Source organism: Microcaecilia unicolor, chromosome 9 (assembly GCF_901765095.1).
Source record: "Microcaecilia unicolor chromosome 9, aMicUni1.1, whole genome shotgun sequence".
NCBI lineage: Eukaryota > Metazoa > Chordata > Amphibia > Gymnophiona > Siphonopidae > Microcaecilia > Microcaecilia unicolor.
In genome coordinates, this window is record NC_044039.1 from 184,448,252 (window position 1) to 184,736,609 (window position 288,358).

The 288,358-nt window shown below is 43.0% G+C and overlaps 2 protein-coding genes across 2 annotated transcripts; both read right to left on the reverse strand.

The window, feature by feature from the left end:
• Positions 1 to 17,358: 17,358 nt before the first annotated feature.
• Positions 17,359 to 172,568, reverse strand: CEP170B (centrosomal protein 170B). Its single transcript, XM_030214678.1, has 19 exons — positions 172,468 to 172,568; positions 151,317 to 151,453; positions 144,027 to 144,116; positions 136,719 to 136,797; positions 127,429 to 127,487; positions 123,060 to 123,195; positions 104,422 to 104,535; positions 88,046 to 88,519; positions 83,610 to 84,364; positions 81,033 to 81,224; positions 80,671 to 80,812; positions 74,910 to 76,679; positions 64,394 to 64,634; positions 56,095 to 56,254; positions 43,450 to 43,587; positions 38,290 to 38,378; positions 35,397 to 35,490; positions 25,461 to 25,512; positions 17,359 to 20,869 (listed from the first exon to the last, which is right to left on the reverse strand). Exons 2-19 carry the CDS (start codon positions 151,419 to 151,421, stop codon positions 20,634 to 20,636), a joined length of 4,926 nt encoding a protein of 1,641 aa, XP_030070538.1. The 5' UTR covers positions 151,422 to 151,453; positions 172,468 to 172,568; the 3' UTR covers positions 17,359 to 20,633.
• Positions 172,569 to 227,396: 54,828 nt separating this feature from the next.
• ZBTB42 (zinc finger and BTB domain containing 42) lies at positions 227,397 to 230,236 on the reverse strand. Its single transcript, XM_030215183.1, has 2 exons — positions 230,062 to 230,236; positions 227,397 to 229,442 (listed from the first exon to the last, which is right to left on the reverse strand). Exon 2 carries the CDS (start codon positions 229,426 to 229,428, stop codon positions 228,001 to 228,003), a length of 1,428 nt encoding a protein of 475 aa, XP_030071043.1. The 5' UTR covers positions 229,429 to 229,442; positions 230,062 to 230,236; the 3' UTR covers positions 227,397 to 228,000.
• Between the last annotated feature and the right edge of the window lie 58,122 nt (positions 230,237 to 288,358).

The following is a 288,358-nucleotide window of genomic DNA, read 5'->3' on the forward strand; positions in this document are numbered from 1 at the left end:
GGAATTTTTCCAAGTCCATTTAATAGCGGTCTATGGACTTGTCCTTTAGGAATCTATCTAACCCCTTTTTAAACTCCGTCAAGCTAACCACCCGTACCACGTTCTCCGGCAACGAATTCCAGAGTCTAATTACACGTTGGGTGAAGAAAAATTTTCTCCGATTCGTTTTAAATTTACCACACTGTAGCTTCAACTCATGCCCTCTAGTCCTAGTATTTTTGGATAGCGTGAACAGTCGCTTCACATCCACCCGATCCATTCCACTCATTATTTTATACACTTCTATCATATCTCCCCTCAGCCGTCTCTTCTCCAAGCTGAAAAGCCCTAGCCTTCTCAGCCTCTCTTCATAGGAAAGTCGTCCCATCCCCACTATCATTTTCGTCACCCTTCGCTGTACCTTTTCCAATTCTACTATATCTTTTTTGAGATACGGAGACCAGTACTGAACACAATACTCCAGGTGCGGTCGCACCATGGAGCGATACAACGGCATTATAACATCCGCACACCTGGACTCCATACCCTTCCTAATAACACCCAACATTCTATTTGCTTTCCTAGCCGCAGCAGCACACTGAGCAGAAGGTTTCAGCGTATCATCGACGATGACACCCAGATCCCTTTCTTCAGGAGGAGGTCTGAAAGACACGTCATATACTGCCTTTCTGTAGATACAGTCAAAGCGGTTTATATATATACTATTTTTTGCATGTTCACTTAGATCTCCTAATACTCAACTCAAAAAGAGAGGAGAAGGGTGGGTGAACGGCCACGGATTCCAGAGATGAGGGGGACAATCTTAGGTTAAAAATGATTTATTGATCAAGGATGCGACAATGCTGTGTTTTGGCCCAAAAGGCCTGCTTCAGAAGTCTTCTAAAGTAAATTTGAAGATCTCCAGATGTGAAGCATGTCAAAGTAGATCAATAAATTGGTCTTGAAAAAGACCTTGGTGGTAGATGATGTATGCCTTCAAATCTGGTTATCCTGAAGCAGGTCTTTTGGGCCGAAACACAGCGTTGTGTTGAGTCCTTCATCAATAAATTACTTTTAACCTAAGATTGTCCTTCTTGTCTCTAAAATCCATGGTCCTCCACCCACCCTTCTCCTCTCTTTTTGTGCATTCCCATGGGGCCATAGAGTTCTCCACATCTATGGATTCCTGTTGGGTTCAACTCAACCATCCTTCCATTCAAAAGTTTGTGGGTTTCTCAAAGCTTTAATTCTAAACAGAAGATGCCAAGATTTAGAAGACAAATGGTGATTCATGATTACTGACACTACTCATCTGAGTTTTTTAGTACTTCCACATGGAAGTCTCTCTGTGAAGCTGGAATACTCCCTCTAACAAAAGCCACTCACCAAACAAGAAAAGCCAGCCTCTCCTAGGGTCCTTGTGTTCTGTAAGATTGATCTGTGAAAGAAATGTAAAAGGAGGGAGATTATTTATGTTTTATGTGACCTCCTTGTTTATGCTTGTAATATTTGTCTATGATTAGAGTTGATTTTGGTGTACCATTGTGTAAAGTTTCAGATACAAGTTTTCAGGTTTACTAAAATGTGATGTGCCATCTATTGGTGTTACCTTCTCAGCAGTTTACAAATTAAAATTAAATTAAAATAGTGTAAAGGGAGAAATTGGGGTTTACAATAGTAAGATAGGGGAATAGGATAAGTGTAACAGGTTGTGTGCTGCAGCCCAGATCTGCATCAGTCCTCCGGTCTACAGGTCCTTTAATTTCCAAAAACGTCAAAAAAAAGAAGAGTTCAGGCCCCATTTAAATGTTGCAAAGAAGGTTTCTAATCTTAAGTGAGAGGGCAGCGAGTGCCAAAGGGAAGGGATCATTACACTAAAAATAGAATCTCTAATGGAATCCAAAAATGCATATATAGGTTGAAAGGAGAGATGACCAACAGATTTGTGTCTACAACATTTTAGCCGAAGAATATGGCATCAACAGACATGACAGAAATTGTGGCAGACCAGAAGAGGAAGTTAAAATTTTGAATAATAGGGAGAAAATGTTCCTTCTGTCAATTAGGGGCCCTTTTACTATGCCACGTAGGTGAGTACACATGTCCTATGTGTGTCAATTTGGAGTTACCGCCCGGCTACCACATGGCCCGGACGGTAATTTCATTTTTTATGCACATCCGCTATGCACGCTGGAAAATAATTTTAATTTTCCTGCGCATAGCAGAAACTTTACGGTAATTGTCATTCTGCACGTGTAGATGATTATCACACAGTTACCACATGAGACCACACCGCTAAGTCAATTGGGGGCAGTAAGGTCTCAGAGCCAAAATGGACATGTGCCAATGTTTATTGCACTGCGCATCCATTTTCGGCAAAAATTTTAAAAAGGCCTTTTTTTACAGGCACGCCGAAAAATGGATCAGCACGTGCCCAAAACACGCACCTACCCTAGCGCAGCCCATTTTTAGCGCACCTTAGTATAAGGACTGCTTATTGTTTGAAACATTATTCTCTATAGGAGCCAACTCTGTGGGTGCTTGAACCCCCCCCCCCTCCCATATTGTACAAACTCCTTAACTGTGTCCAGAGAGAGGTAATTTCTGTTGTGTTTAGCACCCCCATTAATTTTGAAAAGTTGACTCCTATGTTATTCTCGGTTTTTTGTTTTTCAGATGTAGGTGAGACAGGCCAGGATCTGGGACACAGTTAAAGCACCCTGCCCTCAGGGCATCACCCATCTCTCTGGAACAGCACCTGGTCCTAAGCAGCTTTAGCAGGGAGTGTAACTGCATTTTGAATATCCACATAGTGACTGCAGGGCTCCGATAGCTATTTTGTGCATGCAGGGGGTCAGCCAACCCACGCAGTCACATAGCTGATCAAGGCTATGCTTTCCAAGCTGCAAGCATACAGTGGAAGAGGACACCTGGTCACTGTGTTAAATGCAGGAGGGGGGAATAGGGTACTACTCAGTCATTTGGAACTGGTTTCACCAGTATGTTCTTTAAGATGTTACTACTTATATTTCCTTCTCCAAAGAATAATCTAATTCCGTTTGCAGTCTTACCACTTCCAGAGTGCTCTAATTCCTACAAGCCTTCTGTACTTCTTTGCTGTCTTAGTTTCCTTTGGGTAGCCTAAGACAGTGTTTCCCAAGTCCAGTCCTGGAGTACCCCTTGCCAGTCAGGTTTCCAGGATATCCACAATGAATATGCGCATGAACTTGATTTGCATACAGTGCCTCCATTCTATGCAAATCTCTTTCATGCATGTTCATTATGGATATCCTGAAAACCTGACTGGCAAGGGGAAGCGCTGGCCTAAGGGAAGAGAGAAGGTTAAGTACTTACCTTCTTGTATGCCACAAAAACCTCCCGAAAGCTGGTGGAACTGCGGAGGCTAACAGATTTACTGAGGCATGAGCTTTCTCTTGCCTTGTTTCTCTTCCATTGCAGTCATAGGATATATCAAGGAGGTTTGATGAAGACAGGAGATGGCATGACGTCAAAAAGTTGAAGCTCCTCCCCCCCGCCGCCATATTGGAAACACCAAAACAATCTATCCACTGCCGCATGCTTGTTGGTAGCATTTTCCTTTCATCTCAGTTACAGAAACATGCTGGCTTGTGTAGCTTATGGATGTACACAGAGGGACCGTCAGAACAGAATATCAGTTCATCAGTTCGAGTAGTAATTACTTCTAAGCATAGTAAATGACGGCAGATAAAGACCTGTACAGTCCATCCAGTCTGCCAAACAAGATAAACTCATTTTACATGGTATGTGATACTTTATTTGTAAACCTGAGTTTGATTTGTCCTTGCCATTCTCAGGGCACAGATCGTAGAAGTCTGCCCAGTACTCTTCTTGCACTAAATGTTCTGCAGCTATAGTTGAAGCCCCTTAAAATTTACACTCCAGCCCATCCATATCTATTTGTTCTACCCAGCACTGGTTTTGCTAAACCGTAATCAGTGTGTCATTTCGAGGGGATAGGTATAGGGACACCCTAGCAGACGTTGTATTTGTGCAGAGATGTTTTTACCTAGTAAAGGGCCACCAAACAAAGATCATATTATGAGAATTAGGTACTCAACATTCACGGGTTTTATTTTAAACTACCTTACTTAGGTTGATACCTGGGAGCATTTAAAATCTTTTTTTTTTTATTGTGCCTAGATCAAAAGAGAAAGATAGTAGGTGGGAACATGCACGGCTTTTATTTTGTGAAATGCAGTGGTATATTATAAAAATGCACTTGATATTTTTTATTATTACTATTTAAAAGAGAGGTATTGAATAACGAGGGAAGAGCTACCTTCATGCAGAAGTCCAGAATCAGTCCAAATGTGCCAGATTCGTTGTATATATTTATTTCTTCTTAAAGTCTGTTTGAATGTAAATGCAAGCCGCCAAGTTCATACAAAGTTAATTATTTTCAGTGGAAAATAAATCTGTTCGCTGCCTGCTATGTGAATATTCCATCACTGTTTCATTATTGCTATCAAATATTACATATTTGGGGCATTTGCTTAAAACTTTAATGGTTTTAATTTATTTATTCAGTCCTTACATGTACATCGTATTTATTTAGTGCATTTCTACCCCACATTTACCCACATGAGCAGGCACAATGTGGCTTACAATAAATCAGGTGGATACAATACAAGACAATGATGACCCAGAATCAGAAAGTGACAGGAGGGGAAGGAACAGGGGATAACATGGGGTAAATGACAGGGGTGAAGCGACGGCAAGAGGGAGAGGTTAAACATTGGAGCTGCCAGTGGAGTAGGCCTTGTCGAATAAGAACGTCTTTAAAAACTTCTTGAACAGTTGGTGGTCGGTGAGCTCCTTAAGTGGTTTTGGTAGGACATTCCAATATTTCGGGCTGATGTAAGGGAAGGATGATGCAAAAAGTGTCTTGTATTTAACATTCCTACAGGTTGGAAAATGGAGAATGAGGTAGGTCCTTGCAGTTATTAAGGCATTTCTAGATGGTAGATCAATGAGATTGAGCATGTATTGTGGAGCTTCACCATATATGATCTTGTGTGTAAGTGAGCAGATTTTGATTGTGATACGGTCAGCTACGGGGAGCCAGTGTAGTTGAAACCGAAGAGGTTGAGCAGGTTCAAAGCGCGATTTCCCCAGTATGAGCCTTGCAGCCATGTTTTGGACTGTCTGAAGCCTTTTCAGTATGTCCCGGCATCCAGCATTGATCCCACTGCAGTAGTCTATATAGGATAGGAATAGCCAATGAACAAGGGTATGGAAAAGCACTCTTGTTATGAAATGCCTTATACGCGTCAGCCTCCACATGGCATGGAACATTCTTTTATAATATATATATATTCTAATATTGCTTTTTAAACTCAAAGATGAACCTAAGGTGGTTGAACAATTAGGTATAAACTGTGCTGTTTCTGACTTTATTTTTTTTTGAACTGCTTTGTATCCTACTGATCTGTACGTCTGCTGTCTGGAATCTTGGAAGATGGAAAAGAGGAAATAAAAAAATAAATTTTGGATGTATTCTGTTGAAGTTGTTATTTTTGCAGTGTGTGTATGGATGCCTATTCTGGTATGTGCATGTGATAATGTTTGAATAACTGTCTATACTTATGGCTATATTTCTACAACCATGCCTTTATGGTTATGTTCCACTGATAAGGTAAATGATTAACTGGTTTTCTTGAAAGGATTAAATAACCTTTGGATGCATGGCTAGGAATAAAACCACACACACTTATTTATGCAATATCCTCATGTACAGCCGCTAAAGAACCTTTTAGGGTGGATAATGTTCACAATGAGCTCCTGTTATTATCCACCAGAAAGAAAAGTTAAGAGTTTTCAGTTTTGGCACAGTGTAAGTCATCACAAAAACAAAATATGAGAAAACCAATGGACTGCATTAAGGGCTTATAGCCCATTTAGTTATGTTTAAACAAATGAGAGATCTGCATGAAACAAAATTTTTGTTTTTATTATTTTGACTTATAAAACTACTTGTCCCTGAAACATGCTCAAAACAGAATCCATTTGTGTATCTAAAATATAAACTTCTACAAAAGAGATGAAGATGTGATTCCATGTGCCCCAATGAGAGTTTAATTTTACTTCCATTTGATTTCAATATATTCCATCTTAATAACATCAGGCAGATTACAACAGTTAAGATGAACCCATCAGGAAACAGGATAGCCTCACCCAGAATTGGTCATGTATTACTGTATTGTATAGGACAGTTGTTCTGTCCTATATTCATGGAGGCTGGGGGCATTGTGATGTACATTTTGTATGAGTATTATTTGTATTTATTTGCATTGACTGTGTAATAGATAGTACTGTGTACTGCCCCCCCCCCCCCCAATATAGTTTGCAGTATCTTGTGGTTGACTCCTTGTGTGCTTTCCCTATTGGCTCTCAGCTCTGAGCTAGGGCCAGCCCTCCCCTTTGCCCCTGGAAGCTGTGTGAGAGATTCCCAGTGGAGGAGTAGCCTAGTGGTTAGTGCAGTGGACTTTGATCTTGGAGAACTGAGTTCAATTCCCACTGCAGCTCCTTGTGACTCTGGGCAAGTCACTTAACCCTCCATTGCCCCTGGTACAAAATAGGTACCTGAATATAAATAAACTGCTTTGAATGTAGTTGCAAAAACCTCAGAAAGGCAGCAAATCATTTCCCTTTCCCTTCCTAGCATGTTTTTGTGATCAGCAGCTGTTCTAAGGCCTGATCCCTCCTTAAGCTACTGTATTTCCTTCAAGATTTTTCACCATCTCCCCAAGTCATTCCTCATTCATTTTCCGAGTTTCTCCCCTTATTCCTTTTGAGTGTTACAGCTTTTCCTCTCAGTTGGGCTGAGGTTCTGGACTTCTTCTTGCCTCTGAGGTGGCCAGGTGCAGACATGTGCAGAAGGCAATAATTAATCCAAGCAACTGTACGTTGGATTTTCTTTGTTTATTAGGAGTACTGCAATAAAGAAGATTTGCTTAAGAATTGGCGTCTACTCGTAAAGCTTCTACTTGGGGATGGTTTAGCTGGCAGTTTAAAGCTATACTATACTTTGCTAGGACAGCACAACAGTGTAGAAAAATAAGCACAAAATACAGAGATTTTATTACTGCTGTTTCTATCAGCTACAATGTTTAATGCTGTTTTAGTGATTTTCAATTTTATTTCATGATATAAATCTACATATGGGCACCTTTAAAATAAATTAAAAAAAAAAAAAGCTGCCAGATTAAAAAAAAAGCCCAGTCATAAGCATTTGCTATTGTTTTTATACAGAACTATCTTTATTGTAATCATAAGCAAAAATACATCATATAGCACAGCACTGAAATCCAAACCTTCCCCCTTCACAGACCCCCTCAAAAACTCCCCCAAACCCTCAACTCCCTTATATTCCACAATCCCCTCCAGATGCCAACCTTTTGGGGTGTCAATGGGGAACAGGATGCTTGCTACATTCCAGCATTAGCTAAGGTACTCTAAGAAGCAAATGTTTCTTCTTATCTTGAACTCCGAGCTCACAACACCCAAATAATAACAGAATTAACTCTACAACCAAGTATTATAAAAAAAAAAAAAAAGAGTGCTTATTTATTTACAATAGCAGCTATAATATGTAAAGAAGGCAAGAATAAAGTCACGGGCAGTCTTATCATAGAAACAACTCAGAGTAAACACACATTACCCTAGATAGAGTTAATGCCATCAACTAAACCCACAGCACTACAGAAGAGTGCTTGGCAACCTGATGCAGACATCCAGCAGGTGGCAGAGTGTTCCTCAGATGGTCAGTCAAATGAAACGCAAGGCTGTTCTTCAGGTGGAATGTCAACACACAGCTCCTTGTATCAGACATGTGCCCTCTTTTATACAAAACTCACAAACTGCAGCTGGGCTGACGACGTGCATTCTGGCCTTGTGGGTGATGCACACAACTTTGTTTATCCCCATTTAGGCATCCAAATGGCAGATTATGTTTAATGTGAGCAAGTACATGATGCATGTGGGGAAGAGGAACCCAAATTATAGCTATGTAATGCAAGGTTCCACATTAGGAGTCACCGATCAGGAAAGGGATCGAGACATTATTGTTGATGATACATTGAAACCCTCTGCTCAGTGTGTGGTGGCAGCTAAGAAAGCAAATAGAATGTTAGGTATTATTAGGAAAGGAATGGAAAACAAAAATGAGGATGTTATAATGCCTTTGTATCATGCCATGGTGCGACCGCACCTCAAATACTGTGTGCAATTCTTGTTACCGCATCTAAAAAAAAAATATATATATATATATATATAGTGGAATTAGAAAGGGTACAGAGAAGGGCGATAAAAATAATAAAGGGGATGGGACAACTTCCCTATGAGGAAAGGCTAAAGCGGATAGGGCTCTTCAGCTTGGAGAAGAGATGGCTGAGGGGAGATATGATAGAGGTCTATAAAATAATGAGTGGAGTGGAACGGGTAGACGTGAATCATTTGCTAGGGGGCACGCAATGGAGCTACAAAGTTGTAAATTTAAAACAAATTGGAGAAAATATTTCTTCACTCAATGTGTAATTAAACTCTGGAATTTGTTGCCAGAGAATGTGGTAAAAGCAGTTAGCTTAGCGGGGTTTTAAAAAAGGTTTGGATGGCTTCCTAAAAAAAAAAAAGTCCATAAGCCATTATAAAGATGCGCGTGGGGAAAATCCACTGCTTATTTCAAGGATAAGCAGTATAACCTGGATTGGCCACTGTTGGAAACAGGATCCGGTCTGTCCCAGTATGGCAACACTTACGATCATACTGTTTCTTGGGCCCTCCCTCTCCCCAACTAGTTGCTTGTATTTATGCAATTTTCTAACAGCCACCATGTAAAGAAAGAGGGAAAAAAATATATATATATAGATACATACACATACACATATTTTATTGAGATTTATTAACCGCCTTTATGAAGAGATTCAGCCAAAGCTGTGCGTGTGTATCTATAGATAGATAGATAGATAGATAGATAGATAGATAGATATGAAAAACAAAAAATTACGAAGTTCAAAATATTTTTTCTGAACTAAAGTCTACAATTTAGGGGGACACAGTTTCTACATGGGAGACCTCCCCAGCTATTCGGATTTTCAGGATATCAAACATTAAATAGGCATACGTCAGCAGACATTGGAAGCTGTGCATGTGCACACAGGTCATGGATACAGGCCGGGAGCTGGGATTGGGAAGAGAAGTGTATGTGAGGATGGTTTGAGCACCAGCTGAATGAGGTTTGCAGTACATCCTATGTATTAACACCTAGGTTTCATTTTCACACAATCCAACACACAAACTGGAACAAAGTACCACATGATAAAAGAAAGATTTATTAGAATATATTTTATGATACAATTCTATAAAATAAAGTAGTACTTGAAGAAAAAAAATCAACAAATACCAACTAAGATCAAAATATACAGATATAATCTATAATCTTAAATAAATTATAATCAAAAAGGTAGAAAGGGAGGGCATGGGGGCAAGAGAAAAATAAATCAACTTCTGAAATCAAAAAATATAAAAATGCCACCTCAGCAGAGAGAAAAATAAATCACAGATCATGTCGATGTCTGCAGAAATGTTCAGCTGACTCTCACACAGCCCAGTTTGCATTCAAACTGCATGCAAACAAAACGGCCCAGTGGATAGTTCAAGGACCCCAGTAGACAGCAACATTAGACATAATTCAGCAATGAGGATATCAACAGTGAACAGACAGGGATGTTTCTTTTTCCAAGTTACATTTTTCACAAAAGACATTACAGTAGCTACATCAAAACATTTACTGCATCCCAGGAAAATCAGAGAGAATTTATACTTTTGTAGCAATTTTTGCATGGACAATATGTTTAACAAGCTAGGAACATTTTGGGTAATTTGGCACTCTCTCTCTTTTTTACACTGTGCTTATAGCACAATGGAGAGGGAAGAGGACAAGAGATGCGACAGACAACTTTCTAGTTTAAACTCAGAAGCATCTACAAAACAGATCTTTAGTACATTCCACTGTAAATCAACTGCAAGGAAGAGGGCAATCTATGAAAACATTATAATTGCTTTCAAAAGATGCGCTATGGGCCTTAAGTCAGCTAATATGCTTAAAATTATCTTGTAGCTTTCCAGTGAAGCAGTGTACTGAGCTGTCCACAATAATCACACATACATTGCAAATTTGGCAGCAACCAGTGTTTTGTTAAGTACATTACAGTATTTGAAACATTTACAGTTTGCTCTTTACAAGCTTCATGGGTAAAAGCCAAGCAGTTGCTAATGCCATCACATTTCTGTCCCTAAACTGTACAAGTTTACTTAAAAAGCCATTACAAAATAACAGTCAGTTCAGCAGTCTTCAAAAGTGAAATATAACAAGTGCCATGAGAGGCACATTTTTCTCTTTAGCTTTTCACTGCGAATTCATTTGATGAGAAGCTGTACAACAGTTTGAAAGCTGTGCTCTTCACCCAGATTAAAATGAAGCCTAACCAAATTTATTCTTTCAGCTATTAGATTAGGTATGTTGAGGCGGGATAACGGAAAACGCCAAAACAAACGTCTGGAAATAAAGAACAACAAAATGGCTAGAGATTTAATTGAAGACATTCATAAAAACTGCTATGAAAGGAGAGATTCCATTGCTAGGTGGTTCAATCTGCTGGATACTGTCCAGAATACCCCATCGGTGGTGTTGTGCAGGAGGATCCTGGATTTTCTGTAAGAAGAACTATCCAGCAACTGGTTACAGAACCCACACAGAACCAGGAAATACTGAATGTGGTGCATACAACGGAGGATAGTGGATGATCACCAGGGATCCATTGATCACTGGATGGTGTGGGTCAGTATTAGAACACAAGGTAGAGATGTTTCATTCAAAAGGGGAAGGTCCTAGACTTCAGGAAAACTAACTTTGTCAAGATAGGTGGACAAGCTGGATGGGAACATCTAGGTGAAACAGAAAAGCAGTGGGCAAAACTGAAAAAGGAGGTACTGTATGGGCAGCAATCCTCTGTTGAAAAGAAGTTAGCCTTCATAAACTACAAGAGATCGCAAAAAGAGGAAGCCAGGCAACAATATCTGGCAAGTTGGATGCAAAGCACTGATGAAAAAGGCCAAAAGAGAATACAAAGAGAAATTTGCCTTGGAGGCAAAAACTCATAGTAATAACTTTTTCAGGTATATCAGAAGCAAAAAGCCTGTGAGGGAATCTGTGGGACCATTAGCTCATCAAGGAGTAAAAGGGGCACTCAGGGAGGACAGGGCCATAGCAGAAAGGCTAAATTCTTTGCCTCAGTCTTTACTGAAAAAGATATAAGAGATCTACCTGAACCAGAGATGGCTTTCAAGAATGACGATGCAGAGAAACTGAAAGAAATCTCAGTGAATCCGTAAGATGTACTGAGCAAAACTGACAAATTAAAGAGTAGTAAATCACCTGGACCGGATGGTATACACCCCAGGATACTGAAAGAACTCAAAAATGAAACTGCAGATCTGCTGTTAGTCATCTGTAACCTATTGTTAAAATCGTCAGTAGTACCTGAAGATTGGAGGGTGACCAATATAATGCCTATTTTTAAAAAAGAATTCAGGGGTGACCCATGAAATTACAGACTGGTAAGCCTGTCATCAGGGCCGTGCAAAAATAGTGGAAATTATTATAAAGAATAAAATCACTGAACATATAGACAAACATGGTTTAATGGGCCAGTCAACATAGATTCAGCCAAGGGAAGTCTTGCCTTGCCAATATTCTTCATTTCTTTGACTGCATGAATAAACAGGTGAATAAAGATGAGCCAGTTGATGTAGTGTATCTAGATTTTCAGAAAGTCTTTGACAAAACCCTCATGAGAGACTCTTGAGAAATTAAAAACCCACAGGATAAAGGAGGCAAAGCTCTATTGTGGATTGGGAATTGGTTGATGGATAGACAACAGAGGGTAGGGTTAAATGGTAAATTCTCTCAGTGGAGGAGGGTGAATAGTGGAGTGCACCAGGGATCTGTACTGGGACTGGTGCTATTTAACATATTTATAACAGATCTGGAAATGGGAAAGATGAGTAGGGTGATTAAATTTGCAAACAGAATGCTAAGAATTATGAAAGGGATAGAAAATAAGACATTATAATAACATCTCTGTATCATTCCATAAAGCGACCACACCTTGAGTATTGTGTGCAATTCTAGTCAGTGTCTCTTAAAAAAGAAAGGCTCAAAAGTAGGGTGACCAAAATGATTGAGGGGATGGAACTCCTCTCATATAAGGAAAGGCTTAAGAGGTTAGGACTCCTCAGTTTGGAAAAGAAATGGCTGAGGGGGATATGATAGAGGTCTACAAGATACTGAGTGGTGTGAAACATGAAACATGAATCGATTTTTTACTCTTTCAGAAAGTACAAAGACTAGGGGACACTAAAGGAAGTTATGTAGTACTACTTTTAAAATGAACGGGAGGAAATATTTTTTCACTCAATGAATTGTTAAGCTCTGGAACTCGTTGCCAGAGGATGTGGTATCCGTGGTTAGCATATCTGGGTTTTAAAAAAAGGTTTGGACAAGTTCCTGGAGGAAAAGTCCATAGTCTGCTATTGTAATAAACATAGGGAAACCACTGCTTGTCCCTGGGATAAGTAGCATGAATCTTGTTATTATTTGAGATTCTATCAGGTACATGTGAAATGGATTGGCCGCTGTTGGAAGCAAGATACTGGGCTAGATGGACCATTGGTCTGACCCAGTATGGCCAGTGTTATGTAAAAGCTAAGAGAAGCTGGTAAAATAGTAGATGGAAATGGAAGAAAAAATAACCAAGGGGGGGGGGGGGGGGGGGGAAACATTTTTTTTACATATGTTAGTGACACCACAAAATGCAAAAGTGGCATTATCAGACTCAAGTATCTAAAGGCTGATGAGAAAAAAGCAGAATTGCTTAACACATATTTCTGTTTGGTGTTTACCAAGGAAGGGCCAGGAATAGGTCCAAATAGAAAATGGAAGTGCCATAAAATGGAAGTGAGGTAGATCTCAAATGACTTTCATGAAAATTGTTTATGAAGAGCTAATTAAAACTAAAATTAAATAAAATTATGAAGGCATTAAAAGGAACATATGCTGGTACATGGGGGGGGGGGGGGGGGGGGGGGGAGGAGGAAGCAAAAAAAAAAAAAAAAGTGTTGGTCCAGGGAGGGAAGCAAAAATTCAGGTCCACGGAGAAGAAAAAAAACATGCTGATCCATGGAGTGGGGGGGGGGGGGGGGGGGGGGGGGGGCAAGAAAAACAAATGTGGGTTCATGGAGGGGCAGAGGTAAAGGAGAAATGTTAGTCTAATGGGAGGAGAAATACTGGACCATTTGGGAGGGGGAAAGAGCAATGCTGGACCATTTGAGGGAACAAGGAGGAGAGGGGAAGAAAAAAAACACTGGACCAGTGGGATAGAGAGAGGGAAGAAGTGCTAGACCACTGGGGATGGGGGTGGAGAAAGAGAAATGCTGGACTAGTGGGGAAGAGACAGAAGCAGAAATGCTGAGCCGTTGGGGGGGGGGGGGGGAGGAGAATGCTGGATAGGGAGTAGAGGGGGAAAATGGGAGACAAGGGAAGAGACAGTGGGATTCTAGATATGAAGTGAGAGTGAGGATACAGTGGGAAAGAAGAATGGGAGGGGAGGAGAAAGGGATATAGAGGAGGATGTTAATTATGGGGATGAAAGAGGAAAAGCTGACTGTTGGGAAGGGAGGAAAAGGGAAAATGCTTGCCTACAAAATGTGTAGGGAGAGAGGGAAGATATATTTGGCTACAAGAGTGGGGAATGGAGAGAAGGGGAAGATATTAGGCTATAAGGGTGGAGGGGGTGGAGAGAGGGAGATGAAATGCTAGCCAGTGGAGAGAAGGATAAAGAGAGAAGAGATACTGAGCTACAAAAGTGGAGGAAGGGGAGATGCAAACCACGATGGAATAAGGTGGGAGAAGCCATAGTGGGTTGTCAACAGAGATGTGACAGCTTGATGGAAATAGCCCTATTATGTTTATAAGTATTAAAGAGGTGAAGTTTCACCCATTTAGTTAGATTAAGTCAACTGGGTCATAAGGATTGAAAATAACACATTTAGGGGCCCTTTTACTAAGGTGCATAGGTGCGTACGCGCGTCAATTTTGACCTACCGCGTGGCCTGTGCAACCGCTATTCACTCTGGAAAGTTGTCAGGCACGTGGTGCTAACTGGGCAGTAATTGGCATTGTACAAGCGCTGACGATTACCGCCTGGTTAATGCATGAGACTTTACCGTCAATGGATGGTTATACTTCTTTATCCAGCTGCAGCTATTCCTCCATATAATAAGATTTATTAATATTCTCAAGGAAATTACCAATACCACAACAAAACAATCAAGGTCTTGAGGATATTTCAGCGTTTCTGGAAGAATCAATTTCAGAAGTATCTCAACGTCGGACTTTAATTGTATCGGGCAAGATGGTGGAGGCTATTATTAAGAATAAAATTGCAGAGCATATACAAAAACATGGACTGATGAGACAAAGTCAGCACGGATTTAGTGAAGGGAAGTCTTGCCTCACCAATCTAATGCATTTTTTTGAGGGGGTAAGCAAACATGTGGACAATGGGGAGCCGGTTGATATTGTATATCTGGATTTTCAGAAGGCGTTTGACAAAGTGCCGCACGAAAGACTCCTGAAGAAATTGCAGAGTCATGGAATCGGAGGTAGGGTATTATTATGGATTAAGAACTGGTTGAAAGATAGGAAGCAGAGAGTAGGATTGCGTGGCCAGTATTCTCAGTGGAGGAGGGTAGTTAGTGGGGTCCCGCAGGGGTCTGTGCTGGGTCCGTTGCTTTTTAATGTATTTATAAATGACCTAGAGATGGGAATAACTAGTGAGGTAATTAAATTCGCCGATGACACAAAATTATTCAGGGTCGTCAAGTCGCAGGGAGGAATGTGAACGATTACAGGAGGACCTTGCGAGACTGGGAGAATGGGCGTGCAAGTGGCAGATGAAGTTCAATGTTGACAAGTGCAAAGTGATGCATGTGGGTAAGAGGAACCCGAATTATAGCTACGTCTTGCAAGGTTCCGCGTTAGGAGTTACGGATCAAGAAAGGGATCTGGGTGTCGTCGTCGATGATACGCTGAAACCTTCTGCTCAGTGTGCTGCTGCGGCTAGGAAAGCGAATAGAATGTTGGGTGTTATTAAGAAGGGTATGGAGTCCAGGTGTGCGGATGTTATAATGCCGTTGTATCGCTCCATGGTGCGACCGCACCTGGAGTATTGTGTTCAGTACTGGTCTCCGTATCTCAAAAAAGATATAGTAGAATTGGAAAAGGTACAGCGAAGGGCGACGAAAATGATAGTGGGGATGGGACGACTTTTCCTATGAAGAGAGGCTGAGAAGGCTAGGGCTTTTCAGCTTGGAGAAGAGACGGCTGAGGGGAGATATGATAGAAGTGTATAAAATAATGAGTGGAATGGATCGGGTGGATGTGAAGCGACTGTTCACGCTATCCAAAAATACTAGGACTAGAGGGCATGAGTTGAAGCTACAGTGTGGTAAATTTAAAACGAATCGGAGAAAATTTTTCTTCACCCAACGTGTAATTAGACTCTGGAATTCATTGCCGGAGAACGTGGTACGGGCGGTTAGCTTGATGGAGTTTAAAAAGGGGTTAGATAGATTCCTAAAGGACAAGTCCATAGACCGCTATTAAATGGACTGGAAAAATTCCTCATTTTTAGGTATAACTTGTCTGGAATGTTTTTACGTTTGGGGAGCGTGCCAGGTGCCCTTGACCTGGATTGGCCACTGTCGGTGACAGGATGCTGGGCTAGATGGACCTTTGGTCTTTCCCAGTATGGCACTACTTATGTACTTATGTACTTATATCATTAGTCTTCGAACAAGATTTGAATTCTATAATAAAAATGTATTTTAAAAATTCCCTGAAATTATACTATGGACAAAGAATATGCATATTTCCAGACGTTACCAAGACAACACAAGATAGAAGGAAGAAAAATTTGACATTAAGAGAAGAAACTAGGGCATTGGGGGCGACTTTTTTATTAGCTTATCCTTGCAAATGTTTAGTTAAATTTATGGGTAATAAATATATTTTTTTATGAACCAGGGCATTTAAAAACTTTTCTTAAAATGGAAAAACTATCCAACTTGCCAAAAGAGTAAAGTAAACAACTGATTAACTATTAAATATAAGAAGGTAACTCAGACCAGACCATTTTCCTATATAATTTTCTCTATTCTTCTTTTTGATCTCCTTATCTTAAACACGCTTCTCATATTTTTGATTGTGGTCTAAGGAAACGGGAAACTAGATTTTTGAAATTGTTCTTATTTACTATTTCTTATAATTATGTGTTCTAATTTTTCATCATTATTTCTAAACATGATTATCGTGTAAAATTGTAAAAGTGATTAAATTTTCGGCAAAAAAAAAAGGGGCCTTTTTGCGGGTACGCTGAAAAATGAATCTGCGCGCGTCCAATACACGTGTCTACACCAGCACAGGCCATTTCTCAGTGCACCTTAGTAAAAGGACCTCTTAGAGAAACCAATGTTCCCTCTAAAGTGTGCAGGAGATCGAAGTCTTCCTCCTTAGCAAGAGCACTCTGGCCATCCCATGGGGTTCCTGCCAATCTCACCAGCTAGAAGTCTCCTACGCACAATAGAGGGAACACTGACAGAACCTGTTGAGCACTGGAAGCCATTTCATAGAAGCAGTTTATTCTCGGTTACTGGAATAATAAGCATTTAGAGCTATGAAGTATCATGCAGCTTTGAAGGGTAATTTTCAAACTATTTTTACTGGGTATATAGCAATTTATCTGAGTAAACAGGCTTATCTGAAAATTGCCAATTGCTCCGCTTTAGCTAATCAAAGCATCGCCATTTAACACTCAGTTCCTGAGGAAGCCTTGTTGAAAAGGAGAAACGGCAGTGGCCCCCGTCGGACATTAAGATAAGAGTATTTTTTCTATTATTGCATTAGCAATGCTGTAAGTGGATACTAAGACAAAAATGAAGTAGTCACCCAGTAAATTGAGACATTATAAACAAATGGACACATAAGTTTTATTAATTCAATAAATGTTCAAGTGGAGTTTTTTCCCGATGATAGAATCCAAGCGAGAGTCACTTTGACTATCAGTAACTCCGCTCTAAACCTGAGACAATCCAGTTCCAGGTTTCTGAGGGTTTTTCTCCACAATTAAGCACATTAATAGTGTTATGTTTACTCTAGAGTCTTGACGCATCCAATACACACACCTACAACAGCGCAGGACATTTTTCAGCGCACCTTAGTAAAAGGACCCCTAAATTAGCTAACAAGCCATCAAGTATAAACTAAATAGTACTTAATTATTAATTCCACTTAACTGGCACTAATTTGGATTTGCAAATGCATTTGCCTCTGTGCACCATTCTGTAACCCCATGTCCTATATCCTATATCACACAAGTCAAAATGGGGCACAGTCAGGGGAGGGGCATGGGCAGGTCAGGAGTGTTCCAAAAATTTGGCAGCGGTATTATAGGATAGCACCTTTTACATGCCAAAATGCCACAAGTTGAGCACCGGTATTTACGCCAGCCTGGCATACATACTGGCACTCAACTTTAGACGCAAGAATCAGCTCTAAGTGCCATTCCATAAAGAGTGCTTGAGTAACAACACCCCTTTTTAAGATGCTGCTTAGCACCGATTTTTTTTCCAGCACTGATTTCTGAGCCATTTATAAAATTTTCCCCCAATGCATGTATACTTCAGGCAACTGTCTTAAAGGCTATTTCTGTGCACAGAACACCCAGGCTACTGCCTTTTATAATGACCTCCGATGTACATACTTCCCTCCAGACTACTAAAAGGCATTTCCAAGTACATGCTAAGGGGGGGGGGGGGGGGGGGGGGTAGAAAACCACGCACGCCAAATTGAAGTTTCAAATCTGAAAGTGTCCTCTCTCTCATACGTTTGTGCAGGAAAACTAAAAAGCAGAGTGTATAGGCCCTCTGGTATCCACGGAAGCATATTTTCCAAGCAAAACAATGCATAATTCCTTTGAAAACTTGGGTCTTGGGTACTAGGGGGCTACTGAAAATTGCCCAAGCACATTGATGGAACTCGGCAAAGTAGGTATTTAGGAAGAGCAAATGGAGTTTACAATAGTAAATGAAAATTGCTTATTTTTAAACATTTTTGAAACCCCAACAACTGATCTTGAACAGGAGCGCCAGTTGCTAAGGTGTGTGCAATGACCAAAGGTAAAAAAAAAACCACCAACATAATGAGGAGATGGAAACCTTCAATTCAATCAATATTCTTTATTTCTACCAGCAGACACAATATAATGTGGGTGACCCGACATGGCCGTATTTCTGCAGAAAGATTCCCTGCGTCAGGGGTCTAATTAGATGATCAGCTGGTCACAACGTACAGTATCAAAGTATCAGTACAGCGCTTGTGTGCTTTGAACGTCTAAGTTTTTTCCACCTTGCTACTTCCATATTTGAAAGTTTATTCATTGATATACAGCTTATCACTTCAATACTATACAATACTAATGCAGGCAATTTTTCTGCCGAAACACGGCTATGTCGGGTTATCCACATTATTTCTACCAGCAGACACAGTATAAAGAATATTGATTGAATTAAAGTTTTCTATCTCCTATGTTGGTGTTTTTGACGTTCTTCTTGTGGTTCTTATCCTTTTCCACTGCTTGCATGTCCAAAGAAACGCCAGCAGATAAAGCAGCATTTTACCCAGGTTAGCAGAACTGCCCACCCCTTATACAGATGCCTGCATTGTTTGTATATGTTCCCAAGGTGGGATCAAGCTTAGGGGGCAGCATTGGATTTTTTTTTTAAACTACACACATTGTTCTCTCTAAAAATTAAAAGAGGGCGCACTTCTCTGCAAGTGCATTCTTCTGGGGCAATAATCTAAAACTGAATTACCTGTGCAGTTTTGCTTTGACTATTGTTGCAAATCTCAATAATGAAATGTGCTTACATGGCCATCATTGTGTGCTGGCTGTGTAAGGGCTTTTATTTGAATTTCCAGAGCCTCTGAATGGATGCGTTCTGGCTGTATAATTCGATATACAACCACGATATATCCATATAACCAGAGGAGGGGCCATGGCCTAAAGCTACATCGATAGAGGCAATACTGAACTCATCTGTTTGAAGAGGTATCCCCACTCAAACTCTGCATATAAATATACCGTTACTTGTACGTGGTCACTGTGCTGCTCAAAATTACCAATCAGTAAAAATTACCAGCAGATTTTACACCAAAGTGAACCGGTACATTGCCCCTATTTATCCTGGAGAGCACCAGAATTCTGGTGGGTGGGAGCACCTTAGAACTGGCCAACACAAGCCACCTGAAGGCATGTACTTACTTACAAGATGTCAAAAGCTTCTACACCACACGTTCTGACCTTAACAGAAAAGTTTTACAAGGGGAGTCATACATGTAATCATTTACAATCGTCTCAACCAGGTGTCTTTAAGTTGTAATAAATAATAGCAAATACAGAAAAAAAAAATGTTATGGCACCAATTACCACAATGCAGGTTCCATAACAAAGCCGTAGTGGTTTTAGATGTCACCAGAGCACCAGCAGAGTCTTTTACAAACCTGTGGCCTGTATTTCAAGCAGCAATGCACAATTCTTAAGCAAAGAATACGTTTCTCCTCCCAATTACTAAAAAGCCTAGAAAAGCCTCTCTTTATTCTTTGCGAGTGTATCTGCATCTCTACATAAAACTTGGACTTCTTTTTTTTTTTTTCCCCCCTCTAAACACATACCTAGAAAAACTACTCCTCTAAATTCAGCATTTGGCACAATGACTTCTCAAGGGCCTGTCATTCACACCTGAGGCCTTGCAGTTTTTTCTAAACTTTTGCACAGGCCATGGGTCTTCAGGAAGCAGCTCAGCTCTCTACTGTACATATTCCACTAAAACTCCTTTTCAGGGAAAATTTTAGACTTGGAATTAACAGTAACAAAATTCAAAAAATTTTTTTTTTAATCTCTAACAGCAAAAGCATTCCAAGAGAAGAGACCATGGTAACCCACAGCACCATGTATGTGTATCCTGAATATTCATTTCAGCACCTTAATGCACTATTTAATCACTGTCCAAGTAGCTCCCCCACGAACCACCCTTTGAAGCCATACCTAAAGGAACATGGTTGCCAGAAGGTGGAACTCCGAATAGGCCGACACAAAGAGCATTTGAGTGCTGGCAGTTCTGGAAAGCCTCTTTACAGTTACGGCATGTTTGGAGAAACCAAAGTGTAAGTGTCAAAGAAAACCCAAACTAAAACACACACAAAAGAAAACCGAAAATAAATAAATAAAACGCTTGGTCAAAGTTCTGTTTCCATGCTGCATATGTGCTACCTCCATAGTGTTTGACCTATTCAAACAACATTCATTCCTGCATTCACCACTGTACAGATCACTCCCTGCAAATGTGTCAAGCAATCTACACACAGTTCACAAGCACCCCTAGACAACACGAACGCCACAGAAAATGACACTATACAATAGCAAAGATACTGCCATTTACACCATACAGCTCTCCTCATCATCTTGAAGAAAGCTGCCTTCTCTGCTGGACGGGCTGTAGTTTGTCTTCCGGGAGTAATTCCTCAATGGCACAGGAGGCTGAGAGGCCACAGTGGAGGCAGTATGGTTTGCAGTCCTGACTTTAGTGGCTGTGGGCTGCAGAGAGGCCAGCAGAGTCTTCTTGTTTGCCATCACTTCTAAATTTCCCGTGGGATCAATTACAGCATTGATAACTACAGGGTTTTAAAAAAAATGAATAAAAATCCCTATCGGCATCTGTCTTCAGTACAGTTCTGGACTTTTACAATGCAACATGAAAGATGTGATTAACCCAGTGGTGTGCTCACGAGAGCCGTTTTTTTAACAACCAGCTCCCAAAATTCTTTAAAAAATTATAACATAGGCCACCCCATGGCTACAACTGGCTCCTAAAATGTGGGCTCGGGTCTCCTCCTGAATTCTCTATTACTTTGCTGGCGGGGATGCTGAGCCCTGCCAACCAAATAGACAGACTGCTGCTGCTCCATGTTTCCAGCTCTGAGCAGCAGGCTGGGACTTCTCGTGCATGAGAGAGAAATCCCAGCATGCTTCTCAGAGCCAGAAACAAGTAGTGGAGAGTGTTAGCAGTCCATTTAATGGTTGGTGGGACTCAGCATCCCTGCCAGCAAAGGGATGCCTAGCATGCCCACATGAGGGGGAGGGGGAGAGAGAGAGGCATGCGTTACCCCCGCAAGTCCACCCCTGGCCCTCCCCCACCAAATTGCAGGGCTGGCTACGCCCAGAGAGAGCCTGCTGTTAATTTACCAGCACACTCCTGGATTAACCAGTTCTTTCTGTGTTTCATAGGAGTATAAAAAATCAATCTGAAAGCAAACGGCACACACAAGTACAGGGAATTCTATGATCCAGGCACCTCTGGCACAATGTCTAGAACACCTGTGCAAATAAGGGCTAATCAGGCACCTAAGCATTATTCTACAAATATCAGTTTATCTTACAGAAAGGTAATTCTTAAAAGGTAGCCTAATGTTAGGCACCTAAACCCCCTAATTCTATAAAAGTCTCCAAAAATTGTGCATGATTTAATCGAAGCCAATTAGTGCCAATAATTGGCTTAAGAAATTATTGGCGCTAATTGAAATCAATATGCATGCGCGTAAATTTAGGTGCGTGATTCCCTTGTGGGAATTTTAGTTTTCATATTTCTATTTCTGATTTGTATTCTGGATTTGGTGAGGGTCTATCTATGTTTTGACGGTGACCAAGGAGCTGTATTCTGTTTGCGTAGAGATCTGTAGAAGTCCCACTTCCATCTGACCAATAGTTAAGTGTACTGATGTTCTAGGGTACAGTGGCTATTCGTAGATAGGGTTCTTGCTGTTTGAATCACAGTAATTAGTTCTACTGTTGCATGAGATGTTTGCCACATGTGTATTGAGTTGGGGATTTTTTTTCTTCAGGTTTTGTATTTCACGGTGTGCCTGGTAGTAGAGAGATTTATATTGGGATGCTCAGATGATATGAGAATCAGAATATTTGTTTTTGTATTGTGACTTGCAAGGAGAAATGCTCTACCCTGTTGCTGGGAGTAGAGGGAGGCAGTTGGATTTTTGTGGATGCAGAGCATATTTACACTTAGGGTCAAATTATAAATGGCACCTTAAAAATCATCGCCGAAAAACCATGAGCTTAGCACGATTCTACAAACCACACCCAACGTTAGGGTGCAGTTTATAGAATATGCTTATGAGCCGCCCTTGCAACTAAAATTTAGGTGAACCCATTTAGGCTACCTAAAACCAGGCATAAATACTTGCGATTAGCAGGCGCGTATCGGGTATATTCCATAATAGTGCACATAGTTTTTTGAAACGCCCACGACCCACCCTTTCCACGCCCCCTTTTCAGCTGCACACATAAGATTTTCTAGGTGTATTCTATAACGTGGTGCATGTAAAGTTCTGTGTGTAAATTCTAATTAAAGCCAATTAGTGCCACTAATTGGCTGTAACAATCAGCAGTACCAATCACCCTGCCCAGTGCATCCTGGGATGCGCTGGGCAGGGTGCCGGCATTTTGAGGTGGTGCCTGCAGGAGGAGAGAGAGTGTGCTAGTCCCCCCTCTTGTTTGAGACTGGAGTCACTTTTTTTTCAGGTACGAGAGGGCTGGGGGGGGGGGGGGGGGAGGAGGATGCTAGGCCATCAGGACTAAACTTTCAGGGGGGATACCAGGCCGGGCAAGAGCCCCACTGGATTACCATGGGGTTTGGGTTTTTTTTTGTGGGGGAGGGCTAGGTGTTTGGGGGTCCACAGGCCCTCCAGGCCCCTATGTACTTGGGAGGGGGCCTGAAGTCCCGCCGGGCCACCATGGTTTTTAAGAGCGTTTGGGTGGGGTGGGAGATCGGCCAGGCTTCTTTGCAAACCCTAACACCAGCTCCGAACCGGCGTACGGTTTGCAGTGGGAGGAGCTCCCTTCTTTGCCGCGCTTCCCACTGAACACACTGGGGAGGTACAGCATACACTTGCATTCTCATTGCACTATTCCTTCCCGTGCTTGTTCGATCCCGCCCTCCGGGCCTCCAAACATCCAGCACTGGTAAATGTGGGTGCTAGACCAGCGCTAATGGCCTCTAGCGCCCACATTTAATTTTGAACATCTGCCAATAAGTGCAAGGCTATTGAAAAATCTAATTTTTCAATCTTGGCAGTTTCCTTCCATACAAAATGTTGTACCTAGAGGGGCATAATCGAACGGGGCGCCCAAGTTTTCCTGGGGCTGTCCTCACAGGACGGCTCCGTAAAGGGGCGGGGAAACCCGTATTATCGAAACAAGACAGGTGTCCATCTTTCGTTTCGATAATACGGTCGGGGACGACCAAATCTCTACATTTAGGTCGACCTTAGAGATGGTCGACCTTAGAGATGATCGTTCTCGGTTTTCAGCGATAATGGAAACTGAGGACGCCCATCTCAAAAAAGACCAAATCCAACTAATTTGGTCATGGGAGGAGCCAGCATTCGTAGTGCACTTGTCCCCCTGACATACCAGGACACCAACCGGGCACTCTAGGGGGCACTACAGTGGACTAACTGATGCACTAACTGAACAGAAAATGCCCTTCCCTTACCGATCCCTTAGCGATTCGGAAAGGAACGGGCATGCATGAAGGAAATCGCATGCAAATGAGCTGCTCACTGTTAGCTCATTTGAACATGATTTCCTTTCTAAGGAGGGGAAGCCAGTGCAGAGCAGCCAAGCGTTATATGTGGCTGCTCTGCGCATGCCAAAGACGGCTTCATACACACAGACAAGCTGCGTGTATAATAGCTGTCTACAACCTTAAAGTAACACAAGGCCAGGTGAAAACGTCCAAATGCTTGTCAGGGACGTCTTTTTTTTTTTGTTTGTTTTTTTGAGTATGGGTGAAGAACGTCCAAGTGTTAGGCGCCTTTGTTATGCCTCCATCCCTACGACGGGCAGTTGAGGACGTCCAAAATGTGGATGTTTCTGTGAGAAGGACATCCATGCCTTTGCTATGCCTCCAACACCCACCTTTATTTATTTGGATTTTGGATCACAAGTAGCAGCAGTGGGATTTGCACCGGTCACCTCTGGATTGCAAGACCAGTGATCTAAACCACTAGGCCACTCCTCCACTCCACTCCCTTGAACTCTGGCCGTCCCTGTGTGTGTGTGTGTGTGTGTGTGTGTGGGGGGGGGGGGGGGGCAGTTCAGGATGTCCAAAATGTTTGAAAGGATGTCCATGCCTTCGCTTTGCCTCCGCTGACACACACACACCTCCCATACTGCTGCGATGGACCAGGGTATGATATTTGAGGCTGGCAAAAAAAGTTTTTAAAGTTGTTTTTTTCAGGGTGGGAGGGGGTTAGTCACCACTGGAGGAGTCAGGGGAGGTCATCCCCGATTCCCTCCGGTGGTCAACTGGTCAGTTCGGGCACCTTTTTGAGGCTTGGTCGTAAGAAAAAATGGACCAAGTATAGTCGGCCAAGTGCTCGTCAGGGACGTCCTTCTTTTTTCCATTATTGCTCGAGGACGCCCACCTGTTAGGCACGCCCCAGTCCCGCCTTCACTACGCCTCAGACACGCCCCCGGGACTTTGGTCGTCCCCGCGATGGGAAGCAGTTGGGGACGCCCAAAATCGGCTTTCGATTATGCCGATTTGGGCGACCCTGAGAGGACGCCCATCTCCCGATTTGTGTCGAAAGATGAGCGCCCTTCTCTTTTGAAAATAAGCCTGCTAGTCACCCTGAATGCCAACTCGCTTCCTGTTTTGGTGCACATTGTTTATTAAAAATAATAAAGGGGTTCCTTTTTATGACAAATGATAGTAACAGAGTTAAGCCTATGCTGACACAATACAAAAAGTGTCACAGCTGACTTTTGAGATCTTTCCCGCTTTATATGAAAAATTAAAAATCATTTTATTATTCAATATTTCATTTTCAGCTTTGTATAATATTAGCACAAGGCCATTAATACAAAAAATGGAAGATAGGCCATTTTACATCCATGGCAAAAATGACCTTAATGCATAGGAAAAACCTGCATAAAGATGCGCTAGGGCCATTTTTTACCACTGCTTAGTAAAAGGACCCCTGAGAGAAAAACAGATTTTACTTAACAGAATATTTTTTAAACAAACAAAAAAGGTAGCAAACTTTGAAAATATTGAAATAAATTTTTGCCAGAAGCACAAAAAAAAACCCCAAATTAAAATAAAATAACCCACCCCCCACACTTTATACCAGCTACAATTTTAATGTTACATGAGAGCAACAAGTTGAAAAAACTAATGCGACAAACCTTCTAACTGTTTCTGAACTCTCCTCAGCTCTTTCAGAATGGAACTTATTTCCTAAAAAGAAGAGAGATTTTTAAAAAAACAGCCATGGCTCAGCGAAACCTACAGAATACTAGTATATTTAGACGCGTGCATCAGACTTGGAAACCATAATTTCATTCAGGCCAACATTTAAAACCACTTATACAATAAGCAGTGAGTGCCAACTGCACACATTTTTCTTAAATCTGGGTTGCAGGGAACACATCCAAGTTGCTAACCCCCAAATTCTATAAATTGTGGCCAAATTTAGGCACGAAGTTATAGAATAGGGCTAGTTAGACGCGTAACATAATTGTCTCTAAATTGGTGTAAATACCAATAACTGGTCTTAACACTAATTGCAGCTAATTTGCCATTGCACGTATAAAAGACTTACACCCCTATTCCATAAACAGTGCACTTAACTTCTCACAATGCAAAAGGGGCATTTACGAGGGAGGGGCATGGGTGTGTCAGGGGTGTTCCGACTATTCTTGCACGCCCAACTGCCACATTTTGGGTGCCACCATTTACTCCAGCCACAGCAAGGTATAAGTGGTCGCGACTAAAGCTTGGCTGGACTTGCGCTAGTATTCTATAACACATTTGGCATGCAACTCTGCCATTATAGAATACTAGCTTTAGAGAATGACATGGGATGGGGACCCGCAGTAACAAAAAAACCTTTGGAAGATTTTATCATGGATGCGGAAGCAAAGTTTTTTACCACCCCACGGGAATGGTAAAAAGCTTTGCTTCCGTGGTAAAATTTTTTTTTTTTTTTTTTTTTAACTGTGATTATCCCCTCCCGCGGGTCCAGCACCTTGTTCCCTTCTCTCTCACCTCCCGTCCCACAGTCTTGGCATCTCTGTCTTCCTCCTTCCCCACCACCACCACTGCAATGCCATTTTATTCCACATTAGCCTCTTTTGTGCATATTTTCAATCATTTTTAGACTTTCCTTTTAACCTTGGGGTTTTTCCTCTTTTTTAATATTGGAAACCAATTGGTCCCAATTTGGACTCTGCTTCCATAAGGCACTTATCTCCTCCTGTTTTGCTAACACAGCTTAACAAACAGGCTCCTAAGTTAACAACTTGGACATTAGAAGAAAAAAAAACAACACTTTGGGGGTTAATCTATAAAAGATTCTTTTGTACATAAACCATGTTTCACGAGTAAAAGGCCTCTCATAAAATTACCTCGTGGGTTACAGAGGTAAAATATGCAAAGTAACAAGAACGCACATACTTCTTGCAACTCATACACAGGTGTGTTCAAGTAAAGCAAGGGCAAAGTCATGTTATAAATAATCCGGCCGATAATCAAAACAATTAATAAATGCCGATATTCAGCGGCATTTAATCAGTTAGCGCCCACTGCTGAATATTCAGTCATTCATTTGAGTATTTATAAACCGCTTAGACCCAAGTGGTTTACTTTACAGCTTCACTTTACAGGTATAGGGTCTGTCCCTATTGGGCTCACAGTCTAGGTCAGTGATGGGCAACCTTTTGAGCTTGATGTGTCAAAATTCGCCAAAAAACCGAGCATAACTCGGGTGGTGTGTCACTTCGAGAAAAATCACTGCTACTAGGACCGCCCCCGGGCCCCCCCTACCCGAGATCGCTGCCCACCCGAGGTCGCTGGGCCCCCCCTCCACCCGCTACCGGGCCCAGAACTAACCTTAAAGCCTCCTTTCACGTCGCAGCAAGCAGCAGCAGGGAAGACCTCTCCTCCTTCCTTCTGTGCTCCGCCCTCGCGGACGTTACGTCAGGCGAGGGCGGGACACGGAAGGAAGGAGTGGCCTGCCCTGCTGCTGCTTGCTGCGACGTGAAAGGAGGCTTTAAGGTTAGTTTCCGGGAGCGAGGGCGGACCCAGTGCATTTTTTGTAGAAAAAAAGGTGCCAGTACTCATTATGGTTGGGGTCACCACATATGGCTCCACCCCTATGATAGCCACACCCACATTAGCCACACCCCTTATATCAGCCATGGCGCATATAAACAGACATCATTGAAAATATACTAGTATAGGAGAAAAACAATAACTTGTGATTTTTTTTCATTATAAATCATTTCTGTAAGATGTTACAGCTCCAGTATACCCAGTGCAAAATAAGACAACAGATGTAAATTCTGAAATTGGACAAATTCCAAACACTAAATTGAAAATAAAATAATTTTTTTCTACCTTTGTTGTCTGGTGACTGTTTTCTATCCATACTGGTCCAAGTGTCTGATTCTGCTGCTCTCTATCTGTTCTCTTAACTCCGTTTCCAGGGCTTCCTTTCCATTTATTTCTTTACTTTCCTCCTTTCTTCTTCCATGTCCAGCATTTCTCCTCTCTCCCCGCCAACCCCTCCATCCATCCATGTCCAGCAATTCTCCTCTATCTCCTGCTCTCCTCTCCATCCATTTCCAGCATTTCTCCTTCCTCTCCTGCCATCCCATCCATGTGCATCTCCTTCCTATCTTCCCTCCCCTCCATCCATGTCCAGCATGTCTCCTCTCCCCTCCCCTCCCATGTCCAGTGATTCTCCTCTCTCCCCTGCCCTCCTCTCCTATCCAAGTCCAGCAATTCTCTCTTCCCTGCCTTCCCCTTCCATCCATGTCCAGCAATTCTCCATTCTCCTCTCTCCCCTGCCCTACTATCCCATCCCCTCCATGTCCAGCGATTCTCTTTTGCCCTCTATCCTCCCCCTCCCTTCAATGTCCAGTGACTCGCCCCAGCCTCCACCTGCCCCTGAGATCATTCAAACCCCAGCCCCACTTGCCCAGCCCCCCAGCCCCACTTGCCCATACACACATACCCCCAGCCCTACTTGCCCACACACACACCACCAGCCCCACTTGCCCACACACACACACACACCCCAGCCCCACTTGCCCACACACACCCCCAGCTCCACTTGCCCCCACACACACACCCCCAGCCCCACTTGCCCACACACACCCCCAGCCCCACTTGCCCACACACACACACACACACCCAGCCCTACTTGCCCACACACACCCCCCAGCCCCAATTGGCCACACAACCCCCCCCCCCAGCCCCACTTGTCCACACACCCCCCAGCCCCACTTGCTCACCCTCCCCTGCTGTTTGCACCGATCCCTGCCTCGTAAAACTTATTTTTTCGCGAACCGGCAGACTGAAGAAATAAAACAAACAGCTGACAGGCTTGCCTCCTTCGATCGCGTCGGCCGCTTCCTTTCCCTGCATTCTCAGCGTGTCCCGCCCTCGAGGAAAGGAAATGACATCAGAGGAGGGCGGGACGCGCTCAGAATGCAGGGAAAGGAAGCGGCCGACGCGATCGAAGGAGGCAAGCCTGTCAGCTGTTTGTTTTATTTCTTCAGTCTGCCGGTTCGCGAAAAAATAAGTTTTACGAGGCAGGGATCGGTGCAAACAGCAGGGAGCGAGCAGGGGAGCACTGGGCGGACCACACTGCGGCGGCGCCGCGTGTCATCGAAAATGACTACGCGTGTCAGTGCTGACACGCGTGTCATAGGTTCGCCATCAGGGGTCTAGGTAGTACATTATACTATTGTACCTGGGGGCAACAGAGGGTCACACTGAGCTGCAGAGAGAATTGAACCTGGTTCCCCAGGATCTCAACTCACTGCCGACCACAACTCACTGCCGACCATCAGGCAGCAGCGTGAATTGAACCCAGTTCCCCAGGTTCACAACCCACTACACTAACAATTAGGCCACTCCTCCACTCCTGGTTAGCACCTGCGCCAAAGCCTGCTAACTTGTGGGCATTCTGGAGTCAGAGTTGGCACTTATGCAGTCAAGTGCCGATATTCAGCTCTTGACATCTTGAACACTTAAATAGCAGTCCTATCTTTAAGTGGTTCAGACTCAACCTACTACATTTCTTTGAATGGGTGAATAAACATGTGGGTAAAGGTGAGCCGATCAATATTGTGCACCTGAATTTTCAAAAGGCTTGATGGACTTGGTCTGTCCTGGTGTGGCAACGCTTATGTCCTTATGTAACTTACACAGTCAAAGGCTGAATATTGCATTTAACAGCAAAAGATTTAGCAACGAACCTAAAACCTGATATTCAATGCCATGCCCAGACATGGCCTGGCACTGCATATCCAGGAATACAGCCAGCAGTGGACAAAAATGCTGATTACAACTGGCTAAATAATATCCAGAACATAATTACGCCTGCTTCCAAGCAGGCACAGCCAGCCACAATCCCTGCGGGTTTGTAGGGGAGTTTTATAAAGATGTGTAGCTGCATATATGTCTTTATAAAATAGGCTGTCAATAGACATAACTTAATACATTTCTTGATTAGCTTTCGAAGGTTGCCCTTCTTCGTCAGATTGGAAATAAGCAAATGTGGTAGCAGATAGTATATATAAGTGAAACATCCAAGCATTACTTTGACAGTCTGACAGGGTGGGAGGGTGGGGGTGGGTAGGATGTATGCATGGGGACATCAAAGCATTTCATTGATATTCTAACAGGATGGGGTAGTTAGAATATCAATGAAATGCTTTGATGTCCCCATGCATATCTCCTACCCACCCCCACCCTGTCAAAGTAATGCTTGGATGTTTCACTTATATATACTATCTGCTACCACATTTGCTTATTTCCAATCTGACGAAGAAGGGCAACCTTCGAAAGCTAATCAAGAAATGTATTAAGTTATGTCCAATAAAAAAGTTATCTTATTTTCTTTTCCATGTTTTATTTTGTTTGATTTCTATTGATAAGAGTGGACTAACACTGCTACCACACCTCTCTACTTAAAATAGGCTGAAAATAGGTGCCCTGTTATAAAATTAGTTACCTTCTTTTTCTGTCACCTACCTTGTGGAAAATACAAAATTTCCTTGGCAGAGCATTACGACAAATTTATCAAAATGTTTATACTATGTCTTCCCATAAACAGGCTTCAAAACCGTTTTCAAGGTAGGCCAGACCTACACCATTTCTCAACTGGCATCCTCTAAGACAAGGATTCCAGAGAAAGCCACATACCCTCCAAATGAAATCATTCACCGCCACAGACCCTTCCCCTTAGAAATATAGAAGAAGTGACATTCCTACCCTGGATGGCAGCTTGAGCTTCTGCCTCCCCACTAACTTAACTTGCTTAACCTCTTGCCATCTGCCTTTGCCTTACCTGTGGTTCGGAAGTGTTGGAAAGATATTATGGTTTGCTGAACTAAATCTACTACTAAGGAGAGCAATAAGCTACTTCATATGCTGGGATCCAAACCTTCCTCACACCATGCATCCCCAGGCCCTGATTCCCTGTCTGAGTCCTTTCAGTCGACGGCTGAACAACAGGAGGCCACCTCCTCTCGCAGAGACTGCGTATGGGGACCTTACAAATTTGGGTGCTAAGTGGAGGACATGGAGATCCGCGCTGATGAGCATACCAAGACTCTAGAAACACTGCGCACAGACGGGATCTCTTTGTATGCAATATGAAGATATGTTGCTTAAACTTGATGATTTGGAGAATAGGGTGCAGCAGAAAAATCTGAGATTCTGTAGAGTGTCTGAAGCGACAGGAGTGGAGGATGTTCCTGTCATTGTGCAGCTGCTTTGCACTCAGCTTCTTGCAGAGACAGGGATACAGCCCTGGTTGAGCTTCAGCAATCACATTGTGCACTGGGTCAGCCCTCCCCCCCCCCCCCCCCCCTCAAAATCATTCTAAAGATCTTGTATGGTCTGCCCAGTATGCTGTGAAGCACCACATCTACCAGCAAGCTCGTCAAAAGGTTCAAGTGTTCCAGGATCTTTCTGCGCTTACCTTGCTTAAGCAGAAGGATTTTAAACCAGTGTTAGTTTCATACTGTTGAAGCTTCCCCTTTGCCTTGTCTTTTGTGTTTGTAGGCAAGACTCACTGACTGAAAACTATCTCTGAGGTTTGGTGGATCCCGCAGGGGTTGAGGGGCGTTCCTCCCTCATCTACATCAGTGGTGGCTCCAGCTACTCACACTAAACTTCAACAGTGGCAGTGAGTCCCAGATAAAGCACAGAAGATGTGGCAGTTCCCTTCTGCTGGGATTTGCTGAACTTTGACCTCTCTGTAATGTTGATACACCTTGATATCTGTTGACTGTTAAATTTGGAGCTGCTGCTTCTCTTCTTTGAAGCAACATCCTCCTTTGTTGAGGTGTACTTTCACTGTCTGCAAAAGTGGACTTGAGATCTAGTTCTTGGAAGTTATGGTATCATCTGAAAAACACTGATAATACCAAATTTCTACTTCTTGACAATAATCCTGACCCTGAAATGGGCCATACACTAGTAGGTCAAACTAAATAAACTCTATCCCCTGTAAGAAAGATATTAGGGGTTTATGCCGACCAAAATTTCTCTCTGGATTCTCAAATTACTCTGACAAAGAGCGCTTTCTTCCTTATGTGAAATTTAAGACTCACAAGAAGGTTCTTTGAATTTGAACAGTTTAGATTAGCTGTACAGGCACTCCTTTTGTCCAAATTGAATTACTGCAACCTTACCTACTTGGGCACACCTAAACAAGTTACCCAGCGTATGCAAACAATTCATGCAATAAGATTGACTCTTTCTTTACAGAAGCAGGAGAAAATCTCTTTATACCTTATAGAATTGCATTGGTTGCCTACTGAGGAGAGGATTAGGTTCAAATTCTTCTGCTTTTTACACAAAATTCTGAATGGTGAATGTCCAAGCTATTTGTTAGATCAAGTAGATTTTATCTCTAAAACTAGAGACAGAAGAACATGCCATAATTTACTTTCTGCTTTTCCATCTGTTAAGGGTGTAAAGAAATTTACAGTATTTGATAGACTTTTAGCAAGTCAAGCATTTAGGCTTTGGAGTGATTTTTATATTTGTTTTTCTGTATAGCCATCTTACTCTCAATTTAACAAAAATATGAAAACCCATTTCTTTTAAAGAGATTTGTTTAGAATTAGTTCTACGTCAGTTATTTGGGTTTGGAGTATTCTTCGCAAGATGCAGCCTTTTTTTTTTTAACTTATTGTAAACCAATAAGAACCTGGTGGTGTTAGCAGTATAGAAATATATTTCAATATAATTTTAGCTTCATGGATGCTCAATGTTGTATTCAGTTATATACACTGATAAGAAGCAAGTGGGTCTGTGTGAATTGCTGTGTTATTTGAACTCTTATGTTTTGACCAAGGGATTTATTTTGCTTTGTTTTCCTTCTTGCATTGTGGGTGGAGGGCACAGGGTTGGTTGGAGCAGTGTTTTCTTGGAAAAGGGGATGGTACTACTTTAGTTCTTTCATGCTGAGGGATTTTGTTTGTATTCTGAGTGGGTTGTTTATTTTCTTCCGAGGGGTGGAAGGAGTTTTCCACTTACTATGTAATTCCTTTGCTTTTATTTTGTTGTTTATTGAACATGGGGATTGACCTTAAGACTTTAACTTGGAATGTAAAGGGATTTAACTCTCCTAGGAACAGACATTTAGTTTTGCAAGAAATCAGATCAAAATGACCCCAGGTTGTGATGCTGTAAGACACGTATTTTAAAGTGGAGAACGAATGTTCAGTTTTCTAAGATGTAATTTGCTTCTGATGTTTCTATCCAGACTGAACAAGTGAAGCATGATTCTCAGGGGTGGTACACTTCTGCTCATGTTAAACATGGTGATTGTGATTTTACTTATGCTACTGTTTATACTCCAAATGCAGGTCAGGCTGCTTTTTTTTTTTTTTTTAAGAAGCTAACCCATTTACTTTCTTCATTTGTTATTGGTAAGATAATCTTAGGAGCCAATTTCAATGCCTCTTGCAGCTTAGCTTGGACTGCATGGGGGTCTGTACTGGTGATATCCATAACTCTAAAGCCTTCTAGCATCGTACCTATGCTCTAGCGGTGGCGGAGTCATGATTATACATTTTATTCCCTATTCTAGGGTTGATTATTTGCATGTTGATGCTGCTTCTCTTACTACTGATTTTGTATCCTATATAGGCATACTTGCTAGTAGCTCAGGCACACGTGGCCATGGAGTGATTTAAGCCCATCCTCATAAGCAGTGGATTATGTTGAAGCAGGCTCGAGTTGGCCCTGTGAACTTGGTCTCTTTGTTGTGGGTGCCTCCTCGGCATAGGAAGCTTGGAATGACAACTTGCCCCACTATTCTTTATACTCTTCAGGATTGGGATAGCGCGGGATGAGATTGAGACTTTAAGTTATCAAAGGTTTCTCACATTGTGGATAACACTCTTTTTCCACCTGGTCAAATCCCTGGGCTTTAGGCAGTGGCGTCGGATGAAGTTAGTTACCAGGGGGCAAATTTTGATGAAGTTGATTTAGTCACGTGCCAGCTCTTCAAAAGGTATTATCAATTGCCTCCATTTGATTGCTTTGCTTATGTGCAGCTCATTCATTTCTTAACTTTGAAATCTATTAAGCCTTTTGTCACGCAGGAAAACACTTCCCTGATTGAGTATTATTAAAATCGTCACATAAATCTAATTAAATTCAGTGCGGTATCATTACCTTAGGGATAGACTGCCCCTTGATCTGTCTCAGAGCTAAATGGGAAGCTGAACTAGGTATTTGATACGAAGAGCATGATTGGAAGGCAATGGAACGGCACTGCCGCACCTGTCTAGAGTTGTTACTCCATCACATTTTTCCTGCTATTTCGCCGCTTTCTTTGGAGAAAATGTGGTGAGAGAGGAACTATGGGACACACTCAGTAGACCCGTCTCAAGGTATATGTTTATTGGAAGATGGTGCAGTATAAGTACCTATCTTGGTTGGGTCCTGAGAACCATGGGACCACAGGATCCACTTGCTTAATAGACCAGTTCGGGGAGCAAGCTCGAGACAGCAACATCTTATCCAATAATTGGATAAGACATTACTGTCTCAAGCGTGCTCCCGGAACTGGTCTATTAAGCAAGCAGATTGTCTTTAATGCAGCACGACTCACTCTGGCTACGGCCTGGAAATCGGAGACTCTTCCACCTGTCTATAAACGGATTACAAAACTTTGGTTTATAATCGATATGGAAAAGATCACAGCACAGTATTGCAAGACCCTTGCTAAATGGGAGCACATATGGGAACCCTTTCTTACTTATTATTCATAGAATTTGTTTATGAACATTCATTGCTCATTTGTTTTATTGCAGAGTCCGGTGGACAAGGGAAGGGATTTTGGGGAGGGGGTTGAGGAACAAGTGGGGGGGGGGGGGGGGGTTTATATATATATCCCTATAAAATTAGAGGTTCCTGTTTGGGCCTTTATGTTTGAGAAGTGATTTGTATTACATAGTGTATATTTTACTTCTTATGTTTGAAGTATACTGCCTTTTCTTTGTACTACTACTACTTATTTCTATAGCTCTACTAGATGTACATGAAGAGACAGTCCCTGCTCGACAGAGCTAACAATCTAATTAGAACAGACAAACAGGACAAATAAGGGATAAGGGAATTACTAAGGTGGGAATGATAAAACATGGGTACTGAGCAAGTGAGTAAGGTTTAGGAGTTAAAAGCAACATCAAAAAGGTGGGCTTTTAGCCTAGATTTGAAGACAGCCAGAGATGGAGCTTGACGTACCAGCTCAGGAAGCCTATTCCAGGCATATGGTGCAGCAAGATAAAAGGAACAGACTCTGGAGTTAGCAGTAGAGGAGAAGGGTGCAGATAAGAGAGATTCACCCAGTGAACGGAGTTCCCGGGGAGGAGAGTAGTGACTTTATTAGAAGCTCAAGTCAACAAGACCTCTAAAAATGTAAAAAAGAAATATTAGTGTGCCTACCAAAAGCCACAAAAATCCTATTTCTTACCATCTCAGATTTCCTGCACCACCAGCGTCTCTGAAGTGTGTACAGATTTCCAGGTGGAATCGCTATGTTTCAACTCTGTACCATCTTGTGGGGGTGTATCATGGTAGCTTACCTTGTTGGATGTCTTTAAAATTGGCACTTCATTTTCAGAGTTAATTTTAGCCTCTACTTCCTCCCAGGTCTTTTCTTTATTTTGGAACAGAATTCTGAAAGAAAGTCACCAATTGGATATTTTAAACAACCCAAATGAACATCAATTTTTAATTAACGATTACTTTGAGCTTTTTCTGTACATAAAGCATTGGAAACACTGTGCCTACTTGTATGCATTCCAACGAGTGTACTTTGGGCACAGTGGCAAAGCCACGTGGGAATCTGGGCCTCCTCACTTTGGGATCAGAGCCTCCGCAAAACTGTAGCACCATTGAATGGCTGGAAGAGATGCCCAAGCCCTGCCAGCCGAAGAGATCCATTGCCTGATCCTCCCTCCTCCCCCGGTGCAGCCTCACCAGTGAGGAAGCTAGAAGTTTGTTTTCAGCCAGTGTCACTCCTCGCACATTCTCAGCTCACTCATGAACTGAGCATGTGCAGGAGTGCCAATGTTGATGGATGAAGCATGACACTGACTTCTGTGCTGCTCAGAAGGGGGTAGTGTGGGGTTTGGCTGGCGGGTCTTAAGTATCCTTGCCAGCAAAGGCTAGATTTTTAATGTGGAGGGGGGAGAGGGCAGAGAGAGGAAATGTGTGGTCCCTCAGTGCACCACTGGACCTCCCAAAAATGGGTTGCTGGCTACTCCCCTGGTACATTATACTCTGATACCTATCAGAGATGTCTCTGGACTACATAACCCACTGTAGACTATACTAATCAACAAAGAGCCTGCCTGCTGAACAGCTGAATCACCAATGATGCCAAAGTATAAAATAAACTGATCTTTCAGAAGGAAGAGACCTCAGACGACTATCAAAAGACATATGAATATGGTCTTCTCAATTTATCTCAACAAAAATGTTGGAATTTTTTTTATATACATCTATAAATTGAAAAGTAAAAACATGAAAATTATATATTTTTCTGTACAAATTTGAAAATTGTGCAAACGTAACAACAGGTTTTACAGCCTGATAAAAGAAACATGAACCAATACTAAAGACAAAATCCATGTGTCTTTTGATTAAGTATCTGAAGTCTTTTCCTCTTGAAAGATCAGGTTATTTTGTGCTTTGGCATCATTAGTGATTCAACTACTGTATTGAGCAGTACTGGACTTGACATCCAGGGGTGCCTGGTTCAAATCCCACTGCTGCTTTTTGTGTAAGTCACCTAACCTTTCACTGCCTCAGGTACAAACTCAGATTGTGAGCCCTCCAGGGACAGGGAAATACGTGGAGGGGCATAATCGAAAGGGGCACCCAAGTTTTCCTGAGGATGTCCTTGCAGGATGTCCTGGAGAAGGGGCGGGGAAACCCGTATTATCGAAACAAGATGGGCGTCCATCTTTCGTTTCAATAATACGGTCGGGGACGCCCAAATCTTGACATTTAGGTCATCCCTAGAGATGGTCGTTTCTGATTTTCGGCGATAATGGAAACTAAGGACGCCTATCTCAGAAACGACCAAATGCGAGCCCTTTGGTCGTGGGAGAAGCCAGCATTCGTAGTGCACTGGTCCTCCTGACATGCCAGGACATCAACTGGGCACCCTAGGGAGCACTACAGCGGACTTCAGAAATTGCTCCCAGGTACATAGCTCCCTTACCTTGTGTGCTGAGCCCCCCAAAACCCACTACCCACAACTGTACATCACTACCATAGCCCTTACAGGTGAAGGGGGGCACCTAGATGTGGGTACAGTGGGTTTGTGGTGGATTTTGGAGGGTTCATATTTACCACCACAAGTGTAACAGGTGGGGTGGGGATGGGCCTGGATCCGCCTGCCTGAAGTGCACTGCACCCACTAAAACTGCTCCAGGGACCTGCATGCTGCTGCGATGGACCCGAGTATGACATTTGAGGCTGGCACAAAATATTTTTAAACTATTTTTTTTGAGGGTGGGAGGGGGTTAGTGACCACTGGTAGAGTAAGGGGAGGTCATCCTCCATTCCCTCCGGTGGTCACCTGGTCAGTTCGGGCACCTTTTTGTGGCTTGGTCGTAACAAAAAAAGGACCAAGTAAAGTCGACCAAGTGCTCGTCAGGAACGCCCTTTTTTCCGATTATAGGTCGAGGACGCCCATGTGTTAGGCACGCCCAAGTCCTGCCTTCACTACGCCTCCAACACGCCCCCGGGACCTTTGGTTGTCCCCGCGACGGAAAGCAGTTGGGGGACGCCCAAAATCGGCTTTTGATTATGCCGATTTGGGCAACCCTGTGAGAAGGACGCCCATCTTCCGATTTGTGTCGAAAGATGGGCGTCCTTCTCTTTTGAAAATAAGCCTGCTATTGTATCTGAATGTAACTCTCCTTGAGCTACCACTGAAAAAGGCGTGAACAAAATCCAAATAAATAATAAATACATTTTCAAGCTCCCCAGACTTTAAATCCAAATGGAAGCTACTCTTTGGTGGGGGCCTGCAGATACCCATGTACTCACATGGATTATAGGCATCACCTCTCCCATGGAAATTGTGCACTAAACTTAAGCTCCCTTTATGTCCCCCTCAATCTGGTTCTGTCTTTGCTGCCCCACCTCTCAATGGGGGAGGGGCAGTTTTAAAAGAGGCTCTCTCTATAGGTACACACCCATTTATCTGGGGAGAATCCTGCTGGAACTCACCTTCAAATGACCGTGGAATTTGGAAACTCTCTTCATGAATTTATAAGATGGACGTATGTGCATTGCGGCTATTGCTATTGTTTGGATATTAGAACATTAAAAATGAAGAATTAAAAAAAAATTACACCCTTAAATCTTTATTGTGATTGTATGAAAAAGTGCAGAAGCCGAGTTAAAAAAAAAAAAAAAACAACAACAACCTGAATTCATTATTTAAACTTTAAAACTTACTTCATTTTTTCTGCAAGGTTTTCAGTATTGGCACGGATTGTATGGGATAACTGCGACACGGGATTTAGCATCAAGTTGTCAAAAATCACCTGAAACATAAGAAGGATACAATAAAAATTTAATATAGCTCATCTTCACCTTCAGTTTGTGAAAGGCAATGTTATATCCCCCCTCCCCCTCCCCCCGGTCCTCTTTGTGTTTCACATCCCAACTTTATCCTCTTATTTAGCCAGTTGGCAGACTGAATCTCACCTTTAACCAGTTAAATTCCATCTTGACCCAAAGCTCCGCCCACAGTGTCGTGACAAAGACAATATTCAACAGTATTAAGTGCTGCTGAATACTGCTGGATGGCCAGCTCAACAGGGCAGGAGCATCACCTGCCTGGATAAACACTTGAGTGGAAGAGTGGCCTAGTGGTTAGGGTGGTGGACTTTGGTCCTGGGGAACTGAGAAACTGAGTTCGATTCCCACTTCAGGCACAGGCAGCTCCTTGTGACTCTGGGCAAGTCACTTAACCCTCCATTCCCCCACGTACAAATAAGTACCTGTATACAATATGTAAGCCGCATTGAGCCTGCCATGAGTGGGAAAGCGCAGGGTACAAATGTAACAAAACAAAAAAAAAAACATTGGGCTCATAGAACTAGTGGAAACTTGGTATCTGCATGTCTACATTTAAGTGTTACCTCCAACAACCTTCCCATTTCCACAACCCCTTTTTCAGGACGTGTGTAAAATTTAGGCGCAGATCACGCATCCAAATTTACAGGTGCACATCTTGATTCCAATTATTGGCACTAATTGACTCATTATTCAATTAAACTGTATGTGCAAATTGGATGTGCGCCCAAATGTGGATGGGCAATTTTAGGCGACTTTTGTAGAATTAGGGATAAGTGCTTTGCTTCCATTGCAGATTGCTTGTTTGCTAGATATAGCAGAGGGGGACAAACAACTCAACCCAGGTCATGTTGACCTTGTTTTCTATCAAACTACTAGGAAAATTAGGAAGAAAAAGGCTGGACAGAAATTCTAAAAAAAGAATCTGAAAACAGCATGTTAGAGACCTGAACGATAAAGTCATCTCTCACCAGAGATACGGTAGAGAAAGGTGTGGACTCAGAACTGTTTAACAGAAACTGCTTTCCTTTGCAATACAACCCCAGGATATTTCAACAAACGTGGCAGCTTGCTCCTGCGAGCCTCCTGCTTTTATAATTGCAGCAAAACAGCATCCAGTCCAGTGCAGCATTAACCCAATTTTAATCAGACACTTGCTGCCCCGCCTCTATTTCTTCCAGACAATAACTGCAGTGCACATGACCTTGCAGAGGAAAGAAAAACTCCTGTGTGGGGATCCTAGACTGCCATGCCAGACCACGCCCAAGTGTATATGCTCCTAAAGATCTTCTCTTCACAGCTTTTGAGAGGTAGTTCTACAGCAGTGCACATTCTTTTAGAGAATACTAATGTAACAGGTGAAATATGCACCGATAATTTAGGCATGAGCACTTACATCAGCCTTAGAGCAAGTATAACTGCTTGCACCTAAATGCTGGAGATATGTCCATAAGTTATACACGTATGACTCCCACCCAAGGAGGTTTAATTGACAGATGATGGTCAGAGTGTGCTTAGCCCATTATCTGGCCTGAAGCCAGTAGGCAGAGCTCGCCGCCATATTGAGACACCCAAAACAATAGCAAACGCTTACTAGAAATAAGGACTGGCTTGGCACGGACCAATAGTTTGATTTGGTTCGAGTGTATCAAGATGGGAGCTACGGCTTCAGCCTTGTCATGTGACGCCATCTCCAGTCAATTATTTCTCCTTGCTCCTACCCATGTATATGTCCAACTGTAAAACACATGCCATGTAAGATATTCTGTAAACAAACACATAGTACTTAGGTGGCATTACGCCGGCAATTTCCAAACCTGTCCTGGGGACAATCAGCCTGCCAATCAGGTTTTCACAATATCTACAATGAATATACAGGAGACTGATTTGCAAGCACTGCCTCCTTGGTATTCAGATCTCTCTCATGTATTCATTGTAGATACCCTGAAAATCTGATTGGCTGGGGCAAGGAGGTTTAATTGACAGGAGACAGCGGGAGTGTGCTTGGTCCATTATCTGGCTAAAGCCAGTAGGCGGAGCTTGCCATCATACAAAGTAATTATTTTAAGTGTATCAAGATGGCAGCTGCATAGGGAAGCAATTAAACATCCTTGGGTGTAGATGACTTCAGCCTTGTCATGAGATGCTGTCTCCTGTCAATCAAACTTTCTCAGGGTGGGGGGTCCCCCAGGTCAGCTTTGGGAATCACTGCATTACACCCATATGTGCACATGTGCAAGTACAGTATATGCCAGTATTCTAATCATTTGCACATATATTTGGTGTGTAGTTAGCACCACTTTACAAAATTACTCCGCAGGTGGCTGCCCTGTGCAGTAAATACAGGACAGGTGCTTGGTATGCCCCCTGCATTTACTGCATAGGCTTTGCACTTACTGCGCCTTAATTATAGAATTTCCCCTGAAATGTAAACAAAGTGGGCACCATCATTTACATATAAATGATTAGAACACTGGCATATAGGGCATGTTTGTACATACACACAAATGCTATTCTGTAAATATACGCATATCTTGCATAGCATCTATTTTACAGGTAGACATAAAATGGGCAGAGTATGTGTGACTTGGAGGGAAATAATCGAACGTCACCGGCAAAATAAGTCGCCGGCGATCTATTTTGGCGGCGGCGCAACAGCTGGCCGGAACCGTATTTTCAAAAAGGATGGCCGGCCATCTTTTTTTTTCGATAATACGGTTTGGGCCGGCGAAATGCCTTGGATTTCGCCGGGTTTGAGATCGCCAGTTATGTTTTTCCACGATAATGGAAAAAACTGCCGGCGATCTCAAACCCGGCGAAATCCAAGGCATTTGGCCGTGGGAGGAGCCAGCATTTGTAGTGCAATGATCCCCCTCACATGCCAGGACACCAACTGGGCACCCTAGGGGGCACTTCAAACATCTTTTATAAACAACCAAATTAGCTTCCAGGTGCATAGATAGCACCCTTCCCTTGTGTGCTGAGTCCCCCAAATCCCCCCCAAAACCCACTGCCCACAAGTGTGCACCATTACCCTAGCCCTAAGGGCTGAAGGGGGGCACAACATTACCCACCACAAGTGGAACAGGTAGGGGGAAGATGGGCCTGGCTCTGCCTTTCTGCAGTCCACTGCAACCAACAACAACTGTTCCAGGGACCTGCATACTGCTGTCAGGGTGCTGGGTATGACATTTGAGGCTGGCATACAGGCTGGCAAAAAAGGTTTGTATTTTAATAATTTTAGTGTGGGATGGGGTTGTCAGCCACTGGGGGAGTAAGGGGAGGTCATCCCCCATTCCCTCCGGTGGTCATCTGGTCAGTTGGGGCACCTTTTTGAGGCTTGGTCGTGAAAATAAAAGGACCAAGTAAACCCGGCGAAATACTGCTTATCGCCGGGTTTTATTTTTCCATTATCCGCGAAAGCCGGCCATCTGGTAGCCACGCCCAAGCCTGCCCATGTCCCGCCTTCGCTTCGCCAACACGCCCCTTTGAACTTTTGCCGGCGAGGCGAAGGGAAAGCGGCGAAGCTATCACAAATGTAGCTTTCGATTATACGCTTTTCGCCGCTTTTGCGAAATCGTTGGCCATATCCCGATTTGTGTCGGGAAATAGCTGGCGATTACTTTTGATTATAAGCTGGTTGGTTACACATGTAACTTACAGATTATTATAAGCTACACGCATCTCTTTGGCATTCAGGTGTAAGCACTTACATCAGCTGTATACCTGGTTTTAGTGTTCACACCTAAACTATAGGTGTACATTTCATCTGTTACTCAAGTGTTGTATAAAGGTAGACATTTAATTTCCTTTATACACCGAACACCCTGTTATAGAATGTGAACACAAAATCTTTCCACACTTTAGTGAACAGACTCCTAAATGCCTTAACTCATATAATCAGTTGAAAACAATTAATGACATGGCCATTTTCTAAACTTTTAGGCTGAACAGAAGATGCGATTAAATCTATTATTGTCTTTATTTTTTCTTGTATTAGTCTGATTCTTTAAGAACTTGAACTGTTGAGGGACAGTTTCTAAATATTCATATATTTTTAAGTGACTTGGTATTATCTGAACATTTTTCCATGCTATTATGGTATTGTTTGTATTTTACTGACAAACATTTATCTTATTTTTGTTATATAATTGTTCTGCTGTGCTGTTAATTGAGTGCCTGAGGCATTCTACTGTTCTAGCAGTTCTTGGAAGTGTTATTGGAAGTTTAAAAAAAAAAAATTATTGAAGAAAAAAATGTACATATTCCTGATGTTTTATCATATTAGTCCTATTACTAGGTTTCAATTTGCTTTTTCCAAGTTTATCTCATTTATTGCATTTAAGTTTATATATGGTCATTTTATTATTGTTATGCTGTTAAAATTGTAAGTTTTATGTTAAACTGTTGTACACAGTCTTGGGTGAATCTCTTCATAAAGCCAGTTAATAAATCCCAATAAATAAATATGCACTTTATTGTATCTGGTTTTGTATTTTTGTCTGTTTGATGATAAACATGTATTGATATGTTATTTTTTACTCTGCCTAACTCTGAATATAGTTGAGCAAATTATAAAGTACCCAAATTAAATTAAAATTGATCACAGGAAGGGCAAATTGATTTTGCGGTGTGATCACAGGCATAACCTCTCAGGCCCGTGCTAGACATAGGGCCAATACCAACCAGAAAGTTAAAAAGAAAACAGGATGACAGGCAAGCAAAGAACACCCTAAATGTTTTCAACTGGATGTGACTATACAAAGTTCTTCACTGTACTCGCATGAATCACAGCTCAATCCATTCCTTAGTTTGTCTGCTGAAATGCAGTTGCAGAAACAGATGGACAATCTCCCTATTACATGTTAATAACTTTGTGCTTTTTTGTTATTTTAGTTACCACAGAGGCTTAGTGTATGAAAATTCAAGAAATGACCCAAAATAGCATTACTGCTTTGCTGTAATTGTACATGTGTATAGACCTTACACAAAGTTTTAAAAGCTACTAGATAGAAGAGAAAAATAATGAAAGATGACCTCTTCTCTATTTCTTATTCTCCTCCTTGAAGGGTCTTCTTCTCGACTGTTCATATTTTGATCAAACTCCTTCAGCCCTGCGGATCCTGGGGGAACTTTTTGGTAGTTCAGACTTGCTTCCGGAATGTGCTGCACCAGCTATGAAGAGAATAACCGAGTTATTCACAGCCACGAACTGCTCAGAACAGCAGCCACAAGCTAAGCCTCAAGAATACCTGAACTTTCAGTTCAAACCTACCTAAAAAGAGGCAGACAACATAATTCATGGGCCCGATATGCAAAGTCAGTTATACGTGTGCTACTGCTGTATATTTTTTAGCCCTTACACAGATAACATCAAGCCATTTAATACACACAACGGCCAAATGTTATCTGTATAAGAAGCAGCCAGCACTGGGAAGGGGCACATATACATTTACATCTGGATTCTATAAACACCACCCAAATTTGCGCACGATCTTGAGATCTGCATGTGAATAAATTACATAACAAGCTGTTATCAATAATTGGCTGTTAACTAGCAATTACTGATGATAATTGGCATGAATTTGGACCTGCCTGCAAAAAGATCCGAGCCCAAATCTTCTCATGTGCAACCCAAAAGAGGGGAGGGACATGGGTGGGTCAGGGGCATTCACAAAAGATGAGCAGTGTTTCAGAATCCCGGGGTTCCGTACCAGGATTTATACCAGGTTTCAGTTGGTGTAAATCCTTGTGCCTGAAGTTGGGCACTTGAATCCTCAACTAGGCGCTCCTTATAGAATAGCGCTGTGCATCGATTTTTCCTGGCGCCTGTTTTTCAATTACTCCCCTAACAAGGCTCATATATGGTTTTAACCTCCACCTTAACCATATATCATATAGAAATCATTCATATGTTTTTTTATGATTTTTATCGCCTCAGCAGTGCACATGACCAACTTCACTCTTTTATTGGACATTCAACAGCACCCAAATCCTCACTGGCGATAATATTTTATTAAACTGTTTCTTCATTTACTTATTTAACTGTTCATTTTACTTTTTAATCTCTAAATTACTTATAAGCAATACTTAACTTGCACTGAACGGTCAGACCAGGGGTTCAACAATGCCCGACATGCATGTTTCGCCCTAAAAGGCTGTGTCAAGGGCTCCCCCTTAGCCGTTCTTAGTACCAGCCTCGCAATGTTTTCTTTCTGGATTTCCTCCTGCTAAGAAAACATTGCGAGGCTGGTACTAAGAACGGCTAAGGGGGAGCCCTTGACACAGCCTTTTAGGGCGAAACATGCATGTCGGGCATTGTTGAACCCCTGGTCTGACCGTTCAGTGCAAGTTAAGTATTGCTTATAAGTAACTTAGAGATTAAAAAGTAAAATGAACAGTTAAATAAGTAAATGAAGAAACAGTTTAATAAAATATTATCGCCAGTGAGGATTTGGGTGCTGTTGAATGTCCAATAAAAGAGTGAAGTTGGTCATGTGCACTGCTGAGGCGATAAAAAAACATATGAATGATTTCTATATGATATATGGTTAAGGTGGAGGTTAAAACCATATATGAGCCTTGTTAGGGGAGTAGTTACAGTTGAAGGGCTCTTAAAGAGAGAGTTAGTAGTGCCAAGTACGGGCCTGTTTTTCAATGCCATTTACTGAATCTGGCCCTTGGGGTAATTTTAAGAAGGATTTTTCATGAGTGGGGTATAAAAAGGGCTTTTCTAAAACTACCCCAGTAGTTTTACGTTACACGCATAAAAGTACGCACAGTGCCAAAAAGGTGCACACTTTTATGCGTGTAATCATGTCAAAGGGCTAGGTTTTGGTGGAGCGTGGGCAGAGTCACAATTTATGCATGTACATGCACAATTTATGTGCCAACATTTACACCTGCTACAAGTTACTTTTCTCACAGATAAACTCTAAAGACAATTCTATACGGTGCACCTAATGTAAAGTTTATAGACTAGCTGCACTTACGAGCAATTGGCGCCAAAAGCCATCAGTTACTTGTGTAAGTGCTAGGTGCTATTCTAAACACTTGGGGGGGGGGGGGGGGGGGGGTTAGATGTTCAGCTAGCGGAAGTGTTTTTTTAGCCGCTGCCGTTATTCCCAGATATCGAATGCCAGGCCATGTTCGGGAACCAGCATCCAATATTTGGGTTTATGCGACTGGCTCTTTCTCATGCAGATAAGTGCAATATTTAGCACTTCGCTGTCTAAGTGACATCACATAAAGATAGGACTGTGTTTTATGCAATTAAATATGGCCGCTTAACTTAGGTGGTGCCGACTCTGCCCTCAGACTGTCAACAAAATATCCAGCTTTTAGTTTAGTGGTCTGTGTTGATAACCGGTTGAGTGCTGCTAAATATCCGTGGATAGCCCCGAACAAGCGATCTAACCAGTCAGGTGCCATTTCTGGCTGGTTACATAGCCTTAATGGCTACGTTGTTTAGCAGGGAACCTTAAGTGAGCCGTACATGTGGGTGGAGCATGCACGTGTCATTGCATTCCACCTAGCAAATGCACACAGCTTACAGAATTCTACCAGTTGCCTGCATTTCTGGATGCATACCAACTTACTCAAGCACTTTATAATGGGTTAGGTACACCCCAACGCTGTTATAGGGCTGACACTAAGCACACCCCTTTGAGATGCCTTAATTTAGTTGTCACTTTTTACAATTGGCCCCTATGCATTTAAAATGAGGTCCACTTGAAATGGACAGTAACTGGTCTAAGCGTCGATCAGACATATGGAGGGTAATTTTAAAAGGGAGGTGCTGTTCTACAAAGATACATATGCAGCAGAAATCACACTGCATTGTGCAGGCATTTATACCTGCTCTCAAGCAGATATAAATGCTTGCACCTATCAGAAGTGAAGCCAGGATTCAACTTTTGGGGGGCCAAGGGGTGGACAATGCATTTTCTCTCTACTCCCTCCCCTTCCTTCCACATTAATAATTTTACCTTTGCTGGCGGGGATACCCAATTACCACTAGCTGATGAGATCAGCTGCCCGGAACTGCCTCAATGCTGCCTTATCAATAAAGAAATCAGCACCCCTTGCGCGTGCTCAGTCCATGCATGAACTAAGCTTGCGCGAGGACAGCCAGCGTCTGTGGCTGGAAAGGAGGCCGCCAATTTCTTCAGTGCTGAGGCAGCACTGGGGCAGTCCCAGGCAGCAGACCTCACCGACTGGCGGGGATTTGGCATCCCCACCAGCCACTCAACACGTACTTTGGTTGTGGAGGAGGCCCAAGCCCAAACTTGGGGAAGGGCTATGCCCCCCAAGGCTACACCACTGGCACCTATATTTAAGTATGCTGATAAATTAGCATATTTGCAAACTCTGCCTGTGCTCTACTCAAATGCTGCCCCTGTACACACCCACTGGCTAAGTGTCATTTTAATGCGTGTACTTTATGCTGGCCAGAATGATATAACAGGTTGTTTAAATGTGTTTTGAGGTGTCACACACATAAAACTGACTTTATACATATCCAGAAGTACCAATTAAACAGATAGTATCACTGAATATAGGAATACAGCATTTAGCTTTATATGTGGACCAGAATGGGTGAACATCAGGCCCAATGAATTTATAAAATGCAAACTTTAACAACCTCTGTCTACATTTATCAGGCTCCAGACAGCAAACTGTGCACATACGAAGCTAAGGGATCTCCCACCACCAAAGATGATAGAACATAAACATTCAGGAAGCTTTGCCATCTGAACGACACAAAAGAGAATCTCAGAGTAATGGAAACTGCTAAACCTAAAGAAAAGATGAGAGAAAGCACCAAAGGTAAAACAACAACAACAACAAAAACTTAAAATGGACCAAGTTCAAAGACAACTTCAATGTTGGCTGGAAGGGGCATCTGTACCTTCCTGGCTGGACCTTACATAAAAAAAGGGTGGGGGGTTAATTTTAATATGTCTATAAATGTTACATGGGGCCAAATCCAGGGCATTCCTAATCCTGGAAACTCAAGAGGATCTACTCATCCCACCCGATCAGAATTGGGCTGCACAGGTTCTCACCTACCATCTGTGGGAGACTGAGAAATACTGACTACTTCAGGGATACACAGGTCCCTTCATATGGTGATGTCATAGGATCCAGTGGTTCTAAGTCTCCATCTGCTGGTAGGAGAGTGCAATACCCATCACCTGGACTGGTCTGGAGGGACAATGAGGAAACACATTTATTCATTCCATCTTGTGCTCAGAAGTAGGAGTGGCGATACCTGTTCCTACTGCTTCCATACCGCAAGGATGATGGAAAGGGGCTGATATTGCTGCTCCTGCTACTTGGCCCCAAACATATCTCAGTGAAGGGAAAGGATTTTCAAGTACACAGGATCCGGGGGGGGGGGGGGGGGGGGGGGGGGAGATTAGATGCAGACTGGAAGCATATATTTCTAAATAGAGGGTGTGCATTCAAAAGCGTGCATTGGATTTGCTTGGGTGCTTAAAAATTTTAAGTGTATACAAACAGCTCGTGTGCGTGTATACTTATGAATTAACATGTGTACAATCAAGTTGTATACCTGACATTCTAGTGCACATACCAGAGGATATTTCTATAAATGAGAACCTGAATGGAACATATTCTATAAAGAAAAGCTGGTGCCTACATTTCTTTATAGAATACTAGCATAACTGGGTAGATATGTACATATGAGCAGTGACGTGGCCACAGGGGGGCCTTGGGGGCGCCCTCCCAAATTGGATTTGGGCCCCCCAAGGTCTGTTGCTTTTACTGGCGGGGGTTCCCAAGCCCCACAGCAGAAGCAGCCCTCCAGCGCTGTTCGCAGATGTGCTGCCTGCCCTGCTTCCCCCAACGGCACGCATGCTTGGTTTTAGTGAAATTAATTAGAACCAAGCATACACGCCGCGGGGGAAGCAGGGCAGGCAGCACAGTGGCGAACTGCGCTGGAGGAAAGCTTCTACTGGTGGGGCTTGGGGACCACCGAAAGACATATGTGTGTCTTCTCCTTTTGCCTCTCACCACCCCTCTCCCGCGTGTGTACCTTTTTAAAAGCTGTATTTCCTTCCACAGGTCTCTGGCAGCCAGCAGCAATTCTCCTGCACTGCTTGTGCTGACCCAACAGCCTTCTGTCTGATGCAACTTCTTGTTTCTGCTCATGCGGGAAGCAGACAGAAGGCTGTGAGGCTGGCATGAGCAGAGTGTGTGAATTGCTGCTGAAAGTTGGGAGACCTGTGGAAAGAAATGCAACTTTACTGGGGGGGGGGGGGGGGGGGGGGGGTTGTGAGGCAAAAAGATGCCACATGCCATCTTTTTCGTTCAAAGTCCTCAACTTTGGAACTCCTCCCAGTTTCACTTCATTTACAGCCCTCTCTGGACAAATTCAAGACAGATCTTGACTCATTTATTCAACAATGCTTTCTCTTAATATCCCTGGCATGTCGATCAGCGAGCCATTGAGGAGTCCTCGAGGATATGTGTAACATCCCTCATGTTCTTCCCCATCCTCTATCCTATCAAACAATGTATTTCTTTTCCCCCTGCTCTACTGTGCATGTTAATGCTGTCTAAAATCCCCTCTTTTCTTTTAGTCTGTAAGCTGCTTTGAAGGCATACCTGTAGAGCAGGGTGGCAAAAATTTTAATAAACTTGGAAACTTGTGGTGGGAGGGACCTTCAGTGTTAAAAGTCTTCTTCAGCTTGACCCCAGCACAACCTTATCTTTTCTTTCCTAGACCAATCTCCGCATATTCTTCTACCTTCCACAGCTCTCTTCCCTCCTCTTCAGTCTGATCCTTCTTATTTTCTATTTCCCAGCCCGATCTCAGCATGCTCTTACCAACTTTCCCAGCACTCTCTCCTCCTCAGCCTGACCCTAGCACTCTTTTATCCCATATCTATAGTTATACCTACAAATATATATATATATATATATATATACATACACATATGTGTGTGTGTGTGTAAACATGCACACTCTTATCTACATTTATTTTTAAATATTTTTTAATAAGATTTGCCAGTATGGTCAGAGCTGGCGAGTGCGGGGCAAATTGTCCCCAAATCATTCTCTACTATAGAGGCTAGGGCTCTTCAGCTTGGAGAAGAGACGGCTGAGGAGAGATATGATAGAGGTCTATAAAATATTGGCGTGGACCGGGTAGATGTGAATCACTTGTTTACTCTTTCCAAAAATACAAGGACTAGGTATGCTACGAAGCTACTTAGTAGTAAATTTAAAAAAATTACACTCAACGTGTAATTAAACTCTGGAATCCATTGCCAGAGAATGTGGTAAAAGCAGTTAGCTTAGCAGGGTTTAAAAAAGGTTTGGATATTTTCCTAAACGAAAAGTCCATAAGTCATCATTAAGGTGGACTTGGGGAAAATCCACTGCTTATATTTCTTGGATAAGCAGCATAAAATCTGTTTTACTTTTTTGAGATCTTGCCAGATACTTGTGACCTGGATTGGCCACTATTCAAAACAGGATATTGGGTTTGATGGACTTTTGGTCTGTCAACGCTTACGTCCTTAGTTTATACATGGATGTGTGATCCGTGCACAACTTTGGGTGACCTTTACTGAATTCCCCTCTAAATGGGATAATCCTGTGACTTGAGCATGTAAAATGGCTTTACATACACTCGTAGGAGTTTATAAAATTACCCTGGTGGTACTGCTACTCAAGAAAGGAGAAGCAGTTTGTCTATATGTCAAGCACTTGTTTCACTAGGTGCTACCTTTTTGTTATGCTTTTCCTGTAAACATTTGATCCAGTACAAGAATAACAGATACATCTTTTTTGATCCCAATCAGTTGAAAGTGCTTCTAGAGTGTCTTTGGCTGGCTGCAGTGCCCTGAGCAGGGATGGGGATACAAGCTGTCAGACTGGATTATGGTTTATTTAGGAGTGCCCCAATTGTTAGGGTATATTGTTAACTTACTACTACTACTAATCATTTCTATAGCGCTACTAGACGTACGCAGCGCTATACAAATTATATGCAGGTACTTTCTCTGTCCCTAGTGGGCTCACAATCTAAGTTTTTGTTCCTGGGGAAAAGGAGGGTTAAGTAACTTGCCCAGGATCTCTGCCCATATCACGAACCATTAGGCTACACAAAAAGCTGGACTGGGTCTTGGAACCAGCAACCTCGGGATCTCTGCTCTGGCTTTCAGCTGGTTGCTTTAACCACTAGGCTATTCCTTTTGGTGTGCTGAAATTTCAAATTATTTCTCTCCCTTTCTTGTGGACTTACAAGGAACTAACCATTATCTTTTTTTGATTTCCTTTTCTTTACCTTTTTTTCTGCCATTTCTAATATGGGAGACGGTTCTATTCTTGACTTACAGCTTGTGCTTGTAAAGTTGTGAAATTCAATAAATAATTTAAAAAATAAAATGACACTGGTGTATGTTTGCTGTTTATTTCCTCTGCCATGCTTGTGTCTCTCCCTTGTTGCTACACCACCACTGGCTTCCCACAGAATTTCAAATTAAATTTAAAAAAAATTTCAAATTAAATTAAAAATTCTTGTTCTTGCCCTCAAGGATCTGCATGAAATGGCTTCTCAGTATTTGATGATTCCCACAGTCCTTTACATATCATTCTCATGCTTTTCGTTCTTTATCTGACCATTGGCTGGTCCTCCCAGGGCCTGCTGAAGCTTCATCACAATTCAACAGATGAGGTGCTTTTTTTTTCTTTTTGGCACAGGCTTAACAAAATAGTCTCCCCCTTTCCCTGCAATCAGAGCAATCTTAACCAAAGTTAAGTTCAGACCTTAACACTTTCTTCTTTCATCAGGCCTTTGGAGAACAATCTGGAACCAGATGCTGGAGGTGCCAGCCTGTGCTCAGTTTGCTACTTACTGTAAGACTCCTGCTCTTGACTGAGACACTTGAACTTCTGCAAAATTGTTGGCTTGCCTGAATGATTGTTTTTGTCTGGAATATTTGAGATTTGCCTTTCCTATCTTTAATTTTGACGCTCCTTTCTTGTTTTTAGCTAGTCTATACACCGCTTTGATCTATTCATCAGAATAAGGCGAGTTAGCAAATACAAAATCAGCTATAAAATAAAGTGTATAAAATATTTTGATGGTTTGACTTTTGATGACATGCCTTCAGTCAATGGTAGGTTGAGTAATTGATGAAAAACAAAGCTGCAGCCCAGTGAAGTGTGAGCAGAGGGTTGCAGATATGTCCTTTGATTCTACCTGAACTTGATGTTTAGGGGGCAAAGCTTGAGAGTGCATATGGATGCCCATTTAGCCATGGATAGCCAAATCTTACATGTAGCACCAAGGTTAATTAACCAAGTGTGAACTCTGGTGGATAAGAAAGGTCTGTGTGTGCTGGTTCAGGTACTAGTGACTGGAAAGATCCATTACCAAAATGTCTTTTTTCAGGGTTTACCTCTTCTCAGAAAGAAACGGTTACAGCTGTTTCAGAGCATTAAAACCTGTCTACTTAAAAACCCTTGTTCTTCGTAAACTTCACCAGCTTTCAATGGAGTTACAGTCTATATTTAAAATGTTGGTGTTCGTGTATGATGTTGGTTCCATTTATCTATCAGCTCTTCTTCCTCTGTACGCACCAAGGAGAATATTAAGATCTTAGGCAACGCTGGTGGTCTCTTCTGTTTTGAAGCAGCTGTAACGACCAATATGCCACAACTTTTGATGCAAACAGGAAGCTACACAGTTGTGTGTGCCTAAGTCTTCCTTTGGAGCCTCACTCTGAAGTTAACCTCCTCACCTTTGATACGGTGAAGGTGTGGATAATTATTCAAGCTTTTCTTGCAGAGGATCATAGGGGCGCCTATTAGGTGACACTGCAGGTTATGTGTGGTTGGGAAGCATCTTGCATGGTATAGGTCAAGCTAAGGGATAAGTGAGGGTTTTTTTTTTTTTAAAGATCTTTAGCGGATCCTTGGGGCCAGTAAGCAATGCCAGCAAAATATATGTAACCATAGGTGCCATGAACACACAGCACCTATTTTTATGCAATACACACATAGAGGGGCATAATCGAAAGGGGTGCCCAAGTTTTCCTGAGGACATCCTCGCGGACATCTGGCAAAGGGGCGGGGAATTATCAAAACAAGATGGGCGTCCATTTTTCGTTTCGATAATACGGTCGGGGACGCCCAATTCATGGAGCTGGGTATGACATTTGAGGCTGGCATAGAGGCTGCCAAAAAATATTTAAAAAGTTTTTTTTTAGGGTGGGAGGGGGTTGGTGACCACTGGGGGAGTAAGGGGAGGTCATCCTCCATTCCCTCCGGTGGTCATCTAGTCAGTTCGGACACCTTTTTGAGGCTTAGTCAAAACAAAAAAAATGGACCAAGTAAAGTTGCCCAAGTGCTCGTCAGGGACACCCTTCTTTTTTCCATTATCGGTTGAGGATGCCCATGTGTTAGGCATGCCCCAGTCCCGCCTTCGCTATGCTTCCCGACATGCCCCCATGAACTTTGGTCGTCCCCACGACAGAAAGCAGTTGAGGACGCCCAAAACTGGCTTTCGATTATACCGATTTGGGCGACCCTGGGAAGACGCCCATCTCCTGTGTCAAAAGATGGGCGCCCTTCTCTTTCAAAAATATGCCCGAGATGACCCTGTGGGCGGAGAATGGGCGGAGCTGGGGGAGGACTGACACTTCTGCATGCATCCATAACAGGACATATAAGCACAAGGTTACTTCTGCCTCAGCAGCTTTCTAGTGGGCTATTTTATAACAGCACATAGGCCTCCCCTGCCTCTAACAAAGGAAGACAATGCTTGCACACATAAAAATTACAGCCCCCACACAGGACTCGCCAGGCTTGGGGCAAGACTAAGAGCTGTGCCCTGCTCTCGGCAATGTTGCTTCTAGATCAAGATGGTACTGGATGCTGGGGCTTCCCTTTTCACCAACATGAAAGTTGTCCTCCACAAGGACATCAAGGTTTGAACATAAGAGAAACATGCTAAAAGGTGCAATGTAAAACAAAGGATGGAAAGTGCACCTGAGATGGATATTCTGGTCGCAAGGACATTTTAGTAATCTGCATTAAAACAGAAATAAAGTGAAGAACAGAACTCTGATAAAGCAGTCCATCAGAAAATGTTGCAACACAAGTGTAAGTGAAGTGTACAGCTGCTGTGTAAAGTACCTGCAGCGTTGCTGAAGGCTACCCTGGTGAGTTCAGAATGCATCACGAAGGCTGGTCAGGTTCCTCTTACAGCAGTACTTAAAATTAGCTCCTGACCCTTCTGAAAACACTTCAGCAGTTCCACACGTTAAATTAACCTTAAGAGCTGCTTTGTTGATCCTTTGAATGGAAAATTCAAACTAACCAGACTTTTAAAAAAATTCATTTAGGCTAAGATGCTCCAAATGTAAACCCTAAAATACACCATTGTGCCTTGGTTGCCTTCCAACTGCACATCTCCAGCTGAACGATGCCAAAGACGTGGTGCTCCCTGACAGGCTCTGCAGTTGCCTGAAAAGCCACTAGGTCGGAACAAAAATCTACTGGGTGTGTGCTGCTCCCCAAATCACAAAGTAAATACAACTTAATATTTATGAATATTCTTCAAAAAGTACACAGTGGCACCTATTGTGGGGAACATTTTACTCAGCCAGCCATCCTCAGCTGAACTTATGTTAAGACCTTCCATAATAATTCTTAGTGCCTTGCCCCCCGAATAAAAAACTATTCTAACTCTGGAAGGCAGCTCCTCAGATGAATGAACAGGTTGCATCTTACATTTTAAAGCACTGGAGATATTTAATCCCTAGTTGTTCACTGTGTTGGATCTTTCATTCATGGAAACCATGGTTGAATATAAATACAAATATCTTTTACAGTTCCGTGAAAAAAAATGTAATTTTTCTTCCAATAATGGTCAAAATACAGATGCCTAAAGGTACTGTATCTGAGCAACCTTATAATCATGACATGAACACTGTACTATGATATACTGGTGGTTCAGTACATCTGGTTCAATAATCAGAAAAGAATTCAAATCATCAATCCTGACTCACTCCAATTACTGAAACGTTACTTCACTGGGGCTTCCAAACAAGCATTTGCAATTGCATGGATTACACGCATTGCAAAACGTGGCTACTAAGTTGATTTTGGAGGGTATTAGGGCTGAAAGAGCCGCACCTTTTGGCGGCATTACACCAGCTTGCAGTAAAGCCACAGATTACATTTCAATTATTATTTACAGTCAAAATATTATGGGGGCAATTCTCTAATAGGACACAAGGTAGGAGCCTACTTTCCATTATAGAATATAACCGTCACCAGGTATTAGCGGGCCTAACATTTTGTCACTTGCCTTTACGCCAGCCATAGAGCTGGTAAGCATGTACACCAAGATGCAGCAGGGATTTGCGTAACTGGCAGTATTCTCTAAGTTAAGTGTGTAAATGGGAGCCCTGCCTACAAATCCTTACTTGTTCTGTCTCAGTGTACAACCCCTTTGCAAATACACACTACGCAAGTTAGATGAGTATTTGCAGAATAGCCCTTAAGCATCATAGTAGCATTCATGCACCAGTGTGCATATACTTACATAAATGCCACTATTCTACATATTTACATGTTTAATACACACATAAATGTGAATACCTAGGTCAGTGGTCCCCAAACCTGGTCTTGGAGGCACCCCAGTCAGTTAGGTTTTCAGGATATCCACAATGAATATTCATGAGAGATTTGTATGCAATGGAGGTAGTGCATACAAATCTCTCTCATGAATATTCATTATGGATGTCCTGAAAACCTGACTGACTGGGGTGCCTCCAGGACCAGGTTTGGGAACCACTGACCTAGTTTATACAATATTATCATGTATGGGCTGGTGCCTATAGACGTTAGTTCTTATGTATCTCTATATGTATGACAAAGGTCATTACGTTCAGGGAATTCATTTAAGATTCCCCAATGTCAAGGGCTTTCAACTACAGGAAACTAAAAATAAAACCCATCTTGTGGCGAGGTCCAGTGTCCTGGAATGCCTTTCCCTTTAAATTGAGAATTTTATCTTCTTCTAAAGGATTTCAGATGTGTCTTGAACACATGACTGTTTCAGGAAGTTTTATCCAATTAGATTACTTATTGTTTGTTAGCCTGGATGGTTAATTTTTATATGCTTTGTTTGTACTCTGAATAGGTGAACCTAGGACTTGCTTGTCTGTATGTATTACTGTCTTATCTCTGTAATCCACCTTGAACTGCCTTTGGTAAAGCAGAATATAAATATTCATATTAAACATAAAAGGTCCCAGCTTTTGTTAAGCACTTTTCCCACAGACACAAAACGTGTGAGAAAGAATTAAGTAGCCCCCCTCTGTATTTCAAAGGAGTTAAATGTATTGAATATCAAGTGGCCAGATTCTTCACTGCCACAGACTGAGTTAATACTCAGTTCTAAAAGAAATTTCTAATCCACAAAGAGCATCACCTCCTCACCAACAGGCTATCAAAAGAGAAGTGAAAAGCTTTGATGTGTTTTAAGTACTGGCTTAAGAGCAAGCATATCTGTAGACATAGGCAGTTTATTGAAAGTTGAGGTTACATGTGACCTGTGGCATGTGTGCAGAGTCAAGAGCTTAGGCTTCCAGATGTTGCCATTACTGAAAAGCACCTGCACCTCTTCCATCTCACCTCTTCCCTTGCAGATATGGTGGAAGCTGGAGTGTTGGATATAGAGCTGAGAGAGCTGCTCAGTCCAGTCCCCGAAGAACTCTGAGAATCTCCATCGCCTGCAACATCATGGATCTCTCTAGCCAGGATGGCCACGTCTTTTACCAACGTTTGGCTCAGCCTGCAGCACAAACAATATGTTTTTAGAAACAAACTGAAAATTCAAAAGGTCTGCGTCGACCTGCGCCATACTTTCTCGGTCATTAGAAATTTGGAAAAATAGGTGGCAGAAGGGTAACGTAGGTGCGGCAAGGATATGAACAAGTGGACCAGACTTTGGCTCTATATCACCCTTCTGGCAAAGTCAGGGAAGAGCTGTGATGTGACCAAAAGAAGCCCCGTTCCATGAGTTCAAGATATTCCTGGCCAGTTTATGTAATTACCACTGACAACGTTTTTCCCCTCTCGCGTTTGGAAATTTGCAGTCAGTCCAAATTCCAAAACTGTGCTGCCAAGTCATGTTTCCTAAGGTATAACTCACTACATTAAGGGGATAATTTTATAAGCAACTAGAGTACATTGAACAGCACTTTACTTTTATATGACATTAAGGGAAAGTGCTCCCAACAGTGTTGAGTAAAAGGCAGATTTGCACTTATGCGACTATCATATAAAAATACACTTTTACCACAATTGAAAGTGACAGATGTACAAATCAACTTCAGATCACTCACAAAGTTAAGTAAACATTTTTAAAATATTGAAAAGGAAGGAGAATTAATATTTTGTAAGATTGATTGATATAAATATTGGTAAAATATGGATGGGTCTCTGTCTCTCTCTCTCTTAGCTGGGTACAATTGTTTGAATAATGTTTCCTTTTTGATGAGTTTTGGAGAGTTATGCAAAACAATGAAAGAACTGCTGCCCGAATATACAACTGAAAAACCACAACATTCTTGCACGTTCCTTGGCTCACTCTGCAAGTCACAAATGAGGTCAATTTTCAAAAGGCACAGATGTTCAGCGCTGGGCCACAGGTTTAAGGAGAAATTAAGTCTTACCTGATAATTTTCTTTCCATCTGTCCTTCCCACTATTTCACAACCTGTGGGATAGCTGTGTCCATCAACCAGCAGGTGGAGATAGAGAACTGAAAACTGAGCCAAGACATCTCTCTTGGCATCTAGTCCAGCTCCTCAATATTTACATCGACAAGCAGCAAGGATAATACTCAGAACAAACACAATAACCTTAAACAATTCGCTAACCTAACACTAATCAGACGAGCAAACGTGTGTGGACCTCTCATCTCGGGACAGCTTGTACAGAGCAAAAGATATACAGAAGGCACCATGCAATGTGAATCGTTATCTGGCCCATTACTTTGTCCTGACTAAACATCTCAGAAACCTCAGACGGATCTCTGGAATAGTGGGAAGGACTAAACCTAATTTCTCCTTTCATTACGTAGCTTCTCACTATTCCAGAACCAGTGGGATATATAAGAGCAATCCATAGAGTGGGTGGGATCCTGGCACCTCCACCCTGAGGGCTGAATCCTCAAAACTAGCTTCCGAGTGCGCCGCAATGTCCACCTTGTAGTGCTTTGCAAAGATATTCAGCGTTGACCATGTCGGAACCTTGCAATTATCTGCTGGAGACAGTAAGGTAGCCTCCACCCAGGATGTCGCTGTATGCCTCATAGAATGAGCCCGCAAGGTCTGAGGAACCTGCTTCCCCACAAGCAAATAAGCCAACACAATAGTTTGCTTCAGCTATCTACCAACTGTGGGCTTGGAAGCCACAAGGCCAAACCTCTGTTTACCAAAATGCATAGTCTGTCCGATTTGCAAAACTCATACGTGACTTCCAGATATCTAACGAGGGCTCTATGCACATTGAAAAGCTTGAAGGAAGAATACTGAGCCTCTTCGTCCTCTCTGCAAAAGGATAAAAGCGCTACAGATTGGTTGAGATGAAATGCTATACCACTTTCAGAATAAAAGAAGAAACCATGCACAGGGAGACCCCCCACCTCCGAAAAGCAGAGAAAGGGATCCAAATGAGAGCACCTGAAGCTCTGAAACCCTATGTGCTGACAAAAGTGTCACCAAGAACACTGTCTTTAGCTAAGACCTTCCAAGGCGGCCTTCCAGAGTAGCTCAAAAGGAGGCTTCTGCAGAGCCTGGAGAACTAAATTAAGGTTCCATCTGGACATGGCATATGAAATGGATGCAGCAAGCGGCCCACTCCCCACAATAATCGTCTCTTGCAGCTCACCTGGATATCGTTTTCTGTAGTCAGCCCCTGAAACAGGCCAAAGTCACAACCAGAACTATTAGTGAACTCAACGCTAATCCTTTCTGAAGGCCTACCTAGAGAAACACTAGGATGTATGCGATCTGAGCAGAGAAGAGAAGGGAGAAAGTCCATACTCAGAACACCAGCCCTCAAACATCCTCCATACCCTCGTATATGCCATGGATGTAGAGCATTTCCTAGCCTACCTTTTCATCTCAACTGAGCCCTTTCAATGGCCAAACCGAGACCAAAGGGACACGGATAAACCATGAGCACTGGACCTTGCTTTAGTAGGCTGTGTACCTGCGGAAGATGGAAAGGATCCGGGGCTATGACAATTATTCGACCCCATTGCAATGCAATCCTTTTCAAACATGGCCTACCATGAGCCAAGGAGAGAAGACATACAGTAGATGTGTCTCCAGCTAGGTCTGCAGTAAGGGAAAAAATTGGGTTTGATGGGGATTGATGCAACAGCTGAACAACTTGGGCACTTTGGCATCCCATTCTGTCGCCATCAAGTTTAGAAGCGGAGAACACCATCTGTCCACTATCAGCTGAAAACTCTGGCTGGATAGTTTCCATTCTCTAGGGCCCAAGGAGTGCCTGCTGAAAGAGTCCACCTCCACAGATCTGAGCTGCAGACAAGCAGAGAAGATATTTCTCCACTCAACTCATGAGAGAGGCCACCTCCACTGCCATCAGGCTGCTGTGGGTCCCACTTTGCTTGTTGATGAAAGCGCCACCATCGCACTGTTGGAGAGAACTTGGATTGGGGCCCCCACCAGAAAGGGAGTGAAGTCGCACAAGGCATTTTGCACTGTCCTGAGCTCCAAGCGATTTAATTAACCACTGAGACTCCTGTTCCATCTAGGTACCTTGTGCCAGATAGAAACTGTAATGAGCTACCTAACCTGACTGCTGTCATCCATTGTCACCACCTCCCAGCATGTTATCGGAAAGGGAGCTCTGATGGTCTTATTTCTGGGGGACAATCACCACGGCATACTCCATCTGGCAACCAGCATCCAAGGAAGATGTACTTCTGTGACACCAGAGACCAGTGGCTGAGAAGTGGCTCCTGTAAAGGCTACATAAGAGCCCTTGCCTATGGCATCACTTCCATCGCCGCTGTCACTGACCCCAGAACCTTGACATAGTCCCAGACCCTGGGCCTGCCATGAGTGAGAAGACTGATCTGTTGAACCAGCTTCGACCTCCTGTGTTCCATGCGAAAGATCCTCTCCCTTGCTGTGTCCAATAGAACACCCAGATACTCCAGCGTCTGCGATGGAGTTAGTCTGCTCTTCTCGAATATCACCCAACCCGACAATTGTAGGATGTGAACAACTGTCTGTCGCCACTACGCTGTCCAAATAGGATGACATACAAATGAGCCAGTTGTCAAGATGTGGGTGAACTCTGGTTTCCTAGTGTCAAAGGAAGGCTGCCACCACCACCATAACCTTAGTAAACATTCTTGGTGCCATGGCGAGACTGAAGGGTAAAGCCATAAACTGGAAATGACAGCCAATAACCACAAAACGAAGAAACCTCTGATCCAGGGGCCATACAGGTATACACAAGTACGCCTCCTTGAGATCGAGAGCAGTGAGAAATTCTCCTGCTTGAACCGAGGCTATGATTGCTCTTAGCATTTCCATGCAAAAGCAGGACACTCAGAGGCAGAGGTTTAGATCTTTGAGATGTAAAACTGGACGAAAGGTGCCTTCCTTCCTTGGGACAATGAAGCAGATGGAGTATCTGCATTGTCCCTGTTTAGCCTGGGGAACTTGAACAATGGCCTGGAGCACCAGCAAGAAATCTACAGTGGCCTGAACCTCAAATGCCTTGGTTCCCTTTTGACAAAGAGACTGCAGAAATACAGGAGCAACCAGGCAGAAGAACTCAAACTTGTACCCTTCTGTAAGAATATCCAGAACCCACTGGTCTGACGTGATTTTGGCCCACTCCTCCCAAACTCCTGAAGATGTACCCCCACCAGAGGAAGAGAAAAGTGGACCAGCCTTGCATCATTGTGAAGCTCTGGAGGCACTGGCCGACCTAGCTGATTGAGAGGAAGACTTCCTGTCTGCACGAGAAGATTGGGGTGCCCAAAAGCAGAACTTCTGACCATACTGCTGACAACCAGGCCGATGCCGTCTGCTGTCACAAAATTGAGATTAAAAGCCCCCGAGGATGGATGATCAGAGGCTTTTGGCTTATTCTCCGGCAACTACTGTGGCTTAGTTTCACCAGATTACTGAGATCTTCTTCAAACAGTCACTTGTCCCGAAAGGGCAGTATAGACGTGACCGACGCTAAATCCGATTCCCAATGCCTCAATCAGAGCTGCCAGAGTACCATGACAGCCAAAGACATACTGCAGATCATAACATGCCATAAACAACATCTGCCAAGTAGGCCAACCCTGCTTCCAGCTGGGTGTTAAGGCGCCCATCTTGTGTTGCATACTGCTGATGCCACATCAGGCATGCTCTTGCCAAGGGCGAGCACACTGTCGCTAGGAAGTCCCACTTCAAAGGCTTGTTTCAGCGAGCCTTCCAGGTTCCTAACTGAAGGTCTTTTAAAAGCAATGTCCCCTTCCACCAGCAAGGTGGCCTTCTTAGTCACCACTGTAACAAGGAAGTCCAAAGCTGTATTTCTTTTTCTTCTCCAGAACCAATGGGTGGAAGTGAACTATGGCTCTTCCCCTCGTAGCCCTGTGTCCAGCGAGACCATGCTGCTGTAATCAGGTCCTGAATGTCATCATACATTGGGAAGGCTTTAGAAGGACCTCTAAGCCCCCTCATGATTAATGAAAATGGAACTCCTGATGCCAAAGCAGAAGGCTCCTCAATGGAAAGCCCTGCCAGTGCCTCAGAAATAAGAGTACTTGAGCTCCTCTTTATGAAACAACCTCAGTACTTTCAAGTCATCCCCCTCCTCAGCAGGGGGCTCTCCCTACTCTAACGGCTCCTTCAACAGTGGCTCCTCCAAGGCCACATCAGAGAAGGAGGGAGAAGCAAACAATCTCATCTGCCCACTCCTGGAGGTCTAAACGAGATCTCTTAAGAGCAAGTGGAGCAGCAGGGTGAGAAACTGAAGCACCTTGCAGCTGACTGACTCTGCTTTAGTAAATAGGCCTGGTGTAAGAGCACTATAAACTCTGGAGAAAACAAAGATCCCAATGCAGCTGAATGCTCTGTCAAGCACTGAGGTTGTAGAATGGCAGCTATGCTCCATGTGTGATCAGATAGAGGCTGAGTCCTCACTGCCAGTCAGTCCCAACAAAATGGTGCCCGTTCCCGCACTATCCTGCACCAAACTACGCATAGGCCCTTGCTGGACAGCCTCAAGTCCCCAGCATTTTCGGATGCTGTGCCAAATCCAAATATGTGTTGCCGTCGTTTCCCCTACATCCTACAGGATTCCCGGCTTGATGCACTGCGATGCCCCAACACGAGTCAGTGGGTCCCACAGCGAGAAAACTGCTTAACTGCCTGCACAGGAGTCACCATTCACCCTGACTGGCACAAGTGCAGCACAATGCAGTCCCAAGTGGTGAGTCAGGATCCCTGCCCCAAGTAGAACTTGCAGCCGTCCAAGTGGTTCCGAGTCAATGTTAGTCAGACTTAGCACTGCTGGTTTCTCCCCCCAAGCTCACAGCCTCCGTCTTATCCCAGATGAGAAACAATCCTGACCGATACTCTGTCCCACCCTCTCCAGCAAACTTTTATTTTATTTTTTAAAAGGTTGTTGTGCCAGAAAGAGAGAGCTCCACAGGAAACAAGTGAAGGGAGGGAAGAAGTAAATTCATGGGGCACCACAGACAGGGATCTGAAGACCTCCAGATAGGACTCCGCAGACTCAAGCCACATGCAAAGTTCAACTGGGGACCAGTTAACCAAGTGGACCAGGAACAAATGACTCAGAACCAGAGGCTGAAAAGTGTGTTCATCCACCTGCTGGAGATGGAAAATACTGAGAAGTTGGACTGGATGCCAAGAGACATATGTCTCAGCTCAGTTTTCAGCTCCACTTGCTAGTTAATGGACACAACTATCCCACAGGTTCTGGAATAGTGGGAAGCTACATAATGGAAGTACCAGTTCCACTTCATTTTAATATTTTTTGTCTTTTCCGTTTTATTTTATGTTTTTGAGTTCAGTTGTTTAAATACATAATTGTATCAAACATAACATTAAAATAATGTTGTACTCCATCTAGATTTCAGGCAAAACAGAAATGAGCAAATAAAATGTGCGTGCACTGATGCAGAGTTAATATGCACCGAAAAAAGGGGCATGAAAGGGGTATTCTGGTGAGAGAAAGGAGCCCACTACATGCCCACTCTAGACATAGATGCAGATACTGGGCGCCTTTGGTGCTTATTTAAGCAGCACTGTTCACATTTTAGTTGTCCTTAGCACAGGGACATCCAAATGCCAATTTTACCATGTCATGTTATGGCATTACAAACCTGTGGAATATCCATATTGCAAGAGGGTGTGTTCTGGGAGGGACTGGGGTGTGGCTAACACTTTGATGTTCATGTTTCAGCAATTGCTGATTTCAGAAGAGAACAGAACTTTCATATCCACAAAGATGGACGTTGGTATTTAACCCTGCTCCTGGAATGTCCAAATCATAGAAAGGTGCTCAAATTGAACAGTACTTTACTGGAGGGATTCGGAAGGTGACCCCCATAATCCCCACATGCTTGCCATTCTCCCCAAAATTGAAAACAATGAAAAAACATGGGAAAAATATTGGCTCTGATATTAAACTGGCTAATATAAATATTCATATTCCAGCACGTGGGCATTTTTGCCGCCACTTTAGAACATGGTCCTTCATGTTGTCATCCAAATTACGGTTCAGCTATGTCTATAGTTTGGATGCTCTGGTTTGTAATACAGTTGTTCATTCTGGATGAACTCAGCATCATCGGCAATGCACCGACTTGGACGTTCCAATTCGACTTGGATGACCTTTCCAAAAAGCTGTTTCACAAGTCTAGCACGTACATTTGGACTGGAGGTGACAAAAACCAGATATAACGAGGAGCATACAACCTAAACACATACGCTACACATGTAGGCACCCAGCATCTGCATGTTTAGAGTAAGGGCATAAGTACATGTATGGAGTAGGCGTGTACTTTAAATCGGCACATTCTATACATGCAGAACTGCTGAAAATACACTTAGGGGTATGTTTACTAAGGCGCGTTAGTGTTTTTAATGCGCCTTTAAAGTTAAGGTGTAAACGCTATGACACAACCTACGGGTGCAGGAATGTAAAGAGGCACGGATGATGTCGATTTTGTGAGGATATGCATGGTTGTATCCAGACATTTCAGCATATCACCCTGTATTGGCAGGGGATATTTATTGTTACCCTATCTTCGGCTTTGGATCAGTGACGTTATACTTTAGTTTATTTCCATTTAAAAAGGATTTGTATGTACTGTCATTTGGAAAAAACAAAGGACATTTCATATAAAAGAAGTATAATGGATGGGAATTGGGGATGGCATATGTATGTCATTGAACAAGCACATGGAGTTATGTTAATAAGTAGATATTTCTGCTGTATTAGTTCTGACAAATTGAAATGTTTGGACAATTGTGAAAGTTTCAATCTGCTTTACCTAAATAACCTTGAGTGTTTTAGAGATTTTGATACATAACAACATTTATTTTAATGTTGATAGTTGTAGGATAATATTTACATATACATTCCTATGGGCGCATTAGCGTTTAACGCGAGTCCACCATCAAGTCGCATTAAAAAATGCTAACACGCCTATAGCACACCTTAGTAAACACACCCCTTAATCTACACATACACTTCAGGTAAATTAGCAGACATCACTGGACAACCCCTTTGAAAATTGACCCCAAATATGCTTAGTTGAGCCAAACAAGTATTGTTTGCAGTATGTGCTGACATCAATTTCTAACAAAAATTTAAAGGGAAGGGGATATGACAAATCATGCACAGCTACTCACCTGGCTATTTCTGCTATTTCCACGGTCTGCACCATTAAGTTGCGATATGTATCTGGATCATCATCCTCATCCTCTTCCTCTGCGCTGTGCTTTTGTCTGAGTGAGCTAGGCACGTGCGTCCTTGGCGTCTGTGTGGCTGTTGAGGTATGGGAGCGTTTGTGTTTAGGGGTGCTGTGATTTGAGCCATATTCCTCCTCTGAAGTAGAAGTATAATCTGAACCCTGCTGTCTTCGTCTTGAAGCTTATGACATGAATTGGTTCGACACAAAGAAAGAAAAGAATTAAGCAAGAAAAAGGAATCCAGACAAACCCAAGACCACGAAAAGACCAACCAAAGGGGTTCTGTGTAAAGAAACGCATCGCAAATTTCAGGCCGCTTATTTTGGGATAAAATCATTTGGATGTTTGAACACAGTCTGTAAGCCAAACGCTCAGGTCGCCCAAGGTTAAGGTTTATTCTCCTAATTACTTTATTTCATTTACACAGAATCCCTGTAAATAAAGTTCATGAGTAAGATTTTAAAGTAGCCATTTATAGGAAATGTAGTTCTTTTGCTGGAGTATGCATCACTATATTTCTGTATTAGCTGCTCCTTTGCTCTTTTAATAAAAAAAATGAAGATCTTTCACCAAGTTGGTTGCTTCTGTATCAGCATTTTGTAAACTGAATAAATTCTAAATCGCCAGCCTTGAAATATGAGAGAGAGTTGGGTCACTGGTTATCTCTAAGGTAGCAACATACTTCTGCCATCACATACTTCTGCCTGGATGGCACTTCCGTATTTAGTGAACAGCAATACTCGTTTGATTCATCCATAAAAACAACCTGCAACCCCCTAATTCAGTCAATTTCAGAGAATTCATATTACACCACCATCCTGAGGCAACACTGACAGCGAAATAGATTCTTTTGGTCTCCCCTGCTTTCCTTTCACAACTGGATTTTTTTTCATGTTTTATATTCAAAAGCATGGATTAATGAGACAAAGGGGGCATAGTTGAAAGGGGCGCCCAAGTTTTCCTGAGGACGTCCCAGCGAAGGGACGGGAAACCAGTATTATCGAATCAAGATGGGCGTCCATCTTTCATTTCGATAATACGGTCGGGGATGCCAAAATCTTGAAATTTAGGTCATCCTTAGAGATGGTCGACCCTAGACTTGGTCGTTCCTGATTTTCGGCGATAATGGAAACCAAGGATGCCCATCTCAGAAACGACCAAATGCTAGCGCTTTGGGGGTGGGAGGAGCCAGCATTCGTAGCGCATTGGACCGCCTGACATGCCAGGACACCAACTGGGCACCCTAGGGAGCACTGCAGTGAACTTCAGAAAAAGCTCCCAGGTACACAGCTCCCTTACCTTGTGTATTGAGCTCCCAAACCCCACTACCCACAACTGTACACCACTACCATAGCCATTACGGGTAAAGGGGGGGCACCTAGATGTGGTTACAGTAGGTTTGTGGTGGGTTTTGTAGGGCTCACATTTACCACCATAAACATAACAGGTAGGGAGGGGGATGGGCCTGGGTCCGCCTGTCTGAAGTGCACTGCACCCACTAAAACTGCTCCAGGGACTGCATACTGCTGCGATGGACCTGAGTATGACATTGGAGGCTGGCACAAAATATTTTGGAAGATATTTTTTTTTTGAGGGTGGGAGGGGGTTGGTGACCACTGGGGGAGTAAGGGGAGGTCATCCCTGATTCCCTCCAGTGGTCATCTGGTCAGTTCGGGCACCTTTTTGTGCATTGGTCGTAACAAAAACTGGACCAGGTAAAGTCATCCAAATGCTCATCAGGGACGCCCTTTTTTTTCCATTATGTGTCGAGGACGCCCATGTGTTAGGCTCGCCCAAATCCCGTCTTCGCTATGCCTCTGACACGCCCCCGGGAACTTTGGTCGTCCCCGCGACAGAAAGCAGTTGGGGGACGCCCAAAATCGGCTTTCGATTATGCCGATTTGGGCGACCCTGAGAGAAGAACGCCCATCTTCTGATTTGTGTCAAAAAATGGGCATCCTTCTCTTTTGAAAATAAGCCTGATAGTCAACATGGATTTAAGTGAAGGGAAATCTTGCCTCACCAATCTACTACATTTCTTTGAAGGGGTGAACAAACATGTGGATAAAGGTGAGCCGGTTGATATTGTGTATCTGGATTTTCAGAAGGCGTCTGACAAAATCCCCATCATGAAAGACTCCGGAGGAAATTGGAAAGTCATGGGATAGGAGGTAGTGTTCTATTGTGGATTAAAAACTGGTTAAGATAGAAAACAGAGAGTAGGGTTAAATGGTCAGTATTCTCAATGGAGAAGGGTAGTTAGTGGTGTTCCCCAGGGGTCTGTGCTAGGACCACTGTTTTTTACATAGTTATAAATGACCTAGAGATGGGAGTAACTAGAGAGGTAATTAAATTTGCTGATGACACACAAATTTATTCAAAGTCGTAAATCACAGGAGGATTGTGAAAAATTACAAGAGGACCTACGAGACTGGGAGACTGGGCGTCTAAATGGCAAATGACGTTTAATGTGAGCAAGTGCAAAGTGATGCATGTGGGAAAGAGGAACCCAAATTACAGCTACGTCATGCACGTTAGGAGTCACAGACCAAGAAAGGGATCTAGGTGTCGTCGATGATACGTTGAAACTTTCTGCTCAGTGTGCTGATGCAGCTAAGAAAGCAAATAGAATATTATTAGGAAAGGACTGGAAAACAAAAATGAGGATGTTATAATGCCTTGGTATCGCTCCATGGTGTGACCGCACCTCGAATATTGTGTTCAATTCTGGTTGCCGCATCTCAAAAACATATAGTGGAATTAGAAAAGGTGCAGAGAAGGGCGACAAAAATGATAAAGGGGATGGAACAACTTCCCTATGAGGACAGGCTAAGTAAGATGGAGCTAAGCCAATAGTATTCTTTACCATATGTTCTTTGTAGGACATTCGTAGATCTTCTAGAAACTCCTTTTCCTCAATCTGAAATCTTACCATTAGAAAAGTGTGTTTTTTATTCTACTTTTTATCATCAAGTTGTTCATATCTGGAATTCTGTACAGATTAATATAAGGAAAATAGACTCCTATCCTGTGTTCAGAAAATGTTTAAAAACCTATCTTTTTAGGAAATACTTTAGTCAGGATACTTAAGTTTTGTACTGTTTTTGTTATAAGAACGCTCTTTAATTTCCCTTGATTGTTCAGTTTCTTGTATATTGTTATCCACATTGAACCTTATGGTATACTACTACTTAACATTTCTAGAGCGCTACTAGGGTTACGCAGCGCTGTACAATTTAACAAAGAGAGACAGTCCCTGCTCAAAGAGCTTACAATCTAATAGACAAGTGAATGGTCGGTCCGATAGGGGCAGTCAAATTGGGGCAGTGTGGATTCACTGAACGGTAAGGGTTAGGTGCCGAACGCAGCATTGAAGAGGTGGGCTTTAAGCAAAGACTTGAAGACGGGCAGTATATGCGGACAAGATCCTTTTGTATTGTATTTTAAGTCCAGACAAGTCTTTCCACAAGGGAAAACGATGTACCAAGGATTCACAGTACTTTTTCTTTACTTCAATACTAACTAAATTACAGAATTCAGTACAAGGGTGGTGCAAACATATTAGGTCCCCCCAGGGTCGCTTTACTCATACTACCCCTCTCCTCAAGACCCTTCACTGGCTCCCTATCCGTTTTCGCATCCTGTTCAAACTTCTTCTACTAACCTATAAATGTACTCACTCTGCTGCTCCCCAGTATCTCTCCACACTCGTCCTTCCCTACACCCCTTCCCGTGCACTTCGCTCCATGGATAAATCCTTCTTATCTGTTCCCTTCTCCACTACTGCCAACTCCAGACTTTGCGCCTTCTGTCTCGCTGCACCCTACGCCTGGAATAAACTTCCTGAGCCCCTACGTCTTGCCCCATCCTTGGCCACCTTTAAATCTAGACTGAAAGCCCACCTCTTTAACATTGCTTTTGACTCGTAACCACTTGTAACCACTCGCCTCCACCTACCCTCCTCTCTTCCTTCCCGTTCACATTAATTGATTTGATTTGCTTATTTTTTTTATTTTTTTGTCTATTAGATTGTAAGCTCTTTGAGCAGGGACTGTCTTTCTTCTATGTTTGTGCAGCGCTGCGTACGCCTTGTAGCACTATAGAAATGCTGAATAGTAGTAGTAGTAGATGCAACTTTAATTATTAAAGTTTCAAGAAGGAGAAAAGTCTATAGGCCTAAAAAATAATTGAACTCAACAATTATGGTCACCACAATACCAACACACCTAAAACCATCCAGTAAAATCACAAAAAAATAGGTAGAAATATACAACCGTTCTTTGAGTTTTACTTTAACTGCAGCTACTCTACCACCCCACCCCCCAAAGAATGATGCCCTAGGCAACCACCTACTTTGTCTGATGGTTCAGCCTGCCCCGGTTGAGTAGTTACATTTATTCAGTTTACACTTTGCTTTTTCACAGCTTGACCAGTTCAATTCAGCTCATGAGCAGAGAAGCAGAAACAGGCTCCTCTAGTATTCTACTCCAGCAAAAGAAATGCAACTTTAGTACAAGCATACCGAACATGACAGAGTTGTCCAGCTCCAGTCTCAAGTGGCCACAATCCACTCAGCTTTCCAGGATGTCCCTGTGTCTTTCTTTGGCCATCTCAGGGGCCAAACAAACCAACCTCTGCCCCAGTTGTGGGTGCAAAACGTTAGTTGGGCTACGCCCCAGTGGCCCATCCTGTTCTTCTGCCTATGGATTTATCTTACAGGCCCAATGCATGGAGTTGCACAACCTGGTCACGTATTAACAAATGGTTGAGATTTTACAAAAGTATATAGTGTTAAATCTTCCCAAACTATGCAGAGGTAATGTAAAACAGCACCCTACAAAGGAACAAGGAGGATGAGTATTATTGTTAATGGAAGCCCAGCTTAGCAAAGGTAAGATAGATAGTTAGAATTGTCTGCCACAAAGTCCACTGTCAGGAGCAAGAAGCCGGTTAGTAAAGTACGTCACCTGAAAGCCCTAAAGACTGAAAACCAATTCATCGGAACAAGAACCAATCTCCATTTGTAACTTACAATGCAAGGTGGGTCCGTTACAGAAAACGCTTTTCTACTTTGCAAACTAGAAGTCATGTAAGGTTTCTAACCATTTGGTAATTCTTTGACATGCGATTAAACTTAAGTCTTTCTGCAGAGCTTTGTGTAAGCGAGATATAGACCTCTCTATACCTTTATTATCTTATAGAAAAAAAATGCAGCTCATCAGGCAGGCTCATCCTGCTCGGTTTGGAAAACAGGGGTACAACGTGCATGGCATACCTCAGTTATGCAGTTAAAGCAGATAGGCTCAAGCTGTTACTTGCAGCGCTACGCTACGCTTCCCTTAGTTTATTTTCTATGAATGCACACTTGAGGGCAATAAAAGGATTAAGAGAGCTGTAAACTGACTTTGGGTGTAAGATGACAACAGTTTACAAAACTCGCTCATCTGTGAATTACCCTTATGAGAGAAATCATTTGTTCTGACAACAGAGGGCAATTAATCAACAATGGACATGAGGGCATTTCTTTCACAGGGAAAACAATTCCTTGTTGACCCCGAGGCAGGGATCCAGATAAATCCCTCCATTAGTATCCAAATACAAAGCAGTACAAGCATACTAATCCTTAGGGGCTTATATAATAATTTGAAAAATAAGAACATAAGAGCATAAGCATTGCCATACTGGGTCAAACCAAAGGTCCATCGAGTCCAATATCTTGTTTCCAACAGTGGCCAATCTAGGTCACAAGTACCTAGCAAGATCTCAAAAAGAGATAAACCGATCTTATACTGCTTATCCCAAATATAAAAGCATTGTTTTTTTCCCCACATATATCTTAATAATGACTTATGGACTTTTTCTTCTTCTAGGAAATTATCCAACCCTTTTTAAAACCCTGCTAAGCTAACTGCTTTTAGCACATTCTTTGGTAATTAATTCCAGAGCTTAATTACACTGAGTGAAAAACTATTTCTTCAATTTGTTATAAATTAGCTACTTAGTAGCTTCATTGCATGCCACCGGTCCTTTTATTTTGGAAATTGTAAAACAAGAGATTTATATCTACCCATTCCACTCAGTATTTTATAGACCTCTTATCATATCCCCCTCAGCCATCTCTTCTCCAAGCTGAACAGCCCTAGCCTTTTTAGCCTTTCCTCGTAGGGAAGTCATCCCATCCCCTTCATCATTTTTGTTGCCCTTCTCTGTACCTTTTCTAATTCCACTATGGGATCAATATTCAACTGTCAGCAGTCCGATTTTGTTCACCGCCAACAGAGTTATTCTCAGATATTCAAAGCCAAGACCTGCGCAGGCTCCGGCTCCGAACATCCGGTTATTTTTAAGCCTGTTAAAACATAGCCGCTTTAAGTAGGACAGACTTTTATGTGGTCCCATTTATATGGTAAACCTGGCCGCTTAAGGGCTGAATATCAGCCCTTAAGAAGCCAAGTGCTGACTCCACCCCCAGAACATGAGTTCAGGGCTAACCGTGATATTCAGCGGCACTCAGCTGCCAACTAAATTACTTAAATATCCGGTCCAATGTCTTTTTTGAGATGCAGTGACCAAAACTGCAAACAATATTTGCGGTCCGGTTGCACCATGGAGCGATACAAAAAGCATAATATTCTCATTTTTGTTTTCCCATTCCTTTCCTAATAATTCCTAATATTCCATTTGCTTACTTGGCTGCTGCTGCACACTGAGGAGAGAATTTCAACAGATTATCAACGATGACACCTAGATCCTTTTCCTGGGTGGTAACTCCCAATGTGGAATCTTGCATCATGTAGCTTGGATTCCTCTTCCCCACATGCATCACTTTGTGCTTGCTCACATTAAATGTTATCTGCCATTTGAATGCCCAGTCACCTAGTTTAATAATGGGTTAAAATACTCTAATTAAACCACTCTGTACAACCTTGGATTTTGTTGGAATGAGTTCAAAACACCTTCTTTCGGCCGAGTAACTGTTTGCCCCTCATAACTTGCTCTCTGGACCTTTGAATGGCCACAACTGGAAACTGGATGCCAAGCTCCACGGACCTTCAGCATGTCCTAGTATAGAACATCTAAGTTCTTATGGGTAGTATTAAACCTTCCACCTCAATATAAAACGTTTGGAAATGTAATATTCTTTGTGATAACGACAATAATGTACTATAGATGAGCTGTACAAACTCTGAACATCAAAAAATATCAGCCCACACATTAGCAGTAACCATCTTTGTATGGAAATCCATTACCTTGACAGAGGACTTAATTACAAAAAGATATGCAACAAAAAATGTGGAGGACAAAAGACCTCAGGACAAAACACTGTCAGTCCCATAAAGAACAGAGTGCAGCACGTACATCACCGGTCAGAAAAAAACTCCACAAATTGCCCAGTAACAGCTAAACAGATCAGCCGTACAAAAAGTACTGGTTTATCAAGAGACACTTCAAAAACCAAAACCCTTCCAGGAATGGTGAACAGTTTATGTCGTATGATGCTGTTCCTAAGCTCAACTCACTTATCTAAGCCAGAATTCCCAATAATTGCAGCAAATCCTGAGACAGGGAAATAAAATTCCTCATGAAATTCAACAACAAAAACTCTGTTTCGCCTTTAGCTGCGTCAGGAGGATTCAAATTGCAGCCTCCCAGTTCACATGCAACATTGTTTTAAGATGTCTGAAAACAATGAAAGACACTTATCCTTGTGTTGATGGATAAGTGGTAGAAAGGAGAAGATCACACTTCAAAAGGTGCCTTTCTGCTCCTTTCTACCACTTGTGGGCTGTTTGCAAACCACTGCTGTTTCCTCACAATGATGGATGAGCACATTCTCTAAGAGGGACTCATTTGTATGAAAACTCGAACATTGATTACATGATCTTATAAGAGCCTGAGGACTATTTTTAATTCAGATTGAGACCACTGAAAGATGAAGTACACATTTTCACACAGTGGGAGTAATGTTATACACAAGATGACAAGTTGAGTAGCATCTTACACATAGAAATAGGCAAATACATTCATTGCATGTACTTTTTATGTGGTATAATGGCAACTGTGTAACTAGATGCCCATGGTTACGTGACCCTTTGCACACGTAACTGCAGCGTAAAGTAGACTTATGCATGTCCGTGCCCTAAGCACTATTCTATACAGGTAAATGAGCTATAATGTGCAACTGCAAGAGGGGTACATGTCAGTGGAGTGTGGCGGGACATGGGCAGGGCTCCAAGTTACATGTGCCCTTGACTCATTTATGAGCTCATGCTTACGCCAGGTCTGTGGCTGGTGTAACTAAGGCACACCAATATTGGGCTACGCTAGTATTCTATAAGGGCGTCTTGGTGCCTAGAAGGAGTTATAGAATAGGTGCCCCCCAACAGGAGGCACCCAGTTATAGAATTCAGAAAATGGAGCCCAAAGTTAGGTTATAAATTAAATCAAAATCCCATAAATCTAGGATAGACTCCAGCCTGGAATCTACATGGGAACTCTCTGACCCTATGGGTCTCCTATCTTTAGAAGGAAAAAGGCCTCAAAGAGCTCTAGGATACACTATATCTATAGAGCTCAACAGATCAATTAGATCCTCTCTTCATCATCGGCCATAAAAAACCTTCCAGTGCTAGGTAACATCAGGCACCTTCAATCATATGCGTTATACCCAATGTTCTGTTACTACATTAAATTCTTATCTGTTAACTTGTCCAAAATCTTATCTGTTAACTTTACTCTTCTGTTTCAATACTACCAGGGTTGTCCATCAAACGGTGAGCTATAGTGGTGAAAAGGACACCTTATCTTTTCTTGTGCCTGTTCTTGATTGTCAAATTAAGTAGACCTATGTCTTCCAAGTGTGGGGAATTAAATCAAATGTATATCACAATCTTCCCAAACACTTCCAACTTGAAATATTTATATGATAGTGTCCCAGTGCTTCAAATCAACATAACTTTTTCTTTCAAAACGGGGATCTTCAGATTTAAACTTTCCCGCCATTCGGAACAACTGTTTCCGTATATCGGCGTCACATACATCCTCATTGATCCATCCGTATAAAGATATTTTTTTTCTGTTATTTAATTCCTTATTTATATTTATATAAGTATATATCAAAATTTTTAATGTTTTTTAAAACTTAGCTTTATGGTTGCAGTTCAACAGCATTTTTCTCCCAAGGCAAACCTCTGCCGACATGGCCAGGTTTCGATATACTTCTTCAGGGAAGAGGTATGCAATTCAAGGTGTAACCCTTTGTATCACCATAAAAAAGAAAAGAAAAATGGCTGCCATTTTTCTTTTCTTTTTTATGGTGATACAAAGGGTTACACCTTGAATTGCATACCTCTTCCCTGAAGAAGTATATCGAAACCTGGCCATGTCGGCAGAGGTTTGCCTTGGGAGAAAAATGCTGTTGAACTGCAACCATAAAGCTAAGTTTTAAAAAACATTAAAAATTTTGATATATACTTATATAAATATAAATATAAATAAGGAATTAAATAACAGAAAAAAAATATCTTTATACGGATGGATCAATGAGGATGTATGTGACGCCGATATACGGAAACAGTTGTTCCGAATGGCGGGAAAGTTTAAATCTGAAGATCCCCGTTTTGAAAGAAAAAGTTATGTTGATTTGAAGCACTGGGACACTATCATATAAATATTTCAAGTTGGAAGTGTTTGGGAAGATTGTGAAATACATGTTCTTGATTGTCGGCATAGACTCATTTGCTGCTCTCTTTAGCTCATCAACACTTCAAACTTTCGTGTTGTGACTTGCTGTCTTCACCCCTCTGCCCCAAGCCGACGATGGGCTGCCCCGATAGTAACCTGCCACCAAGACCCTGAAGCAGCAGCGCGAAACACTGGCCATCGTCGGCTTGGGGCAGAGGGGTGAAGACAGCAAGTCACAACACGAAAATTCTATCACTGGGCGCTTGCAGTGTGCACGTAAGTGCTGAAATATTCTATTAGGTAGTCCAAAAGGGCCTTAGCGTGTTACTGCAAGGGGGCGTACACACAGGTGGAGCATGGGAGGAGCACAGGGATGTCTCCAACTTAAGTGCATAGCTTATAAGTTGCATGCATTGCATGCCACGCTCAGCTGCACCCATTTACACCTGCCACTGACCCAGCATAAATGGTCATGCCTAAATGTAGTTACGCCAACTTGACTTTACGCTAGTATTCTAGAATGGCTTCGCACCGGTGCATGTAATTGGAGAAGCCAAGTTACAGACTTGCCCCTTAGACCGTGAGTCTTCCAGGGACGGAAAACACTTGAACATAACTCACCTTGCCCTACTACTGAGAAAGGCATGAGCTAAATCAAAAACCCCACATGTACTAACCACCGGTACACTTATTTCTCTCATCACCAGTCAGGTACTAAGCGTATCATTTTCAAGCTGCAAGTCAAAAGTGATATTTATGAAACACTACTTACTGGAAGAGGAAGAGTATTTGACACTGCCAGGACGCGTTCTGCTGAATGGTTGCTTGGGAGTTGGTACTACAGGTTTTCTGGCTGGGGGTTTCACCTCGGGCACAACAGCCTTCCGGTTGGAGTAGCTGGTCTCCATACTGCGGACAGAAAAGCCTGCCTTGGAGGGTGCCGTTTCCGAGTCACTTGGCACTGTAAATGAACCAGTCCTTTTTCTCGGCATGGCCAAGATATCAAGTCTTGAGAGCTTTTTAACCTCAGTCTGTTTAGAAGATGAGGAGTTGCCAGTTGAAACTTCAGCATTCAATGTTGCTTTCTCTGGATCTGCACATTCATTATCTGAAGCATCCCCTAAACGTGCACGGCGCAGTTTGGAAGCTCTTGTGGGTCTTGGTGTTGACAAACTGTTGGACCTGGTCAGAGACTGTTGAACCTTCTGTGCGTTTGATAGGTTTCTGATGTAATCCTCTTTGGTGGACTGTGCAAAGGCCTTCTTTCTTGAAAGGGGCCTTGAAACAGACTGTTCATAGTCAGAAGAAGTCATCTCTGTGACTGGTAAATAAGGGAGACTGGAACTTCTTTCATCATCTGTAAAATCCAGAGACCCACGAGGTCCAGTACTTCGTTTAAGCTGGAAGCGCTTGGAAGCATCCATTCTGCCCACAGCTTCAGAAGGAACCATCTTACGTTTCTCAGACAAACGATCACGTGCACTGGAGTGGCCATACTGGTCTTGTATGGAAGGCGTTGAAGAGGATTTCTCTTTTTGTAGGCTGCTGCTATGTCTGCGGTTCTGACCGTTACTTGGAACATTCTTACCACTCACTATACTCACCGAGCTTGCAGTGTCCACGTCAGAATCCCCCGATAAAGAGTCTTCGGGTGGGCATGAAATATTTTCTGAAGGATCAAGGCAAGGAGCTTGAGACAGTATTTTGGCTTCCAGTGCTGCCAAAGCAGTCTCTGTATCCTTGAGAAAGAGACGCGTCTCGTGACCGTAGTCTATGTAATTTGACTTGGAAACATCTAAATCTTTGAGTAAAGGATGGCTTGAAATATGCGGAAGTCTATTGTGAGGAACACTGCTGCTCGATTTCTCTTTGGTAAAACTTTCCTGTCTAATGAACAACGATGGCTCTTTTGTGGCCATGCTTCCTCTCTCATGAGGTGGTAAATCGATTGTTTTCTCTGTGCTGCTGATGAACATAGTGCTAGCTTCCTGAGCTGACTGCTTGCCACTTGCTGTTTTCGCAGGAAACTCTGGGCTCTTGTGCTCTTTGTTCACTTGGGTGCGCAATGAGCTGAAAGGTACTTTTGGGGAATTTCCCATCTCAATGTTTTCATTCCCAATATAGAAGCATGTGGATTTTGATTCATTTGCAGCTTTTGATGCCACCTGAACGTCATGCAGTCGCCTGTTGGGTTCTAGATTTTTCCTCGTCTGCCATTCTTGCTCAGGCATAGCTGAAATCTCTTTGCATTTCCTGGCTTTCTCTGTACCCAAACCATCGTCGGATTTGCTTGTATCACTCAGGCTGTCAGGGTCCAGGTCTTCTTTTATAAGTAATCGACTAGTAGGATCAGCGTAAGCATCTCGCTCATGTTCCCTTACCATGTTTCTTTCAATGACCTCAGAATATGATTCCTGGCAAATTAAAATAGTAGGAGCTGGACTTTCGGCCTTATTTTGTGGCAGCTGGGGAAGAAGCCTTCTAGTCCTTGCTGGCGGAGTGGTCTCCATTTCTCCAGGGACAATTTTGTGAGCCGTTTCACCTGAAAAAGGACAGTGAATCATTACAAGTATCTTCATCTGTCATACCAGCATTAATTCCAGTTATTCAGCATGTACAAATACACACTCCCTTCCAAAAGGCCAAAACACAATGGCTGGCTCTGCCAGTCGCCCAGTGCCTCAATCACATTTTGCATAGCAGTTGATGCTATGAACATACATTTCTTTTCTTTTGTAACTCAATTTCCATTGTCATATTGAAAGCATATGAGCTGGAATTAAAAACCACCAAAGATAAAAATTACAGTGGATATGCAATGCAATCTAGTCAGGTAAAATAAGGCATTAGACCATCTTGCCAAAAACAATGGTGAAAACAATTGAAGCCTATAGGTCTAGCTATGTGTTACAGACTATGCAAAACTATCCTATCAGAATTGCAAAACGAGGGATTAAAAAAACAAACAAACAAAAATGTATTATTGACAGTCTTATTTTAACCACCTCTTCTGCTGCTCTCTCTAAAAAAACTCCACTCGGCCAATGAAGGAAAATAAAGAAACCAGAATTTGTACAACATAGAAACAATTGCCTAACTTCTGCCAACTTCATTTTCATATGCACACCATCCCTTTGAAAAATATCTGTGACCACAAAATACCCACAAGACTTTGTGCCTTCTTTTTTTGAGTGGGTGAAGTTTTACTGAAAAACCAACACACATAAAAGTGAAAAATCCAGTCCACGTGCATTATTTTCATCCTCCGTGCTGAACATGACTCCTGAATCGCTTTCCCTCAATTTGGCTACCAATGTGTACACTATGGAAGCCCACATGTACTTTTATCCCAATCAAAAAACAGCAATTTTCTTATAGCCAACTTACCGAATAAGTAGGGAAGTTATCAATGTGGGCCACCATTAAAAAGTGTTATTTATTTTACCACAAACTCGTGGAATGAAATCTAGTTAGAAACAACTAGTGTTACAGTAAAATAACACATCCTAACGGTAGCCCACATTTATTTTAAAAACTTATAACCCCCAAAATTGCACTCCCCATAGTTTGGTAGTACAGCTGCATCTTTTTCATAATGTTTTCTTTAGTTTTACAAACTAAATAGTATGTCATTTGGACAGGTAGGTAGTTTTTTTTTTTTAAGAGAATTTGTATGGTTTTGGGTGTATATGAGTTCTTCCTGTCTCTTGAATGGCGTTCCTTTCTAGTTTTATGTATGATTTTATGTTGTACCTTGCTGTGATCTTGCTTTTTTGTAAACCAAGTGGAATAGAAAGTGTAATAAATTAATTCATTTTTAATCCTATGCAGTGGCGTAGCGAGGGCGGCTGCCACCCGGGGCGGTTCGCCGCTGCGCACCCCCCCCCAGGCGCAGCATGAAACCCCCCTCGGTGCATCACCCAAGCCACCCCCCCTTGGTGCATCATCCAAGCCACCCCCCCCTTGGCGCATCATCCAAGCCACCCCCCCCCCCCCCCCGAGTGCATTCTTGCCTGCCGTGAGCACGCCGCTGAGGGGGTGTCAGTTCTGCTGGTTCCCTGCTCCCTCTGCCCCGGAACAGGAAGTAACCTGTTCCGGGGCAGAGGGAGCAGGGAACCAGCGGAGCCGACACCCCCCCAGCGGCGTGCACCCGGGGCGGACCGCCCCGCCCTTGCTACGCCACTGATCCTACTTATCAAGCTGCAAAAGAAGTCCTCTATAACCTCTGATCAGAGCTCACTTTATGAGTGAGGATGAACATGTTAATCACTCATTAAGGGGGCAATTTTATAACTGGGCACCTCACTTTAGGCACCCCAATACTGCACAGGGAACAGCACCTGGGCACCCAAATTGCATTATAAAATACTAGTGTAAACCTGTGTTGCTGTGCCTAAAGTTAAACGCTTATTTACACCAGGTCAATGGCAGGTGTAATTGGGCTTACCTAAAAGCATGCAACATGCATAGTGGGAATGCTGTAAATGGCACCAGATCTGCGCTGAACTAGTATTTCACAAAGGTCGCTCTGCGCAGAGTGCTCTTTATTAGGGGTGGGGAACTATAAAAAGTTTTTTTTTTTTAACTGCGATTAGTCATGGCATGCATTTTGGGCATCTCTCTCACCCTTTCCTACTGGCTTTCACCTATTGAGCACAAACATCTCTCTCACACACCCTCCTCCCCAACCTTCACCCAAATTCTCTCATACCCTCCACAGTCTTTACCCAAGTTCTTTCATGTCCCCCCCTCCCCAGCCTTCATGCAGATTCTCTTATTACTGCATTTACCTCAATATCAGGGCTTGGGATCGGCATTTTCTCTTCTTCCTTGCCGCCTCAAAGTCCATTTTCTTCCCCTGCATGGTGATCAGGCTCTGCGCAGATACTGGAGCCGTGCCATGCAGAAAGTTGGGGAAGTCTCGTGGTTTCAAGTCCCTATTTCCGGGAACGCACCTGACCTGCCCATGCCCTCTGTTGAGTTGCGCACTATAAAATTTAGGTGTGATTTTTATACAATAGGGCACAGGGCATATCTGTGCATAAACCCATATGAGTGTCAATTAACACCAATTATTGATGGTTAATAGCTCATTAATTAGTTTTTGTGTGGATCTGGGATCTGTGCCCAAACCTATATAGAATCTAAGGGACAACTTACAGTATTCTAAGTTACACGCACAAGTGGGAGATAAAAATGTCCCACCAACTCCACCCACATGTATGCCCCCCTCTTCCCCCAATGCAGTTAAGCACTAAAGTACTTATGCGCTCCCTTATAGAATAGTGCATGGTGTGCCTTACACGTTTAAGTGCCTCTTTTCTGTGCGGTTATAGAGTTACTGTCAAACGCATAGAGCATAGAGCCTCTTTCCATTTAGCTCCAATATTCTAATGGGCAATTCAAAATCTCTCCAATTAATCCTAAACCCCTTACCTGCTCCACTTTGTAATAAACATTTCACAAATCAAAGGCAGCCCCTTAGGACAAGAAGTAAGTAATTGAGAAAGCAGGATGTCCTAATACAGTGTTTCATGGAAGGTACAGTAACATGACAAGCTGAAGAATGACACGAGGTGATATTAGCATCTGATGTCCTTCTGAAAAGGAAACCTTGGAAGAACGACTTGCAGTTAAACTGAGCTCTTTGCAGATGCCCTCATAATCATGTAGAAACATAACCTACAAATCCATCTACACAGCTGGATTCAGCTACCTGGGTTCCAAAATGGTGGAACTCGATTCCCAAAACGTTAAGAAGCATCACTGAGTACCTTAAGTTCGGGAAAGGCATAAAAACTTACCTCTTCAAGAAATATTATGGTTAACCACTTATGATACAAATTTCCGACACTTTATGTAAAGTAATAATGATAATTACGACAACTGTAATGCAATCCTAAATACAAAAGAATGCAACATCTACTAAATAAAAATTGTAAGCCACATTGAACCAAGATCTGTTTTTGGATAATTGTGGAATACAAGAATAATTAAATTAAATCAAATCAATCTCAACTGTACTGTGTTGTAGTGGATGAGTGGGACACAAACTGCAGGCAATGGGTTTTGGAAAAAGAGCATAAGATATAACAAAATCTGGTGGGGAGGTATCAATTATTGAAGGTGGAATGCTGGATAGGACAGTCATGAATGAGACAAAGAAAATGGAAAACTGCCGAGTTACCTCCTAATATTCAGCACACAACTGTTATTTTTGTAAGTGCTGCTGAAAATCTGCTCCCAAACCAGACAGATTGGTTTAACTGGTCAGGAGAGTAGCCAAGTTTTTAAAAAGTTAGGACAAATTCCTGGAGGAAAAACCCATGGAACCATTAAGGCAGACTCAGCAGTATCCCTGGTTTATCCCTCGGAGTAATGAGCACAGAATCTACCTACTTTTGGGGATCCTAACAAGTATTTGTGACCTGGAAACAGAATACAGGGCTTGATAGACATTTAGTCTAATCCAATATGGCAGTTCTTATGTACTTTAAGCAACTGATTTCTCCCACAAGCGCTTTACAACTTACCACTTTCAGGCATTATTATCCCATGCTGTTCCAGATCGTAGAGGCCACTCACTGGTCCAGAATCTGTGTAGCTGTCTGCAAGACTTGCCCACCGGGACACCCACTTCTGACCACTTTGAGTCACGGGGCCTTCTGGACGAGTCTATGGACAAACAAGTATTTGAAAGAACCAAGAACTCAGGGGTAGGGTCACACTACCATCATTCGGAGTATTATATTTCTTTAAGAACTTGAAAATGAAGCCAAACAAAAACATGGGATCTTGCAGACAATTTAGAACAGAAAATGTTTTTCTGAAGCTTTAAAACCTGTACGCGGTCTTCAGGGTACAAAACCAAAATCACTTTATCAATTTTAAATACCTGAACATCTGTCTGGGGTGAGCTACCAGTATGTGTAGAGTACACTTGCAACAATGCAGTCTTCTGACCAAGACCATTCTCATGGGAGAGATGTGACCGAGTGCTACCTTCTTCTTTTTCACGGTTTATAACCGGTCGGAAAGTTGCAGAAGATACTCGTGAAAATTCATCTGGTTCTAGAACACCAAATACCTGGAGACAAATAGACACGTGGAAGGTAATTCTATAAACAGGCACCTATGTTCAGCATCAAGATTACACTTATTAAATAGGTTTTTACTTTTCGTTACAGAATACTAGTGTAAATGCTCGTGCCTATACTGTTAAATAATATAAATTATGCACATAATTGTGCACCCCACAAGCAAATGCCCACCTGTAAAGTACGTACCATCGAAGACTGGTGTGTACGTACAGCAGGGGCAGACTGATCATTGGAATAGGACAGAGCTTGAGGGCCCACAGCAGTAGGGGGCCGACTCTCCCCTAGTTTCCATCTAATTTAATCACTTTTGACAGGTGATTAGGGGCCCATGGCTCTTATTGCCCAAGGGCCCGGAACACTGTCAGTCCATCCCGGACTAAGGGGTAGATGCATCAAGCAAACGTAAAAAAATCAGAAACGTAAAAACCTTTACCGAATCTCAAATAACGAAGCATGCTCCAAAAACACAGCCCCAAAAAGTTTGGTGCGGTATTGGAAAGAACGATGCACTAATCCCCGTCGGTAATTGGCTCGTAAAGCATGCGCAAAGCATGCTTTTTCTTCCTGTGTCCGCCCTCCTCTGACGTCAGTTATCTACGTAGATAGCTGACGTCAGAGGAGGGCGGACACTGGAAGAAAAAGGAGACATCGGAGGAGACATAAGAGCTAAAGAATAGCTGATCCATCCTGTGCAGCACCTTCAAACATAGGTGAGAGGCGCTGCACCGGCCATTATGGTGGAGGGGGGGTCCGGTGGGGGGGGGAGCGGCGGGGACGAAATCGGGGGGGGTGGGGCACGGAGGTGGAGGAGGGCAGGAGGCGGAGCATTGCCGACTAAAGAAGAGAGACACAGGAAGGGAGGGGGAGCCCAGCAACTGCAAAGGTTTGATTTTTAAAAGCTTTTATTTCACAAACGGAGCAGCGGGGACTTTGGGGGGGGGGGGGGGGCACAGGGAAGCAGGGAGCCACTTTTCTTTTAAAACATGCCAGCAATTTGGTTTTTCATCGTGCAGGGGGCAGTGGGGAGATGACAGCTCAGGCTTTAACAACAGGTCTGAGCTGACGTTAAATTTCTGGTGTTAAGTGAATCGTTGCTATCGTCGGTATGGTTAGTGCATTCTGAATTGTCTACATTTCAACGGTAGTTTCTCATTTGCATTCCAGTTTCGTTAGCTGCTACTACCGTCGAAAAATAGGCTTTAGTGCATGGAAAGGATAGGAAATTCTTCCTTAAGGGCTCATTTAACGATGAAAAACGTTTAGTGCATCTGCCCCTTAAAGAATAGCAAGTAGCTGGAACAGAATCATTTACATGCGTATATTCTGAATAAAGGACACAAATACATGTTCTTGCTGCTTAAATGTAGGCAGCTCCCTACAGATTTATTTGCGTGTTGTTTTTTCCCTTGATTTGAATATATTGCATTCTGTTTGATTAACAAGTATGTACACTTGGATAGGGTAATTTGAAAATTGAATAAAAAAGACATTAAAAAAATTAACCCCCTCGGGGGCAAATTTTATAAATTATTTTTCAAACAAAGGCCTTTTCACATGGGTAAAAAACGTGCAGAGTCAAAAAGGAGCATACTTTTAGCCGACCCAAGGAATGGCATTTGAGCGAAGCATGGTGAAAGTCTGCATTTACCTGTATTGTTTATAAAATACACGTTACATTTCAAAACATTTACACCAGCTCCCAACCAGGTATAAAAATGTCCATAGCTTCCACAGAGGCATGATTTCTGCCACTTTGTCCCTAGTACATTATAAAGGCACAGAGGCGCCTATGTGTGTCTACAAAACAGGCTCAAAACAGAGGTAACTGTTATAATACCATCCTCTTTAAGTCACAAAACCTAAAAAGGTACCTTTCTGTGGGGCCACTGATTTATAAATCACAACTGGATTAATTTATTTATTGGGATTTATTAACCACCTTTATGAAGAGATTCACCCAAGGTGGTATGTACAGCAGGTAGAATTAACGTAAAACTTACAATGTTGTTAACAATAGTAAAATAACCAAGAATAAACATAAATACAATAAATAAGGTAAACTTGAAAACAGTAAATTGAAACTTAATAATAATAGAACTACCGTGAAACGGTACCAAAAATATATTTGTCAACTTATGGTACATTTTTACACACTTCTAAATATATTTATACTATCCTGTATTAAATAAGAGATTCATTTACAGCTAAACGTAATGAAAAATTAAATACATATTATAAATAAGAAAGCATTTCCTAAGCCTTACCTAAACTAGCAGCAAATAGGCAAAAGGATGCAGAGCTTTTGAAACCTTTCAGAATTATTTTAGAGTAACACTAAAGTATTTCAACTTGTAGGCCTGAGAGGCTCTCACCTGATCTATCATTTTTCGGGCCTCCTCCACTTCCTTTTCTGGTGCTTCTGTCTCGATAGTGTATGTCCCTGCATCGCTTAAACTATCCTCTTCGTCATTCTTCTGAACTTTGGTAGTCTTCGAGTCCTGTGGTGAGGTAGAGAGGGGAGATGACGCTACAACATGGGTGTCTATTGTCATTGGTAAGAATGCCTGTCCCTGCATGGCCGATGGCAACTCAACACTTTGGTTGGCTGTCTCGCCGTGCTCCCTAAAATATTCTGCCGCAAACTCCTGAGCAATTTTGGACTTCTTCCCTATGCTTCCATAGTTTTTCCCAGACGTTCTTGAGCTGGAGGATGAGGAAGAAACGAGTCGCTCATCTGCCTTTTCTCTCCTAAATGAACCAGACCTCTGGGGGCCGGAAGAAGTGTAGACCGGTTTGCTCACCTGCGTAGGTGCATTAGACAGTTTCTCAGCAGGCATGGCACCTTTTCGTTTCTCCTGTTTTGGTTTGAGTGTGGGGTCAGTATCACTCTGCGAAGAATGCACGCTGTGCGTAAAGGACTGTGACCTTTTCTTACGCGGGGCGTCCTCGTCAAAAAATTCAATCACAAAAGCCTGTTGATTGTGTAGTAAATCCTGAGGATCACGCCGTATCTGGCGTTGTAATTTGCCTTGCTCCACTGTATGTTCACTGGGTGTGGCCTCTTTTGCGGTTGTACATAAAACTTGGTCTTCAGAGTCACTTTGAGTTCCATCTTCATGACGATTTCCTAAACAAAATCAACAATAACTTCTTTAAACTGATTGATGAGTAGCTAAATTCAGTTAACAAGAAAATAATTGATTTTATTTGAAGAATAAAAGTTTCCCTCCATCCCTCTTAGAGATCATATGTAGTAGATATTTTTTTTTCTAAAAGGTTAATAAATTGAAATAATAGAGGTAATTATCAGCTGAAAGAAACCTAAACCCCTATTTCTGCCATGTATTAACTCTGATCTTCTGCATCTGATGTTTAGGTTGATGTAATAACCTTTGCTAAGCTTAAGGCAGAGGGTAATTTTGAGCACAAAAATTCTGCACTAATTCGTAAATAGTTTCCCATGTAGTTAAGCTTTGGAACTCTCTGCCGGAAGATGTGGTAACAGCAGTTAGTGTATCTGGGTTTAAAAAATAAAGGTCTGGACAAATTCCTGGAGGAAAGGTCCCTAGTCTCCCATTGAGACAGACGTGGGAAGCAACTGCACGCCCTGGGATTTGTAGTATGGAGTGTTGCCACGATTTGGGTTTCTGCCAGGTACTTGTGACCTGGCTTGGCCACTGCTTGGAAAGAGGATACTGGGCTAGATGGACCATTGCTCTGACCCAGCATGGCTGCTCTTATGTTCTTAGCAAGAGTTTTAGTACATAAGATTTTTTTTTTTTTTAGGAATTATCTAGGGCAGTTTGCTGCATCAGGGGGTCCTTTTAACAATACGACAAAACAGCAACCAACAGGTCAGGGTTAAAAACAACCCCTACGTGTGCATCAACAGTCACAAAACAAGAAGTAGGGGTGGACCAAAAAATCTCGACAGCCAAGGTTGATTGAAGTGAGTTTATTAGCACCATACGAGACCCGACACGGGTCCGTGTTTCGACGGATAACTGTCTACCTCAGGGGTCAAACTCTTCAACAGAAGTATCACATTGAATGGGTGTTTAGATGAAACAGATTAGGAAATAATACTGTAGTATGCTATGTAGTCGCAATGGACGCTGTAGTCGGGGTCACATTTGGTGCTAATAAAGCTACAGTGTGGTAAATTTAAAACGAATCGGAGAAAATTTTTCTTCACCCAACGTGTAATTAGACTCTGGAATTCGTTGCCGGAGAACGTGGTACGGGCGGTTAGCTTGACGGAGTTTAAAAAGGGGTTAGATAGATTCCTAAAGGACAAGTCCATAGACCGCTATTAAATGGACTTGGAAAAATTCCGCATTTTTAGGTATAACTTGTCTGGAATGTTTTTGTTTTTTTTTTTTTTTCCAAATATTTTATTAATTTTCAAAGAATACAAATAACAGGAAAACAATGATGGAAAAACCTAGGAAGTCTGGAATGTTTTTACGTTTGGGGAGCGTGCCAGGTGCCCTTGACCTGGATTGGCCACTGTCAGTGACAGGATGCTGGGCTAGATGGACCTTTGGTCTTTCCCAGTATGGCACTACTTATGTACTAACCTTGGCTGTCAAGATTTTTTGGTCCACCCCTACTTCTTATTTTGTGACTGTCCTTTTACCAAGCCACGCTAAAAAGTGACCAGTGCTGGTGTGAACGCGTGGGTTTTCCACAGGCAGAGGCCACTTTTAGTAAGGTGATAAAATGGCCACCATGCCATATTTTTTCTAATGGCCACAGGCTAATTTCCCCAATTAGAGCGTGGCCATTACCAAGGAAGCTTTTACTGCCACCTATTTAGGAGGCAGTAAGGGCTCCTACGCGATTCGAGTAGCACGCAGTAATGTGCCCGCGCTACCAGATTAGTGCAGACACGCCTCCCACACTGGAAAATAAAAAATATTTTCCAGCATGGGATTAGCATTCACTGAGCCGAAAACCACTGCAAAATGCCTCAGCATGTCCCACCATAGTGCTCTTTTAGCACGTAGTAGGCCCGCATTAGGCCTACTGCGTCTTAGTAAAAGGGTCCCTAGAAGCTTTAGAATAGGGTTTGGGTTTGGGGGCGGGGGTTACACTTCAATAATGCTGAATCTTCACTGTCTCTGTAGGTGATGTCAAAATCAGCCTTCTAAGACTGGAGATTCCTAATTTGAGACCTCAGCCCAGGACCTGTAAGCCATAGGAGACCCCTGAGCCAGGGACAGCCTGTCCTAGGATTCCTCAGCAAGAGTATCCTGGAACCAGACAGCCCCTAACCCCATCCAATTACTTTCCCACACACCACCCCCCACCCAGTTCCATCCTCCAAACAGTCCCTCCTACACGTGCCTTATCCAGGCAGAGAGTCCGCTTCCTCCTTTATGAGATCTATTTTTAAAATGGCAAGGATTCAGCTGAGCAGATGCTAAGGGAAGATGGAGCTTTCACCAGGGGAATGGCAGATGGACGGACGAGTAGCTGGGTGGATGAGATTGAGGGTTTTCACGTCCCAAGGAACAGTCTCCCTGGCTCAGGAGATCCTGGGGCATTTGAAACGGGACCAGAATGCTCCTTAAACTAACATCAGGAAACAGGTGAAAGCCTGGCTCTCCTCCCAAGCCTTTTAATGAAAGGGGCAACTATCTAGCTAGTCACACAGTCACATGCACGAGGACCATCAATTAGCTACACATACTGCTACAGGTCTTGCTTACCACACACAGTCTCGCTAAGATCATTTCCATGCAGCTTTTCTGATTGCAATTTTTCTTCAAGTTAGTCACCCATATTATCTAAACTCCTGTTACTGTACCTCCTCTGTCTGCTTGCCCCTTTGCTGTTTGTTAAGATGCTTCAATGTGCACTTTGTTGACATTGTAAGTGGCAGACTGTGCTATAATGTGTACTGTTATTTGAATTTATTGTCTATATCCGTGTAATACTTGTATATCACCTCAGGTGAAATCTACTATAATAAAATGCACCCTCAACGTTCTGAGGACACTGACGTCACTGCAGGCACTCACACACCGGTTCGTAAGTTCATTTATTTAGGCCTAATCTAAGCATTTAAGTTATCCGAATGGTAGCTGAATATTGCCAATATCTAGGTAATTTTTCAGCCTGTCCTCAATCTACCCCCAAACCAGCCTCTTCTTATATGAATATTATCAGGCCATTCAGTCAGATCTTCCGCCCATTATCATTCGTATACGATTTAAAAGATACACAGATAGCGAAGTTATATTTTCAGCTGTCGGAGAACGTTTAAAATAAAATGGGCCCTGCTGCAGGTAACTCGAGCTAATCTTTAGTAAGAGACCCCCTATATGAGCCAGGGAGCAGATGTAAATCCCCAAGTGCAAATATTACATCCTACACAGAGTCCCTTTATGAAATGACAAAACACACATATAGATTTTTGGCCAACCCCATGTCCCACTCAAACCACACCCCAACTTACCCCATTGTAATTTTTACACATTATGGGCATCCAGGTATAAACTGAGCCCTTCCTACAACTGCCATTTCCACACAGATGTCGGGTAAATGCCAGAAATCCCATGTGGAAATTGCGAATAAGGTTTCTAAACTCCCATAACTTCTTTTCATCATTAGGCTGTTAGACTTCAGAGTTAATAACTACAGGATTTAAAGGAAATCTCTCACCAAACAAAACAGCAGAATGGCGTTTTGACAGACTCAAATGCATGTCCATCTTATTTACCTGAAATCACCACCAGATTTGGCAGTCCTCACTACTTTGCAGCTGACATTAACATTTATGACCTAGAATGAAAACGTTTACCTTTAAGCGTCCTGATATTAACTGGCAGATCACTTTTAGTACTGTACATGTCTTCATGAGCAGACGGTCTTCTCATTAAACTTGGGTCATTCTGCACCAGCCAGTCTGCTACTTTGCTCTCTGCTGAGATCATCTCCGTGGTACCAGAGTCCTTCCCAAACGGTCTTCTCTGTCTAAGTGAAAATTTGGTCACGTGGTCTTTTATTTTCATTTTCCCCGGACGACAGTCGTCAAATTCAATGGTAAAAGATGCATGAGACTGCACAACAGGTGGCGTAGCTGTGTCGGTGTCTTTTGTTGGGATCTCGTGCACCTGAGTTTCTGAAGATTTTGTCGGCTGCTGAAACTCTTTGGTTGGGATTTCAAAATAGCTTGGCTCTCTCCTGAACGAGTACACGGACTGTTCCTGAGAATCTCTGTAGCTTATAATGTTGCCGTTGACTTCCTCGTGATGGGGCATCTCTTTTGTTCTTTCTACAAAGAAAAACGGTGTGAGAAGGATGGACAAGTTTTCAGTCTTCAAAGAAAGTTTTGAGATCATCAGAGTATGATTCCAGATAGAAAAGTCCTACCAAAGGCCCATAAAATTAGAGACACAGAACGAGAGTCACAGCCAAACCCAGACACCAAAGCAGGGTGACAAAATGATTCTAGCCAAATGTTTTCCAGGACGATGGAAAAACCAACATAGCATTAGGTCTTTCCAATCCCGCATAGCACCATCTGGATATACACACTTTTCTCATACCAGCTCTACAGTCATTAGACTTAAATGAACTTGGTCAAATCTCTGAGCAGAAACTAGAAATTACCTAAGCAGTAGCAAAAATCCATATAAGTCCAGGTGCTAAATATGCAAACTGTATTCATGGTTTAACAGTTTATTTTACACTATTCAACCCACTGGCACACACTAATCACCTTTAGCAGCAAGTGTAACAATTTGTACTTACCTCTAACTTAGGAAAGGATTTAAATGTTTCAAAACGGTTCTAAGCAGGGTGGGCCAAGGGACCATGGCGCCTTGAGCTAACTTTTGGTTTGGCGTCCCCCCCTCCCAGGCCTATCTTTAAAGGAAGTTTCCCCCTCCTACAAACCAACAGCTTTTCACCCATCTCATTGGCCCCTGCGTCTTCCTTCTGTTGTACCCTGTGGAAACAGGAAGTTATGTCAAAGGAGAGGCCAGGGCATGACAGAAGGAAGACATTGGGGCGCTGATGCAGGTACCATTGGGTGAAATGCTGTCTGTGCTTGGGAGAGGAAAACTGCCATTAAAAGGCAGACGGGGAAGGCGGCCTGAGACACAAAGAGGAAAATTGCTGGATCTTTTTTCCCTTCACATGCAACACTGCCATGTAAGCTCTGGGCCAGCGACATCACAGGCTCCGGAGATGCAGGGCTCCAAACGCCTGTGTCCTGGGCCAGAGCCTCACCTGGTCCATAGGTTAAGCTGGCCTGGTTCTAAAGCTCTAAAAGAAGGTATTAGAGGTGACAAATAGGATTTACAAAGGAAAGCTATTCAATCTGTCCCTATCAGTCCAGACCAGTGGAGTGCAATCAGGGCCTTCAAGGGATTCAGTGAATCCCCAACAGACAGTGCCAGACCAAGCTGCCTTTTTTTTTCTTCAGTTGTTCACCATGGTGTGGTTATTGTTAGATGCAGGCCGGTGCCCTCCTTTGGCACAAACTGTACCATGTGGGAAGCATGCAGGCAGATGCAGACGACAGCTGCTGAGAATACTGGAGGTGCAAGCAGCGAGAGCTGTATTGTGCCTGGCTCAGCCTCATGTTTCTGAGTTCCTACTCTGTGTTGTAACTTAATTTCCAGAAGCCCTCACCACCACCCTGGACCTTCCACTGAACTTACGCCACAGACACTCAAGAGAGAAACTAGGGGCTACCTGGCTAGAGAAGACAGAGCCTAAGAATGGGGTTTTTTTTTAGCCTATTAAAGGTGGGAGGAAGGGAAAGGTACAGACTGGCACAGGGTAAGGCAAGAGATGGTAGAATGGGAAATAGGAGAGGTAGAATGTGTACCATGGGACCAGGGAGGGGGGGGAATTAACAAAGCAGGTCAATGTCAGTGCTTAGGAGTATGGACAGTAGGAGAAGGTGGAGGGGGGCGAAGACAGAAAGGAATTGAGGGAAAGGGGAGAGGACAGCAAAATTCACTGTGGAAGTAGAAGAGAGGGGAGAGGCAGAGAGAAGAGCAGAGTCACAAAGAGGGGCACACAGAGGTAAGGAGCAGACAGTGGGAAAGCAGGGCAAGAGGCAAGAGGGAAAAGCTGCTGGAAACATCACAGAGCAGATGAAACGACAGAGTCACCTAGGCGTGAGGAGGGGTACACGCTAGAGATCACCCAGGCGCCAGGAAGGGGTATGCTAGGGAAAACAGGCGAGTTTCAAGAGGGACCAAAACCATAAGTAGGATTGTTCACAACGGAGGTCAGCTGGAAGGGTGTTCCAAAGAATGGACCAGAACAGAAGAAAGCTGAGTGACAAGTGGATTCCAAGTGAGAACAGTGAACTGGGGGAGGGAAAGCTGGAAGCCAAGAGCAGAGCACAGAGGCCTAGGAGTATAAGATGAGATTAAAGCAGAAAGGTAGGAGGGAGTATACAGACGTGTAAGGATCTTAAACTGAATGCAGAAAGAGATAGGAAGCCAGTGGTGTTGAGTTAAGAGGGGGGAAACATGGTTGGAGGATTGCAAAGGAATGCTGGTGGTGTTCGTACGGAGCAAGAGATATTATGTTGGTGTCACTGATCCCCTCTTGTTGTTTTGTGACTATGGGAAATAAGTTCAGGTCACTGAGCTCCTGCTGCTGTTCTTGCAGGACAAATAGTGGTGAACATTTGTTAGTGAGATTTAAATTAGTGCATGCTGTGTTGATTTAACATGCATTAATCGATTTTGCATCCCTTAATTCAGTTAGTGCGCATTAAATCAATCCAGTACACACTAAAAAATTCCCTATTAAAAGAAACATGTGAAACTAACCAAATGAAATACCCCCAAAACTTGGAAAAATTTGTGAGAAAAATCAAAACAATTTTTCTAGTCTGTGCACTTCCCTACAGAGAGGCGTTATGTCGGGTTATTTTTGTGGAGTTACAGATATTATGTTGAGACCAAGTGGCAGGGGCAGACAGAACTCAACTGTGCTGGGGATAGACTCTCTAAGTGGCTGGTGGCTAGTCATTTCATGACAAAAAGGATGGCATAACAGCTGCTTAAAGAGGGCTCCAGTAGAAAGGCAAGTCTTCAAAACATGACTCACCCAAACTTGTGCAGCATGCTCATGGCAGTCGTCATGCAGGCCCAGCCCAATGGCACTGCTTATCATATATACATTGAACTTTGCAGTTAATCATCTTCATTTATAATTCCCTAAACTGACCTATCCCAGATTAGCTTTAGTACAGTTTTTTTTTCGCGTTCCAGGAGGGCAAGCAAATAAAAAGTTCACTTGGGAAACTAAAGAGGACTGTCTGTAAGATCAGAAAATCAAGAGTTGTTAATTCTGCCTCCAGTGCGAACACTGCAATAAACTGATTTTCAGACTAGATCTTACATGTACTGGGTCTGCACATTAGAATAGGTTACCCACTGATTTATGCAGGGAAGGAGATTTTATTAAAATTTCAGAAATTGTGAAGCCTATTTTAAATTAAGTACCTGTATTAAATCTAGTTGATGTTTGACATTTTTTTTTGTTTGTTTCTATATAAACGTGTGCTGTTTATTGTTCTAAATTTTTATATATTTTTCTTATTTTGTAAGTTGTTTAGTAATTTAAAGATCTGAAGCATAGAAATTAAATTTAAATAAACAAACGGAATTGAGCAATCCTAGCTGCAAATACAATAGTCACAACTAAGTGACATGACAATACATTGCACACAATTATTAGCGCCAATTGGTTCGCTAGCCAAGTTAGTTGTGTGAACATCTCGGGATAGTGCAATTTTGTGCACCATTTATAGAATCCGGGAGACAATTCTATAAATGTGTGCCTGGTAAGGGCCTATTCTGTAAAAACTACAAAAGATGCCTATTTTCCATTATTGAGAACTAGCGTAACAGTGAAAATACGCATCCAAGTTATGTCAGCCACAGAACTGGAGTGTGGGTGTGTCTTAGTTCCAGAGATATGCGCATACAAATCTTGCAGCATTCTATAAGTTGTGTGTGTGCGAGTTTCACCCACACTTCACTCAGACTCCACATGTGTCTATGCCTGCCTGTAAAATACCAGGTAAGATATGTGCGCATTTACAGAATAGCATTTTGGTGGAATTTTGGTATTTATTCACATACATGTGTATATGCCATTATTCTAACGAATTGCATAGTAAATGACGGTAGATAAAGACCTGAACGGTCCATCCAGTCTGCCCAATAGTCACACTCATGATCAAGTCGAACTCTTTACAACTGACTGACTCAAACTCTGTTACTAATGAATGTTAACACACTCCCACTTCATTTCGCCAAAATGAACTTCTATATTTGATTGTCTAACTGACTCTATACTTTACTTTATCAGCTATGAACTTTAACGCAATGCCAATTGTATTTCTCATCCCGGAAATGGTGATCACCATTACGGCATAATGTAAGCCACATAGAGCTTGCAAATAGGTGGGAAATGTGGGATACAAATGCAACAAATAAATAAAGTCGTAATTAAAACCAACAATGAATGAGATAAAATACTTGATCATTGTCTCTCTTTGGCATTTCTGGGTCATAGACTGTAGAAGTCTACCCAGCACTGTCCTCAGATTCCAAATTACTGGAGTTTCCGTCGAAGCCCTCTCCAGCCCATCCTAAACTTGATTGCCATATACAGGACCCAGACTGTACAAGCTTGCCCAGCACCGACCTTAGTTCTTCACAGCCGGAGTCGCCATCGAAATCGCCACTCGACATGCACACACACACACAACCATTTAAGTTTTGATGTGTGTTATTGATGCATAATTGCTAGTGTGTCCTTTATAGAATCACTCATGTGGAATTTAATGCATATAAAATGACCTCCTATATAATACAGATTAGTGGGAAAGTATGTGTCATGTTTTGCACTTTGCCAGCGGGGTGCACATGGGCAGAGTTTGGGCAAAGTGTGCAAATACATGCATAAATTATAGTATTGTGTCCAGGGGCATAGTCAGACAGCAGATTTTGGGTGGGCCTAGGCAAGAAGCGGGTGGGCACCAAATGTTCTCCGCCCCCCCCCCCCCCCCCCCACCAAAAAAAAATATCTCAGCTGGTGGGAAAATGCTTCTCTCCACCTTGGTATTCTGTAGCAGGCATGTGCTGAAAACTGAGCATGCACAGGTGCCAGTATCGTGGAGAGCAGCATTTTCATTACCATCAGGGGGAAGTCTTCAGCTGGCAGAGCTTGGGATCCCCACAGCTACTGCTAAACATGTGTTACTGTTGGGTGGGCTTGAGCCCTAAGTGGGTGGGCCCTGGCCCACCCAGGCCCACGCCACTGATTGTATCATTTACATACAGTGGAGTAACTTCAAGATGTGTGACGAAAACGTTATGCACCAAAAATTTAGGCGCTAAGCACCAATTCTATAACAGCAATTACGCGTGTAACAGCCATTACAGAATATCAGTGTACGTCAGAATTCTTGTGCTCAACTTTAGATACGAGTGCTTACTCCAGCCAAATAGCTGGTATAAATCAGCGCAGCTAAATGTTGCGGGTGTGAGCGTTTTAAGTGCTGCTATTCTATAACACGCACACAACTGCAAGGCATGCCCTAGACCTGCGCACGTATCTGCTGCCTTTGCGGGTTACGTGTTAATTGAACTTAGGAGCTAATTTTTTAGAAGAGCGCCTAAGTGCAATTACACACGTAACTGCAAATTAGCAGCAAGTAATGCCAATTTAGGCCAATTACTGTACTTCCTGCCTATCAGTGCCTAATTTCTTAAAATTTTGTTACGTGAATATCAGACACTACTCTATAACCTGTGTGCAGCATTTTGCGCACTAAGGGAGTCTTTTACAAAGGTGCACTAGCGTTTTTACAATGCGGTAACAATTAGCGCTTGCTAAACATTAGAAACGCCCATAGGAATATATGGGCTTCTTTAGCATTTCGAGCATGCTTATTTTTAGCGTGTGCTAAAAATGCAAGCGTGCCTTTGTAAAAGGGGCCCTAAGTGCAAAATTGAACACTCAAAATTTATAAAACCCGGGGAATTCTGCCTAATACCATAGGGCTGGTGTAAATGATTCAACCTTAAATCTAGGCGTGTTTTCTGCCACTTAGACTAGTATTCTCTAAGGAAAAGCAGGCGTCTATTCTTTATAGATCAAGTTAGAAACAGGCCCCCCTGCTTACTCTCTTATCCTAAAGAATTACCATCCTAGTGCTATGTGTGGAGCAAAAGGGGCAGTTCAAGGGCAATGTGGGGTAGGGTTGCAAAGATGTATAGATTATACATAGAGGTACATCTATTCGGGAGAAGTAGAGACAGTATAGGTACACAGCACAAAGGAAAAACAGATAGGCAAATCTTAACTAAGACGACTAAATTCTTCATATAAACCCAATAAACCAACTCCACTAAGAACACCATGATCTTGCAGAAACTTCTCCGGATGCAAAGAATCAAACAATATACTGAGTCCCCTGAAAAGTAACTCAGCACTTACAGGGGAATCACAAGGAAATTGCTTTTCTTTTGTGCTATGTACCTATAGAACTTATACTTTCCCTACTTCTCCTGTGATGAAAGATTTATTTATTTATTTGGTTGGTTTGTTTGTTTGTTTGTGAACTTGCAATTTGATTATTTCCTTCTGAAATTATCTGTCAGTTTTCCTTTGCACTTTTCGGAAACTGCTTGCCCTGGGATTGTATGGCGTGTTGTCATGATCTGGGTTTCTGCCAGGTACTTGTGACCTGGCCTGGCCACTGTTTGGAAAACAGGATACTGGGCCAGATGGACCACTGGTCTGACCAAGTATGGCTACTCTTATGTTCTTATGAAATGAATATTTCATAAAAGCAATAAAAAAAAGTGAGGATAACTTGGGCTGTTTGAGAGAAACTTATAACTTTATATGTATAGCACTGATATTTAGGGACTTACGTCTATCTTATACAACTCGATATTCAGATATTCTCTGCATACATATGTGCATAATTTACACTTACATATTTGACAGCACTAGCTACACATCTGGTGCCGCTGAATACAGGAATAATTTGAACCATCTAGATCAGATGTTTCCAACTGTTCCCAAGATGATTTACTGAAAATTGATCTGAACATTACTTGTCTTATCTATTATAGAAGCTTAAGCAGCAGAAGTGAAAGAAACACTTCCTAATACCTTGTCCCGAGAGTGAAAGGGACTTTCCAGAGCATACAAAGCTATTACCTCACCTCAAATCTTTTAAATTACCGTGTTCTCTAAAAGGCGCAGGCAAGCGAAAACAAGAGCAGAAAGGTGCACACCATGGACTGCAGGCATTCTTTGCCTCCAGGGACAAAGTGCTCATGCCACAAAACTTCTGCTGCTACCTCCCAAATAAGTTCTGAGGGTGGTGCATAACGAGAGTACATAATAAGCGTGTTCTCTTTCCTTGCGACTGCAGAACTCCCCTGCCCTCAACGCACCCCCTTCCCAATGGAACTCTCTCCACCTCCCCCCCCCCCCCCTCCATTATCCACTCCGCCCCATGCAGTGAGCTCCTTCCTCCCTCTCCCAAAGCTCCCCACAAAATACAGTCCTGGGGTGAGACACACATTGGGGATATGAAAGAGCGCGAGTTTGAGCCATGCAAGTACACTTCATTTGTCTTTCTTTGTAGAAAATTTGCTTTACAAGTAGAACCCCTTGGTTAATTTTTTTTATATTTTTTTTCAAATGCTCTTCAGTCTCATCAAACACATATTCTTAATAAATATATTAGTAAATACTACAGTGCTCAGTTGTGCATACTATCACTCCGCATGATTGACTATAATATGTAATCACTCATACATCACTGCACTGTGTCCCTACCTGCCTCCAAGGTCAAAGAAAAAAATTTTTGTTGCAAATATGGCAATCAGTTATTGATTTTTTTTTTAATTTTTAAGAAGTCTTTAATAACAGGTAATACAAAACATCTGAAACATAATGCACAATGCAAATCATGTTACATGTCACTTATGTAGGCCAACATTCTCTTAGGATATCACGAATATAACAGTTCTTACAGTATTGAAATGTCAAATAAAGTATTCAGATTTACAATACCAAAACTTCACTTTTTCAGAGTTTTTATTTGTATTTACTGGTCCCCGCTTCATATTCTCTCTGGTCACATATATCCCCATCCCACCCTCCCTCCCCCTCCCACCCACCCTTCCGGCACCACCTTAACAGAAAACTTTAGTCGATTTATACATGAAGGAGAAAAGAGTCCCAGATCTGGTGCCATCTACATATTTGATTACGCCTTTCCGCTAGAAGTTTTTCCATCTCACAGACCTGCCTCAGTCTTTGGACCCATCTGGTAATGGGCGGAGTCATGGGCTGTTTCCAATGAGCAGCAATTATAACTCTTGCAGCGGTTATAGCCTGTCCCACAAATATGTGCTGAGTTCTAGAAAGACCTGCAGCTCCCCCAAAGAATAAGAAGAAGGTTGGGCTCCATGGTATTGGGCTTCCCGTCCACCTCTGTAGTCTGCTGTGGATTGATCTCCAATAAGCCCTGACCCTCTTACAGGTCCACCATATGTGTCCAGCTGTGCCCCGCACCCCACAACCCCTCCAGCACAGCCCCGTCAGTGTGGGGTATATGCGCTGGAGACGCTCAGGCGTCAAGTACCAACGATACAGCACCTTCACCGCATTTTCCTTGAAGGGCACATGAGACGACACTCTCACCACAGCCCGCTCCATCCTCTCCCATAATGCCTCCTCCAAGTCTATGCCCAGCTCCCTCTGCCAACTCTTCCTATGAAGTGTATAATTCGGGGATTGCCTGTTAATAATGTGATAAAGGCGAGAGACCAGCCCAGTAGTCTTGGGTGGACCCTCACAGATAGTCTCTAGTGCTGTTTGCTCCCTGGCCATAACCTCCCGAACCACCCTTGTCTTAAGAAAGGAAGCCAATTGGAGATAGGCGTACCGGTCAGACCCCACTATCGGGAACTTCTCAAGGGCTGCTGGATAAGACAACAAATTCTCACCCTCAAATAGTTGACCCCACATTCGTAGACCCCCAGTGTACCATCTTGTGAATACTCCTTTTGTCGTTCCGGGGTAAAACAGTGGGTTATAGGCTATGGGGGACAGACGAGACAATGTTGTACGTCGGTGTAAGAACATGCTATCCCAGTTTGAAAGGGTGACATATACTGAAGGACAGAGTCCTGCCTCCAGGGATCTAAAAGAGCCCGGGATCCACATGAGAGCCCCTAATGACCTTTCACCCAAAGTGTATTGTTCAAGCTGCACCCACTGCCTATCGGGATAGTCCTGAAACCATTCCACTGCCGCGCGTGCCTGGACTGCTCTATAATACCAAGCCAAGTTAGGTACTCCCAGCCCTCCTCTCGCCCTATCCTGATACAGGACCGTGCGTGCCAAGCGCGGACGCTTTCCCGCCCAGATAAAGCGCATAATACGGTCCTGTAGCATTGATAAAAATTTACGTGGCATTTTGATTGGGAGAGCCTGAAATAGATAAAGCAGGCGCGGCAGGACATTCATCTTTACTGCTGCTATTCGGCCAAACCATGAGAGAGCAATATCCCCCCATTTACCCAAGTCCTCAATAAGTGCCTCTGCCAACCCTTTATAATTAACCGAAAAAAGATCCGAGAGGTCTGCTGTCAGATTAACCCCCAGATAGCGAATGCTCTTGTCCGCCCATCTGAAGGCATAGGAAGTCCTCAATGACTCCATGAGCTCCGTCGGAAGGGTTACGTTCAAAACTTCAGATTTGGACATATTAACTTTAAATCCCGACACAGTCGAGTATGCCTCTATCTCCCGCAGAAGCCCAGGGAAAGTGGTCAGGGGGTGAGTGACAAATAACAAGACATCGTCTGCGAAGAGGGCTAGTTTATGTGTTCTCCCACCCATGGAGAGTCCTGATATATTTGGATTGGCTCTAAGCCTGGTTGCAAATGGCTCCATTACCATCGCAAATAATAGAGGGGACAAAGGGCAGCCCTGTCTAGTGCCTCTATGTAAAGGTATCATCCCTGAGTTACCCCCGTTTACACGAATACAGGCTTTAGGGGAGCTGTAGAATGCCTGGATCCATTCACGGAACTGCGGTCCTATCCCAAAGGTCTCCATCACCTTGTACATGAATGGCCAATGCACTCGATCGAAGGCCTTTTCAGCGTCCAAGCTAAGAAGGCAAAGAGGCCTCCTCATTCTCCTAGCCAGGTACATTAAATCGACCACTCGCCTAGTATTATCAGTAGCTTTTCTATAGGGGACAAATCCCACCTGATCAGGGTGGATAATACCTGGGAGCAAGGGTGCCAATCGATTAGCCAGGACTTTAGCTAGGATTTTGACATCAGCGTTTAAGACGGATATAGGGCGAAAGGACCCGCATTCCTTGTGATCTTTATTTGGCTTGGGCAGTACCGCAATCCACGCTTCCAACATGGAAGTGGGCAAAGACTCCCCTTTCCCAATTAAGTTAAATAAGTCGGCTAAGAGTGGGGCTAATTCGGTGGTATATTTCTTATAGAATTCGTTAGGGAAACCGTCTAACCCTGGTGATTTACATGAGGGTAGGTGTTGGATGGCTTTTTGTACCTCAACCGGAGTGACCGGCGCATCTAGGGCTGCCCTTTGCTGACTGGTTATGGAGGCCAATTCACTCTCCACCAGGTAATCCAAGATAGTATCTTCAGGTGGGTTCGTCTCCTGGTCATATAGTTCCTGATAAAATTCGCTAAAGCGCCTCCGTATGGCCTCAGATGTATTCAGCAACTCGCCTTTCGAGTCCCTAATGTGGGTGACCGTTCGGTCCACTCTTTGCCTGCGCAGCTTTATAGCCAGGAGGCGGCCTGCCTTATTAGTAAACTCGTATGATCGAACTTTATTTCTGGATTGTAGCCAACTTAGCTGTTCGGAGTAGATAGAGTCCAGCTGGAGCCTCTGTCCACGCAGCTCCTCCAAAACAGCAGGGGAGCCACTTAGTTTGTGCTGTGCCTCCAGGATCCTAATCCTTTCCAGGCACTGCGCCAGCTGGGCCCTACGAACCCTCGCTCGCCTACTAGCTATCTGTATAAAGTAGCCTCTTGAGACTGCCTTCATAGCATCCCACACCACACTGAGGGGAGGACCCGATTCCATGTTTAGCTCCAAGTACTCTTTCAGGACCTTCCTATAACCCTCCACCACCTCCCCCTCCAGTAATAGATCTGTGTTGTGTCCATCTTTGGTCTTTGACCTCTGCTCTGATGGTCGGCAGGGTTACCCAAACTGGGGCATGGTCTGAGATTGTTATGCTGCCAATTTCTGCTTTCGGGCCCCTCTCTGCTAATGTGACGTCAAGGAAGAGGTAATCGATCCGGGAGTATGACTTATGTACAGGAGAGAAAAAAGTGTAGTCCCTAGTTGTCATATGACTTAGTCTCCAAACATCCAGGGTCCCTAATGTGTGAACCATAGAGCCCAGCGCCAGTGAGTCCCTAGATATCAGGTGCTGAGGTCTCCCGGATCTGTCCAACACAGAATCCATAACTTCGTTAAGTCACCCCCCATAATCAAAGAGCCCCGGGTAAATGTAGCTAGTATGTTTTTCACTTTAGTGTAGAAGGTCCCCTGATGCTCATTTGGGGCGTATATCGATGCAAGCGTGAGGTCTACCTGATCCAGAACAATTTGCAAGAGCAAAAAACGACCTCCCGGGTCTCGCCTAATTCTCATTATTTGGGCCGATATTGATTTATGGAACAAAACTGCCACCCCACGTTTTCTAGAGTCGTCGGCAGAGGAAGCGAAGAAGGCGCTTGGGTATTCTGGGTGGGCTAACAATCGCTCATGTGCCCTGCGGAAATGAGTCTCCTGCAATAATACAATGTGCGGCTTCAGCAGCTGCAGCTCTTTGAAAAATTTCTGCCTTTTCTGAGGCATGTTCAGCCCCTTAACATTATATGATAAAATTTTTAAGTCTGTACTCATTCCTGGGATGTTACATCAGCTGTGTTTCCCACTAGGTGGGATCCATCCACTTCATGTCTTTGTGCTATCCAGTGCCAGTTGTGCCCCCAACCCTCCCCAGTCCTCCCTCCCCCCAGCGATAACCCCCCCCCCTTCCCTTACCCACCTCATCCCCCCCTGTCTGACACCAACTAGAGGGCTCAAGTCCCAATAGTGGGAGATGAGGAAGTGACACACCAGCGTCCAGGCGACCCAGCCCCCCCGCCCCTCCCCGAAGTTCCCTATGTCATCACCAGGGTCAAGAACCCAGATTGGGCAGCCATAGCCACCCATCCACATATTTGGTCCCTGCCCGCCATCCATCACCTTAAACTTTCCCTCTTCTCAATCTCTTATAGCTATATAGCATCATACACAGAGTGTCCCACAGCCTTGATTGCCATTTCATCTATTAATTAAAGAGTTAAAGTTCACTTATGCAAGAGATGGCAATAATAAACAAAGAATAAAACATATTCAAACTTGAGACAGAGGGTAACGTTAATTACTCTCTGCATCATTACCAACCAGGAGATCAGTATCAGCCAGTGTTCCTCTGGCCAATTTTTGGATAAGTCCTTTGATAGAGTGATTCCACCAGGTTACCGCTTCAGTTCAGGTTTCTTCCACAGCCACTTTTCTTTTTGGAATATTCCTTTTAGGTGTGGCAGGGATCCTTTGCCACTTTTGGAGCTTGGTTTTCGTGGCTGGCGCTAGGGCGCCTGGTGGTTTGTTCGTCTGCACCAGGCCTGCCCCATGCAGTGATTTCCAAGCTTCTGTCATCGATGTAACTCTCAATTTGACACCCTGTAGCGTGTAATTCAAGGAGAAAGGAAAGCCCCATCTGTATGTTATCTGCTCTTTGGCTAGAATGTCCAGAACTGGTTTCATAAGACGTCTTTGTTGCAGGGTGAACTGTGATAAGTCTTGATACACAGATATTTTAGACCCACCATATTCCAGGTTGGGCATTTTCCTGGCACAGTTGAGCAGTTGTTCCTTTATTTCATACCAGTGGAACCGGGTGATAATATCCCGTGCTCTGTTTTCCTGCCGCTGACCCAAGGATCTATGTGCTCTATCGATCTCAATCTTGATCCCTGCAGCCTCGGCCCCCAAGCTGGCGCACATTGTCTGTACAATCTGTATAACATCCTCTGTCTCTCCGCCCTCAGGAACTCCCCGAAATCTGAGGTTGTTTCTCCTTCCCCTGTTTTCAAGATCGTCAAGCTTATAGGTTAGATCTATGTGCTTTTGATCTAAGGCTTGGAGATGGGTCTCGTGTGAATGTATGGACTCAGAATGCTCTTCCAGCTTAGTCTCTACCTCTTCAACTCTGTTCCCCAGCTCGCGGAGATCAGAGCTCAGCGTCTCCATTCTATCCAGAATCTCATCCCTCGACTTGTTTATATCTGCTTGTATACCAGACAGTATCTGGCGAAGTTCGCCTGAGATTCCTTTTTTAGTATGTGGTTTCCGCGATTCCGCTAAAGACAGCGCTGAGTCAGAGTCAGAGGGAGAGACCGGCGCCATTACCTCGTGGCGCTTCGCGGTTTTAGACGATCCGCCGCCTGCTGACTTCTCCTGCTCTTTAGCTCGCGCCGAAGACGCTTTACTCATCCTGCTTTCAATGGGGAGCAACTAGGAACACTGCAGGCAGTACCAAAAAGGTTGGTGATAGCTTTTTATTGCTTTTGTAGTTATCGAGGAACGGGAGCTAGAACGCTAGGCAGCCATCAACATCAGTGACGTCACTTCCTCCCTCAGTTATTGATTTTTAAAGTACTGATTGCCATATTTGCGACAAAAAGTTTTTTTCTTTGATCTTGGAGGCAGGTAGGGACACAGTGCAGTGATGTATGAGTGATTACATATTATAGTCAATCATGCGGAGTGATTGTTAATATGCACAACTGAGCACTGTAGTATTTACTAATATATTTATTAAGAATAAGAGTTTGATGAGACTGAAGAACATTTGAAAAAAAAATAAAAAAAATTAACCAAGGGGTTCTACTTGTAAAGCAAATATTTGTCTTGTGAAAACAGAAGAGTACTAGTTACCCCAGATATTCTTCACTGTTTCTTTGTATAAAGACATATATTTAATCTTTTATTACATTTGAGCCTGCAAATAGGTGGGAAAATGTGGGATACAAGCAGTGCTTTTTTTGTGCCGGTACGCAACGGTACGGCGTACCGGCACCTTTTTTTTTTGCTCCCCCCGCCCCGTGAGTCCATGTCCCGCACGCAGCGCCAGCCCCCATTTCCGGCCGCTGCTGCTTCTCCTGTTGAGCAGCAGCGGCCGCTACACAAAGAAAAAGATTTTTTAAAAACTTCAAACCTGGCTGAAACGCGGCACCCCGGCACTGTAGACAGCCATTAGGCATTGGCTGTTGCCCCGCAGCCGCTCCTCCTCTTGCCTCTACGTCACTACGCTCCTCCGGGGTCTTCCTGCAGGGGCAGTGACGTAGAGGCAAGAGGAGGAGCGGCTGCGGGGCAACAGCCAATGCCTAATGGCTGTCTACAGTGCCGGGGTGCCGCGTTTCAGCCAGGTTTCTTTTTTTTTTTTTTTTTTTAAATCTTCTTTTTCTTTGTGTAGCGGCCGCTGCTGCTCAACAGGAGAAGCAGCAGCGGCCGGAAATAGGGGCTGGTGCCGCGTGCGTCGCGACTTCGCGTCGTTCGCGGGAAACTTGGCAGGGAGAGGGAAACCAACAGAGGGAAGGATTGGGGAGAGAGAGAAAGAGGGAAACCAACAGAGGGAAGGATTGGGGAGAGAGAGAAAGAGGGAAAACCAGAGAGGGAGGGATTGGGGAGAGAGAGAAAGAGGGAAAGATTGGGGAGAGAGAGAAAGAGGGAAAACAACAGAGGGAAGGATTGGGGAGAGAGAGAAAGAGGGAAAACCAGAGAGGGAGGGATTGGGGAGAGAGAGAAAGAGGGAAAGATTGGGGAGAGAGAGAAAGAGGGAAAACAACAGAGGGAAGGATTGGGGAGAGAGAGAAAGAAAGAGGGAAAACAACAGAGAGAAGGATTGGGGGAGAGAGAGGGGAAAACAGATGGAAGGATGGGGAGAGAGAGGGAAAAACAGATGGAAGGATTGGGGAGAGAGGGAAAAACAGATGGAAGGATGGGGAAAGAGAGAGGGAAAACAGATGGAAGGATGGGGAGAGAAAGCAGAGCTGCTAGATGGAAAAGGGGAATAGAGAAAGACTGGAGAATAAGAGGAAGGGGCATGGGGAGAACAAGGGTGAGGAAAAGATGAAAAGCCACAGGTAGATGAAGGAAATTAAAGAATGGATAGTAAGAATGAATTAAATCTGGACAGAGAGAGAGAGCCTGAAAAATATTGAAGAAAGCAAAGAAAAAGGAGACAAAAATGACAAATGGCACAGAAGAGTTAAGCGAAAACAAAGGAAAGGAGAATCACAGACTGGGACCAATATGGAAAGAAAAACAGTCACCAGACAACAAAAGTAGAAAAAAAATCATTTTATTTTCATTTTAGTGTTTGTAATATGTCCAATTTGAGAATTTACATTGGCTGTCTTATTTTGCACTGGGTATACTGGAGCTGTAAGAGCTTACAGAGATTATTTATAATGAAAAAAATCACGTTATTTTTTTCTCCTATAGTACTGTAATATTTTCAATGATGTCTGTTTATATGCGCCATGGCTGGTATAGGGGGTGTGGTTAATGTGGGTGTGGCTATCATAGGGGTGGAGCCATATGTGGTGACCCCGCCCATAATGAGTACCGGCACCTTTTTTTCTACAAAAAAAAGCACTGGATACAAGTGCAATAAATACCAGGAAATGTGCACACAAGCATCCGCAATGCATAAGTGAAAAATTATAGATGAATGTCAAGTGAATAAAGGTGCCCCTGCAGTACCTACCACAAATAGCATCTAATAATACAGAAAGAAAGAAGAAGAAAAAAAAAGCACAGGCAAGTCCAAAATCTCATGAAACTGCAGCTTGGATGTCGTCATTACTGTCATTTGAATTTCTAGGCCACGGCATATTTTCAAAGCACTTAGCCTTCCAAAGTTCCATAGAAACCTATGGAAGTTTGGAAGGCTAAGTGCTTTGAAAATATGCCTGTTCATCTCTAACCACTCACACCCCAGCCGGTTAACAACAAGAAATTATGCAAGTATCCAAAAACTGTCACCTGGGTAATGTTCTTCTTGCCTTCTGTCTTCATGTCTATCCAGCTTGTTTTTCTCATCATCCTCCCCCCACCAGGAAGGCTGTCCATAAAGGGGGGTGCGGTACACAGTAGTCTCTAAGTGGGGGGAAAAAATAAAAAACACTTTGGACCATCTTGTTAGACCTGCAGATTCTTTGTTGGCTCTCTCTCACATTAAAAACTTTCTTTTATTCTGAGGGCAGCACTTACTCAGAACTAATAGTAGGGGAAAGGGGAGGTTTACAACATGGAAATCTTATTCAGGGATCAGTACATCCAATATATTATATGATTTTTTTTTTACCTTAAGCTCAGCTTTGCAAGTTTTCTCTTGACACGCTAATGATTAGGTTTTAGCTACTACAATAGCCTAAACAAACAATTTAAAGGGGTAGATCGCAGCCTTTTAACAAATTGATGCCATGCATCTGGGTACTCCAAAATTATTATTCAGCTAGTCTTGTCAAAAGTATCATGTTTCAGCTATCACATTATAAGCAAAGGGTCAGCAAAGGTTCAAGCAACTCGCAATCACAGTGACAACCCACCTTTGCTCTCCATCTTAAATATCCGCTTTGCAATTAATTCCCTTTAGCACTGCCCTATCAGCACCAGAGGAAATACGAAGGAACGCCAAAGGTCAGGGCCAAATGAGGCTCTGAATGAAAACCAGTTAAGCCCAACTATTCCTTCTTGTCATAAATCTTTTCAATTTTCAGCTAGTTGAGTACTACTACTACTACTACTTAACATTTCTAGAGCGCTACTAGGGTTACGCAGCACTGTACAGTTTAACAAAGAAGGACAGTCCCTGCTCATAGGAGCTTACAATCTAACACGATAACTCATGTCCCGGAACACAGGAGCAGGAGAGCGACACACTAAAAGGAGGAGCAGATGCAGGAAGGTAAGGGGTGGTGGCGGCAGCCTGAGTTTGGGGGGTGGGGGGCAGCAGCCCTGCCCCGGCTCTGTTGTTCGGCAGCCCTGGACTCACATTATTTAAAGTACTGCAAAGATATGGCAATTCTACTTTACTCAAAAATTCACAAAACTGTACAGAGTATAAGAAATCAGAAACTATCAAATTGCTTAGCAATACTCTGATGATAAACTGCAATTCAAGCACTCAGTCTAGATTCCAATACATACTAAAAAGTAAGTTCTTAATGTGCATTATTCCCCCTAATTCTAGAATTTTGTGTGCCCATTTTCGAGCCTGGCATGCAAAATTGCACATGCAAATTATAGAATACTAAAAACAAAAAAAGTGTGTACACACCAAGGGAAACTGAAGCTGGCATATACACAGGTTTTACTTAACAAAAACGGCCTCAAATCTCCAGGGGTGTCAAAAGGCAAAACAAAACGCCTCCTATTAGGAGTCTAATTCTATCACTGGTCTGAAAAGGGGCATGAAAAAAAAAAAAAAAACCACCTCTAAACAGAGAAAAAAGCTCTGCCAAAAAAAATAAAAATAATAATAAAAAAAAAATGCACCCAAAAGAAGCCAAAAATACTCTTCTAGAACCAGCCACAATGTCCGTCAGTGCAAAACCAAAAACGCTCCCAGCAAAACACTGTGCACAGAAAAATTCAAGAACGTCCCACTTATCTTTAAGTTTCTCAATCCGTGGTTCAGCATACAATGTCCCGTGCTCAAGACTCTAAACTTCAACGCACAGTAATCCAAACAACCCCTATTTTTTTTTGCAGTTATTCACATTTATTTATGCTTACTGTACACCACCTTGAGTGAATTCTTTCAAAATAATGGTAAATAAATCCTAATAAATAAATTAGTATACTGTCAGTATTCTATAACCTCAGCACGTAATTCCTTTAGCGTGCAACTACTAGAGGGTATGGACGCGAGAGGTACACGGGCAGGTCAAGGGCGTAGGCGCATGTGTTACTAAATATTTGGAATAGCCGTGAGAATTTATTTATTTAAAATATTTATTAACTGCGCTATCCACAGTTCTAGGCAGTATACAAAACAGAACATACATAATGCATTAAACAGTCAAAAACAGCAAATAATACTCAATAGAACACATCATAATACACACCAGTGTCTTGCTTGGCAAACATAGTACATCTAACCAAAATGTCGTGCCTAAGTAAAGAAAGTCAAATTAAACAGGTGTGCTTTCAACAGTTTCCTAAACTGTAACAGAGAATTGATGCTTGGGAGCTCAAAAGGCAACGCATTCCAGAGTCGCACGGTAGATATCATGCCTGATCTGCTTAAAAGTACATCTAACAATAATTTGTCAACTGATATCAGACTACGACATGGATGTTACCTTTTTTTACACTAGCCACTGAGCTAGCAAGTGCTCGCATCTAAAGCTAGTCGCCAACTGCGGACTTAGTCTAATATTCTATACTAGCAATTACAAGTGTGATCGCCATTATAGAATTCATGCTTGCTAGACAGCATCCCAGCGCCTAACTTAAGCGACCTTTAAATAATTGCCCCCCCCCCCCCCCCCATGTGGCCACACAACAATAAATTCTAAACATACCACCAAGCACCATTCTTTCAAAAACTAGTATTTCACGTCTACAAAACAGGATTTCCACTACGCCACGATAAGGAACCAAATAGCAAGTGCTGTCCTATGGGGAGCAATTTTACAAAGGAGTGTGGTATGTAAAATGGAAAAGGCCTTGTATAACACTGTTCTGTGGTGTTATGTGCAATAAAAAAAATTGCAGCCATTCTTAGGGCATAGTAGAACTGAAATTACAGTCTACCCACACATTTTATAAGTGAATACACAAACACACACCAGCTCCAGAGCAGGTGTAAACCTGTACATTTGCAATTTGTGCATTACTGGGGCTGGTTCTGTGCACTGTTTGAGGCATTGCCTTTGCATGTATTATTTTAAGTCTGTTTTTATAGTTACAAAATCAAACCCATGTCAGGAACAAGGGAACAAGAACCTATATCAAAAACAATTCTATAAGAATAGGTTGCAGTAGGCCAGCTGACACAGCACTGTTTTCCCAAATTCCAGGGTTGAATCCCATTTCTACTAGTCATTCAATATAAATCATACACGTCACTTAATCTTCCCACGGTTAGACACCGTCTGTACTCTGCCTCAGTTCCAATTCCTTTATGCAGAGAAGAAACAACACAACTGAAGGCAATGGAGAGTACATAAGAGGAAATTATTTTAAAAAACTCCAACCTCAGCCACACCAGATTGATAGAAAGACACCACATATTCTGTCTTGTTTTTCCTTGTATTACTACTACCTGTTTAAAAGTTGACTCATCAACTCCCTAAATGTGGGCTAGTGGTTAATATTTGTTTCCTTATAGTAAAATTTTTAGTTAATATCTGTTACAGCCTATTTTACTTTTATCTTTATGGGAAATGTATATTTCATAAAAGCAAAAAAAAAAAAAAGTCACCACCATTCATCCAAACGCTTATGATCCCAATGTAATAAAAATGTGAGCAAACATCCTGTTCTAGTGCAGACTCTTTTACACACTTTAAAAAAACACACGTTAACACCAAGAGGGGCATAATCGAACGGGGCGCCCAAGTTTTCCTGAGGACATCCCCACGGAGGGGCGGGGAAACCCGTATTATCGAAACAAGATGGGTGGCCATCTTTCATTTCGATAATACAGTCGGGGATGCCCAAATCTCAACATTTAGGTCGACCTTAGAGATGGTTGCCCCCGATTTTCGGCGATAATGGAAACCGAGGACGACCATCTCAGAAACGACCAAATGCAAGCCCTTTGGTCATGGGAGGAGCCAGCATTCGTAGTGCACTGGTCCCCCTCACATGCCAGGACACCAACCGGGCACCCTAGGGGGCACTGCAGTGGACTTCAGAAAAAGCTCCCAGGTGCATCGCTCCCTTACCTTGTGTGCTGAGCCCCCCCCAAAACCCACTCCCCATAACTGTACACCACTACCATAGCCCTTAGGGATGAAGGGGGGCACCTAGATGTGGGTACAGTGGGTTTGTGGTGGGTTTTGGAGGGCTCACATTTACCACCACAAGTTTAACAGGTAGGGGGGGGATGGGCCTGGGTCTGCCTGCCTGACATGCACTGCAGTACCCACTAAAACTGCTCCGGGGACCTGCATACTGCTGTCATGGACCTGAGTATGACATCTAAGGCTGGCACAAAATATTTTTAAAGATATATTTTTGGAGGGTGAGAGGGGGAGTAAGGGGAGGTCATCCCCGATTCCCTCTGGTGGTCATCTGGTCATTTAGGGCACATTTTTTGGCTTGGTCATAAAAAAAAAGGACCAAGTAAAGTCGTCCAAGTGTTCGTCAGAGATGCCCTTCTTTTTTCCATTATCGGCCGAGGACACCCATGTGTTAAACACGCCCTAGTCCCGCCTTTGCTATGCTTCCAACACACCCCCGTGAACTTTGGTCATCCCCGCGACAAAAAGCAGTTGAGGACGCCCAAAATCGGCTTTCGATTATGCCGATTTGGACGACCCTGTGAGGATGCCCATCTTGCAATGTGTGTCAAAAGATGGCCGCCCTTCTCTTTCGAAAATAAGCCTGCAAGCGTACTAAATAAAAAATTTTGTAACCTTCCATCAGAGAGATGGGCTGGGTATCAGATGGCCCAGGTTTAAATCCTACAATAGCTCCTTGTGGCCTTGGGCAAATCAATTAACCCTCCATGCTTTGGAAGGCGGCAACTGGAAGGTGGCAATTGCAAGCCCCTCCTTAATCATGCCAAGAAAACCACAAAGGGGGGGGTGCCCTCATTACACTGTTGCCAGAAGTAAGTTCAGCTCGAGATCACATCTAGAACTCCACCACCACCGCCGCCTCATTTTAAGAATCGCTGCCGTGAGTGCACTGCTGAGTGGTTCACCAGAAACTCATCATGTGCCAGGGTGGTGCAGTGTCCCAGTTACCTGAAATCCAGCATGGTTAATTGAATATAGTATGCAATGTACTGGCTTGTTGCCTAAACAGACAAGGCAGATTACAACTCCCAAAATAACTTTAAACCCTTAATACTCATGAGTGAAAGTAATTCTGGTTTCTATGAGGTTTTGGGGGGGGGGGGGGTTGGCCTTGAATATTATTCATTTTTTCACGTACTGCTTAAAATGATACACATACCAAAGCAGTGTACAATTCCAAAATTAAATATTAAAGGAAGAAAGGAACATCGACTGTTGACAGAACAGATTTCCACACTCATCACAATAACAAGATACATCTAATAAAATAAAATAAAATTCCAGAACACAAAATCAGAGTATTCTCCACAACAAGCCTTGTACATTAATTCTTTATTCAACATTTGGTCAATATATATAGTAGATAAATTAAAAGGATCCCAAAATACTGGCAAAGCATTTGAACACAGTAAACGTGTCTGCAGAAAGAAATGCAAACAAATGATTTCATTGCTAAGTTTGTCCCGCTCCTTTGCTATAACCACAGTTAGTCATTTGGCTTAAAGGTCTTTGAAGAAAAAAAAATAAAAGACAACCTGTGATTGTTAAATAAACAGTGCAAGGCCTGTGGCTAAGTCATGGCACAATATAACCTAATTGTTCCCCTTTCTGGTCGGCTGCTGAGGTGCACAAAAACCCCAGTGACATTAAAACAAGAATAAAATACAGAAGAGGTCCTTTTAGACTATGGAAACAAAATCGGAACAGAGCAGGATTTAATGAGATGCAGAGTTTCTGCCTTTTCCTACAGAACAAAAGGCAGCCTCCCCAACCCCTTCCCCTCCCTTTTAATGAACTGTAAACAACTGTGGAGCTGGCACGTGATTCTTGCCTGCAACTCATCTTCCGGATTTCTTGTAAAAAAAAAAATTTCTGTGGAGCAAGACGTGTGTTTCATCCCTCTCCTTTACACTTCTAGCTCGCTCAGAACCAGAGCTGCTACCTGCAGATTTTATATCCACCAACCACACCTAGCCTGGTGTTTGCACTGATAGCCCTCTGGCTCCTTCTGGAGCCCTGTAGTCATGAGTCCTGAATCCAGCCACTAGGTATCACTCTTAAGCAACCAGCACAACTCCCTCTGCCTCCCCTTCCCTCCCCAAGGGTATAAGCACTGCCTTTGCAGCATACGGAGCAGACCTGGGCAGCAGAGATTAAGCCAGGGACCTGATGCTTGCTGCTACACAGCACTCGCTATAGGAGCTACCATTAGGGAAAGGGGAAAGGGAAATGGGACTGGATAAACCACCTTTCTGAGGTTTTTGCAACTACATTCAAACGGTTTACATATATTATTACTACTACTACTACTTATCATTCAGGTACTTATTTTGTACCAGGGGCAATGGAGGGTTAAGTGACTTGCCCAGAGTTACAAGGAGCTGCAGTGGGAATTGAACTCAGTTCCCCAGGATCAAAGTCCACTGCACTAAGCTACTCCTCCACTCCACTGTGAGTATACTATTTCCACTAAGAAATTAATATTATGATCTGCTGGCATTAAAGCCAATCAGCAACAGGACACGTTTTCGTATCCTGTTCAAACTTCTTCTACTAACCTATAAATGTACTCACTCTGCTGCTCCCCAGTATCTCTCCACACTCGTCCTTCCCTACACCCCTTCCCGTGCACTCCGCTCCATGGATAAATCCTTCTTATCTGCTCCCTTCTCCACTACTGCCAACTCCAGACTTCGCGCCTTCTGTCTCGCTGCACCCTACGCCTGGAATAAACTTCCTGAGCCCCTACGTCTTGCCTCATCCTTGGCCACCTTTAAATCTAGACTGAAAACCCACCTCTTTAACATTGCTTTTGACTCGTAACCACTTGTAACCACTCGCCTCCACCTACCCTCCTCTCTTCCTTCCCGTTCACATTAATTGATTTGATTTGCTTACAATCTAATAGACAAAAAATAAAGTAAGCTCTTTGAGCAGGGACTGTCTTTCTTCTATGTTTGTGCAGCGCTGCGTACGCCTTGTAGCGCTATAGAAATGCTAAATAGTAGTAAATGCTAAACAGTAGTAGTAGCAGCAAACATTTCTGTCTGCCAAGTGCCACAAGTGAACACTTAAGAGGACAACTGAAACCAGTGGTTTTCATTCTGGCCAAAACCAAAAAATGTCATGTTAGCCCCTCCCCCCCAGGCAAAAGACAGGTACCTGAGGGCTGCTACAAATTCCCCTTGGGCCCCTCCAGCATCAGTGGGCCCTCCCCAGACCTACCTTAACAAGCCCTGGTAACACTATTAGTTTAAAATGGCCACCGAGACTGCCATGGGAGGTCCCAGTAGCCATACCGGAGACTTCTCTTGCTCATGCCAGTGCCAATCTCAATATGGCTGCTGGGTCCTCCCATGACAGTCTCGGCAGCCGTTTTAAAGCAGCACCAAGCTTCTTTCCTGCTCCCAAAATAGGCCACTAGACCACCAGGGCTTGGTTAAGGGCCTACTGATGGTTTCGGGGGGGGGGGGGGGGGGGGGCAAGAGTTTTGGTTTAAGCCAAAACGGTCGGCCTTTACACAAGCTTGTTTAGGTTATTTTACAGCAGGGGGGCTATGTGAAAAGTCCAAAAAAGCACCCATTTCATGCAGACAACAGACCCCTAGCCAAAACCAGAACCGAACACCACAAGAGATCACAACTGCCATTCTTTTGCTGCAGCTACCAGGGGCAGGAGTGAGTGGGGTTCACTCCTGCCCAGATTGCCCAATGGACAACCAGGGAGTGTAAGGCAGGGTCGGGAGGAGGGGGTCTACTGAGACATGGGAGGGGCCAAGGTGGGGCCCAAACCTTATTATAGGGTGGGGAGTGGGGTTGGGAGACGATATTCCATTTTCGCAAGTCCTAGCTAACATTCAGCTGGGGCCCACATTAAGAGCCGATGGCCTGAATCCCCCCCCCCCCCCCCCCCCCCCCCACCGCCCAATATTCAGTGCCGGTGCTCCAATTCACATGCTTAGCGATATTCTATAAGTCGCGTCTAGCCATTTAAGCCAGTGAAGAGCTAAGTGTCTGCGCCTAAATCTAGGCATGCTCCCCCGATTTCTATAATCATGCATGTAGATGTGATTAATGGCCACGACATACCCGCAGTCCTCCCATGACCGTATCCCCCCTTTGGCTGCATGCGTGGGAATTCATTTGTGCCGCCTTTTAGAATATGCCTAAAAACAAGTGCACGTAAATTCCAATTATACCCAGTGTTGATAATTGGTCGTTATCGGCTTCTTAATCTAGTAGCACACGTAAATTGGCCACGCGCACAAATTATGCGCGCTACTCTGCAAGCCATATATAGGGCTAATTTTTCTGCACATATGCCAATATACTCATTTAAAGTGTCACTTATAAAGCCACCCATGCATTCTTGTACATAACTCGGGTGTAGACATGTTTGGGGTAGAGTCATAATTTACATAAAGTCTTTATAAATGACATGTATTTGAACAAATTTACACCAGCTCCCAAGCTGATGACAACATATGTGGTTTCATTCTAGTTGTGATCTCTACAGCTTTTATGGGGCAATTTTATAAAGACACTAGTAAAAAAGCCCCGTTTCTGATGCAAATGAAACGGGGGCTAGCAAGGTTTTCTTCTGTGTGCATGTGGGAGTGTGTGTGTCCCTGCCCTCTGCCCCTTCCCCTGTGCTGTCTGTCCCCTCTGCTCTCTGTCCCCTCCCCCCTTGGAGTCGAGTCCTTCAGTGTTAAGTTTCCTGCTGTGCTGTGTTTGTGTTACAGAGATAGTGAGGGCTTCTGCCCTCTCTCCCCTCCCCCCTCTGAGTCCTTCACTGTTACAGAGAGAGCGATTTGATTTCGTGCTTTGCTGTGTTTTCCTTCACTGTTTGTGTTACAGAGAGAGCGAGGGCGGGGCAGACACTCATGGGGAAACCGGATATCTCTCCCCCTTCACACTTCCGGCTGGAGGCTTCATAGAACGTTGGTGGTGCCTTTTATATAGAGAGATATGGATGTCTACTTGCAGGGGCATTTTCGAAAGAGAAAGGCGTCCATCTTTAGACACAAATCGGGAGATGGGCGTCCTTCTCTCAGGGTCGCCCAAATCAGCATAATCTAAAACCGATTTTGGGCGTCCTCAACTGCTTTCCGTCGCGGGGCCGACCAAAGTTCACGGGGGCGTGCTGGCAGCGTAGCGAAGGAGGGACGGGGGCATGGTTAAGAGATGGCCGTCCTCAGCCGATAATGGAAAAAAGAAGGGCGTCCTTGACGAGCATTTGGCCTACTTAAATTGGTCCCTTTTTTTATGACCAAGCCTCGAAAAGGTGCCCTAACTGACCAGATGCCCTCCCTTTACTCCCCCAGAGGTCACTAACCTCCTTCCACCCTAAAAAAAATTAAAAAACATTTTTTCCAGCCTCTATGCCAGCCTCAAATGTCATACCAAGCTCCATCACAGCAGTATGCAGGTCCCTAGAGCAGTTTTTAGTGGGTGCAGTGCACTTCAGGCAGGCGGACCGAGGCCCATTACACCCCCCCTACCTGTTACACTTGTGGTGGTAAATGGGAGCCCTCCAAAACCCACTGTACCCACATGTAGGTGCCCCCCCCCTCCTTCATCCCTAAGGGCTATGGTAGTGGTGTACAGTTGTGGGGAGCTCAGCATCCAAGGTAAGGGAGCTATGCACCTGGGAGCAATTTGTGAAGTCCACTGCAGTGCCCCCTAGGGTGCCCAGTTGGTGTCCTGGCATATGAGGAAGACCAGTGCACTACGAATGCTGGCTCCTCCCACGACCAAAGGGCTTTAATTTGGTCGTTTTTGAGATAGGTGTCCTCTGTTTCCATTATCGGCGAAAACCGAGGTCGCCCATCTCTAAGGTAGACCTAAATGTTGAGATTTAGGCGTCCCCGACCGTACTATCAAAACAAAAGATGGCCGCCCATCTTGTTTCCATAATACAGGATGCCCCGTCCCTTCGCAGGGACGTCCTCACAGATGGGCGCCCTTAGAGATGGCCGTCCCCATTCGATTATGCCCCTCTTAGCCTCCTCCCAACAGAAGCCACCTATTAAAGAATTAGTCTCTACACTAGTTAAATATTTTCTGTTTAAAAAGGGACCTGTGTAGGTCATGTACTTAGAACATCTTTATCCTTTATTTTTAAAGCCAACGTTGGAAAAGCATTATAAAACTCCTATTTCAAGGGAAAAGGCACATACACGGTTTCAAACAATGAACATAAAAAGAAAAGCAATATACATAACCATACAGAACACAGCATGTATACCCATACATCAATGTACAATCATTCAGAAATGAAGTATCATTAAAAAGGATAATAACTTTGAACCCAAGGGTTCCTTTTACAAAGCTGTGCTAGGAATTTAATTCTGCACCGGAATTGCTATGGGCTTCGTCCCATTTGCCATGCCGGAATCACTAGTGCAGCACTGTAAAAAGGAGCCCTTGTTTTTGTTCTGTTAAATCTGATGTAGATAAAACTAATTCAAAAGGTTCTGAAATCTTTTAAAATCTGACAAGCGATCCAGCAGTTTCAGCTATCTTAGGGGATCCTTTTACTAAGCCAAAGTAGCATTTTTAGCTCGTGGTAGAAATCAGCTGGCGGTAAATGGGCTGACCCATAGGAATATAATGGGCGTCTCCGCGGTCACTGCCAGCTGATTTCTACCGCAAGCTAAAAATGCTTCTGTGGCTTAGTAAAAGGACCCCTTAGTTTCATACTTAGAAATCAAACACAAAGAATTCCACCAGAATGTGAAAGAAACTAACTGCACTATAGTATAAGTTCTAATGCAATCAGTTAAGCTACCAATTTTCTACACAATAACTAATTTACTCTTTTTCCTTTTCTGCTTCTAGGTTTGGAGAAGGGTGTAGGCCCAACAGCCGTTACCAAATTAGACACCACGTCAGCCTAGTCGCCACCCAAATTCAGGCAGGCTGATGTTTCCTATAGGTGTGTATAGCATCTTCATAAGACATCGTAACAGTACTGCTGCACCGAAACCCTCTAAAATATGCACACTGAATCACTGCTGAGCCATTCACCAGATACTGATCATAAATGGACAAGATACCTCTCTAATTGTGGGCCTCATTCGCCTCTCCTCTGAGACATTGCTGAGCCCATAAGGCTGTAGCAATGAGATTCGCATAAGCCCACTGGGAGACTCTGACAACTATTCATTTAAAACAAAAAGCACTACGTGGTCAAACTCACTCACTTTCGTAGCCCTAGAGGAAGCAGAGGTGAACATTGTAAGCCACATTGAGCCTGTAAATAGGTGGGAAAATGTGGGATACAAATGCAGCAAATAAATAAATGATTATTCGGACAGGCCTGCAAATACAACTATTTGCTATGCAGAGCTGCAGAAAATGTTGGACATGAGACAGAATAGAGACAACTAAGATGAAAATGAGCATTAAATGGAGGAATTTTGGGCTTGCCCTGACCTGTAAACGACATTAGCTGCCTCATCATCCCTTTTTGGACAGACCGAGTCACTCAGAAAAGGGAAGTGAACTACATCGTTTTATCGTTTATTACTTTGCAAGCAAGCCAAAGATGCTTATAACTAAAAAATTAAAAACCCAGAAGGAAAAAAACCTCCATATTTAAAAAGGAAAGAACTCATCGGCAGGGAGAAAGTACAATCTCACCACACAACGAAGAGACAGCAAAATTTCTTACTCTTAATGCAGGAACCCGTCAGAGTGGATTCTTGGCTCAAAAAGCTTGACAAGTCATCTCTCCTGAAGTCATTTCTCCTGCATGCTTTTTGAGCTAAGTACCCAATCCAAAGTTTTTGAATTTTGTGCCCTGTTGGATTCAGACATTAGCGAATATAAGAAATGTGTGTCGCTGTTTGATGCTATTCAACATTGAAGGGTTGTGACAAGCTGCACATAGACAGTTTGATTTAATTCACACAGTAATTGTTTTACCATTGGGAAGGTTTTTTTAATCCAATGGTGAAGAACAGATCATTGTGATCGTTTTTAGCTCTATAGATCGGGTGATCTGGAGCTCTTTGAGGCTTTTTCCTTCCTTTTATGTACATTGTTGTCGTTTATACATAGTTCCATGGATTTTTTCTTTGAGGGAGTACTGAGTACCGGCACCTTTTCCATTGTCTGCTACAATTGACCCATGGGCCCCAAGTTTTAATGAAAGAGCTCAGGCTCTACACACCAATTCAGTGTTGTCATAGATCCTGTGACTGGTTGCAGGGGACCTGGCTATTGTGCGGTGGGACCCTCAGTGATCACCCCACCCCTAAAGGGTGGCCTGGTATTTGAGTACCGGCACCTTTTTCGCTAGAAAAAATACACTGCATAGTTCTGAAATTACAGTGGGTCATTTTTTTATTCTTGTTTTTCATTATTTGATTTGACTTCATGTCCTTTTGAATTGGGATTGAAAAAAAAAAAAAGGGCAGAAGACAGGGTGGACTCCCACCTAGCTCTGGACGGAGGAGGTACAACAAGCCTATCATCTGCTAGGGATCTCAGGGTACAAGATGGTGTGTAAGAGATGCAAGGTACGAAGGAGCTGATGTACAGAGACTCTTATGTATCAGCGTAAGGATCTTAAATTTGTCTCTGAATTCCATCAGAAGTCAATGGAGACACGTCAAAAGTGGTTTAACTCTATCATAGCGATCAGCCCGGCAAATAATCCAAGCCACATATATGGTAAATTGCTCTTACATCATGACCCGAGAATACAAGCAGAAGAAACCAGAAAGCTTACCCACACTTTTCTTCACCACATCAACTTACTAAACTGCGTAGGCGCCTACACGGGCCCAACGCACGTCAATTTGTAGCTACCGCCATGGCCTGGGCGGTAATTTAGTTTTTTTTTTTTTTTTTTTTTAACACGCGTCCACTACATGCGCCGGAAAATAATGTTTATTTTCCTGCGAGCAGTGGAAACTGGGCGGTAATCGTCATTCTACGCGTGTAGACGATTACCACATGGTTACTGGGTGAGACCTTACCGCTAAGTCAATGGCTGGCGGTAAGGTCTCAGACCCAAAATGGACGCGTGCCAATTTTTATTTTGCCGCATATCCATTTTCAGCAAAAATTATAAAAAGACATTTTTTACAGGCACGCTGAAAAATGGATCTACACGCGCACGCCCAAAACGCGCACCTACACTAGCACAGCCCATTTTTCAGCGCACCCTAGTAAAAGGAGCCCTAAAATACTTATCTGCCCCCGTTGTATAGGATTCAATGGGAAAACCCCCAGCAGTGTGGCTGAGGGGAGATATGATAGCTGTCTATAAAATGCTAAGTGGAGTGGAATGGGTAAATATAAACTGCTGACTTTTTCAAAAAAGTACAAAGACTATGGGATATGCCATTAAATTACCTTTAAAACAAACAAATTGAAGAAAATATTTTTTCACTGAAGGCCAAATCTGCCAGGGGGTGAATCTATTCCTGTGTATGGAGCACATATTATATTTTAAGGCACTGTGACAAAACTGCATTACCCCAGTTCAACTGTACTAGAAAGCTTGGATTCTCAGCTATCCAGATATACGTGTACAGAAATATCTTCATGCAGACCGGGAGTCCTATTTTTCTGCTTCTGATCTTCTGAGAGCTGCTGTAACTGATCACCCATCAAATTCTTCACTGACCACCCCCAATCCTTTTGGGTTTCTGCTAGAGGGTTAAGGAGCACAGTTCTAAAAGCCCACGGCAGAATTCTGAATCACATTTTCAACTAGGCGTTTCAGAAATTCAAAGTAACTTGTGATGAAGCGAAGCAAAGCAAAACATTATCTCTTAAAAGCAGTTGCTCAGTCAGAGGTCACATGTCAAGACATCAGCATGTATGGAATGAAGGAAAAGGCTGGGAGGGAGGGAGCCATGTAAGGATGCCAGGGTACCTATTCCTCACAGTTATGTATTTTTTGCTACTTCCTGCAGAACAATCCCAGCTATGACCAACTTGTTTAAGATGCAGTATGGGAAGCTAAAAATAGAGCATGAAGAATTTAAAGAAACCTTAAATTATGGGTGACCTGCAAACTGTTCATTTTGAGCAAGGAGATAGTTTAAGAGATCAAAAGGGGAAAATAAAGGATTTCCTTAGGACAGTTTTAAAAAAAACAGACAGACACAGGAGAGCAATATGATGATTCAAGATACTTGGCATAAAGTTCCACAGTCAGTCATTCACATTTATGCCAAATTCAACTTTGGGCAGCAGTAATGTGAAAAAAAGGCAACATGGAACCACCAAGCTGTTGGTCTCTGTGCAGGCCACTTATCTGAAAGCAAACACACTTGCTCTTTTGGAGGCGTGCATAGTGCTATATTTTAGACATCATGGACCAGATTCTATAGATGGTGCCTGAAAAAAATCTGCGCCGAAAATATTTCTGCCTAAGCGTATTCTGTAAACTGTGCCTAGATTTAGGTGTAGTTTGTAGAATATGCCTAGCGGCCATGCCTGCGCCTTATTCTAGGTGTGCCATTTACGCCAAGTAACACTTGGTGTAAATACCAGTGCCTAAGTTAGGAACGGAGCAGGCATATTCTATAACCGTGCACGTAGATTTTCAGAATGCCCATGGCCCATCCGTGGCCACGCCTCCTTTTTGGCAACGTGTATTAGAATTTATGCACACCACTTTACAGAATACGCCTAGCAAGTTTTGCATGTAAAGTCTAATTAATACCAATTAGTATCAATAATTGCTTAAGTGGCAATTATCGGCAGATTGGCTTAAGTAATTAAACTGCGCACAAAAATCCAGAATACGACCAGATTTGTGAGCACAATTTAGGTCGCGCTATACAGAATCCAGGGGCATACGTTTGTTAAGGGGAAGGGTGAAGAGTATATAAGTGCCACACTCATTATGAAAGCAGTGGTTCCAGATGTTTTTCAGTTGAGGAATTGAGGATTTGAACCTATAACTTTCCAACTCCAAATTATGGATCCCACCCCTAAGCTAGTGGAAGAACAGTAGCTGGCTACTCATTTCCTTCCCTTTTATTATTATGCTAAACTGTTATTGGGGGGGGGGGAGGGGGCACATTTCTACCTGCTGGAATGTTGAAACAGCCAAGCTCGAGGGGGAAACTTTACTTTTTCCGTTGTGCCAGTGGGAACATATCCTTGGTATCTAACTTTATCACAGTGCATTATTATGAAGTTCAAACCATTAAAAGCATGGAGCAGACATTAATCTACAAATATTAGCAAGACATAACTGCAGCAGAAGAAACTTCTATTACTATACAAGGAAACTGGGTCAGCCTGTGCTCCGAGGCAGATATCCAAAGTGTCTGGAAGTTCCAGTAAGCCTTTTCCCAGTCTACAACCAGCAAAAGCAAAAAAAAAACAAAAAAAAAAACCCCAAAAAACCTAACTCTCTGGAAGCAGAAATGAAAAAAACAAAAGCTATTTATAAAAATAGCACACAGGTCAGTTATGTTAGAAAATCTGAAAAATAATCACACATCTCAGAACTACCAACTGACAGCATAAAATGAGCACATAGGGGCCTGCCCCTATGATTCTGACCACTATGCCAACGTGTTGGGTCACAGGTCATGTATTCAGACCCACAGAGAGAGGGAAAATAAAAAAAGAAGTCAGGTGGTGTTACCGTAAGAGCCCTGACTCAGGCAGGCACACTAGCTTAGGAGGAAAAGAAGCACAGAACACTGAGAGAGAGTATAAGACCACACTCTCTCCCAGTGGCGTAGCTACAGGTGGGCCTGGGTGGGCTACAGCCCACCCAATTTGAACTCAGGCCCACCCAAAACTGTGGCACTCTTGCTGTGGCTGGTGGGAATCCTTCTCCTCAGGCAGCCAATACTCTTCCAAATGGCATCTGGCACCACACACCGGCCCCTCTGCACATGCTCAGCTGTCACCCATGCGTCCGCTCAAGTTAAGTGCTGCCAGCTGCTGTTTGGAAGGAGGAGGAAATCTTCAGCTGGTGCAGTTTGGGAATCCCCACTAGCTCAGGTATTTAATATTTTGTGTTTGAGGGTAGGGAGAGAGGCAGAATGCAGAGCGTAGGGGGACCAGGAGGGGCTCAATTCCATGCCCATCCATTTTGGCCTCTGGCCCACCCAGAATTGGCTGTCTGGCTACGCCCCTGCTCCCTCCCTCTCCAGAAGTTACATCTGAGACATCTAATGCAGTTTGTCACCACAAATTCACTGCAATTATACCACACTGCTACTGTGAGGAGCTGTATCTCCCAGAACACATGAATTTCACAACAAGAACAAAGAAAAAAGGGTATTGTGCTTCAGTGTAAAGAAATGGGTACATGAGGCAATAACAGTTATTAAGGTGTGAAGCCCTTGAATTTTTTAATACCAGTTGCAATCCAGTGGGATCAACTTTTATAAAAAGAACAGATTATGTTTCTCCTTTCCCTGCAAAGAAATGGCTGCTCTCTCGCACATTCAAGCTAACCTTACATGTTTCACTATGAATCACTGCCTCGCCCACACCTGAGATCATTCAGTTCTGTTCCAGCACAGGTTAAAGCTTTTTATCTAAGAGCAACCAAAGTTCACTCAACTGAGGCAGAACTGCAAATGCTCAAACTGAATCTGCATGACAAACCTACGAACCCGCAGCAAACATGACTACAGGTCCTCTCTGCTAACATCTACTTCCCCAACGAGCAAAAAGAGAAAATACTATTTACATAGTAACATAGCAAACGATGGCAGATAAAGACCTGTACGGTCCATCCAGTCTGCCCAACAATATAAACTCACTGTACATGGTATGCGATACTTTATACCCGAGTTTGATTTGTCCTTGCCTTTCGCAGGGCACAGACCGCAGAAGTCTGCCCAGTACTGGTTTTGCTTCCCGATTACCAGTGTTGCTAAGATTCCGTGGATCTATTCCTTCTATACAGGATTCCTTTGTTTTTATCCCACGAATGTTTGAATTTCATTACTGTTTTCATCTCCACCACCTCCCACAGGAGCGCATTCCATGTATCCACCACCCTCTCCGTTAAAAAATACTTCCCGACATTGCTCCTGAGTCTGCCCACCCTTCAACCCCCAGATTCTATAAAAGGTCACTCATATTTGGGCACGATCCCGAGTTGTGCATGCAACTACTTAATGAGCCATTAACACTCTAAATTAGCTGCTATCAATTACTGGCATCAATTTGGAGTTGTTCTATGAAGAACCATGCCTAAATTCTCTCACGCACACCTAAAAAGGGGCATGGCCACTGCAGGGGCATAGGAGGGGAACAGGCATTCCCAAAAGTTATGAGCAGTGTTAAAGAACTGGACGTCAGGATTTATACCTGGTTTCAGCAGGCTGGCGCTTAATTTATGTCACAGGAATAGGCGCTATGCTCTATTCTATAAAAAGGTGCTTTTCCCAGATTATAAAACAGTGCTGAGCGAGGATTTTCCCAGCACCCAAATTTACTAACCTAGCTCATAACGTGCACACGCTCCCCCAAATTCTATATACGGCGCTAAAAATCACATGTGCAAATTTGGGAACGCGCCCAATTTGCATGCACAACTAAAAAAGCCAATTAGCATTGATAATTGGCTATCAATTATCAGTGCTAATTGGCATTAAAATGTATGCGCACAATTTTAGGCACTGCGGATCTGCACATCAATTTTACGTGAAACTCCAAAAAGGGGGCCCGACCACAGGAGGATCGGGGGCGTTACAGAACAAGGGGACCTGTGCCTAATTTAGACAGGGTTTAGTTGGTGTCAGAGGCTTAGCAGACTTCAGCGGGAGGGGTGTCCAGAGCCCGAGGTAAGGGGGCACATTTTAGTCCCCCCCCTGCCGCCGCCACCACCAACTTTGACTCCCCCCCTGCCGACAACCCTCTCGACCCCTCCCTCCCATCGCCAACCTGCCGTTGCCTACCTTTGCTGGCGGGGGGACCCGAACCCCCACCAGTCGAGGTCCTCTTCTTCCAATGCAAGGCTTCATTCTGTTTCTGAGTCTGACGGTCAGACTCAGAAACAGAACGAAGCCTTGTGCCGGAAGAAGAGGACCTCGGCTGGCGGGGGTTGGGGTCCCCCACCAGCAAAGGTAGGCGACAGTGGGTCGTCGGCAGGGGGGTCCAGGGCCAAATCTATGGGGGCCCAGGCCCCCGTGTCCCACGTATCTACGCCACTGGTTGGTGTAAATCCTCATGCCTAAAGTTAGGCGCAGATCCCGGCGCTAAACACTAGTCTATAAATGGTGCCTAACTTTTTACACTGTTTATAGAATAGAGCTTAGCGTGGGCTTTTTTTCAGCGCCACTGGGTCCTACCCCACTGCATGCTATATGTGTGAATGAACTATATCAGTTTTATTTTCATTAAGTGCACTTAGCACCCCAATTTACACAACCTAAATCAAAGGGTGCATTCTACATAAATACAAAATTTCCACACGTTATATGGATGTGCGTGTTATACACATGGGAATGCTATATATGTGGTATTATGTAGCATGCCCATGTGTATATCACGCAATACCATACAATCCTTGTACATTCTTAATTTACAACAAAAATAAAAACACTAAGGAACCCAGTTTAAAAGATGACCCAGTGTTTTGATGACATCAGAGATGTTGGAGGCACATGAAAGCCTCTCGTATAACTGGTTTGCTCAGAAATACCTGTGGCTGTTTTTTTCTCTTTCTCCAGCTTGGCTTGCGGGGACTCGGTGTAAGTGCCGTGTTCCAGGGCTGTCTCCACCCTTTTCGGGGTTGGTCCTTTCAGACTCATCTGAAGTTGGCTGGTGTACTTTTCATGCTGCAAGACAAAACAGTGGCTAGAATACAAAGTCAGGAAGGAACGAAACTTGCCAGTCTTTGCTGGATAGATCTGCACTGAACCCTCAGTTTGTGCCGAGCATCTTTTTTTTTTTTTTGGACACTGTATGAAACATGATCTCAGATTTTCTTCAAAGAGCGTAAAGTGCCCATCAGCACAGCTGTCTGTAGCAGGCATAAATCGTCATTTCTTTCATGTGCCTTCTGCAGCTGATCTTGGTCCATAACCCAAGACAAGCTCCTTGAGGTAGAAAGGAAGAAAATCATATTGAGGTGGCCTCATCAAAGCCCAAGTGAGACCCCTGAAATCCACAATCAGTGTGCTCCATTTCACAGGACCATGTACTATCTGCCTTTCTTTAACCTTTTAAAATTTCAGATTGGGATAAAGGGGGCAACACATGCCAGAATTCTTGGTAAGTTGTGGCCAGAAAACTTAGATTTAAGATACCTGTGTGCTCTCAAAAGCTCGACATTGGACAATTCTGTGGGGTCAAAGAAAATAATTTTGTTTTCTCCTGGACCAATAACAGTACCAGAACTCTATCCCAGAACCCTAGATCTCATAGTGCTGGAGTGAGTAACACCAATATTCTCCAACACTAAGAGAGATCCACCATCAAACATACACCAGCTGAGAAATTTCCACAAAGAGATGAAGCCACAGCGGTTAAGCCAGTAAACATATTACCAATTGCTTTAAGAAGCAATTGTCATACATGTCTTCGAAACAGCTGCAATGAAAGCTCAGGGATCTGTTATTCTCAATCCGCTCTGTGGACAGTGCAAAATTAAAATCCTTCCTAAGAGATCAGAGTGTGCACATCAAGCTAGGTTTATAGCCCGCCACGCATACTGCACACAGAGAAAGTCAAAGGTACCCTGTCCGGCCCAGCAAAACTCAATATGTCAACCACACATCTGTACATCAAGGCTCCGGAGCAAACACAAGCTGCATACAACCTATTAAGGCTGCATATCGTGTCTGTCTTGTACTTTAGAATAAAAAGGTACCTGGATGGATCCCAACCCCTTCTCCCCCCCCCCCCCCCCCCCCCCCTGCCCATTTCAAAACTCCTTTGCAAGACTAAAGGGTCAGTTGTTTGTTCTGTACTCAGTCTATGGGCTGCTCTGAAGAAGATCAACACATCAATACTCCTACACACCCATTGATTCATACTAATACAGGCTGCCCATGTCAAGCATCAGCCACCTTGGGCAGGAGGAAAAAGAGATGAGTGTCTGATTTGTTACAAGTGCTAAAGAAATGTACAAATTTCCTCTTTCCTTTAAGACAAGGGTTCTTAACCTGGAGTGCAAGAAGAGTTAAAGGGTGACCAAAACTGGGTTTTTTGGTTTTGGCCGAATCAAATCTGAAGCCAAAATTCACCACAGTTTCATTCCAAACCGAAACCGGTAAGACATGCCCTTCCCACCCCTACAATAGAAAGCAGCCGCCCATCTACCACCCATAGGCCCTCCTTAGGTCTGGTGGCCTAGTCGTGACAGAAACTATCTCCAGCCACTCCTGCTCATGCCGGCCCCGCATTCAAAATAGCTGATAAGACTGCCACGAGAGGATGCAGCAACCATTTTGAATGTGGAATTGGCATGGGCAGGAGTAACTGGGGGGATCGCTCCTGCCTCAACTAGGCCACTGGACCACCAGTGCTTTTAAGGTAGGCCTGGGGAGGGGCTACAGTTGGTGGAAAGGTGGCAGGCAGAGAGTGATTGCCCCTTTTGGTTGGGGGGGGGGGGGGAGTTTTCTTCTCAGCCAAAAAATGTACCAACATTTATGGCCGAAACCAAAACATAGCTGAATCTGAAGAGGTCAAATGGGGTGCTAAGAAGAGTCTTGAAATCTGAGGCCATTTACTGAACATTCCTAGACAGAGTGAAGACAGTTATTAGGACAGTTATTGGTTGTTTAACTGTGTACTACTGTAATTTTAGTGACCTGTTAGTAGTTAGAACTATTAGCAGCTAACAGCGACATATATAGCTGTCAGTAGTTATTACTGGACACATGGTTTACAAAGGGGGTGCAAGGGTTTCATTAATCAGTTAAAGGGGTAGAGGAAGCAAAAAAGATTAAGAACCCCTACTTTAACATGACGTGTTTTACACAGCCTGGGCACTCCATTCAATAAATTCTTTGACATCAGCATCACACGTGGTTGCGTTTCTGTCTGCGTGCCAGCCATACTGCAAATCAAACTTTATACATCACAGGGAGATTGGAGATGTGGGCAGCAGATTTAAGTACAACTTCCCCCTAGGAAGGCTGGTTAAAAAAAAAAAATAAAGTAACCCCACTAAATCCCCTTGTATAAAAGCAGAAACAAACCGCAAATAGCTATAAACAGCCATAAATTTGTGGCATTAAAACATGCCCCCCCCCCCCCCCATCATTTACTAAGCTGCGCTAGCGGCTGCAGTGCACTAATGCTGACACAGCCCATTCACTCTGAACTGGCTGTGTTGGCATTGTCGCATGGCTTAGTAAACGGGAGGGGGGGGGAGAGGAGGAATGGTGAGTGGAGGAGTGGTCTAGTGGTTAGGGTGGTGGACTTTGGTCCTGGGGAACTGAGCAACTGAGTTCGATTCCCGGCACAGGCAGCTCCTTGTGATTCTGGGCAAGTCACTTAACCCTCCATTGCCCGCCGCATTGAGCCTGCCATGAGTGGGAAAGCGCGGGGTACAAATGTAACAAAAATAAAAAATAAAAATTTTGCGTTAGCACACTTAACCCATGTCTCTTCATGACGTGGGGCTGTTGGGGAAGGAGAGACAGCTGAAATGTGAAATGCTATCTTGAAAGAAAACCTGATCAGATTAGGTTTTTGGTTTTTTTTTGGTTGGATACATGGAGGGGCATTTTCAACATGACATCTAAATCCAATCTGGGCTATTTTTCACAAAACGTCTAAAAATCCAGTAGCGAACATGGCCATTTTTAAACCAGAAAAACATCCAACTTTTTGTTTTGAAAACGGACATTTGCTAGATATTTTTACGCTCAGCGAGTCTATCTTTCAGGATCATTTTTTGGGGGGGAAAAAAAGAAATGTCCACGGGAAAAACACACAAAAGAAGCCATTGGAATGTCTGGGGGGGGGGGGGGGACACTCTTTGTGGACTGGTCACACAGACATTGTGGCAAAGAAGGTGCTGAAGTGGACTTCACATAAAAGGACCCAGGTACACATCTCACCGTTACCCCCTTATATTGTATGGGAGACCCACCAAAAATCTACTGAATTCAACTGTATACCACTATGATAGCCCTTATGTCTGCAGGTGTCACCTATATGAAGATACATTAGGTTTTTGTGGGGTTTGGAGGGCTCACACTTTCCACCACAAGTGTACCAGAGTGGGATATGGGCCTGGATTATCTACTCTACAGTCCACTGGTGAATCCAGAAACCTGCTTTCTGTTGTAATAGGACTGGCCATAACATCTGAAGGTGTCATAGAGGCTGGTATGTACTGCTTCTTTCACAGTAAAATGCCTTAATCCCTGCAGTGGTCACCTTTTTGTGACTTCAGCGTGATTGAAAAAAGCCTAGACCAAAACATCTACCTTTTAGCCCTGGTCATTTCTGCTTTTTCCATTATTGCAGAAAAACATCCAAGTCCCATCCCCAATACTCCCCCTTGTGATTTGGAAACGCTGCATAGAAAAATGTCTCAAATCCAAGTTTTGAAAAAATGTCCAAATGCCACTTTATGCTGTTTTTGAGACGTTTTTCTCTTTTGAAAAATGAGGCCCAAAATATCCCAGTTTGACAGTTTCTTGGTAAGAGAATAGCTGCTGCTAACATGATTCTTCCTGCAAAGTGTTGGACACAGGTCAAACTATTCCTGAAAGACTTCCTTTTAAAAGAGAAAGCACCAAGGCGCAGGCCTCTAAAGGTCCCAGAGTTTTTCAAACAGGAAGAAATGCTGCAGTGGATCATTTGTTAGTTATCCTGAATTAACCAGAGAATGGTCAGCTTCTGGCACCGCAGGTTCTCTAAGGGGGAGGGGCTCTCCTGCCTAACTAGGTACTGCCAAGGAACACAAGTCCATTTAAGGAGCAATTAAATCACGCAAGAGTAAATAGCAGCTAATAATCTCAGCTAACAACACCTGCTTTCTCCAAGTTCTTATTCAAGAGTCATTTTGGCAAAGAATGTCTTCCCAGAACATGTAGCATGCTGTTACTCACCTTTAAGGCCTCTTCAGGGACTTTGTGCTGAATCTGTTCCAATACATACATATTAGCATGTAACGCCTGAGTTAAGGAATGGGAAAACACAGCACAATAGCAAAACTGAACCTGTTCATTAGCAAAAAAATCAGGACAGTGCTGGGCAAGAACCAAACTGTGCCGGTTCAGCGACAGGTATGTATGTTTGTTTAGGGTGGAAGGGTCCCCAATTCAATCAGAATCAATATGGGAGTCTAATGCCATGTATATTCCTTTACAACTACCTGGGAATTTCCCCCCTCCCCCTCCCCCTCCTCCCTCCCCATACACACTCTGGTCCCAGTCTTATCACAGCAAGGGTCCTGAAGTTGTGAGCCATGGAACAGGTCTGCCTCTGACCTGCAATCATAGCTCCAACTGAAGGCATCAGGTGTCGCCCTTTATGTAATCACATGACCCTCTCCCCTCAGAGGATATGAACACTGCCTGCACAGAACACCAACTCCAGCAGATCGGAGTTACAGAAAACCCAAACCAGGAATCAAATTACTACACACATGGAAGCATAGGCGGTCAGTGGCCCAACTGTTTGGGGAGGCTAAAGGGGCGGGGTTAGGGGTGGGGCTTACATCCATAATTGTCTGACAACACAGATAAAAATAAGTAAAAATAAGTCACAATTAATACCTTTTATTAAATTTAGATATTAAAGATGTATCATATGTCAAAGAATAAAGTGGTTGCTCAAAGCATGTACTAACCACAATTGCTCAACTGCAAAACACTATGCACAAATTTGTGCAAAAACACACTCATAAACCTTACTTGTACCATAACACTGGGCAGACCCTAATGAACCAATATACCACCCATACGGAAAATGCAGACCGTGAACAATATGAAACAAGGGATCATAATATCACAATTCTCATGTAGAGCCACAAAACACCCTTTTAGGGCGGAAAGTGTTCACAATGAGCTCCTTTTATGAACGACTATATGTAGATCCTTCAAGAGGTAGTGTGTCATGATTCAGGCTCTAAAACCCTTTCTACCTCAGTAAGGCCAATACACAATCTCTCCACTGCAAAACACTATACACAAACTTGTGCAAAAACACACTCATAACCTTACCAAACCATAACAGTACTAATTCCAAGGACAGGACGAGCTACAACCTTATGTGTGGAAAGGCAGCACTGTAATTACACCAGGCTCTAAAACACCAGTGCACAACCTAATGAAACAAAAAAAAACCCCAAAAAGGGCTGCAAATACTACACGCTAGCAGAATACTGCACCTTGATCACACATAAAACACACATGACACAACAGATATGAAGGCAAAATACTGAGCTGCAGCAATACTAGAAAAATTGAAACTTGCATGCAAAACATCACAGATGTACATTTCCAAAAGCTGACATATTCCAGTTAATAAATTCTGAATACTTTTTTCTACCTTTGCTGTCTGATCATTTAGTTTTTCTATTCGCTTTGGTCGCAGTGTCTTCTTTACATTTGATATTTTTTCACTCACCATGTCCACCATCCTCCTGTGTCCTTATGTTCTCTCCCCCTGCCCTCCCCTCTTCTCATCCATGTCCAGCAATTTCCTCTCTCCCCTCCATCCATCCATTTTATTTATTTATTACATTTGTACCCCGCACTTTCCCACACATGGCAGGCTCAATGCGGCTTACATAGTAACAATATAAAAAAAATTACAAGTCATAAGAAGAATATACAATTTGTGGTAAACGTAAATATTTCACCAGTCCTTCGAACACATAGGGAAAAGAGAACAAGCTGGACTGCTACAAAAGCCTACACAGAAAGCATATTCTAACAAAACACCCCATCTTGGTCATGTGGAAAATATGAATAAAGTCTCATCAAAAACAGAAACAATGACCCCAAAGTAGACAAAGAAATGTGCAGGCAAAATCATAAATTGTGCAGAATACAAAAGTATTAGATATGCTGCCCATTCAGATTCCCAAAGCTGACCTATTCACAGCACTAAACCACTGTGTGAAAATGGATTAGGAACCTGGGAGTATTTTAAAGATGATCCTGAGCCTTTCCTTCTGTTTTAAAGCCTTTTTATTCCCATCCTGTTGCCATTTTAAATAAGATAAAATCCCACACCACTATCTTCATGCTAAATCAAACTGTGAGATTTTAAAAATATGTTAAATTGTCCAAAAACGTGAGATGGCTTTGGGCATGAACTGAAGGACTTTAGGCAAAACCAATGCTTTTTGTACATGAACTAGGGGCCCTTTCACTATGTCCTGATGTCCAGCAATTTCCTCTCTCCCCTCCCCTCCAGCAATCTGTTCTCTCCCATCCCATCCATGACTCCAATTCTCCCTGCCCTCCCTCAGCTCCCCGAGTCCTCTCCGTTCCCCCCACAGCCCACAAGTGTGTTGAACCTGTCCTTTTTCTTTCAGTAGCAGCGAGCGACGTGAAGGCACTGCGAGCTCGCCAGCTTCAAGTTCTCCCTTTCCTCTTCACACAGTGTCCGTCCTGCCTTCGCGGAAACAGGAAATACGTCATCGTAAAGGCGCCGGCGGGACGGACACTGTGTGAAGAGGAAAGGGAGAACTTGAAGCTGGCGAGCTCGCAGTGCCTTCACGTCACTCGCTGCTACTGAAAGAAAAAGGACAGGTTCAACACTCTTGCGTGGGGGGAGTGCACAACGGAGGAGGAGGGAGGGAGAAGCGGAGGAGGGCTGCCGGTCAGGCGAGCCGAGGGCGGGAAGGAGGCGCGCTGCGCGGGGACAGCTGGGCTGGGGAGGGGACAGCTGATTGGCCCAATCTAATTAGTGCCAATAATTGCTTGTTAAACAAATTCCCACTAATTGGTTCGTAATTCAATTAAATTGTGCGCCCAAATCAGAACCGTGCCTAATCTTATGCATACAATGTTTTTGCGACCTTTATAGAATCAGGGGGAATGTGTGTCAATGCCAAAAATCCAGCTATGCGCTGTTCCATAAACACATGCATGTCTTGCATAGTATGTAATTTATAGGTGGTCACACCCATGGGCGGAGTCTAGGCAAGGTTGTGCACACATAACTTACAGAATACTACAAGTTATACGCATATCTGCAGCAACTGGGCACAAGCATTTTCTCGAGCTAGTATTCCGCAAAGGGAACTCAGCACAGAACAACCTTTACAGAATGCTAGCTTGGTGCGCATTTTGCGCCTACGTTTGGGTGTGAGCATTTAGAAAGGTAAATCGCAGTATTCTATAATGCCCCCGAGTCGCCCAAGCCCCTCCCATGGCCACACCCCCTTTGAAATTTAGGCGCTCATGTTAGAAAATAGGGTGTAGGGCAGATCCGAGCTTAACTCCTAATTGCTGCAAATTAAGAACTTATTAACAGCAGTTTACGTGTGGGACTGTGATCTGCAGTGGAGTAGCTATGGGAGGCCATGGGAGCCTGGGCCCCCAGTTTGGCTGGCGGGGGTCCCCAGCTCCCACCAGCTGAAGTGTTTGTCCTGCACTGGTCTCGCCACATTGCCTGTTCTGCTCCTCTCAGTCGCGCCATGCACGCTCATTTCAATGAAACTGAGCATGCGTGAGTTTGCGCATGCTCAGTTTCATTAAAATTAGCGAGCATTGCGCGACTGAAGAGCAGAGCAGACAATGCAAGAGTAACATGGGACAAACGCTTCAGCTGGTGGGGGTTGGGAACCCCTGCCAGCCAAGGTACCATCATGAAGCTGCAGTAATTGCAGCAGAGGGGGGCGGGCAAAAATGTGTCCCCCCCCCGTCAAGTTCTGGCTACGCCCCAGGTGATCTGTGCCCAAATCTGCACACCCAACTTTGGGTGACCTATACAGAATCTAGCAAACTCAAGATTATCTACGGTGAAGTCCCAGGATACATGACGGACCTCATTGATCTACCAACCAGAAACAGAACCGGATCATCACGAACATACCTAAACCTCCACTACCCAAACTGCAAAGGACTCAAATACAAAGCAAACTATGCATCCAGCTTCTCCTATATAAGCACACGACTATGGAACGCACTGCCAAAAGCTGTGAAAACAATCTATGACCATCTAAACTTCAGGAAATCACTAAAAACCAACCTGTTCAATAAGGCTTACCTCACCGACCCAACATAAAGGCCCAAACTCCAACACAGCAAAACCAAAGATCGTACCGGACATTTCATAACCGTTCCTATCTTCGACCCTAATTGTACCTGAAACATATCTACCTTAGTGACCACAACATCACCTTGTGTTTGTTCCTCTACGACTTGGTGAATGCCTTAACGGTACCATGTAAGCCACATTGAGCCTGCAAATAGGTGGGAAAATGTGGGACACAAATGTGACAAACAAATAAATAGAGTGAGGTGCAAACGGGAATTAAAAAAACAAACACTAGACTATAGAATCCTAGGTGGGAAATGCTTTGTAAGAAGAATAAATGACAAAACAGACTTGAATTGAATGGAGTGCCACAGTTTAATGCCACACCCTCATACGACAAGGCCACACACGTTGCTTTTCTCATCTCAAACCCAAACCAGACAAGGCAGGACTGTCTGGATGACACACGAGGAAGAAAAACCTGCTTTTGTTTGTCCATACATAGGAAATCCAATTGCCCAGAGGGTGATGCTCTCTACAATCATTGAGCATAGGGTAGATTTTTAATTCTAACTTCAACCATTCCATGTTAATGCAGCCTCTGCATCGGGCATTGCCTTAATCCCATAGAAAGGCACACGCGTTCTGAAACATAGCTGTTCATGTAAGGACACTCAAGCTTCCACACTGCTGCAAGAGAGGAATCAGATTTTGCTATCTTCATTTTTTCTTCAACATTAAACATTTTCAGGTGTGATAATTTGGGTAGGACAAAGAGGCTACGAGGTGTATTTTCAAAGCACTTAGACTTACAAAATGACGTGGAGGGGCATAATCGAAAGGGACGCCAAGTTATGCTGAGAATGTCCTCACAAAACATCCCGGTGGAGGGGCTGGGAAACCCGTTTTATCGAAACAAGATGGACGTCCATCTTTCGTTTCGATAATACGATCGGGGACACCTAAATCTTGACATTTAGGTCGTCCTTAGAGATGGTCATCCCTAGACTTGGTTGTTTCTGATTTTCAGCGATAATGGAAACCAAGGATGCCCATCTCAGAAACGACCAAATGCAAGCCTTTTGGTCATGGGAGGAGCCAGCATTCATAGTACACTGGTCCCCCTGACATGCCAGGACACTAACCGGGCACCCTAGGTGGCACTGCAGTGGACTTCACAAATTGCTCCCAGGTACATACAGTGGGGGAAATAAGTATTTGATCCCTTGCTGATTTTGTAAGTTTGCCCACTGACAAAGACATGAGCAGCCCATAATTGAAGGGTAGGTTATTGGTAACAGTGAGAGATAGCACATCACAAATTAAATCCGGAAAATCACATTGTGGAAAGTATATGAATTTATTTGCATTCTGCAGAGGGAAATAAGTATTTGATCCCCCACCAACCAGTAAGAGATCTGGCCCCTACAGACCAGGTAGATGCTCCAAATCAACTCGTTACCTGCATGACAGACAGCTGTCGGCAATGGTCACCTGTATGAAAGACACCTGTCCACAGACTCAGTGAATCAGTCAGACTCTAACCTCTACAAAATGGCCAAGAGCAAGGAGCTGTCTAAGGATGTCAGGGACAAGATCATACACCTGCACAAGGCTGGAATGGGCTACAAAACCATCAGTAAGACGCTGGGCGAGAAGGAGACAACTGTTGGTGCCATAGTAAGAAAATGGAAGAAGTACAAAATGACTGTCAATCGACAAAGATCTGGGGCTCCACGCAAAATCTCACCTCATGGGGTATCCTTGATCATGAGGAAGGTTAGAAATCAGCCTACAACTACAAGGGGGGAACTTGTCAATGATCTCAAGGCAGCTGGGACCACTGTCACCACGAAAACCATTGGTAACACATTACGACATAACGGATTGCAATCCTGCAGTGCCCGCAAGGTCCCCCTGCTCCGGAAGGCACATGTGACGGCCCGTCTGAAGTTTGCCAGTGAACACCTGGATGATGCCGAGAGTGATTGGGAGAAGGTGCTGTGGTCAGATGAGACAAAAATTGAGCTCTTTGGCATGAACTCAACTCGCCGTGTTTGGAGGAAGAGAAATGCTGCCTATGACCCAAAGAACACCGTCCCCACTGTCAAGCATGGAGGTGGAAATGTTATGTTTTGGGGGTGTTTCTCTGCTAAGGGCACAGGACTACTTCACCGCATCAATGGGAGAATGGATGGGGCCATGTACCATACAATTCTGAGTGACAACCTCCTTCCCTCCGCCAGGGCCTTAAAAATGGGTCGTGGCTGGGTCTTCCAGCACGACAATGACCCAAAACATACAGCCAAGGCAACAAAGGAGTGGCTCAGGAAGAAGCACATTAGGGTCATGGAGTGGCCTAGCCAGTCACCAGACCTTAATCCCATTGAAAACTTATGGAGGGAGCTGAAGCTGCGAGTTGCCAAGCGACAGCCCAGAACTCTTAATGATTTAGAGATGATCTGCAAAGAGGAGTGGACCAAAATTCCTCCTGACATGTGTGCAAACCTCATCATCAACTACAGAAGACGTCTGACCGCTGTGCTTGCCAACAAGGGTTTTGCCACCAAGTATTAGGTCTTGTTTGCCAGAGGGATTAAATACTTATTTCCCTCTGCAGAATGCAAATAAATTCATATACTTTCCACAATGTGATTTTCCGGATTTAATTTGTGATGTGCTATCTCTCACTGTTACCAATAACCTACCCTTCAATTATGGGCTGCTCATGTCTTTGTCAGTGGGCAAACTTACAAAATCAGCAAGGGATCAAATACTTATTTCCCCCACTGTAGCTCCCTTACCTTGTGTGCTGAGCCCCCCAAAACCCACTACCCACAACTGTACACCACTACCATAGCCCTTAGGGGTGAAGGGGGGCACCTAGATGTGGATACAGTGGGTTTGTGGTGGGTTTTGGAGGGCTCACATTTACCACCACAAGTGTAACAGCTAAGGGTGGGGGGGGGGAGGATGGGGCTGGGTCCACCTGCCTGAAATGCACTGCACCCACTAAAACTGCTCAACAGACCTGCATACTGCTGTCATGGAGCTGAGTATGACATTTGAAGCTAGCACAAAAAATTTTTAAAGATGTTTTTTGAGGGTGGGAGGGGGTTAGTGACCAATGGGGGAGTAAGGGGAGGTCATCCCCGATTCTCTCCGGTGGTCATCTGGTCACTTTGGGCACCTTTCTGTGCCTTGGTCGTAAGAAAAACACAACCAGGTAAAGTCGTCCAAGTGCTCATCAGGGACGCCCTTTTTTTTTTTCCAATATGGGTCGAGAATACCCATGTATTAGGCACACTCAAGTCCCGCCATCGCTACGCCTCTTACACACCCCCGTGAACTTTGGTCATCCCCGTGACGGAAATCAGTTGGGGACGCCCAAAATCGGCTTTCGATTATACCGATTTGGACGACCCTGTGAGAAGGACGCCCATCTTCCGATTTGTGTCGAAAGATGGGCGTCCTTCTCTTTCGAAAATCAGCCTGCTAGTAACCTATGGAACTTAGTAAATCTAAGCGCTTTGAAAATGAGCCCTATGTTCACACAGAAATATTAAATTTTTTTTCTACAACTATTCTTGCATCTACAAAACCTGGGGGGAGGGGGAGTAAATTCTTCAGCCATATTTCAAGACAATCTGGATCCCTAAGGATGATCAACACTGGTAACAGGAGATAAAAGTACCTAGATCAACATTTTGTGTTCAAGTTCGTACACAGATGCAGTCAGACACTTAAATACATTCTCCGTTCTCGTGAAACTGCTGTGTGTCCAATAACCAGCAATCCTCTCAGGGCTGCCACTAGGTGACTTTTATAACCCTCTACATCAGCAGTTCCCAATTTCCCAGTTACTCATCAAGAGAGAACAGCAGCAGCTCTGCATCTCTAAGAATGTTACAAATCCCATTATATTCTAGGCTTTATTAAAAAATAAAAGGGTCTTACTGCATTAGAGAGCTTTGTGAAGCTGCCAGAGCTTGTGCTATACATAAATTCTGAAAGGGCAGTTTTCAAAAAGTATTTGCACACATAAAATATGATTTCTTTGTGCAGAAACAGGCGTGGAGGAGGAGTGGCCCAATGGTTAGTGCAATGGGCTGAGAACTAGGGGAACAGGCTTCGATTACCACTGCAGCTCCCTATGTACTCTAGGCCAGTCCAGTCCTGGAGTACCCCTTGCCAGTCAAGTTTTCAGGATATCCACAATGAATATGCATGAAAGATATCTAATATAATAATTCGCACTTCCAACACTGCCCCGCCCTCGAGGGAACTCTGTATAGTTGTCAGGGAAAGAAACGCGACGTCAGAAGGAGAAGGGACCAACCACAGGCAATCGCAATCGCTCTCAGTTTCCACAAACAGGAAATGAGGGCGGGACCAGAGGAACAGCTGAAATCACAGCCTGTACTTGCTGCACTTCAGTGTTGGCGGCCGAGCAGGAGGTAAAACTTTTTAAACAGCACACGTCCTCCTTGCACTCGCAGGCCATAGACACAGAGGGAGGGAGGCGCTGGGCGGCGGAAATCGGAAGAGGGGGGGGGGCCCTGAGATGAGAGAGAGGAGGGGGCCCTGGAACCTTGCTAGCGCCCGTTTCCTTTCTGTTCGAAACGGGCCTCTTTTACTAGTTTACATATAATGGAGGCAGTGTATGCAAATCAAGTTCATGTATATTCACTGTGGTACTCCAAGATTGGACTTGGGGGAACTGCCCTAGGAACTGTCCACTGCTCTAGATTAAAAAAAAAAAAAAATACAGACTGTGGAGCCCACTAGGGACAAAGAAAGTACCCATATATAATACGTAAACCACTTTGGTTATACACAGAAAGGAGGTATATAAGTTTATGACCCTTACATACCCTTTTGTGTAACATTAGGGCCTATATTTGATCAGAAACACAAAATAAAAAGTATATTAATGGAAACAGGACAGTTCTAACATTACTACATTATAAATTTTTCATTCATTATCTGGTAAATGCAGCCAAAAGGCATTTTTAGTGGACAATGAGCGGACTACGCAATCTAATAATAGTCCAGCAAGTTCCTGCAGTAACAAAAAAAACAACACTGCAGAGCAGCCAGAAAATCGAAAGGGATAACATTTTATAAATCAAACCAGGCAGGACAGGACAGGACCCCGAGCTCCTCACTAATGAAAGGATATCATAACCAAAGCGGATAACATCGCTTAACTTCAGCGTGATGTACTTCTGGTCAGGGATCCGCACATCATTCACAAATGTCTGCAGGGAGAAAGCAGAGACCGATTACAAAAAGATACAAACACCCCAGCTCTGCATCAGACACTAAGGTCCCGATGCTCAGAAGCAGATGTGGGCGCTAGAGGTGCCAGACTAATACCCACATTTGCTAGCGCCGAATGCTCAAAGCTGACGAGCGCGTGAAACGAGCTTACCATCAGTGCAATGAGCATGCAAATGCATGCTAAAGAGATCATCCCGTAATCCTACCCAATGCTCAGCGGGCAGCACACCAAACAAGGGCGCCCCTCCCGTGGCAAATCCTACGTCACCTCGGAGGTGGCGTTAGGGTTGTGCCGAGCCATGGGGAGGAATAACATACATAGTAACATAGTAGATGACGGCAGAAAAAGACCTGCACGGTCCATCCAGTCTGCCCAACAAGATAACTCATATTTGCTGCTTTTTGTGTATATCCTACTTTGATTTGTACCTGTGCTCTTCAGGGCACAGACCGTATAAGTCTGCCCAGCACTATCCCCGCCTCCCAACCACCAGCCCCTCCTCCCAACCACCGGCTCTGGCACAGACCGTATAAGTCTGCCCAGCACTATCCCCGCCTCCCAACCACCAGCCCCGCCTCCCGATCTTGACTAAGCTCCTGAGGATCCATTCCTTCGGCACAGTGTTGCTGGCGGCCTTGCAGTGATTGGTGGAGGAAACCCAGGCTGAGGGAAGCAAGGAGGGAGAAGTGTTTCACGGAGAAAGCCACAAAGAAACTCTGAAATGATACCGAAATCAACGGCTGCACCACAGCTTGTTTCTGTGAGAGTCCAGGCTTCAGTGTGAAAACCCGAGCCTTGCAACTTCGAAGCTAGCACTTCCTCCTCCTTCCCTCCTCCCCTTCTGGCATGCGCTCAAGAGCTGTGCTTAATGCACAACTCTTGAGCGCATGCGCCAGACACAATCCTCCACCGGAAGTCCCTAATGATCAACGCTATGAGAACACCTAAAGTTGCATGTTTCTAGCGTTGAGCATTAGGACATTCCTTTGCAGCACTGGTTTGGGCATTGTTTTTCCGCCGCTGTTCCATACAGTGACGGAGTTTTGATCATTGGGGCCTAAAACCACAAAATCTATACCCAATATCTGCCTAAATAACTTCTACAATTATTTGCATTAAGTCATACAACAGTGTGTTTGGTTTCAAATTGCATTACATTGAATTTTATTGAACTTTTACCTGGTGGGAACTAGTTCAAGTCAGTTTGCACAGTTAAAACAGAATATGGAGATGCTTAAATTAATCTTAATACAAAATATTCAAACACTGAAGATGTTATAATGTACAAAATCATATCTAATAAAACTCCCCCCCCAAAAAAAAAAAAAAAGAAAAGAAAAGAAAGCCAAACCAAACTAAACTCCAAGTATCTTCACTATTTCACTAGTCTCTTTAAAAAGCACATGATTAAAACTGCAAAAATCAAGAGAGGGTAATTCTATAACTGAGCATCTACAACACACTTACAAATGTGTCTACTAGGGGCCTATTGTATAAAGAAAAGTATACATCATCCACTTTTCTTTACAGAACACACCACAGAGCTGGTGGAAATGATTATCACGTAGATTATAGGATTCTATATGCTATCCACAGGATTTTATATATGGCACCCAGATTTGGCTCCCAAAATTTGCGTATGATCCCAAGATACATGTACAACTCAACTGGCTAAAGAGCCATTAACAAGCAAATTATTGACGTTAACCAAAGGACTCACACAAGCGAGCCTTCTCTGGAGTAGCCCCCACACTCTAGAATACACTCCCTGAAAGGCTTCACTTAACATAAGTCTATCTCTACTTCAGGAAGCAGGTGAAAGCTTGGCTCTTCAACCACTCCTTTAATGGAAGAAATAAACGACACCGGCTGCAAATACCATAACAGGACATGTTTACCCACTCCTACCCTAGTTAAAAATGTTCTAGCACCATTCTGACCTCATTTGCAACTTTCTTTAAATTAAACCCCTTATTTTTTTACTCCTATCACTCCAATTTATCTATATGTTCCATCTTTGCTTATACCCTAGGCTGTCTATGAAAATGTTTTGTTACATATTGTATTGACATTGTAATGTAGCATACTGTAATTGTCTATTGTTATGTTTGACTTATTCTTGCTATGCACCGCCTTGAGTGAATTCCTTCAAAATGGCAGTAAATACATCCTAATAAATAAATAATAAAAATAACCACCACCAATTAGGATTTGCGTGTGCATCTGGATGCCCAAATCCCATTGCGCACAACTCAAAAAGGGGTGAGACCAGGGAAGGGGGTATGGCCTCATTAGGTGCATTCCAAAATGTTGCACGTGTTACAGAATACTGGGTCTCCAAACCCAACTTGGACGCCAGCATTTATACCAGGTTTCAGCAGGTGTAAGTCTGGCCCCCAAAATTAGGGTGCAGATTGGCCCCAAGTACAATTTTATAAAGGGTGCATGTCCTTTATAGAACTGAGATTGTGCTAAAAAATGAGTGTCAGAAAAGATTAGCGTTAATTTACAGAATCCAGTCCCACGCATATAAATGTGTACCTCGCCTGTCCCCAAAACTCAGCACATGTGCTATGAGGTACAGTGGGGGAAATAAGTATTTGATCCCTTGCTGATTTTGTAAGTTTGCCCACTGACAAAGACATGAGCAGCCCATAATTGAAGGGTAGGTTATTGGTAACAGTGAGAGATAGCACATCACAAATTAAATCCGGAAAATCACATTGTGGAAAGTATATGAATTTATTTGCATTCTGCAGAGGGAAATAAGTATTTAATCCCTCTGGCAAACAAGACCTAATACTTGGTGGCAAAACCCTTGTTGGCAAGCACAGCGGTCAGACGTCTTCTGTAGTTGATGATGAGGTTTGCACACATGTCAGGAGGAATTTTGGTCCACTCCTCTTTGCAGATCATCTCTAAATCATTAAGAGTTCTGGGCTGTCGCTTGGCAACTCGCAGCTTCAGCTCCCTCCATAAGTTTTCAATGGGATTAAGGTCTGGTGACTGGCTAGGCCACTCCATGACCCTAATGTGCTTCTTCCTGAGCCACTCCTTTGTTGCCTTGGCTGTATGTTTTGGGTCATTGTCGTGCTGGAAGACCCAGCCACGACCCATTTTTAAGGCCCTGGCGGAGGGAAGGAGGTTGTCACTCAGAATTGTACGGTACATGGCCCCATCCATTCTCCCATTGATGCGGTGAAGTAGTCCTGTGCCCTTAGCAGAGAAACACCCCCAAAACATAACATTTCCACCTCCATGCTTGACAGTGGGGACGGTGTTCTTTGGGTCATAGGCAGCATTTCTCTTCCTCCAAACACGGCGAGTTGAGTTCATGCCAAAGAGCTCAATTTTGTCTCATCTGACCACAGCACCTTCTCCCAATCACTCTCGGCATCATCCAGGTGTTCACTGGCAAACTTCAGACGGGCCGTCACATGTGCCTTCCGGAGCAGGGGGACCTTGCGGGCACTGCAGGATTGCAATCCGTTATGTCGTAATGTGTTACCAATGGTTTTCGTGGTGACAGTGGTCCCAGCTGCCTTGAGATCATTGACAAGTTCCCCCCTTGTAGTTGTAGGCTGATTTCTAACCTTCCTCATGATCAAGGATACCCCACGAGGTGAGATTTTGCGTGGAGCCCCAGATCTTTGTCGATTGACAGTCATTTTGTACTTCTTCCATTTTCTTACTATGGCACCAACAGTTGTCTCCTTCTCGCCCAGTGTCTTACTGATGGTTTTGTAGCCCATTCCAGCCTTGTGCAGGTGTATGATCTTGTCCCTGACATCCTTAGACAGCTCCTTGCTCTTGGCCATTTTGTAGAGGTTAGAGTCTGACTGATTCACTGAGTCTGTGGACAGGTGTCTTTCATACAGGTGACCATTGCCGACAGCTGTCTGTCATGCAGGTAACGAGTTGATTTGGAGCATCTACCTGGTCTGTAGGGGCCAGATCTCTTACTGGTTGGTGGGGGATCAAATACTTATTTCCCTCTGCAGAATGCAAATAAATTCATATACTTTCCACAATGTGATTTTCCGGATTTAATTTGTGATGTGCTATCTCTCACTGTTACCAATAACCTACCCTTCAACTATGGGCTGCTCATGTCTTTGTCAGTGGGCAAACTTACAAAATCAGCAAGGGATCAAATACTTATTTCCCCCACTGTATATGGGCAGCCAAATACTCCGTTGGGAGGAAAGGTGCTGCATTGGGAGCACTTTCACTTTACTTTTTTTTTATATATATTAAATAAAATTAAGTGAGAACATTAAGAGGCTCATTTTCAAAGCACAGACTACAAAGTTACATGGAGGGGCATTTTCTATATGACGTCTAAATCTGACTTTGGACATTTTGCTCAAAACATCCAGAATCTGATTACAAATACAGCCATTTTTGAAACAGCAAAACGATTATCTTTTTCTTTGGAAAATGGCCACGTTAGATGCTTTTGTGCTCTGTATATTTTTGGTCCATTTTCAAAAAAAAATGTCCAAGTGCAAAGCGCACAAAACCAAGCCACTGGGATGTAGGAGGAGCCAGTATTCTTAGTAGACTGGCCACACAGACATCCCAGGAGAGCAATGGGGGGCACTTCAGTGGACTTCAAATAAATGCTACCAGGGACACATCTCACCGTTGTTCCCTTATCTTGTCTAATGAGGCCCCTAAAACCCACCCAAAAACCTCTGCCCCCAATTGTATACCGCTACAATAGCCCTTATGGGTGAAGGGGATCAACTATATGTGGGTACAGTAGATTTTTGGTGAGTTTTGGAGAGCTGACACATTCCACCACATGTGTACCAGTTACAGTGGTGGGCCTGGGTCCCCTTCTCTACAGTGCACTGCACCAAACCACTAGGCTACTCCAGGGACCTGCTTGCTGCAACATCTGAGACTGTCATAGAAGCTGGTATGTACTGTTTCTTTTACATCTTTGGGGGGTGGGGGGGGGGGTCAGTGACCACTGGGAGAGTAAAGGGAGATCATTCCTTTTTTCCTCTGATGGTCATCTGGTCATTTAAGGCACTTTTTTTGTGGCTTAGTCATTATTAAAGCAGGTCTAGCTCAGTGTCTTACTTTTAGTCCTGGACGTTTTCGTTTTGTTCCATTATGGCTGAAAAACATCCAGGTGTTAGGAATGCCCAAATCCCCCCTTGAGATTTGGACAAACTGAAGATGAACAGCATAGAAAAACGTCTGGAAACTGGGTTTCGAAAATACAGATTTGGACGTTTTGGAAAGAAAAACATCCAATACTGCTTTATGCCACTTTTACTCTTTCAAAAATGAGCCCCATAATAACCTATGTTATGCGCTTTGAAAATGAGCACCTAAATGTTTTTACTCTTTGTTTGTTTTTTTTGATACCCTATAACCTTTGAGAAGACAAACTAGGTGGAATCCAAAATAATGTGGTAAGAGCAGAGCAAAGCAGAAAATAATCTACAATTTAGGAGCCTAGAGCAATAGAGATCAACTTAGGGCTCACGCTTAAATGACAAGGTCAGAAACAGGTAGCAGAGGAGAAGGGACAAACAAATTTCACGCTGATGTGTTTGTTAGCACTTTTAATTGCTAAACTCTATTTTTTCTTGGAGAGGGCAGGTCAAGGGGGTGGAGAGTGGGTGTTCCTCTGCCAATCAGTTAGTGCAACTACGTTAACTCACGCTAACTGGTTAGCACAGGATTACCGCGTGAGCCCTTATCACCTACACAACAGGTACTGCCAAGGGCTCACATGGTAATTTTTGTATTAATGGTTAAGCGCTACTGGCAACCAATTTGGCTTTTTAACTCGAGCAAGAAGGATCGACCTTGCTCCAATTTTACCGAACAACAAAGTATATTTCATTGGCAACTAACGGGACAACTCATCTTAATTGTCACCCTAAAAGGAGTAAGTTCTGCTGCTCCTCATATGTCACAATTTTTTTGACCCCTAATGCAGGCACTTAGCGCCGTAACACGGCCCCTGTCGGGTCATTAAGGGAAGAAATGGCATTGAAGTTAGATGATTAAAGTAACTGTGTCCCGATTTTGAAGGCTCCCGGTGCTTCTTTTTCCTATTTGAACATTTTCTAATTTTTGTATTAATGGCCGTGTGCTAATCGGCCATTTTACTGCTGCAGTAAAAATGGCCTTAACGCACAAGAAAAACCCACACAAGGTCGCACTACAGCCACTTTTTACCACAACTTAGTAAAAGGATCGCAAATTCTCTTTAAACAACTAAGTACCTTACAAAGCATACTTAACTAAGGGGCTCATTTTCAAAGCACTTTAGGAAACTATAGACCTTTGTAAGTCTTTGTGCTTTGAAAGTACTTCTCTTTGTATGCATGGGTAAATTTTAAAAAAGAAACAGTTTCTTAAATTGTGCTGTAATCAATTGTCACTCTTAGTTATACACGAACTGATTCCACATAATTCGACCAGCAATGCAAAACAATTCACTTCCTGAAATCCTCATAATGAATATCTTTCAATAAAAGGTACTGGAAGAAGGCATTTCCCCTCAGATCTCAAAATCCTTCCTGGTTGATAGCCATGCAAAACAAACTCCCCCAAAATAATTCATGCCAATCTATCATTTCAAGTTTATTCATATCTTGATATACTGCTCTACTACTACTACTACTAACTGACATTTCTAAAGCGCTACTAGGGTTACGCAGCGCTGTACAATTTAAACATAGAAGGACAGTCCCTGCTCAAAGAGCTTACAATATACTGCTCAACAGCAAACTAAGTGATTTACAATTAAATCATTCTGTGGAAATTATAGAAATGAACTACAATGCTGATAGGAAAGAAACGGTCAAGTATAGGAAGTTATAAAGTCAAGCGCAGAGAAAGATATACGCTTCAGTACCAACATACCCTCCCTGATCTTCAAAAGGGGCAAAAGGTAGGGGGAAAAATGTGAAGGTTCTTCTGGGCTATGGTATCATTTAGAAAAAGCATCCCAGAATAAAAAGGTTTTGAGTTCAAGTCTGAATGGGAAGGTTCGAGTCTCAGGGAAAACCAAAATTCCACTGAAAGTTCTGGTACAAATAGTGTCCAGAGCTATGACGCAGAAGGAAGGGATCACCTAAGGGGTTATGAGGGGGTTTATAAAGTATCAATAAACAAGATAGATACGAAGGTTGTCGTGAATAGCAGATTTTATGGGCGAGAGCAATGATTACTTACCCCATTTAAGCTGCCGAGGTCTTTCACCTTGTGCTCATCCTTGTCCATGTCATAGTTGATTACTGCATGTTGCTTGTCTACGCTGCGGGACTGAGAATTGAGTTAGGATGAATACAAGATCATTAAGCAACAGCTCACAACGTTGTTTTTAGCCAGACGCAACTATTCCATATGAGCAAAGCACGGATTCCCAGTAACTCACATGTAATGGTCATTTGATATAGCTCATACACAGTTTTGTGGGTATATTTCAAACCTATCTGAGAAGAAATAAGGATAAAAAAAAAAAATGTACATACTTGTCTCAGTGTTAACTCTGTAAAGTGGACACCAATTATGTGCCTACAATGTTTTATATTTTTCTCTTTTCATTTTCTTTATTTATATTTGTGATATATATAAGCGAGCTGTATCATTAGCTAGAAAGAACTATGAGGGAGTCCAAAGGTAGGACCGACTAACTAAGTCAGGTGGCTTGCTGGAAATTGCTCCAGCACAGTGCACCAGGTCACAGAGGTTTGCTGGACCCTTACAGCCGAGACAAAGTTCAAAAGTAATTCAATTCTCTTTTGGTTCGACAGACAGTAGGTAATGATTAAATGATAAAGCATTAATAGTTTTCAAAATAATTTTTTTAATGAAGTTCTTATTTGATTTTACAGGAAGACAGAGAGACGTGTAATTTGTAAAAATTGTTGCAGTTTGCTGGGCTGTTTTCTACCATGTAGTAAAGTTTCAGTGCACATGGATATCATATTGTTGTTGGGATTCACCGTTTTTCATGAATGATCACAAGGTCATTAGTTCAAGGCTAATTTTTTCAGTTCTATTTTTGGTAAGTAGTTTATTATAAGACATTTAAGATTTTTTATAAGTACATAAGTACATAACGTAAGTACATAAGTATTGCCATACTGGGACAGACCAAGCCCAGCATCCTGTTTCCAACAGTGGCCAATCCAGGTCACAAATACCTGGCAAGATCCCCAAAATGCACAAAACATTTTATTTGTTGCATTTGTATCCCACATTTTCCCACCTTATACTGCTTATCCCAGAAATAGTGGATTTTCCCCAAGTTCATTTAATAACGGTCTATGGACTTTTCCTTTGTTATTTAATTTTTCCGAGACTCTTGACAGTCCATCACAATCAGTGTGTGCTAATCTGCTCTGGCACTGCATTAGTTATCATCTAATGTTTATGGCTTTAATTTTTTTTTTAACATTTAATATTTTGGCGTTAAAGTTTTTTTATGTGAGGTTTATTTATGTTTATGTATATTGTTTACATATGTTTTGTAGGATTTATCCCCTGATGCAGGTAGTTTGCCAAATTGTTGCCTTATCAGATGTCCTTTGATGATTTGCTCCAATAAAGTTTCCTGTGATTGCTATGCTGTCTGTCTATCCTTTGTATGTGCTGGTTCTCCTATTGTTGTCAATTCCTTAACGAAATTTTACATACAATGGAAGCAATGCATACAGGGAAGGGCAACGAAAATGATAAAGGGGATGGGACGACTTCCTTATGACGAAAGGCTCCAAGCGGCTAGGGTTCAGCTTGGAGAAAAGACGGCTGAGGGAGATAAATAGAGGTCTATAAAACTAGTGGAGTGGAACGGGTAGACGTGAATCGATTGTTTACTCTTTCCAAAAATACTAGGACTAGGGGGCACGCAATGAAGCTACAAGCAAATTTAAATTGAATCTGACAAAATATTTCTTCACCTCAACATGTAATTAAACTCTGGAATTTGTTGCCAGAGAATTAATAAAAGCAGTTAGCTTAGCGGAGTTTAAAAAAGGTTTGGATGGCTTCCTAAAGGAAAAGTCCATAGACCATTATTAAAATGGCCTTGGGAAAAAATTCAATGCTTATTTCTAGAATACTTTAGACAAAGTGATTATATTGCAATAGGGCCCTTGTTGACTGCAGAGGTTATCTCATAACTTGCCAAAAGTCCGTATGTGCCAATTGTAGTTGTGGCTCAAGGGACTGAGTATATTTGTAATCATTGATTGCCTCCAGCCAACCAGTAGTACCGAATAGTGCTCACGTATAAAAACAAACTCGGGTGCCTCATTAATTAACATCAATTGAATGCAAACCCAAATATATGGGCACTATAAATCTTTATATGTACTACTGCTCGAATAATTCAAAAATTAAACATTATTGCAATAAAAAAGCAAATAATGCACCAAGACTACTTAGCTTGCGAGCTACAAACTATATCATGTTTATCTTCTAAAGTTGGAGCTTCTCGGGTTTCACCATACCAATGTGGAACCTTACTGGCAACTCCGATACCGTTGTACGCCCGACAGGACCCTGTTTCGCGGTCTCTTGCTTTGTCAAGGGCATAAATCTCTAAAAAACGGAAACGAAATTGTAAGTATTAAAAACAGCTTAGTTAACATTTATTTTCTGAGCGCACCTGGCTTCTGGACTCACAGTGTCGACGGTTGTAGTCAGAGTATCGCCACTACAAAAATGGCGCTAGCGTTGTTAGTTATAGCCATCGAGGCTCCACCCCTTAAAGCTACGTCATAGGCAGCTGATCGTATGTGTGAATGAAATTAAAAGAAACAGTTCCATTGAAGATGAGCGTTCAGACCATAAGGCTCAACTGTGTTCAAACGGAAAATCCATTGTGTTTCTTTTTGTAACAATAATCTATTGATATTGCCCCCACGGGCATTGGGTATAATACAGTCGATCACCATACATCTTAGAGATTCAATAGAATGTTGGTTCAAAATGCAGTGTTGAACAAGTGGGGCTCCTATGATACGGGCTGAAATTCTTGATCTATGCTCTACCATTCTGGCATTCAAAGATCTATTTGATTTACCGATGTATGCCTTGCCACAGGGACACTTAATGTAGTAAATGATATGGGTAGTACGGCAGGTCGTTTGATGTTTAAGTTGAATTGTCTGACCATTGTGATAGAAACTTGCTGTCTCGATGGTCAGGGGGCATGTTTTGCATCCATTTTTATTGCATCTGCTATGTCTGCCTTGTGTATTAAACCCAGTCAATCTGGGATCTGGCAAATCAGCTGGACTTAAAATTTCACTTAAGTTGCGTGCTCGAGAAAAAGCCATCCTCAAACGACAATTTTCAAAAATAGGATGGGCGCGCATAATATCCCAATGTTGTTTGATAATGTGTGTAGCGGCTTCTCCACCTTGCACATATCTCATAATGAAGGTCATCAAAGAATCTTCTTGTAATTCTGATGTTGTATTTTGTAGGAGCAAATCCCGATTCACATATTTAGCCTTTGTATATGCTTTATTCAGGATAGCTTTGGGATAACTGCGTTGTATTAGTTTGGACCCGAAGTTATTGGCTTGCTGCATAAAGTCTGTTTCATCAGTGCAGATCCGTTTATATCTTAGGAATTGTGAAAAAGGCAAGCTTTGGCGGAGGGTTTTAGGATGACAACTGCCATATTCCAAGATGGAATTCCTATCTGTGGGTTTAATATGTACCTTAGTGTGGAACCCATTGTCTTTTAAAGTGATTTCTACATCAAGGAAATGGATATTGTTGGTGGAAAACGTCACAGTAAACTGAATCCGAGGATGGCAGTTATTTAACCATAACTGAAAGGCTGCTAGTTCGCTGGCAGTCCCCTTCCATAGGACAAAGATGTCATCTATATACCTACGCCAAAGCATTATATTATGCTGGTAAGGGGAAGACTGGAGCCATTTATTTTCAAATGCGGCCATATACAGATTAGCTAAAGTCGGGGCAAACGTGGCACCCATGGCCACACCTGAAATCTGAAGGTACAAGCTGTTAACAAATTTAAAAAAGTTCTTACAAAGAGCTATCTTCAATAGTGACATCAGGAATCTGGTCGGGACCTCATGGGGTCTTTGTCTCCTCTGTAACTCCGTATACACTACTTCTATGAGCTCATCCTGGGGAATCATAGTGTACAAAGATTTAATATCGAAGGTTACCATTATACATTGAGCAAATGGAACATTTATATCCTTCAAAATTTGTAGAAAATGAGTAGTATCTTTGATGTATGAAGGACAAAGTGGGACACTTACTTTCAGAAACGAATCCAGATAAATGGAAAGTGGCTCTAGAAGAGAGCCTCTGGAAGAAATAATGGGTCTACCAGGAGGCTTGTTGAGATCTTTGTGTATTTTTGGTAATAGGTACATCACCGGTATAATAGGGGTTTTGTTGTTCAAAAATTGAAATTCTTTGTTTGTCAAATAGCCCATTTCCAAGCCCTCTTTAGTAATGTCTTGAATCAATAGTTGTAACTGTGCGGTGCAATCATGCTGTAATTCAACATAAGACGTCTGGTCTGCAAGTTGTGCTGTTGCTTCGGTTAGATATTGCACTTTATTGAGAACAACAACAGCTCCGCCTTTATCGGCCCTCTTTATCGTTATTGCGGGATTATTTTTTAGTTCTCTAAGGGCACTTCGTTCGTCCTTTGATAGATTGTCTCGGGTATGAAATGATTTCTTGTCAAAAAGTTTTTGAACATCGCGTAAGACTAACTTTAGAAGATAAACATGATATAGTTTGGAGCTCGCAAGCTAAGTAGTCTTGGTGCATTATTTGCTTTTTTATTGCAATAATGTTTAATTTTTGAATTATTCGAGCAGTAGTACATATAAAGATTTATAGTGCCCATATATTTGGGTTTGCATTCAATTGATGTTAATTAATGAGGCACCCGAGTTTGTTTTTATACGTGAGCACTATTCGGTACTACTGGTTGGCTGGAGGCAATCAATGATTACAAATATACTCAGTCCCTTGAGCCACAACTACAATTGGCACATACGGACTTTTGGCAAGTTATGAGATAACCTCTGCAGTCAACAAGGGCCCTATTGCAATATAATCACTTTGTCTAAAGATTGTTGTGTAGCTATACAAAGTGTCTACGGACAAAGTTCTGCCATTTATCTTGTTTTTCTATTTCTAGAATAAGCAGCATAAAATGTATTGAACATTTTTTGGATCTTGCCAGGTACTTGTGACCTGGAAACAGGTTGCTGGGCTTGATGGACCTTTGGTCTGTCCCAGTATGGCAATACTTATGTACTTATAATACCACAAAACCCAGCCCAGTCTGCAGCTCCCAAAGACCAGAACTGCCCAACAGTGGCTGGGATGGACCTTTCACAGAGTAAGGACACATCCACATTTCAGTAATGTTTATTTTGGATGTGTTCTGGAGCTGGGGGTGGCAAATGTTAGCAAATGCATGTTCAGAAAGATTTCAGGATTTGAAAACCTTGAATCAAACATGTAAACCTACTCATAAGTAATATACAATGCATCAAGGAAATGGGCACATATCAGGTACTTTATATGAGAGGAAATAATTAGAATTTAAAAAAAACTGCAAAAATGTGCTGAGCCAGCACTGGCTCGGTAATTACTGCTGTAGTGTTCCAACCCTAACCTCATTTTAGTTTGTCTAAAGAGCTCTCGACCCACGCACTGTTGCAGCTATAAAGAATAAATACCTTGAAATTACATTAGCCAAACCCAAGCTCCAGACAGTACACAGCACGGCCTCACCCAGCCAAGCACCCAGCAGTCAAGGTTTCCCAAACTAAACAGAGACATTTATTCTAAATTTAAGAAAATTATCATCCCCAGTTCCCTAAACTGGCACAGTAAGCAAGAAGGCTCCACCCTGTTGGACTGCAGGGTCAGAGCCAATTACACATCAACTGTGAAGACCCAGAAGGCAAAATAAGTTGCCTAAACAGTCCAGGCCCGACCCAAAATCTTACTATGTGCAGAATAATTTATGCACGTCTACACCGTTCTAAGCAGGTCTGAACCAACTGTCTGTGGTTGGCTTAGGCAACCAACTTGACAATGTCCTACACAGAAGCATGGTAGATAAGACCAAGAATATTATAACACCTCTGTATCGCTCCATGGTGCAGCCTCACCATGCGTATTGCATTCAATTCTGGTCACTGTATCTCAAAAAAAAAAAAAAAAGATATAGCAGAATTAAAAAAGGTTTAAAGAAGATAAAGGAGATAAACTCCTCTCATATGAGGAAAGAGTTTAGGGCTCTTCAGCTTGGAAAAGAGACGGCTGAGGGGAGATAAGATTGAGGTCTATAAAATCCTGAGTGGTGTAGAACAAGTAGAAGTAAATCAAAAAGTACAAAGACCAGGGGACATTTAATGGAAATTACATGGAAATACTTTTAACACAAACAGGAAGAAATATTTTTTCACTCAAAGAATAGTTAAGCCTAGAACTCGCTGCTGGAGGATGTGGTAATAGCAGTTAGCATGTCTAGGTTTTAAAAAGGTTTGGACAAGTTCCTGGAGGTCACTGTAAAGTTATCTTCACTTCATCAAAGCACTGAAAACCTCCTTGTTTAAGCAATTTTTAACTGGTTGATCAGTTAATCAAATTTTATGGGGTTTTTTTTACATTATACTTTATCATGTCTGTTTTTTCGCTTGTTACTCTCCAGAAATTGCTGGATCTCTTCATACGTAACCTGCATAAAACCTAACCAGCTTTTTGAAGAATATAAGAATGCATGTAATGTAATGAACTAGTCTACTCAACAAAACGTAACTGTTCATGCACATAAATATCTTTAATTTGGAAGCCAATTCAGTAATGGTATCACAGAAAGACACACAGCTGGAGGAAGGTTGAAAGATGAGATTCCTAAAACAGGGGACATGGTTCTACCAGAGGGACAAGTTGCAATTCCTGATTTGTGTGAAACAGAAGAAAACATCTGCTTATGAAAATTAATAAGAGAGTCAGAAATGAAAAACTGAAAGCAACAACATAAACAGCCTAATTCTGGTATCGAACAATCCACGCGACAGCACCAATTCAAAATGATCACTGCTGTACTTGGATTTAGCCTCTCTGGAATCTAATTGTGAACTCCTAGAATGATGAACCATAAAGCTTGTCTTTACTAAATCATGTCAAAACTTATTCTAGAACAAAAAGGAAATCTGTTTTCGGTCCTTACACCTGGGGAGGATCAGATTGTGCAGCAAGATCTTATTACTGAATTATGTACAGCCACCTCTGGGGTGCAGAAATGCGCACACTGGTCACTTTTCCAAGCAATAAAGATATGCATAACATTCCTGCCACCAAGACATGTTAACTGTTTAGAAAAGCTAACTCTAGTCATCCTTTGATTTGGTTTACACATACCCAAGCAGGACGCATGTGCTCAATAAACATAAAATCACATTAAAAAAACAAGAGCAAAAGAAATGAATTTACCTGAAGGATTAATTCACAGTCTTCACGGCCCACAAAGATCATCTCTCGAGGGAGGCGATGACGATTGCCTGAGCTGCTCACCAGGAACCACGACGTGACACTCATCTTTGGGCTTTGGCACTTAATTCATAAACATCCTAAACAAATATAGCATTACAAAAATTAGCACAATTATAAAGCTCAGTACTGGGTGGTGTTTTAAAATGATGATGCATTCTGTGGAACGGTTCCCTAATTCTAGTGATTCAGGAGGTGTGACCCCAGGCCTCAGGTACCACTAGATCCACACAACAGCAGTTGAAGTACAGACTTTCAATTCAGCAATAAAAGATGTGTGACCCAAGCAACAGCCGCTCTGGAAGTTTTTCTCCTCCTTATTTAGGCTTCCTGTTCCCCAGTTTTATCGCTGTTCTAATTCCCATCCCAGCGTAATGTTCAGACACAGATGGTGATAGATATGGCTCTTCTGCTGTGCCATCTGTCAGATGAGCAACCAGGGCTCGGCTCCTTCACCATCCCACCACACTCATCTCCCCTTAATCCTATCTCAGGCCACCTCCCTTGCTTCTTGTTAAACTGCAATTCATGTACCATCGTTTAGCACACTCGTTAGGGAACATTGTTGTAAGGCATCCCAGAACATGTATACAAAAGATGCTATCCAGAATAACCCAGTGATGTCCAAGAATACAGGCAAACACTTATACATGCTTAAAACACATACACAAAAAAAGAGTTTATGTACAGACAAGGTGGAACAAAAAATACAAATAATCAGCGATGATACCATAAAAGAAGGGAAGTCCACACAGTCTTAAAAGGTATTACATGTCCTTTTCCTACCCATACAGGGGCAAAACATGGTACATGCCACCAGAGCAGCCTCCTGCTGTTAGATCACTGGAAGAAAAGGTGTTGGACTAAGAAATGTGGAAAAAGAGTAGATGACAGAAAAAAAAGAGCAAAGGAAAAAAAAACAGAAAAGAGAACTTTGAAGTATAAAAAAATAAAAAAATAACAAATGTATTGCAAAACTCTTCACACCCTGGCACATTTTCCAAAGTCTGGGAGTCACTGACTATCAGCTCATGCTAAAGCTGTTACTGTGCGTTATCTACTGTAAAGCCAAAGAAACAGACTGGGCTCTGTGTAGATAACACGTTAACAATATTAATACACCCTGTTACTAAACAACCCCCCCCCCCCCCCCAATGCTGTCTAAACAACATAATTTGAAATGTATTAACATAAGATTTTTTTTTTTTAATCAACTCAGCATATTGTACATTTTCAACCTGAAAGAAACAGGAAACCAAAAAGTCTTGGACACCTTGGGTCATAGAAGTGCCTTAAAAAGGATCCATAATAAATTAAATAGAGCCCACTTGTGTTCAATCACAGTAGTTCAACAGAAATATCTATAAATCTGGAGGATGTAATGACGCAAATTGACAAATTGAAGAGTAGCAAATCTCCTGGACCAGATGGTATTCATCTCAGAGTACTGATAAAACTGAAAAATGAACTTGCAAAACTATTGTTAGTAATATGTAATTTATCTTTAAAATCAAGCATGGTACCGGAATATTGGAGGGTGTTCAACGTAACGCCGATTTTTTTAAAAAGTTCCACAGGTGATCCAGGAAATTGTATGCCAGTGAGACTGACGTCGGTGCAAGGCAAAATGTTAGAGTATTATAAAGAACAAGATTACAGAGCATATTCAAAAGCATGGATTAATGAGACAAAGCCAACATAGATTTAGTGAAGGGAAATCTTGCCTCACCAATCTATTACATTTCTTTGAAGGGTTGAACAAACATGTGGATAAAGGCAGTCGATATTGTGTATCTGGATTTTCAAAAGGCAAAGCACCTTATGAAAGACTCCAGAGGAAACTGGGAGAGTCATGGGATAGGAGGTAGTGTTCTATTGTGGAATAAAAACTGGTTAAAAGATAGAAAACAGAGAGAAATGGTCAGTATTCTCAATGGAGAGGGGTAGATAGCGAGGCTCCCCAGGGGTCTGTGCTGGGACCGCTGCTTCTTAACATATTTATAAATGATCTAGAGATGGGATTAACTAGTGAGGTATTTAAATTTGTTGACACAAAATTATTCAAAGTTGTTAAATCGCAAGAGGATTATGAAAAATTACAAGGGAACCTTACAAAGACTGGGAATCCAAATGGCAGAAGACGTTTAATGTGAGCAAGTGCAAAGTGATGCATTTAGGAAAAAGGAACCTGAATTATAGCTATTTAATGCAAGGGTCCACGTTAGGAGTCAACAATCAAGAAAAGGATCTAGGTGTCATTGTTGATGATACGTTGAAACCCTCTGCTCAGTGTGCAGTGGCGGCTAAGTAAGCAAATAGAATGTTAGGTATTATTAGGAAAGGAATGAAAAACAAAAATGAGGTCGTTATAATGCCTTTGTATCGCTCCATGGTGACCGCATCTCTCGAACAGTGTGTGCTATTCTGGTCACCGCATCGCAAAAAAAGATATTTGGAATTAGAAAAGGTACAGAGAACGGCAACGAAAATGATAAAGAGGATGGGACGACTTCCCTATGAGAAAAGGCTAAAGTGGCTAGGGCTCTTCAGCTTGGAGAAAAGATGGCTGAGGGGAGATATGATAGAGGTCTATAAAATAATGAATGGAGTGGAACGGGTAGACGTGAATCATTTGTTTACTCTTTCCAAAAATACTAGAAACAGGACGCACGCAATGAAGCTACAACGTAGTAAATTTAAAACAAATCTCACTCAACGTGTAATTAAACTCTGGAATTCGTTGCCAGAGAATGTAGTCAAAGCAGTTAGCTTAGCGGGGTTTAAATTATTATAGCTTCCTAAAAGAAAAGTCCATAAGCCATTATTAAAATGGACTGGGGAAACCCCACTGCTTATTTCTAGGATAAGCAGCATAAAATGTATTGTACTGGATGAAGACTCAAAGCTATTTCTGTTGCATGAAGTGAATTTGAAGCAAAGGTCTAAACATGACAAAAAGTTATTCAAATGTACAGAGTGGGGGAGGGGGAATCTGTCACATAATGCCTGAACACTACCCCTAGCGCCCACTTGGGGTTAACCCTGTGGCCACCTGGAGGGTCCTACCCAGCACTGCCCAGGCCTACTGGCACCTGCACACATGCACCTACACTGGCATACCCTCTGGGTGAGTCTCCACTCACAAGTTACTTCCCTGGTGGTTTCTAGAGACACTGGGGTCACAATCCTAGGGGTCACAGTTCCCAGAAAACCACTCACGGACCAAGAACACAAACTGCCAGGATTCTTAGTCAGTACAGGACAACAGAGCTAATAAACTAATAAGTTTATTATTAAAAAGTAGAACAGTGAACAGTAAAAATGGTAAACAGCAAACAGAAACCGATAAAAACAACAAAGACTCGGTATTAAAGCTAAACAAACACTTTTTTACTACCTAAGTAGTACTTGGGGAGATCAGGAAAAGTAACTGCTCATAGGAATTAAACAGGGCCTCAAGGCAGAGGTCTACTCCCAACTGAGGCTAAGTTCTAGCACATTCTGGGCTAGGTCGGCTAGGTCTTTGGCTTCAGGGCCATTGAGGGCACAGAGCATTAGCACTAAGGGTGTTTGACCAATAGCACTGCAGGTTACTTTTCACCTCAATATGTTCCTTTGGGGAAGGTAAGCTAAAAAAAGAAAACAGACCTCTGCTACAGCTATAATGTAAAGGTCAAACACCAACTGCTGGCCAATCATCAAAGGAAATAAACTGAACAGAAGAAAAGTGTCATAGGACAGCATTACAAAGCATGAAAATTCACAGTTTCACCACAGCATCCATAAGAAAATCTTAGAGTGTTTGAGTATCTCTTGAGGCTCTGTCAAGTCTACCACTAAATAGGACAGTTTGCAGGGAGAGCAGTACCTTGGTAGTTTCAAAAGGTCAGCAGTTGTGGGTTAAGGAAATTTCTGAGGAAGAACAATGAAACACCTAAGATGACTTTAAAAGAACTAGAGAGGTCTCTGGCTAAGAATAAGGAAAAGTTCACATGTAAACAATTTCAAGATTACTCCACAAACACGGCCTGTAAGGGTGAGCAGTAAAAAGGAAGCCGCTGCTAGCGAACATCATAGGATGTGTCCACATAACATCTGTAAAGACACACTTAAGGGATACAGCACATAGTAACATAGTAGATGACGGCAGAGAAAGACCTGCACAGTCCATCCAGTCTGCCCAACAAGATAAACTCATATGCGTTACTTATTTGTGTTACCTGACCTTGATTTGTATCTGCCATGTTCAGGGCACAGACCGTAGAAGTCTGCCCAGCACTAGCCCCGCCTCCCAACCACCAGCCCCGCCTCCCACCTTGTATGTGTCCAAGAAAAGGTTATTTCCACTGGGCTTAGCACCCCCAATAATTTTGAAAAGTTGGCTCCTCTGTTTGCGAGGATAAATGGAAAGATGCATGGTGCAAAATACACCATGTTCAAACTAATTCAGGGCAGAGCAGGGGGTGGTCCTTGAGACAGCTCGGTCTCGGGCGAAACATATGTCGGGCAATCCCCCCCTGAGTTAGAAGAAATGAACATCTAAGACAAAGAAGCTAAGTTGACATTATATTAATAATAGTTTTTGAAATAATAAATAAAGAGCAACTTAAGTGGGCTTATGAAGATGATGGATGTCGTGTAGCATTGCCACTGTGATAATTTTTGATGGCAATGGACATCGCTGAGGCCATTTGAATACTTTAAAAATTGTAAAAAATTCCAAAACGTTTTTGCTGCACGAATTGAGGTGTTTATTAAGGTGTATAGTGGGATACAATATAAGTGTTTGGTGCAAAATACAGGCAGGTCCTGGAGAAACCCATGTTCCAGACTGCCACAGAACTGGGAGTAACGGAGAAGATTTACCTCTCAACAGGACAGTCATCCCAAGCACAAAGGCAGCAATGGAATAGCTCAGCAAGAAGAAAGTGAATGATCAAGACGACCTGAATCCAATAGAATATCTTTTGCAGTCCACAAAGTATTGCTAGCCAACTAAAACATCTTGAGTAATTCTGCCAAGAAGCATGGGCAAAACCCACACCAGCCTGCTGTGGTGGAAAGGTGGTAGGCACTTGTCCTAAACAATTCATGGTTTTTGTTGCTACTGCAAAAGGGACTTCCACTAAGGGCCCTGTTTACTAAGCAGCGGTACAGACACGTTAACGTTTTTTTTTACACATTACCCAAGTACGCGCCTACAATATCCCTATAAGCGCCTACACGGTTAGCGCGTGCTAAGTGCAGGAACGCTAAAAAACACTAACGCGCCTTAGTAAACAGGGTCCTAAGTATTGAGTTACAGTATGTGAAGACATCCAATGAAAACCTTTTGGTTTCTTAACCTGAATTACTATTTGAATATTGTTCTTTCACGTTGAGAGTGTAGCATATGTTTTGTAGACAAATGGAACACACTCCCACGTTTAGTGCAATCCAAATTGTATTTTTAGACAGTAGACTATGAAAAACACACAAGGGTGTGAACACTCTTTACAAGGCACTGAATAAGACAGAAAAACTGTTTTCTCTAGCTTCTCAACATTTTGCCTAGCACCTACGTTTCCAAAATATTTATGCAGCTCTGCTGTGTCCCATGGCACTGCTGTTCATCACTTGTTTCCATTTCAGTCCGGATGTGCAATCCGTGCTGACTCCAGACACAAGAAGTCCACAGTATTAATGTGGGCAAACTAGCCCCAGCTAAACCCAGGAATTCTCTTCAGCAAGTGGTGAGAGGGAAACCAAACACTGCAAAGAACACCTTTCCGCAACTCTACCGAGGAAACCCAACAAAACGTCCCCTGAATAAGAACCCCGCAACAGTCACATCAGTTTAGCACTTGAAGGGCCCGATTATATAATAGGAGGCTTTTGCGAGAAGTCCAAAACGCACCCATTTTTAACCTTACTTTATAAAGGTTTAAGACAGGTGGCCATAAAACAAGCAACCAGGACTAACCCTTGTAGCATGCAAATGTCAACTCACACATTTCCACCTGCTCTGAAGTTGGTGTGAGTATACATGGTGTGTGCACACGGATTTTATAAAATATATAGGTGCGTCACACCTCCACCTCTGCTTTACCAAACTATGCACACAAAATGCCTACATGCAGATCATTTAAAACTAGGCGCATACTATCTGTACACGTATTTTACACACATGCGCCTGGGCAAATTTTCTGAAAGGCCTTTCCGTGTGTCAAAGTGGCTTTACTCATAGGAAAAGCTTGATAAAATACCCCCAAAACATATTAAGACCAGGAATACAATATTCAAAACCACTGGGTCTTAGTCTGCAACAACAGAAACAAATCTTTACTGAATGAGGTTCGTGTACCTTACTGCCTTCACTTTGATAGAGAAGAGGTAAACACAGAGAACCAATCCACACACTGATTAGTCACCATCGACCATGCTTGTCTGACAGGTCATTGAACCTTCTTCAAAACCACTTATAGAATGACCAACAAACTTCAATAACCATCTGCACTGGAGGATAGGGAAAACATACTCAAAAGCTTTCACATTCAAGAATATTGCTCGACAGAAATATTTTAGCATTCATCTTGTGTTCAATCTCAGGTTTTACCGTGCAACCATGTCCACGGACTACAGCTAATTTTAGTGGATAGCCTAAAGGGGAGGGGGCGGAATGACAGCTCAAACAGCTAATGCGTTCTTGTGTCAGGAGATCACAGTGGCCAACCCTAGGTCCCAGAATTCTTTGCACAGACACTTCATCAGCTGCACAGTCCTAATGTGTTTGTAAACGTCTAGAGTTTACAGGTTTTGGCAAACTCAAGCATCTCTCTTTCACCTTGCTCTTCAGACAGTTTGACTTGGCACATAAAAGATCAAATGGGACACAGTTCCTGAATCATTTGATGTAAGACCAGCACACTACAACAAATAAAATAAACTATCTCACAGAAAGTATAACAGACATCCAGAGGAGGAGTAGCCTAGTGGTCAGTGCAGAGGACTTTGATACTGAGGAACTGGGTTCAATTCCCACTGCAGCTCTCTGTAACTCTGGGCAAGTCACTTAACCCTCCACTGCCCCAGGTACAATTAGTACATGTATATAATATGTAAACTAAATTGAGTGTAGTTGCAAAAATCACAGAAAAGGTGGTACATCAAGGCCCTATAATATCTTCTGAAAATATAAAATCAGCAGTTCCAAGCATATGAAGAATTTCAAAGTGTGTGAAGCCCTTTGCTAGGCCAGTAATTCTCAACTCAGTCCTTGGGGACACACCAATCTGTTGGGTTTTCAGAATACCACAATGAATATGTATGAGACCGATTTGCATGCTATGACTTCCACTGTATCCAGATCAATCTCGTGCATATTCAGAGTGTCCTAAACCAATGTAAGAGTCGGATACAATTGCCAAGCTTTTAGCTCCATATGTTCCCTCTTCACATATATGAGAGATTTTTCAAGGGTCCATTGACTGCCTTAAAGAACTGTTATGATGGGTCAATAAAAAGTATCACAATTTGCAAAAACTCCAATTTCCTCCAGGATAAACAGGGCTAAACAAAACAAGAAAAAAAAAAAAATATATATATATATATATATATACATACACATACATACATACATACACACACACAAATGTTTAATACAAATTTATAAATCAAAAAAAAAAAAGAAATGTTTATGAATAGTTGAGATATCAATTATTTCACGTTTATTTTATTTGTTACATTTGTATCCCACCTTTTCCCACTTATTAGTAGGCTCAAAGTGGCTTACATAGTTCCGGAGAGGTGGTTACAGACTCCGGTGTGAACAAATACAGTACAGAGGTACTATTACAGTGATATCAACATATTAATCATTAAATATCATATCCAGAATTTCTGTAACACTGTCACAGCCCATCCAAATCCCTGCAAAATACAGTGACAAATTTGCCTTAGTAATAACATTAACAGTTTATTATTCTATGTAACTCTTTCTTGCCCACTGAGCAAAAGGTCGGGTTACTATAAGTATTGTTTAAGACTATTTGTGAGTTCAGGAACGGGACCAGCAAGCTGGGAGGCCAAAAGGCAGGGCAGATCCACTCACTCATCACTCTCCTTCAATCAAGCAAGTCAGTCCAGGCCAAAAGCTGCAAATGCTAACCAAAAGGTTTCTTTAAACCCAGAGGAGGGAGAAAAATCAATGGGCAACTCCAACATTGCTCTCTCTCTCTGCTCCCCTGCCCACCTCGGGTCCAACCCCCCCCCCCCCCCTCTCTCTCTGCTCCCCCCCTCGGGTCCAACCTCTCTCTCTCTCTGCTTCCCCTCCCCTCGGTCCAACCTCTCTATCTCTCTGCTCCCTTCCCCCCCCCCATCCAACATTGCTTGCTTGATCTCTCTCTCTCTCTCTCTCTGCTGCCCCTCCCCTTGGGTTCAACCTCTCTCTCTGCTGCCCATCCCCTCAGGTCCAACCTCTCTCTCTCTCTGCTCCCCCTCCCCTCAGGTCTAACATCTCTCTCTGGGCTCCTGTCCCCCCACCCCACCCCCGGAGTCCAACCTCTCTCTCTCTCAGGTTCAACATCTCTCTCTGTGCTCCTCTCCCCCCCCCCCCCCCCCCCCCCCCCCCGTCCAACATTGCTTGCTTGATCTCTCTCTCTCTGCTGCCCCTCCCCTCAGGTTCAACCTCTCTCTCTGCTGGCCCTCCCCTCAGGTTCAACCTCTCTCTCTCACACATATAAATGAGCAAAACCTCACATATAAATGAGCAAAACCTTAACTAAAAATGATGGAAACAAACGTCTACAGTAGCTATTCTGAAAATATTTGTGAAATACAGCATTTAAATTCACCAAAACTCTGGTTAACGATGTTTTCTGTGTTATTACTTCCCATAGTCTCATGGGCTGCAGGTTTGTCACCCCGGCATAGACAAAGGGGAACTGTAGGAAGGTCTGCCTGCGATAAATGCATAAGGGGAATAAGGGATTACTAGAAAATTCAAATAAACAGGTCATCCAGTGCAGAAAACTGGTGAGCTACAGTACTAAAGGAAACAGGAAGCCAGTGTTGCACGAATAGTAAGGGAGAAACATGGTCAGTGCATTTGGCGTTATATAGGAGTTTCACCACAGTATTCTACAAAAGCCGAATTATATTCAGAATGTAAGTGGGACACCCACTAAAAGGAATTACATTAATCAAGATGGTTCAAAACAAAAGCATGAAAAACTACCTTTAAAATGCTGTCAAGGAAGAGTCTAAGAGTCCTCGAACGGCACCAACAGGTCAGGTTTTTAGGACATCTGTAATGAATATGCATGAGAGAGATCTGCATACAATGGAGTAAGTAGGCATGCAAATTCATTACAGACATCCTGAAAACCTAACCTGTTGGCAGCCCTCGAGAACTGGGCTAAGTGATCAAATCATCCTGAACACATAGAAAGATATTTTAACCACTGTTGAAATGTGAAAGGCACATGTAAGTTAGCGACCTATAAAGACCCCCAAGGGAGAAGACAGATTCTCTCAAAGGGATCTCCGATTCTGCAAAACAGGAACTAGATAAGTCTCCTACTTCAATGGACTTAATATCAATTTCCTAGTTATCCTCTAAACCAGGGTTGGCCAGTTTTGGTCCTCAAGGGCCACAATCCAGTCAGGTTTTCAGGATTTCCCCAATGAATATAGTGATGTGGTAGCCATGTTATGGTAGAACTAGAAGAGACATTTTTGAATATATGTCAGACTAAACCCCTAAAATACTACCGATATAATGATGACATTTGTATGACTTGGACCGAGGGGGAAGAAACTCTAAATTTTACAATTCTTTCAATACATATCATCCTACAACCAAATTCAAAATTGACTAATCCCCCCCAAAAAGTCAATTTTTTGGACACCACAGTTTCCATCAGCAATGGTGTATATAAACATCTATATACAAGAAACCTACAGACAAATGAGATCACCTCCACAACTCCAGCTTCCACCCTTCACATATAAAAAAAATCCATTATCCACGGCCTAGCCACAAGATACCACCATATCTGCTCTGACCCGGGGACAAAGATAAACACCTCAAAATCCTGACTGAATCCTTCAAACAAGAAGGCTACAACACCAAAATAATCTCCAAGAATGTTGCCTCCTCCCTTAAAATCCCATCCCACCAGAACTGGCCTTCCAACAGCCACCCAACTTAAAACACAAACTAGTGAAAAGCAAGCTCCCGATAGAAACTCAAAAAGAAGAGAATGGCACACATCCTTGAAATATATCCAGCTGCAAACTGTGCCAACACATTTCACAGGATCCCACAGCCATTCACAAAGGAAAAATATTCAACATAACGGAATCCATCACATGCTCATCTTCCAATTTGATATATATCATTCAATGTAAAAAGTGTAAAGGATGCTATATTGGAGAAACAAGCCAGATGCTATAGACAAAATTTAATTTACACAGACATATGAAAAATGCTAGTGCCAAACAGGATGTCACCTCTGTGGGACAACACTTTACAAAACCAGAGCACTGTATCAATGATTTTATGGTGAGAATACTAAAAGGAAACTAAGACAATCTAGGACTGTAAGACTTTGAAGTCAGAATGATTAAATATTTGACACTCACCTGACAGGACTTAAAGATCTGGGTTTTCTAGCTCATTATAAATCATAAACTTCTACTGCTTTGTCACCCTCTTATCTCCCGTGCATCTCTCCCTGTCTCTCATCCACCCAGCTCTCTCTGGGGTAGATGCACTAAAAAAAATCGTTAAAGGCCTTCCCTTACCGATTCCTTAGAGAATCGCTAAGAAACGGGCATGCATCAAGGAAATCGCATGCAAATGAGCTGGTCACTGCTAGCTCATTTGCATGGAATTTCCTTCCAAGCCAGTCGGCTAGCTGAACATGCGCAGAGCGGCCAAGCATTATGCTGGCTGCTCTGCGCATGCCAAAGACGTCCAAAAAGGATGTCCCTGACGAGCACTTGTCAGAGATGCGGGCCGGAGCGCAAGCTGCAGCCGCCGGTACAGCCTCACACTCTTGGCATTCCAAGCCACTCTCTTAAGGATATTGGAAGGAGCATCTCCTCTGACCCTGGTAGAGCTGCTGATCTTCCCTCAGAGCCACCCTTGCTGCCAGCCCCCGTACACACTCCCACCTCTCATTCTTTCTCCTTTTCTCCTCAAACTTGATCACCCCCACACCAGTGGCACACTCTCAGCTTGCTGCTCTTCATTCCCATGGCTCTCACGGGGGGTGGGAGGTGCCCCAAATGACCACCGCCGGCACTGAGACGTGCGAGGACGTCCAAATAAAAAAAAAACTATTTGGACATCCCTTTCGATTATGCCCCTCTTCCAGGTCTCTCTCAGCCAATCACAGCGCATTTAGCTGACACCGGTGACAGCTAAACGCGCTGCGATTGGCTGAGAGAGACCTAGAGGAGGGGCATAATTGAAAGGGACGTCCAAATCGTTTTTTTTTTATTTGGACGTCCTCACACGTCCCGATTCTCTCCAGCGGTGGTCATTACGGGCACTGAGAAGGACACCCATCACAAAAAAAATCTGGGGGAAAAAAACGTCCAAGTGCTTGTCAGGGACGGTTTTTTTTTTTTGTTTGTTTTAAGTGAAGGACATCCATGTTAGGCACTTTAGAAGGACGGCCCTGACGAGCACTTGGACATTTTTTTTTTTCCTTCCGATTCCCTCACAGCAGCCCCAACAAGAGATGCAGACCTCCGGTTAGGTTTTCCACAGTAAGGAGATCGGAAAACGGTTGTGCATCTCATTAGACTACGAATTATACACATTATAATACTAATTTGCTCATCTGCATTCCGTTTTCGTTAGCTACTACCGTGACAGGACAATGTCCTTTAGTGCATGTCCTGGTTTACTACTTGCACGTTAAACTGACTAGAACCAGTTTAAAACCCACATTACTGGCTCGTTTATTTTAGTGCATCTAGTCCTCTGTTTCTCACCTTACCGATCCTACCCTCTTCCTGTGAGACTGTCATTGGAAAACTTTGGTTTTCACTTATATATCAACATTTGCTTATTTCTAATCTGCAGAAATAGGGTTACCTTCGAAAGCTAATCAAAAAGTGTATTAAGTTAGTCCAATAAAAAAAAGGTATCACCTTATTTTCTTTTCTATGTTTTGTTGTATTTTTATTTCTTACCCAATGAATATGTATGAGACCCATTTGCATGCAAATAGATCTCACGCCTATTCATTGAGGAAATCCTGAAAACCAGACCTGGCGAAAGCCGAGGTTGGACACCTCTGCTCTAAATTTTTGGAACTTCAAGAATGCGAATACAATGACTGCTTGTCTGCATTCCTGCCTAAACAGGCTTGGGCCTATGCACATGAAGGACTGGGAACTTTTGTTATAAATAAAACCAGGAAGCCCATACTTATTACGCTGTCTCCCCACCACCCCTCATATGCAGGCATAAAGACTATTTTCCCAGAAGGGACACAAATTATATTACAGAGAGACAGAACACAATGACAGATTAACACCATACAGCCCATCTAGCCTTTCCAGTTTGCTTCCTTTTCCAGTGCCAGAGAGCAGAGTTCATCTCTAGCTTCCCTTCTTCACAATTAAGGATCTTCTGTGCTCCTTTCACACCTTCTTGAATCCAGTCACTGCCCTTGCCTCGACTCCACCCCCACCCCCTAACTAGGAAGCTATTTTACACATTCGCCACCCTGTCTGTGAAGTATTTTTTGAAGTTCCTCCCTTGTCTCGCCTCTCTTGAGCCTAGAGGCAGATGCACTAAAGCTAAATGAGCCTTTAATGACTCTCCAACGAGGAAAATTTGATCCGTTGAATGCATCAAAGGGCTTTTACCGAGGAAGCCAGCAGCTAACGAAAACGGAATGGAGATGAGCAATTAGTGTGAAAACCCCATTGAAACGACATGCACTAACCTTTTCCGATTGCCTTTACGCAGGAAAAAGGCAGGAAATCTAACGAGAGGTCTGGACCACTCGTTAGGACAGCTCTGTGCCAGGAAAAATCATTAAGTAAAAAAATAAACTTTGAGCCAATCCCAGCGCATTAGCAGAGCTAAAAGCGCTGTGATTGGTCCAAAGGACGTCAGAAAACACATAAATAAATAAAAATAAAAAAAGGATCGGGAGGGGGCAAGGGCGCTCATCAGGAGCGTCCTATACGGACGGCCTTGCCCCCCCCCCCCCCCGCTGCTCCCCACTTTCCGCCGCTCCCCCCACCCCGAAAAAGCAAAATTCTAGCAGCCCCTGCCCCCCTCCCTTCCTCACTACTCTCTCACCTCAGCTCCGCCTCCCGACATCCTCCGTCCTGTGCCCCGCCCCCTTTTGGGGTCGTCGCCGCCATTCCCCTCCTCCATCGGGCCCCCCTCCCTCTTACCGGGCCCATGCAGCGCCTCTCTCCTCTGTCCGAAGGCGCTGCACGGGCAAGAAGAAAGCTGATGCCTGCCTTCGCCCAGCTTCGATGGCGCGTCTTTCTCCTGCTGGGCCCGCCCCTGTCTGACGTCAGTAACCTGAATTTTGCTTTTTCGGGGTGGGGGGAGCGGCGGAAAGTGGGGAGCAGCGGGGGGGGGCAAGGCCGTCCGTACAGGACGCTCCTGATGAGCGCCCTTGCCCCCTCCCGACCCTTTTTTTTTATTTTTGTTTTGATTTGGGAGCCATGTGCTTGTGATTTGACTGTGTTTTGACTGTTTGTGGCATGCGCAGAGCAGCTAACATAACGCTTGGCTGCTCTGCGCATGATTTGGGGGCCGATTAACGATGTGTATTGTGATTCTTTGATACATTGTACGTTTCAATACCGATCTCAGCATGTGTGACTTTTTTTTTTGGTGCATTTTTCGTTATTTTAAAATCGTTAGGGACTTTAACGATTTAGATTTTTTTACGTTTGGTTGCTGCATCTGCCTCATAGTGTCATGATCTTCCCACTAGGAAATGCATTGCTGGCCTCTTCTGCTTTCTTTAATTTTCTGGATTGTGGCTCACAGAAGTACATAAGTAATGCCACACTGGGAGTAATGTCACAGAGTGGAGGAGTGGCCTAGTGGTTAGGGTGGTGGACTTTGGTCCTGGGGAACTGAGGAACTGAGTTCAATTCCCACTTCAGGCACAGGCAGCTTCTTGTGACTCTGGGCAAGTCACTTAACCCTCCATTGCCCCAGGTATAAATAAGTACCTGTATACAATATGTAAGCCGCATTGAGCCTGCCATGAGTGGGAAAGCGCGGGGTACAAATGTAACAAAAAAAAAGACCAAGGGTCCATTGAGCCCAGCATCCTGTCCATGACAGCGGCCAATCCAGGCCAAGGGCACCTGGGAAGCTTCCCAAACGTACAAACATTCTATACATGTTATTCCTGGAATTGTGGATTTTTCCCAAGTCCATTTAGTAGTGGTTTATGGACTTGTCCTTTAGGAAACCGTCTAACCCTTTTTAAACTTTGCCAAGCTAATCGCCTTCACCATGTTCTCCGGCAACGAATTCCAGAATTTAATTATGAGTTGGGTGAAGAAAGATTTTCTCCGATTTGTTTTAAATGTATTACACTGTAGTTTCATCGCATGCCCTCTAGTCCTAGAATTTTTGGAAAGCGTGAACAGACGCTTCACATCCACCTGTTCCACTTCACTCATTAATTTATATACCTCTATCATGTCTCCCCTCAGCCGTCTCTTCTCCAAGCTGAATAGCCCTAGCCTCCTTAGTCTTTCTTCATAGGGAAGTCGTCCCATCCCCGCTATCATTCTAGTCGCCCTTTGCTGCACCTTTTCCAATTCTACTATAACTTTCTTGAGATACGGCGACCAGAACTGAGCACAATACTCAAGGTGCGGTTGCACCATGGAGCAATACAATGGCATTATAACATCCTCACACCTGTTTTCCATACATTTCCTAATAATATCCTTGTTCAGTTGTAGCTCAAGGCTAAGTTACATTCAGAATGGCAGGTATTTACACCTTTGAAGAATTTAAATCTCTCTCATACTGCCTCCCTAGTTCCTCTACTCTATATGTAATTAGATCCTGGAGTCTCATCTCACAGGGCTATTGCTGCAAAATTTGCAACATTTTAGTAGCCTTCTCTGGATCATCTCATCTGTCTTTACCAAGGGTTCTCCACCCAGAGCAAACCCAGCCAGTCAGGTTTTCAGGATACCCACAATGAATACACATTAAACAGATCTGCATGCACTGCCTCCATTGTATGCAAATCTATCTCAAGCATATTCATTTTGAAGATCAGGAAAACCCAACTGGCCAGGTGTGTCCCGAGGACTTCATTGAGAATTCTGGCCTAAAGTATTAAAATAGATCAATCACTATTAGGAGTTTCTCTCTCCAGTTGAGAATCACAACCAAGGGTTTACCGTAGCGTAGAGAGAGGAAGGAGTGAAAGAGGCAGAGAAGAAGTTCAAGAAAAAGCAACCACAGCTATATAATATAATAATACAAGTATTGCCATACTGAGACAGACCGAAGGTCCATCAAGCCCAGCATCTTGTTTCCAACAATGGCCAATCCAGGTCACAAGTACCTGGCAAAATCCCACAACAGTAAAATACATTTTATGCTGCTTATCCTAGAAATAAGCAGTGGCTTTTCCCATTTTAGGGAAAATCCACTGCTTATTTCTACCCCCACAAAAACAAGAAAAGCTCAGCTCCAGAAGTCACCTCCTGCCCTGACAGAAACACCACCAACAGCAGTTGTACAAGTTCAAAATCGAGGCTCCCAAGCAAACTTTTACTGAGCCCCCCCCCCCCCCCCCCACAGCAGCAGGAGGAATGGGGAAGTGCTCAGCAGACAGCCCAGAAAGACCTGCTTTGTTTGCACCTCCCATAAGACAGAGAGGTTGACATCAATGGAATAGGCCTATCTTCTCCTGCAGAGGCTAATGGCCTTGTTGTGAATAAAGGGGAGTCCCCAAGGCTCCACTTGCCGCTGCTCAGACACCATTCACTCTATGGCCAGCCCATCGATAAACAGACTCAGCAAGAAGCATTGAACAGCAGCTTTAAAAATGGGATATTCTTCACTAAAGAATGGTTATTTTTAAACCTATACACGATCATATGTTTTCCATTCCAGGTGTGAGAATTTGGAACATATTACCTCATGAACTAAGGCAAATGACCTCATACTTAGATTTTAGAAAGGTTTTGAAAACTTATTTGTTTGAGGGTTGATGGGGTTTTAATGTTTTAGTTGATTATATTTCCCTCAGATGTTGAGGTCTCTTGGAATGTAAATTGCTACAAAACCATGTTGAATGTGGCAGTATACAAAAGCAAAGCACCAAGGACCTGGCACAGAGGTAGTGCCCTAGACATGGGTGTGGTAAACAGTGCCAACGAAAGCCATGGGAAATCCCATGATCCCTCTTCCCCAGGCACCTGGAGAAGATGCTTAAGTGCATCACCTCCTGCTACCAGCCCCAAGAACTGCAAAAGCATGAGACTTGGCCCAGCAGACTAGGCCCAGCATGAGACTTGGCCCCCGCTTTAACAGAACCAAAGGCCTAGGTTCCATTACAGAACACAAGCACATCCCAGAATCAACATCCATCTAGGCATCAGCATTTAAGCCATCCATACAGCTGGTGTAAATGTGATCTTTTAAACATGGCAGGGACATGTGTTAACAGTATTAAGTTCTGTGCATAAATGGGAATTCTGCCGACGTCCCACCCCTGTGTAGATGCAAGATAAGACAGGTATTTACAGACTTGTTAGGTATAATATTAGCATATACACATATATGTGTGCACGTAACATGTACATGCTAGTATTCTAAACATTTACACGCATAACACGCATGTAAATGTTACTGCCTAGCTAATACATAGAACTGCCCTTAATGTGCTTAAGGGCTTCTCTGGTTGCCAGAGTTTGGGAGGGACTGCTAATTTATTTGAATACAGATGCCAGGAGACCATTCAGCCACGCTGCTGTTAAAGCCAAGTACAGCTCCCGCACAGCAAGGTCACTGGTATAAATGTTGCCTATTTCCCACCTGTTCTATCTGTACATTGTGCCCAGCAATTTCCCCATTCTCTGTCTTGCACCCTACACTCCCCTTTCTATACTCTACCCTTATCTTTGCATACTTTGCAACCTGATACAATCAATGATACTACGCCTTTTAGACTACTGAAATGGAATTTATACGGGATGCAAAGAACAAAAATTAAAGAAACTTCAGACCGCTCAAAACACAACAGCTTGACTTATCTTTGAAAATACGCGATTTGAAAGCGCAAAACCCCTCCGCAAAAAACTACACTGGCTCCCAATCAAAGAATACATTGCTTTCAAAATCTGCACTCTGGTCCACAAAATTATCTACGGTGAAGCCCTGGGATACATGACAGACCTGATCGACCTACCAACTAGAAACACATCCGAATCAACACGAACGTACCTAAATCTGCACTACCCAAGCTGCAAAGGCCTCAAATACAAATCAACTTACGCATCCAGTTTCTCCTACATAAGCACACAACTGTGGAACGCATTACCAAAAGCCTTGAAAAATACGTACGACCACCTAAACTTCTGGAAAAAACTAAAAACTAACCTGTTTAAAAAGGCGTACTCTACCAATCCAACATAAATGCCTGATCTCTGCAACACAACAAAACTAAAGTACGTAATGGACATAACACAACTCTTCCGTTGTACGATTCCCTAATGTGGCTGTGCTACATGAACTTTATCTTACCACAATACCACTTTGTATTTGTTTACACTGGAGTCTGCAAACGCCTCTCCGGTACTATGTAAGCCACACTGAACCTACAAATAGGTGAGAAAATGTGGGATACAAATGTAACAAATAAATAAAATAAAATACTGTCCCCATACTCTCTCATCCCATCCCACAGTCCCAATTCCTTCGTCTTCCTGCCCTTATCTCTCTCCTGCCCTTATCTCTCTCCTCCCCCTCCCATTGTTCCCACTCCTGCCACTACCCATGCTGCCTGCACCAGTATTCTCCACAAAAAAATATTTCTATCTGCCTTCATATGGTGCTCAACATCCCCTCTCTTCTTCCATTGACAAAGAGTGCAAATCTTTTCCTCCTGCTCCACCCCTGCACCAAAGTAGGCTAACCTGCAAGCTTCCATCAAGAAAAACAAACAAAAAAATGCTTTCCTTTGACCCTCTTCTACCTCTTGCATCCATCTCTGGAATCAAGGAGTTCAGTAGATCTTCAGTTCAGTGAGGAAGGTGTGCAAGGAGACATGGAGATTTGGCAGACTTTGGGATGCATGAAACTGTGTCTGTCATTTCAGTGGTTGTGGCAATGGCAGCTCTCGCTTGTACTGTGCAGGTGATTGGTTATCATCCATGAAGCAGTGGTATTGCAACGACGAGTGCAGGTATAAAAAAAACCCCAGCTCCCCCTGTAAAATGTGAATTATGTGTGGCACGGTCTGGCTTGTAGCCCAAAAATAACCCAACCCATACACACACACATGTTCCAGCTGGAGAAAAGTAGCTCAACTGGGCATGAAACAGCCCAATCTGACATAAGAGATGCAATCTCACCACTGCTTTTCAGACCTAAAGCAGCAGGGGTGTTCTGCTCCAGCCCCTCCCTCCAGTCAGCCTGCAGGGAAGAAAATGGGAGGGGTGAGCTCTTGCTCCTGCCCCTGGTCTACTATTAGCTGACCCCTCCCCTGTCCACAGTTCCACTTCCTTTTTGTCCACAAATTAAGCCCTATCTCAGCCTCTCCCCCTGGGAAGCAAAGAGCCTCTGCCTGAAGCTACATTTTCCCCAATTCAAGAGCAGGTGCTTAATGAGGGATAGCTGGTTGGGGAGTTATTCTGGATTCTGCAGGACAGAAAATGACTCAGTCACCATGTTATAGCAGATTTCTGCCACAATTCTTTATCTAAGGAATATCTTCAGCCCTAGAGACTACTACTTACTGAAAGGACTGAAAAGATACTGAGTATAAGTCTCAACTGGACTGAAAAGGCCAACACCAAAGCATCAAAACATGAGAAATGTGACTCTAGCCTCTGGTCCTGTTGAACCAAGCCTGGTCCGAAATCCTGGAACTGAGAGTTAAGGTGAGTTTGCTTCTGAACTAGATGAAGATTTCTACATTGAAAATAACAAGAACCAACATGAAGCTAACTAAACACTCCTTTCCAGAGAAAAATCAATAGCAAAACCTCAAAAGAGGACTGAGGTTCCAGTCTGCTCCCTGAACCAACAGGATGTGATATCATTAGTGGGATCCAGGAAGTTGTTGCCACTTATTTCTATATTTATTTATTAAAACATGATTTACTGTCCTGAGTATGCAAATCAAGGCAGTGAACAAAGCAAAATACTAAAAAAGTATAGCATTATACAGGAGCAAAGGAACATTATTTTGCTTGGGATGGTCAAACCAATATCAGTCCATGCTCCTCCCCTCCATCTACCTGGTCGCTGAAGCTGTGTGAGAAAAAAAATGGTAGGGCCCTGGCCCATGTAACTCACCTAATTCTACTGCCTATGGCATTATACACAAGAACAGTTTCTAGTCTACTGCTCTAGACCTCTCTGAAGTGACCCAATCCTGGAATGCTGACAAAGAGAGAAATTAATGAGACTGTGATACAAGCGGTTAGCTCAGCAGGGTTTAAAAAAGTTCCTAAAAGAAAAGTCCATAAGCCATTATTAAGATGGATTTGGGAAAATCCATTGCTTATACTGGCATAAACTGCATAAAATCTTTTTACTCTTTGAGAGCTCTCCAGGTACTTGTGACCTGGATTGGCTGCTGTTGGATGCTTATGTAACCTTGAAGGCGCTGCCACACAAAGAGAACTGCTGCCCTGCTGATCGAGTCTAAGCAGTATGCACTGCATTTGTAGCAACAAGGAAGCTACACTGGGTACGAATAAGACACCTATAAAACTGGCAGGAACAGCAATCCACATTCCAGCTGACGTCGATTTGTTCCACAGCCTTCTTTGGGTGTTAAAAATGTAAGGTGCGTCTCTTGCACTTTTAAGTGAGAAATGCCAACATCACAAGCTCTTCCAAGCTAAACTCAACCAGCACTGCCCTACACCACTAAGTAAGAGACAGGACCAGTTTAGCATCTGCTGCTAGGAAGCAGAGAATAAACACTCCAAAACGAAACGTTTATCTTGGACAAAAAGCAGAAACTGCCACTGAAGCCTCCGCAGCTAAATGTACTGAGCAGAGGCATCAGATGGACTCCAATGCCAGCAGACACTACAGACGAGCAGTTTTCAAGCGCCGGCGACATGCGACAGACATATGCTGATTAGCTGCCTCGCTTGAATATCTAATAGATGATTAGCAACCAGCATGCAATCATACCATACACATCAGAAATATCTCCCTATCATTAAACCCACACAAGACCCTGTAAATAATTTGCTAGCATATCTTTTTTTTTTTTTTTTGTCTGTGGTCAGTCCACATTTCCCAGATCTATTTGCCAATCAACCCTTAGCAGGCAGAAAAAAAAATGTAATTCGATTAACCAAATTACATTTCGTGGTAAACGAGTTCACCAGTATTAAACCAGCTATACAACAATAAGCAAAGGAGCATATATTTTGGCAAAAAAGAAACGAGCGACATGTTTGGCTTTGAAGTGGGCGGGGATGAGCAGCAGGAATGAAGGCCAAGAGACAGACAGGGATCGGCAGAGGACTGCGGAGAAATCAACGGAACCCAGTACAGTCCCAGAGCAGCCGAGGCATGGACAGGCAGATACGCGTTCCGCACGCAATACCTAAGGCTAGTAGTGATCAGGAGCCAAGAGCAGCCTTTCCCCAAGGAGATCGTAAGATACCAAGTCACACGCATTCGGCAGCACTACTCACACTCTCAGACGCCGAGCACCCATCCTCCTCACACGCATTCGGGGATCGGTGGGGGGACCGGTCTCCTCCTCACACGCATTCGGGGATCAGCCTCCCCTCCGCATGATCTGCCATCTCTCCCACTCTCCTCCTTCCTTGTCCGCGATACGGTGGCACCTCTACCTCCAACACCTCCCCGCCCCCCAAATCAAACTCATACCTGAGGTCGCCCACTAATAATCCCACAGCGTTCCTTCTCCGCTGCCCCGTGTGACCGTCCCCTATGATACACCTACTACACACAAGGAGGTTTTATTAAAACCTCTTTGATACACACACAAGGAGGTTGGATTAAAAAAACCAGGAGACGAAGTGACGTCAACACGTTGAAACCGATTAGGTTTGTCGCCCCTGCGTGGCCGTCATCCCCGTACACTCAAAACCAAAGCAAACCTATGAGTTTCTGCATCCGTGTTCTCGTTCTTTTTTTGTTGGTAGCATTGTTTTAATTTAGTCTCACTTATGTTTTCAAACATGCAGCATACGGATGTATACAGAGGAAGTATAATAACGGAATAACTTTTTCATAGGTACAGTAGTAATTTGTTATAAATCTTAATCAGTGTGTCATTTGGAGGGGCTGATTTTAGGGACACCCTAGCATGTGTTATATTCCTGCAGACTTTTTTTTTTCTCCTGGTAAAAGGGCCACAAAAATAGACATCATGTTATGACAATAAGGTGCTCAACTTTCAGAGTTTCTATCTACTTATTTATTTACTTATTTATGACATTTATATCACGTATTAAACATGAATTAGGTGGAAACCTGGGAGCATTTACAAAACTTTTTTCCTGTGCCTACATCAAAAGAACAATGGCATGTGGGAACTTGCTCCTTTTGTTTTGTGGATTGCAGTGGTATATTATACAGATTATATCTTATGAAGAGATCATGTGTATTATTAAATCATCAAAAGAGAAATATATATGTAATATAAAACATAACCTAAATACCATGTAAAACTCCAAATATTAACATATTGGTGCTCAGTTTCCAATGGTGGTCTCAGCTGGTGCAGCTCAAAGAGCTTAAAAGGCTGATAACGCCTTACTCAATCATTGCGCCATCTATAAGTCATAAAGTTGCTTATATATGTGTGTAAATACTACTTATCTCATTGAGTAGCTCATAGATGCTTCAGCTGCTTTGTAGATGTCAATGAAGAAAACACCAAAAACCCAATGTATGTTCAAATCATCAAAAAGTGTCCAAAATCAAAACATTAAAACAAAATCATGAGGTTGAAGCCAGAAAGTTGTTTTAAAAAGTACCTTTGCTTGAAGAATCCTCTAGATGGAATAATTCCTAATCTTAGTTCTATCTCTTCTGTTAATCAAATGTTTCAAACTTAAATAGATTGTAGAATCTTCAAGACTGAACTATATGCAGACAACAATCCAATATTCCGTGTCAAACATGCTGTGTCCAATATTGCTGCTGCAAACACTCACAATCCCAATCCTGGCATCAAATAATAATTAAAAGTAAATCCCAATCTTGAAACAAATTGAAACCAGTTCTAATTCTCCAAAGATCTCTGCCGATCTCCTCTGCCAATCTCTACACAGTCCAGTGTTTTGCCATTTGCATCTTTAGATCAGACAATATGTCATATCACCTTTTATGTCATATCACCGTCTGAAAATAACAAGAAGAAGCATAAGGAGTGTCAAAGCAAATGCAAGGCGCAGATAAAGAAGGCCAAGAGGGATTACGAAAAAAAGATAGCGTTTGAGGCAAAAAAACATAGCAAAAATTTTTTCGGTATATTAAAAGCAGGAAGCCGGCAAAAGAATCGGTTGGGCCGTTGGATGACCGAGGGGTAAAAGGGGCAATCAAGGAAGACAGAGACGTAGCGGAGAGATTGAATGAATTCTTTGCTTCGGTCTTCACCAAGGAAGATTTGGGTGGGATACTGGTGTCGGAAATGGTATTTCAAGCGGACGAGTCGGAGAAACTTACTGACTTCACGGAAAACCTGAAAGACGTAATGGGGCAGTTCAGCAAACTGAAGAGTAGCAAATCTCCAGGACCGGATGGTATTCATCCTAGAGTACTGATAGAACTGAAAAATGAGCTTGTGGAGGTACTGTTAGTGATATGCAATTTATCCTTAAAATCGAGCATGGTACCGGAAGATTGGAGGGTGGCCAATGTAACGCCAATTTTCAAAAAAGGTTCCAGGGGAGATCCGGGAAATTATAGACCGGTGAGTCTGACATCGGTGCCGGGGAAAATGGTAGAGGCTATTATTAAAAACAAAATTACAGAGCACATCCAAGGACATGGATTACTGAGACCAAGTCAGCACGGTTTTTGTGTGGGGAAAATCTTGCCTGACCAATTTACTTCATTTCTTTGAAGGAGTAAACAAACATGTGGACAAAGGGGAGCCGGTTGATATTGTGTATCTGGATTTTCAAAAGGCTTATGACAAGGTACCTCATGAAAGGCTAGAGAGGAAATCGGAGGGTCATGGGATAGGAGGAAATGTACTATTTTTTTTTTGTTACATTTGTACCCCGCGCTTTCCCACTCATGGCAGGCTCAATGCGGCTTACATGGGGCAATGGAGGGTTAAGTGACTTGCCCAGAGTCACAAGGAGCTGCCTGTGCCTGAAGTGGGAATTGAACTCAGTTCCTCAGGACCAAAGTCCACCACCCTAACCACTAGGCCACTCCTCCAGGATAGGAAACAGAGAGTGGGATTAAATGGGCAGTATTCACAATGGAGAAGGGTAGCTAGTGGGGTTCCTCAGGGGTCTGTGCTAGGACCGCTGCTTTTTAATATATTTATAAATGATTTAGAGATGGGAGTAACTAGCGAGGTAATTAAATTTGCTGATGACACAAAGTTATTCAAAGTCGTTAACTCGCGACAGGATTATGAAAAATTACAGAAGGACATTTACGAGACTGGGAGACTGGGCGGCTAAATGGCAGATGACTTTCAATGTGAGCAAGTGCAAGGTGATGCATGTGGGAAAAAAGAACCCAAATTATAGCTACATCATGCAAGGTTCCACATTAGGAGTTACGGACCAAGAAAGGGATCTGGGTGTCGTCGTCGATAATACACTGAAACCTTCTGCTCAGTGTGCTGCTGCGGCTAGGAAAGCTAATAGAATGTTGGGTATTATTAGGAAAGGTATGGAAAACAGGTGTGAGGATGTTATAATGCCGTTGTATTGTTCCATGGTGCGACCACATCTTGAGTATTGTGTTCAATTCTGGTCGCCGCATCTCAAGAAAGATATAGTAGAATTGGAAAAGGTGCAGCGAAGGGCGACTAAGATGATAGCGGGGATGGGACGACTTCCCTATGAAGAAAGACTAAGGAGGCTAGGGCTTTTCAGTTTGGAGAAGAGACGGCTGAGGGGAGACATGATAGAGGCATATAAAATAATGAGTGGAGTGGAACAGGTGGATGTGAAGCATCTGTCCACGCTTTCAAAAAATACTAGGACTAGGGGGCATGCGATGAAACTACAGTGTAGTAAATTTAAAACAAATCGGAGAAAACTTTTCTTCACCCAACGCGTAATTAAACTCTGGAATTCGTTGCCTGAGAACGTGGTGAAGGCGGTTAGCTTGGCAGAGTTTAAAAGGGGGTTAGACGGTTTCCTAAAGGACAAGTCCATAAACCGCTACTAAATGGACTTGGGAAAAATCCACAAATCCAGGAATAACATGTATAGAATGTTTGTACGTTTGGGAAGCTTGCCAGGTGCCCTTGGGCTGGATCGGTCGCTGTCGTGGACAGGATGCTGGGCTCGATGGACCCTTGGTCTTTTCCCAGTGTGGCATTACTTATGTACTTATGTAATATTTGGAGTTTTACATGGTATTTAGGCTATGTTTTATATTACATATATATTTTTCTTTTGATGATAATACACATGATCTCTTTATAAGATATAATCAGCATTGCTAATTCAAAGAGATAATAATATTAATATTCCTCATTTATGATATAATAATGTGGTATATTATAAAATGCACTTGATATTTTTTAATACTATTATTTAGAAGACAAATATTGAATAATGAGGGCAGAACTGCAGAAGCCCAGACTTGGACTAAATGTGCCAGCATTGTCCAGTTCAACAAACTATTGGCCCCCAAGTTCACACAAAGTTAATTATGTTCAACGGAAAATAAATCTTTTGGCTCAGGCTGCTTACTATGTAAATATTCCATCACTGTTTCATTATTGCTACCAAGTATTATATTTTAAGGCCATTTGCTTTCAACTTTGTTTTAATTCATTTATCCAGTTCTTACAGCACATGGTTTTGCTTTTTAAACCCAAAGGTGAATCAACAATTATTTATTTATTTTGGCACATTTATACCCCGCATTATCCCACAAGAGCGACAATCAAACATATAAATGGCAAGTGACCGACTCACCTGCAAATGCGCAGTAGAGACTTCCCTCTCTGTTCCGCCCTCGCGTCAAGACGTGATGACGTCAGAGGGTGGAACAGAGAGGGAAACGGAGTCGGACTGTCGGACGCTGCCACTGGAGCCTGGAAACGAACATCGCGCGCACCAACCTCCACCCTCCCCCCATCCCCGCTGCCGCTGCTGCCCCCCTCCATATCGGGCCCCCTGCACTGACCTGACGGTGCCTCTCACCTCCGTGTGGAAGCGCTGCAGGCAGCAGCAGAGCGATCTGCTGCTGCCTGCAGTGCTTTCACACAGAGGTGAGAGGCGCCATCAGGTCAGTGCAGGGGGCCCAGCACGGAGGGGGGAGGGAGCGGTGGTGAGGAGGGTAGCTGGAAATCTTGCCCGTTTTGACGGGCTTAACAGCTAGTTAGGTATAAACTGTGTTGTTTCTGACTTTACTTGTTTTGAACTGCTTTGGGTCCTACTGATTTGTACATCTGCTGTCTGGAGTTTTGGAAGATGAAAATGAGAAAATAAAAATTAAGTTTTGGATGTACTCTGTAGAAGTTGTTGTTTGCTTTTGCAGTGTGTGTATGGATGCCTGTTCTGGTGTATGCATGCGATAATATTTTAATAACTGTCTTTAGTTATGGCTATGATTTCTGAACATGCGGCATCATTAAAGGACAGACTTTTAAATGCTGAGTTGGGTATATATGCTAATCTCAACTTTGTTAAATGTTTCAGACTTATCCTTTTGTTTGCTCCCATTATATAATTGAATTCTATTAGTCTGTCTCACTGTATTATCAAATGTAAGCCACATTGAACCCAACTTTGCTTGGGATAATGTGTGATATAAATATTTTTTAAAAATCCTTTATCCTCCACCTTTTAAGACACTGCCTATCTAGCTGGGTGGTGATGGCACAAAGAAAGCAAGTCTGGTCCAGTGAAGACTAACTCAAAATAACTTGTTCCTTAACTGGGCCCTATTATTACCATATTGAAAATGTGACCTCTGTGGTTACATTCCATTAATAAGTTAAACAATTAACTGGCTTTCTCGAAAGGATTATATAAACTTTGGATGCATGACTAGAGGCACAAATATACACTTCATTCAACATCACAATTCCTTATGTACAGCCACAAAATAATCTTTTAGGGTGGATAGTGTTCACAATGAGCTCCTTTTATTATCAACCAGATAGAGATAAAAGTTGTCAGTTTTGGCACAGTATAAGTCATCACAAGAACAAAATATAAGAAAACCAGTGGACTGCATTAGGGGCTTATAGCCCATTTAGTTATGTTTAAACAAAAAGTATTTTTATTTTTGACTTATGAAACCACTTGCTCCTGAAACATGTTCAAACAGAATAATCCATTTGTGTATATCTAACATGTGAACTTCTACAAAACAGATGCAGATGTGATTCCAGGTGCCCAATGAAAAGCAAGTTTAATGTTACTTCCATTTAATTTAAGTATATTCCATCTTTATAACACCAGGAGATTACAACAAGTTTAAGATGAACCTGTCAGGAAACAGGATATCCTCACTGAAATTTGGCCATCTGTATTGTATAGAACAGTGTAGAAAAATGAACACAAAATACAGAGTTTATAACTTGGTTTGCTACTAGGTACAATAATTTTGTTTTTGTGCTATTCAAATTTAATATCATGGTATTTATATCTAGATATGGGAAGCTTTCAAATAAATTAAAAGGCTGTCCAATAAGTAAAAAAAAAAAAAAACAACTTTTGTCCTCCACCTTTTAAGGCACTGCCTATCCAACTAGAAGAGCTTTAGACTTGTTACAGATGGATCACGCAGCATAGGCAGTCCCTTATTTCTAATACTCTTTTGCTATTGTTTTCAATAGCGTTTACTATTGTTTTCGGTATACTAAAACCCGGGCAAGCTCCACCTACTGGCTTCTGCTCACATAATTAACATGAATTAAATAGACTGAGCTGATTTCGACTCCTGTTTTATCCCACCTTGACGGAAACAGGAAGTTACGTCAGAGGAGAACGTGCAGCAGGTGACAGGTCTAAAACTGGAAGAAGCATCAAGGAGGTAGAAGACTACAGGAGACGGGGTGTTCCTATCAAGGATGTATAATGGAGTGGAAGTGAGCCTATCTAGTGCGCTGTAAGCAAGGAAGCCAATTTGGTTAATCTCGGTTTCCATTCCCTCATGCAGCCGTCATTGCCATACACTCAAAACAAAGCAAGCAAACCTATGAGCTGCTGCATTCTCGTTGTCGTTCTTTATTGTTGGTTCATCTGTAACAAGTGTAAAGCTGTTTCAGTTGCATAGGCAGTGCCTTAAAAGGTGGAAGAGAAAAGAAATAACAATTGAATGTCACTAAAACAGCTTCAAAAAATATTTGTGCTGGTAGAAACAGCAATTATAAACTCTGTAGTTTGTTCTCATTTTTCTTCACTGTTCTCTACAATACAGATGGCCAGATTTCAGTGAGAATATCTTGTTTCCTGATGGTTCATCTTAACTGTTTTTGTTATCTGCCTTGGGAAGCCTGGTGTTATAAACATGGAATATATTGAAATTAAATGGAAGTAGAATTAAACTCTCCTTTTATTGGGGCACATGATGAAATCACATCATCTGTTTTGTAGAAGTTTACCTTTTAGATACACAAATGGATTATTTTGTTTTGAACATGTTTCAGGGGCAAGTGGCTTTATAAGTCAAAATAAATATTATTTTGTTTCATGCAGATCTCTTTTGTTAAACATAAATGGGCTATAAGTCCCTAATGCAGTCCATTGGTTTTCTTATAGTTTGTTCTTGTGATGACTTATACTGTGCCAAAACTGAAAACTCTTAATTCTTCTTTCTGGTGGATAATAAGGAGCTTATTGTGAACACTATCCACCCTAAAAGGTTGCTTTGTGGTTAAGTATAGGCAGTTATTCAAAGATTATCACATGCACACACCAGAACAGGCATCCATCACATTGCAAAAGTAAACCATAACTTCTACAGAGTACATCCAAAATTTAATTTTTATTTTCTCTATTTTCATCTTCCAAAATTCCAGACAGCAGACGTACAGATCAGCAGGACCCAAAGCAGTTCAAAACAAGTATCTGTCTTTTAAATAATAGTAATAAAAATATCAAGTGCATTTTTATAATATACCTCTGCAATCCACAAAACTAAAGGAGCAAGTTCCCAAATGCCATCTTTTTCTTTTGATGTAGGCACAGGAAAAAAATATATAGATTTAAAATGCTCCCAGGTTTCAACCTAATTCATGTTTAATGTGGGATATAAATGTCATAAATAAATAAATAGATAGAAACTCTGAATGTTGAGCACCTACTACTACTACTTATAATTTCTATAGCACTACTAGTCTATTTTTGTGGCCCTTTCACCAGGCGAAATAAATGTCTGCATGAATATAACACATGCTAGCGCATCCCTAAAACCAGCCCCTCCAAATTGCACACTGATTAAGATTTATAACAAATTACTACTCTACCTATGGAGAAAAGGCGGCTGAGAGGAGATATGATAGAGGTCTATAAAATAATGAGTGGAGTTGAACAGGTAGATGTGAAGCGTCTGTTTACGCTTTCCAAAAATACTAGGACTAGGGGGCATGCGATAAAGCTACAATGTAGTAAATTTAAAACGAATCGGAGAAAATTTTTCTTCACTCAACGTGTAATTAAACTCTGGAATTCGTTGCCAGAGAATGTGGTAAAGGCGGTTAGCTTAGCGGAGTTTAAAAAAGGTTTGGATGGCTTCCTAAAGGAAAAGTCCCTAGACCATTATTAAATGGACTTGGGGAAAATCCACTATTTCTAGGGTAAGCAGTATAAAATGTTTTGTACTTTTTCAGGATCTTGCCAGGTATTTGTGACCTGGATTGGCCACTGTTGGAAACAGGATACTGGGCTTGTTGGACCTTTGGTCTTTCCCAGTATGGCAATACTTATGTACTTATATGAAAAGTTATTTCATTATTATACTTCCTCTTTGTACATCTGTATGCTGCACAAGCCGGCATGTTTGAAAATATAAGTGAGATTAAATAGCTCATAGGTTTGCTTGCTTTGGGGCCCTTTTAGTAAGCTGCGTAAGCGCCTATGCTTGCCCAACGTGTGCCAATTCCGAGTTGCCGCCTGGCTACCGCATGGACCTTGCAGTAATTTCATTTTTGGCGCACGTCCACAAAATATTTTTTATTTTCTGATGTGCGTCAGCTACACACGTCAATTGGCATTTGATGTATGTAGGTCATTACCGCCCGGTTACCATGTGAGACTTTACCATTAGGTCAGTGGCTGGTGGTAAGGTCTCAGACCCAAAATGAACACGCGGCAACTTTCATTTTGCCGCACGTCCATTTTCGGCAAAAATTTCAAAAAGGCATATTTTACAGGTGCACTAAAAGATTATTCTGCATACGCCCAAAACACGCATCTACACTACAGCAGGCCATTTTTCAGTGCACCTAAGTAAAAGGACCCCTATGTTTGAGAGTTCAGCAGGGAAGGGAAGGGGAAACTGAGACTGACCTTATTGGTTTAAACGTTTTGACGTCACTTGGAGGCATATTTTCAAAGCACTTTGGGAGGCTAAGTTCCATAGGTTTCTATGGAACTTTGGGAGGCTAAGTGCTTTGAAAATGAGCCTCTTGGAGGCTTATTTTCAAAGCACTTAGCCTTCCAAAGTTCCATAGAAACCTATGGAACTTTGGAAGGCTAAGTGCTTTGAAAATATGCCTCTTAGTCTCCTTTCTATTAAACCTCCTTGGTTCCTATCTAGACCATTATACAGGCTGAGGCTAGTAGGCGGAGCTTGCCACCGTTTTAGTTCACCCAAAACAATAGTAAATGCTATTGAAAACAACAGCAAAAATGTATTAGAAATAACTGACTGCTTATGCGTGGTCCATTTGTAAAAAGTCTAAACCTGATCCTGTTGGATAGGAAGTGCCTTAAAAGGTGGCGGAGAAAAGATTTTTTTTTAAGTCTTAGTATTTTTATTGATTTTCATTGTACAAGCAAGACAAGAGTTAACAATCTTAAAAACATTGTACAAGAACAAATTTGACTAGAAGTCGACAGAGAAGAGAAGAAAGAAGAGAAAGAAGAAAAATAAATAAAAGAGAGGATTTGTAACAAAGCATGCTTCACGCATAGGCCGTGAAATACACAACATACATCAGGCAAGCAAACATGACATTCTATACTTAAACATTTTTAAAGTAAGATACAAGCGGAAGCCATTTTTTCTCATGCAAAGCAAAGCAAAATGATTTTTTTTAGCAAAATAGGCCTCATATTTGTAAGTTTGAAACAACAAATCCCACCATTCTTGGTAAGAAACTTGATATAAGGCCTTCCAGTGCGAAAAAAATAACTTATAAGGCTAGGGATAACATGGTGTTAATAAGGATGCATTCATTAGATTTGAGGGTGTGTTTAAAGCATAAATCTTAAAGTATCACGTGCTTATAGGTTATTGAACCAGAAAGATGGAATACACCCACCATTAAGAACCATATATTATTTCAGTAATCCTGAATACACAGGAAAGAAAAGGCTAAAGCGGCTAGGGCTCTTCAGCTTGGAGAAAAGGCGGCTGAGGGGAGATATGATAGAGGTCTATAAAATACTGAGTGGAGTTGAACGGGTAGATGTGAAGCGTCTGTTTACGCTTTCCAAAAATACTAGGACTAGTGGGCATGCGATGAAGCTACAATGTAGTAAATTTAAAACGAATTGGAGAAAATCTTTCTTCACTGAACGTGTAATTAAACTCTGGAATTTTTTGGGATCTTGCCAGGTATTTGTGACCTGGATTGGCCACTGTTGGAAACAGGATGCTGGGCTTGATGGACCTTTGGTCTTTCCCAGTATGGCAATGCTTATGTACTTATGTACAAGGTGTTTAAAATTGCCTTGCTGAGATTGGCAGGACCAGCACAGGTTTGAGCGAGAGAGATCAATTGTATGCAATTTAAGGGGTGTCCACAAAGTTCTATGCATAAAGAAGTAAAGAGACTGCAATGTTAACAAGGATTTGGAACATTTAAGTAAGGAACTCCATACCTGCTCCCATAACTGATCTGAAATGGATTGCTGGATATCTTCTTCCCAACATTTGCGTAAACCTGAACATTTGATAGGGAGCTTTCCTAAGATATACTTATATATGTTAGAAGCAGTACGACCTATAGGCTGGAGCTGCAGATTTATGTTAATGAGTTCTGGGGTTTGGGGCATATGTTGAATTTGTGGGTTACATTTTTTCAGCATAGAGCTGATCTGTAGCCATTGGTAGAACTGCGAATCTAATAGCGAAAATTCAGTTTTCATATCTGAGAAGGATTTCCATGTGCGGCTCTTTGAATCAATAAAGTCACCAAGAGACCATATTCCTATGCACTGCCATTGAGACCAAGAAACTTGTTTATTATCAATTTTAAATTTAGTGTTGTTCCATATAGGCACATGCAGCAAAGTGGACCAAGGAGTATGTAGCTAATTATCAAAGGATGACAGTAATTTATGAGTGGCGCTGATGATCGGATTGGAAGCAATATTTTTAGGAAGGCGTATGCCAATTAGGTGAAAATGCACTAATGGATCAATAATGGATTGCTCAAATATTAACCATCTGGATAAAGAAATAGTATTTAGTAGAGCAATCCATTCCATACCCTGACGCTTAATAAAGGCTGTATGATACAACAGAAGGTCAGGGAATCGAACTCCACCTAGCAGTTTAGGTAACTTTAATTTACGTAAGGAGATTCTAGGTGCTAGGTGCTCTAAGATTCCATAGGAAATTAGAGAGTAATTCCTCCAGCCTTCTGTAAAAAAGACAAGGAAATAGAAGAGGGATCATACTCAAAACATACGTGATCTTGGGCACTATCATCATTTTAATGGTATCCAATCTTCCCCACCAGGATAAATTCAATGGGGACCACGCTGCCAAAGAGGCCTCTACTTTTGCAAATAATTTATCAGAGTTAACCTTGATAGTAGTTGCGAGATCTCTATCAAAGAAAACACCAAGGTATTTAATAGAGGTGATTATCCATTTAAGAGGAAAACCTTGGATAGAGAAAGGAATGCAAGCATCATTCAGGGGCATCAGCTCTGTTTTATCCCAATTGATTTTGTAACCTGAGATTTTTGAGAATTGGGAAATTAAGCTAATGGGGGCTTTCATAGATGATTGTATGTTACCGTGTTTCCCCAAAAATAGGACCTACCCCGAAAATAAGACCTACAGGGGTATTCCTGCAAATTTAAAATATAAGACATCCCCCCAAAAGTAAGACCTACCAAACTTTTTTTTAAGCAGGGCCGCCGAGAGCTACCTGAGGTCGCCCCCCCCACCCGAGGTCGCCGGGCCCCCCCCGTTTGTCGCTCCCGGAACTAACCTGAAGCTCCTTTCACCTTCGCAAGTTCAGATTCGAAGCACCAGTGCAGCAGGGCAGACCTCTCCTTCCTTCCGTGTCCTGCTCTCGCCTGACGTAACGTAACGTCAGGCGAGGGCGGGACATGGAAGGAAGGAGAGGTCTGCCCTGCTGCGCTGCTGCTTGCTGCTCCGAATCCGAACTTGTGAAGGTGAAAGGAGCTTCAGGTTAATTCCAGGAGCGACAGAGGGGGGGCCCGGCGACCTTGGGTGGGGGGGGGGGGCGCAACCTCGGGTGGGAGGGCGACCGATGTTTCCCAGAAAATAAGACATCCCCCCGAAAATAAGATCTAGCGCGTTTTGAGGAGGAAAAATAAATATAAGACAATGTCTTATTTTCGGGGAAACACGGTAGTGAGATATAATAATATGTCACCTGCATAGGCTGAGAGTTTAAACTCCTCTCTACCCAGAAGTATACCAGTTATATTTTTGGAATTACGAATGGCCACAAGGAGAGGTTCAAGGGCCAGATTAAGCAGTAAAGGAGAAATGGGGCAACCTTGTCTGGTGCCTCTGTAGAGAACAAAAGATTTGGAAAGTTCTCCATTATCAACAACCCAGCGTGTTTGAAAATATAAGTGAGGTTAAATAAAAATGTTACCAACAATAACAAACGACAACGAGGATGCAGCAGCTCATAGGTTTGCTTGCTTTGTTTTGAGTGTATTAGATGACTGTGCGCGGGGAATGGGAAACAGCGACTAACCAAACTGGCTTCAGCTTTTTGACGTCATCCCATCTTAGGTTATAGAGTATGAAATTAAGCTGCTTTGAATATAACTTAAGCCAGCTAAATGAAAGGTCTACCTTATATGCATTAATGTTGACAAAGTTACTGCTTATATGGATTGTTAGTTTAATTAAAAAAAAAAAGTATCACTTTATTCTTTTTATTTTTTAACATCTGATTCCATGCTTTAAAATAGACCAGCAGAGAATCCCATCACTATATCCATGTATTATGAGTGTAACAATTTAAATGAATGGAACCACTGAATATGCGCATAAAATGGTGCAGAAAGAAATCATTTATAAAATAATAATAGTAAAAGTAAAATAAATTTATAAAAGCAAAGACAGTGTCAGGTTCTGTTGGCAGTTGTTATTGTTTCTGCTCAGATTATAGTTCTATCCTGGTGGCAGGAGCGCGTGCTAACTGTAGTATTGTGGCCTTAATGCCTGTTAAGGGAATTAGCGTGTGCTAAAAGCTCATAAGTTTCACGCTAATTCCCTTAATGTGTATTAAGGCCATAACAGTTCTTGATGAATTTCCCCCTTAGGGCCCTGTTTACTAAGGTGTGTTAGTGTTTTTAAACCGCCTGCAATTAGCGTGTGCACTAACTGTGTAGGCACCTATAGGGATATTGTAGGCATGTCCACAGTTAATACGCGTACATTGTTAACATGCGTTAAAAATACTAACACGCCTATAACACAGCTTAGTAAACAGGGCCCTTAATTTTCTAGTGGTTCATTCAGGTACAAGTATGTTTCTCCTTAAGCAGTTGTACTATGCAATTTTCTTCCACTTTTCTCTTTTGAAATTTTCTTTCTTTTTATATATGATCTGCCTTGCTTGCATGAAGTTTTATATTTTGATGTAGTGAAAAATGCAGTCAAGAGTGAGCACAAATTCAATATGTGGTTCAAACAAAGTAATGCAAACATTATTCTTCAGGGATAATCAGATTGAACTCTTACGTGTACAGAATACATTAACAGCTCTGGCAGAGACTCATCTACGAAGTATGTATTCTTCCCAATTAATATTTCCAGATTAACAAAGTGCTTTTGCTTATTTGGAAATACTAATTGGGTAGAATACATACTTCAGTAGCATAATTAAATGAAATAACTACTTCTGAAGGTTATGGGTACAGGTGGGGATGGAGGAGATTACTTGTGAGAACAGGTCTGTAATTGGAAGGTGGGTTGTGGGGGTGGGGGTGGGGAGTTTGAGAACGAGGGAGAGATGCTGTATTGGGGCTGGGGGATTTGGGTTTGAGATAGAGAGGGAGAAATACCAAATAGGGACGGAGAGGGTAGGGTGTGGCATGTGAGTTGAGTGTCTGCTGCTTCTGGTTTGCCTCTTGTCGCACTAGGAGGTCGATGCTCAAAGCTGGGCGCTAAAGCTTGCAATGCAAAAGCCCGTAGTACATCAGCGCAGAAAAATAGCTAAGTGATGCTCAAGAGAAATCTTATGTAAATGATATGTGCAAGGATTGTGCCTACCACATGTGAACAAAGGACTTGCAGTAATTGTGGCTCTTATGCACATGCCTAGACAAACCCGGATGTGCAAGCACACATCGGCGCTGTTCGTCTGTGCTTTTAAATGAGTCTTTCAAAAATTGTTTGCACTTTACATTTTTGAAAAGCTCTCTACACTCCTCTCCCCGTATGTTCCCACCCGTAACCTCCGCTCTCAGGACAAAGCACTCCTATCTGTACCCTTCTCCACCACCGCTAACTCCAGACTCCGCCCCTTCTGCCTCGCATCACCATATGCCTGGAACAGCCTTCCCGAGCCCATACGTCATGCGCTCTCCCTGCTCATCTTCAAGTCCTTACTCAAAGCCCATCTCTTCTCCCTTGCTTTTGGCGCATAACCACCTTCCCCACTCATGATACCTACACTGACTACATAGTTTGTAACCTTTAGATTGTAAGCTCTTTTGAGCAAGGACGGTCCTTCCCCATGTTAAACTTGTACAGCGCTGCGTAACCCTGGCAGCGCTATAGAAATGCTAAGTAGTAGTAGTAATTTAAGCACAGAAAAACAGGCACCAGTGTGTGCTTTCATTTTTGGATTTGATCAGGCTTGTGCACATTCTTGGTTCTCATTAGCAGTGCTCAAACTTGCATGGGCAAGAAGATGAAAACTTGACAAGAAATCTCCTGAAAACTTTCTACACTGCCCCTGAATTGGCAGTACATTTTCAGCATTATTGGCCATATGGGAGGAATGGTGAGCTCTGTCCAGCATGCATTTGCATGCTAGCAGCCCCCCCCCCCCCCGCAGGAACCCATGATCCCCCCCCCCCCCCCAGCGACACAGGGGCTGGAGGTCTGGTGAACCTCCAGTCTCCCCAACACAAGTTCAGGGGGCTGGGGATTCGGTGGGTCTCCAGCCCCCCTAACCCCCCCCCTAGCATTCCCTCAAATAGCCCTGGTGGCCTAGTGGGCTGAGAGTCATACCCCCCCCCCCCCCCCCCCCGAACTGGTGGTCTAGCGGCCCTCTTCCCCACCCCACTACCTTCATTGGAGGAGAGAGGTGGCCTTCCTCCTCTTCCATTGGCGCCGCCTCGAAAATGGCAGCACCCAGCCTGCCCAGTGCATCCTGGGATGCGCTGCACGGGGCTCACACCATATAAGGGAGAAACTCTTGATATTGTAGATATCCTGAAACCTAAATTGCCTTGGTATGTCCCAAGGACCGGGTCAAGAACCATTGCTTTACATTCTTTCTCCATTCTGTTTCAGCAGGAAGTGAAGATGCTTCTCTTATTTTCCCTACCTAAATTTCACATGTTGGTATGTACATAGTAACGTAATAAATGACGTTAGATAAAGATCAGCATGGCCTATCTAGTCTGCTCTGTACGGTGTTGGTGTAACAACAACTTTTTGTTTCCATAAGAAATATATCCTGGAAATTTCCAGGTCCAGATAAAGGGCACACCAGCCTAATTTTCAGCCACTCTTTATCTAAACAAAAGAGCTTGAAGCCAACAATTTGGGAGTAACTACTAGAAGTAGAAGAAAGATCAAGTTTGCCCGCCAAGCAGTTTCTTAGGTTTTCTTCTCTTTTTTTGTCATAAGTACATAAGTAATGCCACACTGGGAAAAGACCAAGGGTCCGTCGAGCCCAGCATCCTGTCCACGACAGCGGCCAATCCAGGCCAAAGGCACCTGGCGAGCTTCCCAAACGTACAAACATTCTATACATGTTATTCCTGGAATTGTGGATTTTTCCCAAGTCCATTTAGTAGCGGTTTATGGACTTGTCCTTTAGGAAACCGTCTAACCCCCTTTTAAACTCTGCCAAGCTAACCGCCTTCACCACGTTCTCCGGCAACAAATTCCAGAGTTTAATTACACGTTGGGTGAAGAAAAATTTTCTCCGATTTGTTTTAAATTTACTACACTGTAGTTTCATCGCATGCCCCCTAGTCCTAGTATTTTTGGAAAGCGTGAACAGACGCTTCACATCCACCTGTTCCACTCCACTCATTATTTTATATACCTCTATCATGTCTCCCCTCAGCCATCTCTTCTCCAAGCTGGAAAGCCCTGGCCTCCTTAGTCTTTCTTCATAGGGAAGTGGTCCCATCCCCGCTATCATTTTAGTCGCCCTTCGCTGCACCTTTTCCAGTTCATACCCTGAGCTCACTCTTGTTCTCTCACATACCTAGCAAAACTTATTCTCTTGCCCAGTCATATCAGATTGGAGGTACACTTGGAACCAGCCTTATGTAATTCCTTGCCTTGTGCTCTTAGCAGTAAGGGATCGGATCTCTCTCCCAGTTCAAACATTATGAAAAAAAAATACTTTTTACAAAGGCTTTTTGCAATGGATAGAGTATGACCTGCTAGGTCAGCTCAAACCCCTGCCTTCCTATTCCCCTGTGGAACTGTTACCTCACTCCTAAATCATCCATATCTATGTAATCATCTTGTTCTTTTGCTTTACCTCTGATTTGTCTCCTTTGCCTGTAATTTATTGTAAATCACTTTGTTTTAAGGAAAAGTGATATATCAAGCCAATACAATAAATTGAACCATAACTTTAAGAAAATGATGCCTCAGAAAAGGAGCAAGTTTCAGACCCTTTCATGCTTACATTGATACAATCAGCAGTATCAATATTCATATTCCTATTGCATCAGTCATCAAAACAGTTCAGAGGCCATGTACAAAAACAAAGACTCAAGTTCAGTCAATTTAAAGGCTGCCGTAAGCTGCAATATTTATCCAACGTAGAAGAATGAAGTTAAGAAAAGACTAATTCAAGGAAAAAGACATGTATTGTTCAATGGTTAAAGCCACTATGTTAAGATCGGGATCATAGAGTTCTCTTTGGTTGGCCGTTCTTTGATGTCACACTACTTTCCGTTGAACGCATTTGTTGAAATCATTTTTTTATATGTGCTTTGGAACTGCACGAAGGTAACCAAGGCTCAGGATGCGTGTTTTCTGGAGGCGCTGTCTTTGGACAATGAGAATTTGTCTACTATGGGTCTGATGCAATGAGCTTTTTGTTCCCATAGACAGAATGAGAGAAAATCCTTAGTAAATCAGTACTTATGTGAGCTAATTTCTTTATGATAGTGTAATCAGGGATTAAAATGCTTGTTGGTAAACTCTGACTTGAAGGGAGTGTCTGTGTAGGGAAGAAAGAAAACTGAAGTTTCTGCTGGTAGCTTTTTTTTTTCCCAACAGCACTTGGTTTTATGTTTTGTTTATTTTGGTTTATGTACTGCGTTTTTGAAGAAATGTATTGGGTAAAACAAAGCTTCACCCCTAGCAGTAGTGCCATGAGACTATTGTTAGGAGTGGAGCTGTACCATTTTGAGTCTAGCATCCTACAAGGTAAGAATGACTGGGGGTTTCTCCTGCTCCCCCCCCCCCCCACCCAACCATTAGACACCAGGGATTTCATATTAGGTCCAATGGGGGTCTCTGTGGGATGGGGGATCTGTTTTGAGGGGAAGGTCCAGGGGGTGCTTTTGGGGACTGGAGATCTGCTTTGGAGGAGCTGGATTCAAGGTGGAAGGCTTCAATCAGCAGAACCATCCTCTCTGGGAGGAGAGGGAATAACAGGGAATGTTGACTGGGGAGGATTAGGAGGTGGGGGTGATCCTTGAAAGACTGCCAGCCCCTTTAAGAAGGCTCCTGGAACCACCTGGGCTATGTGTTAGTGGCCCAGTGTTCCCAGGTAGGAAAATAATGATAGGGGCATTATTTTTCCAGGAATATCACAGTTTCTGAAGTTGAACACAACTTGCATTACTTACTGTGGGAGTAACTAACGGTACTGAGCTACCATGGAGTTGTGATTTTTGACAGTAATTAAGTTATGGTAAAATGTGATGTTTTATAGCGGCTGAGTGGAGGAGTAGCCTAGTGGTTAGATCACCGGTCTTGTAATCCGGAGGTGGCTGGTTCAAATCCCACTGCTGCTCCTTGTGATCTTGGGCAAGTCACTTAACCCTCCATTGCCTCAGGTACAAACTTAGATTGTGAGCCCTCCTGGGACAGAGAAATACCCACTGTACCTGAATGTAACTCACTTTGAGCTACTACTGAAAAAGGTGTCAGCAAAATCTAAATAAATAAAACCCTCAGTCTGCTGATAGGCAACTGTCACAAGTTTGTGGAAAAAATAAGAAAGACATAAACCTTGAGTTGTAGGACTCATCCAAGGGCACCACTGCTGTTTTAACAGAGGCCAAGACATCAATCAAAGTAGAATATCAAGTGTGATCCATCACAAACGTGACGTCTTCTCAAAGTGCTTGGAAAATCAGGGGTTGAATGGAGAAGTAGAGTGGCTTAGTATTTTATAACATTTCTATACTAATCTGTGTGGAAATGATTCATTTTTGTTCTTTTGCAGTGACACCACTATACTTCTGGTCTGGATAGGAACCTCCTCCGTGGTTTTTAATGACTTCATTTTTGTGAAGACCCAGAACCCCTGAAAATGTTAAAGTTTCAACAAAATTTGAGGTCTCAAGTTGGGCACGGTGGAGTTTGAACTTCTTTCATTTTGTTTTGAATCAGCTCAAGTTTAGACAGCATTTCAGTGGAGCTAAGTGTAATTCTATGTTCATAGAGTGTATATGCTTTTACAATAAGAATATAACCATAGACACTTCTCCCATAGATATTTATATGTTTAAATTGGATCATCAAATGGTGAATTCAGCCAAATTTCAATGATGTACAGTCAGACAATTCTTCATGGGTGCTTCATATAAATCTTTCTATAATATAAATTTTTAAATCAAATTAATTTTCCAAACAACGATGACAAGTTCTTATCTTAAAGTCTTTTTGTGTGGACTTTCATAAGTAGGGGACTACAGTCTTCCGCTTCTGCGGACCCCACCCCCTCCTTTAAGTACTAGCCCCCATGATGGAACTAGATGAACAGAGTGTCATGTTGCAGCAATTATTATGCTGAAATTTCCATCATTCAGTTCTGAGGGGCTTTCACTCTTAATTTTTATCATACCTGAAAACATACACACTGCTTGAAATTGCAACAGCTGAATATTGCAAAAAAGAAAATCCACTAATATCTCCCTTTAATTGTTCATAGCCCATATTCTTCTGTAGTGTAGACTTATTCTATCAGTGTCTCTCAAGCTGTTCTGAAGTAGCCAGCCTGGTTTTCAAGTTATGTATCATGAATATGCATGAGAGACTTGCGTGCAGTGGAGGTAATGCATGTAAATTTCTCATGCATATTCTTTGTAGAGATCCTGAAAACCAGACTGGCTGAGTTTAAAAAGCACGCAAGACTGGTGACGTCTTGCCCCATCCTTGGCCACCTTTAAATCTAGACTGAAAGCCCACCTCTTTAACATTGCTTTTGACTCGTAACCACTCGCCTCCACCTACCCTCCTCGCCTCCTTCCTGTACACATTAATTGATTTGATTTGCTTACTTGATTTTTTGTCTATTAGATTGTAAGCTCTTTGAGCAGGGACTGTCTTTCTTCTATGTTTGTGCAGCACTGCGTAGGCCTTGTAGCGCTATAGAAATGCTAAATAGTAGTAGTAGTAGTAGTATGTTTGCCAGCCTTAAGAACAAGGTTGTGCTTACAACTCTGAAGTCTTTTTCTTCCATTTTTCTTTAAATTGTGTTTTCCACATTCACATCCTTACACAGAACAATCCATTAAAGATAGTTCAGAGTAGTATATTCATAATGTTTGCAGCTGTGGAGAATTAATAATGAGATATTTACACTGGAGTGTTTTTGGACTGGTCATGTATGGTTTCTCACAGTCTCCATGTTAGTGACATTTAATTACTACAACTGAACACAAGAGGCTGCTGTTAGGCTACTGAAAGTGATTGGACAAACTAACACACAGATTATGGATGAACTGTTTCCTTTTTTGTGTCTTTTAAGGCAGTGTTTTTCAACTTTTCAAGCACAAAGCATATATACCTACAACAACAAAAATGTGTGGCCCAGCAACCTCCATGAATTAGACAGTAGACATGAAGAGAACACGCATGGCCAAAAGAGCCAAGGATGCAGTGAAATCTCAACTTCCAGATTTTAAAGCAAAGAGAGAGACAGAAGACAGAGATATGCAAGAACCTGCCAAGTCCCCCAGTTCCTGCCTGAGGTCCAAACGTAGATTGTAACAGCCTCTCAAGAAGAGTCTAACCAACATTACCTGAACTTTTAACTCATCTTGAGCTCAGATTTGGACAGCACAACTTTCAAAAAGATGTATCCATATAGCAACTGTCCCCTATCAATTGATTTGGCAACTCAGATTTAATGCTAAAAAATGCAGGGTCATATACTTAGGTTGCAAAAATCCAAGGGAAAGGTATAGTATAAGGGGAAAAGTACTTCTGTGTACGAAAGAAGAGCAAGACTTGGGGGTGATTGTGTCTGATGATCTCAAGGTGGCCAAATAGGTATAAAAGGTGACGGTCAAAGCTAGAAGGATACTCGGGTGTGTAGGGAGAGGAATGGCCAGCAGGAAAAAAGAGGTGAAAGTGCCCTTGTAAAAGTCTCTGGTGGAGGCCCCATTTAGAATACCATGTGGAATTCTGTAGACCACACTTACGAAAAGATATAAACAGGATGGAGTTGGTCCAGGGGGCGGCTGCAAAACTGGTCAGTGGTCTCTTTCATAAAGCGTATGGGGACAGACTTGAGGCTCTCAATCTATAGAAGAAAGGTGGGAGAGAGGGGATATTAATACCTCAGTGGTATCAATGTGCAGGAGGTGAGCCTTTTTCAACTACTACTACTACTTATCATTTATATAGTGCTACAAGGCATATGCAGCACTGTACACCATACACAAAGACAGTCCCTGCTCAAAGAGCTTACAATCTAGATAAGACAGGTAAACAGACAGAACAATTAAGGGTAAGGGAATAGAGAGGTGAGGATAAGGGACAGGGCAAGTAAGTTAGGAGTCAAAAGCAGTGGTAAAGAAGTGGGTTTTGAGTTTTGATTTGAAAACGGCCAAAGACGGGGCTAGATGTACAGGCTTGGGAAGTCTTTTCCAGGCATGAGGTGCAGCGAGATAAAAGGAACGGCATCTTGAATTAGCAGTAGAGGAGAAAGGGACGGATACGAGAGATTTATCTACAGAACGGAGTACTCGAGGGGGGACGTAGGGGGAGACAAGAGTGGAGAGGTACTGGGGAGCGGCAGAGTGGATGCACTTATAGGTCAATAAACAAAAGGAAACTGTTGAATAAGAGGACATAGGATGAATTTAAGAGGTGTTAGGCTCAGGAGTAATCTAAGGAAATACTTTTTCACGGAAGGGATGGTGGACGTGTGGGAATAACCTCCCAGAGGTAGTGGAGACGAGGACTGTGTCTGAATTTAAGCAAGCGTGGGACAGGCATGTGGGATCCCTTAGGGAAAGGAGAAAGTGGTTGCTGTGGATGGGCCATTCGGCTCTTATCTGCCATCATGTTTCTATGATTTTCAAAGGCGATTTCCAGACAAAGCAAGTAAAAATCTCTCTAATAACTGTGGCAAGATCTGGATAGATACTTCTAGGCAGTAATTCTCCACAGGATGCCTAATGTTAGGCACTGAGAGATGCGCTATGCGTGAATTCTATATCAGCAATTATATACATAATTGCCGTTATACAATACTAGAGTAAGTCTGCAGTTACTTACTTAATTTTTGGCATGAGCACTTATGCTAGCTTATTGGCTGATGTAAATTCTTGTGCATAACTGCTGGCTGGAAGGAGCATAACTGCTAGTATTCTGAAACCCATGTGTGTAAGTACCAGGCAAACCCCTGACCTGCCCATCCCCCTCCCAGGTCCCACCCCCAGGCAGTTGCGTGCTTTGGATTTCAAACAAACAGTTTGCAAAATATCAACAAACAGCAGTTACACACATAACTGCCAACTAGTGTCAGTTAAGACTAATTATAGCCAATTATTGGTTAATGCCAATTATCAACTAATTAAGCAATTGTTGCATGTGTAACCAACCCTATTCTATAACTTGTGTGCGTAGCTTTGCATGCTAAGCATAAAATTGTGCACACAAGATTGTAGAATTAGGGGGATAGTAACAATATTCAGCCACTGTCTGAAGATAAGAATATAAGCACTACCATACTGGGACAGACCGAAGGTCCATCATGCCCAGTATCCTGTTTCTAACTGGCCAATTCAGGTCACAAGTCCCTGGCAAGATCCCAGAACAGTAAAATAGATTTTATGTTGCTTATCCTAGCAATAAGCAGTGGATTTTCCCAAGTCCATCTTAATAATGGCATATAGACTTTTCTTTTAAGAAATTATCCAAACCTTTTTTAAACCCTGCTAAGCTTTAAATTTACTACTTCATAGCTTCATTGCATATCCTCTAGTCCTAGTATTTTTGGGAAGAGAAAATAAGTGATTCACGTCCACCCATTCCACTCCACTTGGTATTTTATAGATCTCTATCATTTCTACCTTCAGCTGTCTTTTCTTCAAGCTGAAGAGCCCAAGCTGCTTTAACCTTTCCTCATAGGGAAGTCATCACCCTTCTCTAATGTTGTCGTACCTTTTCTAATTCATCTATATCATTTCTGAGATGCAGTGACCAGAACTGCACACAATATTTGAGGTGCGGTTGCGCCATAGAGTGATACAAAGGCATTATAACATTCTTATTTTTGTTTTCCATTCCTTTCCTAATAATTCCTAACATTCTATTTGCTTTCTTAGCTGCTGTTGCACAGCGAGCAGAGGGTTTCAAAGTATCATCAACGAAGACACCTAGATCCTTTTCCTGGGCTGTGATTCCTAAGACGATTAATTTAGGCTCTGTAGATATAGTGCAGTATATCTATTAAGCACCGCTGCCTATCTGGACAGCAGTACAAACTACAGTATGTTTTAAAAGCCACAGCCAAGAGCATCTGTGCCGTGAGTTATTGCTGATGCAGGTGTGCCAGATGTTCTCTTGATTAATTAGAACAATGTTATGTAGAAGCAGTAGAGCTGGATTCACCCAAACTGTGGACGTAGATACATTTCTGGCAGACAAGCTATTTATAAGCTTCACCTCCAACACACACTCACACACACCCCATGTACCCAAGGCTGGTTATTGTTAAGGAAACACGAGAACATATGAAAGTTAGGTAACAGTGGATTTGTGCATTTGTTTAAGTGTTTACAAACTTGCACAAGATCAAACAAGAATCATTACAGTGAGAACCAGATAAGAAAGCAGATTCCAGCCACCTGGGATCAACTACGGAGGACTGGAGGCAATTTCTCTTAAAATATGGGCTGGACTTCAGGCAGTACTGCACCCCTTGGTTCAGGGTGAAACCGAAATCAGAGCAAGTGCATTCCATTGCTATTCATTCTCTAGAATCAGTCTAAATTATAAATTCTTTCTCTTTGTAGCATCACATTTCTTAGGCACTGCCATGCCTTTAATACAATTCTTGGGTGAATACCATGGCTTTCATAGTGGATTTTGTGTTTTTAGGCTTCAGTGGTACTAGTCTGCTACAGAGACTGGCTATTAAAGATTCAGTTTTCAGAGAAAGAAGAAAGGAGTAGGGGGAGTAGCCTAAGGGTTAGAGCAATGGGCTGAAAATGAGGTAGGCCAGGTTCAAAGCCCACTGCAGCTCCTTGCGATCATGGACAAGTCACTTAACCTTCCACTGCCTCAGGAACAAACTTATGGGCTGATGATCAGAAGCAAATGCAGGAGCTAAAAGATATTAGCGCCATACTAGCGCTTGCGTTTGCTATCGTCCCATGATCACAGCCTCCGAGCGCGTGAAACAATGTGCTCGCGGGCTCTGAACGCAACTAGCATGCAGATGCATGCAGAATAGGGCTCTTAGCGCAAGTAGCATGCAAATGCATTCCTCCCCAATGATCAGCGAGCAGCGTGCCAAACATTGGCGAGCTGTCCACGGCAAACCCTATGCCCAGACAGCGATTCTGCTTATTTGCATTCTCACAATTCTGGCTTCTGTGTAGAGCAAATTGTTATTGGGATTCCACTCAGAATCCAACTGTACAGGGAAGATAGGGAGGTCTGATCATACCTCTGTGACAATAGAGGAAGTAACAGACCCTAAATGGAAATGAAATAGCAGCACATAAAGATACTTGAGAAAAGGTGAGAAACCTTTAAGAGGGCATTTCTGATGGGACCCTATTTAAAAGAGGGTAGACACCTACTTTCCTTTATAGAATACCAACGGAGGTACCTGGCATTGCACGGGAAATGTGACATTACATCCAATCAGATTTCAAAGCAAATGAACCACTGAGCACCCTTGAGAACCTTTTGGTGCATGTTTTGTGCTGCTCAGTAGTTCTACCATGTTATCAAAATGCAGCAGTTGCATTGCTGTTGCAAGTGGGGAGCCGTTTTTTTTCGACAAAAAGTAGTCATTGACCTCCTCCTGGTTGAGAGGATGGTCCCTGCAAAGTTTTGCAGCATTTGCTTGTACTTCTGCGATAATATTGAATGCTGCAATCTCATTGGTCAGAGAGGTGGGTTGCTGCAGGTGGGGGGACCAATGTTTTTCAACAAAAAAAATTGTCACTGACTCCTCCTGGATCAGAGGATGGTCCCTACAAAGTCTCATTGCCTTTGCTTGTACTTGTCCAAATGTATGCAGAACAAACAACATCAGGGCAAGCTCAAGGCATGGACCAGGTGAGAATTGGCTCAGGGCACCAAGCCTATGCTTCACCTGATCCCCTGCAGTGGCCATTCCCTGCTCCCAGCAATCAAGGTCTACTAACACCTATATGTTCAGCACATCCCATGTTTCTCAATGCTCCCTCCCCCAATGACCCAGCACCACTGCAGCTTCTTCTCTCTCAACCCCTTCCGCCCAGGCATTCCAACAGCTCCCCTTTCTCTACCTGCATCTCTTCTCTAAAGGTGGTCAGTAGCATTAGCGAGTCACATAATGTTGCCTGTGCCCTGCCCAGAGCTTTCACTTTTCCGTGTCCCACTCTGATATAGTTCCCTTTTCTGCAGGGGCTGAATGTGTAAAAGGGAAAGCCCTGGCATGACACAGGGAGCATTATGTGGCTCACTAATGCTGCCAGCCAACTCCAGAGAGGATATGCACAGGTTTAAAGGTAGCCTGGGGGAGGGGGAGGTTAAAGAGAGGGGGAGCTGCCGAATTGTGGGGGAGAAGGAGAGAGGGAGAAGCTGCTGGACTGCAGAGAGGGACAGTGTTAAAAGAGAGGAGAGCTGACAGGTGGGGGGGGGGGTGAGATGGGGAAGTTGCTGGACCAAGGGGGTTGAGAGAGTAGGAGCTGCCAGAATGCAGGCAGAGGGCTTGAAAGAGAAGGGGACACCAGACCCATGGATGGATGGATGGATGGATAGGGAAGGGAGAGAATGAGAGATGTTGGGCCAAGGGGCAGAGGGGAGGGAAAAGGGAGAGAGATGTTGGATCTGAGGGAGAGGAGGGGAGGGATACTTGGATGGAGGGGAGAGGAAAACATGTTGAACCTGGGGCAGAGGGAGGGAGAGATGTTGGACCCAGGAGCAGCAGTGGTGTAGCCACAGATGTGCAGGGCCCACCCAGTTTTGCTTCAGGTCCCCTCAATGGCGACACACATTGTTAGTGTAGCTGGTGGGCATCCCTGGTCCCACCAGCTGAAGAGTGCTCTCTGGAGTCCCCCCTCAGCAGTCTCACAGTCTCAACCCTGGGGCAGTCAGCAGCGCATTTCCACTCATGCTCAGTTCAGTTGGCACCCCTGTATGTTTACTAAGGTGCATTAAACGCTAACGCACCTATACATTTCTATGGGCACGTTAGTGTTTACGTGTGTAATCCATTAACGCACGTTAAAACCGCTAAGGTGCCTATAGTACACCTTAGTAAACATAGGCATTAGAGTATTATCGCTAAGGGTTTTTATCTTTTATATGGCAGCTTGAATCCCATAGCAGCACCATTTTGAAGAAGGCAGCCACCAGTGCAGGAGCAATGGGGATTGAATCTACCCTTGTCGCCCCCAGGACATCTGGTGTGAGTCAGGGTTATGCATGCAGGCTGGCTGGCTAGAAGGGAGCTAGTGTTGGAGGAGTAGCCTAATGGTTAGTGCAGCGGGTTAAGAACCTGGGGAACTGGGCCTGATTCCCACTGCAGCTCCTTGTCACCTTAGGCAAGTCACTTAACCCTTCATTGCCCCCGGTAAAAAAAAAAAAAAAGATTGTGAGCCCACTAAAGGACAGAGAAAGTACCTGCATATAATACATGTAAACCACTTGAGTTGTACCACAGAAAGGTGGTATATCAAATCCTTGACCCTCGATGGGGGGAGGGGGTGAAGCAAAAGTTGGCCATGGCCACACATTCTTTTATCTGCAGGGACGATGGGCAGTTTTCTGACATCTGATTTAACTGGGTAAAATGAGAAATACATACATTAGCACATATACATATAAAGAAAAAGTTTAATATTCACAAGTATGATACCCAGGACTGTTGTAGGAGGACAAATGTTGGGATAATCATGACCAATGTTTAATTATCAAAATCATGAGGAGAGAATGCTAGGGTCCTGAAAGTTAATTGAAGGAGGAAGAAGTAAGCTGAAGGTTTACCCAGGTTACCAAATAACCTTATACTGGTCTTTAAAAAAAGTAGAATTCAATAATGATATTGTTAAGATCAGAGCTGGGGTGGATTTAGGGGATATAAGGGACAGAAATACAGATTTTTAGAAAGAAAAACTGTTTTTTAGAGTTTGACAGTTCATAATCAAAAATAATGTATATTGCTTGTGCTGTTTGAGTAGAAATTCAGGATAACTGGATCTTCTCTTGCTCCCTCCAAACCTCATTCATGCCCAATTGGATCCTGATGACCCTCTTTTTTTCTTTTAAAACTGGTTATCCTAGTGTTTGGTGGGTGTCCTCAGCCTCCCAGATAAGTACCCTTATCCCTAGGATTAGGGATCATAGCCTTCTGGGACACTATTTGCAGCTGGGCCCCTTCTGTCACCCACTCCAACCCTGTGAGAGAGCAAACATACACCGTCCCAGTGGGAAGGAAAGCCAATCTGCCCTTTTTCCTCCTGGAACAAGGAGAGTCACAATGCTTGGCTTGCTGGTGACTGCTTGTCACTCACTGAGTTACGCTCTAAAGATATCAGCAGAAGGACCTTCCCTGTGGAAATAAGCCATGTTCAGTATTCATAACATGCTCTACTTGGAACTGAAAAGGTCTCCATTTTAACCTAAAGTGAAGGCCTAGTCCACCATACTTTAAATTGGTTAAAGATCAGACTTTGCTAAAACCTTAGCTTATTGGCTTAATAACACTTCCTATATTAGCTGATGTTTGTTTTTGTTTTGTTTTGGGTTTTTTTTTTTTTTTGGGGGGGGGGGGGGTAAAGCCCAGTGTTACTGTCTTCAAGTAAGTAGGACCCCCTCAATGCATCTTTAGTTTATTCAGCTCAACTGAAATGTACTAAAATGATCTTCCCTTCTTTTTATTCATCTTCTAAGGCACTTCCAGGTAAGCCATCTAAAAATGATTGCTGAATTGACTTTTACACTGAAGAAAACAATGTGTATTCAACTAGAAAAAATACCAAGGTATCAAAACCCACTGCAAGCTCACTCAAAAATGATAGACTCAATCCACAGAGTGAGGAATGTGTAGCTAACGCTATGTGAAAAGACCTCACATGCCTGCAACTTCTGTGCTGTTGTAATATTAGACACCAGCATCTAAGCCACAGTGCTAGCTTCTATCATTGGTCATAAAAACCCCCAACTGTGTCAAGCTAATTTTTATTAGTGCAAAAACATCTTCGATTGTGCAAATAATGAAAAAGGTCGAAGTTAGCTTTACATGGCAGTGCAGGGCATTGCTGACGGTAGTTGAACTGGCAGCATTCCAGAAGAAGTCACGGCAGTACTTAGTCCCCTGAGGATGCCGAACAGTGAAACAGGTCCCTGTTGGGATGATTTGTCTACTGCCATGTGAAGCTAACTTCGACCTTTTTCATTATTTGCACAATCGAAGATGTTTTTGCACTAATAAAAATTAGCTTGACACAGTTGGGGGGTTTTATGACCAATGATAGAAGCTAGCACTGTGGCTTAGATGCTGGTGTCTAATATTACAACAGAAGTAAATTAGCACTCGGGTGCGGATATGGTAAAATACCTAACAAACTCACAGAAAAATCCGCTGCCACGAAATGACAATGGTATAAACTGTATTCGATATAGTATTATATTTAACAGGAAAAAGAGCTCACAGATCTTGATAAATCTGTTAAAGCTAGAACGGATCAACAGATCCTGCCTTCATCATCGGCCAAAACCTTCTGATGTATAGTATTTCCTGCAGATGTAGCAAGTCTCAAGTCAACTATTTTATTGTATATATTACTCTTTCAGATATACAATGGATCTATTGGCACCATCATTTACCTTTCACAATGGTGCTCCTGGACCGCGTTGCCCAAAATAGTGCTATGCTGTACTCTCTTCAACTCATGTGCCGAGTCGACGATGGCCAGCATTTCGCAAGTCTGCTTCGGGGTCTCAGTATCACATGGGAAAATGAACAGCAAGGCTTCCCAACGCTGACTGTTAGCCTGTATTGAATCCTGGAATGTGCTGATAGCCTACTGCTTAAAGGGGACTATTTGCCACACACTTTCAGGTGGCTTATATGTGCCTAAGATTGAAGGTGAATGCTGCTGTTGGAACTGTGTATCAGGTCTACTAGAAACCTGCATGGAATAAAGTCCTTAAGATTGAAGTTGCTGGTGGACATTGACTTCTTGACTGTACCGGGAGCCTGTGGCTGGAGGAGATTGTTCTATCCTTGGCTGCACCTAGAGGTACCTGGTTACAATTTATAAGCTCTCACTTACACATGGGTTCATATCACTGCTAAAAAAATTTTTATGTACTCCATTACCATCGTAGATTGAGAACACAGTCACTTAGGGCCCCTTTTACTAAGTGGTGGTAAGTCCAACATGGGATTACCACTCGCTAAACAGGAAGTACCGTTGGGCTACCGCAGCGACCCAGCGATGCTTCCCATCCCTAGCGAGCCATCATATCCGGCTAACCTGCCCAGTTACTGCCAGGTTAGCGTGGGAACCCCTACCGCCACCTCAACGGGTGGTGGTAAGGACTCCCCCCGAAATGACAATGCGGCAAGTGCTTTACTTGCCACATGGCCATTTTCTGCAGGAAAGAGAGACTTCCCTTTTACCTGCTGTGGTAAAAGGGGGCCTCGGCGCTCGTGAAAAACACACGCCGATGCCTGCGCAGGCCCCCCCTTTGCCGCAGCTTGGTAAAAGGGGCCCTAGTTTACTTAGTGCTTTTATGCTCATCTAGACCCAGCATTAGATTTGCACATTTGTATTTCTGTCTCAGTCTTTGCCAGTATGTGGTCATTCTACAATTTATTTTATCATTTAGAATTTGTCACATTATTATTTTGTATATACTATGATTTTTTTTTAATGTATTATAAGATTCTTTTAGCCCTGGTACTGTTATTCTTTTTTTATCTTCTTCACTCTTTCTAATTTGATTTTAATTTGTAAGAGTAGATAGTTGCTTATGTAAGGTTTGATTGATTTAGTTCATATTATTAGATTTAAAGTTATCATTGTACTATTTATTTAGAATTTATTAATTATGTTATTCTACCCATTAGCTTTTACTGTGTCATTTTATTTAATTATTTCACATGTTTGGATTTTTAGGCTTCGGATGCAGGCTGCATAGCCCAAAGCATGGCTCCTGTTGAGTCTAGGACATGTATGAATAAACTTTTGTTCCAGTGAGCAGCATCTGGTTTTCAATTCTAAGTCACCTTCACTTTGTGTGCTGTGTCTTCATGACTTGTTCTTCTGTAATATTGTCAGCTCAATAATGACTAAGTCACAAAAAGGTGCTCTAAATGACCACTGGAGGGTTTAAGGCATGACCCCCCCCCCCCCAACGATGTGAAAGAAACAGTACATACCAGCCTATATGACAGTTTCAGATGTTATGACCAGTCCTATTGGAGAAGGAGGCAGGTCCCTCGAATAGCCTAGTGGTCAGTGCAGTGCACTAGAGAGAAGGGGAGCCAGGTCCACATTCCACCAAAAACCAACTGTGCCCACATACAGGTGACAGCTGCAGCCAGTAGGGCTATTGTGGTATTCAGTCGGGTACAGTAGGTTTTTGATGGGGTTTGAGGACTCACCATACAATACAAGGGGGTAACAGTAAGAGGTGTACCTGAGACCATTATGTGAAGTCCACTGCAATGCCCCTAGGGTGCCCCACTGCTCTGCTGGGATGTCATGGGGCCAGTCTACTAAGAATGTTGGCTCCTCCAACATGCCAATGGCTTGTTTTTGTGCATTTTTCCCTTGCACTTGTTTTTTCAAAAATGGCCCAAAAGATAGACACACCGAACACAAAAACATCTAGCAAATGACAACTTTCAAAACAAAAAGTTGGACGTTATTGTGGTTTGAAAATGGCTGTGTTTGCTACTTGATGTTTACACATTTTACGCAAAACGTCCAAGATTGGTTTTAGACATCATGTCGAAAATGCCCCTCCACGAGAGCTTGTCAATACCATTAAACTAATTAACAGCAGATGATGTTGGATATTGGGAGATCAGGATTTAACATTGCTTATAGCACCAAAGCAGCCCTATTAGATGATTTGCAGTAGCAGCTGGATAAAGGATAAGATGCAGTTGTTATTTCCTTAGAGCCAACAGCTGCACTTCATGTTACAGACCAGCAATGTTTGTTGAATCAGCTGTGTGCCTGTGAGGTAGGAGGAACAATATTACAAGGGGTTTCTTCGTATTTCTTGGAGAATGTCAGGAGCCTGGTCTCTGTCTTGTGTGGTTATTCCCACTGTTTTAAATATTTACATAAAACCAATAGGTAATATCATGAGGTTGCTACAGTCTACAGTAGTTGATATATGCAAATAAATAGTCTGCGAACCTATGCAGAGCAGCGGAAAAACAGTGACAAAACATCGAAGAAAGTATCTTTATGCTCACAAGCTCAGTTTAGAATACTAGCATACACACACAGATGTCCTTGTGCATATATACGTCATCATGCCGCCTAAAAACTATTCTGCAAATATCTACTTAAATTACACAGCATGTGTTTGCAAGGGGGGCACACGCAGGGACAGAAGATGAGTGGGACAAAGGTGCACAACTTAGAGAATCTGGTACGTTACATGGGTACTGCCACACTTAGGAGCTCACAGTTGCACCAGTGCTTGTGACTAAATGTTAAGCATATATTTGTCCGGTTACATTAGTATTCTAGAAAGGCAAGTTGGTGCCTTGCTTCCTACTGTGCGCCTTGTTATACAATTGCCCCTATTTTGTCAGGTTGCTGTTAAATCCCCAATCCAGAGTGAACGAGCAGCAGGAATCATAGTAGTTACGATGTGAAGGGCAAGAAATGAAAGTTCAGTGCCAGATAAAAATCAGAGGGGTTTTAATGAGGCTTTGAACATCCTCATGTATTTCTCTCTAATGGATGTATAAGACTGCTGTGGTGTGACCTGCTCTGGAAATAGGTGGACCATTTCTCCATATACCTCAAAAAAACAAGAGTGAGAAGTTTGAACTTTGCCCAATCTACTACTGGAAGCTGACAAACTCTTCTAAAGAATTAACAACAGCTGAAGTTCATAAATATCTTGTGGTCTGGTTCCTTTTCTTGGGCTGCTTAGAAAATAAATAGCTACTTGATAAAAGAGCACCGCATTCCTGAAATCTTTTTCTTTTAACTAAAGATCTGATCCAGGATCACAAGTGTTTCTGAGACCCTTGGTGGGGATTGGGGAGAGGACCTCGGCTGGCGGTGGATTTTTTTTTTTTTTCAAAGTCACCAAAATTAAGCCTCCAATGGATTCCAAGTGACTCTGCTTTTTTTTTGTTGTACTATAACCTCTTTGGTGTTCTTTACCCTCTCTTCTTTGAAAGCAATTGGATTTGACAGTAGAGCAGAAGGGTACAAATAAGAGACTTACCAGAGTCACTTCATTGTCTCCCTATCCATTTCCATATACAGTGCATATACTGAGGAACAAATGGCCTTGTATCTCCCCCTCCCCCCCCCTCTTTTCTCTCCCTATATCCCTCCCCAGGTACTCTGTTCAAGGAGAAAGGGTTAAGTGTAGCAGAATTTTGAACATATTGAAGGGGAGAGAGATGCTTTAGTGAGACCAATAAGAAGCAAGCTGACAGCAATCTAATCAGGAGGTGATAAGTGTGCGTGGTTAAGTGAGTGTGTTGAGAAAGGAAAGGACAAAGTTTGGTGATGTTGTAAAGAAAAACAACCTGCCCAATATTGAAAGCAATATATAATTGGTTAAAAGAGACTCCTGCTCGGTTAAATCACTTGTGTCTGCCTAAGCTCTAATATTCAACGGCACTTAACTGGACAGTGCCACTGAATATTACCACTAACTGCCCCTGCACTGTCCGGTTAGTGCCAGAGCAGTCCATGGCCAGAGCTTGGGTAGGGCATGAGAAGAGCCATTGCTTATCTGTTTAGTGGCAATATTCATACTGCCGACCAGTTAAGTGGCTAAAATTAGGATAGCAAAAAGGCCGAACTAACTTTAGTCTTAGTCTCAGAGGTAACAGGCATGGTCTGAATATTGGCCAGTGCCTGGTTAACCTCCAGCAGTGCCAGAGAGATTTTGAGTGCCTCTCTCCATCCTGATCCCCCTCCGAAGTAAATGCTAGACCCTGCCTGCTGCTCTTTGTGACCTTGGGCAAATTACTTAACCCTCCATTACCTTGGGTACAAAATTAGATTGTGAGACCTCCAGGGACAGGGCCATATCCAATGTATCTGAATGTAACTCACCTTCAGCTACTACTGAAAAAGGTTTGAGCAAAATCCAGATTAATAATAATAATTAATCCAAGGTTACAAAGCTATTTTTTCATTTGAGAAAAATTGGTTCATTGAGACATTTGTTATTTATTATATTTGTATCCCGCACTTTCCCACTAAAAGCAGGCTCAATGTGGCTTAAGGCAGTGGCGTAGCTATGGGGGGGGGGGGGGGGGCGGCACAGGGGCCTGCCCTTCCAAATTGGCTCTGGGGCTCCCGGTTTGGCTGGCGGGGGTCCCCAACGCCTTCCAGCTGAATCATTTGTCCCACGTTGGTCTCACCACATTGCCTGCCCTGTTCTCAATCACACCGTGCACACTCGTTTTAGTGAAACTGAGCATGCACGACTTTGTGCATGCTCAGTTTCATTAAAACGAGTGTGCACGACACAACAGAACACAGCAGGGCAGGCAATGTGAGACCAGTGCAGGACACCCATGTCCAGCGACCTCCTGCGCCCCTGCAGCCACCCATGTCCAGTGACCCCCTGCTGCCACCCATGTCCAGTGACCCTCCTCTCTCCCCTGCCCCCCCTCCAGCCACCCATGTCCAGCGACCCTCCTCTGGACATGGATCAGCAGTGAGGTATATTTCCCCCCCCCCCCCCCGAGTTCTGAAGTTGACATCATAATGGCTACTGTGATGTCAGCCTGATCTACGGAGCCTAGCAGATCAACTGGGAATGAGCCACGGTCCCAGGCAGCAAGTCAGAACGTTGGAGGTGAGAATTATTATATAGGACTAGTTTAGTTCAAATCTCGCAATTAACTTTTTGCATGCAGCACTTAAGCCTGTTGAAGCACGATGTCAATGCTGGCTTGTGACTAATGGCAGCTGGATGCGTAAATAACCACATTCTATAACATTGCACCTAATTTCTGGCAGCATCTCTGACCCCTCCCATGGCCATTTCCCCTTTTAAGTTGTGTGTGATAAAATTTAGGTGCACTTTTTATAGAATAGGGATTTATGTGTAATTCTGCACTCTTTGAAAGCAATTCTATAAACAGGCACCTAGAGATATGCCCCACTTATGCGCATCAAAAGTACTGTTAATCGACAGTTAAGTGCCTATGGGGCTCATTTTCAAAAGAGAAAAACATCCAAAAAAGTGGCATAAATCTGCATAACGTCCAAATTGGTATTTTTTAAACCAATTTTTAGATGTTTTTCTATGAAGTCCGTCAGAAGTGTGTACAAATCACAAGGGGGCGTGTTAAGGGTAGGATCTGGGAGGGTTCCTAATACTTGGACATTTTTCTGTCATAATGGAACAAAACAAAAACATCCAGGGCTACAAGTTGGACATTTTGGTCCAGAAATGTTTTATTAACGAATAAGCCACAAAAAGTGCCCTAAATGACCAGGTGACCACTGGAGGGAATCAGGGATGACTTCCCCTTACTCCCCCAGTGGGCACTAACCCCCTCCCAACCCCTAAAAATGTATGATTAAAAACATTGCTTACCAGCCTCTATGCCAGCCTCAGATGTGATACTCCGGTCCATCAGAGTAGCATGTGTAGGTCCCTGGAGTAGTCTAGTGGTGGGTGCAGTGCACTGTAGACAAATGGACCCAGGCCATACCTCCTCCTACCTGTTACACTTGTGGTGGAAACTGTGAGCCCTCCAAAACTCACCAGAAACCCAATGTACCCACATATATGTGCCCCCTTCACCCATAAGGGCTATTGTAGTGGTGTGCAGTTGTGGGTAGTGGGTTTTGGGGGTGCTCAGCAGACAACTGTGAGATGTGTACCTGGGAGCATTTATTTGAAGTCCACTGCAGTGCCCTCTAGGGTGCCCCACTGCTCTCCTAGGATGTCTGTGTGGCCAGTCGACTAAGAATGCTGGCTCTTCCTACATCGCAATGGCTTCATTTTTTTTTCCTCTTGGACATTTGTTTTCAAAAATGGACTAAAAAGATAAACGCACAGAGCACAAAAACATCTAGCAAATTGCCATTTAAAAAAAGTATATATAGACGTTTTTCTGTTTTGAAAACGGCTATATTCCCCACTTCGGATATATGCAAAAGCAAATCCCACCGTCCTCAGTCATTCAGTATATTCCCCATTTGACATTTGGACATTTTTAGCAAAACGTCCAAAGTTGGACTTGGAAGTCATAATGAAAATGCCCTTCTGTGTGCACCAGGCACTATAAGGTAGTACCTAAGAGCCACCTGCAAGGGAAGAGTACACATGGGTAAAGCATGGGTGTGTCTCTAAATTACATGCATAATTTATAAGTCACTTAGCACACATAGGCACATCTGCCATTGACATGGTGTAAGAGGGCACATCCCTGCCAACATTTGCTAGTATTCATTAATGGAATGTTGGTGCCAAGACACTATTAAAGAATTAGGCTAAGTACATGACCTTGGGGCACCTAAACTGAGATACCAGTTTACAGAATTGCCCCTTTAGTTGTATCAATAGAAATCAAACAAAATAAAACATGGAAAAGAAAATAAGATGATACCTTTTTTATTGGACATAACTTAATACATTTCTTGATTAGCTTTCGAAGGTTGCCCTTCTTCGTCAGATCGGAAATAAGCAAATGTGCTAGCTGACAGTGTTTATAAGTGAAAACATTCAAGCATTACTATGACAGTCTGACAGGGTGGGGGTGGGTCGGAGGTATGCATGGGGACATCAAAGCATATCATTGATATTCTAACAGGATGGGTGTGGATAGGTGAGGGGTGGGGTGATCAATAGAGACATACAGCTTTATGGTTTATAATGGGTTAGGAACCCCAGATCCTTGTTAAGTCCTTTCTGCTGGGTGTTAAAATATTCAATCATTCTGACTTCAAAGGTCTTACGTTCTTGTATGGTTTTAAAGTTCTATTGATAACCTTAAGAGTGGACTAACACGGCTACCACACTCCTCCCTTTAGTTGTAAAAGCAGCCTTGATTACTGTAACATTCTTTATCTTATTCTTATTCAGTGCAGCGGACTTTAATCCTGGGGACCTGGGTTCAATTCCCACTGCAGCTCCCTGTGACTCTGGGCAAGTCACTTAACCCTCCATTGGCCAAGGTACAAATAAGTACCTGTATACACTATGTAAACTGCTTTGAATGTAGTTGTAAAAACCACAGAAAGGCAGTATAGCAAGTCCCATTCCCTTTCCCTCTTCAGCCAATTCAAAATACTACATCACATTTATCAACAGGGTGATATTTGAGATAACACATTGCTCCTTATTTACAACTGCTGTACTAAGGATTACGTTTAAGTTGGGAACTCTACTTTCAAATACTCTCAGGAGAAGGGCTGGATTGTCTAGTGACTTCATTGCAGTTATTTGATTCTTCGGTAGCATTGCATCATTCTGGCATAAGACAGCTGGTGATTCTGTCAGTGAAGGAAGTGAGGCTAGCCAGGATGCTCAGGGCTAAATTTAAGATTTTTGACGCACATAGTCAAAACTAGCGAGCAGCTCTCAGAGATCGGGGTTAGGGGGCAGGGAGGTGTGCAAGATCCCAAATTTAGAAAGCCAGAAGTGGAGAAGAGGAATGCCATGATGGCATCCCTTTGGGCACACCACATGCATTTGACCCTAAAATAAGCAACGAGCAGGCTCCTCCATGTCCGGGGTGTTTGGCACCTTCGAGATTCGGCACCCTAGCACCTGTCCTACGTTACCTGTGCTTACAAACACACATGCTGTTGCTTTTGGTGTGGAAGATCTGATATTTTGGAATAAGTTTTCGTCCATTTAAGGGCTGGGATGGACTATTTAGAAACAATCACAGGGTTATTTCAGTTGGTTTTGGGGGCTAAGGATTACAAGAATGAGGGTGTTAGCAGGAGGTTGTGGTAGCCTTGGTAATTTTACAGAGTTTTAAGGGATGAGTTACTGTATTGTTTATATATGTTTAATTATAAGCCAGTGGAGTGATACAATAACAGCAGCAGCAGCTCAGGGCAATTATGCACAGGATCACCATAACACCAACTTGATGATACTTAACAACAAATTATAAGCCACAGTCATTTATGGTTTATTTACGTATAGTCCACCACTACTCCATTATTGGCTATTACTGTTGAATTTAATGGCACATAAACAGCATATTTAACAGCAGGGATTAGCGAGTGAATTACACTTCTCTCAATTATGGAAATATTTTTCTTGTATCCTTAAATCTGTCAGCAGTTTCCATCTAGTCGACTACTCTATGCTCCATTCAATGGTCTTCATTTTATTGGTATTGCTGGAACAATTTTGTCTTGATTTTATTATTATTTAGAAAGTTGTTCTTCAGGTTCTACTGCTGTGCCATCTTCTTAGGAACAACCCCTCAGCTGTGGTGCCCCTCAGGCTTCTTTGCTATCCCTTTTACCCTTCAATATTTTTCTTAGTCCACTGGCAACATTAATTCATGACTTTAACATTTTTCTTCTAAACAGACGAAATTCTATTTTCCCCACTTCTCCAGTTTTTTCCTGACATTAATCGTAATCATAAAATGGTTCTCAATCCAGCAAAGACAGTTCCATGATGGATCACTTTGACCCACCCTAAACCATCTTTATTCCTCTACTTTTTAACCTGCTCACTCCTACTGTTGAATTTTTTTGCTGTTTAGACATGATCATACATAAGATTTTTATCACTTCGTCATCTCTGCTCTGTTTCAAAACCTGTCAATTTTTCAACGCGTCACACACTGGTTCACGCGTTTGTTACTACTCTTTTGGATTATTTGAACTTTGTATATGCAGGACTTCCTTCTTATTAAATTTGTCACCTTCAAACCCGATAAAGTACAGCTGCTCATTTATTTTATTTAGGGCTAAGAAGCACAGTTCCGAATTGTCAAAATTTGTTGATTAAATTACAATGGCTTCCTGTTAAATACTGTAATCTGGTTCAAAATTTAATGCCTAGCAGCACAACACACCCCATTTTGTAACTCCCCTCTGTGACAATTCCTTACACTCCCTACACATGCACTCCACTCAATTGATGCATATGTCTTTTACTGAAAAAGACAGATACAAATCAAGGGGCTGGTGGTTGGGAGGTGGGGCTAGTGCTGGGCAGACTTATACGGTCTGTGCCCTAAAAAAGACAGATACAAATCAAGGTAAGGTATACACAAAAAGTAGCACATATGAGTTATCTTGGTGGGCAGACTGGATGGACCGTGCAGGTCTTTTTCTGCCGTCATCTACTATGTTACTATGTTACTCCCCCTCAAAAACGCTCATTATTACAGTACCAGGAACTCTGCCTTCTTCTATCTTGCACCTAAATTGTGGAATGACCTCCTTCCGTATATATGCTCTGAACTTGTTTTGGGAAAATTTAAAATCCTTTTAAAATAACCCACCTTTCCAGATTGAATGACAAGTGCTTGGGGACAGGTGAGCCTATTTACGGCACGATGCACAAAATGTACCAGGCCAGCCATTACGGAACAATGTAAGCCACATTGAGCCTGCAAATAGGTGGGAAAATGTGGGATACAAATGCTACAAACAAACAAATAAAGATAAATAAATAAAGTGCAGTAAAGTTTTGTACTTACTGAGTGGTAACTGCAAAGCCTTTGCATTAACCACTGCATTCTGTATAGGTCTCCCATAGTTGGACATGGATTACAAGTCCGTATGCAAACTAATTAGGCAAAAATTATTGACATTAACTGGCACTTAATTAACAGTAATTAGGACTTACGCATGGATCTTCCCTATTCTATAACGTGTATCCAAATTCCATAGCACATAACTCCAAAAGGGGCATTGCCATGGGACAGGCATGAGTGGGTCAGGGGCATTCCCAGAAATTAGGTGCGGTTATAGAATACCTACATTTGCGCACCTAATTGCCATCAGCTGGGGCGAGTATTTACATCAGCTTTTGGCAAAATGAGTGTTAAGCTAGTATTCTGTAAAGGTTGTTCACACCAGAGTGCCCTTTACAGAATACTATATTGGCGCAGATCATCCCAGCGTCTAACTTTGGGTGCCATTTATTGGATTTCCTCCTGTCAGGGGCCATCCCAGCATCCCCCAATGTAGTTCGGACTAAATTAAATAAATGATGCCTACATAATCAGTGTCGAAACAAACCGTGCTTAGCGCTATTCTATAAATGGCGCTCAAAGTGAGGCACCGTTTATAGAACAGCACTGGGAACTACAGCTACTTTTAGGCAACCATTTACACTAACAAAACCTGCTGTAAATCCCTGCACCTAATTTATTCTATGAATGCTCCCAACCCGCCCATGACTCTCCCATGACCACACCCTCATTTTGGATGGTAATTTGCACCGATAATTATTAGGAGCCAATTAGCAGTGCTAATGGGCTCATTATTCAATTACACGTTAAACTGGGCACGTGTCCTAATTTTGCACATGCAATTTTTAACACCATTTATAGAATTTGGGGGTTAACGCAGGAAGTATACACAACATCTATAGAACTAGAATTAAACAGTCTGCATTATCTGATGCATTAATAGTTAATGCACAGTTAAGTTCAATGCAAGACGCAATCCTGCCCATTCCACACTATGCAGTTTATGCAGGAATTGGCATATGAAAAACGCCAGCCCACCATACTAAATTTGCGCAGCCATAGCATACACTAATTCCCATGTTAACTGCTTAACACAGTGGTTTTCATCTCAGTTCTCAGGGACCAGCAGGCCAGTTGTGTTTTCAGGATACCCAAAATGAATATGCACGAGAGATTATGTGCATGCAATGGAGAATTACAAGCCAATACATCTCATGCATATTCATTGTGGATGTCCTGAAAATACAACTGGCCAGGTGGTCCCTAAGGACTGGGTTGAAAATCACTGGCTTAACACCCTTTAGTATTACGCCCCCGAAACAACCAACTGAGAACCCTCCTGATTTTACCCAATACACCTAAGTTCTGTTTTTGTTGGGATTTCTTGGGAGAGAAGGGGTAAGAAAAACTGGCACTACAAGTTTTGAGAAATAATGAGGAAAACCAGATTTTGTTTAACCTAGTCCTGATGAGACAGTCCCTATCAATAAACCTAGCCCCAATTTGATGACTCATTCCTAATAAATTCCGTATTTGCCCAAGAGAATGTACCGGAGTGATTCTCAGAAAAGCAGGACATGAGATACCAAACATGAGGTAAAGCATATTTGGAAACAGTGCAAACTATCCCAGCAGCAGTAACAAGAAGCCCTCCTCCTCATCATCATCAATGCCCTCTCATCTCCACCACCACATACACACAGAAGCCAATCATGGAGACAGAGGAACAAAATCCAGCAGCCAAAGAACAAGGGAAAAATTCCAGGGAGGGTCTGAAAGCCCAAGTCACCCAATTTAGATGCTGTATGTTATGTACAATAAAAGCAAACCATTTTTGTGCAACTTCCCTTTTGAGGGCCAAAACTCTAGCCATCTGATTGGTTGGCATATTTCATTTGGCATGATAGACCTGTGTGAAATTATAATAAAAATTCCATGTGTAATGTGGTAAAATTATGCTTTACCTGATAATTTTCTTTCCTTTATTCCAACCAGACCAGTCCAGAATGAATGGGTTATTATGTCCATTGACCAGCAGATAAAGACAGAGAAGAAAAGTAGTTCCAAGTGATTTACCCTTTAAGGGTATCGTGCAGCCTAGAACACTCAGCAGTTCGAATAACCAAGCAATGGAGCTCTTAACTCTTATGTCAGCCAATATCAATGCTTTTTTTGTGCCGGTACGCAACGGTACGGCGTACCGGCACCTTTTTTTTTTGCTCCCCCCGCCCCGTGAGTCCATGTCCCGCACGCAGTGCCAGGCCCCATTTCCGGCCGCTGCTGCTTCTCCTGTTGAGCAGCAGCGGCCGCTACACAAAGAAAAAGATTTTTTTAAAAATTCAAACCTGGCTGAAACGCGGCACCCCAGCACTGTAGCCAGCCATTAGGCATTGGTTGTTGCCCCGCAGCCGCTCCTCCTTTTGCCTCGTCACTGCGCTCCTCCGGGGTCTTCCTCCAGGGGCAGTGACGTAGAGGCAAGAGGAGGAGCGGCTGCGGGGCAACAGCCAATGCCTAATGGCTGTCTACAGTGCCGGGGTGCCGCGTTTCAGCCAGGTTTCAATTTTTTTTTAAATCTTCTTTTCCTTTGTGTAGCGGCCGCTGCTGCTCAATAACAGGAGAAGCAGCAGCGGCCGGAAATAGGGGCTGGTGCCGCGTGCGTCGCAACTTCGCGCCGTTCGCGGGAAACTTGGCAGAAAGAGGGAAACCAACAGAGGGAAGGATTGGGGAGAGAGAGGGGAAAAACAGATGGAAGGATTGAGGAGAGAGATAGAAAAACAGATGGAAGGATTGGGGAAAGAGAGAGGGAAAAACAGATGGAAGGATTGGGGAAAGAGAGAGGGAAAAACAGATGGAAGGATTGGGGAAAGAGAGAGGGAAAAACAGATGGAAGGATGGGGAGAGAGAGAGGGAAAACAGATGGAAGGATGGGGAAAGAGAGAGGGAAAACATGGAAGGATGGGGGGAGAGAGAGAGAGGGGGAAGACGCTGGATGGAAGAATGCAGAAAGAAATAGGGGAGGCACTGGAAGGATGGGGAGAGAAAGCAGAGCTGCTGGATGGAAAAGGGGAATAGAGAAAGACTGGAGGATAAGAGGAAGGGGCATGGGGAGAACAAGGGTGAGGAAAAGATGAAAAGCCACAGGTAGATGAAGGAAATTAAAGAATGGATAGTAAGAATGAATTAAATCTGGACAGAGAGAGAGAGCCTGAAAAATATTGAAGAAAGCAAAGAAAAAGGAGACAAAAATGACAAATGGCACAGAAGAGTTAAGCAAAAACAAAGGAAAGCAGAATCACAGACTGGGACCAATATGGAAAGAAAAACAGTCACCAGACAACAAAGGTAGAAAAAAATCATTTTATTTTCATTTTAGTGTTTGTAATATGTCCAATTTGAGAATTTACATTGGCTGTCTTATTTTGCACTGGGTATACTGGAGCTGTAAGAGCTTACAGAAATTATTTATAATGAAAAAAATCACGTTATTTTTTTCTCCTATAGTACTATAATATTTTCAATAATGTCTGTTTATATGTGCTATGGCTGGTATAGGGGGTGTGGTTAATGTGGGTGTGGCTATCATAGGGGTGGAGCCATGTGGTGACCCCGCCCATAATGAGTACCGGCACCTTTTTTTCTACAAAAAAAGCACTGGCCAATATTGAAACTCGAGATCCAACATGCCATGTAAACAGCTTTAAAAAGCAGGCATAGGAGGAGTTTCATACTGGTGGGCACAATAGTAGCCACTATAGAGGAAGCTGCAAAGGTTGGTGGTATATCATTGGTTGCAGCAATACGTAACATACAGGCAGCTGCTGTTGAAAATGTTATACAGGTGGCAACTAAATCCAAAGCCACACCTGCAGATGTTGTGTATGAAATAAGGCAAGTGATGGAGAAGACATAAGTATGCTTCATCCCAAAACTCCTCTTTAGGACAGTGTATTCTAAACCCATGGCCAAGAATTCTGCATTTTGAAGCTACATCTATGAATGCTAAATTGTGTACCAAAAAAAGCAACTATTCCATGGCCACTGAACTTGCTCCATTGGCAAAGGCTGCCCTAGGGGAAACTGTAAAGAGAATTATATAGATTATGAGAACCACTGTGCTATACAGCCAGTTTCTGGAATAAATTCTACAAACGACTCGAGCAAAATGATAAAGGGGATGGAACCAGTGGCATTCCTAGCCTGGATGGCACCCGGGGCGGATCGCTGATGCGCCACCCCCCCCCCCCGGGTGCACACCGCTGGGGGGGGGGGGGGGGTGGCGCGCCACGCGCCTGTCGGCTCCGAGTTCACTAACTTCGCTTGTTTGCTGCAGCTCCCTCTGCCCCGGAACAGGAAGTAACCTGTTCGAGGGCAGAGGGAGCTGCAGCGAATGAGCAAAGATAGTGAACTTGGAGCCGCGCCACGGCACCCCCCCAGCAGCGTGCGCCCGGGGCGGACCGCCCCCACCCCCTTGGTACGCCACTGAATGGAACACCTCTCGTATGAGGAATGGCTAAAGAGGTTTGGGCTCTTCAACTTAGAAAACAGATGAGCGGAGATATGACTGAGGTCTACAAAATCCTGAGTGGTGTAGAATGAGTAGAAGTAAATTGATGTTTTACTTGTTCCAAAAGTACAAAGACTAGGGGACATGTAACATGGAAATACTTTAAAGACAAATAGGAGGAAATATTTTTTCATTCAACGAATAGTTAAGCTCTAGAACTCTTTTACCAAAGGATGTGGTAACAGCAGTTAGCTTATCTGGGTTAAAAAAAAAAAAGGTTTGGACAAGTTCCTGGAGGAAAAGTCCATAGTCTGCTATTGAGACAAACATGGGGAAGGAACTGATTGCCCTGGCTTGGCCACTGTTAGAAACAGGATACTGGGCTAGATGGATCACCGGTCTAGCCCAGTATGGCTACTCTTATATTCTTATCTATGACATGCAGAAGACACCACCAAGGCACCAGAAAACCAGGTATTATAGCCGCAAGATGCATCCCATTGCACAGTTATGTAGTACTGATTGCTTGGTAGCATTGGAGTTAATGTGAATGCTGTAATGTATGCTAACAAAAAAAAAATCAATGCTAGATGCAGTTGCCAAAAGACATAGGGACCCCTGACAGAAAGAGAAGCTTCCCAAGAGAAATTTTATACAAGTAGTAGATTTGAGCAACCCAGATGAGAACCACAACCACGTTTCCCCGAAGAGTGTTGCCACCGCACAAATACTGTTACTGTGGACCACAGGAGGACACTATCACCATGCAACAGAAGAGGATGTTGCTACCGTGCAAGGCTAGTACCAAGAAAGATGGCATGATGTCACCACTTGCAACAGAAAAAGATGCTGTCATTCCGCAGTATGGGAGATTATGGTAACTATACAGCCTATGAGGCTGCCAACACTATGTAGCGTAAGAGGCAGATGCCCACACGCAGCCCAGGAGACTACTGCCACTAAGCAGCAGAGGGAGCTGTTGCTATTACAAAGCACAAGAAGCTGCCACTATACAACATGGAAGGTTGTTGTCCCTGTGCAGCCTGAAAAGTTGCTGCTGTTGACATAGCTTAGCAGTAAGGTAGTTATTGCACATTCAGAAATGTAGGTGCTACTGCTGTCACTGCACAACTCAGAAGGCTGTTTGACTAATCATAGCAGAAGGTCACTATCATTGAGTAGCAAAAAAAGGGTTGCTGAAACTATACAGCACAGATGGCTGCTATAATGAGCCGCTGCGAGAAGGCGGACCGGAAGTGGCTGTAACCCTTGAGCACGGGAAGCTGATGAAATGGAATAATCCAGCAGGATAAAAAGAGCAACCTGAGGATGCTAAGTCTGCCAGTAGCACCGGGGCAAACAGCACTGGAGGAAGGATTCTGCTGGTAGGACTTGAGGACCCCTGCCAGCCAAACCAGCAGAACTTGGGGGGGGGGGGGCTGATTCCAATTTGGGGGGGCCCAAGGTCCCCCACGGCTACGCCACCAACCTTGCAATTCAAATAAACAAGAGCTCATAAGGCTTGGCATAGAAGACCAAAGACACAGATAAACCAAAGCTGTAAGAAATATGAATGTCTGACAAATCAGAATATTCCTCCTCATTTTTTTTTTTTTTTACTGTTCCCATACAATATATGAACTTCTTAAGCCCGAATTAAACACATCTGGTTTATGGAAGAACAAATCGGTGCCTTACCAAGACTCAAAGGTAGTTCATTCCTCAGCTGTGAAACTGACAGCCCAGAAATGTTGTTGACGCACTCAAAATACAAGACTAACTAGGAGGAGACAATGAACCGAAAAGAATATGTGAGAATTTAATAATAATTAAAAAGAATACTGCTCATACTTAGTAACAGAAGTATAAGTAAATAAAATCCTGCTCTTACTGTCGCCGAAAGAGAAAGGCAACCCACAAGACAAAGGCATCGCTAGAGGCTGCAAGCCAACTATAACGCAACAACAAGAGGTTGACGGGAAGGAGAACAACGGTACAGCTAAAAACAAACCGGTAAGAGGAAGAAAAGAAAGAATAAAAAGTACAAACTTCAGCTCCACATAAAGCTGTAGGTATAATTTAGCAAACATTCAGAAAAAGGTACAATAAATTAGAGAGCAGCACAAAAAGATGCAGAACTGCTACAAACAGAGCGGAAAGGCTTCCCACCCTTCGACAGCTGGGATCAACAGCCAAACACTGGGCCTTGTTTACTAAGCTGTGCATTAGTGTTTTTTTAGCACACGCTAACTGTAGGAGCCCATACTATTCCTATGAGCCGCCTACACGGTTAGTGCACGTTAATTTTATGCATGTGCTAAAAACACTAGCGCACCTTAGTAAACAGGGCCCATCATCTCCTTAAAGCTGCGGGGCCTTGTTTTCTGAAAGGAAACAGTAGAGGACTAATTAAAAAAAATCTACTTACCTCAAGGAAGTGTAAATATTTTAAATAAAGACCCCACCCTTCCCAGTGTCACAAGTCAAAGAAATACCAATATAGCCTCATTTCATATTCCTTTCAGTTCTTACCCTTACAGGGAAGGAGTGTAGCTGGAGGGAACCAACACCACTGCAAATCACCCTAGGTGTGGAATGTGTCATTGAGGCTCAGTTACAATTACACTATTCAGGCAAGAAAGGGAGCACAATTCATCCAGTAATAACCCCTGCTTAAGAGACACCCAGAAAATAGTCAGAACAGCTTACAGTCTATCCACCATCCTCTTGGATGGAGACAAGAGTACAGAGTATTCTAGGCTGTTTGATACCCTTGAATGAATCACTTGGAACTACTTTTCTTCTCGGCCTCCAATCCCTATCAGCACACATAACCCATTCAATCTGGACTGTTCTGTTAAGGACGAAAAGGAAGCTAGCTTCTACAGGAAACTTGCTAAGCCATTTCTCTCTGTATGCTTATCCCAACAATTATGACACTATGACCAGCCTTGACTAGCATTTAAAAAGAGCCAGGGCTCCAAGGATCAACTCTAGCACATTTTCATTTTATTTTGTGAAAATTCACAATGACAATAATCCTAAAAATGGCGATTGTCACAGTTTTATAGCACAAACCAACAGCACTGCAAACAGAACTCCATACACAAAAACTAAAGCCACACTACAAAAATAAAAATTCTCAGGTTGTCACTGATTGTCGCATCTAGTCTACAGGACACTGAGTCACTATTTTAAAACAGTGATAAGACACTTTTATAAAATATACTTCATTCCAACAATTCATCTACATACTGGATTCTATAAAACTCTCCCACAGAAAAAAAAAAAGCATATTTAAATATACAGATTTAATCTGAACTGTATCAAGAATTTTTTTTAATAAAAATATTTTACATTAACTTCACAGTATTGGTTTGCAATAGACTCAAGTCCAGTGTTAACAGTTTATTTCAGTTCTTTCTAACAGATTCAGCGCAGTTGTCCAACCAATAGAAAACATAAAAGGTGCAATACTTTTGTACATTTTTGTGGCATTAGGAAACACCACTTTTGAAGACATGCTTGGATCTCACACTTCTGTATAAACAAATGAGAAAAAAAAACTAACAAAAAAATGGAATAAGTGCAAAGGTCATTGCTTTAAAAAAATAAGGGTATTTCTATAAAGGATGCCTAAATATGTGTGTGAATGATGTCACAAATTGGCATTTATGCATGTATGTGCTAAACACTATTCTATAAAATGAGTGCACTAGTCACATGGCACGTAAAAGCAAATGGACTGTACCAACTGGCTGAGCAGGGGCATGTCACCTAGCAATGGGCGTACTTTATAAAGCTGAGCTGTTGTGCCAAAGCAGCTTTGCACTTCTATAAAGGGTTAGGTGTGCCCTAATGCCTTTATTGAATTGGTGCCAAGCAGGGGTGTAGCTAGGTGGGGGCATAGGCCCCCACAGATTTAGCCCTGGCCCCCCTCTAACTTTCAACCCCCCGCCACTGACCCTCCCCAGCCACTTTCGACCCCCCCCCTCCCGCCACCACCGCCGACCCTCCTTTCCCACCGCTGCTGCCAGGTACCTGTGCTGGTGGGGGTCCCCAACCCCATTCAGCGCCGGTCTCCGGCGCATTCACTGATCTGTTTCTGAGAGTCTTGACTCCTGATGTCCTGATGTGCAGGACGTCAGGAGTCAAGACTCACAGAAACAGATCAGCGAATGAGCCAGAGACCGGCGCTGAATGGGGTTGGGGACCCCCACCAGCACAGGTACCTGGCGGCAGTGGGGGGGGGGGGAGGGGCGGCGGCAGCAGCAGCTGAATGGGGTTGGGGACCCCCACCAGCACAGGTACCTGGCGGCAGTGGGGGGGGGGAGGGGCAGCGGCAGCAGAGGTGGTCAAAAGTGGCGGGGGAGGTTGAAAGTGGCGGGGGAGGGGTCAGTGGCACAGGGGGGCTAAAATGTGCCCCCTCACCTCGGGCTCTGGACCCCCCTCCCACCGAGGTCTGGCTACGCCCCTGGCGCCAAGCACACTTATCACACTTACATTAAGATATCACTTTATAGAACTGCCCCCAATGTGTTTCCCCTCTTATTATTAGTGTTTTTGAAGTGGAAAGGGATAGCCATTAAATAAAAGGGTTATACTGCCCTATTTCTTTGATACCTGGCCATGTTTTTCAGTGCAGCGCCAAATATGTTACCAGCACACAGCTTTAACAAAGAACAGCATCAACTACATTAAAATCCAGTTAAAAACTTTTTCAGCTTTTTTAGGTTAAAGCAGCCCTTATGACACATTCCAGAATACATTTGGGGGGGGGGGGGGGGGGGGACATTAAATAGTATCTTCCTTAAGTAAAATATATCTGTAACAGAATTAAAGGAAAACTCTCTAAAACAATCCCCAACTGTGTGGTCATGAAATTCTACAAACAGTTTTCCACTTTTATGAAATAATTTTTCTATCGTTCAAAGGGATGAACAAACATGTTAGTCCGAAACTGAATTTTAACAGCAGAAGTACTTCACATCAAATGATTTTAAAAAAACCCATAAATACTATATCAAGTATCATCAGGAAAAAAGGAAAAATAATAATAAGTTAATTTTACTAGGTTTGTTCTTAGTGCTATTTCCAATCACAGCAAAACACACACAACACACACAAAAAAAAATCTCATAATTACTTAGTAGATAAGACCACAAGATCAAAACCACATGATAAAACAGAGACCTAAGTCATTATGAAAATAGTTCTACAATTTCCTTACTAGTGTAGCAGTTTCTATAAATATTTTCACATTACATGTCCTCCAAAAGATGGGTTTATAAAAAGGACCAACTTTCATTTATGAGAAATAAAAAGAAAATGGTAGTTGGGGGCTCCAGATTTTTTTTTTTTCAAAAATACACGGAAAATGAAAACTGACCAATATCATATGACAACTTGGATAGAGTATGGTCTATGTAAAGTAGCTCTTAATGAGGTGTGAAGATGACCATGCTAAATAATTCTCTCTTTTCAATGAAATCTAGCATTCTGGGGTCTACGGGGGGGGGGGGGGGGGGGGGCAAAAAAGTCAGTGCTGGAGTGCTTCTGATTTTAAATTATAGATCAGCTTTAACAAACAAAATTCCAGAAGTGTCAATTAACTTGATTTAACATTTGTTCATTTTCCTTCAAATAAAAAAAACAAAGATTCAGTAAAAACCACATTCAGGTCTTTTTTTTTTTCCCCAACAGTATAGTAAATTGGTTTCATACATCCTGTAGCATGCAACTTGCGTGGCCTGATTTGCATCATCTGGTTACGTTTACTGATACACGCGCTCTCATGTGCAATTGATTTAGATTTCTGAGGGTTGTAACAGTAAATAAAAGCAGGCAAAAAATGGCTCTGCCTTTACATTACAGGGGTGGGCAACCTCGGTTCTCGACGGCCACAACTCAGTCGAGTTTTCAGGATTTCAACAATAAATACGCAAGAGACCAATTTGAATGCATTTTTGCATATAATTCTCATGCATATTCATTGTGGAAACCTTGAAAACCTGACTGGGTTGTGGCCCTCTAGGATTGTGGTTGTCCATCCATGCCTTATAGGGACCCTCCTGAAAACGTATTTGCTAAATAACCCTGTCACGTCCTAGATGCCGTTACAACAAGCTCTATATTCTTCTAAAATAGCTAGCTGTTCTGAAAGTGCAGTGTAACAAAAAAAAAAAAAAAAAAAAAGAATCTAGTGTTAAATTTAAAACAGTATTTAAAATAACATTTTGGAGATGCTTCTATGTCTTAAAAAATGATTTTTGCTTGATAAATCATGCTAAGTGTATCATTTTTTTTTCAGTCAGTCAGTCTAACAGCTACTTAACAAGACAATATTAGAAGCCATGCTCGTATGTATATTTTACTTCTATTGTGCTGTGCTATTTGAAATCTCTGCAAAAGAATGGATTAATTTCCACTCCATTTTCAGCAACTCCTCCTCTCTCTGGGGTCCTTTTACTAAGGTGCACTGAAAAATGGCTCGTAGTAGTGTAGGTGCAGGTTTTGGGCACGCACCAATCCATTTTTCAGCACGCCTGTAAAAAAAAAAAAAAGGCCTTTTTAAATTTTTGCCGAAAATGGACGTGCGGCAAAAATCAAAATTGCCGCACATCCACTTTCTATGACCTTACCACCAGCCATTGACCTAGAGAGTAGTAGTAGTAGTAGAGGTAAAGTCTCAAGCAGTAATGACCTACGTGCACCAAACGCCACTTGACACGCATCCAAAAATAAAAATGATTTTTCAGCCACGTGCCAAAAATGAAATTACTGCAAGAGCCACAAGGTAGCCGCGCAGTAACTCCATTTTGGCGCGCGTACACGCTTCCGTGGCTAAGTGAAAGGGCCCCTCTATCATGTTGGTGAGCTCTGTAGTAATTAAACACCTTGCAAATGCAATCAAGTGGTGTTTCACAAGGTTATCAGGGGGCAAGGTTATCGTAAGAAGCAAAGTGGAACACGTACACACACTAAATAAACATTAAACATCTGCACAGCAACTAGTGGGGTTTCTCAACCCAATCTCTTCCCAGCCACTCTGGTCTTCAGGATATCCACAAGGAATACGCAGGAGCCACAGCCAGATTTGCATGTACCACCTTCACTGCATGTAAAATCGCTCACCTCTATCCATTGTGGGAAACCTGAAAACCAGGCTGGCTAGGGAGGAACACTCCAGGACTATCTTGTAAATCACTGAGCTGGTAAAAAAAAAAATAGGAATGAGGAGGAAAACAAATGAAGATGCAGCGCAAGGAACTAGTAAAACCCCTGAGAATTCCAGTGCTTTGGTTTCATTACATCACCAGTCAGCAAAAGTGTCAGAAATATAACTCTGATTTTAGTGTGAAAAGAAGCTTATTACAGAGACAAAAACCCCTGGATTCTAGCCCTTAGGTTTAGGCGCCGAAATTGGTGCACATTCTATAACACCACGCATAACTTAATTGGCTTAACAAGCTAATGAGCGCTGATAACAGCAATTAACAAGCAATGAGCACTAATTGGCACTGATTAGAATTTTGGTGCAAAACTCACTAAGCATAATCTGTAACTATATACGCCAAACTTCTAATGTGTGGAAGCATAAAGGGGAGTGGTTATGGATGGAAAATGGGTGTTCCAGAATTTAGGCGCCTATAGAATATGGCTCAGTATGCCAAAATCTACTCACTGAACATTTACACCATGTTTTCATTGGCGTAAATGGATATGTGCAGATATTGGTGCTGAAATATCAACAAAGCATATTCTATAAATCGGTGCCTAAATCTAGGTGCTGAGTATAGAATACACTTAGTCGGTACTGATTTCAGCGCCAAATGTTTTAGGCAACATATATAGAATCTCTTCCAAAGGGGGTAATTCTCAAAAGGTCACCTAAAAGTTGGGAGTCGGGATGCTGTGCACTGAGGACTAGATTCTATATATGATGCCTGAAAAGTCAGCACCAAAATAACTTCTGCCTAGGCACACTCTATAAACCACGCCTAGATTACATGCGTTGGGTTTATAGACTATGTCTTGCACCATACCTGCGCCTAACTCTAGGCGCATGCATTTATGCCAAGTAAAACTCGGTGTAGATACCGGCACCCAAGTTAGGCGCAGAGCAGGTGTATTCTTATAACCCTGCATGTAAATTTTTGGAATGCCCACAACCTGCCCATGGCCACTCCCCCTTTTTGCAGCGAACATTAGAATTTACACGCACCACTTTATAGAGTAAACTCAGCAAGTTGTGTGTGTAAATTGTAATTAATGCTAATGTCAATTGCTTTTTAAGTGGCAATTATCAGTGCCGATTGGCCCGATTAAATTACACAAATCCAGAATATGACTGGTGGATTTGTGTACGCAATTTCAGTCACGCTATATAGAAGCAGGGGGTTAGTGTAGATTCTACAACAGCAATTGCATGCACAATTAGAGTACTAGCATACTGTAAGTCTGCATTTAGGCAGCTACCTTTAGGTTCGAGCGCTTATACCAGCCATTTGGCTAGTGTAAATGCTTGCATCTAACTGTAGACACTTAGGTCCCCTTTTACAAAGCTTACCGGGCTTACTGCTCGCTAAAAAGGAAGTACCGCCAGGCTACAGCAGCAGCCCTGCAGTAATTCTTACCCCCCATATAGTGCTGGATAGGATGAGCAATTCTCTCATATCCAACACTATAAAAATATTTTTTTATTTTTGTAGCGCCAGTGAGTACCCGGCGGTAATTAGGCAGTGCCGTGCACTGACAGGTTACCATCAGGTTAGCATGGGAGCCCTTACCGCCACCTCAATGAGTGACGGTAAGGGCTCCCCCCCCCCCCCCCCCCCCAAAACAGCCACACTGCAAGTGCTTCACTTGCCGCACGGCTATTTCCTAAAAAAAAGAAAGACTTACCTTTTACCCGCTGCGGTAAAAGGGGCCCTTAGACATGTAAATGCAAGTCTAGAATCCACCAGTCTCTGATCCACTCATGCCCCTCACGTGTCTAAGCCCCCCCCCCCCCTTGCAGTTGTGCGCTCTGGATTTTGTATGCACAGGCTATAGAATACCAGATAGAGCCAGATACATGCATAATGGCTAATTACTGCCAAATAGCAGCTCATTAGCTAATTGTTACGACATAACTAACCCCTACTGTAAAATCTGCATGCACAACTTTATAGAAGTGGAGGGAAAGAGAGTAAATTTATTATGTGCCTAGTTGAAGTCTATTCTATAAAGAAAAGTAGGCACCTTTTCTTTATTGAATACTAGGGTAACATCAAATACGCACCTAATATGTTTAGGTGTGAGCACTTACACCAACCATAGAGATGGTGTATATGTTCATGCCTAGATTGCTAAAGAATGCGTATAAGCCATAGTAGTTTATAATTTTCATGTGTAATCATGTGCACCACCCAAACTCCACCTACATGAATGCCCACCTGCAAGTACACACCATCAAATACAGATGTGTACTTACTGAACAGCTCATAGCCGAATTATGGTCATTTCCATGTGTAGTGTCTATATATGAACATAAATGACTAGACTAATACCACTTACATGTGTTCTTATTACCCAAAACTAGGCAGCTCCTTATAGGATTACCCCCCAAAGTATGACTGGAACTTTTACACCACCAATTCCCAAACCTGTCCTGGGGACCCTACAATCAGTTGGGTTTTTAAGATATCTACCTTCTTTTGAAGGCATTAATAAAAACATGCGAATTTAGGTTGACATGATGCATCTAGCTTTCCAGAAAGCATTTGACAAAGTACCTCACGAGGGATCTCTCGGAAAGTTAAAATGTCATGGGATAGAAGGCAGATTTCCCAAACTGAATTGGGAACTGGTTAAAATACAGGAAACAGAGTGGGATTAAATGGTCAGATTTCTCCATGAAGAAAACTCAATGGTGACGTAGACAGGGGTCTGTAATGACACTGGTGCTTTTTAATATAATTTATAAATAATCTGGGAAAGGGAACAATGAGCAAGGAAATTAAATTTGCACACAACTCAAAATTTTTTTGTTCAATCATGAGTGAACTGTGAGGAGTTGCAGGCGATTTGATGAGGCTGGGTATCTAAATGGCAGGTGAAGTTTAATGTGGACAACTGCAAAGAAACGTATACAGGGAAAAAAATAATCCAAAGTTCACGATGCTGGGTTTCGTATCAGGAACCACCACCCAGGAAAAGGATCTTACCGTCACTGTAGACACCATGGACGTAAATATGATCAGGTTACCAGACTTATGGCTTTCTTTTCTGCCTATAATTTTAAGGTATTTTAATTATACACCGCTCTGATGTACTTGGCATTAAGGGCAGTAGATTAAATAAACCATAAACGTTTTATACATTACCACTGGCTTCCTATCCATTATAGGACTGAGCTTAAGTTGTTGGTATTAGTCCATAAAGCCTAGTATTAGAATGTTGCCTTGTATCTTGCTTCTACGATTATTCTGTATGCGCCTGGTAGGAAATTAAAATCTTTGACAGACTATCAGATAGTCATTCAGTCACTATCTGTTGGTTGGTGCCCACTTTATAGAATAGACTCCCTGTCACAATGTAAGCTGAAGGGTCTCTGAAAAATGTGTTAAATAAATGTTAAAACATATTTTTTGTATAGGCATTTGGTGCACAGTGTGCAGCGGTGGAAGGGTGTTGAGGGCTGACTGCAAAATTTCTTATTCGCCTATGGATAAATGGATTTTGTGGAATTCCTTGTCATTGTTTTAGGTCTATCCTATTTTATCATGGAGTCCTTTTCTTTCATACTGATTTGTATTACTTTGTGTTATAAACTGCTGGGGCCTGTTTAAGTTGTATTTATTAAAATCAGCTATACAGCCTAACATGTTGAAATCCACAACTCAGTGTGCTACTGAAAAGCAGAGAATGTTAGAAATTATTCAGAAAGGGATGTAATATAAAATAGAGAATATGATGATGCCTCTGCATCCACCTATGGTGCAGCCACACCTTTACTATACAGTTCTGATGGGTCCTATCTAAAAAAAAAAAAAAAAAAAAAAAAAGATATGGTAAAAGTAGGAAAGATAGAAAGAAGGATGACAAAAATGATAAAGGGAATGGAATGACTCTGAAGAAGAAAACCTAAATATTTAGGGCTCTTCAGCTTGGAGAAGAGAAGCAGAGAGGAGATAAGAGACATCTACAAATTCATGAGTGGAGTAGAACGGGGTATACAGTACTATTTGTAAAGGTAAACAACTTTTCCCTAAGACAAAGTGATGTTCCATGAAATTAATAGATAGCACATTTAAGACAAACTAAAGAAAGCTTTTTTTTGTCACTCAACAGCTGTGGAAATTTATGCAAAAGTTAGTTGGATTTAAAAAGGGATTGTGGAGGAAAAGTTTATAAACCATTAAGCCGTGTGAGCTTGGCAGGGCTGGTGCAAGGGAGTGGCCACCAGGGTAACTGCTCTGGGTCCCCATATGCCTCAAGCTGAAAGAAGCATAGCCTGAAGGGGGCGATTTACTTCCCCCTCTCCAGTTTCTGCCCTGGGCTCCTGCATATCTAACATCAGCCCTGAAGCTTGGAAAACATCACTTATCTCCGGGTGCAAGCAATAAGGAATGGGTCGAGTCCTTGTGATCCTGAAGAAGAGTGCAGGTGATCTGGCTTGGCCACTATCTGAGTCAGGATATTGGGCTTAATGGACTTTTTGTAAATCATATCTTACATACATATTCATTATGGATGTCCTCAAAACCCAAGTGGCTGTAGGATCCTCAAGACCTGTCAGGAAGTCTGAAATGTGTATACATGTGGGCTATCTGTTCCCCCCCCCTCAAAAAAAAGAAATCTGCACTATTGGAAAGTAAAACATGTTTAGCAATCAAAAACAACGAAGAACTAGTGTTTCCTTGCTGTCATATGCATAGGTGGTTTTCAAAGAAAACTTCATATTTTGATATAATATAAAACTGAGGTCAACTGGCACGTGCAAGTTATTGTAAATACTTAGAATAGCAGGTGCACTCTTTGCAAAATAGATGCATCTTTCATTCATTAATGAAAATGCTAACACTTGAGCTACCTAACATTATTCTAGTTAAACATAGCGTAAACCAGAAAATACAATATCTTGTTATTTAACATATTGTATTTTAAAGGGTTCAGAAAGTGCTTTTAGCCTCTTTTTAAGAATTTCAAACAGCTGTTACAGAGTTCCTCCCTTCAAGGTTGACCCACAGTTTTCTTCCTAGAGCAGATGCTGTAGAATAATGATTTTAATGCAGTGCCTATTTTCTCACTAAATTCCAGTTGACAGGTGACTAATACTGAAACCACAGTACTTTACCCACCAAGCTAAACATTCTGTACTTGTAAGTATACATGTATGTCATGTAAGTACACACAGGGATAAGCGGTGTGTAGCATGTTACAACTGTTGACAGGGTAATGACAAATTATTTGCACCAGATGTTTCATGGCAAATTCGAGAGAGAGAGAGAGAGAGAGTATCAGTGGCTATTAATTGAATGATGTTCTTTCCTAGGGTTAATACCAGAAACATAACCAGATATTGCCTTTTAAACAGCTCAGTCTAAGGTAGTCATCATTAAACCATCAAGGACTTCACAAGGCCACAATGAAATTTACGAATATGCCTGTACAAGTCACCAGACTGTGTAAACCGTCTCTCACACCACTTGCAGGCATGTGGCTTCTCCCTGGTGTGTACTACTGCATGACGGCTGAGATTATGGGAATACTGGAAGCTTTTGCCACACTGGCCACAAGTGTAAGGCTTTTCACCTGAATGAGTCCGTTCGTGTCTCTTTAAGGTGTACATACAAGAAAAAGTCTTTCCACACAGCGTGCAGGTGGGCACTGAACCGTCAGGGGAGAACTTAGTCCTTGGGCCATCCTTCTCTCTAAAATGAGAGCTCAGGTGAAGCTGCAGAATCTGGGGGCTGGGGAAAACTTTGCTACACAGGGGGCAAATACAGATATTCCCAGGAGGCACGAGTATGCTGGAGGCGATATCTGCGGAATCCATGTCATCTTCGCTGTCATCTCTGTCTTGATCTAGGTCATCTACCCTGGTGTGACAATCACCGCTTCCCGAGAACATGTGTCCTAACCCTGTCACTAGACATTTGGCTGAATGCCCAAAATGCAGGCTCTCCGGACTCCTTGCTTCACCATCCTCCTGGCCTGACAGCAAATCACGTTCGTCTTTAACAAGTGGCTGGGTGCCCTGCTGCTGGCTGTCGGAAGCCAGCTGTCCAAAGGCATAGGAGGGGTGTAAGGAATCTCTCCCAGTCACAGGCTTGAAAGACAGATCCAGAACACAATCCACTTCACTGGAAGCCTGGGTATGGTTGACAGACCTCTGGGACAAAGGTCCCGTAGTAGAACTATTAAGGCCAGCTTTTGTTTTTCCAGCTGCTGTAGTGCAGGATTCTGCCTCTGCAGGCACAGAATTGGCAATCAGCAGGTCAGAAGACCAGCCAGGGTGACCGGCGACCTTCCCTTTGCTAAAAGTTCTGTCGTACCCTGCAAAGCTGATTTGTTTGCTGCCAGGATTGAAGTCATGCGCTCGGGGGGGCTCTCCCAGATCCGAACACACGTCCTCTTTTTCCAGGTCGGACTCACCCTCCACCTTCTCCCCCGAACCGAGTTCTTTCTCTTTCAGCTTGCCCTTACAGACTTTCACAATGTCATACATGTGAAGGTAGCTGGCTGCAGCCAGCACATCCTCGACCGGGAGGCAGTTAAACTCCAGCTTACCTTCGTACATGAATTCCAGCAGCAGGCTGAAAGCCGGGGCCGTGACAATGTCGCCGTTCAGCCGCACAATCTCCCTTTTGTCTAGCTGGTCCCTGTAGAAAAGATGGAAGTACATGCTGCAGGAGGCAAGGACAGCCCGATGCGCTCGGAACTGAGCCTCTCCAACTAAGACGGTGCAGTCGCACAGGAAGCCCTGGTGACGCTGCTGACTCAGACACTGCAGCAAGTGGCGGCTGTGATCGGGAAACTCCATCCTTCCTTCATAACCTGTTAAGAAGAAAACAAAAAAAACTTCAACACTCCTGGAAACCAAACACTTGCAAGCAGCTGGAATCAACAAAGCCACTTGCTTTTTTGTTTTTTTTTTCCAAAGCACCGTTTGCTGTTCTGCCATCCCCCCCCCCCCCCCCCCCTTAGCCCGCAGTGCCTCCTCGCTCATCCCTCGGCACCTGCTGCAAACAGGAAAAACTTGCTTTTAAGTCAACAAAAGCGTCCAAGCAGGAACAGTTGCACAGCTTTGTCCCTTTCAGTTCCAGCAAACCCCAGCGAGTTTTAGGTAGTTATGGAAACCCTGCCCTCTCGCAAGGTGTCAGTCCAGAGGGCCTGACCGCATTTATATTTCAGCCAATTAATTGCTCCGTGTACTTTTCCGTTTAGGGAAAAAAAGGGGCTGCTGCTGTATTACTTCTAGTCTGCATGAATGCAGCAGCTCGGGAAAGTATCCCGCACATCAAAACGAGTAAAATCAAATATATTAAAAAAAAATAGTAATTATAAACGAAACTTCCTCCCCCCCCCCCCCTCCGCCAAAAGTTATTAAAAGTTACCCTAACCCGCCACCAATAGCCGTCACGCAACAAGGAACTAACTGTCCTTTTCATCTTACCTCTCCCTGTAGTGCCAAAAGGAGGGAGCAGGTCATGGGAGAAGCCCGGAGAGCCCTGAGTCTGGCACGCAAAGAACTGGAGGAAGATACGATCAGACAGTGAAGGGAAGAATATAACAGCACAGAGTGTGTGTGTGTGCGCGAGGAAAGGGGGGGAGGGGGAGAAAAGGAGTGCTCGCTTTGCTAATTACACCGCAAGCTGGAGAGTCAGCTGCTCTGACTTCACTGCGCTAGAAATGCTACCTCCAGCTGTGCTCCTTTTAATGCCATATGTTACTCCAAATCGAGCTCGCGGCCAGCCCCAGCTCGCTGCCTTTTAAAGTTCCAGCCACCCATTTATAGGCAGCCGGCGGACGGCGGAAAGTCTCCGCGCGCGCACGCGCGCGCTCTCTCGCGATAAGCTTTCTCCAAACTTTTCTCGTCTCTGTCCTGCTGCCTCCCGCTCCCGGCTCTGACCTTTTATGCCGCAAGTTGCGAAGCCCCAACTCCCGGCCAAAGTGAACGGCTACGCTAAAACTTCTCCTGGGCTCCAGCCCGCAGCAGCTGCCGCTATTGGAGGAGCGCGTGAGGCGAGGTCGCCTCGCTAACAACCTGCTTCACAACACTGGGCGCTGCTGCTACGCTTGCCAGCAACAGAGCGACGACTCGCCCGCAGCCGCTGCTGGGACACCAGCAGAAAACATCTGGGGCGCCAATGAAGTGGCAGCTCGATTTGCACCTCCTCTGAGCGCGCGGCTCTAACCCTTTTGCCCTCGGATTGTAAGTACCAGCGCTTTTTTTTGCAAAGTAGCTCATGAAAAGCAAACGCAAAATAATGTTAATTATATATACATATGTGTGTGTGTATTTTTAGTATTAGTCCTTTTCCCCTCTTTGCATGAAGTTTTGAGACTCCCCACCTGGGCTTAGTTCATTATTGCGCTGAGCGCTTTCGACCCCCATTTCTCCCAAAAAAGTAACGAAAGGGAGAAAAATGGTCCAAAAAGCAATAGTCTAGTAGACTCTCTGTTCGCATTTTGGACCATTTTTCTCCCTTTCGTTACTTTTTTGGGAGGCATATGGAAATGGAGGTCGAGAGCACAACAATGAACAAAGCCCAGATGGAGAGTCCCAAAACTTCGTGCAAAGAGGGGAAAAGGATTAATACTAAAAAAATATATATATACACACACACACATATATATGTATGCATAGGAGCCTGCTTTAGCACCCTAATATTGAGAAAATTCCATGCATTTGTCCAGGGAGGGGTTATTTCCATTGGGGCTTAGCACTCCCAATAATTTTGAAAAGTTGGCGCCTATGTATATGTATATATGATTAACATTGTTTTGCATTTGTTTTTCATGAGCCAGTTTGCAAAAAAGCGCTGGTACTTAAGAGGGCAAAAAGAAGACCTGAGCGCTCAAAGGAGGTGCAAATCGAGCTGCCACTTTATTGGTGCCCCAGATGTTTCTGCTGGTGTCCCGGCTGCAGGCAAGTCGTCGCTCTGTTGCTGGCAGCCTAGCAGCGCTCAGTGTTGTGAAGCAGGTTGCTAGCGAGGCAATCTCGCCATACTCGTCTCACACGCTCCTACAACAGCGGCAACTGCAGACTGGAGCACCCATGGACTGTCCCTCACCTCTCCTCCTCCTGGGGCTATGTTGGGCTCAGTGGCGTAGCCAGACTGCCAATTTTGGGTGGGCCTGAACCCAAAGTGGGTGGGCACAAAATCCCCCCCCCCCCAGCAAAATTTATTCACACTCAGATGCATTTGTCACACAGGGTAAAGTTCTGCTTTTCAGTGCGTCCAATTTCAGACAATTTATTTAATAACCTAACACCCTTTTCAATGAGCTTTCAGAGGCCAAAACCTCCTGCCTCAGGTCAGTATAATGCTGTTACGGTATCCTCTCCTGACCTAAGGAAGGAAGTATTGGTCTCTGAAACTTTATTAACACCATATTACTTTATCCTAAATTAAAAATAAAATTATTTTCTTTACCTTTGTTGTATGGCCATTTACTTTTTCTCATTGTGTTGCTCCCAGTCTCTAGATTCTGCTTTCCTTCGTTTTCGCTTAACTCTTCTGCCAGGGTTTCCTGGCCATTTGTCATTTTTCTCTCCTTTTTCTTTGCTTTCTTCAATATTTTTCTGCCTCTCTCTGTGTCCAGATTTAATTCATTCTTACTATCCATTCTTTAATTTCCTTCATCTACTTATGGCTTTTCATCTTTTTCTCACCCTTGTTCTCCCCATGCCCCTTCCTCTTATTCTCCAATCTTTCACTACTCCCCCTTTCCATGCAGCAGCTCTCCTCTTTCTCTCCCCATCATTCCAGTCTCTCCCCTCTGTCTCCCCTTAACCAGACGGTGCTGAATATTAACTTGTATGGTTAAATTTAAGCCAGCCAAAAAAACCTGAATATTCAATGCCAGTCACCAGAACTGGCCCAGCACTGAATTTCCAGGTTCAGCGCTGATCGTGGCACTTAGCTGGCCTGCCTCCCCTGGGCTGAATATTGGCCGGATTATGTTTTGCATGCCCTGGTTGGGGTGCCTAACCCAAAGGGTTAGCCAGTATCCTGGACTAATTGAGCGGGACCAAGGTTGCAATGGCTAATTAAACCTATTTACTCAGCTGGATTTCCATTATTAATTTCTAATTTGGTGGGGTCTTTTCCCTAACTCTTGCTGGCATTGTACCAAATCTGAAGGTACATTAATTCATAAAATCCCAAATTTGGAAATACATCTAGATCATATTTCATTGCAACAGCAATTTATCAATTGATATCATAGTTATAAGATCAACACACCCTCATCTAGATGTGCAAGAAACTTTTTGATACATAACCAAAGACAGCATTGCTATTTAGACAGTCTGATTTGGCCACTAAACTTAGCCAGCGCAGTGTTGCATATTCGTAGCTAGCTGGTTATATCACATGATATAGCCGGTTAGCCACTATCCCCTGGATTTTATATAGTGTGACTTAAATTGCATGCACAAATCCAGTCATATTTTGGATGTGCGCGTACAATTTAGTTATGCCAATTGGCGCTGATAATTTCTACTTCACAAACAATTATTGATAGTAATCGGCATTAATTAGAATTTATGTGCAGATGGCAGATGATGTTTAATGTAAGCAAGTTCAATGTGATGCATGTGGGAAAGCAGAACCGGAACTATAGCTACGTGATACAAGGTTCCATATTAGGAGTCACTGACCAAAAAAAGGATGTAGGTGTTATAGTTGATGATAAGTTGAAACCCTCTGCTCAGTGTGCGGCTGCAGTGAAGAAAGCAAGTAGAATGTTAGGTATTATTAGGGAAGGAATGGGAAACAAAAATGAGCATGTAATAATGCCTTTGTATTGCTCCATGGTGCGAACGCACCTTGAATACTGTGTGCAATTCTGGTCACCATATCTCAAAAAGATATAGTGGAATTAGTAAAAGGTACAGAGAAGGGCAACGAAAATGAAAAAGGGGATGGGATGACTTCCTTATGAGGAAAGGCTGAAGTGGCTAGGGCTGTACAGCTTGGAGTAAAGATGACAGAGGAGATATAACAGAGGTCTGTAAAATAAGAGTGAAGTGGAACGGGTAGACGTGAATCGCTTGTTTACTCTTTCCAAAAATACTAGGACTAGGGAGCATGCAATGAACCTACAAAGTAGTAAATTGAAAACAAATCTAAGAACATTTTTTTTCACTCAACATGTAATTGAACTCTGGAATTCGTTGCCAGAGAGTGTGCTAAAAAGCAGTTAGCTTAGCGGGGTTGAAAAAAGGTTTGGATAGCTTCCTAAATGAAAAGTCCATAAGCCATTATTAAGATGGATTAGGGAAACTCCACTGCTTATTTCTAGGATAAGCAGCATAAAATGTATTGTACTGTTTTGGGATCTTGCCAGGTACTTGTGACCTGGATTGGCCACTGTTGGAAACAGGATACTGGGCTTGATGAACCTTCGGTCTTTCCCAGTATGGCAATTCTTATGTTCTTTATAGAATATGCCTACACATATTTTGTTTCTGTGCTGAGTTTTTTAGGTGTGTTACATAGAATCTAATCCTATGCACTAAGCACTAATAGCAGAAATAACCGGCTATCCCACGCTGAATATTAGCACTTAACCAGCCAGGAGCCATTCCTGGCCAGTAAAATAGTGCTGAATATTGGCCAGAATGTCTCTATTGAGCTGTATGCAGGCTGGGGCTGAGATAAATCCCATTAGGCCGGGGAGGGGGGGTTGCCACCCCCTTTTTCAGCTTGAACACAGTGCAGGAAAAGAATCTATTCTCACTCCAAAGGAGGATTTTAATAAACGGTGAACTGTACTAATAGCAAAATCAACAGGAAAATTCAGCAACAGGTCAATTTTAAATAGTTATTAACTCTCATTCCCTCAGTGGCAAACCCGGGACACTAGACAGACAGTAATCCCTCAGATTCAATCTTGTTCAGTGTCCACTTGGCTATTAACTCTCTAGCCCATCCCACCCAGGAGGACAACCCGGGGCTGCAGCTTGTCTGCTCCCTTGTCAGGCAAATGTCCTGCTAGGCTTTTCCCCCAGCTGCTGAACTGTATCCAGGACCAACCTCCCTGTCCATCCTTCTTCCCTGGAGGTGCAGTTACCCTCACCCACCTCTGGCCCGAACAGGCTTCTTTCCTGTTCCATTCTTGGGGGTGGGGGGGGGTGGAGGGTATTACTACTACTACTACTACTTAACATTTCTAGAGCGCTACTAGGGTTACGCAGCGCTGTACAATTTAACAAAGAGAGACAGTCCCTGCTCAAAGAGCTTACAATCTAATAGACAAGTGAACGGTCGGTCCGATAGGGGCAGTCAAATTGGGGCAGTCTGGATTCACTGAACGGTAAGGGTTAGGTGCCGAACGCAGCATTGAAGAGGTGGGCTTTAAGCAAAGACTTGAAGACGGGCAGGGAGGGGGCTTGGCGTAAGGGTTCAGGAAGGTTGTTCCAAGCATAGGGCGAGGCGAGGCAGAATGAGCGGAGCTTGGAGTTGGCGGTGGTGGAGAAGGGTACTGAGAGGAGGGATTTATCCTGTGAACGGAGGTTACGGGTGGGAACGTAAGGGGAGATGATGGTAGAAAGATAGTGAGGGGCAGCAGTATTCTCTCCCTCCCTTCCCTGGAGCCTCCTCACTGCAACCTCTGCTTCTCAGCAGACGTCAACTTCCACATGCAGCCCCTTCTGATGTCCAGGATACCTCCTCATTCCATGGCAACCAAAGCAGGGCCGCCGAGAGACTGAGCCGGGCCTGGGGCAAGGCTGCCCCGCCCCCCCCCCCCCAATCGCTAACACTGGTGCCGCAATCCCCAGTCTCCACCCGCCACCAGGCCCCCTGCATTCAAATTGGCAGCGCCTCACCTCCGTTTGAAAGCGGCAGATCGCCTCCCTTCGGGCCTTCCCTCACTGTGTCCCACCCTCGTCTTATGTAACTTCCTGTTTCTGTGAGGACGGGACACAGGGAGGGCCCGAAGGGAGGCAATCTGCCACTTTCACATGGAGGTGAGGCGCTGCCGATTTGAATGCAGGGGGCCCGGTGGCGGACAGAGGGGGGCTGTCGATGGAACCGAGGGCAGGCAGGTGAGACCGGGGACTACAGCGCCGGCGGCCTGGGAGCAGAAGGAGAGAAACCCCGGCGCCAGGCCCCCCTTGGAGGCCCGGGCCTGGGGAATTTTGTTCCCCCTGCCCCCCCCCCCTCTCGGTGGCCCTGAACCAAAGTCCTCATGCATAAAATGGCAGACACTTATCTCACATCATCCCTTCCCCCAATTACAGTTCCTAATCATTAAAGCATCATTGTCTCTTATATCATTACACCAGAACTATACCCCTACACAGACACCATGTATGAGTTGGTTGGGTATACCCCTCGCCCCAACCTACAACCGCTCCCATCACTCCTCCCAACTGTGATCTAGTAATCCCCTGGGGGAAACTCACCCAATCTTAACTCCATTACTGGTTTCCCCAGGGGATTACACCATTATCTCTTTTTGTTTACAAGTGTGCTCTACTTTCACACTTACTTTCAGCTGGGGATTGACTGAAACATGACACTTGGAAAGGTAGCATGCTTTTCTTGCATTTGTCTTTAGTTGTGTGTCAGCTGATAAATACCAGGTGCCAACAAAATTCCAACATGACCTTTTAAATATTCAGTTTAAATTTTGAAATGTAATTGGCTATAATCCCATCAAAGGGGCTCCTTTTGTAGAAGAGACTTGTAGTATTTGTTGATTAGTTTAGCTCTACAGAGCTGCCAAATAACCCAAGTTCAAGAGAAAAATGTTTGGCTAGGCCTGGATTTCAGGCAACCCTGTAGTGCTACAAAACAAAATCTGCAGCACCAATGGTTAGAATCAAGGACTACAAATCCCACACTGCATTGTGTATGTATAGTAAGTTCAAAACCAGAACTGAGAGCTGGATAACTTGGCATGGTAGTTCTGGTTCTATTCCATCCCCCTACACTGTAAAGCTCCCGTCCCACATGCACTCCTCAAAATTCTGTCGAGTGAACATTTGTAAGAAAATTATTACATTACATACTATACATCTGTTCCACTCCTACCACCAGGTTCTAAGCGGTTAACATTCACAAGAAGCCAAGTCAATCTCTTGGGGAGCTAGTCTAATACAAATCTCTTAAAAAGTACAGTTTACAAATACCTCTTAAATATGGAAAAACATAAATGAAAATCAAGATAAGGATAAAAAACTCTTCCATAGTTTTGGTGCCTGCACAGCCAAGCATCTATTGTGCAATGTAAATCATTTTATGCCCTTAATAGGGGTGAGGTTAAAAAACAAATAACGGCAGAATCTTCAGACTCAGTTATTTGGCAGAAATTCTGGATGGGCAAGAAAACCGGACACTCACCATTAAGGATTTTATGCAAAAAGCAAATAAAATATAACCTGCGCTTCGGGGAAAAGCTCAATCTTATAGCAGTATTTTGAATTTGTTTGTATTTTAATTATAATGGGGGAGATTCTATATATGGTGCCTAAAAAATCGGCGCTGAAATGAGTGCCGAGTAAGTGTATTCTATAATCGATGCCTAGATTTAGGTGCTGATTATAGAATACGTTTAGTTGATATCTGAGTGCCTAAATCTACACGTATCCACCAGTGGCGTAGCCACAGGTGGGCCTGGGTGGGCCAGGGCCCACCCAACAGTAGCACGTGTTTAGCAGTAGCTTGTGGAGATCCCAAGCTCTGCCAGCTGAAGACTTTCCCTGATGGTAACGGCCCTGATGGCTACTCTCCACGATACTGGCACCTGCGCATGTTCAGTTTTCAGCACATGCCTGCTGCAGACTGCCAAGGTGGAAAGAAGCATTTTCCTGCCAGCTGAGATCATTTTTAGTGGTGGTTTTGGAGGGGGGGGGGGGGGGGAGAGAACACTTGGTGCCCACCCATTTCTTGCCTGGGCCCACCCAAAATGTGTTGTCTGGCTACGCCCCTGGATCCATTTACACCAATGAGAATGTGGTGTAAATCCCAGCATGTAGATTTAGGCTCACTGGGCCATATTCTATAACTAGACATGAAAATTTCAGAACACCCACAAAACACCCATTTCCCCGCCCATAACAACGCCCCTTTTCTCTGCAAGCATTAGAAGTTTGGCGCACATAGTTGCAGAATACGCTTAGAGAGTTGTGTGCCTAAATTCTAATCGGTGCCAATTAGTGCTCATTACTGCTTGTTAAGTGCTGTTATAGGTGCTCATCAGCTTGTTAAGCTTGTTAAATTACGCACACTGTTATAGAATCCACGCCAATTTCAGCGCAGATCTCTAGGCACTCTATCTAGAATCCGGGGGAATATGCTTAGGTGCATCCAGATATTATGCTCTCTGTAGGCAGGGCAGAATTTTCTGGTGAGGATGCAGCAATTAATTTTGTTGTTGATCCATTAGTTTAAACTGGTCCCTTATGATTCTTTGAATCTCAGAGTAGTCCATGACTGTATCTTGAGTTAGGCCTTAAAGAAGGGATATGAATAGTTCATAGTATGTGAGATTTCCTTGTTGACATGTGAGATCATGTGAGCTGATTTGTGAGCCCTTTGCTAATGTGGATGCTTCTAAAGGTTTTACTGTAGATGTATGGCAAGAAGGGGGCACTTGCTCAAATAATAATAAAAAAGAAAACAGGATATTAGGAACAATGTAAACTGATAGCTGGGTGAGAATTGCTACTAGCAACAGATCTATTCATTTCTAAGGAAGCCAATGTACAAAGTGACAGAAACTTCTCCCAGGAGGGAGTGGAAAACATGAAAAAGGATCTGCGGAAGCTAGAAGAATGGTCTAAGGTTTGGCAATTAAAATTCAATGCGAAGAAATGCAAAGTGATGCACTTAGGGAGTAGAAATCCACGGGAGACGTATGTGTTAGGCGGTGAGAGTCTGATATGTACGGACGGGGAGAGGGATCTTGGGGTGATAGTATCTGAGGATCTGAAGGCGAGGAAACAGTGTGACAAGGCAGTGGCTGTAGCTAGAAGGTTGCTAGGCTGTATAGAGACAGGTGTGACCAGCAGAAGAAAGGAAGTGTTGATGCCCCTGTATAAGTCGTTGATTAGGCCCCACCTGGAGTATTGTGTTCAGTTTTGGAGGCCGTATCTTGCTAAGGATGTAAAAAGAATTGAAGCGATGCAAAGAAAAGCTACGAGAATGGTATGGGATTTGCGTTACAAGATGTATGAGGAGAGACTTGCTGACCTGAACATGTATACCCTGGAGGAAAGGAGAAACAGGGGTGATATGATACAGATGTTCAAATATTTGAAAGGTATTAATCCGCAAATGAACCTTTTCCGGAGATGGGAAGGCGGTAGAACCAGAGGACATGAAATGAGATTGAAAGGGGGCAGACTCAAGAAAAATGTCAGGAAGTATTTTTTCACGGAGGGAATGGTGGATGCCTGGAATGCCCTCCCGCGGGAGGTGGTGGAGATGAAAACAGTAACGGAATTCAAAACTGCATGAGATAAACATAAAGGAATCCTGTTCAGAAGGAATGAATCCTAAGGAGCTTAGCCGAGATTGGGTGGCAGAGCCGGTGGTGGGAGGCGGGGCTGGTGATTGGGAAGCGGGGCTAGTGCTGGGCAGACTTCTATGGTCTGTGCTGTGAAAAAGGCAGATACAAATCAAAGTCAGTTATACACAAAGTAGCATATATGAATTTATCTTGTTGGGCAGACTGGATGGACCCTGTATGGGCAGGGACTGAGAGATTAATCCTATGAGAGATTATAATAAGGATCGAACATGGAATTTCTACTACTACTACTACTACTACTACTACTAACAAACATTTCTAAAGCGCTACTAGGGTTACGCAGCGCTGTACAATTTAAACATAGAAGGACAGTCCCTGCTCAAAAGAGCTTACAATCTAAAAGACAAGAGAACAATCTAAAGACAAGTGAACAATCTAGAGGACGAGTGAACAGTTAATCTGATAGGATGGATAGATTGGGGCATTTTATATTTCTCGAGCGGTTAGGCGCCGAAGGCAGCATTGAAGAGGTGAGTTTTAAGCAGAGATTTGAAGATGGGTAGGGAGGGGGCATGGCGTATGGGTAAAGGAAGATTGTTCCAGGCATAGGGTGAGGCAAGGCAGAATGAGCGGAGCCTGGAGTTGGCAGTGGTGGAGAAGGGTACTGAGAGAAGGGCTTTGTCCTGTGAGCGGAGGTTGCGGGTGGGAACATAGGGGGAGATGAGGGTGGAGAGGTAGTGAGGAGCCACAGACTGAGTGCATTTGTAGGTAAGGAGGAGGAGCTTGAATTGTATGCGATATCTGATCGGAAGCCAATGAAGTGATTTAAGGAGAGGGGTGATATGAGTATATCGGTTTTGGCGGAATATAAGACGTGCAGCAGCATTCTGAACGGATTGAAGGGGGGATAGATGGCCGAGTGGGAGGCCGGTGAGGAGTAAGTTGCAGTAATCAAGGCGAGAGGTAATGAGAGCATGGACGAGAGTTCTGGTGGTATGCTCAGAGAGGAAAGGGCGAATTTTGCTGATGTTGAAGAGGAAGAAGCGACAGGTCTTGGCAGTCTGTTGGATATGCGCAGAGAAGGAGAGGGAGGAGTCGAAGATGATTCCGAGGTTGCGGGCAGATGGGACGGGGAGGATGAGGGTGTTATCAACAGAGATAGAGAGTGGAGGAAGAGGAGAAGTGGGTTTAGGAGGAAAGACGAGGAGCTTGGTCTTGGACATGTTCAGCTTCAGGTGGCGGTTGGACATCCATGCCGCAATGTCGGATAAACAGGCCGATACCTTGGCCTGAGTCTCCGCGGTGATGTCAGGTGTGGAAAGGTATAGCTGGGTGTCATCAGCATAAAGATGATACTGAAAACCATGAGACAAGATCAGTGAGCCCAGGGAAGAGGTGTAGAAGAGAAGGGGTCCAAGGACAGATCCCTGGGGAACTCCAACAGATAGTGGGATGGGAGTGGAGGAAGATCCATGGGAGTGTACCCTGAAGGTGCGGTGGGAGAGATAAGAGGAGAACCAGGAGAGGACAGGGCCTTGGAACCCAAAAGAGGACAGCGTGGCAAGAAGTAAATCATGATTGACAGTGTCAAACGCGGCGGAAAGATCGAGGAGTATGAGGATGGAGTAGTGACCTCTGGATTTGTCCAGGAGCAGGTCATTGCAAACTTTAGAGAGTGCCGTTTCTGTCGAGTGCAGAGGGCGAAAACCGGATTGAGGTGGATCGAGGATAGCATGAGAGGAGAGAAAATCAAGGCAGCGGCTATGAACGGCGCGCTCAAGTATTTTGGAAAGGAAGGGTAAAAGAGAGATGGGGCGGTAGTTGGAGGGGCAGGTAGGGTCAAGTGAAGGTTTTTTGAGGAGAGGTGTGACAACGGCGTGCTTGAAGGTGTCAGGGACAGTTGCAGTGGAGAGAGAGAGGTTGAGGATGCGACAGATGGCGGGGGTGACAGTATGGGAGATGGTGTTGAGTAGGTTGGTGGGGATGGGATCAGAGGAACAGGTGGTGCATTTCGAGGAGGAAAGAAGGCGGGAAGTTTCATCCTCGGTGATCTCAGGAAAAGAGGAGAAAGAGACCTGGGTAGGTTGGATGAGGAAGAGGGTTAAAGGGTGAAGAGGAGGTGGTGGTTTGGTCGTGAACTCAAGGTTGATCTTTTGCACTTTGTCGCTGAAATAGTCGGCCAGTGATTGAGGAGAGAGAGAAGGGGGAGTAGGAGCGGGGGGCACTTTTAGGAGGGAGTTAAGGGTGGTGAAGAGACGATGAGGGTTGGAGCTGAGAGAATTGGTCAATTGGGTGTAATAGTCCTGTTTTGCACGGAATAGGGAGGAGTGGAGGGAGGATAACTTCTAGTGCAGCAGCGTGAGGACAGAGCCACAGTGCACAGATCAACAAGCAGCAGAGCCAAGAAACAAAGTTCACTGGATGCTGCATGGTAAAACTCACATTTACAGGTTGTCCAGGGCAGACGAAGGAACAGGGAGCTGCCCTACTCCAAGGAGCCATGCCGGATGCTGCCTGAAAGGATGCACAAAGGGATGTGCCCCTTTAGGAATACTTTAGGAAAGAGTTTTGAAAGCAGTCACACTGTTGTCAGAAAACTCTGTGTCTGAGTAAAATGGGCATTCCAGGCAGATTCTAATTAAATTCCACTGCCACTCAAAACATAGTAACATAGTAACATAGTAGATGACGGCAGAAAAAGACCTGCACGGTCCATCCAGTCTGCCCAACAAGATAAACTCATATGTGCTACTTTTTGTGTATACCTTACCTTGATTTGTACCTGTCCTTTTCAGGGCACAGACCGTATAAGTCTGCCCAGCACCATCCCCGCCTCCCAACCACCAGTCCCGCTTTCCACCACCGGCTCTGGCACAGACCGTATAAGTCTGCCCAGCACCATCCCCGCCTTCTGCCACCGGCTCTGCCACCCAATCTCAGCTAAGCTCCTTAGGATCCATTCCTTCTGAACAGGATTCCTTTATGTTTATCCCACGCATGTTTGAATTCCGTTACCGTTTTCATTTCCACCACCTCCCGCGGGAGGGCATTCCAAGCATCCACTATTCTCTCCGTGAAAAAATACTTCCTGACATTTTTCTTGAGTCTGCCCCCTTTCAATCTCATTTCATATACTCTCGTTCTACCGCCTTTGCATCTCTGGAAAAGGTTCATTTGCGGATTAATACCTTTCAAATATTTGAACATCTGTATCATATCACCCCTGTTTCTCCTTTCCTCCAGAGTATACATGTTCAGGTCAGTAAGTCTCTCCTCATACGTCTTGTAACGCAAATCCCATACGATTCTCAAAGCTTTTTTTTGCACTGCTTCAATTCTTTTTACATTCTTAGCAAGATACAGCCTCCAAAACTGAACACAATACTCTAGGTGGGGCCTCACCAACGATTTATACAGGGGCATTTGTGCAGGTCTCAAAGAGATGTGATGAAAGGGTTAATCTTGCTTCTCTTGAAACAACCATTTTTCTATAGTAAACACACATTTTATGTGTGTTGGTGGGGGGGTGAAGGGTACACTCCCCAAATTGAAAAGCCAGACTTGGTCCATAAAATTTTATTTGTGTTTTTCTAAATGCTTACCATATTAAAGCTAGACTGCTTTTGAACTTATGGCCTGCCTAGTTCAGGTCTTTCAGTTGAAATATTTAATCTTTCAATCAAGAACCTTTAATTAGCAGCACTGTATGTATAATGTGAAATTTGGAAACACAGGATCCTGAAAGAGCAGGATGCATTTACGGAAATCAAAGACGTTCTGCTTTTGGTGGAAGCATTTGTCCAGGCACTTGGGTTTTCACATTTACTCGATGAATTATGGTATTTGTAGTACTTCCATTCAGATTGCGACAGGGAGGGGAGGTTTAATTCTCCCTTCATTAATGGAAAGATGGTCCATGTTATTTGCAGGAAAGGTTAAACCAGTGCATGTCTGGTAGATCTGTGCGCTCTAGTCAGGGGGCTTTCTTGGAAATCCCTAATCTTAAATTTATACAAGAATCGCAGCTGCAGAAAAGGAGGTTTGCAGTGGCAGCCCCAGGGCTGTGAAATAGTTTGTCAGTGGGAATTAGGCAGGAGCTGAGCTATTTTACCTTTCTTAAGAAAGTAGAAACATGGCTCTTTCCAGCAGGGTAATTTGGTGAGCTAGGGTTGCTATGGGATGTTACAGCTAACGTTCTTTGATATATTACAAGTTAGTTTTGTTTATAAATCTTGTTTTATGTTTTGTGCTGTTTTTAAAATAAATTTATTGTATTGTAATGTTTGATGATTATAAACCATTCTGGGTGACACTTGGGGGCAAGAAGATGATGTATATCTATTTTAAATAAATAAATAAATCTGCTTTCTGTATGCCCCTTGTTAAAGCAGGTTACCTTCAGCAAGAGGCTTTAAGAATGTCTGCCACTGTGTAAGGCAGGGGTTCTCACTTCCCCAAGGGGTGTAGAGAAGGGCACTGAAATCTGAGGCAATTTGCTTAAACTTTCTAGACAGAGTGAAGGCAGTTGTTAGGACAGTTTTCAAAGGAATTTGCCCAAGTAACTTAATAAAGTACATTTTTACCATATCATTTGTAAATAGTCATTTTATTCAAAAATATGTGCTGAACAAGGAAGAATCCAACACTGGAGATGTTATCCAATAGTCTTTTATTGGTGCAAATAAGAAGGGACCCGACACAGTCCGTGTTTCGGCGTGTATCAACGCCTACATCAGGGGTCAAGTTACTCTGGTTAAAAGCACTGCTATTCAACTCCGCGTGTATATGGAATCGTAGAGTTGTGAATGGGGGTCAAGCTTGTTCGGAGTTCAATCTCTGGCAAGCTCTCCGACTAGCTTGACCCCATTAACAACTCACAATGAAGCTACTATATAGATTTAAAACAAATCAGAGAAAAAATTTCTTCACACAACATGTAGAATTTATTGCCACAGGATGTGGTAAAAGTAGTTATTTTAATAGGTTTTAAAAAAGGTTTGGACAATTTCCTAAAATAAAAGTCGATAAGCCATTATTATTTCTAGAATAAGCAGCATAAAATCTGTTTTACTCTTTGGGGATTTTGCCAGGTGCTTGGACCTGGATTGGCCACTGTTGGAAACTGGGCTTGATGGACCTTTGGTCTGTCCCACTATGGCAATGCTTATGTTCCATTCTCCCCTTCCCCCTCCAGCTCTCTCACACACCCCATTCCTCTGGTTTCCCAATTCATACACCCTTCTCAATCTCTCCACAATTTTCTCACCCCTCCCTTGATTCTGTTCTTCACACCATCTTCTCCTTTCTTTTCTCTCATTTCTGCTCCTTCCCACCTCCTCACATTTCTCTCAGTTCTTCTTCCTTTCATCTCTCTACTTTTCCCTTTCTTGCCCTCCTTATCTGTCTTTACTCATTTCTCTTCCTTCCACCTTTCCTTTCTCCTTTATCTTCCTCTCAAAACCCTCCCCTCTTATCTAACTTCTTTCTCCCATCACTCGTCTTCCTCTTTCACTCCTTCTTCCTGGCATACTCAACACCTGATCCATCCCTTCCTACACTCATTCACTCACTCTCACCATCCATGGAACATTCTCTCTCTCTCTCTCTCTCTTTCCTACCTCTCCTCAATTGCTGTCTCTCTCCCTTTCCCTCCACGCCAAGCATACTCTCTCTCCCTTCCTGTACATCCTCCCCCCCATACACACACCAGCATCCCTCTCTCCCCTCTCCCTTCAGGTCCAGCATCTCTACTACTACTACTACTATTTAGCATTTCTATAACGCTACAACGCTACAAAGCGTACGCAGCGCTGCACAAACATAGAAGACAGTCCCTGCTCAAACAGCTTACAATCTAGTAGACAAAAAATAAAGCAAACAAATCAATTAATGTGTAGAGGAAAGAGGAGAGGAGGGTAGGTGGAGGCGAGTGGATACAAGTGGTTACGAGTCAAAAGCAATGTTAAAGAGGTGGGCTTTCAATCTAGATTTAAAGATGGTCAAGGATGGGGCAAGACGTAGGGGCTCAGGAAGTCTATTCCAGGCATAGGACCCTCTCTAAAAGGTCTAGAATCTCTCCCTCCCCTTCCTCCCACTACAACCATTACTACTACTACTACTACTATTTAGCATCATCTTTCCTTCTCCCCCTCCTCTTCCCCTTCAGGTCCAGTATCTATTTCTCTCCCTCTCTCCTTCTCCCTGCCCCCACCCCTAGGTCTAGCATGTTCTCTTGTCAAATCTATTTGTGCTGGGGTTCCTTCTCAGCAAGATTATGACAGGAATATCAAAAACAAATGAGCCTCCCAGAGCCCTCACGGACCTGTGCTGTGAAAGACTCTGTGATGTCCCGCCTCCTCTGATGTACACTTCCTGTTGGATGATGGTCTTTCACAGCACAGAACCACAGGCTCCCTTGGGGGGGGGGGGGGTGCTGATTTCTGTTTTTAAGTTTCCTGTTGGTGCCTCACTAAGAAGCTGCCTCAGCACAAAGAGTGGTTTGAGAAGAGGACATACTGGACCGTGGGGGTAGGAAACAAGGGGCTTGTGGAGCAGCTGAAAGGGGGCTTTACATTTTACATGCGTTGGGGCCTATATGGCCTTCGCCTGTGAAGTGCTGATCTCTAGTGTTTGGAGGAGGGGCATTTCCTCCCTTCACCCCTCTAAACTACACCTATGGATGGGAGATATATAAAATGAAGGGAAGGGAAATGGGACTTGATATATAGCCTTTCTGAGGTTTTTGCAACTACTTCACTCTGGTGTGTGCTGTTTGACTCCTGAAGTACCACAGATTCTGCTAACAATAGGGGTAATTCATGCATCAATTCCTGCAACAATTCTTGGTGGCAGCGGTGGGATTTCGAACCCTGCAGCGCTTTCAAAGCGGTTTACATATATTCAGGGACTTATTTTGTACCAGGGGCAATGGAGGGTTAAGTGACTTGTCCAGAGTCACAAGGATCTGCAGTGGGAATTAAACTCAGTTCCCCAGGATCAAAGTCCACTGTACTAACCACTAGGCTACCTCATTAAATAAAAACATGAGGACAATGGAAGTGATCAGTTAATGCTCTGTAGTAGTGATGGGATTTGTTGGGGGGGGGGGGGGGGGAACTGGAGATCAGAATAGATGCTTTTAATCTCCAATGGGGGCCATTGCATTTACAGATCTGCTCCTATGACTATTGGTCAGTGCCCCAATCTCGTGAAGGAAACAGGAGGGAAGGGCTGAGTCTGGCACAGATTGTTAAAAAGAGCTAATTTGCTTCCTAATAGAGGCCAACCAAGAGCAAAGCTTCCAAGGGGGCCAACCTTCTATGTAGGTCTCCCACTTGGCATGTCTGCAAAACTGCTTTTTTTCAGTTTCAGCCCAAACCAAAACTGCTTAAACACTTTCAGCTGAAGGCAAAATGTATTGCCTGGTTTGGGCTGAAAGTGAAACTAAAGATTGGTTGTGTGAATGTGAACCAATGATGCCCACTAGGGATTGTCAGAGCTTGCAGTCTGCAGACCTCTGCTAAACCCACATGAGATTATTACCCTCCAGCCCAAGAACTGCAAGCACAGGCTGGCAACGGCTATTTTAACAAGGACTTCTCAACAAGACTGGCACATTTAGATTCCCAACTCAGTGGTGATATAGTTAAATATCCTCTGAGACAGGAACTTTGTGAAAACATGTAAAAAAAAAAATCACGATTACCAGCTTTTTATGCTTACCCAAACCATACACAAGTAACGAGAGAAAGTAGCATTTTTCGTTTTGTATTTAGTTATAAAACTGATCAAGGACAAGCATGATATAGATTCTTACTAAAATAGGGTAAAGGACTCCAGACACTGGTCTACACTGTGGACATTATACCAGCCTGATGTACAATCCATAATAAAAAAAAAAGCTCATTGATGTCTCTGAATGCGAGGACTATATGCTCTGAAAAATTACAATCAAAAACTTATGAACTTTAATGCAATACCACTTTATATTTCTCATTCCGGAATTGGCGATCGCCATTATGGAACAACGTAAGCCACGATGAGCCTGCAAATAGGTGGGAAAATATGGGATCCAAATGCAACAAATGAATAAATACATTTCATTGTAATATCATTTCCTTACTAACACTGTAACCCGGGTCTCATCCTTGCGCTAGCTCCTGACCTGGGCCACAAAGCACATCAGTCACATTCAGAGTCCTCACTCATCAATTCCAGTGAACATGCAGTTGAGCTTGGGAGTAGGTCAATGGTCCAGAACAGAGATCGGGGGGGGGGGGGGGGGGGGGGTTGGGATAAGTTCACTCTCACCTCTCGGTCCCCAAAGACACTGTAATCCACAGTTTATGCAAGAACCCATACTTTTATTTTCCAACTTTGCAACATCAAACAGTCTTTTGTGATCGAACTCCAGGGAAACACAAACTCTGTTCCAATGCTTCTGTTGTTCTTCAGGGGAACTCCTTTACCACTTCTCTCCTCAGGTTTATTTACAAGGGCAAGGTCCCAATAGAGAATATGTACATATATACAGTTCTCCTGTTCATGCCGATCCCTTGAGTAGAGTTCTTCCCCCTGGCTGCTTCTCCTCCTTTCCTATACAGGTTCAAAACTCTGCAGTTTCAGACCCTCCTATGGTCTGACCCTCTGCCAGAGGTGACCCCTCTCTGGATACACTCTGGTTATGGGACAGATCTCTACCTGGCTCCAATCCCCTGCTCCACATCTCTGTCTCTTTCTCTCTCCTTTGCATCCTGGGTCTAACATCTTTCTCGCTCCCACCTTGCAGCATCTCTCCCTCCCGTCCCTCCACCCCAATCATTTTCATCGCCCTTCTCTTTACCTTTTCTAATTCCACTATGCAGCTCATTTTCAAAGCACTTAGACTTACAAAGTTCCATAGTTACTATGGGCCTCTTTGAAAGTGAAAAACATCCAAAAAGTGGCATAAATCTGCATTTGGATGTTTTTTTCACCAAAACATCAAAATTGGTATTTTCAAAAACAATTTTTAGACATTTTTCTATGAGGTCCGTCAGAAGTGCATTCAAATCACAAGGGGGCGTGTCAGGGGCATGTTAAGGGTGGGATATGGGCATTCCTAACACTTGGACACTGTTCTGCCATAATGGAACAAAACAAAAACATCCTGGGCTACAAGTTGGACGTTTTGGCCCAGACCTGTTTTATTAACAAATAAGCCACAAACAGTGCCCTAAATGACCAGATGACCACTGTATGGAAACAGGGATGACCTCCCCTTACTCCCCTAATGGTCCCTGACCCCACCCCAAAATATGATTAAAAACATTACTTGCCAGCCTCAGATGTTATACTCAGGTCCATTACAGCAGCACGAATGCCCCTGGAGTAGTCTAGTGGTAGGTGCAGTGAACTGCATACAGGTGGACCCAGGCTCATACCTCCCCCTATCTGTTTCTATTGTGGTGGAAACTGTGAGCCCTCCAAAACTCACCAGAAACCCACTGTACCCACATATAGGTGCCCCCTTCACCCATAAGGGCTACTGTAGTGGTGTGCTGTTGGGGGTAGTGGGTTTGGGGGGACTCAGCAGACAAGATAAGGAAGCAATGGTGAGATATGTACCTGGAAGTATTTATTTGAAGTCCACTGCAGTGCCCCCTAAGGTGCCCCATTGCTCTCCTGCGATGTCTGTGTGGCCAGTCTACTAAAAATGCTGGCTCTTCCTACATCCCAGTGACTTAATTATTTGCATTTTTCAATTGGACTTTTCTTTTTTTTAATTAACCAACAAGATAAATGCACAGCACACAAAAACATCTAGCAAATAGCCATTTTTGAAAAAGACAGACATCCTGATTTCAAAATGCCTATATTCCCCATTTGAATTTTGGACATTTTTAGCAAAACGTCCAAAGTTGGACTTAGACGTCATATTGAAATTACTCGCCATGTAACACTGTAAGTCTAAGTGCTTTGAAAATACACTTCATGTCTTTTTTGAGATGTGGTAACCAGAATTGAATACAGTATTTGAGGTGCGGTTGCACCATGGAGCGATATAAAGGCATTATAACATTCTCATTTTTGCTTTCCATTCCTTTCCTAATAATTCCTGACATAATGTTTGCTTTCTTAGCTGCTGCTGCCCACTGAACAGAAGGTTTCAACGTATAACAACGATGACACCTAGATCCTTTTCATGGTCAGTGACTCCTAATTTGGAACCTTGCATCACATAGCTAAAGTTTGGGTTCCTCTTTCCTACATGCATCACTTTGCATTTGCTCTCATTAAACATCTGCCATTTGGATGGCCAGTCTTCCAGTCTTCTAAGGTCCTCTTGCAATATTTCACAATCCTCTTGTGATTGAACAACTTTGTCATCAGCAAGTTCAATTACCTCACTAGTTATTCCCATCTCTAGATCATTTATAAATATGTGAACAAGCAGTGGTTCCAGCACAGACCCCTGGGGAACCCCACTATCAACCCTTCTCCATTGAAAATACTGACCATTTAATCCTACTCTCTGTTTTCTACCTTTTAACCAGTTTTTCATCCACAATAGAACACTACCTCCTATCCCCTGACTTTCCAATTTCCTCTGCAGTCTTTCATGTCACGTTTTCAAAGCTGGAAACTGGGTTTGTGAGCCCTTGGGCCACTGCTGAGGAGCGGCAGTGGCAGGCAAAATCACCCCACGCTAGAGACAGGGCAGATCTCTGACAAACAGTTAGGCTTCACCTGCACCTGGCCACTTTCCACCAAGAGTTGAGCTCAAGGCTTCAGGTGGCTGGCAGGACTTACTGGACAGGGCAGGACTGGCTAACAGCTAGGCAGCACAGGGACAGCAAGGCAGGGAAAGAATAGACTAAAGGACAGGACTGAAAGCTGTGAGCAGCCACTGAAACAGGGAACAAACACAGCTAGACAGGAGACTGAACTGAAAGCTGCAAGCAGCCACTGAAGCAGAGAACAAACACAGATAAACCCAGAACTAGACAAACTACATACAAACAAGACACAAGACTGGGAAACAAGCAATACAGTAAACAAGCAATACCTAAACTAAACATAGACTACCTAGAACAGGCAAGACTTCAGGCAAGAACTAGAGCAAGGAAACAAACTCAGGCTGAAGTGCAAAAGCACCAACATACCAGGGCCTTAGGCGCAATGCAAAGGCAAAGCAGAGAGTTTCAAAATGGCTAATAAGCCCAGCAGCAGCGGAGACTCAGTGCAACAATCACCAGGCAACTAAGGGTGCTGTGCAGGTTCAAACAAAACAAGCAGGTCTGGCAGCCTGGAAGATCCGGACTGGACTGGGCTGAAATCTGGAACGGGTGACAACACACAGACAATCTAATGCAGCTAGCACACAGGGACAGAGACAGAACTAACTCACAAAGAACAGACAGAGCTCAGAAGCTGACCACAGGAAATAAGGTGAGTCTGAGAGGGGGCACGGCCACAGACGTGACATTTCATGAGGTACTTTGTCAAATGCCTTTTGAAAATCCAGAAACACAATATCAACTGGCTCACCTTTATTGACATGTTTGTTCATGCCTTCAAAGAAATGTAATAGATTGGGCAAGATTTCCCTTCACTAAATCCATGTGGCTTTGTCTCATTAATCCATGTTTATTAAAATGCTGCGTAATTTTGTTCTTTATAATAATCTCTATCATTTTGCCCAGCACCAACGTAGACTATAATTTCCCTGATCACCTCTGCAACTCCTTTTAAAAATTGTTATATATGTTGTAAGTGAGAGGGGCAGAGGTGGGAGAGAAAGAGATTGGGGAAGGAAGAAAGGTAGAGCTACTGTTGGACAAGGGGTGAGGAGAAGAGAAGTGTGAGGTAGATGGGAGAGAAAGGAGGGATGCTGCTGGACAAGAAGGGGGGATGAAGTAGGAGAGAAATGCATAGTAAGCAATGAGGTGGAGATGGAGGGCAAGGAGTATTTGGGGAAGGAAAGTTAAAAGGAGGATACAGAGCAAGGAAAGGGGAGGGAGAGAAAAAAAGGGAATTCAGGGCAAGGGAAAGAGGAGATGCAGTGAAGAAATGGAGGAAGAAAGAGGAGGTGCTAGGCTGGAGCCACTGCCACTAAAAGGATAGTTGTGCCTCTCATAGCCATAGTTTAGGTGGGCATAGGGGAGAGGAAGTGCTCCTGTAGGTGCTACTGATTATTGGTCCCCCTCTCCTCACTTCCAACATGACTTCCTTATCCTTTGCCCACAAAAGTAAGCATGTAAACTACAATTATAGTGCCTCTGGTGCCAAAGGAGAGAGTGCTGTCCTGGAGCAGCCACTGGTGGAGAGAGAGGAGGGGAAATGTAATTCTGAATATCTGCCCCAGGTGCAGAGAAAGCTAAGAAAATTAAATACATCTGTCTTTCAGATACGTTTTACTATTTGACAATGATTAACATACCAAACTGCTTGTAAAATGATTAAGAATCACATTTAGCAGTGGTTAAACCATATATGCTCTTATTGCTCTCTGCAACATATTGCTCTGTACTTGAGAATGTAAAATAATGAGAAAGCCTAAAAGAGAGGGCTTTGGAAAGTATATTTCTGTGTGACAAATTTCAGTGTAAGCAGTCTAGGACTTTTGTCTTTAGTGGGAGTTTCTAAGTCAGAAAAACAAATGGTAGGAGGGCCTTGAATCAAATAGACTACAACTCCTGCAGGACATAAATCACACCTTGGAATCCCAATGGATTGAAATTCCATGTATAAAGGGGAAAAGGATAGTGATAGGAGTGTACTACCGTCCACCTAGCCAGGATGAACAGACAAATGTAGAAATGTTATCAGAAATTAGGGCGGCTAACAAACTGGGGAACACAATAATAATGGGTGGTTTTTAATTACCATGATATTGACTGGGTAAATGGAACAGAGCATGCTAGGGAGGTAAAATTCCTTGACAAAATCAAGGACTGCTTTATGGAGCAGCTGGTACAGGAGCCAACAAGGGAAGGATAAATTCTAGGCCCAGTCCTTAGTGAAGTGCATGATCTAGCATGGGAGGTAATGGTGTTGGGGCTGCTTGATAACAGTGATCATAATGCGATCAGATTTGAAATCGGCTTTTGAGTAAGTACACACAAGAAATCCAATACGTTAGTGTTTAACTTTCAAAAAGGAGACTATGATAAAATGAGAACGGTGGGAAAAAAAAAAAGGAGGAGCAGTGCAAATGTCAAAAATTTGCATCAGGCGTGGATGCTGTTCAAAAATACCATCCTGGAAGTCCAGGCCAGTTATATTCCATGTATTAAAAAAGGAGGAAGGAAAGCCAAACAGCAGCCGACATGGTTAGAAAGTGAGGTGAAGGAAGCTATTAGAGCTGAAAGAAAAGCCTTCAGAAAATGGAAGAAGGATTTAGTGAAGGAAAATCTTGCTTCACCAATCTATTACATTTCTTTGAAGTGATGAACAAACATGTGGATAAAGGGGAGCAGGTAGATATTGTGTATCTTTGCTACCTTGAACTCCCTCCTCAAAGTACCCTCAGCTCCTACCCACCCCCCCTTCTCAATCACTGGCTGATTACTTTCATGACAAGGTCCAGAAGATCAATCTTGGATTCTCTGCCAAGCTGCCTCCTCCTCTTCTTCCCTTAACCCACTCCCTTAATCACCCAACTAATGCCTCCTTCTCTTCCTTTCCTGATATCACCGAAGAAGAAATCGCACACCTTCTTTCCTCCTCAAAATGCACTACCTGTCCCTCTGATCCCATTCCCACCAACTTACTTAACTCCATTTCTCCCACTATCACCCCCTCTATCTGTCACATCCTCAACCTCTCTCTTTCCACTGCAACTGTCCCTGATGCCTTCAAACATGCTGTGGTCACACCGCTCCTCAAAAAACCGTCATTGGACCCTTCCTGTCCTTCCAACTACCGTCCCATCTCCCTCTTACCCTTCCTCTCCAAGTTACTTGAGTGTGCGGTTCACAGCCGCTGCCTTGATTTTCTCTCCTCTCATGCCATCCTTGATCCACTTCAATCCGGCTTTCGCCCTCTACATTCGACTGAAACAGCGCTCACTAAAGTCTGTAATGATCTGTTCCTCGCCAAATCCAAAGGCCATTACTCCATCCTTATCCTGCTCGATCTATCCGCTGCTTTTGACACTGTCAATCATAGTCTTCTTCTTGCCACACTGTCCTCGTTTGGATTTCACGGCTCTGTTCTTTCCTGGTTCTCCTCTTATCTCTCCCACTGTAGCTTCAGAGTATATTCTGGTGAATCATCCTCCACCCCTGTCCCACTCTCAGTTGGAGTTCCTCAGGGATCTGTCCTTGGCCCCCTTCTTTTTTCCATTTACACTTCTTCCCTGGGCTCTCTGATCTCATCTCACGGTTTCCAGTACCGTCCTTATGCCGACGACACTCAGCTCTACCTCTCCACACCTGACATTACTGCTGAAACCCAGGCCAAAGTTTCAGCCTGCTTGACCGACATAGCTGCCTGGATGTCACACCACCACCTGAAACTGAACATGGCCAAAACTGAGCTTATTGTCTTTCCCTCCAAGCTCACCTCACCCCTCCCCCCATTCTCTATTTCAGTAGATGGCACCCTCATCTTCCCTGTCTCATCTGCTCGCAACCTAGGAGTCATCTTTGATTCCTCCCTCTTCTTTTCCGCTAACATCCAGCAGACGGCCAAAACCTGTCGCTTCTTTGTCTACAACATTAGCAAAATTTGCCCCTTCCTCTCTGAATACGCGACCAGAACCCTTACCCAAACCCTTGTCACCTCTCGCTTGGATTATTGCAATTTGCTTCTCATTGGTCTTCCGCTCAGCCATCTCTCTCCTCTCCAGTCTGTCCAAAATTCTGCGGCACAACTTATTTTCCGCCAAAATCGTTTTACCCACACTAGCCCACTCCTCAAGTCACTTCACTAGCTCCCTGTCCGCTTCCGCGTACAGTTCAAACTTCTCTTACTGACCTTTAAATGTATCCATTCTGCAGCCCCCCATTACCTCTCCTCTCTCATCTCTCCCTACATTCCTCCCCGTAATCTCTGCTCGCTGGACAAATCTCTCTTGTCATCCCCCTTCTCCTCCACTGCTAATTCCAGTATTTGTTCCTTTTCCCTCACGACACCTTATGCCTGGAATGGACTTCCTGAGCCTGTACGCCTAGCTCCATCTCTACCTGTTTTCAAATCTATGCTGAAAATCCACCTTTTCACCACTGCTTTTGGCTCCTAACCACTACTCAATTCCCCTATCCTTGTTCCTTCTCACGCAGTACTTTCCTTGCCCTTAATTTTCTTGTCTGTCTGTATTTTTAGATTGTAAGCTCTATCGAGCAGGGACTGTCTCTCTGTGTCAGGTGTTCAGCGCTGCGTGCATCTGGTAGCGCTATACAAATGTTAATAATAATAATAATTTTCAAAAGGCATTTGACAAAGTACTTCATGAAAGACTCCAGAGGAAATTGGAATGTCATGGAATAGGAGGTGAGCCGAAGGAATGTACCTATGCCTAGAGTAGTAGTAGGGACCACTCCTTGACTTGCCAAAAAGTCTCCTAGATGAGGAGGTAGATGCAAAAGGCATCTGGTGGGAGAGAGAAGAGATGGTATCAGTGTGTTTCTTGATCTGGTCAGTGACCTCCTCAACCTTCTCTCCAGAAAGATTATCCCCCCAGCAAGGGGCATCCTCCAATCACTGCTGAACAGAATGTTCCAAGTCAATAACACGCAGCCATGAGAGTCTGTACATTGCTATACTTTGAGCAGAGATCCTGGATCCCACATCAAAAGTGTCATAAGTGCCCCGGCCAAGAACCTCTGCTGTTTGACCAACTGGCGAAAAGGCTTGGCCTGCTTCTCAGGGAGCGTATCGGCCAAGTCAGACAGCTGTCTTACTGAGTTCCGCAAGTAAATGCTCATGAAGAGCTGGTATGATTGAATGTGGGAGTTGAGCATAGAGGCCTGGTACATCTTTCTCCCAAAGGAATCCAGAGTCCTAGCTTCTCTGCCTTGGGGAGCTGAGGCATAGTCCTTAATACTCCAGGCTCTTTTGAGAGCAGATTCTACAACCATGGAGTCGTGAGGCAACTGAGGCCACACAAGCCCAGGCTCACTGTGGATCCCGTACTGGGTGGGTGTCGATCTTCAAAGGGACAAAAGGGATCAACAGAGTGGACGCCCAATTCCTAACAAGGACTGCCTTGAGTACCTCGTGGAGAGGAGCTGTCACAGCCTCCTTAGGAGGGGAGGTATAGTCCAGGACCTTGAGCATCTTGGCTCTGGTCTCATCCTCCACGTCTAAAGAGAATGGAATAGCATCAGTCATTTCCCTCACAAAAGATGGGAAAGAGAGGCTCTCGGGTGGAGACTATCTCCTCTCAGGTGGTGGGGAGAGCTCAGAAGGGATTCCATAAAACTCGTCGAAGGAAAAGTATCTGGGATCCTCTTCTGATTCCCATGAGCGCTCTTCCTCACTGTCTGATAAAATCTCTCTACGAAATGAGTGAGACCGAGCCTGCCTTGTTGCCAAGGAACTATGTCCTTGAGAGCAGCATTGAGAGGCTGGCTCCTGCTTCGACTTCGGTGAACCTTCCTCCACCAACATAGGAGGGGTTCCAGACTAGGTGGCAGTCGACACCGGTGCCTCAAGCAGCGCCAGCGTCAGAGGTCACACCCCAGGCTGAGGGCCAGGCAGGGCTACAGCGGGAGGTATCACAGGTGCAAGCACCCCTGATACAATAGCACATCACTGCATGAAACTATCCAGCAGCTCAGGGGGCAAGATCCAGATGTGTTCATCAAGGGCCGACATCGGGAAAAGCTGAGGTGTCGACTGAGGCACAGGTTGCAGAACCTGGGGCCAACACAGGAGCAGGATCTCGGCTGCCTAGAGACAATTGCATCGGCACCTCCTGGATGGAAGGAGAGCGGTCCTCCTGATTCCGTCGCTTCTCGGACATGTCCTTCGGCGCCCCAGAGCTCCCGGCACCATGTGTTGAGAGTGACTGGTGACGGTGCTTCTTGGCCTTCACCCAAAGCTCGCAATCCATGCTCCTCGGTGCTGACAAGGACGACGTCGAATCCTCACAACGCCTCGGAGTCAGGTCCCAGTGGGCCTGCACAACAGGAGGCCTCGATGAAGGTGGACACCCACTCGATGCCTCACTGCTCCCAGTGTCCTGAGGTCTCGAAGCAGCCATGCTTACTGATACTCCCGATGCCAGTGCTCGACCTGGCTCCAAAAATCTTTTCCTGTTGAGCCTCTCAGGAAACCTGGGTTCTCTTCTTCATAAGAAGGCAGAGAACAAAGTTAGCAGGGCTATGGTCCGGCCCAAGATACCAACACCTACAGAAGGTGAACTCTCCACAGGAGAAACAAGAGCCAAATACACGAACAGTGGATCCAAAACAGTCCTCTCACAATTGGTGTTTCCTAAACAAGGTTTTTATTCAAATCAATAAAAACAACCTGACACGATTCGTGTTTCGGCCATAAGGCCTGTGTCAGGGGTCTATTGATTTTTGATACTAAGACACTGGTAAAACAGATGACTCACAGTCAATTGTATATCAACAGAGATATCTCTTGCAGAGTGCCACTGCACTAATCTCTCTGTCAAACGTGGTATACCAGTTGGAATAACCCAAGATACTGCAGACACCAAGAATGGGTGTCTTTTCCCGAGATGGTCCGGTTGCACCAGGTACAACGCTTGAAGCCACTGGGAGTCTTCGTGGCCAAATCAAACAGCTCGATGGTGCCTGAAAAGGGGCAAAGGCATGAAAAAGGGAGTTCCCGACTGGAGTTAGGGCCTAAAGGCAGCCTACATCAAAAAATAAAGGAAACTTAAATGCGGGCAAAAGAAACTAAGAAAAATGAAGAGACTTTTTTTTTTTTTTTTTTACAAAAAAAGTGAAAGCAAGTAAGAAAAAAAGGTTGAAGGCACTCAAAAACTCTAAAAACTGGACAAGTGAAGAGACTCTGAAAAAGCGCAACTTCTCATCACGCGGAGAAAAAGAAACTGAGGGAACCGTGTTCTCGCAGCGGGCGGGAAGGCACTCGCGCATGCACAATGGAGCATGGCTCATGCTTAACAGAGCTCTGGTTTTTTACTTGGGCATAAATGCCAAACTGGATGACGCAGGTTGGCGTCTACCCACACGTTTGAATATGAGAGCCTGTTTGTCCTCAGAGAATCTAAGTATTAAGGGAATTTGGTGCTTAAGAGATGTGAACTGACAGCAGTGGAAGCTGAAATTTGCCCACCCTCTCCCCCTCCTCTTGTTATACAGGACAGTATTTGCACTGGAGAAATTGCCCACCCAGGTCAGCAAGCTCTGCCATCCCTTGGAAGAAAAACCTCCTCCAAATAGAGGAGCATGAGGATAAAGGGACTTGACTGGTCAATGAAATAACTAGTAAATTCCAGCTGCCATTACTATGAAGGATATATTTTAAGGACCATTTATTTGGTAGCAGCAACTTCAGAACAAAACAGAGAAAAGGTTCAGAGAAGGGTGACAAAAATGATGAAGGGGATGGAATGTCTCCCTTATAGACAGAGGTTAAATAGGTTAGAGCCCTTCAGCTTGGAGAAAAGACAACTGAGAGGGGATATGACAAAAATTTATAAAATTATGAGCGGGCTGGAATGGTTAAACAGGGAATGGTTGTTCAACCTGTCAAATAGTACAAAAACATATGATATTCCCTGAAACTAGTGTCTAGAAGATTGAAACTATTTTTCATGCAGCACATTATTAAGCTTTGGAGGAAAAGTTCATTAAAAAAATTATTATCCATACAGAGTTGGGAGAGCCATTCATTGTTCATTCCTAGAAATGAACTATGGATACTAGATCTATTTTTTGGGATCTTCTGGGTACTTGCAACCTGGACTGGCCACTGTTGGAGACTAGACTCAGACCTTGGTCTGACTCAGAATGGCTTTTCTTCTATTTTTATCTATAATATTTTAAACAATTCTATGAAGTAGGAAATGGGAGGGAAGCGGTGTGTTTATTTCACACTTCACATCAATATTTGCAATGCTGTAATACCCTGAAAGCCAATATTTTTTTTCAGTAATATTTTTAACACAGTTTAGTCACCACCAGGGTAGCAAGGTTCATTCTTGCTAACAGATCCAAAGTTTTGTCTTTCACCTCATTAGAAACAGGCATGTTAATTAATCTACTGTTTCCAATTACCCATATCCAGAATTTGTTCAGCTCTTCAGGTTGTCAGATTTGCCTCCTTAATTGCCTGAGAAGAGAAACAGAAGTTACTGAAAGACACTCACCCTCCAAGCAGCACTGAAAGGAAAATTAGAAATGATTTGCCATAGGATTAGCCTGGGAGACCCAGACTTTTATTCAGTGAAAATCTCATTTAATTTGATCTTGGCAAGTGTCTTGCAGGTCTTTTTCTTCTGCTAAGTTCTCTTTCTAATGAGTTTGCTAAGCTTGCCTTCCCCTTCCCACCACCAATGCCTTTTTTTCTGCATTGATAACTTACAGTTTCGTCTGGCATTAATAAGCAGCACTACCTTTCAGAGAATGAGACAAACTGTGTGTTGTGGCTTTTCTGTCACCAAGTCATAGAACTATCAGACTTGATTTGACTGGAGTTCAGCGAAGACCTGCAAGAATTTAAATTCCAGGTCAGCCTAAGAGGCTTTGCATGCTACTAAATGACAACAGAAAACATAAGGGTAGTGTCTTGTATCTGACACATTATTTCACATCAGGAACTATAGACATTAGTCAGTGTAAATTAGCAATGCCATTTAATTTGCTGAAAATGTCAGCTGAACTGCTTCTTCCTGCTTGGGTCTTATTTCTAGGTCTTCCTCTTTCTTCTACTAGTTTTATTTCTTATGGAAAATATTAGCTCTAAGACATTTTTAGAAATCTCTCCCCCTGTTTCTCGTCTGTTGCATATCATGCTTTAGATGTATTAGTGTGAAACAGAGAAAATAATGGCAGATAAACACCATATGCCATCCATACCAAGTAGTAAACTGTACAGTCCCTTCCTCTCCTTTGTGCTTGTGTGATGCCTACATGGAAAGCAGTGCCTTCTTGTTCACTGATTTGATAAACACACACACTGACAGTGGCGTAGCCACAGATGGGCCTGGGTGGGCCAGGGCCCACCCACTTAGGGTTCAGGCCCACCCAACAGTAGCCCACGTTTAGGGGTAGCTGGTGAGGATCCCCAACTCCACCAGCTGAAGACCTCCCCCTGATGGTAATGAAAACGCTACTCTCCTTGATACTGGCACCGTCGCATGCTCAGTCTTCAGCGCATGCCTGCTGCAGACTGCCAAGGTGGAAAGAAGTGTTTTCTCGCCAGCTGAGGTATTTTTTTTTGGTGGTGGTATGGGAGGGGAGGGGGACACTTGGTGCCCACCCACTTCTTGCCTAGGCCCACCCAAAATCTGTTGTCTGGCTACGCCCCTGGCGCACACACACACACACCTCTTCTTATAACCAGTTTGAAATGTGGTTAGCATTTGGGTTTAAATCCTCCCCCCCTCATTAGGGTTGCCAACTAGATCCAGATTCACCCGTAGGGTTGATCCAGTCCTAGGCTTACCCCATTGCATCAGAGGCTTGTGGTTTTGATGTCCCCATTGGATTTCCTAAGAAAAGCAAGGCTGCAAATCCCTGCATGCATTAGGGTAAGCCCAGGACTAGATCAACCTTGTCCCCACTCCTCCCAGGTTACTGGGTTCTTATATAGTTGGTGATTGAAGAGACAGTGTAGTGGACCACAGGAGGTGAAACACTCACTGGGTAGGGTCGACTAGACTCTCTGGTAGAAGCACCTCTTCTTTATGCACAGACCAGAAGGAAAACTTCAGCAAGTGTCTTCTTACCCAGAGACCAAGTAGTAGGCAATCAACACAGACCAAAAACAGTGATGATGGTTCCACTCATGTCTGTTTTATTCACTGGTGTATAGAAAGTTACAAAGTCCACTGCCGCAAGCATAATCACAATGGTGTTGGTATCTCCTCTGGTATTATAAAACAGCCACGCCCAGATTTCCTCAATTTACCTTTAGAGAGGATTAACCAAAAGATGAGGCTGAATTCTCATCACAGTTAGGGGAAATCGCAATCCAAAGGTTAAATTCCTATCCCCTTGAATTGATAAAAAGGAATAAAGAAAAAAAATCAAGTATCTTCTCCTTGTTTCCACTTCCCCAGATCATCCATACCAATTATAAGAGTTTTCAACATCCTTATTTGTAGTATCCAGTTAAATACTCAGAAGACATGCAGGTCTCTCAGATGTGGTCTATGTAATCCTCCTAGGGACTTTTGTAGGAGGAGCAGAGAAAGGTATGGAGTTTCCCATGAAAACAGGAGCAAAGTATGATAGGTACTGACTGTTCTGTGTCCTCCTGCAAACTGGGCATGGTAACAAACCTTTTTCACTTCATACCTCGAATATTGTGTTTAATTCTGGTCGCAGCATCTCAAAAAAGATAAAGTAGAATTAGAAATGGTACACAGAAGGGCGACGAAAATGATAAAGGGGATGGGACGACTTCCCTATGAGGAAAGGCTAAAGCAACTAGGGCTCTTCAGCTTGGACAAAAGGCGGCTGAGGGGAGATATGATAGAAGTCTATAAAATAATGAGTGGAGTTGAGAGGGTAGATGTGAAGCGTCTGTTTATGCTTTCCAAAAATACTAGGACTAGGGGGCATGCGATGAAGCTACAATGTAGTAAATTTAAATTGAATTGAAGAAACTTTTTCTTCACTCAACGTGAAATTAAACCTGGAATTTGTTGGCAGAGAATGTGGTAAAGGCAGTTAGCTTAGCGGAGTTTTAAAAAGGTTTGGATGGCTTCCTAAAGGAAAAATCCATAGACCATTATTAAATGGACGGGGAAAATCCACTATTTCTAGGATAAGCAGTATAGCATGTTTTGTACTTTTTTGGGATTTTGACAGGTATTTGTGACCTGGATTGGCTACTGTTGGAAACAGGATGCTGGGCTGGATGGACCTTTGGTCTTTCCCAGTATGGCAATACTTATGTACTTATGTACAATTTGAATTTACACATGCATTTTCCTAGTCATTATTCTATAAAAATGCATGCATAAAATTTGTAAGCGTGCATCTGAAAAGGGGGCATAACTATGGAAGGGACATGGGTGGGTCAGGGGCAGCAGTATTATAGAATACAGGAGATCTGCACTATTCTATAAATGGCACCCAACTTGAAGAAATGTTAAAAGAGATTAGGAAAGCTGGCAGATTGGGCAATACTATAATAATGGCGTTTCAATTACCCCAATATTGACTGGATAAATGTTACATCAGGGAGTGCCACGGAGGTAAAATTTCTAGATGTAATAAACGACTGCTTCTTAGAGCAGCTGGTCTAGGAACCAACAAGGGGGAAGCCATTTTGGATCTGGTCCTTGGTAGCGTGCAGGGCATAATGCGAGAGGTGGCGATGCTGGGTCCCCTGGAAAACTGTAATCATAACATGATCAAGTCTGAGCTATTATCTGGGATGAACCTGCAAAGGAAATCTACTGTAGCTGCATTTAATTTTTGAAAGGGCATGGCTGTTATTCAAAAATACCATCTTGGAAGCTCAGGCCAGATGCATTCCACGTATTTGCAAAGGTGGAAAGAAGAGAAAACGTCAGCAAGCATGGTTAAAAGGTGAAGTAAAAGAGGCCATTATAGCCAAAAGATTGTCCTTCAAAGAAGGAAAAAAGAACCCAAATGAAGAAGAAGCAACATAAGTACTGGCATGTCAGATGCAAAGCATTAATAAAGAAGGCTAAAAGAGAATATGAAGAGAAACTTGCTGCAGAGGTTAAAACTCACAGTAACTCTTCAGGTACATCAGAAGCAGAAAGCCTGCGAGGGAATCCGTCTAGGGTTCTTCAGCTTGGAGAAAAGACAGCTGAGGGGAGATATGATAGAAGTCTATAAAATAATGAGTGGAGTTGAACGGGTAGATGTGAAGCGTCTGTTCATGCTTTCCAAAAATACTAGGACTAGGGGGCATGCGATGAAGCTACAAAGTAGTAAATTTAAAATGAATCGGAGAAAATTTTTCTTCACTCAACGTGTAATTAAACTCTGGAATTTGTTGCCGGAGAATGTAGTAAAAGTGGTTAGCTTAGCAGAGTTTTAAAAAGGTTTGGACAGCTTCCTAAAGGAAAAGTCCATAGACCATTATTAAATTGGACTTGGGAGAAATCCACTATTTCTGAGATAAGCAGTAAAAAATGTTTAGTACTTTTTGGGGATCTCGCCAGGTATTTGTGACCTGGATTGGCCACTGTTGGAAACAGGATGCTGGGCTTGATGGACCTCTGGTCTGTCCCAGTATGGCAATTTTTATGTACTTATGTTCCTGATGGAATGCATCTTATAATTCCCATTTTTGTTCTTATGTTTTGCATGCTAAAATTGGTTCCAATGCAGGAAGGATTTTTGTGGGGCTAATGTTGTAAAAGAGCATCTATATGAGAAGTCCAAAAAGGCACCTATTTTAAACAATAAACAATACAATAGCATTATATAAACAAAAATGGTAGTAAAAGGGACCATCAACCTCCACCCAACACACTGCATTGAAGTTCCTCGGTACTGACAAGGACAATGTCAAGTCCTCAGTGTTGGATCTAAAGATGACCAGATCTGGTAGGCACTACTTATGCCCAATGTCGAAGAAGAGGAGACCTCCTCAATGTCAATCCCTGGGGAGTGATGCCTCCAATGCCAATGGACCAGACTTTGAAACGCCAAAAATACTTTTGAGCTGTTCTAGACTCTTGATGGCCCTCTTGGAGATGGCAAGAGGAAGCATCATGGTCAGGTTCCAAGCATGCCAGGCACTAATTATGAGTATCAGTTTTTTTATATGATCCTGGCACACAGGGAGCACCTTTTGAAAGCACTGGGAGTTTTAAGGGGAATATCAGGGAAGATAGCCGAAGCAAAATCAAATGGCTCAATGATGGAAAATTAATGGAAAAAAATATTTTTCCGACCAGATCGCTCAGGCTTAAGCAAGTCAACAAGCCACAGAAAAGCAAAAGAAATCTGAAGTGCCAAAAGAAGCTAAGAAAACTTTAAAAAAACGTATGGGAGCACTGATCCCATGTATCATTTACAAAAGAAAGCCATAGGCAAGGAAAACTTAAAGCTTGAAACAAAAATGTACCACAGACACACACTGCAATGAGGAGAGGCGCTGAGAAACATCTGTTCAGCTCTGTGAAAAAAACGAGACTGGCTGGTCCTGCGCGGTCATGGTGGGTGAGAAGGCGTGTACACATGTGTTGTGAACTCCCAAGTTTCAGGAAAAGAAGCATGTGATTTTCCTGCACCAGGTTCTGTTTGATGGTGTAACCCATATGTGTGAATGTGTTGTCCTGTTTGTCCTTGGAGAACTTATAGTATTCTATAGGTTATATGTGTATCCCTGAGACAAGCTCAGGACCTGCTCATACTCCACCCATGTTTGCATCCCCTCGCACTTATGCACTAAGCATATGATAGAATGGCGCCTAGCACTTACACACGTAATTGCCCATTCAAGGCACCAATTACGTGCAAAAGTGCTATTAGTCTATTACTTACATGCATAATTGGTGCTTATATTTGGGTGGCAATTTATAGAATTGCCCTTCACATATTTTCTTTTTCTTTTTTTAATTTTTATGCATATACAGTTATTTCAAGGAATTACACTTGATTGGAAAGTGTTACTTTTAGGAACAGACAAAAGAAGAAAAGAAAAATACATTAGCGTCTTCAACACTCAAGTCCACATTATATGAGAGAGACATCAATTATACAGGAGTATAAAAAAGGAAATGTTTCTTTTAAGGATATTTAACATCTAGGAGAAATTTAAGCAAGGTTAATATTATTTCACTTCTTCAGCTCTTTTAGAGGCCACAAATGTTGTTAAATGAGATGGATCCATGAAAACGTATTTATGAGCATTATAGGTTACTATGCATTTACAGGGAAATCGAAGGTAAAATGTTCTGCCTAGCTGCAGTACTTCTGGTTTCAATATCAGAAATTGTTTTTGTTTCTTTTGTGTGTCCTTCGAGACATCTGGATATAATAATATCTTTAATCCCCAAAACAGTTTATCCTTATGTTTAAAAAAAACATTTTGAACAACCATTGCTTGTCTGGAAATAAAGCCACCATGGCTACCAAAGTTGCCGCGGTGGCTTGTTCAGTATCTAATGTCTCCAAGAAATTTGTAATATCCAGAGATGTTTCTTGTTGTAATAATGGTTCTTGCAGTTTTTGACGAACATAATAAACTTGAGAAAGAGGTGGTAAATTTGCCTCAGGTATCTCCAGAGTTTCTTTAAAGTACTGTTTTAACATATCCTGCGGACTTATCATTTTAACTCTCGGAAAATTTATAACTCTTAAATTGTATCTTCGCATATAATTATCATATATTTCCATTTTGTTCCTCAAGTTGGAGATATCCTTTAACATAGCCGTTTGAACATTTCCCATATTTATTACTTTTTCTTCTAACTTTTCAATCTTTTCAGAACACGCTTTTATTTCAACATCATTTTTCTCTACAGTTTTTTCAATCTCATTAACTTTTTGAGACAAAGCATTAGTTTGTTGTAATTGATACTGAACCATTTGAGCAACCAGGTCCCACAAAGAGTCCAGAGTTACCTCTGGTGGTTTCTGCAATATCCCAAAAGACAAATTCAGTAATTCTATTTTCATTCCATTACCTGTGCCTTCTTGACCCGCACCAATTATCAACGGACTGCTTTCTTCTGGGGGTAACAAACATCCCCCTAATTCCCCCTCAATTTCTTCTCCCTGAGCTTCACTCGAAATCATTTCAAATCTGCTTCCAAGCGTCTGAATGCTCGTTCCTTCAGAGGGGGAGCTCGTCCGTGTTGGCTGCGGGGGAGGAGCTCTTACGTCGGGGCTCAGCGTTACATCCAGTCCTGGAGACGCCGAAGAGTCCTCCATCGTGCCAGCGTCTCCTACGGAACCACTCCCGATCACTCTTCCTTGCTCTGGAGTTCTCAGAAATCGGTCAATAGGACCTAAAGGTAAGGAGGTAGGCGTTGGGGGAGCCCGGACCACTGCCTTGCCTCTTCTTTTCGGCATTTTGTTAAAGAGGTAACAAGGTCTGCAGGTCTCCTAGATGCGTGCGGTCATCTCCCCCCCCTTCACGTATTTTCTATATGCCACTTTGAATGGTTAATCCAGGAAAGCGGTATGAAATATTTGTTTAAATAAACTGTTATTTACTTCAGTGGAAGTAAATGGAAATTAAACATGTTGGAAAATATACACTTGCCATGTGACACAGTTGTACATTTCTTCTTCCTGTGTTAAAGAACTCAGGCTCATCTGTGTGAGGGATGGTGGGGAAGACTGTGGTGAGAATTACCTCACTGCAGAGGCAAGAAGTACATGGGAATGGGTGCACATGTATGTGTGTATGGACATCTGGAAAGAGGAGGTATTATGAGGTATGTTATAGGCTAAGGGGCCCTTTTACTAAGCCGTGTAAGGGTCTACGTGTGCCCGACGCGTGCCAAAATGGAGTTACCGCCCAACTACCACGTGGCTCTTGCGGTAATTTCATTTTTGGCACATATCCAATATGCGCGTCTGAAAAAATATTTAGTATTTTGGGGTGCATGTAATGGACGCGCACGAAGTGGCATTTGGCGCGCATAGTTCATTACCACCCGGTTACCATGTGAGTATTTACCACTAGGTCAATGGCTGGCAGTAAGGTCTCAGACCCAAAATAGACGCATGGCAATTTTAATTTTGCCGCACATCCATTTTCAGCAAAAATGTAAAAAAAAAGCCTTTTTTACAGGCGCGCTAAAAAATGGATCAGCGCGTGCCCAAAACCCGCACCTACACTACTGCACGCCTTTGTAAAAGGACCCCTAAATATGTTACTTTCTTGGATAAGATGGATGTGTATTTCTCTTGGTGGTGTACCTATGAATGTCTGTGAGGGTATGTGGTTGAGTGAGGCATGGGTTTGTGAACTGTGTATTGAGTTTGTGGAATGTGTGGCGTGGGTGAATGTGTAAGGGTCTGGGAGTGACAGGTGGTGTAGTGTGCATGGGGTTTATAATTTGGGAAGGGGTGTGTGTGTAGGTTGTAAGCTATGGGACTGTATGAGCAGAGAGAGGGTGTGAGTGTGGATCGATGCACCCATGTGGAGTATGTGTGAATATACTTGGGAGTTGTGCCAGGGTGTATCTGTATGTCTGTGTGTGTGAGGATATGTGTGTATGGGTGAGGTTGCTAATGCTGTTTGGCTACTTAGGAAATGGGAGTTTAAGCTGCCCTAACTATATTTGCCCAGTGCAAACCAGATTTCACCATATCAATGAAAGAAGAAATAAATGCACATAGTAAACAAAAGAAGCACATAACTTTTAAAGGTGCCTTTAGCTCAGCCAGGTGCTGGCTGAAGCACAAAACATCTGACTCTGATCATTTCTTAATGTCATTGAAAACCGTAGTTGTTTTTAAGGGTCAGATAGTAAGAGCAGTACATTTTTAAACAAGAAAATAAGTGCACAATTGTTTCCTAGGTTACCAAAACCAATTCCATACAAATACACTTATGCACTCATCAGACAAAAGCTCCCACGGTGATACACACAAACAGTTTAGGATTTGCTCTACCGCCATTAAATAACTAGCAGTACCTACAGAACCAGCCTCAACTGCCATAGCACTCTTCCTCCAATGCTCCACCCAGTTCAGCTCTCACTTCTTTCATGCTGCAGCTCTCATGAAGGGAGAGCTCCAGTGGGTAAGCCCCCTTCCACCCTCCAACATCAACACTTCCAGGGAGCAGCTCAGTGACATCACTAATGGAATCCTGGACTCCCCCTACCTCTAGTGTTATGATTATCACCTCTTCAGGTGCATGGCCTGGACTCACAGCCATGCCACCAGATTTTTCACGTTGTCTCTTTGTGTATATGTCTGCCCATGCACGAATAGACATGCTTAAGGGCATAAGAACAGAGCTATGCTGAGTCAAACCGAGGTCCATTTAGCCTGTCTCCACAGTGACCAGTCCAGGTCACAAGAATCCATGAGATCCCAAAAAGCAGATCTATTTTCCATAGTTTATTTCCAAGGATGAACAAAGCATCTCCCAAATCTAACTGGCTAATAATTTTTTGTGGGCTTTTCCAACAGGAACTTGTTCAACCCTCTTGAATTCTGCTATGTTGGTCAGGTTGACCACATTTTCTGGCAACGAATTCCTCAGCTTAATTATATGCGGCACAAAATAAGACTTTCTAGAATTTGTTTTCAATCTGCTGGTTATTAGTTTCATGGTGTGTCTATTTCTTTTTTGTGTTGTTTGGCAGGTTAGCACGCTACCAGAACCCTCATCCACACTCTCATCACCTCTTGCTTGGACTACTGCAACTTGCTTTTCTCAGGTCTTCCACTCAGCCATCTCTCTCCTCTTCAATCTGTTCAAAATTCTGCTGCACATTGCCTCCTATCCCATGACTTTTTAATTTTCTCAGGTTTTTCATAAGGAACTTTGTCAAAGGTTTTCTGAAAATTGAGATACACAACACATCAACTGGCTCAACCTGCTCACCTTTTTCCATGTTTATTCATGCCTTCAAAGAAATGAATCAAATTGATGAGGTAAGACTTCCCTTGGCTGGACCCATGCTGACCCTCTCCCATTTTGAGAGTGCCTAGAGCTGGGAAGCCATTTGGAAGTTGCAATTAATTTTCCAGTATCTTGGATTTGTTAGAATTTTTTTCCCTTGAAGCAGCTTGGATTGGCAAAACATGAAACCCCTGTCGTGATTTAAGTGACAATATTGGATCATACTAGGATTGAAGTGACACTTTTGGATCATTCCAAGATAAGTACTTTGTGATACTATGGATGTGGCAACTAATTTTTGTATATTTTTCAAATCTTTTTCTGTATCAGTAAGGGTTTTTGCTCTATGAAGGACTATTTAGGTCCATATATTAATGGAGTCTTTTTTTATGACTGATGACGACGTGAGTCACCTATATATTGAAGTCTTGCCTTATGAATAAGTGTGTCTCCTTTTGTCTATTGAGGTCTTTTTTCTCCACTTTTAATTATTCTGGCAATCTTTCTGATACAGAGTACTATTGTACAAGTGGTTATTTTTTTCAGTGAGGTCAGAATTCTACAAATTCCTTGTGTAAGCGGTAATTGAAATCACCCATTATTATAATGTTTCCCAATTTGCCAGCTTTCCTAATTTCTGTAACCATTTGTTCTTCTGGCGATTGAATGAATCCCTCATGAAAGATGCAGTAATTAGGGAAGATGTCCAAAAGGAAATACTAAACTATATTCAATCTATCGATAATGGAGAGGTTAGAGATGCTCTCCTTTGGGAAGAGATGAAAGCAGTAATAAGGGGAGTGTTGATAAAGTGGGGAGAGGGGAGTGTTGATAAAGTGGGGAGAGGAGATTGTTAATAAACTGGGGAGCCAAAAATAAAATGGAGAAAAAGGCTAAGGAGGATGCATTACAGCAGAAGCTTGTTCTCTTGGATAGAGAATATCTAAACACGAAAACTAGAGCCATGAAAGGAGAAATTAATAAAACTCAAGGAGAACTTCATAGAGGGGCATAATCGAACAGGGTGCTCAAGTTTTCCAGAGGGTGTCCTCGCAGGACGTCCCGGCGAAGGGGCGGGAAAACCCGTATTATCGAAACAAGATGGGCGGCCATCTTTCGTTTCGATAATACGGTCAGGGACACCCAAATTGTGAAATTTAGGTCGACCTTAGAGATGGTCGTCCTTAGAGATGGTCGTCCCCGGTTTTCGGTGATAATGAAAACCGAGGATGCCCATCTCAGAAACGACCAAATCCAAGCCATTTGGTCGTGGGAGGAGCCAGCATTCATAGTGCATTGGTCCCCCTGACATGCCAGGACACCAACTGGGCACCCTAGGGGGCACTGCAGTGGACTTCACAAATTGCACCCAGGTGCATAGCTCCCTTACCTTGTGTACTGAGCCCCCCAAAACCCACTACCCACAACTGTACAACACTACAATAGCCCTAAGGGGTGAAGGGGGCACCTACATGTGGTACAGTGGGTTTCTGGTGGGTTTTGAAGGTCTCACATTTACCACCACAAGTGTAACAGGTAGGGGGGATGGGCCTGGGTCCCCCTGCCTGAAGTGCACTGCATCCACTAAAACTGCTCCAGGGACCTGCATACTGCTGTCAGGGAGCTGGGTATGAAATTCAATATCTTCCAATTGGAGACTATCAGACTTATTTTCGAAAGAGAAGGGTGCCCATCTTTTGACACAAAATCGGAAGATGGGCGTCCTTCTCCCAGGGTCGCCCAAATCGGCATAATCGAAATCTGATTTTGGGTGCCCTCAACTGCTTTCTGTCATGGGGACAACCAAAGTTCCCGGGGGCATGTCGGAAGCATAGCGAAGGCGGGACTGGGGCGTACTTAACACAAGGATGTCCTCGGCCGATAATGGAAAAAAGAAGGGTGTCCCTGACGAACACTTGGCCGACTTTACTTGGTCCTTTTTTTTTAAATGTGCCCTAAATGACCAGGTGACCACCGGATGGAATCGGGGATGACCTCCCCCTACTCCCCCAGTGGTCACTAACCCCATCCCACCCTTAAAAAACTTTTAAAATATTTTTTGCCAGCCTCTATGCCAGCCTCAAATATTATACCCAGCTCCATGACAGCAGTATGCAGGTCCCTGGAGCAGTTTTAGTGGGTACTGCAGTGCACTTCAGGCAGGCAGACCCAGGCCCACCCCCCACTACCTGTTAAACTTGTGGTGGTAAATGTGAGCCCTCCAAAACCCACCACAAACCCACTGTACCCACATCTAGGTGCCCCCCTTCATCCCTAAGGGCTATGGTAGTGGTGTACAGTTGTGGGGAGTAGGTTTTGGGGGGTTCGGCACACAAGGTAAGGGAGCTATGCACCTGGGAGCTTTTTCTGAAGTCCACTGCAGTGCCCCCTAGGTTGCCTGGTTGGTGTCCTGGCATGTCAGGGGGACCAGTGCACTACGAGTGCTGGCTCCTCCCACGACCAAATGGCTTGGATTTGGTCGTTTCTGAGATGGGCGTCCTCGGTTTCCATTATCACCGAAAATCGGGGACAACCATCTCTAGGGACGACCATCTCTAAGGTCGACATAAATGTGGAGATTTGGGAGTCCCAACCATATTATCGAAACGAAAGATGGTCGCCCATCTTGTTTCGATAATATGGGTTTCCCCGCCCCTTTGCGGGGACGTCCTGCGAGGACGTCCTCAGGAAAACTTGGGCACCCTGTTCGATTATGCCCCTCTTTGTGAAGCATAATTATGTGCTACACGGGGAATCTGACCTTAACCTGTCACTGGGAGAAGCGACTTGGAAAAAGACATCAGGTTACTGTCGTTGTTCATAAGCAGATGACATTTTTGTTTTAATTCCAGTAACATCAGATTTCTTAAGATTACAGACTACTATTTCTGATTGTATAGCCTTGATTCAATCTTGGGCTAGTCAGCATCTCTTAAAACTAAATGCAGCTAAGATTAAATTATTTATATTTTTGCAATGATATTACTTTGGTCCCTTACAGCTTGATTGTAGCTTCCGGAGAACAGTTACAGTTTGAAAAATCCTCTAGGGTTCTAGGTATTATTTTGGATACTCAGTGGACAATGAATTCACAGATAAACTATCTGAGTAAGAAGTTATTTTTTAAATTAAGACAATTGGGACTTCCGGTGACGTCATGAGCTAGGGAGCAGCCTGCTGTCGAAGCTCTGAGACCCCTGACTCCACTAAAATTTAAATCTTGCATAAATAAAACCTACGGAACGACTTCACTGTATGGAAAAATACTACAAAGTGCTTCCGAAAGACATGGCTCAAAAATCCGCGAAAAAAGACAAACTTAAAACAGGCAGCGGGGATACCAAGATGGCGGAGGAACCCGCGATTATGGGACCTGCGTTTACTGAAAATCAACTTCTGCAGCTTATCCAGGCGATCACGAAAGCATGGGAGCCGAAATGGGAAGCGCTGAATACCAAATTAGAAGCTTACCAAACTACATTAGACGGGATGGGAATCCGGGTAGGAGATTTGGAGGCCAGAATTTCAGCCGTTGAAGATGATACACGTGGATTCAGCCCAGATATTATAAACCTACGACGCCAGCTCGCAGATCAAAGAAACTTGTTGGATGACTTTGAAAATCGAGCACGTCGAAATAATATACGGATTGTCGGGCTAGACGAGGCGCTCCCAGAAAGAAACCTTGACACGTGGCTGGAAACATGGCTCTCAAAAGAGTTAGCGATTACAGATACGATGGGACCGCTTATTGTGGAAAGAGCACACCGCGTGGGCCGCCGAACAGAGGATCGCCATAATAACCGCCCACGCGTGGTTGTCGCGAAAATACTAAATTATCGCCATAAATTAGAAATCCTTCAAGGATTCAAGCACAAAAGAGATACGCTGAAATACAATAAAAAGAATGTGTTGATTTTTCAAGACTTTTCTACTCTAGTTCAAGAGAAACGGAGGCAATATCATGCGATTTGTTCAACCTTGGTACTTAAGAAAATCCGCTTTGTATTGCAATACCCAGCTCAATTAAAAGTGTTCATACAGGACCAGTGGAAAATATTCCCTACAGTATCAGATGCGAAAAAATATCTCGTCGAAAATAACATCATTGATGCTGTTTGAACATAAGTTTATTTCCATTGTGCAGAAGCGTTCTGTGGGAGTTACAATGTATGGAACCTTCAGAATAAGTGTATGTATGCATGTTTGGTTAATCTGTGGAGTTTGGGGTCTCTACTGTTCACTGAAGTCCTTATCTCAACACCTGACTAGTTTAGGTGGATGAGGAAGGGTATATGTGGGGTTGATGGGATAAGGGGATGGGAGGGGGGAAGGGGAAATAGATTGGGGGAAATTTTTGGCAGATGGTCAGTAAGAAATGTTTATTTAGAAACTTATTAATAGAATATTTATGTGCACAGATTATGAGAAACCTGACAAATTACAATATGTGCTCAATGAACAAGGGGGTGCCTTTATATGGTGGTGATGGTGGGAATACTAATATTACTTTCATGGTATGCCAATTAGAATAATATCTTGGAATGTGGGGGGTATAACGTCCCCTATAAAGCGGAATAAAATCTTAACGGCCTTAAAAAGGTATAAGGCTGATATAGTTTGCCTTCAGGAAACGAGACTTAATGATGTGGAACACGCAAAGTTGCAAAGATCATGGGTGGGGGAATGCCATGCAGTAGCAGCCAAAGGGCGCCGAGGTGGAGTGGTGGTATTAATCCGAAAAGGACTAGCATGTAAAATATCGGTAGTGGAGAAAGGGAAACATGGGCGTACCCTCCTTTTAAAGGTATGGATGCAGGGCACTGAATTTTTATTAGTGGGGGTATATGGCCCAAATGAATATGACCCAGGGTTTTTCAGATCGCTAGAAAATAGTTGTATCCAACATAAAATAAATAAATTGTTAGTATTGGGTGACTTTAATTTAGTATCTAATCCAAGAGAAGATACCTCAAATCCCACTTCATCACATTATTTAGGACAGAGGGCGAAAGGATTGAAAATGTTCACAAAAGCTCTAAACCTAGTAGATACCTGGAGAGTGATGCATCCTGGGGAAAAAGATTACACACATAGATCCAGGGCACATGGCACCTTAGCGAGGTTAGATTACATATTCATAGAAAGATCTATGTTTTCCCAGGTAAAGGCAGCCCATATAGGACCGGAAGAAATATCAGACCATGCATCAGTGTGGCTAGATCTCGAGATTACGGGCGGGGGTGCTGGAGGAACAGGATGGCGATACCCAGCATATTTACATAACGACCCCCTGTTTCAGAAATACTTAGCAAATAAGTGGGGTGATTACGCCATTAATAATAAGGAACATGCACAAACAGACCCATCTTTATTTTGGTCTGCCTCGAAAGCAGTCTTGAGAGGTGACCTCATAGCCTATTGTAATATTAGGAGAAAGCGGCGGGTGGCAAACATTCTGCGCCTAGAAAAACAGCTAGCGAAAGCTAAGAGAATATATGCACATAAACACACATTAACTGCTTTAGAGAATATGAAAGCAATCCAAATAACTCTAAACACTTTATTGCATGAAAATGAGACCAGGTCCTCGATCTACTATAAATATAAATTACAACGTTTTGGTAATAAAACAGGGAGGTTATTAACTAGAGTTATCAAAAATTGGGGTGCACCTCAGGTGGTGACTGCGTTAAAGGATGATACAGGTAAAATTATAGTCACACAAAATGAAATTGGGCAGGCTTTTACTAATCATTTCACCTCACTTTACTCGGCCAGTGCTCCACCAGAACCAAGTTTGGTACACAAATACTTAGATAAGGCGGGGCTCACAAAGTTGACGAGTGAAGAATTGACTGTGCTAAATGCACCATTGACCCTGGGAGAACTGCAACAGGCGATTAAGAAACTTAAATTACGCAAGGCACCAGGACCCGATGGGTATTCCGGGGAATATTACAAAAGCTTGCCCCTGGAAGCACAACTGGCATTACTAGAATATTTTGAGGAGGTGATAGAGAGGAGGGGCTTCCCCCGTTATGCCAACTCAGCTTTAATTACATTAATACCTAAACCGGGAAGACCGCATAATAGAGCAGAAGATTTCCGACCAATATCTCTGTTGAACGTAGACACAAAACTGTTGGCAGGAATACTGGCGGAAAGACTTGCAAAATATTTGCCCAAATTAATTGGAATGGAGCAAGTAGGCTTTGTTCGAAATAGGCAAGCCACGCATAATGTACGCCGCCTATTATTGGCGATGGCATCCAGCCAAGAGGGGGAGATCCCATCAGTAATAGTGAGTCTAGATGCAGATAAAGCATTTGACAGGGTAGGGTGGGAATACTTATTTCATACTATGGAAGCTATGGGAATTACAGGCTGGTTTCTGTGGGCGACTCAGGCTCTTTACTACAAGCCAGGAGCACAAGTGTTGGTTAATGGATTGCGAGGGAAAGAGTTTGAGATTATGAGGGGTACTAGGCAAGGTTGCCCTCTTTCACCTTCCCTCTTTGTGATATCATTAGAACCACTCATACGTACACTCATGAAACAAAGAAACATTACAGGAATATCGGTGGCAGGACAGCAGGTGAAGGTACTGGCTTTCGCTGATGACTTGCTGTTGACTGTCACTGACCCACCTAGATCAATGCGAGTTCTGTTAACTGAAATAAATAGATATGGACAACTATCAGGTCTTAAGCTAAATATGTCTAAATCGTCAGCGTTAGAGGTAGTTAAGGGAGATAACCAAGATTGGAAGAATAATTTTCCCCTTACTTGGGAGAAGAGATTTATTAAGTATTTGGGAATCCGCATTCCAGATCAGTTGTCACAGCTATATGAACTTAATTTACAAAAATTGCTTACAGACACAAAATTAAGTTTACAAACTTGGAGTGCACTCCCGGTATCGTTACTAGGGAGAATAGCATTATTTAATATGATTATAGCCCCCAGATGGATTTATTGTTTTCAAACTATACCACTGTATTTGAGGAGAAAAGATGAACAGATTTTGAATCAACAGCTACAGACATTTCTTTGGAAAGGGAAAAAGGCCCGTTTATCTGTTAATTCTTTAAGTATACCAGTGGAATATGGAGGGTTGGGACTCTTAAACCTCCGCTATCTTAATGTTGCTAGCGGAATGAGGCACATAAATGACTGGTATAGAAATACCAGTGATTACACAAATACAGCCCTAGAATTGAGCCTTACCCCGAAATTACATTTTAGCAATTACCTACACGCTACAGGCGCACCCATGCCATATACCTTAAAATACTCTGGGATTATGACAACGGCTAGAGCAATATGGAGATGGGTGTGCCGATTACACCACCTTGATATAAAAGTGACACCATACTTACAAATTTGTGATAACTTTGCTTTTGTACCAGGTCAAATGTACTCTGTATTTCAAAAATGGACACAAAAAGGAATAGTATATTTGTTACAAGTGGTGACTAGAGAAGGTCATATACGAACGTTTCCAGACTTGCAAAACGAATATACACTATTGGATAGTGATAAATTTTATTATGGACAGCTGAGCCACTATATCTCTACACTACCATGGACATCGATGACAGAAGATGTTCAAGAAGAACTCTCTTCAGCTTTTACCTTGGAGTCACAGCAGAGAGTACCGATGTCGTATCATCACAGACATATACGGGATACAACCCCAGAACTGGAATACCGCAGATTGGCACACTTGTGGACTGTGGATTTGCAAATAACAGTTTTGGAACAACAGCTGAAATCTCATGTTCTGCAGATAAGACGAGTCACAGATTTTGCGACCCACTGGGAATTACAATATAAAATAGCTCTACGCCTGTACATCCCACCAAAATGAGCATTTTACATGGGGTTATCGCCCTGGGGAGATTGTGTAAAATGTGGTGCCCCAGGAGCTACTCTAGGCCATATGTTTTGGACTTGCGTCGGTATACAGAAATTTTGGAAACAAATCATAGCCTGGGTCACCAAGATGTGGAGACAAGCATGGCATTATGACCCACTGTTGCTATTTGGACATCCAGACTTGGGGGTGTCCTAAAAAAAAAAAGGATATGCTGCATTTATACAGAGAGTAATAATTGTTGGTAAGCAAGCGATCCTTGCAGAGTGGCTATCCTATCAATACCCTACATGGCAGCAGTGGCATGCTCGTATGGTGTCCCTATTACGTATGGAGCGCATGTCTATAAGGGACTTGGAGTCAAGGATTGGAGTGAAATTCCAACAGCGTTGGAGTCCGTTTTGGGACTCAATGACATCTGCAGCACGCAGCCACATAAAGAACTACTGACTAAACTGCTATGACTTAAAAGGAACGGGGGGGGGGGGGGAGAAGGGAGTTAGAATGGGAGGGAGAGGGGAGATAAAAGTTATCAAAAGGATAAAAGATAACCAAATTCAGATGTATAGTGAAAGCTGTCAATACAGATGTTCTTGTTACTAAAAGTTTAAGAGACAAGGCGATAGCATTCGCCCATAATATGTATAATCATATGATGAAAGTTTTGTCAAATACTTGGGTTTAAGTATATATGGAAGAATTGTGTAAAATGTGACGTCGATTATGACTGCCAATAAAAATAGATTTAAACATAAATTAAGACAATTGAGGGCAAAAAGACCTCTATTTATTTTACTGAACACTTTTTGCATGTTGGTTCAGGCTATTGTGCTACCTCAGTTGGATTATTGTAGTGTTTTATACGTAGGATTAAGTTCAAGACTAGTCAGAAGGTTACAACTACTGCAGAATACTGCAGCCAAAATGATCTTTGGCTGTTCTCATTATGATCATGTGACACCTTTCCTAAGAAGTTTACACTGGTTACCAGTTCTGCATGGATAGTTTTTAAAACAGTTTGTATTGTATATAGCATATTACAGGGGAATTGTTCCCCCCTACTTCCACCGTGGATATCCATTTTGAGTGAATTCCTGTTTTTATTCAACTTTACAGTTGGGATTTCCTTCTATCAAACAAGTTCGCTACAACAGATTTTATGATGGTTCTTTTATTTTTCAAGCTAGTAAACTGTGGAATGCTATACCTGTACATATCTGAGTGATTTCTGGATATTTACAGTTTCACAAAGGATTGAAGACTTATCTTCTCAATAAGTATTTGAATGATTAATCTTATTAGCATTTTTTATTATGTTTTTTTTGTTTTTGTTTTTATTGATGTTTTTTCTTTTAATCTTGTAATTCGCTTAAACTCAATACAGTGCACTCCATTTAAGTGCACGTCAGATAAGTGCATGCTCTGTTTAACTGCATGCTGTATTTCAGTCCCAGTTTTGGCGCCATCAATTTCTATGGGGACAAACTTCAGTTTAGCGCACCACTGATAAGTGCAAGATTCACTTATATGAATGGTTTAAGACCACTCCTCTGCAGGAAAGACTCTGCATAAGCGCGCACGGAATATGAAAGCCGATTGGCGCGTTTCAAAGGGGCAGTAAATTTGAAATCTCGTTGGTTAACTGCCACAGGCAGAATAAGTGAAAAATGTTGTTAGAGTGTACACAGGAGTCGTCATCATCGCACAACTGTAAGACTTTAACACTGGCTGCACGAATAGAAGTTCTTAAAAAATTAGAAAACAAACAAAGTCAAGCATCTATTGCTAAAGAATATGGTGTCAATCCCAGTCAAATTTCACGTATCTTGAAGCAGAAAGACCAGCTTCTAGAAAACTAGCAAAACAATACAAATCCACACCGGAAACGAAAACGGGCAGGAAAAGCTGAGGAGGTAGAAGATGCTCTTCTTCGGTGATTTTTTCAAGTCAGGAGCAGACAGTTTCCTGTCAGTGGTCCACTGCTTATGGAGAAAGCTAGTCAGCTAGCTGAAAGTCTTGGACTAATTGAATTCAAAGCCACTGTTGGATGGTTGGAAAGATGGAAGGAGAGGAACAACATAAAATTCAAGAAACAGCATGGTGAGAAACAAGACGCTGATGACTTTGGTGCTGAAAACTGGGTTGTTTCAGTTCTCCCTACCATCTTGAACGAGTTTGCACCTCGTGACATTTTCAAGGCTGACGAAAATGGTCTCTACTGGCGAGCAATTCCTGATGGAACACTTGCATTCAAACATGCCGAAACTACTGGAGGTAAAAGGTCGAAGGACCGACTGACGATCCTCCTTTGCTGCAATATGGATGGGAGTGAGAAGTTGGAACCGCTCGTCATTGGAAAGAGCAAACAGCCCCGTTGCTTCAAGAATGTTAAGCGACTTCCTGTGTCATATCAGGCTAATGCAAATTCATGGATGACTGGGGAAATTTGGAAGCAGTGGCTAAAGAAGTTAGACACTAGAATGTGGGCACAAAAGTGTCAGATTTTGCTGCTTTGTGATAATTGTGCTGCACACAGTGATGATGTCAGGCCGTCTAACGTCAAGGTGGTCTTCCTGCCACCAAACACTACCTCTCTGATCCAACCTATGGATCAGGGCATAATAGCCAATTTCAAACAATATTATCGGGTTCTTGTGCTACGTCGTCTGATGAGCATTATGGATGAGCAGACTGGCAAGGATAAACGTGCTGTTGAACTGACTCATAATCTATCACTGTTGGATTCCCTACATATGCAGAAAGAAGCCTGGAATCATGTTACACAGGCAACCATTGTGAACTGCTACAAGCGGGCAAGCTTTGTTAGGGATGTGAGAGGGACGAAACAGATGCAGCTGTTGCAAACGTGTCAGATGAACAGGCTATTGACATCCCAGCCAGTGTTACTGAAGAGGAGTTTCATTGCTACGTAGCTGTTGATTACGATCTACAAACAGCTGACAACAGCACTGATGTCCAGATATGCGCCTACACGCAGGCAACAACTGATGATGAAACAGATGATGAAATGAGCAGCGAGGCACATGCTGACAAAATTCAACAACTTCCTGTCACTTTTGCAAGAGCGCTGGAGAGTCTCAACACCGTGCAAGCCTATCTGGAGGCCACTGGATGTCAGTGCTATGACAGGTTTTACCGTCCGGCAGACGTAGTCTATGGAACTCACAGACACAAGAGTGTACAGAGGACTATGACTGATTACTTCAAGTAAGCCTAACGTCAGTTAACGGAGACTGTACACTGTACGTATAATAAACAGTACTGTACATATGTTTATCAGATGTCAAGCTTCTTTTTTGAGTCACAACAGTTAAGTGCACACTCCGGTTAACTGCATGTATTTCTTTGGTCCCAGACCCTTGCACTTAAGCGGATTGCACTGTATTGATATTAGCGGGATATAAATACCTCAAATAGAATAGAATAGGTTATTTGGTCTATAAATAAGATATCAATTTCAACACAACTCAGAAAAACTAACCTTAAGCTTCTTTTCAGATGATAGATGACACCAGTGAGTATGCAAAAATTTATGCCCACCATATTGTCATCTTGTTGGAAGTGTATATGGTGATCCTGTCCCATCATTAAGAATTTTTGGGATCAGATTGGTTTAGCCATCCAATCCACTCACTCTTGGTTGTGATATACAGCTGAAACCAGAATTGAGTTTAATATGTCTTGATTTGATATGTTTTATCCCTACACAACACAAAATCCTTTTGAATTGTCTAGTGGTTGCGAGAGGTTCAGTTGCTGCCGACCGGAAGTCAGCGGATGGACACTCAATGGAAAGATGGCATCAGAAACTTCATTATGTAATCATCATGGAAAAGCTGACAGAATTAAGATTAAATTCTATAGAAACGTTTGAGAAAAACTGGAGTTCTCTACAGAGCTATTTAGACTCTGCTTTGAGTTAGACTCTTTACTCTGATTCTTTGTGTGGCCAAGGGGCACATTAAGTTCTACTGACTGTATACTGTTTTAAATATTATTTATTTATTTACCCTTCTGACCTGCACTTAGGTGGAGGAGGGAGGGGGAATGACAACACAAAATAGTTAGCGATGTATATGTTATGCTGGCCTTGCTAAGCGGTTCAAGATCCTTTGTTATTACTATATGTACATTTTCTTATATATATATATATATATATATATATATATATATATATATATATATATATATATATTTCTTATAATATTTGATTGCTAAACTACTATCATGATTTACCATTATCAAGTTACCCAAGATCCTTCTGTTATTACTAAATGTATACTTTCTCTTATATTTCCACTATTCATGATGTATTGTAAGCCACATTGAGCCTGCAAAGCGGTGGGAAAATGTGGGATACAAATGCAACAAATAAATAAATATTAGGCATTTTGTAATGGCTTTTTGTATAGCTTGAATGTTAAAACATTTTTCTTTGTCCTAGTCATAAGAATACACCATCATATCTCTCCTGACAATCCCATAAACTCCAAACTGCAGTCTAGTATTACCCTCTGTTAAAAAAAAAAAAAAGGCACACTATGAATCTACAAGAAACACAGCTTTTTTCTTTATGGCTCCTAAATTCTGGAATGATTTACCATCCTCCCCTCCCCTCCCTCCCCCCCTCTTTTTCCAAATTTGTCACTACTGAAGACTCAGGTGTCCTTTTACTAAGGTGCGCTGAAAAATGGGCTGTGCTAGTGTAGGCACGTGTTTTGGGCGTGCGCATATTCATTTTTCAGCAGGCCTGTAAAAAAGGCCTTTTTAAAGTTTTTGCCGAAAATGGACATGCGGCAAAATAAAAATGGCTGCACGTCCATTTTGGGTCTGACACTTTACTGTCACCCAATGACTTAGCGGTAACCATGCCGTAAAATAAAAATATTTTCCAGCGTGCGTAGCAGACGCGCATAAAAAACAAAATGACCACCCAGGCCAAGTGGTAGCCAGGCAGTAACTACAAATTGATGCATGTAGGATGCGTGTATACACCTACGTGGCTTAGTAAAAGGGCCCCTCAGTTCTTTAAATTAAGATATAAAATCCCTCTGAGTATAATAGATCCTTGCAATTCAGATACAGAGTCCGCACTGATTCTTTGACTTTCTCTGTTTATTATAGCTACCCTCTATCTGTTTCTTTTGGTGGGAATGAGAACTTTTTTTATTATATTAATGGAGTTCTTTTCTGTGATTTTAAAATGTTTACACAATTGTATTGTACGTTACTGTAATCTACATAGCCAGCAATGGCGGCATATCAAAACTAAATAAACATAAATATAAAGAGCCCAATATTCAAAACGATTTAGCCAGCCACTGACCAGTTGAATCACTTGGAGGGGCATTTTCGAAAGAAACGTCTAAATTTGGATTTGGACGTCTTTGTAAAACGTCCAAATCTGGAGGCGGGGAAAGTACCGTCAAAGACATCCAAATCCAAGGATGTCCCTAGATTTGGACGTCTTTAACTTTCGGTGATTTTCAAAACCAAAGACGTCCAAGTCAAAAACGTCCAAATGCAAGCCATTTGGAAGTAGGAGGAGCCAGCATTTGTAGTGCACTGGTCCCCCTGACATGCCAGAACACCAATCGGGCACCCTAGGGGGCACTGTAGTGGACTTCATAAAATGCTCCCAGGTCATAGCTCCTTACCTTGTGTGCTGAGCCCCCCAAACCCCCCTCCCAAAACCCACTACCCACAACTTTACACCACTACCATAGCCCTTACTGGTGAAAGGGAGCACCTAGATGTGGGTAGAGAGGGTTTCTGGTGGGTTTTGGAGGGCTCGCTGTTTCCTTCACAAATGTAACAGGTAGGGGGGGTATTGGCCTGGGTCCGTTTGTCTGAAGTGCACTGCAGTACCCATTAAAACTGCTCCAGGGACCTGCATTCGCTGTCATGGACCTGAGTATGACATCTGAGGCTGGCACAAAATATTTTTAAAGATATATTTTTTGAAGGTGGGAGGGGGTTAGTGACCACTGGGGAAGTAATGGGAGGTCACCTGGTCATTTCAGGCACCTTTTTGTGCCTTATTCGTAAAAAAAAACACGTCCGGGTGAAAATGTCCAAGTTTTACTTTAGGACGTCCTTGCTTTTTTTGATTATGGGTCAAAGACGTCCAAGTCTTAGGCATGCCCAAGTCCCGCCTTCATCACGCCTCCACCACACCCCCTTGAAATTTGGACGTCCTTGCAACGGACTGCAGTTGGAGACGTCCAAAATCAGGTTTCGATTATACCGATTTGGATGTCCCTGGGAGATGGAGATCCATGTTCCGATTTATGTCGGAAGATGGACGTCCATCTCTTTCAAAAATGAGCCTGTTAGTCGGGCTAACTGCTAATATTTAGTGGCTCTCAACTGACTAAGTGCCGCTGAATATTGTAGCTAGTGCCAAAAACAAAGCTGGCTGTCTTGGGGGCATTCAGGCGCAGAGTCAGCACTTGGCCACTTAAGTGCTGATAGTCATCACTTAAGCAGCCATTGTTAGCGCTTTTAGGGACCCTTTTACTAAGCCGCGGTAAAAAGTGCCAGCGGTAGTGTAGGCACGTGTATTGGGTGCATGCCGGGTCAGTTTTTACTGCATCTACAAAAATGGCTTATTTTTAATGGGACAGGAAAAGGGTCTGCAGTAAAAATGAAACCAGCGTGCATCCAAAACTGACCCGAGCCCTTAATGCCACTCATTGATCTAGAGGTAAAGGCTCATGTGCTACACACGCGTCGGTGCGCACCAAGTGCCGATTACCACCAGAGCCAGTGCACGTAGGAGGAAATAAAATAAATAATTCTTCCACGTGTTATGGGCGCATGCCAAATCTGAAATTACTGCCAAGAGGGCACACTGGCCTGGTGGTAGTCTCATTTCGGCGTGTGATGCACGTTTCTAGAGCTTACCGCGGCTTAGTAAAAAGGCCCCTAATGGGATTGCATAAATGTCTGTCCTATTTTTATATGGTAACCCATGGCTGCTTGTGATGAATATCGACTTAAGCGGCTATATGTTAGCTGCTTAAGTGATGAATATCAACTTAAGCGGCTATGTGTTAGCTGGCTTAAAAATAACCAAATATTCAAAGCCGAAGCCAGAACAAGTCCCAGCTTTGAATATCTGGGAACAACGCCGTCAGTGGCGAGCAAAACGCTCACCACCAGCAACTGAATATTGACCCCATAATGACCACCTTCCCTTTCAAGAGGGAGGAGTAGCCTAGTGGTTAGTGCAGTGGATTTTGGTACTGAAGAACTGGGATTGATTCCCATTACAGCTTCTTAATACTCTGGGCAAATCACTTAACCCTCCATAGCCCCAGGTATAAATAAGTACTTTTAACAGCTTTGAATGTAGTTGCAAAAACCACAGAAAGGCAGTAAGTCCCATTCTCTTTCCCTTTTAGCTGTCACAGCACCCTGGCCTGAAAATTTCAATATACAGCATTATCTATTATCTTTTCTTGGGTGGTGACTCCTAGCTCAAAACCCAGCTTTTTGTACCCACGGTTGTTTTTTTTCCTCTATGTACACCACTTTGCACTTGTCCACACTAAACTTCATCTGCCATTTAGATGATCAGTCTCCTATTTTCACAAGCCTTTGACACGGTTCCACATAGATGACTAATAAATAAACTGAGTGCCCTCGGTATGGGCTGTAACGTGACTGAGTAGGTTAGGAAATGGTTGGGTGGAAGGTGACAGAGAGGAGTGGTAAATGGAGCTCATTCTGAGGAAAAGGATGTTACCAGTAGTGTGCTGCAAGGTTTGGTTCTTGGGCTGGTACTTTTTAACATTTTTGTAAGCGATATTGCTGAAGGGCTTTCTGGTAAGGCTTGATTCTTTGTGGATGATACCAAAATCTGCAATACGGTAGACTCCCCTGATGGTGTGGATAACATAAGGAAAGACTTAGTGAAACTAGAGGAATGGTCTGGAATTTGGCAGCTTAGATTTAATATTAAAAAATGCAGAATCATGCATTTGGGCTGCAAAAACCCGAGGGAACAGTACAGTTTAGGGGGTGAAGAGGAGCGAGACTTGGATGTGCTCATACGTGATGATCTTAAGGTGGCCAAACAGCTAACAGACCTGGCCTCTCCGAAGTGGATGGAGTGTCCTCACTCTTCCCCATGGAGACCTCACTCAGGTCCTCCTCCTCCAGACACCGAGATTTCCATACAGCCCCTGTAATGTCAGGGAATGACATAGATCCTAGGGGTCCACACGGCAGCTGCTCATCCCGCTCAGCACAGTTGTCTGTTTTGCAGCCCCTGATCCCGGGTTGCAACCACTGACCCTTGCTCCTGTGTGACCTAGGTGAGATTTCTTAGTAGGTCCTACCATCTCAGCACTTGAGGTAGTGGCTGTCGTCATCCCTAGGCATAAACTGAGGAAGCTGTAAGCTGCAGTGCCTGGTTGTTGCCATCCCCAGTGACATGAGCTGAGGAAGCTGTAGGCTGCGTTGGCAGGGTAGAGCTCAGGGCAGTAGTGTACTCCCACAAGTCCCTGTGCAGCCCCACCAACTCCAGAAAAATATTCTGCAGCACTCTATATATCCCACTGCTCTTCCAGGCTTCTGTACTCCAACTGGGTTTGACAATAACTGTCCTAAGGGTATGAGGCAGTTCTTAATTTAAGAGTACATGTTACAATTAAAACCAAAATATTCATCTTCATCTTCATCATTGGGGCATTCTATTAGTCTCACCACAGACGTATCAGAGGTCTCCCAGTTACCAGCAAGAACTTAAAGACAGAGCTGTGCTTCTCAACCATCTCCTGGAATCATACCTAGCAATTCAGGTTTTTGGCATCACCACAATGAATACGCATTAAAAACCCAGTGCATTTCAATTTATCTCATGCATATTCATTGTGGGTAGCCTGAAAACTCAACTGGCCATGGGGGTCCTCAGGGCAAGTTTGGGAAGCTCTAGCAAAGGAACACAGCAATAGTCACCAGTGCTATATACTGAATTTATAAGAATTCAGGATTAAAATACCTATCTGAAACTGATCTTCTATGTAAGCACAACAGTCTAATTACACAGGCACTTTATTGCAAGCTTATAGGACCAGCTTTCATCTCTCAAGCGTAAACTCATCTGGGCTTAATGTTGATTGATGGTTTGGCTCCTGCTCTAGCAGATTTTTTTTTCTACATCTACACCCAACCTTTGTTATGAGAGACAAATTTTAACAGCAGATAAATTCACCAAAGATAATTGTGCCAAAGTAGAGTATAATGTTTTAGAGGAACTCTCAGCAGTAGAAAAAATGGATAAGGAAATAACAGTGCCTGTGACTGTCTTACATACCACTGCCTTTTTATTTTTAGGTAAACTCTTCTTTATTACAAAATATCAAAACACAAAACATCAAAAATGAAATATCCACAACTAATACATGTTTTCTTATCCATGAAAATAGATATCATCTATTTGTCCATTAGCAAGTACATATATCATCATCTATTTTTTTTATCTTCTTCCCCCCCCCCCACCCCATCATACATGCAACCGATTACTACTACTTATCATTTCTACAGCGTTATTAGCCGTACGCAGCACTGTACACTTGAACATGAAGAGACAGTCCCTGCTCGACAGAGCTTTCAATCTAATTAGGGCAGACAAACAGGACAAATAAGGGAATTACTAAGGTGGGAATGATAAAATATGGGTACTGAACAAGTGAGTAAGGGATAGGAGTTAAAAGCAGCATCAAAAAGTTGGGCTTTTAGCCTAGATTTGAATACTACGCATCCTCAAAGTTAAGGAAGCCAAAAAAGGGTCCCATATTACCAGAAAGTGCTTTATTGCTCCTCCTCCCCCCCAATCTCATTGCCATTAAACATTCCATTCTCGATAAAAAGTGTGCTTGTTAACGTCTCCCTTTGGCTTTAGAAGCGGGTATAATCCCAAAACCTCCCGTGGTGACATTGGAAGCACTCTGGGACTTAAATGCCACTATGCATGCCTCTTTACAACAACAAATTTTGAAAAACTTGTCTGATATAAAGATTTTATCAAGCGTAACCCTCCAGCAGGCTCAAACAATCACTAATAATGTTTCCTAAGTGGAGAAAATTGGAGAAAAAGTACAATCTTTGGAGGTCTTTAGTCATTCTATGATTAAAGACAGGAGTTATATGGCACGGCGTTTGGAATACTTAGAGAATAAATCAAGAAGACTGAATTTAAGATTTACTAACTTTCCAAGATCTCCTCTGATCTCCTCCATTGATATGGTAAAAAGATATCTGACTGAGATATTGGGTATGTCTAGTGAATCACTACCCCCTATTGTGTGGGCCCAATATTTGCCAAATAAAAATCGTGTGGACAATTCTTCTTCTCAACACAATGGAGGGGATGGTATGAACTTGACATCATTTCTAGAATCCTCGTTGGAGGTAGTAACTCAAAGATCAACATTACTGGTTGTTTTTGCACTAGAAATGGACCGGGACGCGGTTTTGAGACTTTTATTTAGGCATTTACAAACAACTTTTTTTGGATCAAAAGTAAGAATATACCCAGACCTGGTGAGAGAAACTCAGAAAAGGCGAGGTGCCTTTTTGGCACTACGCCAGAGAACTCTCGCCATAGGAGCTGACTATATTCTAAAATTTCCCTGTATATGTAGAATTGTGTATCAAACAAAAATGTTTCAGTTTTTTGATCCAAAACAGTTGATAGATTTTTTGGTTTCTAAAGAGGATGTTAATGTGACAATTGAAGTACCAGACGACACTACTAGATAGGCTAAGAGGCGAGACACTTTTTGATAGCAGTAACAATAGTGTGACATTTAATTACTTGTAAAAATTTTATTTTTACTTTCTTTTTCCTAATCTTGGATCATTTTACCTTAAATGTTTATTGGTCGATAAACTGAAGAATTGATTTGATTATATAATGATATTGGAGTGTTATTATTTCTTGTATTTCTGATACTCTTGTTGAGTCTGTTATATTAAAACTGATAAATAAATTAAATTAAAAAAAAGTGCGCTTGGGTTCTCCATAAAGAAAAGGTAGGGGGCTCAGCTTGTATCCATGATAACATTATATCTTTTTTTCGGACAAACGGCTCCTGTGATAAAGAGGACAACTCCATGTCATCCGTGATACAAAGCTCTCTGTTTTAGGTATTAACTGACCCAACAAGGTTTGACGTTGGGAGTGAATCGCAGTCCAAAAAGATTGTCTTTGGGAGTGTTAACAGATACAGTGTAACAGCGTATCCTCTGCATGCCACACTTCAGACAACACGCTGATATTGATGGCCAAACTTTATGGGCCCATATGGGATGCATCTACATTCAGGGGTCCTTTTACTAAGGTGGGCTGAAAAATGGCCTGCGTGTTTTGGGTGCTCGCAGAACTATTTTTTAGCGCACCTACAAAAAATGCCTTTTTTTGCAGAAAACGGACGTGCGGCAAAATGAAAATTGTCACACGTTCATTTTGGGTCTGAGACCTTACCGCAAGCCACTGACCTAGCGGTAAGGTTTCATGCAGTAACCGGGCAGTAATGGTCTATGCGCATCAAATGCCAAGTGACACAAGTAGATGCTGCGTGCCAGAAAATAAAAAATATTTTTCAAATGCACGTAGCGGATGCACACCCAAAATTGAAATTACCGCAAGGGCCACGTGGTAACCAGGCGGTAACTCCAATTTGGCGCACGTTGGGTGCACGTAGGCACCTCACAGCTTAGTAAAAGGGCCCCTCACTACATTATTTTAAAATGAAGCTTTTGTAGTTGCACACATTCCACCACTGTGTCTCCCCCTCCCCCAGTCCTTCTCTGAAAACGTCATCAGTATATAGTCCACCTTCACCACATGCACTCATTTCTGTACAGCAGAGTAAAAAGGAGCTTTTATGCATTGGCGCATAATATTTGCAATAATAATTATCTATCTGTCCTTTTTCCATTTTCACTTGGGACCATATAACATCAAAATCCATCTTCCCCAAGCCCTGTGGAGCCTGCCTTAAAACATCCTTAACGTGGAGGGGCATAATCGAATGCAAACGCCCATCTCCATGGGCGTCTATCTCCGTGAACGGGTATGTGAAGGGGCGGGACAAACTGTATTTTCGAAAAATATGGGCGTCCATCTTTGTTCCGATAATACGGTTTGTGCCAGCCAAATGCATCGGATTTATGTGGATTTGAGCTGGGCAGTATTGTTTTTCAGCGATAATGGAAACCGAAGGCACCCAGCTCAAAAACGACCAAATCCAAGGCATTGGGTCATGGGAGGGGCCAGGATTCGTAGTGCACTAATCCCCTTCACATGCCAGGACACTAACCGGGCACCCCAGGGGGCACTTGTAACAATTTAAAAAAAAGTTAACTACCTCCCAAGTCCATAGCTCCCTTCCCTTGGGTGCTGAGCCCCCCAAATCCCCCCAAAACCCACTCCCCACAACTCTACACCATTACCATAGCACTTATGGCTGAAGAGGGGCACCTAGATGTGGGTACAGTGGGTTTCTGGTGGGTTTTGAGGGCTCCCATTTACCACCACGTGTAACAGGTAGGGGAGATGGGCCTGGGTCCACCTGCCTGAAGTCCACTGCACCCACTAACAACTGCTCCAGGGACCTGCATACTGCTGTGATGGAGCTGGGTATGACATTTGAGGCTGGCATACAGGCTGGAAAAAAAG

Coding starts and splice junctions, on each gene's coding strand:
- ZBTB42 (XM_030215183.1), bottom strand. CDS start 229,428: ATGGAGTTTCCCGATCACAGCCGCCACTTGCTGCAGTGTCTGAGTCAG.
- CEP170B (XM_030214678.1), bottom strand. CDS start 151,421: ATGAGTGTCACGTCGTGGTTCCTGGTGAGCAGCTCAGGCAATCGTCAT. Junction 76,680..80,670: donor GATAATAATGCCTGAAAGTG/GTAAGTTGTAAA, acceptor GTCCTTTTTCAG/GTGAAACGGCTCACAAAATT. Junction 56,255..64,393: donor GAAATAGCAGAAATAGCCAG/GTGAGTAGCTGT, acceptor TTTGTGCTGCAG/GCTGAGCCAAACGTTGGTAA.